This window comes from Calypte anna, chromosome 8 (genome assembly GCF_003957555.1).
Source record: "Calypte anna isolate BGI_N300 chromosome 8, bCalAnn1_v1.p, whole genome shotgun sequence".
Classification (NCBI taxonomy): Eukaryota; Metazoa; Chordata; class Aves; order Apodiformes; family Trochilidae; genus Calypte; species Calypte anna.
Window position 1 is genome coordinate 20786186 of NC_044254.1, and position 218582 is coordinate 21004767.

The 218582-nt window shown below is 47.6% G+C and overlaps 1 protein-coding gene across 1 annotated transcript; it reads left to right on the forward strand.

Moving 5' to 3' along the window:
* The first annotated feature begins 796 nt into the window (after nucleotides 1–796).
* Nucleotides 797–217825, forward strand: RNF220 (ring finger protein 220). Its single transcript, XM_030455208.1, is given in 16 exon segments — nucleotides 797–1058; nucleotides 1060–1370; nucleotides 1373–1447; nucleotides 133514–133643; nucleotides 147687–147732; nucleotides 157318–157413; nucleotides 161991–162033; nucleotides 169885–169928; nucleotides 171031–171163; nucleotides 186028–186124; nucleotides 187143–187229; nucleotides 188941–188996; nucleotides 190802–190880; nucleotides 206102–206210; nucleotides 207313–207387; nucleotides 214858–217825. Coding segments are annotated over 16 exon segments (1686 nt in total). The 5' UTR covers nucleotides 797–825; the 3' UTR covers nucleotides 214930–217825.
* The last annotated feature ends 757 nt before the right edge of the window (nucleotides 217826–218582 follow it).

Sequence of the window (218582 nt, forward strand, 5' to 3'; positions counted from 1 at the left end):
GCATTTTACTGGGGAAATTTTTTCCTTCGTCTAACAGGGACTGCGTGTGCACGCGTGGGTATTTGTACATCACACACACCCTCACCCATACATAATCACATTCCAATGGTGTGTATGTATATATAAATATATATTATATGAAGCACTATGTGTGCAAGTATTACCTATTCATATGTACTGTAAGAGTGAGAGAAAATACATGTCTTTTTATATGTCTTTAGTATCATGTACACTGTAGCCACGTATGCTGGCTTTTTCAGGTAACTGTGTACAATAGGTATTTTTATGTTGGTTCCACACACACACCTCCACAAGAAAACAGTGGTGTGTGTATGTGTGGTCTTTCTAAAGTTTATTGCAATTATATGTACATGCCTCTTTTGCCATATAAAATTCCAATTACAATTTGGAGTTACTATCTTAATTTTAGACCAAACCTTGTTTATTAGTGGGTTATTAAATCAGCACATTATTATGTTTGGTTTGCCTTTCATTCGTCTGCGCTGGATTATACCCTTTAACCTGGAGGGCCAGAGCTGATTCCACTAGTGTGTGAAGTTGTCTATTGATTTTCTTGAATGAGAACAGTGGTGCATCTCCGGCCGGTGGGTTGTAACACATGTGGCCACCCTGCTGCTGGAGCATCCCAGGGAAATGAGTGCAGAAACCTAACCGCTTGTCCTTTCTTTTCTTTTCTGTTTCCTTGCAGCCTTTGGAGGGTGATGATGCTCCAGTAATTTTCCCTGCTCCGTTCCCAGGCATTGCTTTGCTTTCCTTCCAGGGAAGATCATTCCACTGGTGATCCTGCTGAGGAAAGAGACTCCGATGGACTTACACCGGGCAGCGTTCAAGATGGAGAACTCACCCTACCTCCCCAACCCCCTAGCCTCCCCAGCACTGATGGTTCTTGCCTCCACTGCTGAAGCCAGCCGTGATGCTTCCATTCCCTGCCAGCAGCCGAGGCCTTTTGGGGTCCCCGTGTCAGCAGACAAGGACGTGCACATTCCCTTCACCAACGGCTCATATACTTTTGCCTCCATGTATCACCGGCAAGGGGGGGCCGGGAGCGTTTGCAAACCGTGACTTTCCTCCATCCTTGCTTCACCTCCATCCCCAGTTTGCACCTCCCAACCTGGACTGCACCCCAATCAGTATGCTGAACCACAGTGGCGTTGGGGCTTTCCGCCCCTTTGCATCTACTGAAGACCGGGAGAGCTACCAGTCGGCCTTCACGCCGGCCAAGCGCCTGAAAAACTGCCATGACACTGACTCACCCCATCTGCGCTTCTCGGATGCTGATGGGAAGGAGTATGAGTTTGGCGCACAGCTCCCCTCCAGCTCCCCTGGCTCCCTTAAAGTTGATGATACAGGAAGAAGATCTTTGCTGTCTCTGGCCTCATTTCTGACCGGGAGACCTCATCCAGTCCTGAAGACCGAAGTGACAGATGTAAGTACCTCCGCTGACTTGTTGGCTCTTCTTTAGTTGTGCCTTGTTGAGATGCTCAACAGGTGATTGTCCCACAGTGTTGTGGTTCTTACTGAAGGCAGAGGAAAGCCAGCCTCTCCTGCCTGCCGAGCTCAACCACCCAGCACTGTCTCCTCTAAACAGACATTGACAGATTTTAAGGTGAGGTGTTCTTGAAGGAAACTTGTCTTCCAGCGCACAGCTGGAAAGACAATGTTGACCATGCAGAAAGCTGTCTGTGCCCTAGCAGGAGGCTATAGCTGCTGATACAGGCATGTGTGTAAGCAGGGCTACAGCTGGAGTATGCAGCCAGAAACTTTCCCAAAGCCTGCAGCAAACACATACCCCCTGCTTCTTTGGGTATTTATTTCTGACCTTTTCTTTATGCACACCTTTCTTAAAGCAAATGCTTTAGGATTTGTGCCTCAGGTTAGGGAAAAACTGCCTTTTCCTCTGGTTGACTTAAGAATGTTTCTGGCCACTGAATTCCCTCTTGGAGACATAAACCCAAATCTGTTCTCACAATTCAGTGAGCTGTTGCATCGTATGCTTTCTCGGCGTGTTTCCCCCTTTTGTGCCTACTGAAAGGTGATGTGCCCTTCCTCAGATTGGTGCCTGGATTGAAGGAATCCAGTCCACATGCTCTCAACTGTAGCTCCCTGCCTTCCTGTCACCTTGTCCCTTGTGGTATTGCCCACACAGAAGGCAGATATGTCCTTTGGGTAGGGCAGGCTTCCAGCTTTGCGGAGCTGGGAGATGATCCATGGTGGGGGGTGGTGGTGTGAGGGCAGCAGAGAGTGGTATCCTGAAGCAGAGCACTAATTTAGAATTAGAGTTTTCTTGTAAAGCCAGATGTGTAGACTAGGGATCCAGTGGTTTGCTTTTCACATGGGCTCCTTTGTTCTGTTAAACTCTTTTCCTAGAAAACAATTTCAATATTGTTGTTATTATTATTACTATATTTATTTTCAACAAAAACCTGCTGCATTCCTCCTTCCTCTCCCTTTCAGATGTGATTTTTCTTCTCCCCTTTATGATGCCGAGGAGAGTAATAGAGACATTGTGGCTCTCTCTCCCCTGTCGGCGCTGCTTCCTCAGGCTGTCTCCTTGAATTAGGCACTGTGCTAACTTACCAGTGCTAAAAGGCATCTACCTAAACCCAGCATACCTTTTCAATAAAAGTCATCATAAAATCAACCTGCCTTGTAAATCCATTGCTCTTTAGTTTTGAATTATGCTTTGAGTGTGTCTTTTATGCCGGCGTTTGCGAGGGTAGGACAATTCCCACTGAAGGCAGGAGCCATGTATTCCTCATGCTATGAATGTGATCTCGTCTGTCTCCCCGCTCTCCTTCTGATTCACCTCAACCATGCTACTTTTTGTGCCAAAATCTCCATTCATTTTTCAGCATCCCCTCTCCCATCTTTGGGGTCCATGGGAGAAGCAGCTATAGGTGGGAACGCGTATGGATGATGTGTAAGTGTGTAAGCCTGTAATATAATTATCCTGAGGGGGAGGCAGGTGAGATGACAAGGCTTAGAGACATCTTTGTCAATGCTCTTTCTCTTATCAATATAACCTGGCTGTGGAAATAAACCTTGCTTGAAAGAAGACTCCAGGACATAGCAGGAGAGGAGGAGGTCCACTAGCCTAATGAATTTAGAGCACATCAGCTGCTATGGATCTTGCTAGCAAAATCCTGTCAGATACCTCATTTAAAGAAGTAAATCTGTTAAATGAATTAGACCACATGGAGCACAGCTGTGGACAAACAGACACATCCACCTCCACCACCATGCCTTGCCTTTGCCAACAGCATGTGTCCAACGTGGATCCTCTCCTTCCTGGGAGCAGATGGGGCTTTGCACAGGCATGTGTGGAGGGCAGGCACAGGGACACTGAACTCTCCCCACTGATGGCCCTGCTGCAGCAGACTTGCCAGGGAAAGGAAGCCAAATAAAAACTTTGCGGGCAGCTTTGAGACCCTGGAAAGAAGTGAAGGGTGTTTTGTTTTGTTTTTTTCATACTCCTATTATTAAATTTCTTTAAGACACTTGGCTGCATGATAGAGCAGAGCAAATGCAACATCCCTGGTATTTCATCAACAATAAAATTCTTCTGTAATTATCAGGACAGTGTACACTACATATGTCTGTTGCCTCTGCATCATATTCCCCTCACATATAGATACTGCACCATGGAAACTTCGCTCCATTAACACGGCAAATTTATTTGGCATGTGCACACACACGTATGGGTGTGTTTGCTGGAGGCCGAGAGAGTGAGCAGTGGAGCTTTTTAGAGGATCCTAATGATCTTTGGTGTTGACCATTAGAAAAGAAAAACTTCCACAATGAGGAATTTGAGAGATCACAGTTTACAGATATAATTGTGATGGTGTTCTGCATATCCATTTGTGAGCATATTTTTAGAGTTTCTATATAAATGCATACTTCGGGGGGGGGTACATGTGTATGTCTGTTATCACTGGTCTCTGAGAAGTTTTGTGGATTCCTTGTGTAATTGTTGCATATAACCCTTTGTAAGAACTTACTTCTGGTGCTCCTGATGGAGAATCTGTCGCAGGTAGGTGGCTGTAGCTCCTAGGCAAAAATATGTAATACGGCTGTTCTATAGCAGCAAGGAAAAACTGTAAATTTTTCTCAGATCAGCAACACCTTTACATGTGTGACGGGTGCTTTTCAGACTTGCAGATCTCAATCTTTTAGTTGTATTTTTCAGATTCCTGAAAGTGTCTGTGTTACATGGAAGGTGGATGACTCTGATTGGACTGCATAGTCTTCTGTACCGCTGCACAAGAACATTTTTCTAATAGCTCATAAAATATTTGCTTTACTCCATAGCTTAAATGGTGATTTTCTAAGAAACTTGGTTGCTTTTTTTTTCTTTTCTTTTGTTCTGAAAGAAAAACGAATTTGATGCATTGAGTTTTAATTTCCCTGAAAAATTTGGTTTATGCTTGAGATATTTTGCAGCAAAATGAGAATCCAAAGTGAGGTATTTGCTTCTCAAGGACTGTTGGGGAGTTGCTCTATTCAGTCCCCTGGGTCATGGGAGCAAAATCTCATCCTGTCACCAGTGGAGGAAATATGCATAATTCAATAAAATTATTTGGAATATGTGCTGGTCTAATCCATATTGGCACCTGGCCCCATAAAATACGTGTATGTGCAGTAGAGGTTGCTCAGTCTTTTTGGGTAAACCTTTCCTTACTTTTGAAGCAGGGTTTTGCTTGCTGGCAGTGCCTATACCTGTGCATCCCATGAAGGAGAGCATCTGGCTGGGATTATGCTCCTTGTTATTCTGCAAATTGGGCTGAGATGTCTGAGTCTGAGTGAGTTATTTCATGCTGTAAAATGCAGGTGCTTAGGAGATCCAGAGCAATGGAGCATACAGGGGGCATATAGAAAAGTGGAGCCTTTCCAGGGAGAAGCAGATGTGCCATATACTGGTTGGGCCCATTGCCTTAGGTGGTTCCTGAAAAAAATAATGCCATTTGTTCAAGTTTAGGAGCTTCTTGTAAAGCATGTGTTAAAGACACTAGGAGACATATTTTTATGGGTTTCCTTTAATAAGCATACAATAGCTGGGATTCCTAGAAGGAGTGGAAAATAAATGGCATGGTCCTTTCTGCAAAAGAGATCTATGGCCCTGCTTTAAAAGCAGAATTAAAAGGAAAAAAAATAAAATAAAAGAATATCTCTGGTTTTATTCTTTACTTCTGATAAAATCTGTCCCAGTGGCCTTCTGTACCCAGTCACCATGGCATTGCTTTCCCACAAAAAGATAGGCAGAAGTCCATGCTGAAATGGGTTGTCTTGGCAAAGAGATAGAAAGATAGGCCTGCACCTCAGGCTCTCTGGGACCGCAGAAGATGGATTCCTGTTTCTGTTGGGCTGAGATGTTGGGCTGCAGGTGACCCTAGACACCCTGGCCACCGGTTAGGTTTCCATCTTCTGGACAGAGCTGGGCTCTCCCAGCCTCAGTTTACCTGAAACTGCTGATGACTCTCACCCTGGTGCTTACTGGGGGTGAGCAACTAAGTTGGTGAGCAGGCTGGGATCCTCCCTCATCCCTTGGGACTGGTGTGTAAAGTGGAGGTGGTTCTGTTAACATTTCTTTGATTATTATTTTTCATAATCATATTTAATCTTGGTTATTTGGACACAGCCCCTTTGTCCTCCAAGCATTTTTTCCCCTGCAGATTGTGTGCTAGGTTAGTGAGTTCTTTCTTCCACTTAAGGGCTTTAAAGAACTTTTCTCGGAAAACTAATGGAGTTAGTTTTCCTTTTGGAACAAATGGCTCCTTATTATCAAATGTAAATTTCACTTCAGGTGATGATGGCCACAGCTTGACTTCCTGAATAAATAGTGCTTTGGAAATCAGACCAGGGACTATCTGTTGCTACTCATCAGGTCAGACATGGGCATCTTGGGCTTTGTTTTGCGCGTTGGGACCTGTAGAGATTTCTCTGTGTGCACATGTATGTAGTGGCGGTAAGAAGGTTTTTTCTTATGTTTTGGGCAGAACAATGGGTTGGAGAGGGAATGCACCCATACACATATCCATTGCTCTCACTCATCCTGCTGAGATGCGCCACTTCCAAAGCTGGCAAAATTTGGGTGGGTCTAACGTGAAGTGACACTTTGTTGCTAATAAAAATCAGCCATGACCATGAGAAATTGCAAGCTTAACATTGCTTATGAAATAATGAAATAAATCAAGTGGAACGTTTGCTTTCTGTCGTGCCGTGCCTGGCGTGATTCTAGGAGGAGTGGAGAGGCAGCAGTGGATTTTCTGAAGGGTGGGCAGGCAGGTGGCAGTGGCAGAGATGAAAACCATTGGATCCATTCCCTGTCTCGCCACCAAAAAATGAACCATCCTTGTGGAGCAAGGTGCTTTGTGTAGGAAGGAGCACGCAGCCATCACCTCCTTTTTCTGTTTTTCTGGGCAACAACCTTCCCGCTCTTTTTGCAAACTGTTGCCGAGACTCCTTTCCGTGCTGTTCAGCTTAATTGTCTTGTCGGGGATAAAGAAATGTTTGAACAGTTAAAGTGAGGAAGGGCTGCATGGGAGCAGCCCTTGCCGGCTGCGGGGCCATCTGGCCTGCTTGGATCTGCCGGTCTCCAGTTTATGTTTCTCTTTCTGTTATTTGGGGCTATTCTGGCACGCTCAGAATACCTAATCACCATGGTGAGAGGAGGGACGGGGCTGCCTCCCCCGATGCCCCTCCGGCCTCCCCTTCCTATCAATTGTCATGCAAGAGCCCGGCCGGGTGGCTGTTCTGCTTCAGCCCTCATTTGCTGTCCTCACCGGGCAGAAGGATGGCTTTTAATTGATCGTTTGAGGCAGAGGCTGGGGCTGTTTTCTCCTCCAAAATGTTTTCCCCGTGCAGCCGCTGCCACCCGGCCAGCTTTCCTGTCGCTTCAGCTGTGCCAGAGATGCCTCATGTTCTTTCTCTTCCTTTTTAGACCTTTGCTGAGAGTTTGGTGTCAGGGCTCGTAAGTGCCCTGACATCCTGGAAGTGCCGAGCAAGCACCTAAATGTCATATTTACCCATCTCCCGCCGGAGAGGATGGGCACGGGCACAATAAATATTTATCATTCCCCTTTTGCTCCCTGTGTCTGGAATGCTGGACGTGTGAGGTATTTATTACACAATTTGCAGGGCAAACTCCCCATCTCACTTCAGTAGTTCCCATCAAAACCATGGCCCCCAAACCACTAGCCAAACCTCCCTTTCTAGAAAGATTTAATCACATTAAATCTTCAGCCCCATCGATCAGACTCAACTGCTGTCACAAAAACTGCGGCAGGAGATGCGAAGGCAGACGTGGTGGCTGCTGTGCTGTGCTGGGGATCGGGGATCCTGACCTTGGAACGGCTTGGAGTCACAGTTTCCTGATCCCCAACGGGGATATATCCATACTTCCCTCACGGCGGCATATGCCGCTTTGATATCTTCTGACAGAAGACACTAGGCAAGGGCAAAGTATTAGTATTATTAATATAGTACAGTTAGTAGAATATTATGAACTATTATAAATCATTACCGCTAAACTACAGTTATTAAAGGAAATGACCAAAGTGCACTTTGTGAGGCCAGGATCTCTGACAGTAAAACATTGCTTTATTATTTTACTTGCTAACTTGAAAAATTCAGGAGTTAGCAAGAGTTTCCTGGTTGATCGGGGCCAGTTGTGGTAAGGAATTGGGGAGAAGCAGGGGGAGCAGGTGGGCGTTTTTAGGACAGAGAGAATAAGCATTGGTGCCTCTGTGATATTTTTTCTTCTTTTTCTTTTGATAATTTGAAGGTCTTTAAGGAAGGCATGGGCCTAACCTTGCTCTGTAGGACTGAAAGTGTTCAAGGCAACATCTTAGAGTTTAGAGTTTCTGGAATTCCTCCATGGAAAAATAAATAAAAAAAAAAAGTGAAGGTGTTCGTAAATTGTTGCGGTTGTTATTTGTTTGATATCATTTAAACAAGTCTTATTAAATGCTACCAGCAGATTTCATTTTTCCCTTTTTGTTTGCCCTTCCAAGGGCAGAAAAACAGGACATAATTATATTTTACGTGAGACTGTAAGAATTTCCTCTCATCTCTCTTTTTTTTTCTGGCTAATATCTGCAGCTATAAAATAAATTCCATTTGTGCTTACATGGTGTTAGATTGAGGGTTAAATAACTGTCATCTAAAATCTGCCTAACCTTAATCTGCATCAGGAGCACCATAGCAGAACTGTACCCATTTGTATAATATTAAGCTTATTTTTATTATGGATTCTAATGCAAATTCATAGTGGGGGCAAAAGTTGCTTTCTTTAATACCGCATTCCAAGAGAAGCAGCCACTGAAAGCAAAATTGTGACAATTTTATCCCACGATTCATGTCACTGGTGGTCTTCGATCACATCAGTTTTGCCTGATAGGCCTATGAATTTTTCACCTCTCTTCTTCAGAATGGAATAGCAGATTTGAGGACTTCTGAGGACGTTTTTCAGCCTATGCACAGCAATTTAAATTCTTCAGGAATAATGGATTTCTATCTGGGAAATTTAATGTGGGATCAGATTCCCTATACAGCATCCTTCTGAAAAAGGGCATGTGTATTTTTTGCAGATTTACACCTGTCATATGTAAATGTGTCTTTTCCACTTTATGCAACCTTACCTGTTGCCTGCCTGGCTTTGCTGACCTGAGCGATCCTTGGTGTATAAACTTGCAGTTAGAGATATTTCAGGGCAAATTAATCACTCTGAATTTAGTTTTCTTCATGTCTTAGTGATGAAGTATTTTCCTGTTGCTGCTAAGATGTGTATTGGCCAGATGGACAGCCCTTCATTGGGACCCACCCCTTAAGACACTGAAGGCTCTGGCTGGAAAAAGTACCATGGATTTCAGTGCTGCCTGTGTCTGCCCTCTTCTTTTGTCTTGTCTTTTTAAAAATGTGGATGGTGGTTGTTTGATTAAGATGGGTGGTTTTCCCATCACTTATCTTCTCCTTCCACCATTTGTGGTGTCTTGAATTGGAAGCAGTACCCAGAGCAACAGAAGAACAAGAAAAGCAGTGTTGGGAGGGAGTGAGGCAAAGGCAGTTTTACTGTTTTAAACATGGATAACATGGGGCAGGAGTCCTGGTGACAAGCAAAAACTGTTCTTTGAGTTCAGGTTGTGGGATGGCTTCCATTAGGTATTTTTCCTCACTTGAGGAATCCAACTGGTATTTTTAAAACCTTTTAACTTCTGGTAGCTTGAGGATGATACCTGCTTTCTCACCAAATTGTTAGACAAGAATGTGTTTTGTACTTTTTTCTTAAAAAAAATACCAGGCTGTCTTGCAGTGGGAAAAGGAAGGCTCTAAGTGTCTCTGGCTACCCCTAAAAGGAAGAGCTGGAAATTTTTGTCCTTGCTTTTCCCTAGCAGCACCAGTTCTAGTAACTGGCTCTTGCCAGAGTGAAATAAAGATTTTAACTGGAAAGATACAAAGAGCTTTATGCCTGAGCTTTTTCCTGTGTTCAGTCCTGCAGCCTTTGCCTGTGCTTTGCAAATTTGTGATGCTGCAGCCCGGAGCAGGGTACAGGCAGCAGGATGCTCCCAGATGCAGGTTGCTGGCTGGCTGGGCTGCTTTTGTAGGCAGAGCAAAAATTGAAACTCGGAGGACTGCCCTGATGACGCTTTCTTTTTTGATACTTTGTTTCAAATTAAGATATTCTTAATTAAAAATTACTCAACCTTTTAATCTGATTTTGATATTGTTTCCCTGTTGGCTTTTAGGGGAACAACTTGGCAAACCATTTAGGTATGGTGGAAACTGTCTGGTCTCTGTAACATTCCCTCGCTATGAGGAGGAATAGGATAATAATCCCTCATTGCAGAGAGCCTGCTTTTGGCAGGTGGATTGCAGGGATGGGAAAAGACCAGATAAAAGCTCTTCCTTCTTCTCCAGTCTTCATTGCAACATTTCATATTATTTTTAGTTTTCTGTCCCAGTCCTCTTTGGAGCGATGATACCACAAAATTCCCTACCAGGGCCTCCACCCAAGCCCCTCTTCTGTGCTGGACGTGATGCAGGGCGGAGGAGGGCTGGGGGCACAAATGGCACCCAGGCACCCTGCTGCACCTCGGTGCTGGGTGAATCGAAAACCTTTATCAGGGTGTCCTGGCTGTGCCGTAGCAGAGCCACTCCGCACCCAGGCCAACCTTTGGCCCATGCAGGCTAGAGGGAACCTTGCCTCCTTGTCTCTGTTTTGCTGTGTGGGTTGATCTTGCAAGGCTGTGGAGGGGGTGAGAAGTGCCATCTTGGGTTGTCAGGTATCAAAGTGGGTCAGAGGGAATCTTAGGCACAACCCTGCTGCACCATCAGGAGGGCTGCAGCAGATCTCTTTCTTCTCCTGTTTGTTTTCCTCCTTGCAACCAGTGCTGTAGGTTTGGAGGGTGAGCCTCTAGCAAAGTCCTTAGCTAGGGTGATGGCTTTTTCCTCTGGAGCACGACTTCAGCCTCCTCAAGGAGCACTGGCATTTTTTATTTTTTTTTCCTGGGGAGATGAAGGAGCAATCAGTGACCTGGGTAACCCTGCGCCAGAGCACAAGCAGAGGAACTTAATGGTCCTAATCAAAAAGTTGCCAGGCCTGAGTGGATTCATACATCAGGAGGTGCCCCTTAGACATGAGAAGAAGGAGAACAAGCAGCTTAAACTCTTACAACTCTGCTTCTTCACCCTCAGGTTTTGCCCTTTGCTCAGTGCACAGCCCTGTTGCAGACTGCTGGTGTTGCCTCTGAGGTCTCTGGTCCTGGGGCTGGTTACCACCATATGTGCTTCTCCTTCCTCTCTGCACATTTAGGTTCATTTGCAGAAGTGTTTGCTCTCCAAGAGGTGTTCTGGTTACAGAAAAGGCATGGTGATCAGCAGCCTGCCTCCACTCAGGATTTGGGGCTAATCTGTTCAGGAAAGCTGTGCTGAAGTTGTCTGGAGATTCAATGTGGAGAGGAAAAGGGAGTCTGCAGAACAGAAATTTAATGTTAGGAAGAAGTCTTTTGAGAGAACATGAAGTAGAAACATGCTACAAATTAATTTCTATCTTAATTTTGGACAATGTGTTTTGTCCAGTCCCATGCTGGGTCCAGGACTGAAATAATGGATGTATTTGGATCAGGACTGGATATACTGGAAAAAACTAGGCTGTGAAATTTTGCAGATCTCTTCTCTCGTCTCCACTAGCCAGAAGTAATGTTCACAGCCATCTCATTATTTTCCCCTCTTAAAATGAAAACAACACGGTTAACTGTGAAACAGGGAAGGATTGTTTTAGAGCAAGACAGAGCTGGGTGGGGAGAACTGGGGCTGGCCTCACTTACGTGTAACTGAGATGTCGTGGGTGTTGTAGCTTGCAGAAACTGTGTTTGGTGTGGTCCAGATCAGGCCCCATGTTTAGGGCACATCTCAGGGAAGAAGAGATATTAAATTAGGAAAAAGAAAAGAAAGGAAAAGAAAGGAAAAGAAAGGAAAAGAAAGGAAGAAAAGGAAAAGAAAGAAAAGAAAAGAAAAGAAAAGAAAAAAGGAAAAAGAAAAGAAAAGAGAAAAGAAAAGAAAAGAAAAGAAAAAGAAAAAGGAAAAAAGAAAAGAGAAAAGGAAAAGAAAAGAGAAAAGGAAAAGAAAAGAAAAGAAAAGAAGGAAAAAAGAAAGAAAAGAAAAGAAAAGAAAAGAAAAGAAAAGAAAAAGAAAAGAAAAGAAAAGGAAAAGAAAAGAAAAGAAAAGAAAAGAAAAGAAAAAGAAAAAAGAAGAAAAAAAAGAAAAGAAAGAAAAGAAAAGAAAAGATAATAGAAAAAGAAAAAGAAAAGAAAGAAAAGAAAGCTCACTTTTGGTCAGCTCTTCAGGACTCTGTTACAACCCAAGCTCCTACAATCATGCATCTCCCACTCGGGCACCCACCCAGGGAGAAGTTGGGGAAGGGTTTATGGTGTCAATGAGAAACAGCTGGGGTTGTGTTCTCCCAGATGCTGCCAGTTGTGTTGGGGTTGTTAGCTGCACCTGGGCAAAGAAGAAAAGGAAATCCCGGGGTGGTTGTGATGGATTTTGCAGATCCTGGGAGGAGAAGGCAGTTAGACACCACTTGCTGATAGTCTTCTGCTATGTACTCAGGTGGCTCACTGACGTTTGGGTGATCCAGGACCCACGTTTTTTGCAGCTAAGGAAATGTGTCATCAGCTCATCACATGCCAATTATTTCACTTTTGTTGCATGTTTGTAGCTGGTGTGGAGGTACTAAAGATGAAGGGCACATTAACTGGCAGAGCTGTCTGCCTTCTCCTTTCAGCCACGCAGGGCAGGAAGAGGGAAGGGCTGCCTGGGCAAAGCCCTGAGCGTAGGTTGTGCTTGTGCTGTGGACTCTATGACCTTGGGACAAGCAGAGTCATTTCTCATTGCCCGTCTTTAAAGCAGGGGTTGCAATATTCGTGTAGCACAGCCTCCCGATGGCGGTGGCTGTGTTCACGTTTCAGAGCTTGCTGAGGTCCGAGGGCAGTGGTTAGAACAGTGGTACCCAGATGTTACAAACAGGATTGAAAAGGCAGTGTGGGGGAAGGGATGGAGGCTTGTTTAATAAACATTATTATTAGGATTTTACTCTGAAGAAACAGTTGCCAGATACCTTTTTTTTTTTTTTTTTTTTTTTAAATGAAACTTAGGATGAACAGCTGAATGCAGTGGCTAGGAACAGTAGAGAAAAAAGGGGGTGAAAAATTTAGAGTAAGGTAGATAAAAGTAAGAGATAAAAGAAATAATGCAGGGAAGGATGAGTAATCGACATTCTTGGAGTTGAAGCGCAGGCTTTGGCTTCCTTCCTGAGCAGTAAAATAAAAAAAAAAAAAAAAAAAAAAGTCTTTAGAACAACAAAACTCTGGACGCGCTGGTTCCTTCCTGACAGGCCCAGCCTCGTGTTTCGATGAGTCCTCATTGGCAACCGGGGCTGATCTAAAGGCCAAAGGCAGAAAGATTGGGGGGAAGGGAGAGGGATTTAACTCTTTGAGCTCTGCTGGAAAGCCAGAGATTATCTGCTTTGTATGGGTTACTTTCTTCCCTCACTGGAGCATGAACAGTACTCACTGTGGCTCAGAGGTCTGAGAGGTGACTGGTACATCCATCCAGGTGCTTGGTTGTATTCAGATGTTATGAAATCAAAGTGAGTATTTTTAATCCTTGTGGATAAAATTCCTTGGATTGTGCATGGTATGTCACAAAAGAGCACCATTAAGCGATGCAGGAGTGGGACTGGCAGCTTGTAGTAGGAAGCCCTGCCACGCCATTTGCTGCTCCTCTCAGAGATGCTCATTTTACTCATAGCATCCAATTTATAGTGAAGTGGCTGCTCCAGTGTCTTTCCTTAGCACACATCCCAACTGGGAAGCAGCTGCTGGGTGCAGGAGAGCCTGTTGGGCCACAGAAGTCTCTGGGCAGCTTGCAAGGAGCCAGGAGTGCAGAGGGAGGCTGTGTGTGTGCTAGACAGGTTGAATGGCTTGGGGAAAGCTTGTTTTGCAACTAACTCTCTGAGGCTCGCCGCTCTCTGCAGGGTTCCCCTCTCTGAAAGGTCGAAGCTACTTCTTAATTCTCAGCAGCTGACAAAAATATTTTATTTTCAGGTACTTAAAATATTATAATTTGAAGTGGAGTCCAGGCCTTGGCTGAAGCCGAGCTTTTGTACTAACAGCTTCAGTGAAATGCCTTTTTTCCTCCTACCAAACTTGCCAACAAATGCTTGGAAAATAATTGTGGGACAGTCATCCCCTTTTAGTGAGCAGATCAAAGAAGATTTGAGACTTGCCAGAGTCTTTCAAAGGACAGGCCAAAGGTTCAAGTTGTTGCCAGTTCTATTTGTCTTAGCCTTTATACTTACTTTTGTGTCATTAATTTCATCAAATGTCTGTGGGTAAAAGGCACCCAGCAGGCTGCTGCTTTTGCTGAGCTCTCTGGGTGTACTTGGACACCTCTTGGGAAATAAGCCCACCTTTTTGTCTAGAGAGATTAAACACCACCACAGCGGGTAGCAGAAAGAGGCCTGCCCACCAGCATGCTTGCAATAACCTGACATGGAGACAGCTGCCTTGGGGAAGGCAGAATTCAGGAGCTCCTGATATCCTTTTCTGCAGCCCTTTTTAGATAGGGTTTGGTTTTTTTTATTTCAGGAGATGTGCATATGAGTGATGCTGCCCCAGTGGTACCTATAGGGTCTATAGAGATCTAAGAAATAAGTTGCCACGCTCAGATTTTGAGGAATGTTACCAAAATGAGAGAACAGCAAGTAGGAGAGGTGAGCAGAGTTTGGGCAGGCAGGAGCCCAGCACCCTCGGTTTCTGTTACTGCTGTTGAGTCCTCAGGATGACCATAAACTTTTGGGGACGCTGGCAGGCATCTCTATTTGCAAGGGCTGCCCTTGCTCGAGTAAAAACTCTTGCTGGCACTGTCCTCTCCTGGGGCCGTGCAGCACAAAAAGCAGGCAGGAGGCAGTTTTCTCAGTAGGATCCCTGCGGGCAGAGCTTCCCTTCCCTTCTCTTGTGCTCTTGTGCCGCAAACCTTCTTTTCTTGGTGCTCCCATCACTGTCTGCATCCTGACAGCTGCTTTCCTACCCTTTTGCCCCAGTGCAGCCGGCCAAGCACGTTAATTTTTCAGCAGAAGTGTTGTAATAATTAGGCAGCTTCGTCGGAGGGTTTAGCAGTACTTAACCAGATGTGAAAAGCCTCGTCCCATGGTCCCTGCTCTTTGCTGGGCTCCAGCCAGCTGCCTTTTCCCGCCTGCTCAGGTTGCTAGAAAAGGCTGTAGAAGATCTCCCTGCTGCCCTGGCTCCTCTTGCCTCTCTTCTTATGCTAAACACTCATTTGTAAAGGAGGAGGGAGGGTGGAAATCCTTGGGCTGTTTGGGAGAAGATCCGCAAAGAATTAAAAGCAGACACCTGCAGCGCTCAGGCTTGAGACTTCCACCATTAACTCTTCCCAGGGAGCATCCCAGAGACTTGTGGCCCACTTTTTGCTTCTTGGAAGAGCTGTGTGGCAGGATGCAAGTGCTAGAGTGGGTGGTGGTGCTATCCAGGCACCTGGCTATCCGGGCTTACTGGCTCCTTATTACATATAGTCTCCATCAGGTTATATATGTATAAATAAAATAGGTTTTACATAAATAATCTCCATCTACCCTGCCTCAGTTTCCCTCCCTGTGGTGACGATGCTCTTTCCCTGTCCACTGTGCTCTATAAGCATTTACACACAAGGCAGTATATTAACACTAACATGGTCGTAAAATGAGGTTATAGTAAACTGTATTGTCTGCCTAATCCATATTAATGGGAAAAACTGTTGGAGACAGGATATTGGCCTGGATGGCCCTTGGACTGAGTCATTCTGACAATTCTTACATTTCTATGGTAAAGTTCTATAAATACACACTGGCACCATTATATTATGTTTTAAAAAAATCTATATACAACCTATAGGTTTATGGTTATAGAGAGAAAAGACATATTAAATCAGCAGACAAAGAGAGCAGGACAAGATATAAAAATCACACTGTATTATGGTAGAACTTACTGAAAAATCCCAACACATCTTTTTTTGTGTGTGTAAATGGTAAATTCTTTTCTATGTTCTGAGTTTGTTTCTTAATGTGTGTCATGTCCCAGAATAGAAGCATGGACACACTTGCTAATACCGTGTGTGTTTTATTGTGAGTATTATACAGCATAGCAGAGTAAGGGTGTTGAATATTGCAGTTGGTTATATACAGCTGTTAAATGGGAGCTACCTGCTGTTCTGAACACAGCGAGCTGCATATTTATTAGTAAATACCAGTCTAGGCAAAATAAAATAAAACAGGAAGTTGTAGTAAAGACTTCAAGGTTTAAAACTAGTTTGCTCAGAGCTCCTGGGATCCCACTGCAGGGAAAAGTCCTGTATTTTCCAGCATTAAGTCTTTTCCATCTGATTTTTCTAGTTTAGTGAATTTCAAAGCCTCTGCTGAACTCCCCCACTCAGCTTGTGGAATAATTAATACACGTTTCGAAGCAAGTTAAAGATTAGGTTTGGGGGCTGGAGAAGTTGAGTATCTGCTCCTCTCCTGGTGTGGCTCCAGCTGACCATGTTGGAGTAGCTCTGACAGGTGAGATGCTGAGGACCTGTAGTCTGGGGGCACGTGGCAGGGCACACGAATCACACGCGTGTGCACAGGTAACAGACAGAGCCGTGGGCACCCGACGCCTGCAGCCAGAAGGCCAGGATGCAGGCAGAAAAGCAAACCCCACGTTTTCTGGGGTGCCTGCAGGCTTGCCGACTGACAGAACCTCAGAGAAAGGTATCAGGGCAGAGCGAGGGCTCCAAACGGAGGAATGGCTTCTGAAATACCCGAGTGTTTAACCTAGAGGGAGCTCTCTTACATGAAGAATGAAGCTGTTGGCACAGCTTGCCTGAACAGCTTTTACCGTGTGTATCTTTAGCAAACTTCTGCCTGCCGCATCTTCGGCTTGTGCTTCTGGGTATCACGTTTCCCTGAGCTGATGTATGGAGGGCTGGAGATGTCCTGTGGGTAATTTCTGCCCTCCCAGGTGTGCAGAAGCCATGCCAAGAACCTTGCTCTGTTTCCAGAGGTTGTTCTTTGTAGGAGTTGAGATCTCTTCTGGTGATAGCATTTATTCTGTTTTCTCCTGTTCCTGGTAGTGCCATCACTCTTTACACCATGGCTGTCAGGGTGACAGGTACCTGCTTCCTGCTCTGCTAGGAAGAGAAAGGGCTCCTTGGTGGGGACCAGTCTTTTGTTGGCAGATGAAGATGCTGTTAGCAGGCTGATTCACTAAGAAGATATTTATGTGCTGGTCCAGGGTGGCTCAGTTGCTCCTTTTGGGGTCTCTCCTTTTAAGTGGCTTCATATTCCTACATCCTATTCTGGATAGTTCCAGCTACTTGATTGCAAAACCATGACATTTTGCAGTTAGATGAACTGCTATTTCCTTTCCTGGAAGCTGGAAGATGCTGAGGGAGACAACAAAAGTGATGGTGCAAGGGTTTCTCCAGTGCACATACAGCTTCAGCTCTGTCCTAGTGTGAGTCCTTTAGACCCCATGGGTTCTGCTCCTGGTGGGTGCTGCAGCTCACATCTGGGGCTGGAGGAGGGCCCTGGCTCCTGAGGCCTCTATGGCAGCCTGCCTCTGGACACTGCAACACATCAGTGAGAGGTCTGAATGAGCTGACAGGGAGCTTGTAGCCCTTGTGTACCCAATGCGGCAGAGCAGGGGGGATGTGGCTCTCCAGGAGCAGCAGTTGTAGCTCTGCTCCTCCAGGCCACCCACTGATTTAACAGAGTGAAAGAGAAACTTGCTGAAGTACTGGGGCAGAGGTCTCAGAGAGTTGGCATCCTGAAGTGTCATTTAAAAGAAAGAATGAATAAAAAGAGGAGTGAGCAATTCTTTCCTGCATCCAGAAAGCTCCTTTCTGGAGACAGTGGGCCCAAAGGACTGGGTTGATGGTGCTGGGTCAAGCTGGTCAGATCATGAGTGGTGATGCTGTCCTGTTCCTCCGTCCTATCCTCTGGTGATCCAGGTACCCATGGTGGCTGTGGTTGCCCCAGCAAGTGGCAGGAGGTTGGGAAACTCACTGCTGGAAGGATGATCATGTCTTTGCCAAGGAAGCCTCTCTCCCCAGGGCAGCTGCTCTGCCACTGGCAGTGTACCATACCAGTCCTGGGTGAAAAAAGAACCATCCCAAAAAGCAGAAAAGGGGGAGGAGGCAGGGGCAGAGGATGTCCAGCCTGGGTGTTCATGCAGGGAGGATGGCTGGGAGAAGATGGGAGCTGAAATCCATAAGGCTTTCCCAGTCACAGTCCAATCTCTTCTTGAGGCCTCTCTAAGCTGCTTGGTAGAGTCAGTCTGCCTGTCTGTCTGTCTCTCTTTCCATTCTAAGAGGCTTAACACTCAGGAGAATGGAGGGGGCTCCTCTCTCTTTTGCAGCTCCTGCCTTATGGAGTTTATTTTATTAAGCTGAGCAAGGGACTGGGGGAGAGGAGGAGGGCAGGGGTTGTTTCCCCTTCACTACGCTGCTTGCAAAGAGCCATGGTGCTGTGGATGCTCAGCTCCTCACACCAGCATCCTCAGGAGCACTGGAGAGAGACAGCATCAGATGCTGCTGCTGCTCCTCTCGTTCTATCCCATTCTCCCGATTTCTCCAGGCAAGGGCTGGGTGTGGCTGAATGTCTCATTTGCGCCCCTGCTGACCCACTCTGCCCCCCAGGTCTCTGGGCCTGTTGCCTACCAGCTTGAAAGGAAGCCAATAAAGCCTTAGTGCAGAAAGCAGAAAGACCCCGAGCTGATGCAGGTAGAGTCTTTCCAAAGAGTTTTTTCTAGCAGAGTTCATGGAAAGCTGAATTCAGCCTTTCAAATACCTTGACCCCGGTGTGCAGCACTGTCCGGGCTGCTTTAAAAGAGGGCTGCAGAGAGGCAAAGCTGGGGGAGGAATTAAGGAGGATGGAGGAGGACAGCACATGTTTTCCTGTGGGTTCTCTTCTTTTCGTTGCTTTTTTGTTGTTGTTGAACGAAGGAGTTTGAGGAAGGAAAGGGCATGTGTGAGAGTAAAGAGCTGAATGGGGAAGGTGGTTGGAGGCAAGAAATGGAGAACTAAAACACCTTTTAAATCTAATTGTTAAAGAAAGGCATTGTGGTAACTCTTTTTCTGCCTTCAGTTTGTAGTGTGGTCTATGTTTTTCCAGAATGGGCAAGGATAAGAGTGAGCAGCAGAGCAGGAGAAGGCATTTTAATTCAAGCCTCCAATTTGGCTTGAAAAATGCCAGAGGAAAGTAGCTGAGTTTGGAATAAGCGCTTTTGCTGGGGATGACTTCTTACCTCTGTGTCTAAAAGGTGCCCTTTCCTTTCCCCATCTCACTATCTTTGCTGTGTCTGCTAGATGGCAGATTACACCTGAGCCTCCTAAACATCCTTCCCTTTTCTGAGTTGGCAAGAAGAGATTCTGAGAAGCAGCTAAATGGAAAGATATTTCCCTTGGATTTCTAATGAGGTTAGGAGATGCTATGGGAGAGAGAACAGGGTGAGCCAGCTTTGGTGTCTAAGCTAATGTCTCTGCATATATTCTTTGACAGAAGGAATCCACACAGATCAGTACAACTCAGGAAATTCAACTCCATGGGGGCTTGTCCACGTGTGGTTAAAAGAAGCAACCTGTTACTCTAATGGTTAGCTTGAAACAAGTCTGTTAACTCTAGGAAGCAATGAGAAAGCACCATCCTTTAAGGGCTTCTTCTCAAACGTTAGAGTGGGAGACCAGGCCTTGCCAGTCCTGAAGTAGCACCTATTAGATGTGTCCTGCAGTCAGAAGCCTGGATGCCCAAACTAGGCTTTTAAAAATGCTACCAGCATTGGTATGTTGCTTGTTCTGTGGCTGTGGATGCAGACTAGCTTGTGGTTGTCTGCTGAAGTACATTATCTTGAGCTCAGTAATCCTGTGTGGTGGGTGGTGGGGATATGGCAGCAGTCAGTGCAAGGAGACCTCAGCTTCCCACCTGTGCCACAGCTGAGAGTGCTGCTCATTGAGGAGGGTCCCAGCCCTGCCCTCCTCTTGTGGTTTGTGCAATCACAGTCCAGAGAGTCTCTGCTAATCGTGAAGGGGCTGGTAGTGTCGTGGTGTTGCTCATACTGGTACCTTGGGGAAATGCCTGTGGTAGGGACTGTGGATGTCCCCATAGAGCAGAGGTGCTCCACCTCTTACCTCCCTTGTGGTCCAAAGCCCGTGGCCCAGCAAATACCTGCTCTTTGAGGGCCTGGCTACAGCAGCTGTTTTATTCTACATACAAGTTTCTTAAGTTTCCCTGAAGCTCCCTCTTCTTTGCTCAACATGAGCAGCCTTCCTTGTGCATTTGACCTTGACCAGAAAGGTAATTTTATCTTTATGAGCCCCCGAGGGAGGTGGGTGGCTCCCCCAGGAGCAAAGCAGGATGGCTTGGGGCAGCTTTAGGGGGTGCTGGCTTCTCATCAGTAATTCCCAGGAGCTGTCAGCTCTTTGAAGAGAAATACTTTGCCTTCTGAGGAATTTCTGTGAATTTCAAAGAGTTAAAAACACCCAGCATTTCAGAGGTGTACCTTGTGTGATCTTCCTCTTCTCTCTGCCCCCTTCCCCTCATTCACCCCTCAAGAGAGATAATTAGCCCAAGATGCTGCAGATGTATGAAAACAGATGATTTATGTTAAATGAATTTGCAGTGGTCTGTGTTGTCACCAGCGACTGTCTCACTGTTCATGACACTAGGATGAGAAACAAACTGCTCTTCTGTCCCATGAGACACCACCTTTATACCTAAATATATTAACAGTGCAGAAAAAAAAGCAGGAGCAGCTACCTGCAGGGAAAATGGAAAATACTCAATACTCATGGCTTGCAAAACTCAGCATGGCTCAGGACATTGGTGTGGGGTGCTGGAGCACTGGAGGCTGTGGGAGGACCTGTAAGAGAGAAGAGCAGGGATGCAAGGGCTAGAACTGGGGAGGGACTGCTGTCACAGCATGTGACTGTTTTCAGAAACAGTCCTGGATCTCTGGTGGCACAAAGAAGTATTGAGAACCCTACACTTTCTTGTTGCCTGTCCCTAATAAAACCATATCCCCCAAATGAGGGGGCAGGCAGGGGATGGTAAATTTGTCTTGATTGCACTGGAAAAGGCAAGCAGGAGAAGGACTGTCTTCTGATGATGTGGCACAGGTTATTGTGTTGCAGGTGCAGGAGAGATTGCGGGGAGTGATGTGCCAAGGCTATGGGGTGTCAGCCTGTCTTATGCCATCTCTCCATGGCTAATCTGGCTTGGAACAGCCCTCTGAGTTAGCATCAGTTCTTCTCTGCAGGGAACAGGGGTGATGGTCAGCTGTGGAGGGTCAAGCCTGGGCTGGTGATTGATGAAAGTTTGCAGATCACTCCTTGGATGTGGGTCCCATTGGCTTCATCATCTCTTTCCATGCTCTGTCCAGGGGTTCAGGTGGCTGTGAGAGAGGGAGCCAGGATGCTGCTGGCTGCTGCCCACTGCCTGGTGGCCCTTCGGGCCTTTTTATGACCCCCAGTAGGTCATGACCCTTACTGGGAGAAGCACTGCTTTACATCAAGGGTGGCTGGTGAGCATACAGGCAGCAAAACCCAGACCATCAATGTCCAGCTGGAGGAGGAGGGCCAGGGCTCAGGCATCTCCAGAAATTGAACTTTAAAAAGGCCTCCTTTTCCTTACCTAGATGTGTTTTCAGCTCTCACCTAGACTTTAGATTTAAAAGGTCCTTGCTTCATAAGTCAGGAGAGGTGAAACTTTGGCTTGCAAACTTCAGACTTGATTTAAACAAGGGCAGCGCTTTAAAAATAAATCTTTTTTTCTCCCGCTTCCCTCAGCCACATCAAGGTAGGATGTGCTCCATACTGCCTTAATAATCCAGTTAAAAGACATCATGCTGTCCAAAGCCACCCTTCTGTCAGAGCCTATAATTAGCAATTAAAGCATAAAAAATATTTCTATCGAGTGACTCCTAAATAAATGCTTGTCACTGCTGATCAGAGTTGGTTTATTTCCATGTGTGTTTTCCTTCCTTCTTTTTTGTATAACTTACAGCCCTGTAAATGCTCAGCAGCTGTTAATATGATTCTGTCAATACGTTTACCATGGTGATTTGGTTATATTTGGCGAGCGTGCGAAGAAATCACTCACTGGTTAGGAGGAGGAAAGACAAGCTGTCGATATCAAGGGAGAAATGCTAATAACCCCAGTGACAAATCATTCCTGGGAATCTCAAAGGGTTAAAAAAAAAAGCAGCAGCACTTCCAGGCGAGAGGGGCCTTGTCTAGTGAAGGTGACTCATCAGGAGCTGCAGACACCAGCTGTCATCTCCAGCTCCTCCTGTGCTTAATCACTTCACTTTTCTGAAGAAATATTTTGTTCTAATTCAAACAGACCTGGGCTTGTTTGTTTTTTATGAATTATTTACTGGTGAGGAGAACCTCTTGAGGTATCCATCTTCACTCAGAAATAAGTGGACTTGCAGAGCCTCCTGCAGCACTTTAAAGCACACAGTCCCCTCTGAGATGAGCCTTTAAAAAAACAAAACAAAACCCAACAACTTAAATACAGAATAAACCCCAGAGAATCAGCTCTGGTACTTGGACCCATACTGGCAGGAATGCATGCAGATTTGTTGTCATTTAGTTGCTCTTTCAAAAACATCCCTACTCGTAGGTGATGGGGTGGTGATGCTCCCAAGTGATCCCCTGTCTGTCACTGGTTTCCCAGCAAGGAGGTGGGAAATATCTGATGTGATCCTAGGTGTGTTCCTGTAGCAAGCACACACTCACCATGGGCAAAGCAAGACCATGAAGGGGCTTGTGCATGCCACTGACCCTCCCTCTGGCCAATGACACCATCCAGCTCTGGGTGATACTTCTGTTGCTTAATAAACCCGTGACCAAATTCTTGGCAGTTCATGGCTTCTGCTCTTTGCACATGTACAGCTTTTCCAGTGGAGACAGGAGCTCATATGGTATTTTTGCCATCCCAAAAGGTCTGATCCAGCAGCCGTGGAAGTAAATAAATGGAAAAATTTGCACTGACTGGACTGGGCGTCAGATTAGTTCCTAAATGTTAGTTGATCTGCTTGGGGGTTATGACAGACAAATATTGCCCCAAGGTTACTGCTACAGGAATAATCGATCTACCTGTCTTGGATATGTCTAGGCTGCCTATCATCACTGTAATATCTGAGTGAGTGTTACCTCCCAGGAAGGCTGATCCTGACCCAATAAGTTGCCTTTTCTTTGTGTGATCTGAGACCAGAGAGTGCTGTTTTCAGCGTATTTAAGATCATTTCTATTTGGCACTTATCTGCTCCACAGGATATTGCTACTTGACTGCAATGTCCTTGTTACCTACTTCTTATATTTAATTTAGAATTCTTTTTTTGTTAAATTCATTTTTTCTACTAAATAAATAAAATGAGCTGTAAATAAATGACTTGGTCCTCAAAACAATTTAGACAGACAAAGTGCCTTGAGTGTGATTTAGCTTGAGTGGTGTAAGTTGCACGCTTACACAGGCTTCAAATGACAGGAAAGATAATCCCATCAGGCAGTCTGTAAAACAGAACAAGCCTCACGAAGGGTTTTCTTGTATACAATTACACTTAGAGACATGAGATGAGGAGAAAGGAGATTCAGGACCTGGGAATGCTGAAAGAGGCAGCTGTCCTAGCTGTTTATTTGTGCTGAGGCTCTTTGATGCAAGTCACTGCTGCCTGTGGAAGGTGGAAAGGAGATGGACACAGCATCGTAGAGGGTGGCTCCGGTGCCCCATCACATGGATTTGGGCAAAGGGCTTTGTACTGGTGACAGCTGCTGGTGTGTTGCAGACTGGCTGGGAATGTGACAGGAGTGCTCTGCATCATGCAGCCTTTCCTCCATCCCATGAGTTATGGGCAAGGGGCAACTTTTAGCCCCATTTCAGGGCTGCTCTCATGTGAGCCAGAAGCCTGCAGCCTGCTAGCTGCCTCTGGGCACAAAACCATGCAAAAATCTGCTTTGTGCCTCATTTCATCTGAGAGAACGTGAACATGCCCTGGAAATAGTATGCATGACAGCAGTTCCTTTACCCAAGTCAACAATATATTTGGTTTTGATTCTTCATTTTTTTTTCTTTTTCCTCATAGAAGACCCTTTAAACAACACTTTTTTAAGAGGCACTTTTGAAACCCAAACCTCTCCTTCCTGCCTCCTTCCAGCCCCTCCTCCCTCCAGCCCTCACAATTTACCAGGTTCCCTCTGCTCCCTTCCTGGTGCAAAGGTAAGACATTTGGGTTAAGAAGTTTGTGCTGCACTCGTTAGTAATTTGTAAGTCAGCAGAACTGAGGAATTCTTTGGGATTTTTGCCACTCACTATGAACTGTGGGATACCACTATTTGCAGCACTGTGGCTGGTGGAAGGGACAAGATACAGTAAGTTTTACTTCTGAGCCAGTTTCTTGCCTTTTTGCTTGTGTGAAAAGTTCCTGACTCCATGTTGATTTTCTTGAGATCATGTTTATTTAAATCAGGATAATAATCTTCCAAATATACCCTAAAATTATATAGCCATATAAATCCTGTCATAATATATTCAGTAAAACTGTCAGGTGATCATTCTTAATGTAAAATGAGACCTTTTCATTTTCATCCAGTCAGTTAGCACTAAATTAACTTCTTGGAACAGGCTCAGAGTCATTCATTTGAGTAAATACCCCAGTTATTTATTGAATATGCAGCACTGCTGCCTGTCTCTGGGCTGGGAGCAAGGGGCTCCTGTCCTTATCCCAGCTCTGACACCAGTCAGTCAGGATGCCTGAGACCTTAAGTAACACCCACACAAACATTCATTTTGCTCTTAATCTTGGTGGAGCCATGAACTGGTTCCAAATGCGGGGTTGAGGCTGTGGGCTAGGCTGCAAGCTGAACTCCTGATCTGCTGCCCCAACAGCAGCCCAGGAGCAGGAATTGTCCCACATTGGCTCAAGTGCTCAGGGATATGGGCAGGATCTACATCCTGGTGCACAGCTGGAGATGCTGTGCTGGATGAGGAGGGCTCTGACACATTGAACTGGCTCAGTCCCCCTTGGCCACCTCAGAGCACTTTTTCTAAATCATTATTTACCTTTTCCCAACATATTTCTAGCCATCATGGGTCTGCTAAACTTCCAGTCAGGAACTGGTCAGGGCACATCAGGACCTCCATCTCCTCCTCTTGGGATGGAAAGGTGCCAGCAGGTGTGGGAGAAGTTAAAGGTAGGGTTCTCCATGCATGGCTGTTTTGAGGAAAACATTTGGCCCAGTGCTGGAGTCCCAGAGGAGCCATTGCTGAGACAAAGGCCCTCAAAAGAGCTTCAGGTGCCCTTCAGTAGTTCAATTTTGTGGAGTGCCTGGTCTGTTACAGCCTCCTCTCCATCCTCAGTGAAGCTAGCCCTCCTTCCCTCCTCTTCATCCCCCCTCTGGTACTGGAAAGTGGGGAGCATGAATGGTCAACAGACACTGTCTGGACCTGCCACAAAATATGTTAGAAACTGAAGTGCTGCCTGCAGGAATTCCCTGGAGGACTCAGGTATCTACCAGCACTGACTGTTTAGATCCAGTCCATATGGAGCAAGATGGGTAGGTGAGCTTCTTTCCCTGAGAAGATGGTGGAAATGCCCTCTAGAGATGCCTTGGCATCTTGCCCACAGCCTAGGAAGCATGAACTCAGCCAGCTTCAGGGAAACACCTTCTTCTCCTGAAGCTAATAAAGAGCCTTGCTTGCAATCCCTTATTCAGCTTGCCAAACACAAAAGCCAAATAAAAATAAATGAATCAATGAATCAAATCTTGACTGTCCGTAACCGAGCTGCAAGGAGACACACTCATCCTGCTCTTCTGGGAGATCAAATTCACTACACAGATCAAAGAAAGAAGAGGAAAAGCTCTTCAAAAGTCAGGAAACAAAATCGCCATGGCCTTCCTTTAAAGAAGGAAAGTTACTGGACCACAGCCTAAAAAGAACCAGAGGAGAAAGCATCAAAGGGAAGCTCTTACTCACATGTGGCTCTCTGAAAGGTGAGGTCTTCCAGGTAGTAGACGTCCAGTTTGAGCTGACAAATGTTAGCTCCAAAGAGCAGTCTCTTAACTTGCTTCTAGCTCCCTCCCCTATAAAAAAAGGGATTATAGTATGGCAAAAAAGAAATTAAGAAGCTCTTGACATTTATTCAAAATTTTTTCATATTCCTGCAGAAAATGAAGAGCTGCTGCCTATCTTATTTCTTCATTTCAGCAATATGAAATTCATGCCATTTCAGCTATAGCCAACTTAAAAGAAAGACAGTTGAGAGTGGCTGGATTGGTCTCTCCTTAGGAGGGTGGCAAAGGCATCCAGCCTGGTTTGAGGATGATGTGTCAGGTGGACCTTGCAGGCTGAGTAGTAGGAAGATGTGCCAACTGCAGATAAGGCAGGAAAATTTGGAACTTAAAGGGAAGCCTTTCTGTCAGCTGTTATCAACTAGCATGGAAATGACATGGCAGTGCAATAAATTGGTCTAGGGAGGAGGAGCACTAATAAGTTTCAGGAGAATATTAAGCAGAATTATTTAAGGAAGGTGTTTTAAATTTAGCAGTTTGTGCTTTTGGACAAAAAGAAGCAGATAACCTCTTGTTTCACCATTACACATGATTTTGCATTAGGTATCAGGTTTTCACTGCTTTGTAGACCCAAGATGTAGAGCATTGGGTGCTCTCCTAGAAATACCCTCCTGTTTCTGTGGAGCTCAATACTGAGGTAACTGTTGGGTAGGGAGACAATGCTTTAATCACCAAGAGGCACAGCAAGATTAACATACAGGATCAGCAGCTGGAAGCAAAAATGGTTTCATGTAAGTTTATTGACATATAGTCAACTGGAAGGAGGGAGAAAGAAATTTCTCCCCAACCACCAGAGGGAAAGGAAAGAACATGCAAAGAGGAAAGCTGTGAACAACTTGTGCAGGGAGTGGACGTGGGGAGCCAGATAGAGGGACAGACCTTATGCCTTTAAAGTCTAGGGCTACAGGAGTACAGTGACCTAGCTTTCTGGTGGGAACACTGGTCCAGAGGACTCACAAAATCAAAGTTGCAATGTGTGGTTGCCCCAGGAGAATCATCCATTCACAAGTACCCAGGTTTCAGCTGGGAGGACACCAGGACTCTGTAGAGTGGGTTGCTGAAGCCTTTTATCTCTTTTTCTCCGTCTGGCTGACCCAGGCTATTTCAATGCCTAACTGGGATTTTTGTAGTTTGGTTTAGTTAGTATGACATTGTTTAGTGTTTAAAGGTTACTTGGATTACAAATTTTACTATTGTATTGATTGACTGGTTTTTTTTCTGCCTTGTTACTAAAGATGAGAAAGAATTGAGAAAAATGCTGCTCATTCCTCCACCAAACTAGAGTACTCTCCCTACAGGTGACTGCCAGGTTCCTTCCAGAGTTTCCCTCTGCTACCATCTTGCTCTGTGCAAACATGCACACAAGGCACGGGATTCTTCCATTACTGCCTGATACGCTTGAAACCCACATTGCACACTGCTTTGTATTTCTGCTGGTGCAACATTGGCTTCTGGGTATGTGCACCAAGGTTTTAAAAAAGCCAGCAATAACCAGTGGGATTATTTTCAGCAAGGTTTTTGTCCAGGCAAAGCATGTAAGAGACCACAGAGAGATGCTCTCCTTTAGTGTAGCCTAAGAATCTTTGACAGTGCTACTTCTGCAGAGTTGGAGCAAGTGTGTTAGGCATACAGACATGTATATTCATCCACTGGAAGGTGGATGTGAGATGTGAGGTACTCTGGGGGACTGTGATACACTGAACCTGTGACAGCAGCAGTTGCAGATTCAGTCCTTTTCTACTCTTTGAATTTGTACAGTTACCTTGCTGCCCCAAGGAACTTTCTGGTAGCCCTGTCTGTGTGTGATCCTCACAAGGAGGGTGAATTGGCCTCACAAAGCTTGGCTGGGATGCTGCTGTTGTATCTCCATTGATCCCTTTGTTGTGTTTATTGATATCTGCATTGCTCCATTTTAGTGTTTGGAAATTGTGGTGATAAACAGCACCCACAAGGATGCCCCGCAGGCATATCTGTACCTATGCTGTAAGGTACCCATGCTGCAGAGATCTCCAGATGGGAGCTGGTTTGAGAGTGCTGTTGCACCCCAGCACATAGGACTGCTGGAGGTTGTGGTCCTATGAGGCAGGTGGGCAGGCAGGCACCAAATCCTGCTTCTCATCTTTCACTCTATTTCACAGGGTTCTGGAAAGCACAAATTCTTCTTGAGATTGAGTTATAATTTAAGGCAGTGAACATGTGCTCTGCTGGCAGCTATAAAGATTCAAATCATAAAGTTTTACAGTGGAGCGGTTTCTGTAAAAGCATCGTTAGAAAGGGGAATCGTGCCTTTAATTCTTATGACTTATAGGGTTGCCTGGTTTGTTTTATTTTTAGTGGAGCTTGGTGTGACATAGGGTTGGATCCCAACCCCACCTTTCCATTTAAAGTCAGGCCTTTCCTCCTCAAGACTCTGCTATTCCAGTGCCTTAAGAGGAACTGGAGGTGGTGCGGAGTTTTCTGTGTTCACCCTATCTATGGGAGAGTTTCAGAACTCGTAACACATGTAGAGCTTTTGGCCTGCTGGACTAGCAGGGAGAAAGATTGATCTGGTGTGTGCTGCACAATCATGGTAAGCAGTCTGTGGAAATCCAGGAAGTACCATGAGCATGCTAAAATTCCTAGTCAAACCATCAGTTGGACTAGTCAACCTGAGGGCCTGTGAGGCTATTTAATATCCTTCCAAAGGTTGGAGTAGCTTTCTCATTCTTTCAGATTTTGAAACTAAATTAATCTGAGTCATGTCCCATAACACTGGTTAGTGTCCAAAATGAAGCACCAACACACATAGCTTCAAGTTTTTGCACTGTGCAGGGTCAAATTCTCCATCTAGAATGTGTTTGCTATGTTTGTACTTGGAGTGGAGCCTCAACAGCTCTTCAGCAGGTGAGGGTTCCAGGTCAGGGCTTCAGAAGCAGAAGCAGCCTGATACAGGCAGTGAAAATCTGCAGCTGCTGCATGAAAGGCAAATGAATTAAAACATAATACGAACAATATAGTCAATACAGCAGCCGTGAGTTGTTTATTTTTATGTTATATTCAAATGCATTTTTGTTGCCCTCATATTTTGAGTGATCAATAGGCCAAAGATTTTCATATTAACAATACTCAGCTGCATTGTAGAAGTGGGGGGAAGTGGAGTCTTTGGCAGCTGGATAGATGCATAGGGTTTTTGTCACCTCTTTGGGACACATGGAGAGCAGTTTGAGATTATGAATAAGCATCATAGATACATACATTTGCTGAAAGATAACCAGCAAAACTGTTAACAGTATTGCTTGTTCAATGGTTATCTCCAGCTCCCAGAATTAGCACCCCACTGGGTGAGTAGACTCTGTCACACCTTGCCGTGTGGTTATAGCAAGGTCTTTGCAGGGATAGAATTGGTTCCTCTTTCAGTAAAGCACAGGAAAGTAATGAAAATTATTAAGATCAGCGGTGCAGGTGTGCATGTGTAATATTTAGGGCTTTGAGCCTGGGTAGAAGGCTGTGTTCTGCTGAGCTTTGCAGATGGACTTCTGTTGCAAACTTGCCTGGGTGAAACCGAGAGGGGCATTGGCTCAGCTGTCAGTCAGCTGTGTTTGAAATGGGGGAGTTTTATGGTCCAGAGTCTAGGGGTTTTATGTGAAACTGGCAAAGATTTCAATAGGCCACAGGGAGATAGGAGCCTTCATCTGCAAAATGGAGGAGCAGACAGTTAACTGAGGTGTGGTCTGTATCTTATGGATGGAAGGAAGACATTTAATCTGTTCCACTGTGCGGTGGAAGTGACTTCACAGCCTCGGCTTGGCAGCTGGCGGCTGGCAGCACTGCCTTTAAAGCTGAGTGTCATGGATTAGATTGAGTCCTGTGGTATTATGGCCAAGTCTTGTTTCTTCTTTTGAGCCCTCCCTTTGCCGAGCCCATAGATCAGCTCGGCTCAGGCTGTGCTGTGGCAGCAACTGGGCATTATTGAACCTGTCCTCCTTGCTCTCCCAGGCAGTCACACGTGCGTCTGGCCAGATTTGCAGGACTCAGCAATGGACAGCCAGGGCCCCACTTACTCAGAGGAGCAGATCGATAACAGAGGCGGGTGATAGATGAGGAGAGTTAGGGATGGATAATCTGCTGAATTTACATGACCCAGGGTGGTCCAGGGTAGGCTGCGGCTTTGCTGGGAGACTTTCAATAGGAGACAGAAGTTGCCTTAGTTTCCAGCTGCTGACTGCATTTTAAAAATCATTGCGGGGTCTGTTTGGGTGGGTGGAGGAAGCTGCCAATTGTGAGTAGAAAATAAAAAGCAGCATGTCCGCTGCCTGCCTTCAGGGCTGCAGCCCCCTGGCCCCACTCAGCAGCAGCCAAGCTGGAACTGCAGGAAAGAGAACGTGCAGTGCTATTCACCCATTGCCTATGCCAGCAGGCTCCATCTCATGGTAGAGTTTTGGGGAAGAAGGAAATACTGGAATGTAAGGCAGGATATGGTTTGAGTTATTCTGTAGATAAATATTTGATGGAGGTGTTAAATTGGTCATGCTGGCTCACTAGGTAAGAAGCAGAGGCCTTCTGTCTGAAAGGTCTTTATTTCCAGGACCTGGTTAGCAAACAAAGAATAAAAGCAAAGACCAGCATGTAGAAATGAGAAGCAAAAAGTTACAATTTAAAATAATAGTAATTAAAGAGATTCCATCTCTCCAGTCCCACCACTACTGGAGAATGGAGTTTTAGGGCTTAATCCTATAAGATGTTGCTAAATGCCTTCTGCCATGAGAACAGTACATATGCCAGCAGCCAGCTTTCAGGGAGGAAACTTCCCTTGAATTGAGGCTGCCCTGCAACTGTTTACAATGGTGTCTTCCTTTTGTCTTCTTTCGTTTGATCTTTCACAGAGGCATCTGGCCTGGCCTTGCTGGAGACACCACACTGGGCTAGAAGGACCACAGGTCACTTCTTCTGCCCACAAGTGACAGCTCTGGTGCCCATAAAACTATAACCTTCCTGCTGGCTGCAGTGAGTTTCTGATAGACCAGCCCGCTTTGATTTAAGTGTTTTAGCTTTCTCTATAATGTGTCTATGTCATTTGGTCTCAGATTCAGTTTTTGTCAAGAAACAATGTTTACAAACCTGAAAAAAAAAAAACCCAAACAAATGCTAATTTGAAATAAATATGTACATCAATCTTTTAAAACCCAACTTTCCTCTTCCCCTTTCATCTATTTATCTTGGAGATCAGGCCTTGCAGTATTCAGCTTTTGCACAAAACTCTGAAAGATAAGGCACTGCAGAGTGACTGGGAGCAAAAGTGAGGACAGGAAAACTGTTTTCAATATGCAGACTGATAAAGTAAAGTAAAATAGATTTGCGTGATTCTTCCCAGTGCAACAATCACAGAAGTTTCTAAAAATTAAAATATTATATTTTTTTAAATACGTATGATTTTAGTCAAAGTATATTTCTTTATTATTTTACTGAATTAGACCCCAATCCTACAGTTAGACCTATTTTGTTTGCAGCTGCTAGAGAGTCATCTTATTGCGTCTGGCTCCAGGAGGACTTTGCTGTCTGTAGTCTTTTCCTCTGTATATCTGTCTGCAGAGCTGATGTCTTGGGATGAAATGCTCCTCCTCTGCTTGAAGATGCCTGTTCATAGGTAGAGGCAAGCATTGCAGGACCTGGACCTTCTGGGAAGAGCAGTACTGTAAAAAAGCAGGTTGCTGCAAGCTGCCTTGTGGCAGGAATGTGTGGAGCTGACATGAACATGAAGTTGTTCATCAGTTTTGTTTGTATTTGATGTTTTGCTGGATGTTTTAAATAATCAGTGATACACTGTGATTAAGGAGGGGTGGTTTTCATGCCAAAGATCATGTGCTGCCAGGAGGGGTTCTGACAGCAAGGGCATCAGGAAGTCTTCACAGCAAGTAAAACTTGCTGTTCTAATGCAAAAAGATCTTAAAGGAGCTGGTTTGAAAGGCTTTTCCCCTTCCTTCATTCCTCATCCCAGTATATATTGGTAAATATGAGTGAATGTCTCAGTGTTTGACCCTGTGGCAGGCTGTTCTGCTGGGAAGGATGCAACAGAGCAGGGATGGCCTCATGTGGGATGTGGAGTACTATGCACTGTGGTGTTGGGATGCAGGGATGGCTGTGGGGATGGGAAGCTGTTGGTTGGAGGAGTCCTGCAGCTCTGCAAATGGTCTGTTTGGGTATCTGTGCTGGGCACCACAGCATCCCCAGTGAGGCCACAGCTCAGTGACTGAAAGGAGCATCCTGGAGGGGGAACACAAGCTGTGCAAGTGTATGGGAGGGAGTTCAGGGAGGGCAGCCATACCCAGGGGGTACTTCTATAATGGTGCCCTCCAAACAAAGCAGCTCAGTGCTACCGAAGCTCTCTGTAGGCAAAGTCTTTATCTTAATGCACCATTCCTTTCCTCCCCTGTATTCCAAGGAGCAGTGCTAGGAGCCTGGCATGGGTGCGTAAGCCTGCACCAGTGAGCGTGGGTGCAGGGAGCAAAGGGTTTGTTTTGCACAATAAACCAGCATTGCATTGCTGCTGGGGGCAGCTTCAAGATGGAATGGGCTGTTCTACCCAGTAAGGTGTATTTAAAGCAGAGAAGTTTTAAAAAGGCAAAACTTTATCTTTCAAAGAATTCTGTGTAGCAGTGAAGAAGAGGCACTCTAGCACATCTACCTTTTTCCATGAGTATAATGTATGTATACACTGGCATACAAGCAGAGCATGTGTGTCTTCCATAAAAGCTCAGGCATGCACAGATCAGGACACACATGCACGCACCCAGACTGAGGCCTTTGTACATTTGTGTTTATTGTATGGGCTTACTACAGGGCAAAGTTCCTTTTGCTTACTACTTGCTGACATTTCAGGGAGAAAAATGTCCTGCCGTAGCTTCAGTAAAATAACTGTGTAAATAACTTGAAGGAAAAAAAAATATCCAGTATTGCTCCAGTTAAGGAATTAGCCTTCCTTGCCTCTGCAATAAAGCTTGTCTCCCTCTCTCTCTGTCAGTCCTGTGGCACCCTCCCTGCTCTGCGTTTTAATTCTAGTCTCTAATCTCAGCCGCTCCTGTGATAAATTAATTGTAATGATAGAGGCCCCAGTTACGAGGTCTGCACCGTTTGCTTGTAATCTGAGCGACAGGTTTAGGGCCTGCTTTATTTAAGATGCGAGGGTAATTACATGGGAGTTAGCATATGCAGGCAGGGAGATATGATTCATTCTCCCAGCGACGGCCATGACACAGCTGTTTGTCGGATTAAAATAGAGGAACCGTGTTGTTACAAAATGTTCCCCTTATTAATACCTCATTAAAAACAAGGCTGCGATAAGTCAGACCTGGCAATGAATAAAATGTATTGCCCCCTGTAAAAGCTGATAGGAGAGAAAGAGGGTCTTCCAAGCAGCCTCAGGTCATTTATTTATTTTTGTTCTCTTTCATGCTCCCTCTCCTTTTCTTTTCCTCTGGTTTTCTGCCTTGCACTGGCTGCTGGAGAAAAGAAAAGGAATGTTTTCTCTTGCTTTCTCTTATTTCTTTTTTTCTTTCTTCCTTTCTTTGAACCTTCCTATGCCCACCCCTTCTGGGAGCAATCGCAGATAAGGCAGAGTCGGGCCAACAGCAATTAGCAAAGCCTTTTGCAGGGAACAAAAGAGGAGATTTGTTCCCATCGGCCTAACACGAGTTGTGCCTCTTCACCTTGCCTGAATGCAACAGGCTGGGAGAGCTGGGAAGCTCCTTCTCCAGTCCCAGGGGGCAGGGCCTTTCCAGGAAGAAGGTTAACAAAAAATAAAAACACAACAAAAAACAAAAGCAAACAAAACAAGCAAACAAACAAAACAAAACAAAAAAACCCCAACAAACCCCGTTAATTTCAAAATAATAAATAATACAAGAGAAGTATTCCTTTCAGGAGAGGAAAAAATTGTTTTTCTTTCCTGTTCTTTTTAGATAACACCAGAAGCCTGAGGTGATTCTCTCCCCCTTTTTCATCTGTAGGGAAACAGAACAAGTTTAAACAGTAAAAGCCCAAAGTGGGGGAGAAGACCACAAATGACTTCTGAGAGCTCCATCAGGGTGAGATGTAGAGAAAGGGTCCCTCTGAACTGGTGTGCCAGAGCATATACATAAATCCATCGCCTTTGAGAGCACTTGGGCAGGGCAGTTCAAAGGATGGCTTTCACTCTTTCACCAGTGTTTTTTTTCTTTGTGTACTTTAAGATGTCAGACTGTGGACTGCAAGCTTATTTATTTATTATTTTGCTTCCCTAAAGATACAACGTTAAATTTTTTTTTTAATTATTATTCTGGGAAGACAGAGTAGTTTTGAAGTATCAGGAGCAGTAAGAGGTCCTGCCTGCTCTGGAGGGCTGTCATTTGGGTAAGCAAAGCTTGAGGCGGGCAGCTGTGGCCTTTTGGAGCTGTTTGTATGGGCTGCATTAAACCAAATGACGTGTGTCTTGGTTTTTCTAACATTTTTTTTTTTTTAAAGTCTGATCAATACATTCAGCTGCCTCTTCTCAGACCATTTGCTTCTCTCTTGCGCATGTTGCTCTTCCCACAATAGCTGAGATGAATGAATAAGGCTGACTGATAGATTGGCTAGTTTATTTTTAACTTAAGCTATTGAGGAAGATTTATAAAAGCATTATAATTTCTCTCTGGATAGATGTTTAAGTTGTAAACACTGTAACATTTGACTAATAAGATATTGAGCTGTTCTTGATTTAAAGATTAGATTCGATATCTTAGAAATAACTTTTTGAAGTACCAGACACAGCAAATTAGTCACTTTTTAAGATTGTTCCCTTGAGAATAGGTCCTGTTTGTAAAATGCATAGCTGGTTTGCATCTAAAACACCAGATTTTGGAAGGGTAGGTCAATTCTTGCCTAAATTACTGGCCTCTGTGCTGTACCCACGTCCTGTGCTGCCACATCCGTGTTAGCAGTGGGCTCAGGATTGATGGTGGCAGCAGAAAGCATTGCAGTACCATGGGCTATCACCTTGCTAATAAACCAGTTCAGGACTTCTGATGATAGAGCTGGTGTCCTGGGCAAAGAGGATCAGATCTCAGGGCTTAACCTGTGTTCATGTCCCTTTGCTGCTCACGGCTTCTCTCGCACCAGCCAGAAGAATCACAGGTAATGACAGGTCTTGCCTCTGTACATGGTGGTATTATTTTAGTGGATAAAGTGATTTCTGGGTTAGGGGCAGTGTCAGCTCATGGCAATTAGGATTGTACTGGTGTTGTGAACCTGCTGGGCTTTATGAGCTCATTTTAGCTGTGGGGAGATCAGTGCTGTGCACTTGCAAAGGGCCTGTCCTGTTCACAATGCTTTGCTTTAAGGACACAGAGGGTACGGATGAGGAGGTCTCCCAAGTCAAAATGTCCCAGGCAAATCTTCATGCCATGAATGGCAATAGTGCTGCAAGTTTCAGGATGAGCCAAGCACATTTTGAAAGTTTATGTTGGAAGTTTGGGTAGAAATCAAACGCAGCTTAGGCAGCCCTTGGACAGTTTTTCCTAAACCTCAGGGTTAATCATGCTTTCCCAAACTGGCTCGCTTGTCCCCTCACCTCTTCTTCCTGCTTCTGTATTGATCCTCTTCACCATCTCTCCTTTCTGAGTAGATCTTGTATACAGAGATGTAATGAAGTGTCTTCTTTCCAAATAAAATCCAAAACAAGAAGGAGTAATGGTTCAAACATTCAACCACTCCCACATTGCTAATTTACTAAAATTAAAACTTAATTTAACCGGGCTCACTTAAAGGTTTTGCATAATTTAGCAGTCTGTCTTGGATAGCCCAGGCAGATAGTGCAGGCAGGCAGCTAATTCAGAAACTGGGTCTAGCATCCAGCATTGGAGTCAGAGCTATTACTTGGCACTTTGTTCACGATCTTCTTTTCACATGTACGATCTCAGAGTAGCTTAAAGAATGGACCTGGAATCACTGTCTCTTTTTTACCAGTGGAGAAAGTGAGACACAGAGAAAAACAGCTCAACAGGCTGCTATGAGTAGTGGTAGAGGAGAAACTGATGTCTTCTGTCTCACATCCCTGTTTATCCATTGCATCAACCATTACCAATATGTTTTAAAATGGGTTATCACATAGTAGCAACATCTGGACTAGGACATGCCTCTGCTGAGGGATGAACCTGCATGTTAAGGTTATGTCTTGGGGAAATATGTCACCTTTGAGCACAGGACCACTTAGTGTCACTTAGGGATGACAGTTTGGGAGTGTGTGCAGCCAGGTCATGGTGGTAGCACCTGGATGATTGGCTGCTATGGATTAAGGCTCCTTTGCAGGACAGCATAGTGCAAAGGGAGGAGCGCTGCTCCCAAAGATCTTGCAGTCTAGCAAAGGAGGACAGACAGCTGGAGTGAAAATGGAAAGGCTTGAAGTGTAATGTAGCAGCAGCAGAGGTCCTGGGTAGGATGTAGGAGCACAGACCAAATCGATGGGCTGCTGCTAGTGTGTGTTAGGCTGTACCATCCTCCCTCCCTAAGAGATAACCTGCTGTGAGAGCATGCTGTTGGACTGGGCAGAAGTCTTTGTCCCCTGAGTTGCTTGGACTCTTTTCTTTATTCTGTAAAAAGAAGGAACAGGTTTTATCAGTGGACCCTCTGCTGCCTCTGAGAAACCTTTGAAGAGACTTAGTGGTAGAAATGCCAAGCCTTCTTTCTGCTCATGTGAAATGCCATTGGTAGGAGTTCCAAAGTGGGAAGTTATCACAGAAAAGCTGGTGGCTAGCATCTGACAACCATAGCTTAGTCAGTGCAGTTTTGCTCTTCTACTGGGTGCAGGTATCCAGCTGCATCAGATGCACCTGAGCACCTGCGGAGCAGTTTGAGTATTAAAGACAATGTATCTAAGTTGTCCCACTGGCCGCATGGGGACAGCTGATAGGGACTTCCCAGGTGGGCCAGCATGATGAGGCCTTGAAGGTCAACAGGGCTATAGGAGTGTTAGTGCCTTTCTGAGGCCTTGGAGATGTACTGCCTTGGCTAGTGGAGGTGGTTTCCTACACAGCCAGGCATGAGTGGGGCTTACAGGGAAGACATCCAGGGGGGTTGGACTAGATGATCTTCCAAGGTCCCTTCCAACCCCTACCTTTCTGTGATTTCTGTGGTCTCTGTGAGGGGAATACAAAACTAGGGAGGACAATTGAGAAGGAAACAGAGAGTGACCATTTAGCTGAAGGTGCGTAGTGGGGAGCTCGCTTCAAAGGGAAGGGAGCTTCAGGATCCAATGTCTGGGCCATCAGCACTGAACAGGACACCCAGGGCTGGTATGGAGGGGAGGGACATCAGCTAGCGGCGAGGTTAAGGATCACCCAGAAGATGCTGGCTCAAGAGAAGGGGAGGCCAGCAACAAAAGCCAGGGTGGGGTGTAAAACCAAAGGCCAGCCCTCCCCTCACCCTCACCTCATAGAAATCCATGGGGGGCTGGAGAGGCAGGTGAGTAAATCACGCCGCCCGGCTCCATCACCGCCGGGCTTTCCTTTGTGTGCTGTACAAAGACCGGGAGTGTTTTATTTTTGGTGCGTGCGGGTGTGTTTTGGCGCTCGGGGCCCCCCTGGCTGAGGGCGTGGAGCGGGGAGCAGGGCCCCCGCGGGACTGGGTGCCCCTTGTCGCTGTCCCGAACCCGCCCCAGCCAGACAATGCGGAGGGTGGGGCTGGGGGAGGCCTTTGTCTCCCTGTTTTATACACTCTCTTTTCAAGGTGGGGAGAAGGGAGAGGGGCTGAAAAAAAAAAAAAAAAGTTTTTTGAATTTCAATCAGGTTTGGCTTTGAAAGCCTTTGGCTTTTGTTTCGGGGAGAAGAGGGGAGGTTTACATTTCAGCTGAGCCTGGTGGATGGGCGCTGGGGAGGCGAGGAGGCGGGGGTGAAGAGGGGGGGAGGAAGCCGTCACTTTAATGACATCAGTTTAGCTTTGGGGCTTGGCATCCAAAAAAAAAGTGTCATCACAGAGCCTGCTTATTTGGCAGGCACATGAAGAAGGTATCATGAGGGGGTGACGGAACTGTGCTGGGGCTGCTTTCTCAGTGTCGCCAAGACAGGCATGGCCATCTGAAGTGCTGGGTGTGAAAGACGAACCTGCCTGAATGGCTTGTCCCCAAAAAGCACCAGCCACCCTCTGGCTAGCTTGTCCCCCCACCTCGGTGGCAGCTTTGACTTGCGTAAGCTGGTGAAGAATGGACCCACCCATGCCTAGAAATCCGCCTCTTCCCTCCCATCTCACCCCTTCTCCCCTTTTCTGGGAGGTGTAATGGAGCAGATCTTACAGGCAGCAGCTGCCTCTGGAGCCCCTGTGCCTGCCTGCCCCGTGCTTCACTTTGTAACCTGGGGGCATGGGTTGCCTGGTGGCAGAGAGGTCTGCTCTTCACATGAAGTTCCATGGTTGCCACCACAGCGCAGGCCTTGGTAAGGGTTGTTTGGCTGGATCCTGTGGCACCCCTCCATCAAGTGCCATGCAATTTTCAGTCTCGCAGCACTAGGACAGGGTGAGTACAGCACACCATGGTTTCCATGATGTAGCTCATCTCACTCTGAACCCCCCTTCCCTCCTCTGTCACCGGTACAGAGGTGACAGGGGATAATCCTCTCTGCATGGGAGAAGTCTGGGGGGTAGGAACATCACTCATTCCATCTTTTCATCATCCAGTGATGTGTCCTTCTTGCTTACAGTGATGCTGCATGGCTCTTGCCCTTTTCTTCCTGATGGTAGGGAGGACCTGCACCAGCTTCTTCGGTTGTATCAGATGGTACAGATGGTCTTTCCTCCTTTGTATGTGGCTGTGTTCAACTCTCCATTCAGCTGCAGAAGAGCTAATTTTCTTTTGTTTTGCATACACTTAAATACACAGACTTGCACTTCCAAAAGCAAATCTCAGGTCTCTTAACACAGGCCATCCAAGTGAACATGTCTAATATTAAGAATCAAAGACTGCTCCTTCTCCTGGTTGCTGCATTTCTGTGTGGGACAAACAGAGAAAAAATGTGGAAGACTTCATGGAAAGTAAAGGAATATGGATCACATTATTATTATTTTTCCATTTTGATATAAATCTAGAATTCTAGGTCATAGATACCAGTTCTCAGGTCCTACAGATACAAACGTCTCCTAGTCTAAAATCAGAAAGAATTAATCTCTGTTCCTGAAAAGTCAGAAGATACAGAACTTCAGTTCTGCCCCAGAGGCAACACCTTTTCACAGAATCACAGAATCACAGAATCACAGAATCACAGAATCCTAGGGGTTGGAAGGGACCTCGAAAGATCATCTAGTCCAACCCCCCCTGCCAGAGCAGGGCCACCTAGAGTACATCACATAGGAACGTGTCCAGACGGGTTTTGAATGTCTCCAGTGAAGGAGACTCCACAACCTCCCTGGGCAGCCTTTCCCAATCATTATTTCAGAATAAGCTGGGAGGAATTTTCACAACACAAAGAGTAGCTTAAAATTAGTCTCATTACAACCTGGTATTTTCTTTTAAAATTGTTTGAGTCTATAAATGAATATGAGCAGTCAAAAGAAACTACAGCAAGGAAGAACTGAGGAGAGCTCACCAGCAGCCTGCCAGTGGGTGCATCAGGATACAGTCTGTGAGGGGCAAGGTGTCCTTCTGTCTTTCCATATTTTGTTGATACATTTCTAAGAATACAACATGTTTGCCACTGCACAGTACTTACTAGGTAAAAACACACAGTGTAAGTCATATTTCTCTGAGTAGTCTTGTCATATGTCATTTCTACCTAGTGTGGTATTTTCTTCATGTTTAAACAGTATCAAAACTCATACTGATTCCCTTCAGAGATATAAAACTACTTCTCAGAATCACTGTGGTGCTTGGGGCAGAAATTTTTACTGCTTTTGGTCTCTGACGTAAGCCCAGCACCTTTGGGTGGTGTCTGGCATGGAGGTGTACGTGTTCACTACATCCATACTGAGCCGTAAGGGTCTGTTTTCAAAATCAGTCAGAATAAGAAGCAGTAGACAGGGAAGACTTCCCATCCCTTTCAGAAATAACCCATGCCTTCAAAGAAAGTATTCCACTCCTACATTGGGCAGGCATTGCCCAATGTTGAGATACTTGTGTATGAAACTAGTCAGACCTGAGAGCAGATGTTGGTTCCTGGTGGGGCTGTGTGGACATGGTGGCAAGAAATGGACATCAAGGAAGATATATTTCTTTTGTTTGTACATATAACCTGAACCATGGCTGTGGAAACTTCTGCTGTGACCCATATTTATATTCAAATTTGATTCTGGGGAGTCTATGCCTCCTCACAGGGGATTCACTTCTGTTCTCAGTTCCAGCCTGCAAGACTGCAGAAGCTCTTGGCTTCAGTAGTGTTACACTGGGATTTATGCTGGCACAGCAGAGGTCAGAAGATAGCTCTGCCACCCCTCATTCTTCTTGAAGGGACCTTTTGGCTTGTACCATGAGTCACAGACAACTCTATTTTGCTTTTCTCTTCTTTGAAAAAAACCCTACAGTCTAATTTTTCATCTCCGTCAGATCCCAGGACCTGAGGTACCACCCCAAAATAAAAATGTATCCTCCCTTCCCTAGGTCCAGCAGAGCTGTTTTCCTCTGCCTCCTGCAGTGCAGGTTAAGGCAGTGCCAGCTCTGGTCTCGGGAGATTCCCTGCAACCCCCACTTGCCTCGCTCTGTCGCCGGCAGCTTTTTCATTATTTATTTAATGTCTTGTACCGTAAATAATGGTGACTTTATGGTTATTAGGAACGGGTTAAGGTACATGCGGGCAGCACCAGGCTGCCTTCAAAAGGAACAGGCCCGGCATAAAATGTTGCGATAATTGCTTTACTGCTGAGTGCTTGGTCTTTATTTTGTGTCCGATTTGTCTCTTAAGCCAGCGTAACATTCTCCCCGCTGCAGGAGAATGCAGAGAGCAAATTGAAGGTCTGAGCGTGAACAATGCAACATGGTGCACTGCTGGGTTTTTCTTTTCTTTCCTCTTTCTTCGTTCCTCTCTCGACCTCCCTCCAGTCATCTCTGCTCCCCCTCCCCCTTCAGCCTCCTCTCCCTCTCGGCCGCTCTGGCCCTTCCATCTCTTGGCACCCTGTTAACAGCAGGTGAGATGGGAGATGGGAAGCCAGCAGATCCTCTTCAAAAGCAAAAGAAAAAAAATATAACAGTGGAAAGTACCATCTTATACAAAGTCAGGCATGTTCTTCAGCCTGAAATCCCAAGCATGTGTCCCAACCCAAGAATAATGTTGGCTCTTCTGTAGTGCTAATGGTACCCACACACACACGCATCGACTAACAATGCTCCTGGGTGCCCACGTGTGCCAAGGAAGAGGCAAGGGAGCAGGTTATGGAGGCACATGTGCTTTTAAAACATACTTCCCAAGCTGCAGGGCCCTGGGAAGTGTTTGTGTTGTCCTATTATATATGATAATTACCTTGTTAGGAGTAATTACATGCAGATCTGTGATCCTTCTAAGGTGGACCTTCTCTTTCCCTCCTCTTATGGAAGTCATGGAAGGCATGGAAGGCAGCTGCATGGTTGCACTGTAGACAATGGGACCATCCTCAATCAGGGTGGCTGTGGTGGGTGCTTCAGTCATCCAGGGCCCTGGTAGTTGACCCAGCTCTTTTCCCCCCTGTATGGTCCTCCTTGGTATGAAAACATCTGACTTGCTTTTTTCTGAGATTTATTTCTGGCAGAGGTGGGAAGCTGAGTGCCAGCCTAGCTCCCACATGGCACTTGCTCTTGTGACCTTGAAAAAGCTGCTTGGTTTTCCTGGACCTCAGTTAACCAGGCTGTGAAATTTCATCATTGCCTCCAATCTGATTGGCTGATTATGAATCTCCATTTGCTAACTATCTGGGAGGTGCTATATCAGAGGGACAGATATCTTCCATGGAGCCTCCTGTTTCTCTTCTGTCCAGATGAGGGAGGAGACTAATATTGCAGTTTCCCATCTAATCTCTGGTTGTAGAAAAAATATTGCTTATTGACATGGCCTTGTGGACTCCTCTGGAATGCCTGGGTCTCCTTCATGTTGGAGAAACCTCTGGAAAGTCTGAAAGTTGGAAAGTCAGCAGTGTCCTGATGGAGCAATATGTGCGAGTATGATGGGGTGATGTGGAGCTGACCTAGTGCAAAGCAGTGGAACAGCCCTTTCTCCATGCCTTGCTAGCAATGTTGGGGCCAAGGCAATATTTGTTATTCCGGGAGGAAACAGAGAGCAGGGGTTTGATTGTAAAGGAGTCCACGGCCTTCTCTGGATGCGCAGAGAAGAGTCTTCTGAGATGTTCATAATAAATCTTGTTTGAGATCAGACTTTTCTGGTTTGTCCTTTCTATAGCTTATCTACCTAGTATGGAAAATGCAACCAAAACATTTCCCAGGCAGACGTCATCTTTGAAAAAGTTTTGATTTGAATTTTGCTCAGAAGTTCAGATTTGGCTGTTATCCCAAGTGCAGCAGCTAACCAGCCTAGAAGTTGATATGTGCAAAAATTGATCCTTTTGCTTAGCCTCCTTAGCTAGAGACACAATGCTTAACAGGAAATAAAAATGAGAAAGTTTTACCTTCCATGGGCCTCTAGAAAATAGTTTGATTAGCAGAGCAATGATGGTACAAAGTGGGTTTTTTTAACTTGAAAGTATCCAGGAGTTATTTCTATCAGAAAGTGCTAATCATCAATTTAAGCTTAAGAATCAATGGGCTGTAGCTGTGGCAAAAGCCAAATCAGTGCTAAAAATCTGACCCATGCATAGGTTTGGGTCCCTGTTTGGTTCCCTTTCTCACACTCCCCACCTGCCTCCCTTCCCCCTCTCCTTGTCCCCTAGAGTAATGACTGAGTAATTAATAAGGCATAAGGGGAAATATAAATGACTTGGGCTGAGCAAGAAGGACGAGCAGGAGGACGGATTTGCTCTGTGTATCTGAACAGCTTTAATTAGCTGTTGCTTAGTCTCTCTTTGGTTTGGTTGCTTGTTAGGGTAATCCAGTTAAAGAGGCTGCCTTTCATCTCTGTTAGACTTTTCTCAGCACAGAGGGGTGGGTGAGCTGTGCTGGAGCACGGGGTGGTGCCGAGGCCACCCCAAACCCCAAATGTGATTGTTCCTACAGGACTGCCACCTTTAAAAACAACTAAAACAACCCAGCTCTGGTGCAGCCCTCTAGCCAGCCACGAAAGTCAGCGGTAAAATGGCCAATGTGCTTCTCTGGGCTTAATGTGTCCTGTTTTCTGACCCCGAAACGTTTTCTTTATGAAAGGATCAAGTTGGGAGCATTGTCCCAGCGCCTTGAAAAGAGCTGCACAGAATGCTCTTTTGTGTTAAGTTGCTTTTTTTTTTTTTTTTTTTGAGCCACTGCCCGCTGTGGTTTTTTCCTCCCTCTCCCTTCTGCACGATGGGGGGAGAGGCTGGGACGGACAGTGATACAGACAGAGACTGTCTTGATGAACCATCTGTGCCACAGTGTAATCCAGTGGAGCTGAAAAATTAAACAGCATTTTCAATTAACTTTCTGGCTTTTTTTTTTCTTCTTCTTGGGAAGAAGTTTTATTTTAACCCCTTGGAAGGCACTGGGATGGGGAGGATCCTGGATGTGGGGACAGCAAGGGAAGACACATGTGAAAGCACACACCTAAAAGCAGGAGAATAATGGCAAAGCCCAGCACCCTGTTTGGGGCAGGATGTGGTGGCTGAGATGGGGAACATTTCAGAAAGGCATGGAGCTTTGGAATAAATGGGCCACAGGGGAACCTTTTCTTACTCAATTGAAAGAGTGTGTCCTCCTTTAAAAAATGACAATGGCAGATTTTGTTTACTACTGTTGATATAACCTAGGATGTGTTCATTATCCTGTTTAAGTGGGATTTTTTCCTCTTTGACTGTAGCCTCAATGCTGTCTCGCAGCAAGGAGTCCCAGGGGTTAACTTACATTGTCTATCACTACTGCCTTTTTAGCAATTGTGATGGGGTTTTGCCACTCATCTTCACTTCTTCATTTAATGCTTTTCTTCCTTTACCCAAGAAAAGGCATAGTAGCTGTTATTTTGTTAAAACTACTCCTATTCTGCTCCCTGTTTTGTGTGTGTCCTCCATGACCATTTTGTTGTTGTTGTTGTTGTTCTCTACAGAGGAAGCATTTTCATGCTTTTTTGGAAAAAGGTTGCTTCCAACCTTGGATAGTGGCTGTGATTCACATGAACATTCCTGTTTGCAGAAGGCGTGTGAGGGCTGGCATAGGATGCAGCATCCCTGCTTCTGGCTGCTGATGCAGGAGTGTGTCTCCTGGGTTGTGATTACTGTGTTTTTTTGTGGGAGAATCCTGCTTTCCCACTGACAACTCCAGCTGTCATAGGTGCTCCTTGTACAGCTGCAGGACTCCCAGTACTTCACAAGGGAGATGAATCTTCTTAGTGCTTTATTTTGAAGGAGAAATGGATCTTGGGGAAGTAGAGGGACTCACCAGTGCTGTCACCAGGTGACCAGTGTCTGGTCTGTGAGATGCAAACTGAGAGTGCTCTCTGTTTCTAGTGGAGCTGAACTGCTGGTGTTGAGGTTATCCAACCCTGTTGTTCCCACATCTCCTTGCTTGTGTCCCCCCTGGGCCTGGGAAACTGAATTCTCCTAACCCGCGTCTTTGCACACACACAGGCAGAGAAACCTGGGCTCTCCCTCCTCCAGCTCATCTCTTGCATCCCCTCTCAGGCAATTCAGCAACCTCCCTCAGCAAGTTCACTTCTCCCATCCTTGCAGCATAGCAGCAGCAACTTCTCCTCAGCAGTGCCTTCAGTGAAAGACCTATGAGGATGTCCCCATGCCTATTTCCCCTCACAGTGTCCATACAGGAGGTATGGGGCTGGCAGTGGGTAGGTGCAGAGCCTGGCCCCAGCCTCTGTCCTTGGCTGTTGAACATTTCAGGTCTCTACCCACAGCGGTGTGGGTTGGAGGCTGGGAAGAGGGGATCTTTACTTCTTATCCCATGCTGTCCCTGGACCCAGGCTGCTCCATGCCATTCTGCAGAAGCTGGACAAGGAAGCAGTGGGCAACAGCAAAGACAAATCTTCACTGCTTCACACCTGTTTCATGCAGCTGGGTCACACCAGTCAAAGCAAAAAATTGTGCCCCCCTGAGCTAGGGTCCCCAGCTCAGTGACTTCAGCAGCTGAGAGAGGAGGTCATTCAGCTGGGAGGGTCCCTCCATGTCCTCTACTGCAGCTGGACCTTGTCAATTTTCAGGCTGGCAGACAAGCAAGGAGAGTTGCCACTTGCAGCAGCATCCCAGTGCCCACTCACCCCATGCTGGCCGTGCCCCCTCGCAGTGCCCCTGCAGTGTCCCCCCCCCAGCTCCCCCGTGGGTCTCCTCCATGTGGGCAGCCTCACAGTTACCAGGGGCTGCTGCTGGCATGAGAGGGGGGAAGAATACTCAGCAAATTGCTTTGCTGCACATCTTAAAGCAGCCCTTGATTTGATTTAAACAAAAACAAAAGGGGGCTTGGTGGAAAGCGGGGCGATTGGCGGGCGCAGTCCCTCTTCTGTGTCTTCCACACACAGGCTCGCATAAGTGACAGCTCAGTGGGCCGCTGTTGAGGGCTTTCATTGCACTGGCTCAGCCTTTCGCTCAGGAAAGCCAAAGTGTCTGTCACTGTGTTCCCCCCTCCCTCCCCGCCCCGCCTTTTCTTTTGCTTTTCCCTTTCTTTCCCTCCCTCTTTCTGCAGAGGAATGGGCGAGACCTTTGCATTCAAAGGGAGGATGGCTCTGTGAGGTCTCGCTGAGGGTGGAAATCGCTTTAGCAGAGATGATGTTTCTTTGTTTAGGGGCAAATTGTGCCCCTTGGCTGTGGCTCCAGAGTTGCCAGATGCTGTCATCTGCAAGGGGTCCCCAGAGAGGGGTGTGGGAGATGCAAGAGGAGAGGAAGGGCTCCAGTTTGGGAGGAAAGCTGCTGGTTTTAGCACTTTTTAGTGGGAGGCAGGGGGAACAGAGACAGGTTTGAAAGATTTGTAGTCAGTGTCTGGGGAACTGCGTGTAAGCAAGAGCCCAGGGAAGAAGCGCCCGGGTGGAAAGGACATGTGCTCCTTCCTCACATCTCGGGCCCGTGAGCTCCATATGGTTGCTGAGCAGTGTTTCAGTGTAAGTTTTTGCTGTTACTTGATACCACTTCAGATTCTCATGCTGCCTCCACATCCAGTCTTGACCAAAATGGAGCCCTAGAACTGAATTAACTGGCACCAAGGGAGATGGATTGGGTATTGCATTTCAGTGTCTCTAGCTGTTTATTTTATTGGAGCAGTTTTGACCTTACCCCGCTCTAACAGCAAGCTGAGGTAGATTCAGCCCTTGGCTTTCACATGAACTTCACACAAATAGTGTGTGATCCCAGTAGTGGGATCAGGAAAGAGCATCAAGAAAGATATTAGGGTGCTTGAACATGCAGTGATAAGCATGATGGAGCAGAACCCCTTACTCCTCTCCCTGGAATCAGCACCCACCAGACTTAGTGTCTGAGCAATGCAGTCAGATGCAGGCACTGCACTTGCTCTCCCAGCATGCCAGAAAGAAACAGGACTTGAGAGCACCAGCAGAGCTTTTGAGGACATGCTTACTCTCCCTCTTCTGATGTTCAGGCATGTGGTCTTGGACAGCTGTGGCAAAGAGTGGATGTGTTTGGGATGGTACATTCTCCTGAGCCCCTGGACCTGTTCTTGGGCTGTTCTTGCTTTGACAACAGAGCAGCCTCCTCAAGTAGCTGTCCCACCATCATCCTTCATGAGCTGACGCTCTTGCTGAGCTCAGCTCCCAAATGTCAGGAGGTCTTGTGTGCTCTTGTTCCTCAGGACTCAGAGTATGGCCATCTCATCCCTCCACAGCTGGTCATCCTTCCTGAGCATGATCCTGCAGTCTCTGCCTTGATGGCAGCAGATGTCAGGTCATTGTGTGTTCAAGGATGCTCTCAGATAACTTCCAGGCTCAATGCCAGCACTTTGAGTGAGGAGGATGATCAGAATTTGGAAGCACACATGGTGGCTGCTTTAGTAGCAGAGTGCTGTAACCCATGGTATGAGAAGCATAATGTGGACCATGAACTGTGGCACATGTGCTGCTCCCAGCAGTCATTCCCCATTTCTTTATTCTCATTGACAGGGTCAGGCTTACCACAGGTCTGCTCTGGCAGAGGAGAAGGGAAGCAGATATCTCCCCAGTGAGGCAAAAGGGAGAGTGACTCGTTTGTGTGATCCCACAGAGTCCCTCCTGCCAGCCCTGGTTTCGTACGCCTCAGCTGTGCTGAACACTTTCTTTCGGTCCTTTTGGCAACCTCACAGTTAAAAACTTTACCAGTTTCTTTCTTGCTCTTTTTCCTTCCTTCCTTTTCAGAGTTGACAGGGGCAAAATAAAGGCTTTATTTTTTTTAAACAATTTTGTTCCTTCTGGGAGTGATGGAGCGAGAGTGAGTGAAGATTATAGCTCTGTGTGCCGAAGACCTTCATAATGGGGGGAGAAGCAGTGACATAATGGGAACCTAATGGCAGTAATTGGCCCTGGTTTTGACAGGGCCTATATCACCGCTCGGGAAAAAAAGAGATGTTTAAAGTAAAAATTTACACAAAATTATACGGTTTGGGGGGTGAAAACGGCTGTTTGGTTTTTATCTCTCTTTTTTTTTCCCATTCCTCTGGGGACGTTGCCTCGCACTGTGTTTGTATCTGTGTGTGTTTTTATGTCCATCACTTAATCTAAGTCAGAATGTAGGTCCTTATACAAGAGAGACCTCTGCTTGGCACCCAGCTTTTTAAAGCACTGGGTCAGATGCTGAAAGCTGGAGCTGCTGAAGTCTCCTTCAGGAGAGCTGGGACATGGGGACTCCACTGACATTTCCCTGAGGCTCAGCTTTGCCAAGGTGGGTACCATAGGAAAGCAAGGAGCATAGCAGGGTGCAGAAACCAAAGCAGCTGAGAGGGACTGTGGGCATGGGTATCTCTTTCTCCATACTGTCCACATTGTTGAGCAAGATCCCTCCTACTTTCCTCCATCTCCCCTTGTAGGGGCTGTAGGAGCCCATGCATGCAGAGGACAGTAAGGGGATGTATGTCCAGCAAGCCAGGGAAGGGCAGCACTGTGTTTGCAATCTGCAGTGCCATCCCCTTAACCCGCAGTACACTGTGTTTCCTTTAACATTTGCACTGGAATTCAAAGACCAGAGGTCTACAATATCTCACTGGTCACTAGACCTTATGAACTTCCTTCCTTGAACTTAGCCACAGCTCTTCCACCTTTAGTTACCTCCTCAATCATCTCCCAGGTTCTCTTCCTGCTGCGCTCCAGGTCATCTCTGCCTCTCAACAGCACTGCAGTCCCAGGAGACATCACCCTTTCTTTAACATGGCCATGTCAGCACCAGCCACAGTAAAACACTAGTTTGAGCTCTGATACCTCTGCAGGCCTGGACCACACTGCATGTTCTGTGTTGCCACATCACAGAGTAAGCTGAGGTCCAGCTGCCTCCCTGAGGTCCCCTACCACCACCTGGATCTTCTTTGCTGCTGCAGTTTCTCTTGTACATTTTCTTTCTCCATACATATCAGGCAGCTTGTTTTCCCTTGGAATAGAGGTGTATGCTAAGGGAAGCTTGTACACTGTAGGATGGTGCTTTGAAGGACCCTAGCCACAGGCTTGGAGGTGTGACTGTGAACAAAAGCTTGGAAATGCAGCATCATGAGCATTTGTGTGTGTCTGTGCAATTTTATATACACTTCTTGAGACTGGGACTCAAACTTCTGCAAGAGCCTGCAGAAGCCCTCAAAAACTATGGGTATTATGGTGGTATAACCATGCTTATCATATGCATGGTTGTGATAGCTCAGTGGCAAATGGCAACGCTGCAATTTGGATCATAAAACTACTCTAGAAGATACGTAGGTGTTTCTAGAGTGCCTTGAATTACAAATTCCTCTGCCTTAAAGCTAGACATAGCCTAAAGGGCTGCTAACCTAAAGAACAAAAAGGTGCTGAACTTTGTGGGATGTGTACTTTTTGTGTGGGTTTGTTGGTTGAAAAGGAACTGATTCTTCTGTTCTCTTGACACTAGAACCTTTAAATGTGTCCAGAAAATAAGCATAAGGGTCACCATACTTATTAACCAATAGAAGTTGGGAAATATTCTTCAAGGGAGCAGCTTGAATGTACAGCATGTATGTTTATCTCATGAAAATGTCCTAAGAGGGCTTGTACAGGTGTCTTGTCCCTGTTCTGACCAAAAGGAAGCAGTAGATTTGCAGTAGTACAGTTTGAAAAAGACAAGAAGCTTAAAGCAGGATGTCTCAGTGAAAATGCCTGAGGGCTGTTGTTACACTTCTGTGTTAAGGGATCAATAGTCATTTGGACCAGATTGAGAAGAAAAAATTACTAATCTCAGAAAACACCATACCCTATGTAGCTGGGTTGGAAGTGGTATGTCCAGAAGGGTAACCTGGGCTTGCTGGGCACTTGGTGAGTTTGCACACCCTGGTGTGATGTTTTAGGAATAAATAAGCACATCTCTCTTCTAAGCCACAAGCAATGGTCTGTTCTACAACTGAGACAGCTGAGAGATGTGACACAGAAGCTCTGTGCTTGTCCACCCAGACTACACGCATCACCTACTGCCTGGAGAGGACCTTTTCTAGGACCCTACTTCTGCAGTTATCTCACCCTCCACCCATCTCCCCAGCAGGACAGAGAATGTGCCTAATTCCAGTTTACATATGGGAATGCAAAACCCCAAAGCCTGTGCTCCTGGCTGGCTGTGGGGAAGGGAAATCCCAAAAGCACAGCCACAACTCTTCCCTGCTCTTGCTTAGCTTTGCTTTACTCTGGGGTGCCTCTCTGCCCACCCCACTCTCAAACCTGTATGTGTGAATGTGTGTGCTTGTGCGCATGCACCTGACTGACCTTAAGCAAGTGTGCAAAACTCGTTTGCCTCACCGGCTCAAAGGCAACAGAGCTGCTGGGGATCTGGGGGGCAGGGAGGAGGCAACATCTGTTCAAAACCAAACAGTGCCTCCCGCTAAATGGCCTAGAAAGCTCCTGCGAGTGGGGTCCTGGGTAGAGACTCCAACGCTGGGAATGTTTTGTCTGGAGGAGCTGGGATCGGAGGTGGGTGTCCATGGAGGCTTCTACATCCTGAGAATGAGCCACATCTGGGGAAGTCGTTTGGCTGGTGCTGATGATTCCCCAAGAGCTCTTGGCTTTAATGACTCGTGATGCCGCAAGAAGTGGCCCTATAATGGCCATTCCATGCTTGGGCAAGGGGCGCGTGCTCTGCCCCAGCACCAGCGTGTTTTTTCATTCCCACTGGGGACAGGCACCTTCCGCTCTCCAACTGCTCCAGGCAGGGCCACCTGGAGACCCCAGTGCCTTCAGGAAGGGTCTTGGGGATTTGCAGGTTGCAGTAAGGTGTGCTTCTGGTGGCTAGCCAGGTGTTTTTTCTGGCTTTGCGGTACCTATCACCAGCGCTGGGCCAGCATGAATTCTCCCTATATGAGGTGGATTCAGAAGAGCTGGCCAAGCTGGGCTGTGGATGCAGACCCAAGAACATATGTAGGAGCACAGACCTGCTGCTTGTAAAGGGATGTAGAAGGGGGGCACTCACACAACAGTCCTGGCTGTTACACTGCCTGGGAGCTGGGCTTTTGGTGAGAATGCTGCGTGACATCATGCATTCACAACCTTCTTACTGTGCAGCTGAGAGCCTGGGATGGCATTTGTCCTCCTTGACCCTGCCAGACTGTCACAGATACCCATTTAGAGAGGTCCCTGCTTTGGGCCTTGCACCCTTCACACAGCTTGTAAAGACTGGAGCCATCCTGTTGGCCCAGTGTCTGGTCAAGCCTGCCATGGGACTAGTCCTGCTGGGAAGTGAACTAAGGATCTGCTTAATCCTGCACCTTTCTTGCACTGGTGGGTAGAGCTCAGCAGTCCTGCAAGAGTTTAAGTACTCTGCAGTTGGCAGTTTGGGGTTAATCCTTTTCCAGCCCCTGTCCCACTCACACAAAGACTGGTTTAAATCCCCTGGCTGCATGACAAATCTAAGCCAAAGTCTCGTCGACTGAAAGTTGCCTCCCGCTTATGTGGTGGTGTCCTGTAGCAATGGTGCTCACGTGGGTTTTCTACTGTCCAAGTACTGTCATTAATCCTCTATGGGATGGTTCTGATGGGTCTCAGTCCAGTTTGTGGTGGCTTCTGCACATAGTAGCAGGAACTCAGCTCTCCACCCAGTTCTTCTTGGCACAGAAGCTGAAGCCCAAGAGAGACCAAGGAGAATGAAGCTGGTATCATGCAAAGTGCGCATTTTGGCTCTTCTGCAGCCTCTGAGGCTGCTGCTGACCCCATCAGGTACATGGGGCTGTCAGTGGGTTTATCCTTCCACACTACTTCAGTTTTCACAAAGGGTTTTCCCAACCCATACTTTTCTGGGTTCTCTTGGTGTTCTCATGTTCCCCATCCAGATACTGACAGAAAATTCATTTTCACAACAAAATAAAGCCCGGACAGCAACAGCAATGAGATTCACATACAGATTCGGGCCATTTGCAGAGCCCAGTTCCTGCTCAGCTCCAGGTTGTGGCATCAGGTACCCGTCCTGGCAGGAGCCTGTCCTTAGTGGTGGTGGGGAGCAGGGAATTCCCTCCCCCTGCCTGCCTTGTGCAGCGAGGGCTCATAAAGCCGCAGGTGTGGGATGTTTGTTATTTAGTCTACAGCCTGGTATGTGACAGTTTCTTTTCTACTCAGAGTGGTTTCAGATAATTAGTACATTACGATTCCCCCACCTTGAGTGGGGGAGAGAGGAGGGGGCAGCCCACCCTCAGACTACTTGTAATTTCACATCCTGTGTTTTATGGACCCGAACTGTTCGGGGCGGGGAGTTGGATGGGGGGGGATCAGAGAGCAAACAGCAAGTCCTTCCCCCACCTTCACTACCAACCAAACCCTGGAGTTGTTAGAGTGGCCAAATGCTATTTTGCAGAGTTGCAACCAACTTAATTCAGAGACGTTAGTTTGCTTTTTTTCATCTCTTTTTTTTTTTTTTTTTTTTTTTTTTCCTTTTAAGGCCTGAATGCCTTAAAAGGGGAAGAATGAAAAACAAGATGCTCTTTCTCTGGCCCTGTCCATGCTCCCCTCTCTCCCTTTTTATTACACGCTTATCGCTTCTTTCCCTACTGCTTTTGAAATTGATTTCCTTTCCTTTCTCCCCTATTCAGGGCCTAAACGCTGAATGTTCGATATTTCATTTGAGGCCGCTAATCGCATTACCACCCTTGACGTTTTACAGATATCATATTATGGGCGCAAATTTGGCAAATTATTAGCGTTGTAATGTATAGCTTGTCAAAGGTATTTAAGACACTAAGAGCCCTGGGCTTATCGGGGTTAGCAGAGAGCTCTCGTTGAGCTTTTGAAATGCAGAGAGCTGGTTATAAAACACACTGTGACTCTCTTTTCAGCTTGTAAAAAAAAAAGAGAGTGTGTGAGAGAGAAAGGAGGGGGAAAAATATCATCCGTCTATCAGGGGCTTCCAGGGCTGATAACAAGCAAAATTCTTCTCTGTGGGTTTCACTGGAAATGTGAGAAGCTTCTAAAACATTTCACAAGCTGTCTGGGAAAGAGGAAAAAATCTTTATTGAAAGGATGTAGCAATCTTTTTACTGAGGTCTATTTATCTCCTGGGAACAAGCTGTAAGTAGGAGTTCCCTTCCTGGTCACTGTAGGGGTTTGAGGGGGAGCAGGGTCCTTCATCACTCCTGCACCACCCCTGCAGTGAGTCCTCATGTTCCAGCCCGGGACTCTAGTGGCTGGAGATGGGTTCCAGCAGCCCTCCTTCACCCTGCTCAGCTGGGATGCTTGTTACCACATCTCCTTAGGCATCAGAGGGGGAGTCAGCTGCTGCCGGGCCAGCCACAGGACCAGGGGTCCAGGGAAGCCCTTTCCCAGTGCCCCAGAGCAGCTCTGGGACAGGCAGGGTGGGACAGAACCAGTGCTGGCATTTACTCAGGGTTACTCTCCCAAAGGGAGATGTTTCCTCGCCGATCAGTTTATCAAAGTGGTTTGAAGTCCTTTTAAAGCCCTGTGGGGCGTTTGTGCCTTCCCTCAGCGTTACCGTGTGTGTCTCCCTCTCTCTTTTCAGATCGAGGGAGGAGGAGGCATGGCAGCAAAGGGTCACATTTTGCTCCCAATATTGTGATGCTAACAAGCTGCGGAGTTCGTCAAGGCAGAGAGGGGCTCTGGCGGGACCGGGGAGGGGGTGATGGGGTTGGTGTGATTCACTCCCCGCTGGCAGCAGAATGGATATCATGCGTCTTATTACGGAGTTAGACAGACAGAGCCCCACCACTGAGAGCTGTCAGTCCTGCCTCCGCTTGACAAAAACAACCCATAAATAAGCAAATGCTTCACAGCGGGGGGGCGTGTGTGTGTGTGTGTGTGTGTGAAAGAGAGGGAGAATGGCTGTGTGTGACATATTCGTGGGGGGGCTGCATTTGTAACCGCAGGGAAGATGGGTGGGATTTACAGATCTCCATGGGAGAGAACTTGTGTCTTCATATTGCCTCCCTTGAGTGTTTGGAAACACAGCCTTGTGTACATCGGGCAGTGCACATCTAGGTGACAGCGTGCCAGCATGGGGGGCTGTAAGCACATTCACAGTAGTTTGTGTTTGTGATGCTGGGTCAGGAATGGTAGCTGAGGAGGTTCCTCTTGCAGGGGTATCTCTCTGGGACGACACAGCAGGATGCTGAGGTTGGTAGAAGCTTTAAAAGTACCTGTTGCACTGGTACGTTGTCCTGGCTGCAATGCATGTGTGCTGGGAAGATGTAAAGCTGAAGGTTCACGGAGGTGCCCAAAGCATCTCTGAAGAGAGCTGAGCATGGAGACAGGTTGGGGACGGGCATGGCTGAAGTGCCCATCACACTCAACAAGCTCTGCCAGCACCTTTGAAGGCAGGAGGACATGCAGCCCTTGGGGGCAAGCAGTGTGTCTTGTGTGGAGCAGGAGGGATCCATGGTCTTTCCTGAGAGAACATCAGTGAAGGACCTCAAGGCCATGCTCCTGCATGTGTCCTGGGAAGGCTGCAGCATTAATATATCAGCTGCATCTCCTTGGCTGAAGCAGGGGTCAGCACACCATGCCCTGTCCCAGCTGATGGGTGCAGCAGGGTTTCCTGACAGCCTAGCAGCCCCATCCAGCCCCTTTCTGCTTCCAGTGCTCTGCCATCCACATCCTCCCAGCAACTTTCAACCTCTTCCCATTTTGTAGTGCACCAGGGGGTTTCCAGCAGAGGTGTAGAGCCCACATGCAGAGCAGCATTTGATCCTCAGTTTGCTTTTCTTGTTCCTGGGTAGCTGAGGATTAACCCATGGACCCTCAGGGACCGCAGACCATGGGTTGCAAATCACTGTGCTCTGCCTACATCTGTCAAAAAGTTTTATAACTGCCCCTGTGCCCCTGTGCCTGTTGGAGGGCAGGGTATGGTGTCCTCTGAGCAGTCAGTTAAAGCAGTGAACCACCTGATTTTCATGATTTTCACTGCAATACAGAGGTGTTGCCATGCAGCAAGTTTTGGTGCAGTACTAAGGGCAGGAAGGGGAGAAACATCAGCTACAAGGCATGCAGCATCTCACAGACCTGAGAGGTGCTGGGCCATGCAGTTTATTGATGTTTGCAGGCTCCTGGAGCAGTGGTGGGGAGGAGAAGTTGCAGTAGGATTTGGGGAAGGGCTCTGGGTTTGACGTGGCTCCACTGAGGAATTTGCCTCATTGCAGGCAAATGCGCCAGGCAAGCCCATTCCATGTCAAATGGACCAACTTTTCCGTCTTGTATGACTCACTGTGGTCTTTCTAACTCAGAAGAAGGTAGCAGAAAAAAGACACAGCCCTTTCCTCAGTTTATTTCTCCTGGGTTGACGTTCTTCCTTAGGGTTTCACTACCATTTCCCTGATGGACATAAGTTTGTTTGATTTGAGCATGGAGCCCTGAGCTTCCTATGCTTCTCAGCCTCCTAAGAATCACAAAATAGTCATGGTTGGAAAAGACCTCTAAGATCACCAAGTCCAATTGTCAAGACAGAAAAAAACACCATGTCCACTAGAGCATGTCCTGAAGTGCCACATCTGCAGTTTTTTAATACCTCCAGGGATGGTGACTCTACCACCTTCCTGGATAGTCTGTTCCAGTGCCTGACTACTCTTTCAGTAAAGAAATTCTTCTTAACATCTCATCTAAACCTCTCCTAGAAGGGGAGGATGCAGCATTCACCCTCTCTCATATGAAATGGCGCATCAGTAAGTGCTACTTAAGAAAACACATGTTCTGCCCCTTGAAAGCAGCCCCCCCCCCACTCCCCCTTTACACCAACACCTTTCTTTATTCGACCCAAACCTCACCAAGGGGAATTTGCAACAACTGCGGTGATAAATCCGCCCGCAGATAATTGGCAAGAAAACAACACTTGTGCAGTATATAACGTTTTATGGTTGTTTCATGTACTTTATTATAATACTAATGAGCAGTTATATATCAGGAGCTAACTGCACGCCGGATTAGCTTGTTAGCATGATATGAAACGGCAGAGCAAATAGTCCAGTCCCCCTCACCCACACACCCTCCCCCTACCTCTCCTTCCCATTTGCACTGAGTAATTAGTATGCAAATTAGACCCTGGGACCACACAAGTTCTAGTATATTACAAGGGCTTTATTATGCTCTTGTGAGTAGATGATGGAAGTGGCCCATGACAGTGTTTATCTCACTACCTCTCTTTTTCTCTCTCACATACATTGGCAGAGAGTAAACACACACTGAGCTGGGCCCTGTACCATTATGACTCCCTGAAGATGCCACCAGCTTGCCTTTATCCCGATGACTGTAGTCAAGAGCCTCCTCTGGAAACACCATAACAATGATGTTAATAATAATAATAATAACTCTGATGATGATGGTGATGCTAAGAGCAGCCTTGGCTCTGACAGTCATGGTGATGATTGCAGGAGCAAGGAGAAGGATCAGAGTGAGCCAGAATAAGCTCTTTGTCACCTGGGTTGAGCTGTGAAGGAAGGAGAGTTGACCTTGTTTTCCAGCCCTGTAGAGATATTCTGATTTCTTGTAGCACATGATTATGGTGTGTTGGCATTCAGTGCTCAGTGCAAAGCATCTTCAGAGTCTCTGGTGATTTCCAAGCTCCACTGAGATAGATTACAGCTGAAGTTTGCTTCTAGGTTCCTTTCCTCTTCTCTTCTCTGTGTATCATACTTTGTGTTCCACTTTCTCTTCTCTTTCTCACAGAGGTGGTCCCTATCTAATGATGGACAGACTTCCCTGAATATAGGCACTTTCCACTTAAATTCGACTGTGTCTCTTCTGACAGCATGGTTCAGATGTGCATTGAGGTACAGACTGAAATCAATCTCCATGGTCCATTGCTACTCTTCTGAGCTGGTGAACATGGTGCCATGGAGCTATACTTCTTCCCACCAGTTTGAGTGCCCAGCGCTCTCTTGAGCTATTAGTTGTAATTCCTGATTGTCATAACGAGGACTGATATCAATCTGGTTACCTGGGTGAGAACACATAGTGTCTGATTCCCACTCCTGACACAGCCTGCTCTCTTTTCTCCAGATCTGAGATTTCCTGGTGCCTCACTTAGTTGAGCTTGTTCTTTGCGTTGAAGCAATGAGCACTGAGGAGTGATAGGGGTGAAGGAACAGATAGAGTCTCAATGAAACTTCATACCCACTGCTTGGGCTCTCGTGGGACGCAGTCATCTCTACAAGTGCCTTAAGCTCCAACTCAGAAACAAGATGGGTTTTGCCCATAGGCTTTCTCTTAGACAGTCCTGGCTGTGAAGCTCTTGGGGTTTGACCAAACTACGATGTTGTATGGCTGAGGTCCATGTGCTCTGTGGAAATGCAACCTCCTGCAGTCACTGTAGTATTTTTGGATGTGTCTAAGACTCCATGAAAGTTCAGGGTAGCCAGCTGATGGGCCTGGGGTTGAAGGCAGAGAGACCTAGATTGGTGCTAGACTCTGTTGAGCTGCTTGTGGGTGGGGCAAGTGTGACATGCATTGGGCATTAAACTGTCTCTGGAGAGCTACCTTCTGCCAGTCTTCTTTTGTGGGTTGGCTGTCAGCTTTTTTTTTCTTTAGTTTGTTCACATTAGCATCCATATTTTTCTCACCCTCCTCACCCTGGAGGTCAAAGAGAAAGGACAGATCATGAGTTTTTACTCCTAAAGCGGAGAACACTCAGAAGAGGAGAACATTGCCAGCAGTAACAATAATGCATCAGAGATTCTATAGGAACCAGAGGGATGGTTTGCTTTCTTGAGAGACATCTTCTAAGGGTTTAATTCTGAAGAACTTTGTGTCAAAGGAGAGAAATCCTGAAATCCCAGAGTAAAAAATTTTAAAATTGGCTGCATTTGTCCTGAGCATAAGCAAGGGGCGGTGGAGAGGGGGTGAATCTGTAGAAGTGGCAGGTTTTGTAAAGCACTGAAGTGCCCCACACATCACACCCTGACAGGCCCTGATGTTAGCTCCCAGAATGGATCACAGGAGACTCATTAGAAAAAACAAATATTATCACACGCTGAAATGATTTATGGAGAAAAATGAAAAATTTTGTGTTGCTGCGTCCTCGCTCTCCCGCTCTCCTCTGCTTTCGCTCAGGGAAGTTATTTATGGCAGCGGGCCCTTAACAAGAGAAAGGCGACGCGCCGAGCCGCTTGCTCCTGCAAACTGCCTGCATTTGATTTTTATTAGCAAGTTAAAACTTCCTTCTTTTCACCTCCCCCCTTCCCCTCGCACGCCTTTATTATCCTGGACTAACTGAAATGCATTTTAATGCCTACTACTTGTGCTTTTAATAGTGATCCTATCGCCACCCCAGCAGCAAATAAAGTGACATTGACAGGGGGAGGAAGGCCTGACAGACAGCCAGGCAGACAGGAAGGAGTTACAGGCCCGCGTGTTCTCACTCCTCGTCTGCTCGGCGCCGATACCTTCCCAGTAACCCGAGAGGTGTTTTATTGTCAGAGGAGCAAATGAACACACGAAACCCAGTCACCAATGTATTTGCAGTCCCAGCAGCTTGCTGCCTTCGAGGCCAAGAGCGAGCGGTGCCCCGGGGACGCAGGTTTGTGTCCCTGAGGAGGTGGGCCGGCCCTCTGCCTTCGATTCCTGGCAAGGGATGGTTGACAGGAGACATGGAGCTTCCCCCAGGCTTCTCAAGCATCCCTGGGCAGGGCCTCCATACCCTCAGCTCTACTGCTCGGGGGGAGGCTGCCCTACAGCTTCCCAAGCAGGGCCCTCAGCTCCAAGCCATTACTGGGCAGCTCTTCACCACAGCCTGGGTGGGACAAGGGAGGAAGAGGCCGGTGCTTGTCTCCCTGGGATGCAGCCTGGCCTCCTGTGAGGAAGTTTCTCCTTGCCTCAACCTGGCCAAATCACTGCCCTTGGCCGTGCCAGGCCAGTGGGCTGACGTCCACTCAGTTGCTATGTCAGGCCTGGCCACCACCCCCCCCCCCCCCCCCCCCAAAAAAAAAATTGGGATGGCCCCACTCTCCTGACAGCCAAGTGTCCCCGAAGAAGCACGATAAGCTTTCCGGAGTGATGGTTATCTGCTGGCCTTTCCCTCCCCTCCCTCTTTGTGTGGAGTTTTCCACATGAGCCTGGCCCCAGGGACCTCCCAGCCCCACCAGGCCTGTCCGGGCCTTTCAGGGATGCTGGGAGCCCCGTATGGGTTAATGCCCACTGACACCTGCAGCTCCTTGGCTGGTGCTGCTGGCTGGGGGGAGGTGTGAGGAGGGGATCGTTGGTGGCGTTATTATGAAGAGCTCAGCAGGCCCGGGGCCTTCCATTGTCCAAGTGGCAAATAAATAAATAGAAGAAAGCAAGTCTTCCCTACGGCTCGGCAACGGGAGGTTAACAGCTGGACATGACATGACAAATTGGGCGTTTTTTTCTCCTGCAGGGGCTGATCCCAGCAGCTCAGCGTGAGGGGGAGGGATAGGGGAGAGCAGCTGAAGGAGGGGAGGGAGAGAGAAATCTGCCGGGCAAGGGTCCCATTGACTTGCTGAGGGGCTTTGTCCTGGGCTGGCTGCCTCTCTCCTCACTGAGCCAGGTCCCCTGGATTAGTCAATCTCTAGAAAACATGTTAGGTAAGACTATCCTCCAGGAGGGAATCCCCAACACTAAAACACTTGCCCTAACAACACACACCTGATTTCGATGCCAGCAGGTCCCTGTAACCCACCCCATGTTGTGTTGTGTCCCCCTCCCATCTCACCTCCACTCCAAAATCAGGCAGCATGGTGCCTTTTAGCAACAAATAAAACCTGGAATTCTCCAGCAGGAAAAGCAAGGAAATTAATCAAATCATGGATCTGCTGTGAATTATATGTTCACCTCCCATCTGCCTGTTCAGCCAGCCCACCTTCCCCTCCCTGCCTTCAGCCCCTTCAGCTTGCTGCAGGAGGGAGCCTTTATGGCTATGCCTGGAGCCCTCGCCATTTGGCTTAATAGAAAATGTGTTAAACATACAGGAAATGTCCCAAATGTTACCAACGGGTCTAGTCTGCTTGATTTGTTTCTCCTTTTCAGGGATGGCAGGGGGTGGTTGGTTTTGTTTGGAAATTCTGGGGTGTAATGGCAACCAGGCTTGTCCTCAAAGCCCTCCTTCAAGCTAACCTTTGCTCAAATGGCACCCCTGGCTGAGCATGCTGCTGGTGGCAGTGATGCTGGTCACAAATAACACCAGCACTGGCACTTTGGTGAGACCTGGGGTTTTTCCAAGGCTTTTCCCCCCCAGCCTTTCCACCAGCCCCTGCCTCTCTCCATGATGAACATCTGCCTCACTGTACATCCCATGCTGGGGTCTGTTACCCCCTCTCTGCACTCTGCTGCCCGCTCCCTGTCCTGCTGTGTGGGCATCTTGAGCCTGGTCTGTCTCCACAGCTTTTACTCCCACTCTCGTGCCATCTAGGACCTACCAGAGCCTTGGTGAGCCCAGGAGGGACTGCTGCCACTCTTTGGAGAGTCTCCATGTTAAACACTGTGCAGTGTCCAGAATTGCTCTGTAGCCCTTCCTACACAGTCTCTGTACAATACATTGACTTTGGTAGGGCTGAAGCTTTCTCTGTGCAGCCTGTGAAAGCCCAATGTGGTTCAGGGACTAAGTCCCACTGAAATTCAGGTTGTACTGACTTCCCATCACCACATGGACATGGCTGGGGAGGAGCTGCTTGTTCTCTCCCATCTCAGCTGATCTTCCAGGGACTAAGGGAAGGTCCTCTATAGCAGCATGACCCTGGCTACCCAGCAGATGTAGCTAGGCTGTTTTTTTCTGTATGGTGGACACCAGTGGAGCCATCGCCATAGCTGTATTGTGGTCAGGCCCAAGGGAGCTGAAGCCATTGTGGGTGGTCAGGAGGGAGACTCTATAAACCTCATCAATCTCCTCCTCTGGCTCCCATACATCTGCTTGCAAAAGGAGGAGGAGGCAATAACCTGGCTATCCGCTCACCATTGGCGCTTTGGGAGGTGGAAGGGGGAGGAGGGGGGGAAACGCCAGCCTCGATCCCTTGGCAACTGCAGCCTGAAATATTAACTGGAAGAATGTGCCCAAGCCCTGTCCCCCACACTGGCCTGCTCCAGCACTGCCTCCTGGGGGGCCACAGGGAGGGGGTAGCCTGTTTGTACAGCCCAAGTGTCAACTAATTAATAGGAGTTTATAGGAACATTTCCAGGGCAGCTGGCTCAGGACTGGTGTGGGAAGTGCCCCATGTTTCCTGAATCCCAGTCTTCACTCAGTGGTCTTCTCCACATCTTGGAGGGACAGTAGTGGCTTTGATTTGCTGTGGGGTCTGTGTGGCCAAAGCAGCTTCAGCTGGTTCCTGCATCACTCCTATCTGCACTGCCACTATGCAAACTGATGTCCATGCCCATTCCTGAGACCTCTTCATTGCATGGACATACTTCTCTTCCTACAGCTTCAAAGTGAAGTGTTGAACAACCCAGGTGGGTGGACTTGGTGATGTGTGTCCTTCAGCAGTTCCCTGAGTGCCCGTGCTTGTTTGAGGAGCAGCAAGTTTCACATCCTGGTCTCAGTCCTTTGAGGTGCATGTGTGAATGAGTCTAATCCAGACCATAATTTCTCATGTTATCTCAAATAATGGAGCACCCGTTCTTCTTTCTCTTGTGTTGATGTCAGACTGGGTAGACATCAGGGAGAGATCTTGCTTGTACATCTCTCCTGAAGCAGAGCATGTTCCTTCTGTGCTTCACCTGGTCTTGGTGAAGGAATCCTACAGAGGCAGCCAGGATGGAGCTGTCCTGGAATAGGGAAGGAACGAGCTGGGAGAACACCCTGGGATGCAGAGCAGCCCTGCAGATCCCATCACAGAGAGCAAGACTGGAGACCCCTGTGCATCTCTGAATTCAGGGCCTTCCTGGCTGTGATCTTTGAACAAACCAATAAATGAAATGTAATAACCAAAATGGTGATTGTTTTCCTCATGGTAGCTGTGGAAATCTCTCCCAGGGGAGAATAGAACTGCCAGCCTTGGGTTTTAGATCACAATCTCACTAACCTTCCTGTCCCCTGGGCAATAGTTTACTGCTGCTGCCCACAGAGCTAGGCTCTATTTATTATATATACTGGCCTCTGTGTGTGGTGGTGTGTTTGTAAAGCCTGATTGAGCTGTAAGGAAAAGTGCACTTGAGGGGAAGGAGGCCACAAATGCTTGATTTTGCCTGTCCTAAATATGGGCTTATAACCTCTGTGGGTGCTGCCAGAGGGTTCAAGCCAGTCATCCAGATGCAGCCATAGCCACGCAAAGCTGTTCCTTGATAGCCATTCACTGCAGGGGACCATGGTCATCCTGCCCTTGTCACCATCCCTTAGGGGCCCAAAGGGCTGCAGGAGTGCAGCATGACCTAAGCAGCTCTCTCTGAGCTGGTGACTTGCCCTTTGCATGGATCTGCAGAGTTTATCTTGGAGAAACTGAGACCCCTGACCACACGGGTGCAGCTTGGAGCAGCCAGCAGATGGCACCTCAGCGTGGCTGGGCATGCTGAGTTGAGAGCCTGCAAGCTGTTGTAGCCACTGGATGCTAAGAAAGCATTAGGAGCGCGTTTGAGATGATAATTACAGGTAGCCTGTACCAAAATCATCTGCAGGTGTCCAGGTTTCAGATGATGGATGGACAGTCAAGTCACTGTGGGGAGGACAGCTCTCTGATCTTCTGCAAGTGCAAGTCTTTGGAACTAAGCTTGAAAAAAATAGTCAGGGTGGCAGAGGTTAGAAGGAATGCTTCTTCCATGCTTCAACATTGCATTCATGAGTGGGAGAACTTTACTGTTATGGTACTGCAGGGAGAGGATACTCCTCTCTGCAGAGGAGTTAACTGGTTGTCCATACAAAACTTTGGCCAAAAGAGGAGTTTCTACTGGGGTGCTGTGTTGGGTTGTGTGTGTGTGTATCTGTGCACAAGTATACACAAACATGCCCAGCAGTACTTCGCTGTATGTCACAGTTCCTGTATTGCTCACCCACTGGAAGTAAGTCTTATTACCAATGTCAGTGGCCATCTGGTATGGATGGCTGTGGGTCATGGCTCTGCTGCTGCTCAATGCAGTGAGTGGCCATAGAGCCCAGCAGAGCCTTGACTGCACATCCCCATTTTACTTTGCCCAGCCTACCTGGTTTGATACAAGTGTGAACCAAGGCTGTGACATATCAAAAAGATTGATATGGCCCCATCACCTGCTGGGAGATGACATGGCCCAGAAAAGCTCCAAAGCACAAGCAAAACACCATCCTCTGCTCCCAAACCCCACTCTGAGTTGAACATTGGCTCTAAACACCTCCAGGCTCTGAAAGCAGTTACCCTTGGGTCAGGGCTTGGTGTTTCAGACTCATCTTCATACCTTCATCCTGAAAGCCACCCTCCTGGTATGGCTGGCAGCAAGGGTGTGCTCCAGCACGTGGTGAGGCTGGCAGTTTCTGGAGTAATCAGCATTGCACTGCAAGCAGCCTGTCCTGCCCTAATTTTAACGATGATGCCTGTGCAAGGTGAGAGCCCAGTGCAGATTGACTTGGGAGCTCGCAGGCTGGGAATGTCAAGGCTGCTCCAGCCACTCAAGAAGGGGTGCAGTGGTACAGCAAAGACATAGTAATTCTTCATTGGGGTAACAGAGAGCTGTAAGATCTTTCATTTTCCAGGAATCTGCCTCCTCCCCCTACTTTTAGCTTTCCTATATAATATTCCATGATGTAGCCTATAAATGCAGCTCTGAGCCCACAGCCTGATTGAATTTGGAAGCCTTTGTTTACAGATGTCTGGCTGTACAGGGGTATTTATTGAATTTTCCATGAAATGTTGCTCCTCTAATGCTGTAAAGCACAAGCTGCCCACATCAGAGGAGCTGCGTGTTAACGGATCGGGTTACGCAAAGATGCATTGCTCTCCCTCGCCATCCTTTGCCTTCCAGGGGAGGAAGGTGGGTGCTGGAGTCGATGCACAACTGGGCTTTTCAGGACACTGTCACCCTTGACAAGAGGAAGACAGGCTGTTCTGATGCTGCAAGGCAGCAACTGGAGCCACATGCAATGCAGCCTGGCCAGTGCTGAGGGCAGAGCAACTTGCTGCAGGTCACAGCAGCAGCCAGGTCTGCTGATAGAACTGGAGATGGGTCTGACTTTGGGCTGTTTTAGTTACTGCCCTGGATATCACCAGACCAGACCAGAAGAGACCTTGATGGCAGGCAGATGTCCTTAAGGCTTTTTTGTGCCTCCCTTTGAATCTTGCAACTTTGGGGTACAGTAAAAATAGTGGATAATCTCGTAAGATGCCCTTTTGGTTGCTTTGTAACCAGAATCCATCTTTCCTTCCTTACTTGATCTATCCATCTGATCTACTGGGGGTCCACAAGTAGAAGACTGTTATCAGTAAAAGAAACAGGATTTTTTTTTCCTGGGAGACCTTTTTGGAGCCTTTCGGAGCATCCTCTGACCTCAATGTGTAGTTTCTAACCTCTGTCTTGAGAGGGAAATGGGGGAGAGAACGGTCTGCGAAGGACAGAACCGAGACTTGCCTTTCTTGCAGTGGTAGCTGGAAGAATGTGTCTTCCTTCCTCATGGGGGAAAGTAAAAAACCATCTTGCAAAACTCTGGGTCAGGAGCCCCAGGATCTCTGATGTAAAATAAATGATTCTCGGGAGAGAGCATGTGTTCACCATGTTAGAAAAACAGGACCCCTGCAAACAGCACATACCAAACTCTGCCCAGAGGAAGGGACTTCAAGGGTGGACGGAGGGAGCAGTCCGAGCATCAGAGCACAACCTGCCCCCCTCTCCCAGGCTGGATCTTCACACTGGTCCGAGGAAGAGGCAGGAGGGATGAGGGCTTGTTTTCTCAGATTTGATTGGTTTATTTATCCTTGGTCCAGGCTCCCATCTGGTCCAACTTCAAACAGGGGTTGCCGTGAAGTGTGGAAGCCACCAAGAGAGATTCTGCAAACAACAGTTGTGCAAAGTATATAAATATTTCTGGACATAAAAATGACTGTGTCTGAGGAGGAATCAGTTTGGCCTGGGATGGAGGGTTCCCCGTCCTGCTTGACATAAGTCCTGGAGAGTGGCTGTGGCAAAGAGAAATATGTTCTTATCTACAGTTTACATGTGCATGTGCAAGGGCAGAACCAGACCTGCTGAGTGCCGCTACCACCAAATGCTGAAAGGCAAGGGGAGGACAATGGGAAAGTCTGTCTATCGGCTCCTGATTTCATAGTCAGCGTGCAAAAATTCCACTGATCTGGGAGGCCAGAATTTGATTTGGTACTTGGAACTCACTGGAAAATTCAGCATGGTCTGTCTTGACCTCCAAAACAGAGCAGCTTCATTTGAAAAGTTTGGCACAGCTGCTGGATGTGAACTTTTACTTGAAGATAGAGGGAAAGTGCAGTTCTGTTAGCAACAGCCTTTTGTGCTGTTTGAACAACAAAGTGCTTGGTCCGGGATCCATGTGCATCCCAGAGCGATGCAGCCAGTGGCTTCAGAACTGGCTGATGGACTGTAAATCTGATCAGCTCACAGGTTACAGTTTGGATGGCATCCCTTCAGGAAAAGAGCAGGGGCTGGCATTACGCCTGGCCTAGGCCAGTGTCTTAGTTGGTGGTGCTGAAGAAGATGTGAAGGCCATGCAGAGGAATTTGTAGTTGATGCTTCACTGGGGGGAACTACAAACACCACTGAGGGCAAAGAAGTCGTGTCAGGGTAGAGATGACAGTGCATGCTAGGCAGGGGACACTCAGGTGTAGGAACAGCATGTGGCATTCCCACAAGTGCTTCTCAGTATTCACCTAACTGTTCTTTCTTGTGTGAGAAAATGTGTATTTCTGACTGGGATGAGGAGAGAGACAAGGAGGACACTGATACCTCTCTGGGTTCATTGCTGCTTTTGGAAGCATTTGGGGTTTTCAGGTCTTGCAGGGCTCACCAGGAACATGCCAGCCTCAGACAACACATGCCCCGCACTGCAGCTCCTGTAGGGTTCAGCTGCCCTCTGGGGGCTGTAGCCAACTCACGTGGGAGAAATCTCATCAGAGTAATTGTTCTCAGAACAAAGAACTCAAAAGCAGATGTTTCTTGAGTTGGATCTCGATCAGGCATAAGCCCATTGGGACAGGGCAGTTCCAGATCAGTGGATTTAAATCAGAGTGATTTACAATCCCGTGATTCGGAAGTTTTAACCTCCAACTTCTAGTATCTCTTAGCATCAACACACCTAGCTGTGCTGTAGGCAGCAGTATGCATTTGACCCTCCCTCAGAGAGAGCCAGGTACTCGTCAGTGTCTAGTAGGATCCAACTGCTAACCACAGACAGAAATTACCTTGTGCACAAGTGGCAGGAGGGTTGAGTGGTGTCCCTTCCTCTGCTGTGGAGCTACCAGGTTTGAGTCCCTAGCCTTGCTTCAGAAGGAATGCAGAAGTTGGAGCCTGGTGGTATGGACTCAGCCACAGGAAGAAAAACAGAGTTGGCAGCAAGGCAAAGGCAAAACATCCCTTAGAAACAGAGGTAGGATTCTGAGATTCCCTCTTTGCCTCTTTCCCTCTTGGCAGGGACCTGGAGCAGCCCAGTTGTGATGTGAGCTCCAACTCCTGCTGTCCTATGGAACAAGGCTGCCTCTCCAGGAGCCATGGCTCTTCATAGAATCATAGAATCATAGAATTGGCTGGGTTGGAAGGGACCTCAGAGATCATCGAGTCCAACCCTTGAACCACCGTTGCGGTTGCTAGACCATGGCACTGAGTGCCACATCCAGTCTCTTTTTAAATATCTCCAGGGAAGGAGAATCCACCACTTCAGTGGGCAGCCCATTCCAATGCTTCTGGCCAGCAGACACCTCTGTCTCCCGTTCTGGGGCTCTCCAAAACTGTGGAGAGCCCTTCCCTGGAGGGCAGGGAAGAAGCCCCAGAGAAATTTGCTGGGAAGATCTCATAGTGAAACTTGTCTGTATAGGATGGGAAGGGTCTAGAAAGTGCCCTGCCCATGCAAAGCCCAGCCTGAGCCCCCATCCAGCCTCCAGCAGCCGCTCTCTGCAGTGGCCCTCAGTTAAACCTGATCCCTTGCTTTAAGGGCCTGCCTGGCACTTAGTGGAGACTGTAAATAGCGATTTATAAACGATCTTCACGCCGATGCCTCTGCTGCTGCTCAGACATCAAAGTCTATAATTCACGCCCTCCCGCGTCCTCAGCCTTGCAAAACCAGAGCCTTTGATGTGAGCCTCCCCCTCCACTACCTGCGCGGGGGCCGGGCCCGGTTGTGCTGTGGGCATGTGCACTGCTTGCAGCAAGGCGCCAGGCCCGCTCTGCGAGGCATTTTATAAGGTGTCTGCTGTCATTCCGCCTGTTCTTGAGCCTGTTATCCCCTTTGGCGGGGCCACGTGGGACAGCTGCAGAACAATGGGAGTGGACCAAGGGGAGCTTGCTGGAGGCAGCATCCAGAAAGCACCTGGCCTCTCCTTCCCCCCCTCCCCCCCAGCACCTGCAAATTAATGGAAACTTGTCCTTCCAATAGTGCTGCCTGTGCTGTTTAACAAGTCCAACCATGTGCTCTGAGGGCTAGAAACCAGCCTTGCCTCTCAGGGTGGAGACAGCTCCCTGGACCCTTGCATGAGTCCTGCTGCTCTCAGGGCAGGGGTGAACACTTGTGCAAGAGCTTTGTGGCCTAAACAGGCCATGATTGAGTCTACAGTGAGGCTAAGAAGGAGTTCCCTGGCTCTGCAAGCAAGGAGTCTCTGAAACAGACTCCCAGGAGGAAAGAAGAAGAAAGAAAGTGTCCAGATGGACATAAGATGAAGCTGTACAAATTGTTGTAGGTGGCACTGGTTGCAGCCACTCAGGGCTCCTACGTATGCTAAAAAATCATGAGCTGCTCCTATTTTGCAGCCATTCTCAAGAGGGACTCAACAGCCCCACTCTCTTCTGTATACATTGTGGGACAGAGTTCAGCTTCATCCATTTTAGGAGTGAAGATTGGCACAGGATAGCCTCCCCATTTTCCATAGTCTCTGTCTCACCGATCCTGAGCTGGCATTGTCCCCTGTGGGTGCAGAAGCCTTTCTCTACTGTCACAGTCAGCCTCGTTCAGGTCCTCTTCCAGTTCCTCCATTATCCTCTGAAATGTTGAGGTGGATGTCTCACCTCTTTTCTGTGAGATGGACAGTTTTCTCTTCCTCATACATGTGAAACTGCAAAATGAAGGCTCTGTGCTGCAATGTAGCTGAGGTCTGGGGAAGCTGTGTGGGACAGGTGTCCTTGGGCAAAGCTCACCAGCTTGGCAACCTCTTCCTCTTTCTTCTGCCTCTTTCTGCCTTTGTTTTTTAGCCCCTGGGGCTATTGAGAGTACTTTCAAGATGTGAAACCAGTGCGGGCTCTGGGGTATGCACACGCCCCAGTCACGTCCCTCTCAAACCAAATGATTGTTCAAGCACAATGTACTTGACCATGGTACCAAAGTGCTGTGAGAAGGGAGAGGGAGGGGAGTTTGGGACTGTACCCCTGTTCACCTTCACCTTTGCCAGTTGAACCTCTCATTCCCCATATGAAGGCCTGCAGGATCAGGCACCAGAACTGGGTATGTCAAGCGTAAAGCACAAATTAAATTCTGTCCATAAAAAGATGCCTGGTGTCATGCAAAATACTGTATCTTACAAGCCAGACACTGCAAGGTTGATAGAGGCACTTGGGGTGTTGGTAGGATTTAAATGTACCTCACAGCTGGAATTGTAGTTGTGGATCTATTTATTTTAGTTTAGTTTAAGTGAAAGTCTGTAAAAATGTATTGAGAGAGTCTTGCATGTGCTACAGCCTGGCAAGTGGTGAAGAAAGGGCATGAATCATGTCACTTGACTCTGTATTTAATCATATCACACTGGTTTGGTTCTCCAACAAGTCAACATATATTATCTGTGTAAAAAAGGCATTTTACAGGACTGGGAGTCTAAATATCATTTATAAATATTTAATTCTACAAGTGATCTTTGCAAAAGAAGGATAGCTCTTCATTATCATACCTGTGTCTATTGAAATATCACCATTATTTATCATCCAGTGTTGGTGCAGTGTCCTGCCTGGGACTGGAAGAGTTATTTTGTACTGGGAGCTACTGTGGGGCTGGTCTCGTTCTTTTCCCCCCACAAGGCACTGTATGAAAGGGGTCATATGGCCCTGGCATGGATCCCCTCCATTCAGGCCCTGACTGCACAAGCCCAGCAGTATGAGGGTCACACTGCAGAGATGCTCAAGGACCCTGCACCTAAACTCGGAGAAACCTCATGCCACCAGGCTCCTTATTAGCCTAAGCAACCAGAGCTACTGAAATCCACCCTGTTGGAGAGCATTTGTGGACCACTCATCACCTACCATCTTGCCATGAAAGTCCCCCACTCAGCTTTTATGGCTGCTGAAGTGAATTGTAAAAAGCCATGGCCATCTTGTGCATCCTGTCCCAATCCCTGTGGCTTTGTGCCTGTTTAATCTCTCTGACATTCAGCCCAGCTTTGCCCTGCTCTGTTTTGACTCCTGACAAGCCTTTCAATTTGCTCTGCTCTCTGAAGAGCTGGGAAGCCATTGATAGCTCTCCCCCTGAATTATTGAACCTCAGCATCAGATTTCGGGCCCCTGGGAGCAGCCCTACACATGCAGGGCTCTGAGGCAAGACATTGATCTACAGATCTCAGGTTCAGCCTGCTGCTGGCACACGCCTGCCTCCAGGTCCCCAGGCAGCCTTAGCTCCCTGTGTGCTTGGCTTCTTGCTCTGCTGTGGGAGGAGACACACATCTTTTAGGGTCAGGGCTTAAGAGCCAGCGTGCTGCCTCTGGGGTGTGCATCCCACACTGTTGTTTTCCCCATATTTAACAGAGATAGGAGAAGATGGACTTGGCCAGCTTCTCATTCCAGAGCAGCCTGTCAGCTCAAGAACCTTGATCTCTGCATATCTCTGTATCCTCTCCTCTGTAACAGAGGTGTGCTCTTGAGGTAGCAGAGGTGTGCAAAGCACTAAGACTTTCTGTTGTAGATGAGGCCCAGGAAGAGACAACAAATTATTCTGCTCAGAGAGCAAGAACCTCTGACTTTGCTCTTGGAGAAACAGTCCTCCCTGGAGAAGACACAGTGACAGGGAATATCTCATTTAAACCTCTCTGGCATCTTGCCCCAACTAGTCCACTTGTCATGCTGCATGGGCTGATCAGAAGACAGATACCCATTCACACAACAAATACCTTTGGTGTTTTTGTGCTCTGTTGTGAATTGTTTTCCGAACACCATGGGAATGTGTGTTGACAGGCTACAGAAAACCAATACAATTTTCCACCATGTTTTCAAGAGGAGCATTTTTCATCCCTTTTTTTCACTGTCACCCTCACAGCCATTGCACAGTCAAAGGGAGCAGGGAGCAGGTATCCCTCACACACCAGCTCATGTCATCATGTGTGTCCCTGGACACCACAAAGCAGTGCTGATTACCCAGGAGAGGACAGGTATCTTCTCCATCCTTCCCTTACCCACTTAGGGCAATTTTAGACCCTGGTGTCCCCATGGTACTTCTCCCAGAAGCCAGCAGGATGCAAGTGCATGGCAGGAGCTGGCCTGGGAGCTGGAGTGTAAATGCATTTCAGTAGAGGAGGAAGAAGAAAGGCAAGTGTGGATTTTATTAAGTGATAACACATCTTCAAATCAGATTATGGGAAATTTTCGGGGGCACCACAGCATTGATTGGTTGGACCAGAATTGGCGAGTCTTTGTGGGAGCATGTCAGAGCATGTGCAATCGGATCCCTTCCATTAGCCTGATCAATAGCCACCGCGTGGAGGGAGTGGACAGGAATGTGGACAAAACTGCATAAATATATACGTGAGAGCCAAGAAATCACATTACAGCCAAAGAATCCCAGCACAACATGGGTAACCCTTTCACCCCAGCACCCAGAGCAGGGGGAGCATTAGCCCTTTCCGGGCTGCCCTCTGGCTCCAGTGACAGATCAGGGGATGACCAGGTTGTGGCTTGGTATAGTGGTAGGAAGAAGTGAGGCACCATTTACTCATGGCTAGGTTGCTAGAGGTCAGGTGTGATTTTTTTAGGTGTGAGAGATCTGATGGCACTTGTTCTTCTGTGCATGAGATGCAGTTGGGCACCAGGAGCGTGTGCAGCATATGCACAGCGTCCCCTCCAGCAGTGTCCCCACCACTCTGCAATGGGGTGCTTGTGGCACACCATGTGGGTGGGTTAGCATCAGGCATTGCACCCATGTAATGCACAAGCAGAAGGAACTGGCAAAGGGCTGGAGAGTCACTACAGAGCTGAGCTAGGTCTTCCTTCATCACTTTTCCATCAGTTATTTGCTGTGTAGCCTCAGGAGACTGGGAGCTATAGGCTTATCTTCTGCACTAGTACACACAACACCCTTAGTCACTTGCAAGCAAGCAGAGTTGGGTGCACACAGTTTGTGGCAGCCAGAGGCCAGGTGCAGCTGGACAGAACAAAACAGAGGGGGGTTGTCTGAAAGGGAGCTAGACCTAACAGCAGAGACATAAATAACACATTTGTGTAATCTTTTTCTCTGCTTGTTGAGATCCTAAGTATTAGTAGAAATGGGGGACAGACCTTGTTGTCCTTTGAGCTCATCACCTTTGCATCTCACATTCAGGATATGTGGGACAAGAAAAAAGTCAGAGAGGCTTAAACGCTGCTGCAGGGGCCTTCCCACTCTCACCTGCAGTGTGGTCTGAAGCTGCAGGACTTCATGTCTCTCTCTGCCAAGTCCCACTTATCACATTTCTAGACCCTCCCCAAGTGTGCCTGCCTTGCCAGTCCTGTTTTGACACTTCTAATTAGCAGACATTCAACACCTTGTTTTGCTTGGACCCTGCCTTCAGCCAGACAACACATCGATGGCCTTTGACTTCTCCCCTGACCCCAGCTAACCTGGCAACACGGAGTTCTTGGCACAGCTCTGAACATATTCTGTCCCATTTCCTCCTACTGCCCTCTGCCCCCAGGTCCCCACGGCCCTCCCAGCCATGCCGGGGCGAAGGCACAAAGAGATGCGACGTGCAGCCTTTCCCTTCATAAGCACTTTCCTGAACATGATTTAAAGCACTGAAGCAAGAAGAGGGTAAAAAAAAAAAAAAAAAAAAAGACCTGTAATAAAGTCAGCACTCTGCTTATTAAGGGGAAAGGCTGTGCTTTACTTATACTAACATTAATTAGATAGATAGATAGATAGATAGGAAGCAAAGAGGCCTCTAGGAGATTTATACAGAGGCCCCAAAGATGGATGTGAGGACTGACAGACAGACAGCAGCTTCTGTAGAGTGCCAGGAACTGGGTACCTTGGAAGAGATGGTAGGGAGTCAAAGGGACGGTGGTCTCAGGGATCCTTCAGTGCAGCAAGTATGAAGATGGGGTTTTTGGAGTCTGCCAAAAACACCTGCGGGTCCCATAAAGCTGGAAGGAGGTGCAGAGAGAGACTCCAGGGAGGTTTCTGCAAGGATTCTCAGAGAGGAGCACATCTCCTTCTCCTGTTCTGTGTTACAGTCAGACAGGTATAGTGACAGCCAAGGTCTTTCAAGCAATAGCTTGTCTTTCGTGTTCTGGAAACCTGTCGTCACCTGAATGCCATTATCAAAGTGATGAGATGCTCAAAACTGTTTATTTTCACTACGAGACTTTGCTCCCTCTGTTCCTTTCCTCACTGCATCAATCAAATATTTTCCTACTGCTCCCAGCTCCAGACAAGCAGCAGAGTAGAAAACTCATTGTGGCTTTTTTATTATTCCAGTGCAGAAGGATGCTTTGTTACCATCTGACCAGAGCAGACCCCCTCCTGCTCAGTGCACCACACTGATGTGGGGAGTCCCTGCCCCACCTGCCCCAGCCCAGAACCACAGGATGTAAACTTGGGTCTGCCACTAACACAACAGCAGAGGTGGCCATCTTCTTGGTCCTTCTAGGCCTGCCCTGATGGCTGTCTGGACCATCACTTTTCTTATGTCTCTGTTTGAAGACATGACCATAACTGTGGGTTTAGCAGATATGACAGAGCCCATGCCTTCCATGTGCTCCATTTATTTCACCTTTCTACCTCCTTCCTCATCTGTCATCTCCTCACTGTGTCTTTCTCTGTGCTGATTCAGCAGACTGGAAGCCTTCCTCCTCACCAAGACAGTTGGCATCATTGGGCATTCTCTCTCCTCTAAGCATTTCTTCTACCTGCAAAGACCAGATCTGTCTTAAGCCCGAAAGGAAGCTTAGCTGTGCATTCTTGCTGCCCCAGAGGAGGTACATTGTTCATCCTAGGACTGCCAGGTGCTGGCATGCCAGTGAGAGACTTCTCTAGTCTAGAGATCTCGCTGTCTTGTTAAATCTCCAGAGGAACTTCCATGCAGGAAAGAGCCCCAGGCTGCTTGGGGAGGCTGCAGCAGAGGTGGGAGTTCAGCTGAGGTCTCTTTGATCTGAAGTCTCGTGATCTACCACAAGCCTGCCCTGCTCTTGGGTTAGGGCTTGTAAAAGTGTTGTGGCTGCTGCTGACAAGCAGAGGCAAAAGGCTTTGGTGTTTTTATTTGCCAGGCTACTGCTTATGTCCATGGGCTCTATCAGGGCCACTCATCACTTTTTCCTCTCTTTGGTTTCTGATCTTCAGTTCTGCATCTTAACCAGGCAGTGCCCCCCTCCCCTCTTTCCCCCATCCTGGGTTAAATATAGCAGCTAACTTTGGTGGTGATTAGTAATAAAATTTTAACAAGCATCCATATGAACGTCCTTCTGTCACTTTTATGAGGCCATTTACCACAGGGAGATATAAGAGTACCTTAAATCTCCCCCTAGCAGAAGGGGTCATGTCAGAAGGGTGAGAAGCAGAAGGCCCAGTGTCCCATGTCATCTGGCTGGTGGTGCTGTAGGTACTCCCTGTCCCCCTTTTGTGTGGGTTTCTGGCTTGGATAGTTGCTTTCTAGCCCAGCAGGTGGAAAAGCAGAGGGTATGCAGTGAGCTGCCAGTGCCTGCAGGGAAGCATAGCTCAGGGATGGAGCTGGAGACAGGCATGGAGGTGTGAGGTTAGCTCAGGTCCCACAGTAGGACAGCTGCCTGAATGCTATGGTGTTGCACTAAGACAAATAAACTAGGCTAGAAAAAAGAGTTCACATCAACCATTTTCCATTCGCCTCCCAAGAGAGCTAAGTGCAAAACAGGGAATGGTTTCTGTTGTTTTGCCCAAGCCTACATTTGGGACCTGACTCTACCCAGGCTCCTAAAAGCTGTGCACCTTTCCCTCTTGCTGTTCCACTTGGCTGCACACCAAGGGCAGGATCTGCTCCTGCTCCCAGCCACACAGATCTCCCCTGCCCTCAGTCACATCACACCCCACGTGAGAGGGAACAGGGTTCAATCAATGTATGTGTGAGCCTTTCCCAGAGTATGGTAGAAGGAATAACCCTTTGTGTATCCTGTGCAGTTACACATCCCAGGTCTGCTCCTGCCTGTAGGCTTAATTTGAGATCAGTGATACCTGAAATTTTCTGCCTGTATTTTGGCTCAGCATGGGCTTTACTTCAGGCTACGACAAGTCCCAGGTCTGGGAAGGCTCTGGGGTGAGCACTGTGGACGATCACAGTTTCTGGAGCACTGCTCCAGCCAGCAAATTCAGCATCTGAGACTGTAGAGGATTTTGATGCATGGTGTTTCACAGTGCAAAGGTGAGAGCTCCATCTGCCCCAGGTAAGAGGCAGCAGCAAGTTCCAGCACCTACTGATGTCCCCATGCACCCAGAGGAGGCCAGAGGGGGTAAGGGACAAAGAGATGTGTGGGCCCTTCCCCAGAGTCACACTTTGGGTTGATGGCAAAGCCCAAAATAGGGCCCCTCTGTCCCAACATCTGCCCAGCCACATGGCTCCAAAACTGTCTTTGACACTGTTCATGTGGGCACTCTGCTTCCTGTACCAGGAGCACAGATCAAACACAGCTTCATCAAGTCTTTTAATATTAAGAAAAACCCCAAGACTTGTGGTCTGAGTTTTGGATGGGTGTTTAGGTCTGTTCCTTTTTTAAGTTTTGTTTCTTAAAAAAAAGGAAACACACCTTTGAATAGTGAAATCAGAAAATGAGGAAGCAAAATTTCTCCAAAATGAATGCTTTCTTGTTGTAAGCAATACCTGGAAGAGCAATGTGCAGCATCTTTGTAGGTAGCACAAGCTTTTCAGGAAGAGATACTTTTATGTAAACATACATAAATAGTTTTCCAACCTTATATGTGCTACCCAAGTGCTAACTGGGTGAAAAACAAGGTGAAAAGGCAGGGGAGAAGTCATGGGGAGCAGATGCCTTGTTCTAGGTCTAAAGCTGGAATTATAATTCACTGTTGCAAACCTGCTCCTTTTTGAGGAGGCAAGACAGAACTCTCAGACTGCAGCAATCTGGCAGAGTGGACAGCAAGGGTGCTCAAACTTCTTTTGGTAAAAATATGTAGTGTGGCCAGCAACAAAAGTGAGAGAAAAAGATCAGTATGGACTATTTTGGTTTTTGGTGAGGAGGGCAGAATTAAATAGGGTGGGTAAGTCAGACTGTTACTTTTTGCTCAGAAAGGGCCACTTTTCCATGTTTGAAAATCTAATTCTGCAGTCTTGTAGGATACACCAGCCCTGTGGTTTTGGCCAAATAAGAAAGTGATTCTACAGTGTTACGGAAAATCAAGGCTGTGTGCATCAAGAGCTCTAGCAGACAGTGTCTCAAGGACTGGCCCCATATCACTCTCAGGCTGCTCAACCAAGCAGGGGTAGAGTGCAGGACAGCTCCTGACAGCATGGGGGTGAGAGGAGAGAGTGTCTGTTGCCAGGCCAAGATGATGTTGGCACTGCCTGTGCTTAGTGGCAGCAGAGGGATGACTCTGTTTCTTGCTCCCACGCTGGTCCATTGACTTTCCCTTGGAGCCCAGGCTCCCCCTGGGCTGGTATTTGGGTGTTGATGATCACAGATGACCTCAGTGAGCTGGGATGTCCCTGTACACCCTTGACATTACAAATAAGTCTCCATCCTCTGCTCGTACACACTCCCATCCCATGACCAAATATTCACTGTGCATGCCATTGATGGTGACTGGGATCCTGGGATCACCCAAATGACATGTTCACCAAGGTGGGTTGCCCATGCTTGGCAAAAGAAGGCACCATGAGGCCCCTGGAAGGAGGGGATGCAGGGGACGGTGCTGAGGAAAGGCAAGCAGGGAGCAAAGGGCAGCCCTATGGGTGGTGGGATGCAGGGGTAGCCCTGCTCCATGGGGTTAGAGGCTGCTATGGCAGGAGGTCAAAAAGGCAAAGTTTCTTGGGAGGTGAATTAACAGTGGGAGCAATATCGGCAGGTCAAGCACATCGGTGCTGGGGTAATACAGTTAAGGTGCAGAGCCTTGGAGGGAGCCCGGCCGAGGAGTGCAGCATTAAAGCAATGAGCCCAGCTTAATCTGCCCCAAGTGAGGGCAGTGGGGTCTTTAATATTGTGTCAGGCTCGCAGGCCCTTGTTGGCGGGTTATCCTTCATGGCAGCTAATGCCACTGGGCTAACTGAATTAGCCCCTCCTTCCGCGGGGTGAGCGTGGGGTTGCCGGGAGGGCGATCGTGCCTCGCAGCTGCAGGGAGAGCGAGTGATGGCCTGGAAATTCAATCAGGTGAGGAGCTGCTGCCATCCCCAAAGGACAGGGAGCAGCCAGATTGGGGAGCAGAGCCCAGGATGGGGATGCCAGTGACTGGCCCTGTGCTGTGCTGGCCCTAGGTAGCTTGTCCTCTGGGGACTGGTCCCTGCTCTGTATGGTGTGAAGTACTGCCCCGAAGCCTGCTGCTCTGCATCCATCAGCCCTCTGGGGGAGAGCCCATCCATACCTCCATGCTCATTTCCGGCTTGATCACCAATGGATGTGGTATTCCCTTGCACATCCCTAAGAAACAGTGGCACAGGGATGTGCTGGGACATGTAGTGTGTCTCCAGCTAGGCTGGGTGTCCCTGGGGTCCAAACACCAGCACACTTGAAACATTTTTTGTTTTTTAGAGATGAAGGTTTGCCAGGAGAGATAGCCTGGCCCACAGAATTGGCAAGTGGGTCTTTTTCCCAGCTTTGCTGTGGGAACAAGATGCTCCCATGACAAACCTCTGAGTGATTGCATTCACCTCTGTAAAGCCCTGAGGGATGCACAAGCAAGGAAGACAGCTAAGGGGCTGGGTACAGCAATGCCTCATCTTCCCCAAGATTCATTGTCCATCCTTCAGGTTAAGGAAAATCAAAATCTGAACCTTGCAGGTGTTTGCTTGTTGTTCTTCGAACCTACTACTGTTTTTTGTTTTTTTCTTTCCTAGCCTCAGCCATTGCTTTCTCCTTCATATATAATTAAAAAACACACTCCCAGTAAATACTGCAGCACAGCCTGAGTGGGCAATGGTGTCTGTACCCACTACTGCCAGGATGATGCTGACTCCAGAAGAGCTCACCTGTGTGGCAGGGGGCTGGAACATCCTGCACCTGGGCTGTGGCACTTTGTCAGCCCCAAGGGCAGAACCGGCTGTGGGGGCCATAGAGGGTGGTGCAGTGCCAGGGGTCCAGACTTAGCAGACCCACTGCACAGGGCTGGGCACAGAGCCCACAGGGCACAGACCCCCTGCCCTGCCACACCAGCTGAAACCACCACCCCTTCACTCCTGCTACCTGGGCTGCCATGGTCCCCTCTCCTTTCCCAGGTGCCCCTTTGATCTTCAAACCTGCCCTGGCTCCCTCCACCCCTACTTCCCTCACATTGTTATAAATGGAGGCTTTGGCTGCCTTTAAATAGTCATATCTATCAGACAAGCTCATGTCAGCCATAAATTCTACAGTAATGATGATTTTCTAAGTGGGTCGACCAGAGCTATTTCCGCTTCAGCCTCAAGTTACTGCACATGTCCCCCCCCAGGGGCCATCAGCCTCATTTGTTGTTCCCCTAATTGTCATCTCTTCTGTACTCACTTGGCTAGAATCTGGAAGAAGAACCAGCTCTGCTGCCAGCCCTGGGCTGGGACTCCCCTGTTTCTCCCTGTCTCTCCTGGTCTTCCCACCGTGCAGGGAACAGGGCTGGAGCGGTGAGACAGCCCCAGCTGCCTGTAACACAGTCAGGGCAATGGCCACAGACTCCCACCATATGGATGCCCTTACCTCTTGCTGCTCTCCCCCCCTCCCCAGCCAAGCAAAACCAGCCCCGATGTGTGAAAGCTGTAATTGCAGGTAATTCCCCCACACGGTGCATGGTTTGAATTTGGCAGAGCAGGAATGTTGAAGGGAGAAGAGGAATTACTGCCCAGACATGCTGCAGGGCCAACATCTGCACGAGTCATCAGTGTACATCTGGCCACAGCAGCCTGTGCTTGGTAGCCCATCTGGTCACTTTTTAGCCCACTGGGTTTGCCTCAAGCTCCCACAAAGGGCAGGGAATGGATATCTCAGGACTAGGAGCCCTAAGCTGATGGGGAAATTAGTCCCTTTATCTGATACATCTACTGATATTGGGGTGGTCACATGGACTTCATGTGCCTGAGTTTTTCCATTTGTAAAATACATGAGGGCTATCAGGAGCATACTTCAGGACACCCAGTGCTAGCTCTTCTGGAGAGGAGAGTGACCATGGCCCACATCCTACTCCAGGTTTGCCTAAGGCTGTCACTGCTTTGCAGCATCTCCCAGTGAGATGTAAAGTCAATTAGTCTGGAGAAAAGGAGGTGATTTCTGCCTCCATGTGCAGTTTGGATCAATGAGGTGGGACCCTTCCTACTTTCTATTTCACTGGAGCATGGTCCCAGTGCCATCAAGCTTCCTGCAGAAATCCTGCCCCAAGGTTCAGTCCTGCAAGGCTGAGCACTTCTCAGTACAGAGTCCCCAGATCAAAGCAATGGTTTTCAAATCTGTCTTGTGTGATCAGGACTTTGCAGAGAGAAGAGAGGCAGTATGGACACAACAGGACTCGTGTATCATCAGTACCAGAGGGTCTTTGTTGCCTCCAGGTGCCATCAACTTCAGTTGGTCTGTTTACATGGGATAGGGGTGTCTATCACACAGACAAGATGTATTCTTGGTAATTCCTTGCATTTCCTGGCAGGCCATTCCTGCACTCTGTAAAGGCTACTGGGACCAGTAGGAAGCAGAAAGGGCAGGGAGAACAGGAGGGCTCATGGCACAGAGAGGGACTGCATTCTTGGTGAGGGGAGGTTGTTGTGTCCAATATCTGGTTTGTGTAGCCAGGCTTGATCTGATCTGCAGGTGAGAGGGTGAGACAAGATTTGGGAAGATTAGAGAGACAGTCAAGTGACTGAAGATCTACACACTGCTGTGCTCTGGGATGAGGGCATGCCTCAGGGACCACCATGACAGTGCCTCTTCCCTGAGGCAGATGACCCTTCTCTGTCTCCTCGAAGTGGAAGACCTCCTGGGGCTTCTCATTCCAACCCTTCACCTCCAAAGATTCTTTGGGAATGTGCATGGTCAGGGTGTAAATCGTTGCTGCCAGTGAGCTTCCCTGTGCCGGGGAGGGGATGCTGGGGGGGGTGCTTTCAGCAGTAGGAGTGCGTGGTATATCTCCTCTCAAACATGGATGAGCACACCCCTGTAAGAAGCCTGCCTGGGGCTGACCCAAGGAGCAAATGTATCTCCTGCTCACTGGATTACACCCCTCCCTGCTCTCCCAGCCCCAAGGAACACAGCCTGACCTAACTCAACAAGAAGGCAGAGGGAACCTCCTCCCAGGCAGGCAGCTTCTCAGATAGCCCCCTGGCTTTCCAAGGGCAGTGCAGGTGTCAGAGGCATTGTCTCTTTGGAAATTAATTTTCCTGTCGATTTCCTTATTTCTCTTAATTGATGAGGGGCAAGTCTTAGGCGTGTTGCCAGCAGCACCAGCCACAGCCTCCCGTAGGTATCGGCAGAGCCAAAAGCACCAGTGCCGAGGGCGGGGGAGTGTAATGAACTCTCAGAGGACTCGTTGTAGCTCAGCCCGTGCTCTAGATTAGCTGAGGAATCATCTGGCCCAGCTATTAACTGTCCCATTTAACATCATAAATTATTAACCTAATTTTGAGGAGGGCCGGTGACGGATCAAGTTGATTTTGTCAGCTCCTCCACAGCCTCTCACACAGCTTGTTGGCAGGGCCTGAGAGCCAGTGCCTCCAGAGGAGGAGAAAGTCGGGGCAGCACAGCCTGCCTGCAGGCAGGAGGACCAGCTCTCCTTCCTCTTCCAGCCCAGCTCAGGGAGAGCTCAAGCAAAGGGGTAACCTTCCATGGAAATGGGGGACATAAGAGCTGCACCCATGGAAGGACAAAGCCCCCACTTCCCAACACAACTGCACGCACATGGGGCACATCTGTACCCACGTGCATCGGTATCCAGAACCTCTGCCCCTTGCTGGCTACCAGTATGTCCACCCCCGCTCACTGCAAGTCAATACCAGAGGTGCTTTTTAGCTTGTTTAAGCAGCTGTTGAGACGCTTTTTAGTTTCTACAATAGGCCTGAGGTCAGGAGGTTTTTTTTCCTAAGCTTGTTGTAGGCTACAACTTGTTAGAAAAGTTTTCCCTCAAGGAAAAGTTTTAAATAAAATAGGAGGGGAGTGGATTCTTTGGTATAAAAGTATTAAACCACTCAGAGTCTTCTCCCATCTGATAGAAATGCAATGAAAATTTATGGGATACTATCTTTTGTTTCCCCTTTATCTTTGAGAAGGCACATGTGTGCAAGGAGAAGGGGATGAGAATTGCACTCAAACCAGCTTTTTTTTAATTGAGTGGAAAAATTTTGAAGTCATTTGGTCTGACAAAAAAAACATGCAAACCTGAAGGAAAGCAAGCTCTGAAATCCATGTAAAATGCCTCTTTCATTCTGGCATCACAAAAAGGACTTTTTGTTTCCCCAAAAGCAGCTGCACTGCTCAGTACTGCCTGTCTATGATGTGCGGCTGTGTGTCCCTGGGCAGTCTGTGTGCGTGTCCCCATGCTGTGTCCTGTGAAGGGGTGGTATTTGGGAGCCATCATAACCCCCAACCCTGCTCCCCTTCACTTTAAACCTATGTGAGATTTGGCAGCTGTAGGAACAAGCTGTAGGAACATGCATTTCCCTAGCTGGAGATGCTGGGGTCAGGATGAGCAGGTTGCATTGCTGCTAAAACAACCCTCTCAAAACCCCAAAGCAAGTGCAAAGTAATGTCTTTGGTTGTGATGGAGGCATTTAAACATGCCAGAGTCTGCATTAAATTAGCAAGAGCACATACCACTAACCTGCTCATCCTTCAGTTCCCACCTACTAACCAAAAAGTGCCTATAGCTTGTAGCATGGTTATTGCCCTTCTCTCCCTTAGAGAATGACATAGGAAGAGGAACCCAGGATTTGCAGACCCACAGCATGGGTGCTCTCAGACACGTCTCATGGGACAGAGGGCTTTACACACCTTCAGAACAGAAGAAGGGAAAAGAAATCACCTTCACCAAACTTCACAGTGCAGACCCGCAAAGGACTGATGCCCAGCACACAGATATAAAATACAGCGCCCTGCAATAAAACATGCACTGCTAGTCTATATATTTTGCAATCCCTTTAAAGATTTTTTTTTCTTTAAACCCCTCACCCCAGCTCCCTCCCCATTCTCCCCCCAAAAAATTATTATAAAGAATTATTGCCATTAGTACATCTTTCCCAGTGAAAGGAGAAAATCGCCTCATTCATAATTTATACCCTCAATTACTATTAATAAAGAAATATTTCAGCAGAAAATCGCCTGGGAAAATTACACGTAACATTGCATTAACATTCTATTTGAACATTTTCATCACATTTGTTATAGAGTTAATAAGAGGGATATGCTCCCCTGACTTCTTCATGAAATTATGGGCTGCCTATGATAGTTTAATCTTTTAGACTTTATATAATATATTCACTTTACTAATTGAGCTATCCAAGGAGCAGTTAGGCATGTTCTTAAACGTGGAAGACAAAGTAATCAGGGCCGTGACTTCCTGACAAGAAGATCTTCTTCCGGATATAAGGAGCTGCACATGTGAGGAGTACACACACACACACACACACACACACACACGTGTGCTCCATTAGCCTTCCCCTGAACGTCCTCTCTGCATTTGGAAGCAAATGTGAATGAAGGCTGGGGCTAATTTGCAGATTGGTGACATATTCCCCAAAAACTCTGTCTGTATTTCAGAGTGAATGGTGGTCTGGTGAGCTTGAGCAAGCTGTTGTTTTGGGAATAAGAAGTGCTCATCACAGGGGGGTTTCTTGATAACAGTACTTTATGTAGACAAGCTTTTGTGCTTAATTTCACCCCCACCCACAATTATGCAAAGATCATGGGGCACATGGTGCAGAAAAGTTTCTCTCTGCCCAGGGCACAACAAAAAAAACAGCTGGGCCAATGGCAAGAAGTCAGATAGATGTGACCAGTGAGGGATCAGGCAGTTTGGGAGATGGGCACTGCTCTAGTGCATGAACATTGCTCTGGACAGTCTCCTTGTCTCCAGAACACTTTAGCAACAGAAAAGGTCTCTCTTTTGTTCCTGCACCTTCAGCCAGGGACCTCACACAGCAGTTCGAGCCTTGGCTCTATCTCTGCTGCTCTTGGACCCTTCCTTGCATAGAAGTAGTGTTGGGCACCAAGATTTAAGCCCCTTTTCCTCTCTGGGAATTGATCCCAGGTCAGAGTTTCTCTGTGGGATCCTACTTTCCCTTCCATGTGCCCATGAGATGTCCCTTACCATGGGATCCAGAGCTCTTGGTTTTGGTTTCAAGCAGGTGGTTTCCTGAGGTAACAGCAGGCAGTGGTTTGGACCAGGACACTGGAAGAGAGCTGCATCATCACTATGCCAGGAGGCTGCTCACTCATTAAGACTAAGTACGTGCAGCTCAAAGCAGGTGCAAGAAGGGATCCATCACTACTGCCACCAAGGATGAAGGCAAATATATTTTAGCCCCTGACAAGGGAGTCTCAGCACTGATTCAGTTTACATCTGCAGGTGTCCCCTGTGCAAACACTGAGCCTGGGCACAGGCAGGAAAAGGGTGGCAGGGCACAAGGCAGCATGCAAGCCCGTAGGTGCGGATTTGCAGTCACCCCTGCAGCTCCTCTTGGGATTCCCAGCCTCTTCAAACCACTGGCCAATGCTGACAGCAAACCAGTGGGTTAATGAAAATCTTTCATGTGTTGGGACTCATTAGCTGGGACTCATTGAACAGCAAATAAGAGTCTGGTTGTTTCCAAATGACTCCTGCTGAAGGCAGCAACCTGGGGCTGCAGGAGACCCCCATGCTGGGGGTGGCCAGGTGAGCCCCATCACTTCTCAGCAGACCAGGGTTGGTGCATCACACCAGAGATGGGAATCCATGTGGGAAAAGTGGGAGCCACTGGGGTGAGGGGGTAAGCACCCCCTCCACCATGTTCCCAGCATTTTAATGTCTATCCCCAACACCAACAACCCATCAGGCCAGGCTCAACCATTCAGACCCCTGGAGAGACCATGAAGATAGAGCTGAGCTTCTGACAGCTCTGTCCTCCCAGCCTGAGTGAGCCCATGAGGAAGTCAGGGATAAGTGCATGACATCCCAGACCTGACACCTCCACTGCAGCATGAGGTATGGTGAGGAGAGCACCCATGTAGAGTTGCATGAAGCATGCAGCTCCATTAATGTTTTCATGGTGGAGTATGGTTGTCTCTGGCCAGTTTCTCATGGGATACACCACACCCCCATTGCTGAGCTTGCAGCCAACATTTTCCTGGGTGATGATGATGTGCCCCCAGCCAGCACTGATCGTCATCACCCAGGCCACCACCAAGCCATGCTGGACAAGCAGCAGTGCATGCAAACCCAGATCTCTCTGTCATCTCTTGGATGGGCAGGGTACCACAAGCTGTGGTGTGTAAACACATGGAGAGTGCAGAGGTTTGGGCATCTTTATAGGGACCACATAGGCAGCCTGGGCACAGCAGAAGTGGAGGAAGGTGAGACATGGACTGTCTATCCCAGGGATGGCCACTGCCTGATCCTGGGCAGGATAGACCATGCTGTAAACAGGACAAAGCTTGTAAACAGTCTCCAGCTGGGATAAATTTAGCCCATTGGGGTTGCAGCCCTGGCGCAGCAGGACACGGTGTCAGGGCATTATCGAGAGGAGAGGGGGCGAAAGAAGCTGAATAAACAAACACAGCTTGTCCCTCTTTTATTTATTTTTTTTGTGTGTGTCCCAGCATTGTTATTTCAGCCGGACAATTGCCCTGCAGATTGAGGGAACAGGCTGGAGTTCAAGTGAATCTGGCTTCTAACATCTTCTTTCACTTGTTTTCACATGGGAATGCATCCTGGCATATATTGGGGAGTGTGTATGGATAATTCCATGGATGTTCCATGCACGTCTCTGGGCTGGCACACAGGAATATGGGCTGCTTTGAAGCCCAGGTGAGGCTGAGTAACTTAGCATTGGCTGACATGTAGGACTTTGCTTTCTCCACTTACACAGCCTGGACTAAAACCCATGGGTGTCCAGAAGCACATGTTTAAGCTGATCTGTGCTCCATGAGTATCTAGACATTCCTCCATAGGCAGAGCAGCCTGGAGGTGTCCCTCCATGGCAGAGGGAACATTGTAGAGGTGAAAGTCTTTGCAGGACTTTAGAAATGGGGATCAGGACATCTGAGCATTTTTTCCCTATTTCTGTCATGGGGTTTGGACAGGTCATTTTCCCTTGACAAAATTATCCATGATCTCAGGAGCAAAGGGCTTGGATCTTCTCCATCAGTCCTGCTCTGCAAGGACCTAAGTGTTTTGAAAGGCCACGTTTACAGGCAGCCTAATTTTCATGTCTTAATTTTATTTTTCTCACATCTCTCTCTGACACACGCATACACACACACATCTATTGGAAAAACGATTTTAATACCCATGGCACATTGTCCTGGTGTGATATAAAATCCAATGACATATGGCATTTGGAAAAGGTCACTTCCCCCATCAGGATTCATTATCCTACCTCAGCTTGGGAAGCCATGGGGTTGCCCCCTCCTCCATGGACCTCTTGCCCCCTCCCCAGCCATGGTAGGCAAGCAGGGAGAGGGGATGAGGCACTGGGTGGCTAGGCCAGGGACTTCAGCAGTTCTAGGGCTGTCTCTGCAGTGGAGGATCTTGTTTCTCAGGTTTATGTCCCTGCCCTTCTCAATGCCTTCATTTTCCTACCTGCCATAGAGCAAGAGGAGTTACAAAAATGTTCTGCTGGGAAGGTTTGGGCTCTGCTAGGTGCTCAGGGCTCAGTTTGGCTTTCTCCTGTTTCCTCCTGCTTCCTCCTCCTCTCTGTTCCCTTCAGTGCCCTTGCTCTGCACAGCTGCAGGAGGTTAACACTCCCCTTCCCTGTTTCACTTGTTCAATTTTTTGGCTGGGATGGTTGGGAAGTACCCTTCTATGTCGGCATTCACCACCACCCAGGCAGAACTGAGAAGAGAAAGTGGAGGGGACATGGAGAGCCCAGCTCCTCACCAGCTTCCTCATCAAGCATGGACTCCCCAGCTGCCCCATGCTTGATGCACCCCAGCCCCTGCAGCAGAGCAGCAGCACTGAGAGGGTTCTGCCCTGTCCCTTGGTGACTGCCCACAGAGGGAAACACTCTGGGCTAGAAAGGGACCCTTGGTGCACATTGCAGGTGAACGACAGCAGGGCAGGAGGGACAAGCTGTCCAGGGGTGCTTGCAGGGTTTTGTCTTTCATTTCTTCTCAGGCCTCCCTGGAACCATCTTTAACCAAGTATATTCAACTCAAGGTGTTTCCAGCCCAATTTGGAAAAGTAGAAGAGCATAGGAGAGCCAGACCCAATGTGGAGGCTGCCTGGACGTGCTCAGGGTGCAGAGCATGGGCAGTTCCCCAACAAGTCATCCCATGAGCAGGGACTGGGAGCCAGGACTTCTCTGCAAGTCCAAACCCTGTTCCCCAACTGCAGGAGAGAGGAGAGAGGTGGGGGTGGGTGCACTGAGCATACAGTAGGCTCAGGGATGCAGGAAGGGCAGGAGATGAGGAGCAAGAGCAGTTGTTCCCAGGGAGAGGACAATTCTTTTAGCAGCAGGGAGTGGGGTTAGATGCCTGATGAAGATGACTTCTCAGAGTGCTGAGGGTGATGGCAAGCATAGCCCCTTCCTACCATATAAACACCAATGAGTTATGGGTACCCCAGCCTCTAATTATGCAGTCAGCCCCAAATAGGCTATGTCTAACGAGGCTGACAGACTAATATCTCAAGAGCCCTTAATGCGTTATCATCTCTTGCTGTATGACCTCATATTTATAACTGCTCTGGTGGGAGGTTGAGAAATGTCCTTCTCTTCCCCCAGCCCCCTCCCAAACTTCCCCCCCTCCCCAGAGCAGCAGCTCTTCAGCCTCATCTGTTAGGATCAAGAGGAGAGAGGCGACTTCTCTCCATCCATCATGAGCGGAGTTCACGCTATTAGATGATTAAAGACATTTTTTATATTATTTGGAAGAGGCTTTGAAATGCCTCTCAAATAGTGTGATTAATGCCTGCTTAACCCTTGCCCAGCTGAGATGGTGTGGTGGGGAGGTGGGTGCATCCTGGGGCAGGGCTCCTCAGGCATCTTGGCAGTTGCCCAGCCGTTGGGCACCCTGAGCCCTGACAAGGTGTGATTCATGAGCACGGGGCACCTGCAGGAAGCTCTGGCCTCTAGGCAGTTCCTAACACACCAGGGACTTGGTGGTTTCTGAGGCTGCAACGGCCAGGGTAGGAGGAAGCAGCCCCTACCCCCTCCCCAACACTTACACGAGAAGCCTCAGGGCTGTGACATCCTGGGTCTGCAAGCTGGACCATCCTATGCCAATGCTGTGGGTTTCAAGGGTAGGCAGGGAGAGGAGGTGAGCAGTCTGTGCCCATTCCTGCCTATCCTGAGGTGGTGGGATGTTTGCCTTCTTCATTTCTCCTTCTTTTTCCTCTACCTCTCCATAAGTCTCACTCTCAAGGGCACGTGTCTTAAAAAAAACACATGGACATCTAGATGCTCTGGTATGATCCACCTTTAGGATGTTGCATCCTTGCTTATAGTTTTCCATAAAGATTCATGGGGCTGGTGGACATGTTGAGGCTAAGATTTGTGTTACCATTGTCCAGTACCTGCCAAAGGCCAAATCAGTGATGTTCACTGACGTTGGTTCCCGTGGGGGAGTAGAGATTTGGCCTCAGATGGGGGAAGGATGCCTGTCTCCTTTGATCACAGGCATATTGTTTCATAATCTCAATTTCTTGTCAATTGATTGCCAGATAGAAGCGACAACCAAAGAGGGCCCCAGGCGTCTGCAACTGCCACTCATCGTATGATTTTAACTCTCCCCCTCTGTAAGTTTGCATTATTTTCTTTTTCTTGTTGTTGTTATCTAAATAAATCTCCTCTCCCTCCCCACCACCCCCCAAAAAAAGCCTCCTTGAAATTCCAATGCCCTTGTCAATTTGATATTTAATGTATAAATAGCTGAGAAGGGTTAATGCATGATTAATAGGTGTTTTATTAAAATGGTTAACCTGTCGTTATAGAGCCCAAAAGCTCAATAGATTTCTTACAATTGTGGCTTAAAATCATCTTTAGCACCACTTCGTATGGGCTTAAGACCTTGGGCAAGATGCTTAGAGTGGACACCTAGGAGTGTCCTGTTAACTCTTTCTAACCCTCTGCCAGCTGAAGCGTGAATCAAGGTCTCCTGCAGACAGAGAAAAGCCAACACAGGGCTACACATAATGTTATGGTTATCATCCACCTTACTATTTATGAGTATTAAAATTGTCACACCTGAATGACAGAAAAGGGAAATGGAAAAAGAGGAAAACTGAGAATGTGGCTGGATAAATGTTTTTTGTTACAGCTGTGGACAGAGCCAGAGCAGAGGGAGGTGAGGGCATGGCTGGGCTGTCTCTGGTCCACTAGTGCTTTGGCCAAGTATCAGTCGTGCTCCTTCACTGACCATGCCAGCGTGAGCTGGGGAGGTTCCAGCCTTGCACCGGGTGAAGGCATGATCCTGGTGTGAGGCAAAATGTCAGTGGCCATGGAGAACCAGCCCAATGCTACTTGAGTCCCACCCATGTCCTAAGCCCCAGATGCTGCTTTCCTGGTATTTGGATGGTGTTGGGTCTGGTTGACCCAACCCTTTGGGATGCCTGGTCTAAGCTACTGTTTGATAAATCTGGTGATACCCTGACGAATCCCAGAGACACTGAGCTGTCGATCCCCCGGTCTTTGCAGGAGGAGGAGGTGTTTAGACAGGCTGACAGGGGAGCAGCTGAGCCAGCACAGCCCTGGGGGAGTACAGCCCTTCTCTGCCCCTTAACCACCCTATAGCATCCTCTGCTTTGCAGCAGAGGAGAGAATGAAGACCTGGTCATGAAGAATGCCTCCACCACAAACCCCCTTCCTCACTTTTTTGCCCTGCAAAGAGGCTCAGCCCTGCTCCCTTCTGGGCTCTGTTCCCTGGCTGACACCACAGCCCGTGCTGGCCTGCTGACCTCAAAACCATAGTTCAGGTAAAATGAAGTAAAGTTCATGCCTGTACTTTCCCCTTCTTTTCCCTGCCTGTCCTGCACTCAGGCTGGCCTGAGTAACTCCTGCCTGGCAAGAAATCTCATGTCTGCCCCATCCAGCTGGTGGATGTGTGCCTGGTGCAGGGCTCCCAGACTGCTGGGAGGGTATCACTACCTCCACCTCCCACCCCTAACAGGGCTTGATGTGGGGCTGGGCAGAGATTTTCCAGGCTCCTGGAGTCCAGCTCTCTCCATCCCTGCCTCATTGATTATTTCTGGGCCATTATGTTCGACAGGGAGAATTTGTTTCTGTCCAGAGCAGATCCCCGGACAATCTCAAACCTCTGAGGATTTATCATCCTGAGCTTTTGTTTGTGGGTCTCCAGGACCCTCTGCCCCACATCTGAGCCCAGATGCTTCTCTGTCTCCTCCATGGAGCCTCCTGCCTCCCAAGAGCACTGACTCCTTTCTTTCCCCACGGATGCCCAGGCATGCGGGCTTCTCCACGCCCTGGCCACACGCGTGCCTGTAAAGGCCACTTGCTTGGTGCAGGACACTGCAGTCACAGTGTCAAGGGGACGTGTTCTACCTACCTGAAAAGGTGATGGCTGTGGCTCCTTCTGGCTTTGCTCCCCAGGGCTGCCAATGGAGGTGGCTCAGGGCAGGGCACACTGTGCTCCCAGCACAGAAATCCTCCGGAGTCCTTAGGTGATCTTCAGCCTGTCCTGGGACTGGTGCTGTGGAGCCTGGTCTTGTCCCCTTGCAGCCCCCAGATTACATGCAGCTCACAGCCCTGCCCCACAGCAGCTGAGGGGGTGGGAGGGCCAGGCAGATGCAAGGTGTGAGCCCTCTTGCTTGTCTCAGGGGTCAGCACTAATGTCCCCTCTGGTCTAATGGAGTTGAAAAAGCAGCAGCTGCCTGTGATAAGTGACAGTGGGGTGACAGCAGGGGCGGCACAGGGGGCAGCACCACTGCTTGCACTCTCTGTCAAGGCAGATGTTCACCTGTCCAGCAGTTGTGGTGGTGAGGATTTGGGGCCATTCTCAACAGATTCAGGTCTATCAGGACAGAGCTATCGGCTGGCACAAGTAACAACTGGGATTGTGTTTCCAAATTGCCACTGCAGCTGTGTTGTGGGGGACCCCATTTGCCACCAGCCCTCTACTCGCTCTCTCTGGTGGCCTGTCCCAGAAGCCACCGTGTTGGTGACAGAAAGCTATTCCAGAGTCCCATGGAGTGTGATGGAGAAGGAAAGGGGTACAGGGCTGGTACACCAAGGCACTGCTCCTGCAGCCCTGTCCCTGCCCCAGCCACCCACATTCCTCCACAGCAGCACCAGGAAGAGGGGGACCAACCTTTGGCACGTTTATTGACACTCCCTGAGTTCATACAGCGAGTCTACAATCTTTCCCTGAGATTATTAAGAATTAATTGATCACTTTTATATTCCCCCCGATACCCAGTGCTGCTTCGAGACAGGCGGCAGCAGGAGGGAAAGGAGACAGGAGGAGGGCGGGGTGTGTATAAAAAACACACTGATAAATGTTAATTACTCTTTTACAGCCCTTGTCAAATTCCAAAGCAAGTCGTAAATTCATTAAACTCTAACGGATTAAGCACATGCAGCTTATTTAGTCACCATAAACAAGATCATTTGGATGTTGATTTTCCCCTTTTTATTGCTGCAGCAGAAAAGGGGAAAAAATCAGATGAGAGAAGCAGTTGGTGGTTACCAGGGAGTCAGAAAAGTTTGGATTTATTTCATATCTTGTTTTCTTTCTCCGTGGCAGCACAAGTTGTGCCTGGGCAGCATCTTGCCAGGGTGTGTGACCTTCCTAGGAGACCTGTCTGTGTCCCAAACTGCTGAGTCTGCATGTATAGCCCTGGGATGGAGAGGCCATGCTGCACAAAGGGTCTCCATGTCCTCTCCATGCCCCAGAGCTGACTTCATAGTGCTGAGGGTCTTAAAGATCCAAGCAACGTCTGGATGAGCAGAGGTGGGATGTTCAAAGACTTTTTAGTGGTGGTTTTGGGCTGGGCTGGCTGCTCTGCCCTCCATCATGCAAGGAGGTCTCCAAGAGTCAGTTGTCTCCAGTTAGGTTCAAACCAGCCCCTGGGATGCAGGGATTTGCCCTCAACCACTCAGCAAGGGATTCTGAAGGCATTTTCCTTATGAGTAAGCATAAAAGCATGTCTGCTCATTTTGGGATGTTTCAGCCCTCTTAAGTGTCATTTTCAAGGTGCTGACTATGCCCAGGAGAGTGGGACATGTCCCCAGCCAAGCCCAGCCATAAGGGAGAGGAAGCAGGGAATGAACACCATGTTGGTGGGGAGGGACAGTGCACCTTCAGCTGCCCGGAACATGGGGACGTGGCCCAGGGTCTGCCAAGCAGTTCAGTGAGCTTCCCATCCACTACTTGCATGTGTTAATAATCCAGGCTGCCCTCCTGAGCTGTGGGAGCAGGGGAAGGAGAATGAGAGGAGGGTCATGGAGATTAATTAATACTCAGGGCTCTAATTACCAGTTCCTTGAACACTGGGCTTCTAATGAGGAACAGGCACTGCAGCAGCTTGAGTCCTGCTGTCCCCTGCTGCCCTGCTGAGACATCTCCTGCCTCCTTACAGGGGTGGTTTTACAAGGGAGAGGGATGGGAGTTAGCCCCCAGCCACCAGCATCTCTCTCTGTGGCACTGGGGCTCCTGGCTGTGTGGCCAAAAATTTGCCATGCTGCAGTGTAACCCTGACCATGCCTTGGGCTGAGCACCAGAGACCTGCTGCCACCCCCAGCACAGACACCTCCCTGCCTTGGTCCAGTACCCAAGTGTGGGACAGAGAAAGGAGATGGCCTGGGGGACTAGAGGACCTCGATGAGTGTCACAGCCTGGAGGTGGCAAACCAGCACCAGCAGAGCCAGCAGCAAGCTGGTGCCCTGGGGAGCACCCTCCACTGCACAGCCCTCCAGGCTGTGACACCCATCGAGGTCCTCTAGTCCCCCAGGCCATCTCCTTTCTCTGTCCCACATTTGGCTGTGGTTCTGCTGCACCTCCTCACCTCTGGTGAGGCTGTGCTCAGCAGAAGCTGCAGGCAGCCATGAGCTGCAGGCAGCAGAGGGAACCCTAAACACCCCTCCGGAGCTCACTGTATGGCTGCTGCCAGAAAATGTAGAGATTTTGCTTTAGAGTCCTCAGAAGCACTTGATCTAAAGGATGTGGCCTGGGCACAGGTGGGATGACTGCCTTCCCTCTAGCCCCATCTGATCCCATCTCTGAAACAGGTACAGGCCAAGAAGGTAGTTGCCATGTGTACATAGGTATCACCCTGGCCCTGCTCCCCTCTGCATTTGCCTCTTGGGGGACAGAGGGAAGGAGAGAATCCATGGAAGGTCTCCAACAAGACAGCAAGGCAGTGCCAGCCTGCAGATCCTCATTCCCAGCCAGCATTTCCTTCCCACAGTCCTTGCAGAGAGTACAACGTGCACAGATAAGGGCCAGCAGAAGCATCCCTACCCACCAGGTCCCTCCCTGCTCTCCTGCTGCACAGAGATGCCCTCTGGAGATTTCTTGGGGCTTGTCAGCACAGACGGGACATCCAGGGGTTAACAAAAGGAGCATGTCCATGCTAAGCAGTAGCTAACAGTCACTAGCTAATAACTTTATAGCTTCAAAGCAGGGCATTTATCATGCTGAAGTTTGTTTATGCACTAGTTATATGGTGCATTATACCAGCGCTGTGTTTGGCTGATAAATTCTCTGTGACAAGCGAGGCTACCAATGAGGACCCACTGAGTCCAAAAGACCAGTAGCTTTTTCCTGAACTCTGCTTTCTGAGATAAGGATGTTTTTTCCCTCTTTTGTTTTGTAAGGAGGAAAGAAAAAGGGTGAAAACCTGAAAACTTAAAAACCAAAACAAAACAAAACACAAAAGAGGGAGATTTTAGTTCCAGCTAAGTTGCCCAATGCCATGGTCCTGTGATGGGGGCAGAGGAGAGAGGACCAGGAGGAGGGTTGTATGTCAGCACCTTGGTGCTGGCAAGTGATACACATGGGCCCATACATGTGCTGAGTGGGCACCAACAGCTCATAAGGGCTCAGGATGTCTCTGGGACCAGCATAACTCAGTCTTGTCTGCCTTTGGGGAGGGTATTTTTTGGGTAGAAGTGATAGAGGGCACTCTGTCAACCTTCTAGTTTTGTTCAGTGTTTCTAAAATGAGCCATAAGCAGTAGCATTTGACACTCTTTTGAGGTCATGTGTGTGTGTGATTTGTTCCTGAGCACAACACATCTGCTGTGTTCACCTGTACCCCCTCACTGCTGGGTTAAATTGCTTTAATCCTAATAATAATGACCTTCACATTTCTAGCTTGCTCTATCACAGGAGCCAAACCCACTTTGCAAACATTAACAAGCTCGGCCTCCTGACTCCATGCAAACATGATGGGTCAGGATTATTTTTCCTGCTGCAGTGGTGGGGAAACTGAGGCATAAAGCAGAGTTCAGAGAGGTCTGAGCACTCTACCTAGAGTGGCACCTTTTGCTTTAACCAGTAGACCTCACTCTGTTCCAGTTTGAACCAGTGCAGGCATTCATGGGTGTCTCCTGTGGAGATGAGAATGTTTGGTTTGTGGGATGCAGTGGGATGAATGCTGATGCCAGGACTCACCCCCAAAGCAGTCCATGTGCCAGCAGCCTTTGATCCTGTGGGGGCTGGAACATGAGTGCATGCAAGCATGCTTGTTACACATCTGCAGGTGCTCCCCAGTGAGGGCATCTTAGTGCACACCCCTCTGTGCACCTACGGCTGTGTGTAAGCAGAGATCCATTATTGTGTACATGCATAAAATCTACATCTCCATCACCATGGGATCCCTCCACAGCTGCCCACCCTCCTGGACATCCCCAGATGTGTAGCCATCCCAGCCAGCACATCTCTGGCCACATACCTGTTGCATGCCTGGCTGTGTACCTGTGCCAGCACATGGCCCCACTGCGGTTCTGCATCGGTGGCTGCGAGCAGTGGCCCCTGCAGGCTGTAAATACTGGCAGTGTGGTGGGGAGGTTGAGCGGTTTATGGCTCAAGGTCAGGCCCATGAATCATAAAAAGGTGTCGGAAGGAGCATTAACTCCTAGCCTTCGCTTGGTCTCTGTGTGGTTTAAGGCGGGGCCCCGGAGGCAGTGATTAAAGGGTGCACCTTCCCCTTTCAGTTTTACGGTAAAAGGAAAGCAGTAAATTAGAAGCCCACAGGCTGGGGCAGGACAGGTCCTGCCAGCGCAACAGCGAGGCGAGAACCTGCCGTGCACCCCGAGACCCCGCCGCTGGCTCGGAACCCCCCGCCAGCACAGCCCCCACGCAGCCCCTCCCTGAGCAGCCTCTTCCCCAGGGGCAGGGCAGGTGGCCACGCTCATGGTGGGCATATTCCTCCATCCTGGCCTGTCCCACAGGTGGCCAGGGGTGCTCAGCCACACTGGCCCTGTAGAGCAGCAGCACCTCTTGCTCTGCACCTTTTTACTACTCCAGCTGTAATTAACTCAAGTAATTATTTTTTTTTTTTTTTAATCTGAATAGATATAATTAACGTTTAATGCCCTTGTTTTCTTGAGAATTGTCAGGACTATTAAGAGCTGAAGAGGTGAGGCAGATGTTTCTGCTGCTGAGGTGGGATTGCTGGCACTTAGACAGAAATTGTCACATCCTGTTATACATCTGGACCTCAGGACAGTGGGTTGGGGCAGGTGAGTGCTGGGGTGATGTCCAGAATTGCAGGACTGATCACAGCACAGATTGGCCATGACAGAGAAGAGAGGATGGAGGATACTCACAGAATCCTTCTTTTTCCTGCTGCTTAGCTAGTGCTGCATCTTCCTGACAAGCACTCAGGCATGGGAATTGCTGGAGGCTTCACCCCACCAGCACATGCCTCAAACCCATCACCTCCTGGGAAAGAGCTTTCAGGGACAGAGGTGAGAACACATGCTGCCCCATCCTTATCCCAGCAGCAGTGTTGTCCTCCTGAGCCTGACCCAGCTTGCAGCTGCTCTGGCATCCCTTGCTCATCCCCACCACCTGAAGGCTGGTGACTGGGATGCAGGACACACACAATAACTCCTTCCCCGAGTTGCTGCTGCTGTAGCCACTCCTGATAGGACATCATCCAAAGAGCAGTGGGGGTTTACAAAGTGCCAGCCTGATTTCCCTCAGCTCATGCCAGCCTGGCATGGCCGATCACCCTCCGGACCTGCAGGTCAGGCTGCCACCGCCTGCCTGGTGTCTGCAATAGCAGGGACCTGGGGCGGGCAGGATGCTGAAGCATACAGGCAGGTACCCGCAGCCCTTCTGGCCCCTGGCACCCACCTGGTAGGCTGGAGATGAACGATAAGCCCAGGCATAGGCTGTACCCTTGTCCCCGGGCTGGGCAGAGGCTTAGAAACATTCTGAAGAGAGAAGGGAGTATAGCAGCTTGCCAGGAGGGAAAATATTTCTCTCCCTTAAAAAAAAAAAAAAAAAAAAAAAAAAAAAAAAAAAAAAAAAAAAAAAAAAAAGTGCATTTTCCCCCTGGGGAATGGCATCACGGAACTCTGGAATTGACAGGGCTGCCAGAGCTGATGGATGGTGCTGGCGGAGGGAGCAAAGCGGGTCAGCAGAGCAGAAACCAGCAGGCACAAAGAGAGCATCCCTGCTAACCAAAGCAGGCGGTGACACCCTGTGCCGGGGCTGGGCCCACAACAGCCCCTTCTCTGTTGGGCTGGAGAGCTGGCACAGCTGGAGTACCTGGGGTGCCATCCTGCGATGCCCCCAGGCTCACCCCAACTGCACCCGCCGACAAGGAAGGCCTTTCTGTGCCTCTCCACAAGCCCTTGATTGTTCAGATGCTTCCCCTGCCACTGCCTTGTGCTTCTGCTTTTCCCCGAGACTGTTCTGGGAGCAAAGGGAGGATTTGCAACATCTGCACAGCCAGAGCTGATGGGCTGCAAGGTTTCTAAAGGGCAGCAAGCTCCTTGGGCAGCTTGAGACCAGGATGTCTCTGTCCTCTTGGCAGCTCTGCTGTGTGGCTGTGCGAGCCCCCAGCCTACACAGGTCTCAGTTTCACCACCAGTGGCTGAGGTCCTGCTCCACCTTTGCAGGTGTGCTGTGAAGAGTGGGGTCTATGCACTCAAGCCAAGAAAATCCCAAGAACTGGGGAGCTGCAGTGCTGACTGCCCAGGGCAGCCTCGGTACAGGCAGCTGTGCTGCTGGGTCCTCTGCCTCCCTTCTCAGGCACACAGCATCCCACCAGCCATCCCGGAGCTAATAGGGAAACTGAAAAGTGGAAGCCTGGGCTGATGTGGGACTCTGAGGACTCCTCCTGGCCATGTTTTGAAGTCAGTAGTGGATGGAACTGAGTTTTTGTAAGCAGTGATGGCAGTGGTTGCATGGAGAGAAGACTTAAAGCCTGGGCAACTGTGCTAAATAAGCCCTAACCTCACAAAAACTTGTGTGTAAGCCTGCTTCCTCATGAGAGACACACAGACAGCCTCCCAGCAGGAGAGGTGACAGCAGATTGCAGTGACACATGGGGAATGCTGGCTGTTGTGGTGTGACGGGCTCACAGACACCCATTCCAGCCTGGCACCCCTTGGCTCAGCCAGCAGGAAACATCTCCCTGAGCACTGTCCCCATCAGCCACACGGAAGAGAGTAGGATCTGTCCCCATCGGTCTGCCCCCATCAAGGATAGGTGGGTAGACAGGATGGGTAGGGAAGGAGATCAGAGTGGAGACAGGCGACGCTGACCTGCAGAAGTGACAGCTCTTTGAAGGGCTGGAACAAAATCAGGGTGCAGCGAGCCACAGACTTGCGATCCAGGACTGGAGGCTGCTCCCTGTCCTTCGGGCAGACCAGCAGGACCTTTCCCATTCTTTCCTTGAGTACAAGGAGGAGAACAAGCTCCTGCCTCATCTCGGACGCCACAGCACATTGCCTAGGTCTCCTCTCCCACAGTGCCCTCCAGGGATGCAGAGCTGCATTGCCCCTCCTGGAGCCTGGGGACACCGGGTCTCCCTGCAGACGCGTGTCAGGAAGCAGCCCAGGCTTCCTGGCTCCTGTTCCATGCTCTGTCTGCAGTGGGAGGATACGCCTGAAGCTGCTAGGCTGGAGGGATGTGTCTCCGGAGGGATCTGAACCCAGTGTCATCTTTGCTCTCCAGCAAGCCCTGCTGCCCAGCCCCTCTGCAGCACCAAGAGCTCTTCCAGCAGCTCGGTGGAAGAGGAGAGCAGGAAAGGGGCTCAGCTTCAAATCGATTCTGAGGACTGTGATAAGAATCTCTTATCATTCTTGTCATTGTAATGGTTGGGTCTGAAATGCTGGGCTGAACAAGGAACAGATTTCTGCATGACCAGAGATGAGGAGGAGACTGGGTGCAGCAGGGAGGCAGAGGTGGCTCTGGGATGAGGTTTAAGCACCTGCTTGTTTTCTCCAGTGATGACCTGAACGAGCTCTTCCTTCCCTTCCAGCCTTGGGGTTACTCTGTTTCCTTCCCTAGCATCTTACAAAGCAGAGGAGCTCCCAGTGGCTTGGGTGAAATGCCATGAAGGAATAGGTCCTGCAGATCCAAATAATGTGTAGGAGTGAGGGGCACACACACAAGAGCATCCCAGAGGGCTGAATATTGTCAAGAGAGACTAGGAGTGAAAGAAAAAACTGGGAAGCTGCTGCTTTCATGTCTGCAGCTACCTGCATCCTCTTTCACCTCTCTCAGGGATGGACTCAGCCCCAGCCCTTCAGGGTACTGCAGCACAAGCCAGGCACACAGAAGACAATGGAACAGACAGGGATTAGGGAAGGGGAATTTCCAGGCCTTTGGGAAATCTCTCTGTTTCCATTACTATCCAAAAGCAACTTTTCCAATGGGTAAAGAAAAGTAAGCTTACATGCTCTGGGCAGTACTAGACTAGAGAGTGAGAGCATTGCATGCCCTCAGCTGGAAGGGGCTCCCCCAGAGCCATACAGCCTTTAACCTCTGTGCTTCTCTCCTGTGTTTTATTAACAACTGTTGATTGGGATTTTGATGTGGTTTGGCTGTGCAAAGATGCAGATAAAATCTAAGGCTGCTACAGTGCCCTGCATCTCTGAACCCACCAGTCTCTCTGTCTACAATATCTCTCCTCCTGCTAAATTTTCCCCCAGCAGACAAGCTGGAGAAGGTTAAACAGGGTTCTGCAGCAAGGCCACTGCTCTGTCCTCTGCCATAATAACTGGCTGGAGGATGTGTTAGCTTTCCACCCCTCTCCTTTGCCGCTGCTGGGTGGCATGTCCTGCTGCCAGGTGTGGATGGCCAGGCAGGGACCACAGTGCCAAGGAGGGCAGCACTGCTCAAAAAGGCTCACTGAGGGTCTGCACCTGCATAGGAGGCTTTGTTGCTGGCTCCACATTGTTGGTGGGTAAAACCCCTGTCTCTAAAGATGCCGTGGTCCTCCTGTGCACATGTGCCCAGCCACTGGAGGCTCCTAGCCAGGACAGGGTTCTCTGGCACCCTGCAGGGCTGGGGGCTTGCACTGTGGTGGTTTTATCAGGCCTGACAGCTGTTCTGCTGGAGAGGGAGGCTGAATCTGTGGGGTGTTTTTCTTCCTATCAGAAACCAGACACAGGTTTCATGGCTGCTCCCTGTTCAGCAGTGGGGAGCCGGTGGGCAGAGATGCTGGCATGGTACCAAACAGCCCACTGCTCCTTGGGAGACTCATCTGTTTAATTCCAGGAGGAGCAGTGTCAGGTCAAGTGAAATTGGCCCTGCCGGAGGATTTATTCATTTCTCCTTCCCTCTGCCTCTGACCAGATCCCACACCACACAGTCATCTCGCTAAAGCCAAGGGGGGCTTAGTGCTTAAATGGTTTTCACGCTGCCGTGAAGTTTAGTGCTTGTCAACAAGTCCGAGGTCTTGCTGAAGAACCTTGACAAACAGAGCAGTGGGGAGGTGAGCAGGGTGGGCATCAGTGCCCAGAGCACATGATTTGGGTCTCCAAACAACACCACACACATGGGAACATCACATAGTCCCTCTAACATGGAGACAAACTTGGCTGGCCCACCCTCCAGCAAGAGGTGCGTTTGGCCCAGCTCTAAATTTAAACCTCACAGCAACACCTTCATTAAACTTCATTAATGTGAAAAAGCAGAGCTTGCCTGTGGTTTTTAAGCCCTTGATTTTGTAGGTTCTTGCAAAACCAGATATATTTGTATAAATATATTTTGTGCCCCATATTCATCAGACTGCTTTTACTGCCAGGGCAATCCCAAAGCCTGCGGGGCCAAGTGCTGCTGCAGTAACATGCTGGCTGTGCAGATGGGGATAGCAGAGTCCAGAAATCAAACATGGTTGCAGATGCTACTTAAAAAGCTTGTCCTGCCTGGGGAGGGTGACGAAGGCACCTCACCTCCTCCTGCATTCCAGCCTGTCCTGCTGAGAGAAGCCGCCCACTTCATTTCCTTTTCTTTTGAGGAGCTGGATTTGTCAAGAATGAATTTGCTTTAGCGTGGGATAGTTGACTTCAAGCTGTGGGACAGATCTGGCACGATGCAGAGATGCAAGGCATATGGTGAAGGTGAGCTGGAACTACCAAAGCCCAGAGGCCACATGAGCTATGTGGAAGTAACCCCACGCCTTGGTGGCAGCATGAGGAACAGGGAGGAAAGCATAGCAGGGCAGGCTGTCCCTAGCCCAGCTGTGCTGGGGTAGTAACAGCCCCCGAGACACCCACTTCTGCAGGATTGTGGGTTACCCCAGTGAAGCATTTGAGCAGGATCTGGAGGAGAGCTGGGTGGTTTTATGGACAGTAATAGAATTAACATTACAGCCCTGCTGGCTGAGGCACTAATCCAGGGGGAAGGGAACCCTCTCCTCTGTAACAAATGGATTGCAGCATTATCCTGTCTGAAGCCTTCCCAGGAGCAGGATTGTCCCCACCCTTTTTTTGAAGCATCCTTGGTTGACCAACCCCCCTTGAACCTATGGGTTAGTCCCACTGGCACAGCCCATGTTCCTATGCTGGTGAGGTCCTCATCTGGTATAAACTCACACTTCTCTCTGGATTAAGCCTTTCATTTTCAAGAGAAATGCCAGAGATTTTCTTTCTTCACACCATTTCTTAGCTTTGTCCTGCCATCCACAGGAGCTACCTTGGCAGCTCCCCTGCTCAAAGGCAGGGATGGCAGGCAGCCCCAAGCACACCCCACATTGTTTTCCCATCACTTGCCACAGGTCCCGTATGTTTCCATTTAGTGAACATAGGGGAAAGCTGTAAAACACATGTCTGCTTCTCAAGGAAAGAGGGAAAAAAATGGCTCCAACAGCTTGGTCCAGTTAACAGCTTGGGCTCTTGACTCCACTGTTGGCTTCACAGGGACTTTATTACATGCTGTGCACGAGCTGGGCCCCTTCTCTAGCGGGACCAAGGTGTGCATCTATGGGGAGGATATCTGGGAGCAAAGATCCTTGGGTGGGGGTGTAAAAAAAGAGGGTAAGGATGCCCCCAACAGCTCAGGGAGTACGGTGGGGCTGTGCAGGAGTACTTTCCACCCCATCCTCCATGGGCTTCTCCCAGCACAGCTCCCCATCCATCCCATACATTTACCTAACGCTAATGAGACGTATTGATTGGAATGATGGGATTTGTAAAGGTCGCAGGGTTAAAGTACATAAAACCAGCCTTTCTGGAGCTGCAATATCAGGGCCGATGGGTCTGGTGGGAGAGATTAAAGGCCTCGTGCTGCAAGAATGAAGAGAGCTGACAGCAATTACATTTCAGATGTGTGCATAGTTATAACTCCCCCTCCACAAGACAGGCAGCCATGTCCCCACCACCATAGAGCAGGTCTCCAGCCCCCATCTCCATTCCAAAAGTGGGATTTCAAAGAGCAAATTAGGGAATGAAAGAATGCAAGAAAGAGAGAAAAGAGCAGAAGGAGAGAATGTCAATCCCTTTGGAAAAATAATGCCCAGCCCCATCCCTGTGGCTGGGCTCTTGCCCCTGTTTTGAGATTCACAGCTGAACAGTTATGACATTGCATCACATCAGTACAATCTAAACTCCAAAAATGCTGCAGTTCCTTTTGTCAGGGCAGGACTCCCACTACTGGTAATCTGCTGGCAGGTCGTTAGAGCTCTGTCTGTCCCTCAGAAAGGACCTTCTTCCCCAGCAGTTCATGCTTGAGGGCTGGAGAGGCCCAGATCCCTAGAAACACAAATGCAGTTGGCTAGAGGTCAGGGTTAAAACATCTTGATGTAGGAGGCAAATGGATTTGGACATCACATTTTCTAGAGGTGTTTCTCAAGCCATATCTGGGAGCTCAGGCTGTCACGCTCTGCACTAGGCTGCAGTCACCAATGATGTCTGCTGGAGCTGCGGGGCCAGCCCAGCTCTGGTGGAGTTGCCTTGCTCCATCATCCCTCCTTGCAGACGCTGCTTTGGACCACGGATTTTAGGGGTTTTTTCTCTGTGCAAAAGAGTATAGTCAGGAGAGTTGTGTCATCTAAAGGTTATACACTTTTAACACCATGGGCTTATGCACTGATTCTGAGGTGCAGGAGGATAAACATGTGCTTTGGTGGCTTTCCTGGACCGCCAGAGAGAACAAGTTGACAGAGACATGAGCTAAGATAAAGAAAGTTTCATTTAAGGAAGGATTCATGTATCACTATATACAGAAACAGCTAAATTAACTCCATGACTGAGCTTCATTAGCCCAGACTTTACACTCTGCTCCAAGCAGGAGGAAGCCCAGCTCAAGGACTTTTCAGACCCAGCTCATCCTGACTTCTCATCACCTACTCTACCTCTCACAGTAGGATTTACACCAGAGGCACCTAGGACTAAGGAAACTTAGCTCCATCTGGCATCCCACCAAGCCAAGAACACAAGCAGGGGCTATACTTCCTCGTAGATGAATCCCAGGACAAAACCCAGCAGGGGAAAGAATCCACTTGCCAGCCAAGGGAAGAGGCAGATCACTCACCTGTAACTGTAGCTGTTTCAGGCTTAGAGCCTTTCTCCAGTGATAAGGCAGGGCTTAGTACACAACATGAAGTACTAACAACCTTAGCAGCTCCTGTAAAGCTGTTGTACTTAGGAGCTTTTCCCTGAACCCCACCCACACTTTAAATCCTCCTTCAAAGCCCTGCCCTGAAAAGCAGAAACGTCCCCCAACACCCACCCTCACAACTCAGTCTTTATTTATCCCTCCCACGCACTCTCTTTCCCTCTCTCAGATGGTAATGAGTGGTTTGCACTGGGAACTAAATGAAGTTGATTGCCCACTGGTGTCTGCCATTAGTGGTAATTAGTTAAAACATCAGAGTATAAACAGTAAATTGGCTCTAATAATTAATACTAGCACTCAAGCATATGAGAGACACAGAGACTGGGAGAGAAGCAGCGGCAAGCTTGTAAAATCAGCTGGTGCTGCTTTAATTAAAAAAGAAGGAATGTAAGTAACACAGTATTGGAAAAAGGACAAAAGCCATCAGGATCTTGCTTGTTAGGAGCATGGTCCTGTCTCCCTGGAGTGCAGCAGGGCCGATGGCTTCTTGAGCCTCTGGTACCCACCACTGAGATGCAGAGCCTGCAGTGCTGAGGCTGCCGCATCCTTGAGGTGGTGGGACACCACTTGTGAGGTGACTTTTAGCCTTGTCACCAGTCTCCTGTGGTGATAGGGGGGATGATTGCATATGGATCTGCTTCAGCTGTTGCAGATGGGAGGTGAGCCAGGGCAGATAATCCCATGGGGTGTTTTCCTGGTGGGAGAACTGCTGGGATCTGAGGGACTGTAGCATTCAGCTGCTCCCTGCTGAATAAAGGTGTCTTCCTCTTCTCCTTGCTCAAGCCGCAAATTTGAAATTGTATTTTCTTTAGGAAGAAGGAGCAGGCAAGGGTTGAGTGGGTCCTGCCAGGGAAGACTAGGTTTACTCTTAGAATAACATTTTTTTTTCTGCAGGTTTTGCCAACCTGAGCCCTTCCCCATCTCCCAGCCACCTTGTCCACACACACCCCTTTGCCTTCTCCCAGACAGTGTCTGTGGGGGGTTCCTGTGGGCTTTGGTAGAAAGCCCTACACCCCCCTGAGTGCCTGAAACACTTAATAATAGAATACAGTGTTAAGCAGCAATACTGTCAGTGCTGGGGTGGTGCTGAGCAGCCGGTGCTCTTGAGGAGGGATGTGGGTTGTCTGTCCCCGCAAATGGACAGCCCTGGGTTCAGGCAGAGTTGGCAGAGAAGCAGCTCTGGGGAGGAGGGGGAGGCTGTATGTATATCACTATTAATCATCCCCACGTACGTTAACCATGCTAATGTCGTAAGTGACAATAGCCCATCTCAGCTGGTGATTTAGGGTCTGTGAACGGAAGCTATGCTCCTGGGAGTAAATGCGTGAATCCTCCACTGGTACTAAACCTTCTAATAAATCTAACGCACACCAAAAAGCCCTGGGCACTAAATTCCAGAATCCGGTAATTGAAACCCTTACAGCTCTCAGAAAAAAGGTAACCAGTGAGTGGAAGCGAGTGTATGTTTTTACAGAATATACATCCTATCTGCACCTGATTATCTCCTGCAGAGACAAAGAAAACCTGGTGCCTCCTCGTTAAAGCTCCTTAGAATAATATCTTTGAAAATAAGAACCAAGCAGCTCCATGCTGCAGGGACTGATGCAGCACTCTGCAGACGCAAGTGGGCAGGAGCAAGGAGCCATGGCTTCTTGCTTCATCCCACGGCTGTCCCAGCCATTTACAAATGCCACCAGGACTGTGGTGGTCCATCCACCTGCTGCCCCAGGCTGTAGTACCTTGGTGTCATAAGGGATGGTGGGATGCCACGCTTGGGGAGAGTCACCAACAGAGCCTGGCTTCTGGATACCTTTGCAGACAGCTGTAGTATCAGCAGAGGAGTGTCCCTGAGCTGTCCCTGCCCTATAGGTTGCAGGGGCAGAGGAAGGGCAGGATGTTCCCGAGGAATCAACATCCCATCCAAGATGGTGTGGTGCAGGAAAACTGCCCAGGGAGGGTGGGTGAAGGTGTTGACCCACCAACTAGGTCCTCAGGGCAGGGAGCAGGCAGTCAAGCAGAAGCACATGTGTGGGTCTGATCCTCACCTCTGAGAATGGGGTGTTTGGAGGCACAAGTGTGTTGGTGTTGTGGCAGAGAGGAATTTGGCATCCTTTCCATGGGCTGTGTTTTTCTGGTAGCCAGTGCTGAGACTGTTTATAGTTTTGTTTACTTGGAAAAAGATCACATTGGTGTTTTATTCTGCTTTTAATCTCTGTTACAGACCACTCTGTAATGCCTTGGCAGGGAACTTAATAAATATAGTCATTTGGATAATGAATGGTGATGATACAGGCAAGCTCCAGGGAGGCTGCAGAGGAGAGATGCTGCACAGAGCACCTGGCTGGGTCTGGAGGCAGGAGGGCTGTGTCCTCACTGGGATCACCCATCTGCAAGGTCCTGCAGCGCTGGCTGATGGCTGGTATGCAGAAGTGGCACAGCTCTTCCCCATTCACCATTCTTCATCATGTGAAGAGAGCTAAGCAAAGCTGGTATGGGTGCAGATACACAGTGTCCTGTGCAGCGGTGACCATGAACCTGTCACCCATTGGGACTGGGGGATGCCCTATATCCCTGTACCTTGGGGACCAAGGAGCAACCCCATGCACGCTGCAGCACCATTTTAAGCAGCACTTCTGTACAGTAGCTTTCTGCAGGAGATTTCTCAGAAGCAAGAAATAATAGGGATTTTATTCCCCCTCTCCCTAACTTTCCCTTCACTGCTGCCTGACTCTCCCTCTATATTACCACAGATCATCCTCACAGGCCCTTGTGCCATGTCCCACCTGCTGGAGCCCCACAACCCTCTCACTGTGCCATCTGCACACCAGCACAGACATTTTTAAGTGAGCTGGTGCCAGGCTGCAAGCAAGCTGGGATGGGCACCCAGTGTGGCCAACCACCCACATCTCCCATCCCACCCCAGGCTGCTAGGACCATCCCGCTGGGGACAGCTGAGGGATTTCCATCTCCTCTCCCCTTCCTCCTTCCCAAACCTGGGGGGAGCCTTAGCACCCTCATTTCTCAGGTCACCGCTTGGTTAATGGTCTATTAATTTGTTCAGTTGTCCCCTGTGAGGCAAACTCAATTTCTGCCTGAAATTCCTCCCTGGCTGTCAACAAGGTGATTGATAGGATGAGTGGCTGTCACCGCCGGCCCCGGCACCCGTTCGGCACACCGGGCACTCTCACCGGCCCTCTGCCGGCACAGCTCTGGTGGGGCCAATCCACAGCCTCACGCCCAAGGATCTGTCTCCAGCAATGAAAAATGACAGAAATATTTAAGGACAAATAAGGTTTACAAACCCAATTTAAAATTATTACGGGAAGCCCCGGCTGCAGATGGGCCCAAGCTGATTCGTGGCGGCAATCAAATCGAATTTCCTTATCGTTGTATTATTTTAGGGCGTTATCTGGCCCCATAATGCAGTTATAAATTCAATTTCATCTGCGAGCGTTCATTGTTTACTGTCGCCTGTTTGCTGGGGAAAATGTAAACACTTCGCAGCCGTTGGCTGCAAAATTAATTTCTGTTGGAAAAAAGGAAAAGAGGAGAAAAAGTGGAAGGTAAAAAAAAAAAAAAAGAAAAAAAAAAAGAAAAAAAACCAAAACAAAACAAAACAAAAAACAAAAAACTAAGAAAGATGATGGCATGAGCTCTGCCATCCCCGGCACGAGGGCTGTCCAGGGCACCGGCCATACTGCTTTGCTTGTGCCAGTCAACTGCCAGGGCTGGCTGCCACCATGGTGCCATGCTGGGGACAGCATAGGCAGGGATCGATGGGAACAGGTAGCTGGACAGCATTGGTAGTTGTTGTCTCTCCTCCCCACTGCTACATTTCTCCCCTGTGCAAAAGAAGAAGGAAAAAAAAAAATACTCGGTGACCTGCTGGGGCTGCCAAGGGAAAGTTGAAGGTCTCCCATTAATTCCAAACTAAAAATGACAAATTCATCTTCTACGACAATTAAATGAAGTCAGTAATTGATGCTAACTGATCTTCAACCGAGAGGGCTCTTACCACTTTGCTGTGCTCTCCCTGATGCTCCAGCACTTCCCCCCTTCCCAGCTCCCACTCCCTGCTATCCCCTGGCCTGGGATGTCCCCAGGGCCCCAATGGCTGCTCCCAAGCCTGTCCAGCTGAGCCACCCCCTGCATCTCTATCAGCTGCTCACTTCTTGACTTCTTGGAGTTTACATTTTTTTTTTCTTTTTTTCTTTTTTTTTTTTTTTTTTACTTTTGGTGGCAGGTACCAGGCCTGGCTGTGTTAGCGACAAAGGATTTATAGCCTACAGCTGTGTAGGTTTCCACTTAATTTTTATAAGCCCAGCATAAGAGCCAGCAGGGGGTAAAGCACACTTGGATTTTCTCTACTTAAAATATTACAATGTTAGCACTTTTGCTTGAGCCCTGAAAAGGGGGCGGTGGGGGGGCTGGGTGCATGTGTGTGTTTGGGGTTTTTTTTAGTGTTTTGTTTTTTGTTGGTTTTTTTCCCCTTTTTTATGGGAGCCCTTTAATCTCAAGCCAATATGTCAAAATCAAATTAAGCCTTGGAAGGGGAGCAGGCTCAGCGTGCCAAGCTCGCTCACTAGGTTGTAAATGTACAATTGTTTCTGGGAGCTGTTATTAAAGTGAGGTGACTGCTGCCCATTAAGGGACCCTGACGTCACGTCCTCCAGCCACGCTCAGGAAGCAGCATCGGGAGGAGGGGAACAACGAGGTTCAGCCACGTGGTGAACACGGGGAGGGGATGGACCCTTGGCGTCTTGTAGCCAGGTGGGGGTCGGTCTCTTCTCCCAAGTAGCTGCCAGTAAGAGAAGAGGGCATGGACTTAAGCTCTGCCAGGGGAGGTTTAGGTTAGATATTAGGAAAAAATTATTTACAGAGAGGGTGATCAGGCATTGGAATGGGCTGCCCAGGGAGGTGGTGGATTCTCTGTCCCTGGGTGTTTTCTAGAGACTGAATGTGGCACCCAGTGCCATGGTCTGCTAACCGCAGTGGTAGCGGATTAAGGGTTGGACTTGATCTCAGAGGTCCTTTCCAACCTGGCTGATTCTGTGATTCTGTGGCACCAGCCCTGGCATGGATGGGCTGCAGGGTGGCCCCTAGCAAGGGAAGCCTCCGGGGCTCTCTGGGGACCCTTGGGGATATGGCTTGTGTTTCTACCCAGAGCAGCACAAGGAACCATCTTGCAACAGAGTCTGGGTTTTGGAGAAAGAAGATGTTACTCAGCCAGGCCCCCAGCCTTTATGGAGAAGAAAAAGGGGGAAATCATGGGTTTTTTTCAGTTTTCTGTTGAAAAGTCCCCATTTGCTTTGATTGAGAAGCCCATTTCTTGCCTAAGCAAAATCCTTTCAGCAGAGTGTTAGGGCTGGCTGAGATGTGCCCTGCAGAGCCCCTGCAAGGGGGGGTTGTCATCGCTAATTTTGGATAGCTGGGGTCCTTTGCTGGGCCATGGGGCAGAGGGGGACAGCCTTGTCCCTGGTAGTTACTGAACTCCCCAGATGCAGAGACAGAATTAGGGGTGCTCTGTTGTGGGGTACGTGGTCTGCACGGGGGTTCATGAGTCATTTGTAGGGGGTCATACTGCAGCAAGCTCCTAGAATCATAGAATGTCAGGTTAAAAAGGAACTCAAAGATCACTGGTCCGACCCTTCTAGTATTATTTTTTATATGGTATGTCTCAGCACCTCTAAAGCTGAGACTTAAAACTTTCAGAAGTGGGGGAATCCACCACTTCCCCTGGGAGACCATTCCAATGTTTTACAGTCCTCATAGTGAAAAATTTTCCTCTTGTATTCAAATGGGATCTCACTAGGAGCAATTTTTGCCCATTGCCCTCATCTTGTTCATGTGACTCCTGATGCTGCCATCAGCACCACGATGAGTATTTTAAATCCAAGTTTCTGCTGAGTTTTGCTACAAGCAAAGTAACATCAGTGACAGCACTGCAAACTACCACTGTTCTTCACTTGAGACCATTTATCCATAAATTCTGGTCTCTGACATTATATTTAGACTGTGCAGGTCTTCAAAGTGGTCACTTGCCACCTTTTAGTTCATGCAGTGGAACCAAAATAGGTTGGAGAAGCACAGAGGGGTAGCAGGGGGGCTTTAGCACCACATTCACCCATGCAACCCAGCTTCAGCTCCTACAAATGCCGATGGTCCCTGTCCTGTATCCCCAAATCTCTGGCTTCAGTGAATCAAGATGTGCAGCTTTGCAGCTCACTAGGAGCTGTCTGAGGCTGGATACTGTGGTATCAATGCTGGGGTGAGGACCCAGCACAAGGACAGTGAGGAGACCTCATGCCTTCTCTTGGCCATGCCACACTGGACAAAAGAGACAAACTAACAGCTGGGATAATTAGCCCTGGCGAGAGGCAGTGCTAATGAGACCGAGCATAGCACTGTGCTAATGGGGCTGTCTTGATTCCAGGACACAAGATGGGAGCTCTGCAAGGTGCTGGACTATACTGGGTGGACATATGAGCTCATTAGGAGCAAGCTGAGAGACATCCAACATGATGTTGTGGGCAGGGTGTCAGACCCTGAGTCAGGCAGCCCCAGGGCCCCAAGGGAGACCAGTAGCAGTTCTCCTTCTGGGTTGGGCAATGAGGTGGAGAAGCCTACACACTTATTGCAGGCTGCCTTCACTGGACTTGCTGGATCACCCCTGGGAAGTCATGGCAAGGGTAGTTCTCTTCCCTGGTCTTTATGGATTCTACTAAATCCTGTGCAATATACTGCAAATAAATTTTATAGCTGAAACTGGTGTTTTACAGGGGCAAACCTAAGCTAAACTGCAGAGCTGCAAACAAATGTGTTGTATGCCAAGGGAAGATGGCACCACTGCCTCCCACCCATTTCTTGCGTGTGTTTCACTGGGTCTTAGGGGGAGCATAGCAGCTGGCTCTGGGTCTGGACCTCCATGTGGCTCCTGGCCCCCAGCCCCTCTTCCCTGGACACAACTGAGACCAAAAGCCATTTGAAAAGTAAAAATATATTACTTTCCTCAAGTCATGCAGGGAATCGCAGTTGAGGGCAGAGGTAGGTGTCATTTATGGGGAAACTGAGGCAAGGACTTGTGCTTCTGGCAGACCTGGGAGGAAGACTGAGGGCCCTGTCACCCTCCTTGTCTCTCTGCTGTTGGTGGTTGACACCGTGTTGTCACGGTTTAACACTGGCCCGGCGATTAAACCGAATAACAGACGCTCTCTATTAATCTCTCTCTCCTTGATAGAGAAAGGAGAGAGAATAAGGGAGAGAGACTTATGGGTTGGAAACTAAACTACACAACTTTAATGAAACAGTAATGATAAATAGGTAAAATTACTAAATATATACAAATATACAGGAAAATGGAAACCACATTCCTCCCCCCTCTCCCCCAGTAACTCTCATGTCACCACCGAGGCTGTAGGGCAGCCCTGGGAAAGTCCAGGCTGGACTCCTAGAGTCGGCAGCAGTTGGGAACCGGAGGCAGGAACACACAGATATGGGCTGGCACGGATCAGGACCACAGGCAGACGAACGGACAGGATCCTTCCAGGATACCGAGTGAAGGAAGGGAAGCAGGAAATCAGGAAATCTGGAAAAGATCAGGCTTGGCCCTTGTGATGCCTCAAATTTATACTGAGTGTGACGTATATGGGATGGAATACTCTGTTTGGTCAATTCTGGCATCTATCTTGTCTGTTCCTCCCTAAAGGAGGGCTCAGGTGGGACCTCTGTGTCCTCCTGGACGGTAAAATGTTTTCCTCAGAGCTGAGCAGTGTCCTTGGCTCTGCATACCAGTCTCTAGCAGTAACTATAAACATCAAGTGTTATCAATCTTAGAAGCACACACTATCTGAGAAACTTAGCTAAAAGCAAAAGTACAAGACAGAAAATCACCTTTATCCTGGCCCAAACCAGGACACGTGTACAGGGACCCAACCCTGTGCATGGAGCTGTGGAAACCCCAATGTCTCAGAAGCACCCAAAATACCCCCCTCACCTCTTTTCCCATGGCTCTGCAGCTGGAGCAGCCAGTGGGCAGGGCTGTGCCTTCCAGGGCACTCTGGGCTGCTCAGTGATTCCCAGACGTGCTACACTCGCTGTTTTCCGGGAACCCAGCAGCCTGAGCAGAGATAAATAAGTGATACAGACATCTCTGCACTAAACACACATGACGCGCTCCCTCCCGCTCACCATCCCCCCAACACCCACACCCCCCACGCACACAGTTCTATTAATCCTGACAAATTATGACGTACAGACGTGTAATGCAAACTGATTCATCATACATTCAAATCTGCTGTGCGGGAGCAGCGGGAGGGCAGAGGCAGACAAGTGTATTACACGGATAATGTATTTGACGTATTAATAAAACCAGCCGCATTGCTCAATCTGGAGAGGGGGGGGGATGCCGATACATCATGACAGATCACATATTGATGGAATCCAGATGTTGGGAATCATAGTCTGGGGGCCTTTCTTGTATTGACTAAAGGTAAAAAATGCAGGCTGTCAGCACATTAAATCTCTGCTCCGCTCACAGAGGCTGGGGGAGTGATTACTTATTCCTGGAGGACGAGGAAGCTGCTCCCCACACCTTTTCTCCTGTTAGCCCACCTGTGAGGGAGGGTGGAAGAAGGAGGTTTGAACCCTCCTGCTATTTGGTTGCCTATCAACTGCAATGACCAGCCAGAGTGCAGGTTAATAGGGATCAGCTTGAAACGCTCAGCTTAGCCCCTCAGCTCATGTAAATCAGCATCAAAGTGATCCCCATTGAGCACCTCCCTCGGATTTTTAGCCAGTGAGGCAGTCAAAAGAACCCTCTTGCCTTCACCAGTGCTGCTCCTGCTTCCCATTTTGTTCTTTTTGGACAGTGATGCTGCTCAATTCTGTCTCCCTTTGTAGCCTTGTTCTGCCCCTGTCAATGGTTTGAGTGAATGCTACAGGCATTGGGAATATTACATATATGTTCATGCACTCGCACAAGCGTGTGTGTATCCATAAGATATTTTTAGTATTTTGTGGGGAAAGATATTAGATTGCTCTTGGTTTCATGGATAAAGGCCAATAACAACTCCAACTTTTATTTTACCTTACCAAGTCCTTTTAAAATGAAAGCATCTTGTTTCAGGTCTGTTTGGGTTGGATACTTTCTAAGGCCTGCTTGCATTCTTGAAGCCTGATTGACTTTGGCTTGTGTGTGGCAAGGCATGAGGCACAGAGTAACATTATCTCTTGGGTGCACAATGGAGGTGCACAAAGATAAAAACATGCTGGCTTGTCATTGCTCTCCTCTGCCTGAATAGTGCCTTTCCCTTGAGCATCTTCTTGTCTCAGAGGGTTAAACTTGCTGCTCAGTGCACAGCAGGGTGATGTGACACTGAGAAGATGACAGAGTTTTATGCTAATGCCCTTTCTAGGGTTATTGCCATTCTGGAGAATGTGTTGGTGCTTGAGTTACCCACAGTGGGGCATGACCAGAAGGTAGCTGGGGTACAAATGGTGATTTTCTGGGAGGCCAGTGCAGCTTGAAGGGATGGTGTGGGTTTCAAAAGTAATGAACCAGCAGCAGAGAGGAAGGAGAATTTGAGCACTAGGAAGCATTTAAATGATCAGGGCACATTTTCCTTGGATTCAGACCACTGAGACATATATAGAGGATTATGCAACTCTCATATAGACTCAGAGAGAGAAACTCTATATAGGAAATACAGAATTATATACCCAACTATATATAAAATAGGAGCCTATAGAATTATTTTTATGACATTTATTCCCCTGTCAGAATGGGTCAAAAAGCAGGAATCAAGGAGTCTGGGGAAATACAAAAGCAGGCATTGATGTAGCAGACATAACTGTTTTCCTAGGGGAGTGGCACTGGGTGCGTGCTGTGGGTCTGTGCCTGGTAGAGCAGGATGCCAGGAGGTCTCTGGCGCAGAGAGGTGCGGATGCCTGGGGTTGCCCTGGCACCCTACATCCCCTGCAGATCCTTGTCAAATCCTCTTCTCCTGGGAGGGTAGCCCAAAACAGAGCTATGCAGAGCAATTAGCCTCACTGAGCCTTCCAAAACACATCACCAGCATCCCCAGCAGGCTGGTGGTGGGGTAGGGATTAACATGTGGTGGTTTTGCCGGGTGGGAACACCCCATGCTCTTGGGTCAGTGCTTCACCACCATCCCTTTGCAGGTCTGCAGTCTTCCAATCCAGAAACAGAGCTGTCCATTGCCTGCAGCAGCCCCACTCACCAGCCCAAGGGGAAGCAAGACCCAGGTGGCCCCAGCCATGCTGGTGCCCTGGGCATGGCCGGGGCACGGGCCAGCAGCCAGCGTGAGTGTCTGTTCTCTGCTCAGCCCATGACTCCCTCTCAATCCATGGGTCACCTGTGCCAGATGGGGCTTTCAAAAGTGGGGACACAAGTACCCTGGACTCCCAAAGTGCTTTTAAAACTCCTTTTTTAACCTCTGAATGCCCTTTCCTTTCAAGTGAAACACCTGAGTTGAAAGGGCAGCTTTTCACTACTAAGATAAAGGGGTTTGCTCTTTCCCTGTGACTCTTTCCATACAAGTGGACAGGTCTGGAGGCTGAACCATTGGCAGGGAGAGCTCACCAGCCCTGGAAAGTAGCAAGGTCATTTTTCAAGTTGGAGAAAAGCAGCTTAGAGGAAGTATAAATTGCACTGAGTGAGCAGGACTTGAAAGCAGGGAGGGCTCCTCAGATGGGGAGCTGGGGAAAATGATGGAGGGAACGTAAGAATGACAAAGCATGTCGTTCCAGTGGAGTGCAAGGCGATTTGCTTTAGCTCATTAAATACTGCAATAAAATATTAATAGTTATTGTCCCTCTATTTTTTGTAATTATCCTTGCAAAGAAGGATCTGCTGCAAGTCACTAATGTATTCCCAGCAGCGGGTTGCTTTTTAATATGGTGACGGCAGTCAGGGGTGAGGGGCGGGGGGGAATGAAAGCATTTATGTGTGGCCAGAAAATAGTTGTATGATCAGGGTCATTAAGGAACTGTTGCTGTCTACTGAGGGTGGGTCACAAGGAGAGGAAGAGAAGGCTGTGGGAAGAGGAAGAGGGTGCAGGTCAACCCAGGAGCACTCGAGAAAAGATTAGATTTGCGGACAGTCCACATCCCACCTAATGTCAAGGAAGATGTCTGTGCTGTGGCTGCCCAGTTCGGCATGCCCAGGTGTTTGCTGTTGAATGTAGATTTTCCCATCTGATCACTCTGATGTGGATATGAAGGACCCTGGAAGTGCCAAAGTCCTGCTGCAGGTGTTCTGGGAACGCTGCATGTCCTGCCAGGGCAAGCACCCTGTGAGGTAGTCCCAGGGAGACTGGGGATCCAGATGATGACTGGTAAGCCAGGTGCATCTGCTTGGCTAAGAAATATCTCAGGAATCACACTAGATACAGAAATTTGTCCCAGGGGAAGCTATAAGGCAGGATCAGTCCCTCCCCATCCTGCTGCCATCTCAGCCTGCTCCCTCCTCTTGGTGCATCCCTGACCCAGGAGCAGGGATGTGCCTCCCAGTCCCTCTGGTCCCCACTGCATGCCAGCCCAGGGGGTCACTGGTGCCTGGCTGAAATAGGAGCACAGGAGCAAGCAATGCTGATGCTGTGGCCATGACAGGCTCTGGCAGAACACTCAAAAAAGTGAAGTGGGATGCCTCCTGTCTGGACCAAAGAGCCCTCCAAGGCTTGAAGCTTCTGCAGCAGCACCAGCATCCCACCCTGACATGCTCTGCCCAGGCAAGACCTTACTGTGCCTCTTCCAACTACAGTTTCCTGATGTTTGAGCAAGGTGGGATGCAGAGAGGGAGCAAAGCTATCAATTTGAACAGTGTGATGAGGGACCTGGGGCTTTTCCACCTGGTATCAGCCAGTGCGGCTAGGGTGGGTGAGCAAAGGCTGAGCTCCAGAAAAGCACTTCTGGCGTGCAAGACCAACCTTGAAACCACCATGATGTGGCTTGGAAACCCTTGGCCAGAGGAGATAGAAAGCAGGCAGAGGAGAGAGCAAGGATCTCACTGTGGCTCCTTCCCTCTGGCAGGGAAAGCCCAGGAACAACAGGAATGCAGGTCCCTGCATGTGGGCAGCAGCAGTGTTGTGCCGTGAGTTGGTGAGCAAATCCTGACCTGGTGATCTGCCTGTCAGTCCAGGCGAGCCAAGGGCAGAGGCAGCCATATCCATGATGCTGCCTGCCACAGCAGGGATGTTCCTGCTTCCCACGCCGGAGGAGGGACAGGGGCTCCGTCCCCTCTCAGATCCCATCAGCTGGCCTTCGGGAGAGAAACGGTGCTGACAGGTACCTAAGCAAGGCAGAATTAAGGGAAATGATAATAAATGTAGATGGTCAGGCGGGGGAATGAAATGATCCATCTTTTGCATGTTAGTCAAGAGGTGCTTGCAGGCTCCCCCCTCCCCGCTCCCATTCAATCAGGGCCTGTCAGACCTCCAGCAGGCTGGCATTTTTGTGAAGAATCTCTTGGCTAAAAATTGTTGTCATTCCTATTTCCTTGTTATCAGTCGGCGGCACCTCGGCGGAGCCCGGAGATTAACGCGGAATCACCGGGCGAGCATCCATTCCCGAGGAGCCCTATCCATTACGCCGAGCTCGGTGGGTCCCTCCCGCCTCACCTCCCACATTCATCATCTTTAACGCTGACAGCCCAGCGCAGGCCTTTCAAATTTATCTCGCCGCGTCCCGGGCAGGCTCTATCCGTCAAACTGTGCGAGAGGGAGCGAGCCGAGCGCCATCTCCTCTCCCCTGTCCGTCGGGGAGGAGAGGGGGGGGAACAACCTGCCTGTGTGAGGGACTCAGTAAAAGATTGGTCCGAGATACACAATTAATCATGGCTCGCATCAATTTGCTTGATTTACTCCCCAGAGGGAGAAGGGGCGTAAACACGGCGTGTGCAGAGGCAGTGTGGAAACATAATGTGTCTGTCTATAGGAAAAACATTAACACATCATCCCCGTTGTGGGTGATTGATGGGGGAACGGGAGAGGGACAGCCCAGAGCTGGCAGGGTGACAGAGAGCCAGGAGCTTGCCAGAGAGATGGACGCAGTGGAGATGAACCTCCAGGGCCACTGGTCGGAGCAGGCAGCACCTGGCACGTCCCACCTCGTCTTCAGTTTCCCTCACAGTGCTCTCCCCAAGGCACTTGCCTGGGCCGAGCATCTTGCCTGGGCCGAGCATCTTCCCTGCATCAAGACCCTCCAGGTGGGGAAGGGAGGTGGGAAGGGGAGCTACTGGTTGTGTGAGACAAGTACTTCAGGGTACGGATGTATGAAACATCCCATCCTCAGGGTGATGTAGAATCCAAAGCAAAACTGCTTTTGCACATGAAAATTTCCAAGGCAAATTTCATGTTCACCAACATGTCCTAGATGGGTGACAGCACAACTCATTCTGCCTTGTCTTCCCTGAATGCCTCCTGTAAATAACTTCTGCCCGTCCCTGCAAGCAGGTGCACTTCAGGATGAGATCCAAATGTGTAGAGCGTGCTCATGAAAAGTGTTCCAGGTGGGGGATGCTGTAACAATGAAAGATACTGTTATTATTAGATCCCAAGCACTGGCTTGTGCCATCCCTTGATGGCTCCAGCAGAGAGAAGAGGCTGACTTTTATGGAGAAAGTTACTGCTCTATTTACAATACAAACCTCCTCATAACCAGCCGCAGGGTGGAAGAGGAAATGCAGAGAGAGTGTGTGGTGATTTAATGTGTCCTTCTCATGTGCCTTTCAGCTAAGGCACTCCTGCACCAACCCACACTTAACCAGGCTCTGGCTTGGAGACCCACGTGGACAAGAGGAGTGAGAGGAGATCTTTAACAGGTCAACATAGGAGAGCAAGAACTTGGAGACCCATGTCCTAGACCTGCCTCTTCCTTGGTAAAGTCTTGGTAAAGGCTCAGGGTTTCTCACTGGCTTTCAGAGAGGTTATGATATGTGGGGGCATCTGGGGGCTGATGAGAGCTCACTGCCACCAACAAGCACATCTGCATCTGATGTTTGCAGGGAATAACTTAGCTGATAGGAATAGCTCAGTGTGCTCAGCATATGTAATGCAGGGTGAGTTGACACAGTTCACCAGCTCTTACCACCCAGACAGACACATTTTGCCAGGCAGGTTGCAGCCCATGGGCCATTCCAAAATCTGGAGCCATTCCTGCTGAGAGCTGTGAGGGCCATCTGAGCCACACATCTAGGTTTGCTTCTGGTTAGCTAGCAGAGGTGTGGAACAGGCTCCCCACTTCTGGTCTGGGACCTTCCTACAAGTGCTCCTGTCATTTGATCTCTAAACAAGCAGCAGCTTCCCCATATACATTTCTTAACATACCCAAGGCCAAGTTTAAAAGCTGGTCTTCCAGCTCTTCCACTGCATCTATGTGGGTTTCCTTCAGCTGCACCCCAGTGTTTCCATCTGGGAGGAAGGGATGCTATCACAGGGAGATCCACAGAGCACCAGATGGTGCTTTCTAAGTCAGAAATGCTCAAGACATATGTCCTCTGCCTTAAATGAAACCTGAAGTGATGCAGGAATTATTTGAGCATCTAAACAGACCTCTTAGTTGTCCTCCTGTTTACAGGTCTTTTGGAGAAAACCTTACTGTGCCACATCTTTCTGTCCATCTGTCTGTCTGACCAGCTATGAGTAAAGCACTTCTAAAGAATTCCTGCTTCTAATCCATACAGAATGAAATAAACTCTGAGGACTAGCACTCCAGCCAGGGGCTGCTCCCGTCTGCAGGCAAATTCCTATCTGCATTTCATGACTTCCAGCATTGTCCTGTCCCCACACACCCACTGCATCCAGCCATTTGCCCACCTTGGGGTAGATCCTGTCCCTCCGGCACCAGGATGAGCTCAGGTAGGATCAGGTCTATGACCCACAATTCCAGGGTGCTTGTTATTTAAATTTACCAGTTTAATTTAATTTTGTTCTCCCCTGAATTAGTTCCACTGGAGGAGGGGTTTTTGTGTAGTCTTATCTTGTGGAAATTACCCATAATTTTCTAGTGGCTGTTTAATATATATATATATATATATATATGTATTTATGTATATGCTGGGTTTTACAGCCCATTTTTATCACCTTTTTATTATCTCAGGTCAAAAGCTTTACTGGGTTGCATTCAGGGAATTATGCAAACTAAGAGAAAATACCATAGCAAAACTATAGATTTTCTCATTAAACTCTGCTTGGACATGTAGTTATTGTAGTAAAACTCTAGTAACTATTACAGGCCCTAATATAAAATTATAGTTTGACACCTCAGCATGACTGGCCTTGCACTGCAGGTATATTAACACTTTGTATCCCTTGCACACTCAGACTGAAGGTTTTTTGCTGGGAGAGGGCAAGCTAGGCTCCATGGATAATCCAGGTTTAAGGAACCATGCAGGGGCTCCTGCCTGGGGCTCCACTGCAGCACCCACAGCCCCTCCATGGTGTGCAGCTCCAGAGCAGCTTCCTCTGAGCTGTCAAAAAACTTCAGCAAACATTCAGAGAGACCTTGATGCTCAAGCAAGGAAGGATCCTGCAGGTCCAGGAGTTTGCTGGAGTTTGCAGCCTCTCCTGTTGTCTCAGAAATTGCTTCGTTGCCACTGCCCAAATGCTGTGTAATTCTCCCCACTCCATGTGTGGTGGCTTTAAGGAGCAATAAGCATATTCAGCAACCTAATTATCTCAGACCAGATTTTCTTCTCAATTACACTCAAGTAATTCTGAAGTGATTCCATTCAAGTGGAGGGTGTTAGTCTGTCCTTGTAAAAAAAAAAATCAGATAAAATATCATCCATGCATTTTAGCAAACCTCTGCTGGCAATGCTGCAGTGATCATGGGATGTTTTGGGGACCAGCTGATGATGTGACAGAAAGCTGTGGTGGTCCGTCGGGGATGGGCACTATTTCCTTCTGATTGTCTGATTAACATTTTAAAGCCATGTTGATAATAACCTGGGGTAGCATGACCGTTCAGCAACTCCATTCGAGGGAAACACTTAATCATATTTATTATGTAAACACAGCTTGCCATGCCCCCATTAAATTATTAATAGTACCATTTACATATTTACATATAAATCTTACAGCAATTGATGGAAATGACTTTAAGAACCTTGTGTTAGCTCCCTTTTTAACGGATTCTGTCTTGCAAATACCCATTTATTAAAGAGACAAAATATTAATTCTTTGTTAAATGTTCACGTCAAAAACATCACCTTTGCAGTTTTGCAAATTGCCATTTATGCAAAGCTTAACTGGCTTGGTATTTTCCCATCTTAAAAAATGGTCAGTTTAAAAATATTGCTTCAGTAGGAGCAATTAAGGAGAATAACGGGAAAGATATTTCCGTGATTTGGGCTTTTTTTTTGCATTTTCATAAATAATGAAGTTGATAAGCTAATGACAGAAATACTGGAGAGGTTGTTCCAGCACTTCACCCCTGGAGGTCCCACAAAATGGCTCCAGTCCTGCTGCCTGGAGGTTTAAGCTGTGATCGTCACATCCATGGTTGCCATGTATTTGCAAAAGATACTTGCTATTACTGGGACCTGAGTTAATATACTTTGAGCTGGAATCACGTCTAGATGTCCCGGTTAGAGCTGATCACTCTAATGGGATGCAATTCCACAGTTAGGCATGGGGAATGCTGGAGCAGACTCCTGGGGAGATGCTGCTTCTCCTGGAGAGTTTCCAGGATGAAAGGAGGAGGAGAAGGCAAAGGGATGTGGCTTGCACACGGAGGGATTGGATGTGACAGGCATCAAGGGCCCAGCGACTCCCCTCTTTTTCTGTATACCCTATAAAAAGGGGGAAAGTGTCCTGTAAAAATAGGAGTGGGAAACTGAAGGCAATAGGTGGCATCATGGGAGTATGGGAGGAAGAGGTTAAGGAGGGTAGGGAGTAGAAAGCAGCATTTACTGGACCAAACAAAGAGAAAAATGGTGGGCTGGTTCATCCTTCTCCTATTTCTTTTCCAAATTCTGCATCTTTCCTAACCATCTCAGCCCTGACCAGTAATCCTAATTAGGCTGTATACTGTAATTCCTTAATACCTTCCACATAGCAGTGTCCCAGGGTGATTCATTCTTAGGATTGCCAGTTTTCACTAGTTTATAATTAGACTCAGGAATTTTTTTTTCCCTCCTTAAAGTTTCAGCCTCTGCAAACCAGTGGTGATATAAGATTCTCAGTTTTCTTTTAAATACATACTAGTGCCTGCTTTGAGCCATGTTGTCAGGCCAGAGAGCTTGAATATATAAGGGTCCTTAAAATATGGAGGCCAGAAGACAGAGAAGAAGATGATCAGAGTTGTGGAGCTGTAGAATAATTTAGGTTGAAAGGGGAGTAATTGTATACTTAATTTCTGGTGCATCTCATACTTAAGTGGCAGTTTTCATTAGCATTCTTAGTATTAAAATTAATAAAACATAGCTCATAGCTTTGTATGAACTAGATATACTATACATCTCCATGTTGTGAATTATGGAGGTGCCGCTCCAGTGCACCCAGGTGCCATGGCAGGAGTCCTGCACCAGCAGCTCTGAGCTCAGAAGGGAAGAAAACCATTTTGCTGGAAAGGAGCTGTAGCTGCCTGAACTGGGACCTGTGGGGGACCCAGCACAGGGCTCCAGTCCCAGCTCCACGTGGGATGTGCAACCTCAGCAAATTGTGTCTCCGTTTCACACCTCCCTTCTTCCCACCCAAATATAAGAGTGAACAAGGGACTTCCCTTTTGGGGCAAATATTTAAGATTTAGACCTTGTTATGATAATGCAGAAGACAGAGAAAGGCAGAGGAGGCACTACCTAGGATTTTTGTCCCTTTCTCAATTAAATGAATGTTCTAACCCATCATGCCCAGCCCTCGTGTGTGCTGTTACAATTGTCTCTAAAAACTCCATCTGATTTTTCAAGCAATTTCTCACGAAACAGGCTCTTTCAGAAAAATCATAAGAAAGCAATCATTTCAAATTGGTCATTTGGGACTCAAATTACTAATCTAATACATTTTTTATTGAGGGTTCCTGAAAGGTTCCATAAAACACAGTCTGTGAAGCTGCCCAAACTTGCCAGCCTCCCAGTTTGACAAATCGAACCCAACAATCCACTTTGTAGCTCAGGTTTAGGGCTCACGAAGCCGCCACTGCAATAGCAGCATTTATATTTCTCCATCAATAGTGCCTAGCTGGTCAGATTTTTAAATTCCCTGGGGTGATATGTTGATTTTCTTTTTTTTTCCTCTGGGCTAGATTTTTGTGTTCATGTCCAAGCTGCAATACTGATACTGGGGATATCTGGAGGGGGTTGAGTTGAAATCTGCTGCTGAGCTTCAGCTCTGGTGCTGCGGGGAGGAACAAGAGGGAGGACAAAGGTCAGGCAAGGAGAGGACTGGGAGCCAGAGACTGAGTTTTTCATTATTGATATATATTTTTTTATTATTTATATTATTTTTATTATTTATATTCTTTTAGTACTTTGTTGCATTATTTATAATGTTATTTATGTTCTTCTTGAGGCTGTGCTTAGATGGGACCCCTATAGCAGCAGAGGGCTGCACACAGTCTTGGTCCCACTGAGCTTGAAGGATGAACAGAGATGGGTGCCAAACACAGAGAAGAAAATTTCTTTCCAGAAATGAGTGCTCAAAGCGTGGGCAAATGTGTGAGATCAAACAGGCTCTGTCTTGTCCCGAGTCTCTGTGTTGTGTCATGGCCACAAGACCATACTCCCCTCTTTGCAGAAGTTTTGTGGGAAACAGTGCTCAACCACTTTTTAGGCACAGATGATCAGCAAGGTGCTCACACCTTTCCTTCAGAGGCTTCTCTGGGGCTTTTCCCTGCATGTCTGTAGGGAGCTGCATGGAGCAGGTCCACCCCCTCAAAAGCTGTGTGTTCTACCTCTGTCCCCCCCATGTAGGAAAGCCACCATCACGGGTCCCTTGCGGAGGGATGAAGAGGTGTCAGGTCGCTGTCTCAGAATGAGGTCCCTGCACAGACACACATGGGGTCTGCAGCAGGTTGGGGACATTGCTTTTCACTCTGCTGAGCTGCAGGTGCCAATGCCTGATCCTTCCCAATGCCCTTCTTTGATCTCTCTCCAGCCGCTCAATGGCTTCAGGGGGTTTTGTCTCCACCATCCCCTCTTTGCTTTCATGATTCCCACCTCTCTCCAACTGGGGCCGTTCCCCCTCGGATGTGTGCCATGGCCTCCTGCCATGGTGCAGCCTCCCCAGGATGGTGTCTGATGAGCTGTTTGCTTTAGCTGGAGGGAAGAGCCAGCCACGGGGCAGGAGCAGCGGGCGGCCGTGACGGAACGTCTCCCAGCCCGGCGCTCGACAGACTTGGATGTCAAGAGGCAGGGAGGTGCCAAGCGCTGATCTGGCTTTGGCACCGTGGAAGTCCATGAAGTTGCTTTGGATTTGCACCCATGGAAGTGGGATGGGAATGCAACCTGAGGTCTTGGTGCTGTTGTAAAGCTGAAGAAGCCTTTGGACCCACCACAAGGCTTTCAGCTGGGGTGGAGGATGCTTGGAGAAGAGAAGGGGTGAGACTTGAGGCAGGGGGAAGGCATCTCCGGTCTTCTTGGCATCCTTGGGAAAAAGCGATGGCTACAGCAGCTACAGCCATCATGGGAGGAAACAGCAAGGGTCTGGGCAGGTCAGGACTCAGGTAGAGGGAGAAACCAGGACTTCCAATCCTTCCCCATGCTCCTCCACATCCCCTCCACCTAGAAAAGGTGCATTTAAAAGATATGTAGGCATGGTGCTTAGGGATATGGTTTAATGGTAGGCTTGGCAGTGCTGGGTCAGTGGTTGAACTTAGCCATCTTAAAAGTCTTTTCCAACCAAAATGATTCTATGAATTCCTGGTGTATCATCCAAGGCACCGTGAGGCATGGGGATGAGGGCATCCCTGCCCCCAGAATCTGTGCCTGTGCAGATCAGGGCTGTGTGTGAGACACCAGATCCTGACAGCAGACGATGAGGCTGAAGCATCAGGATGCATCCTTGCCTCATGCTGATCATCACCCTCAGGGGAGGGGAGGCTCTCGGGGCAGATTTCACCTTGTGAGAAGGGGTCAGCAAAAGACTCCTGCGCCACTTAAATCCCACTTAAACACTCTGCACTGGGGTGAAATTAACTCTCCCTGCAGAACAAGCCATCAAGAAAAACTGATCTAAAAATCTACGCTGGGGCCACAACCAAGCCACACTTCTATTAGCAGGTAAAAAAATATTTCCCGTCCTTAGAGTTAAATGAGCCAATAGTTCAATCACGGAGCAAAAAGCAGCAATAGAGACAGAGATGCTGAGTGCCTCAGGTATTGGCAATCTATGCAAGGAATCACAATAAGCAGGACTTGTCTGTTTTTGCTGTGTTTAGCATCAGTGTTATTCAACAACCTATTTGCAAATGACATCTTCCAAAGTCCTTTTTTTCCCCCTCGTTAAAGTTGCAGTGATAATAGGGCGATTACAGTGCAATAAGCTAAACGCAATCCATTAGTGGCATCATGGCTGGTTTTAGATCTTTGAAAAAAAAAAAAATCAAAGCTGTTTAAGTTTTCTTATTATGCACATTAGAGGCAGGCAGCAGGGTCTGATCAAAGACAGCACCACCCCTGGGCTCCCCCCTCCCACCTCCTGTCCCTGCATCTTGTCCCCCCTCTATTCATTAGTGGTCACAGCTGTGCAGTTGGCCAATTACTTGGGAATAATAAGTACATTTTGCAGTAAATTAAATATTAATTACTCTTTGGCAGGTTTTTTTGGTTCTGCTTTTTTTCTTATTCCCCTCCTTCCACCTGAAAAAGGTGGAAGGGATGTGACACTGTCATCACCTATGCTGGCATGTGGGTGACAGCAGGGGAGGCTCCCCTCTAGCCCTGCACTCCATCTCCTCCACCATGGCTTGCAGCAAGGTCTTTTCTGCTCTTTCTAAAGGGTTTGCTGCTTTGGAGCCAGGGTTTGCAAAGCCCATATTTGCTGTTATCTTCTTCCAATCCAGGCACATCCTATCTCTGCCTGGGTTCCCCTTCTCCATGCTCCTCCTGGGCACATAGCTCCCCAAGGCAGGGTATCATCACAAATTGCCCAAGAGGAGTATGTGAGAAGGGTCTGGAGGGAGCAAATAAATATGAGGTTTACCTTGCCATGGGGAGGGTCTGCTTCCTGGGGCGTGAGGGCAATTTGGCTGGTGCAACCCCCTCCCCATCAATGCTGGCAGGAGAGGTGCTGCCTGGTCCCCTGAATGTGCCTTGAGAGGCCTCTTCCTGCCTTCCTTCTGCACAGCAGGACCCCAACCTAAAAAGTGCATGATATGGCAGGGGACAAGGAGGAGTAGAGATGGGCAGAAAGGGCTGGATAAAGATTGACTGTCCAACAGCCTAGCATCACCCCTGGAAAAAGCAAACTGTCCCATTTGTGGTTTGGTGGCAGACCCCAAACAGGGTAATCCTTTCATCCCCTGGCCAGGAATTCTGGGGGCAGAATCTGGCTTTGCCTTTTCCTGTGGAAGTCAGGCCACCATCAGCAAGTGCAAACACTAGGGAAAAGCCCTGCAAACTGTGATCAGGTGAAGCCCACACTAAATCCCAAGCATGGATCTGCTGGCAAGAGCACTTCCTTAGGCTGATCTAGGCCGGCTAGTTGTCGACGTATCAGTGTATATTAAATTTTAAAGAATTAACGCAGTGGAAAGGAAAAGTGGATGGAACCATCAGGAAAGCTCTGCAGAGGAAGAATGAGAGCCCGATGTGGAGTGAACTGCTGCAGAGACTGACATAGGAGCCCATGCGTGTCAGGACAGGAGAGGAAGATGCTCTGGTCACTCACTCATCCATTCCCTGCAGCCACTACCCCTGCCACCTTGGCTGCAGCCTCAAAATGCAGCATCACCTTTGCTCCCTAGAGCCAGGCGGGAGTCTGGAAACAAGGAGACAGGGTCTTAGCATCCCACCCACCCCTTATCCTTCCTTTATGGCACTGATGCCAGTGCAAGCAGAAGAGAGCTTTCTGTGCTCTCTGGTCTTACTATCCCCTTACCAAGAGTTTCTTCAATAGGAATGATCTATGTTAACAAAGATGGAGTAATCTGTGCCTGTCAGCAGATCCCAAGGCAAAAGACCCCACTTGTCCAGCTCTTGGATTTACACTTTACTAACAGCTCTGTGGGCTGTCTCATGATGCACCAGTTTGTTCCTTGGTGCTCTTGAGAACAATTAAATTGTTTTGTTTTGTTTTGTTTTTTTTTTAATGTAGTTTGACAGTATGCAGGTTAGGTTTGTATTTTATTTACAGCTTTTACTAGGGGACCAATAAAACCCCAGCTGGCTAATGTGAGATCTAAAACTTGCATCTCACTCTTTGCCTTGGATGTCTTTTCTATGGTAAACTATTTATTTGCGTTTCATCTTGTACAAGCTCCTCTTTCCATGCTGAGAAGCTAAGAGCTCCAGGGGCTCTTTGAAGACTATTTGCTATAGGATAGCAACTGGAATTCTCTTTAAACATCCGTGCCTGCTTTGTCCTACAACCGGCCTCTTGGTGTCAACACACAGTTTTGTGCAAGTTTCCTGTGCAAAGCTAACATTTGCATGCTCCCCTGGCAATTGCGCTTCCAGATCCCTCTTGTTCAAGCGTGTCCCATCATTTATTCTCATCAGCATGAGCAGCAGTTACTCCACGTGCCAAATTAAAAGCGGCATCAAGACCTCTTTAAAAAAGGAAGATTTAACTAGGTTGTGAATGACTGCTGTGCTGCTCAGGTAGGAGGAAGATGTTGCATGACCTACACAGATGGCCAAAATAGTCCGTGTTTGTATTGCAAGTGCATGATTCCCCTACCTCTGAGCCTTCAGGTTCTCATCACACAGATCAAATGCCACAAACTTCTTGGAAAGGGTTATTTGACAGCAGGATGAGGGGCAGACGTGTAAAATCCCGTCACATTTCAATGTCAGGCAGACATCTCCACCTATGAGAATCCTCTGGACACTGACCTCAGTGTGCAGGTGGAGCATGTGTGAAGGGTGAGGTGGCATCATGCTGGTGACACAGATCATGCTAAAAATGCCAAATAGCTGCGTTTACATGCATTCACAACCCAAGGGTCATGCTCTTGCCATAAAAGGGAAGATGAACCCCAGCGAGACGGGAGCAATGCTCCCAAGGATGCCTCTGGGAGGGGAAGTTCAAGAACTGATGCTCGTAATGGCCTCAGCCGCTAAAACAGTCAAAATAATAATGGGCTGGGGAGGATGCTGGAGGGGCTTGATGCAGCCAGAGGAGCAGTGTGATGGGTGCCCAACATGTGTCGGTGCCTCTGCCCAGTGACAGCCCAATGTGCCCATTCTCCCTGGAATGTTGCAGGCCTTTGGTGCATGTTTTCCAACACCCAGCCTCCTTTAAAAAAATCTCAGCAGAGATTTCTGTTATGTGGGTAGAAATGCCAGGCACAAGCTCGAGGGAGACTCAGAAGGGAAAATATTTTCTTTCTCACTGCTGTTATTTTTTCTCTCTCTCTGTTTTCCTTTCTGCCCTTCCTTTGCCATCACAGGGCTCTCTAAATTCACGGGAGCTCTTCCTCAAGGTGAAATGAAGGCTCTGGGCTGCTCTTGGTGGTGCTGCCGGGGGTGGGGGGGAGACAAGGGTCAGGGAGGGTTAAGCAGGGAGGGGGCAGTGCAACAAGGCGGCCTGATCTAGTGATTAAACAAAGGGATTCAGCCAACATGTGTAAAATTAAGTGATCAAGAGTTGATTACAGAGTGCATTGATTGTGTACTGATGGATTAAACAGAGTCGTGCTCGGGATGCGATTTTCCGAGCTGGGCACGGAGAGCACAGGCAATTGACGTGTTGGCTAGAAGGACCCGGTTTTCCCAAGCCCTGGCTTTTATACATTCTTCAGATAAATCTGCAGAGAGGCCCGTGGAATTATAATCGATTATCCATTTCTCAAAGTCACTTAAGGGCCCTGAGCTACAAGCTAAAGTGCCGGTGCTGCGAAGAGGCATTGGGTATGCGCCGGCATGTGCAGGTGCTGGCGCGAGGGGAAAATGTGGCAATGACCCTGCATGCTGCAAGCTGATGAATCTATTTTCTTGTAGGAAATAGTTTTGACAGTTCAATATCTGTGTTTTCGATATGTGCCCCATACACCCCCAAGGGAGGCGAGAAGAGGAGCTGGAAAGTGGGGGGAGGGAGTGGGTGGGAGGCAGGGAAAGACTCTACCTCATCACCCCTTCAAATTATAGGCATATCAGTATATGACCAACTGAACAGACTGCCCTCCAAGTCAAGGGCATGGGAGCTGTGTGGCTGTCTGTGAGCAGAGGACGGGGCTGGAACCCTTCTTGAGGCACCTTGCAGTGCTGCTGGGGGACCCCAGCCAACCAGCAGGAGGGTGGTCCCCAGGTTCTCATGAAGGCAGAGTCCCATTTCCAGGCTGATCCTGTCTCTTGGGATGTGGCCAGATCCTTCTCTGAGGACCCCGAGGAGAAGGAGAGGAGAGAGTGTGAGAGCTGAGCAGATGGGACCTGGTGCAGAATCACCCCATGGATTTTGCAGGGAGCTTGGATGTGTGGTAGTGGAATAAGGCTGGGAGAGAGAAGCCCTCCAGAGCTCGCCCAGCCTTGTGCAGGGCTGTTGCTCCCACTCACAGCTCCGCCCCAGTTTCTGGTATAGGTGAAGGCATCAGAGCATGGCACAGATCCCAAAAGTGTCTGGGGACATCAGACCCCAGCTCTCTTATGGGCTCCTAGCCAGACATGGGGATGATCCTGTGAAACTAGCACCTTCACTAATTCTCACTGACATCATTTTTTGGCAGCTGAAGAATGGTATTTTTCTCCAGGTCTTTCCATCCAAAGAATGAGTGCAAAGCATGTGTAATCAAAGTAAGCATTGGCTGTGCATCTACACTGCTCATCCTCTCTGCCATCTCCCACTGGGTCAGGAGGAACCTCAGCTCAGGGGACTGGTTCAGCAAGGAACAAAAAGTGACCCCAAACAGAGTCATAGACCAGGGCTGTTGGTGCATGTCATCCAGCTGCCACCCCTAGATGCCCTAAAAGGCAGCAAGAGAGCCTTGGGGTCTCCTGCCTGGCTGCCTTCCTGTTGTAGGCCCCAGTGCCTTCTTTGACAAGCCCCACTGAGGAAGAACTTGCTCTGGCCACAACATCTGCAGAATTGCGGGCATGCTGTATGGATCCCATTACATTTGGGAGGCTTGTCCTGTGGTCCCTATGTCCACAGCCTGGCCAGTCTTGGCTGCACATTGTGACAAGATCCATGAGATAGAGAGCAGCTCAAAGATGGGGGGGAATGAGTTACCCCAGACTGGAGGGACAGAGCTGTAGAATTCCCTTGGGAGCATTTCTGCCATGCCATGTGCACTGAAGCCAGGGACCCCACTTATGCCAGGGAAGCCCAGCAGCTCCCCAGGGCTTGTGTGTTTTGGAAATGAGGCAGTGGGTTGGAGGAGCCTCCAGTTTCACTGCCAGGGCAGAGGATGGGTGGCAGCAAGAAGGTCCAGCACTGTGGTCCTGAGCTTGCCCAGACTCCTAGCAACATCCATCAGAGAAGCTGTAGCAGAGAAGGAATCATCTCTCTCTGTCTCTGCTACCACTTTGGTCACAGTTTGGTCCACCTCCAGCCCAGTGCAGGTCACAGCTAGGGACTTATGTGCTTCCCTGAGGGAAGCCAGCACGGGCAGCATACTGGGGTTGGAGCTTCAAGGGAGGAGGTCAGGGATATAGTACAGCCCTGCAGCTTGCTCTTGACATTACTTTTTCTCCTGTGAAGCCCAGGAAGGTGTTCTTGCTCTACTCCACAGAGATGCATTGATCCCAGGAGCAGCAGCATGGGGAGATGGGACCACAGCCCATCCCAGCTCTTCTCTTCCCCTCTCCTGTCCAGGTCTCTGTCACAGTCTCCCTTTCCAGCTCTCCCAGCGGCCCGTGGCTCTCTCATCGAGGATTCATTGTCTTGTCAGCCTCTAGTTAGCTAGCATGCGTGCGAATCATAAATTACCCCACCCGGGCCTCTGCTATGCTTCAGCACAGACAAAAAAATTGCACTCCATCACCGTGTCTCCCGGCTTTTAGTGGTATTGATCAATGCTGCTCCCTTCCCGCCCCCCCCCTTTTCATTTTAACCGAGCCGGTTAAGTGCAGTATCTTATTTTGTGCTGGGACAAATGAAAAGAATATTAGCAAGGGCTGAAATATATCTCTTTTTTATCTCTCTGCTACTTTTTTATTGAATCTTTCTGAGTAGGTGGCTTTCCGCAGGATGACAGCCTCATGACAGGCTCCTCATTAGAGCCCAGACAGTAATTGTGATGCATTTCCCTGCGCGGCCTTTTCACTTCTCCCCCCCTCCTGCCTTTCCTCCTCTCTCCTTTTCCCCTGATTTGTAAAGTGATTGGATGTACAGACTCACTCAGTTTCTTAAATTATTGCCCAGCTCAATCCATCTTCCTCTGCCCCATGCCAGGCAGTCCTGATCTCTGCAGATGGAGAGCCAGGGCCAGAACCACAGGTGGGAGGCTCCTTGCCTCTCCCCACCATGGGGCTGCCAGTTCCATGAGGAACATGGGGCTGGAACCTGTGTGACATACAGCACCCTCTGTAGCACCCAGAGTGCTGCTTGAACACACACTTTTACTGAGCAACCCAAGGGCTCACCCCTGCTGGCATTGGCTGCATGGCAGCAGCACTGCACTAGTTTACCCCAGTCCACCCCAGTATCTACCTTGTTGCAAGAGGAAACTACAAGAGCAATGTTTTTCTTTGGAAGGAAATCAATATTTTAGCAAGGTCTTCTGCTTCAAATCCTTCTCTAGTTTTAAGCCTCCTGAGAAGCAGGTGTATTTTCTGCTTGGCAGCCTGGGCACCCTAGCAGGGAGCTGTGCTGGGGATCAGGCCCTTGGCAGGGATGCAAGGGGCTGAGTTCAGTGTCTCACTGTGACGAAGTTTGCTCGTGACGTTGCAAAAATCCCTCTGTCGGTCTGTGTGTCTATGTGTTTTATACACTCCATCTGTATAAAATCAGCTGTCACCCATCCCTCTGCCCCTCTCTGTTGGATTCAAGGCAAGAGTAACCCTGTGCCATGCCAAGCATGCTCTGAGTCCAGCTTCTGCTGGTGCCCTGTGACAGCTTTCCCCTGTGATGCAGGAGCAGAGAAGTGACTCCTCCAAGGCCTCTTTTCTTACATAAAAAAACCACTTTTCCCTTCTCACTTTGCACAGATGCTCCAGGGAAGGGCTGGTTTGCTTGACACAGTGATTCCTCAGTGATCTGGATGCACTCGCTGCGCCTTGGGGTGTTTGCAGAGTTAGGTCTTGCTGTGGATGTAGCTCTAGCCAGAAGCTGAACCCAGCCACATCACATTAACCTGGAGTCACCTCACTGCCCATTGCCATCCCCTGTGCCTGGCTCTCCACTGCCCTGTGCCTGTCAAGTGCAGGAGAGACCAGATCCAGGGTGCCCAGTCCTGGGTGGCAAGCTGAGATCTGCATCCCACACAGCCAGGCAGGAGCCTGAGGGAGGGAAAGGACCAGTTGGAAGGACCAAGACCTACCTTGACCTCAAGCCATTCCCCTGAGCAGGATTTTGGGAGCCTTGTACCTTTTAGCCCCAGTCAAAACCAGCAGTATCCAAGGTGGCACCAACCCCATAGGGAATGGAAGCACATCAGAAATAACAGGGAGATGGGAGAGCGATGAGCGTCGTTATTTCTGTTCCCTCACTTTATTATCAATTATTTTTTGCTTCTGCTGTTATCCTGGGGTGTTCCTCACTGACACAGACACCATCTCTGCCTTCCTCCCTTCCCATTGCCATCCTCCCTTGGCTGCCACTTACTGTCAGGGTTCTGCGAGCCTCATCGACTGCAGCGCGGGCTCACCAGGAGATGAGCGAGCATTTGGCTATTTCCAAGCTAATATGGGGCTTTCTTTGAATTATTGTTTTTTGAGCTGGAAGGAAAGGAGGCTTGTCACACAAGATATCTGCTATCAGTACACAAATAACAGCAAGCCCATCATTGAATGGAAAATAATCGCCACGGAAACTGAGTTGCAGGGGAGCCGGGAGGGATTATTACAGGCGCTGGCGGTGGCAATGCTGTCAAGGAGCCTGTGTCAGCATTTCCATTACCACCCACCTGGTTTTAGTGCAGCCCCCAAAGTGGAGTGTGGGGCCGCGAGGCCCCAGCATGGGGTCATTTCTATTCAGAAGAGTTTCAGATCAACTGGCTTTGATTGGGTTTAAATGATGGAGTGTTTAAGAGAGAGAGAGAGGAAATAGGAGGGTGAGACGGAGGGAGGCATCTCAGAGGAGGGGGAGTTGACACTCAGACAAGTGGAAAATGGTTTGAGATGTGAGAAAACAGAACTTAGGAGAGAAGAACTGGTCTTCCCAGGGGCAAGTTTCAGAGGAAGGACAGGTTAAGGAGATTATCCAAAACCTGGGCAGATGCCCTGAGGCTTGCCCAGTGGGGAGCTATCAGGAAAGATCAAATGCCTCCCCAGCAGGGAATGTGCTCCCATCAGTCCTCCCTGGGCCACTGCCTATGCTACCCGTAGTGGCAGGCCCTGGGGAGACACCTCCCTATGCAATAAAACATTGGCAAAGCTGGACAACTGAATTAATTATAAAAAGTTTTTTTCATTCATATAGCAACTTACTGAGCTCCTAGGCATGGCTTCCATCCTGGACACCAAGTCCTAGTAGCAGTCACTTCACAGTGAATCAGGCCTGACTCTGAGGACTCACAGGACCTATGCTGGCTCTGTATCAGCATGACTGAGGGCAGGATCCGTCCCTCAATCCTTAATGGGATCAGCAGGGTTTGGTTTGGGCCCTGCCTGGGCTGGAATCTATTTGCAGATGCCCTCCTATGGACCCTGTGGACCAATTCCTCCAGTCAGGGGTGCGTCTGCACCTCGAGCCCTCTGCTTTCAGAGCAGGAAATATTCTGTTTCAACTCTTGGAGTTAAACATTTCCGCGGAGCCCAGGAGACCATGCAAACAGCAGGAGCACCAAGGCTCTGCCTTTTCATCTCTCTGGCACTTGGAGAGCAGGGGGTCAGCAGCAGGGGAAGCACGGCTGAGCCAAGGAGGGTAAACACTGGAGCTGAGCCTACTAAATAACCAGAGAGTGAAGGGGAGAGTGAGGGGCAAAGAAAACAAAAACACAGCTGCCAAAAAACAAAAGCCTGAAAAGAGCCATTCAGGGTCTCCCAGGAGCGGGTTTGGCGTAGGACAGGGAGGGAAGAGCAGGGAACACTGTCTGCTGAGGCAGGCACAGTTCCAGCCCCTCAGGGATATGGCCCCTTCATTGTGCTCTGGGCAAATCAATACCCTCTGCTCCCTCGAGAGGGGTAAGGATCTACACTCCAGTGTCATCCAGCTGCACACATAGTGCAGCATCCTTTGCTTTTTCATGGGTACCAGGGTGCCCGTGTTTCAGGGACGAGAGGCAGGATGCTTGAATCTCCCTCAATGCCCATTCTCTCCCTCCCCACAACCCAACATCCCACACCGTGGACCCAGGTACTGCCATGGACCTGGGTATTGCTGCTGCCCGGTGTGAGACATCACAGCGTGGGTGTGTGCTGGGCTCCAGGGCACACTGCAGATGTGGATGTTACTGATTTGGGGAGACACACCCCACCGGCAGCCTCTGTGGCACTGCGGGTGTGCTGTGGTTTTCACAGACCTGGGGAGGCTTGCGTAGGTGTCCTGCTGGCATGGGAGATGATCCTTCCCTTCAGCATGTCACTCACACTTAGCTTTGCTCCTGCAAAAGTGCAGTTGTCAGACCCTTAAGCCAGGAGCTGGGGCTTCTTCTGTCTCCTGCTTTGTGCTTTGTACATCAGGGACTTGGCTGTGTGTCCCGGTCCCTGTTCTCCTGCCCCTCTGGAAGCCCTTGCTTCAGCACAAGCACCAGCCTCCTGATCTTGCCCCGCAGTCAAGGGATGCAGGGTGACAGCTGTCACATCCTTCCCTGGCACAAATTTGTCACTGTATCATGGGTGTAGCTGGTGGGTAAGACCACTGCTGCTCATTTCTCCTGCTGGCCTGGGCTGGGGTTGGGATTGGCCATGGGAGACAACACAGATTTTTCCCATGGCCTGAGATATCTCCTGCACCAATCACTGAAATCCAAAGTCATCTCTGCTTAGGAGCATGCATCCCATAGATGAGCCCTGAGGAACAAACACGGAGCAAGGACCTGGGCATGCAGAAAGTTAAAAAAGCCATCAGCCTGGTACAACAGAGCTGATTTCCAGGAGGAACCTCAGCTGCACCTCCTGGTCTGAGCCTGCCCATTCCAGTGCTGTGATCCAGGATCCTCTATCACCTCCCCAAGCAAAAAAATGCTTCTTGTTTCCCCTGAGAGCAGTGACCCAGGTATGCTTAACCTCCAGTTTACCCTCCAGTGCTGCCAAGAGCATCCGTGTCCCACCAGCCTAAGCAGTGGGTGGCAGACGGGGAGCTCATGGGTACCACGGTGGTGGCCTGGGCTGGGAGCAGGGATGCTGCATGGCAGGGTGGAGGGCAGCCTGTTTACCCATCCATCTGCACACCCCACAGCAGGGATCCAGCAGGATTTCCCGTCCATTCAAAGGCTGCCTGTTTATTTTGGGAGGGAAACTCAGACAGCTCCATTGTTTTGCTGTGAAGTTGGGGTTATAAATAGCAGGTGGTCGGGGACGCTCCTGGGCTATTTTGAGCCCCTGCTACACAAAAGTGGAAGAGCTCCAAGAGGAAGGTGGAATTACTGAAATTCCGACCTTTCCCGCAAGGGTCAGCTGGAACTGGTTGTTTGGGTTTGGGTTTGGGTTGGGTTCTGGGCATTATTTAAACATAGGGGAAGGATGAGAGAGGAAGATGTTCCCAGATGCATGGGCTCCATGTTTTGTTCTCCCCAGCAGAAGGGTGGTGGGGACAAGGAGCCGAAGTGCCTGGGCTCTGCCTGGGAGCCATCAGGAGGGGCTCAAGTCCAGAGGAGCAACCAGTGGGTTTTCTTCTTGGCTTTGCAAATGAGAGAGTTCCCATTGGTGGAGAAAATGGGGAAGTGGACGATGCCCCACACCACTGGCCTGCCCCAGCTTTCCCCTCATGCCTCAGTTTCCCCTACCTCCTATAGGAAGGCTGAAGAAAAGAGCAGGCAGTGTCCCTGCAGCAGCCCCCTCCCACCAGGCATGTATGCTGTGTCCTGCTGGAAGGCAAGGATGAGCCAAGGTGACTCTCAAACTTATTTCAAACCCTTCATCTCGTTAAATGCCTTTGCTGGGAGGTTATACAGTGAGCAGCAGAGACCCAGTAAAGCCACTCACACCAATGTTTTATACTTTGAGAAGGTCTATTCCTTTAATGGGGATTCATTTAACTGGGCTCTGCCATCGTTAGGTGCCATAAAATGGCACCTTTTGGCTTCTGATTGGAAGGCCATAGTGCAGGCAGCCCCCTTGTATCCAGCGCCGGCTGCTTTATTGTGCATTACTGCCTCTCACTCGGATTTAACCAATTTGATCCATGTCTAATACGTAAATAAATAATCCAGCAGGAGGGTTCATGTTAGATGACAACAGGCAGCTGTAAAGCATGTTTCTCCAAGCCAGAGCCATCTGAGCCAGGCTCCGCACGCCCTCTCATGAGCAGAGCTGCTAATACAGAAGGGAGAGGGGGGCCTGGAGGCCCACTGGCTTCTCTGTTTTATTGAAACTTCATTGTTTGCTTTAGAGTTTTATTTTATGTTAAATGGACGCTGTATATTCCTTACAGAGCAGGTAATAAAAGTTTCTGAGCTGGAGGAAATTGGCTGTGGAGCAGGGAGTGAACCAGGTTGATGTAGCTGGGCAGAGAAGTCGAAGGGAGGATTTGGGGTGAGAAGGGAATGAAGCAGAGCCCCACAGCTAAGGCAGCCCTGGGGCCCAACAAAGCTGAGGATCAGGACTCACAGGCACCCACAGATATCACCCAGGCATGACGCAGCCCCAAGGGGCTCAAGCTGCTGCAGGGTCTGGAGCTGCTGGTGGTGCCGGGAGGGTGAGGGGCCCCACTGCAGCCTGGGAATGGGGTGAGCAAGCCCAAGTTACCACCAGGGTGGCCATGCTGAACATCTGGACCTGCTCCCTGCCATCCACAGCCCAGTGCCACGGGGTCTCCTCTGCCTCCCAACTGCTGTGTGCTCATGGAGAATTGCTCTTCCCTTTGCAGGGGGGTCATCCTGCCCCACCCAACTTCAGGAGCACTGAGGCAAAGTTAGATAGCCCTTCTTTATTTGTATTAGTCAATAGGAACAGTGGGCAGTGCAGTGTCATCCATCTGCCCCCAGCCTCACCATCTGAACCACAGGGTCACTCCTGAAATGTGCCTGTTACTGTTCTCCCTGTGAGACTGGAGGTCTTACTGCTGGGGCTGCGATGCTCCAATGCCAAATGCTGTCCTGCTGCAAAATAAAACCAGTCCCTGCCCCAGAGAGCATGGGATCATGAGAGTAATGGGACAGAGCAGAAGAAAATGCCCTGGTTTCAGACCTCAGCCAGGACAAGAGACCAGGGTAGAGACAGGCAATGCTGATAGAAGCCAATCAGAACTAGAGCTTTCTCCTCTCTTTTTCTTCTCACAGGCAAAAAGAAAGCAACTTTGTTTGACAGCCAGGCTCCAATCTGCCCTATCTGCCAGGTCCTGCTTCGCCCTGGGGAGTTGCAGGAACACATGGAGCAGGAGCTGGAGAAGCTCACCCAGCTGAACATCAGGTAAGCAGCTCCCTGAGGCCCACCAGCATGCCTGGGTCAGCCAGCCAGGGCACCCACAGATGGCAAAGGAGATGGTGGTACCCACAGTTACCAGATACAGGAGATATAGAGCTAGCCAGCACAGCCGAAACATTTCCCTGGAGTTCACCTCAATGGTAGAGATGGGACAGACATGGCTTCCAGAGGGCAGAGACAACCCTTTCCCCTGGGACATGTGTTTTGAGTCTGCAGCTCCCATGTTGATCATGTCCCATGATGGAAAAGGCTGGCAGCAATTATTCATGCTGCACCTTGGCTGCCTTCAGCTCTAGTCCACTTTCCCCAGCACAGCAAAGTCCCCTGTTTAAAAAAAGAAGAATGCATTGTTACTGCTGGCAGTTACTTAGGAAATGGCTGCAGCTGAAGGTTGGCAGATCCCTGTCCATGCCTTAATAAAACTCAGCAGCCTTGGAAAAGACAGTGTTTATTTCAATTATTAATGAATTCCCCAGTCATTAAAAGGTGAAAAAAGGAATCAAACCGCCGACTAGAAGCAAAGTTATGTCACCAGGTGGTAGGAGAGAAGGGAAGAGCATGTATGTCTGTGTCTGGATGGGTTGGTGTGCCAGGGCAAGGGGCTGTGTGTGGTTGTGCAGGGCATGGGTGATGCAGAATCCATCTCTGCTGAGCTTGGAGCTTGCTCGCAGCTCAGTGATATTCATTGCAGATGCAGGGAGAAGGAGGGAGCTTTAGCTAGAGAAACAGAGACCTCCCCAGATGGGTGCGGTCTGAAATCTCCCAAATTCGGCCCCCCACAGGCTGAGGCTGAGACCCACACCCCCCACACACTCCACAAGAAGATGGAGAAAGCTGAGGGGGAAGGGAACAGGGAGCCCATTTATCCCCTACGACACCCAGTCCCCTCGCGAGTGTAATTTATGGTGTAATTTGGGCTGCATCCAACTTAATAAAGGGCCACTGCAAATTAGTGAACAGGTTTAAATGAACAGAAGCAATTAGTGCTCGGAGGAGCCCATCAAAGAAGTTGGGCCAATATCAGAGTGAAACTGAAACCGCAAGCCAGGAGCGGAGGCTGGCTGGCGCGAGGCAGTGATGGGAAGGTGGCGTTTAATGGGAAATGAAAGGAAACCCTAAATCATAAAGCATGACAAGGGCCATTGTGGGCCAGCTGACAAATGAAAAAGAATGGCATTATTCCTTTAAATAACAGCAGCAGTTAGAGAGGAGACAGCTCTCCCCAGCTTGCCCTCGCTTCCCTGGCCCGCTCTGCTCGGCCACGCAGACAGAGAAGAAGAATCAGAGGTCTTTATTAATTATTAAATAACGACTCCCTCTGTAGTGTGATAGATAACATTCAGTGCAGTCAATGGATTCAGGCGCTGGAGAATAATCTGTAACACAGCAGTTCTGTTGGGGACCATCTCCCCAGGCTTGGAGGGCAGTGATGCTGGGGCCAACCTGCAGCAGCAGGCAGGACAGGCAGCAGTAGCAGGCAGCAAAATCAGGCAGCAAGATGCAAGCAGGTCAAGCTCCTGCATACTGCCTGGCTCCAGCAGGGCAGCTCGGTCCAGCGGGTGGCCCCGTCTCCCATTCCCCCACCTTTCTTGCCTGGAAGAGCCGGGAGCACAAACACATCAACAAGAGGAGAGAGAAACTAATAATGATCTCAAATAACCCAATAAACATAAAAATAAAATGTAGGCCCATAAACGTGATGGGCACCGGCAGCCCTGGCCGCTCCCTGCCAATGCTGACTCGTTACTGAAATGGCTGAGCAGCTGTTCCTGATCAGTGGGATGGGGAGAAACAAACTGGGGAGGCTGCTTTCCAAGGGCCTTTTTCTTTTTTTTTTCTTTTTTTCTTTATTTCCTTTTTTTTTTTTTTAATTTAAAGGGGATGCAGCCAATCATGGCTTGTGCTGTTAAGTTTTAATAAACCTTAATGATTTGCAACAAAATCATATATTTCCAGCACTCAAGGTTAGGAAGGTGGATCCCCTCCTGCCCACTGAGTCTAGAGCACCAGAGGTTTAGTGGGCACCACATCAGCTCCCACCACAGCACCAGAGCTCCCTGCAGGCTGGAATCTCCAGCCACTGGGGTGCGTGGTGGGGGGAGCCAGCCAAGATGCTGCCATAGGGCTGGTCTAAGAGGCCAGGAGAGGCTGGTGGAGGAGCAAGGTGAAGGGGCTGCCCTGCTCCATTACCTCTGCTGCATGTTAAGTGCTCATGTGGGCCTTCAGGCACTGATAGGGAGCTCAGAAGAGGGCAGGGAAAGGAAAGGAAGAAACAGAATTCCTTCAGGTGACAGCAGGTGTTTTGGGGGGCTGAGATATGAGGGAGCTGTAAGGAGTCAGTGGATGCTGCTTCCCGTCGTCCCAGCTCACCAGGAGTCTAGGGTTGCCTGCCACTCACCCCAATGCACCCTCAGTCAGCTGGTGCAGATGGAATTTGCTGTCCCCTAGAGACAGGGAGAGCTCTTCTCCTTCACAGGCAGTGCTGCTGTGAACATCCTGGCCCCAGAGAAGGGTCATCTCAAGGTCCACTCAGTTGAAGCATCTCTCAGCAGGGTAGGAGGAGTCATGCTGAGCCACAAGGCAGCACCCACCCTTGCCAAAGGGCTGGGCAGGCCCAAGGGATGGACACCTGCCATTTGACCCATGATCAACATCCATGATCCAGGAGGATCCTGACCTGGTGCAGGGTCAGGCTTTCCCTTGAAAAAGTGAGCTTGAGTGGGAATGAAGAACCGGAGTTTCTATCCTCCTTGGTGCGTCCAGTCTCCCAAAGCACAAGGAGAGACCTGATTGTTCACAACCCACAGCTCCCCTAACTTGCACTGGTCCAGCCGAGCCCCGTGCACAGCTCTGCACAGCCAGGCAAGGCTCTCTGAATGCAAATTTCATTTCTGAGCCACTGGCGCTGTTTCAAGAGCCGGCAGCCTCCAAGCCCTTCTCGGTGTTACATATGTAACAGCCTCATTGAACTTGACATGTCAAATTCAGGCCATTTGTGCAAAATCTCCCTTTAATAATACCGTTTCATTTCGCTCAAATGAGACTTGAATGCATGTAAAATGGAAAAGGATATTTAAGCGCTAACATTAGGCAGATGTCTTGCCAGAGGCCGATTGAATATATGAGATTTTGAAGTGCTTAACACGTTTTCGGTGCTCCCTCTTAGAATATGTCACCTGGCTTTCTTTTTTTTCCCCCTTCTTTCCCTTCCCCCCCCCCCCCTCCTTAAGTGAAGGGTATAAATTGAAAGAAAACAAAACTACAACCCTTGGTTTTAAGGGGTTTAACTCTTGCCAGGCAAGACTGTTGGTATTCCTCCTCCAAAGAGGAATTACTCAGTAGCTCACCTCAGCAGAGGAGGAGCACAAAACAGCGAAGACCAGTGGCAGAAATGATGCTCTCCTTGCTCTGCATGTGCAGCTCAGTGAGCAAAAGTTGCCAATCCCCAGCTGTGCACACAAGTGACACCAAGGTAAAAATAAGAAATAAAACCAACACCCTGCCCATTGCTCCCCAGGCAGCGACCAAAGAGGACAACCTGCTGAAAGGGAACGATGAGTGAGGCTGGGTGGAGAAGCAGCAGGTTAGGGGCTATGGTTGGAATTTTGGGTGGGAGGGAAGATGAGTTTTAATAGAAAAAGAGGGAGAAAGGAGGCATTAGGAATTGTGGAGCACACTCAGCTGGTGGTTCCCAGTGGGTCCACAGTCCCTGGCTGGAGTCTGGGGAAGAGGAATTTGCTGACCATTTAGGAAGTCACATTACAGATGTTACAGTTGCTGAGTCAAGCACCTGAAGGGTGGGAAATGTGCCTTTCAAGACGCTCTGTTTTTGCAAATGCAGTACTTTTTAAAAAAATTATTTTAAAAATTATTTGGCAGGAGGCATTTTTATTTCCCTGTGTGACAGCTAGCAGATTCTTCCCTGCATTGCCAGCAGCAAACCCATGCCTTAGAGCTATGATTTCACATGCCCAAAAGGACAAGGTGTATCACTAGAGCTGGGGAATGATCCACAGGGTGAGGAAGCAAGTTGGGCCATGCCAGTTCTGCTCCTACTTTTGAGGTTGAAGGACAGTGAATGTTCAGACCAGAACTATCTCAGCACTTTCCCCTTATTGAAAGGGGTTTCTAAGCCTGGCAGAGGTAGGCAGCAGTGTCCTCACAGCACATTGTAATACCAGCTGTGCCTGTGCTAAGGCATCTGGGGCTGGGCAGCAGCCACCAGGGATGGACACGCCAGGGTGAGCAAGTGGGGGGTGATGCTCTTCTCACAGCATCCTATGACTGTGCAAACTCTCCTCATCTTTGCTTTTATTACTTTCTTTTCTCCACAATGAATACAGAATCTGAGCGTATTTGTGTTTCAAAGCCCCTTCCTACCTGTTGGCTTTTCCCAGCCTGGGCTAGCAGCTCTCACTGCTCCTTGCCACCATGCAGGGAGCAATCCCTGTGCACTCAGTAGCTAATGAGCTACTAATTCACCCTAATGACCTTTCTGGTGTGTCTAAAAATAATTTCTCTTCTGAATTTCCAATTACAAAGCATTTCCCAGAACACAGAGGCCATCAGGGTCTCTCACCTGGTGCAAATGGAAATGCTGTGGGCTGTTTTCGGGTGACTTCAACAATGCTGTTGCCAAGAGGAAACCAAATAGTGTCGGACAAAGGAAGGCAGAGGAAGATGCAGTGGGAAGGCCTGTTTCAAAGCAGATGAAATATGCAGACAAGGGATTTAGGCTGTCTCTTGGAACCATCTTTGATTCATGTCAGAGGAAAAGAGCCAACCATGGGACTGTGGTGCTCCAGCTCCTGTAGCAGCCCTATGCATACCTTCACCTATGCTTCAATCTTCCTTCTGCATCCCTCTGAAGCTTTCTCTCCCTTGTTTACATGTGTACTCTTTTCCTCTCACTGTTCTTAATCCTCCCTCCTTTGGCAACCAGGGTGGCAGCAGTAAGTCCTGCCTCAGTTCCTGGCACTGCACTGAGCATCCTGTTTCTTTATGCAGAGAGGAAAAGCAGTAACCCTCTTTGGGGCACAGAGGCAGTTCTGAGCCTGGTGGGATAAGGAATAAGGAGGAAGCTAAAACATGAAGGCTGTGGGAACTTGGTCACTCCAGGCAGGGTCACTGTCCTTAAGAGATGTCACCAGGCACCTGGAGACGTAACTTGGATTTCACATCCTTGCACAGGTTGCTTTCCCAGTGTTTTGTGGTCTGATTAAAGCTATCTCATGGTAACTTGCCTCTCCCAACACCCAGAGTCAGCAAATGAGACACATCATTCCCTGCTGATGGACAAGGAGAGAAGAACCCCATCCCAGTGCTCCCTGCACAGCCAAATGACAGGGGGGGGTTGTGCTACTCCTGCTCAGGGTAAGGACACAGAGCAAGTTATGAGACATGGCTCAAACCCTTCTACAGCTCAGGGAACCAGGGTTTAAATATGGCTGCTCCTCCCCCTGCTCCAGGCAAGGGTTTGCTTCATTTCAGTGGGATCTGCTGAGCACTGTGTTGTCTCAAAGGGTCCTTGGAGAAGCCCTTCCCCAGGCCAGTGTGGGCAGCTGCTCTGGGCAGGGCAAGCATCCATGCTGCCAGACCCAGAAGGATACATGGAGTGTGTAAAACCTGAATTAGCTCTGTTGTCACGTGTCACAGCAGGGTCATGGCTCTCCCCTCAGGTCTTCTTGATTTATGCCTGGAGACTTTAACTTGATGGCCAGGTACTTCCCCAGACTTCTTGCTCAGCAAACACTGCAAGATCCTGCAGCCTCTGAATGAGCACAGGCAGTTTTTTTTCCAAGTCACATCAAAATACATGCTGATTCACTTCCTTCCATATGGTAGGCACCTGAAAGTGCTTCAATGAGGACAAGGAGCCCTGGCCCACAAGTGTGATTGCAACCAGGGAAAAGCAAGCATCGCAACCTCCTGCTCTCCACTTCTCTCTGTCTTCTTTCTCCCTTCTTTTCCCCTCTTCTTTTTCCACCTTCTTTTCATTTCTCCCCTTTCTCCCCCTGTTCTTCCCCCTCCCTTCTTCTCTCCCCACCCCCCAGTATCAAGGCGACATCTCCAAGCCAAGTACTTTTAATTTCGCCCGTGGCCCTTGCTGACACGGTGGATATGCACAGCAAGTTAAATTCCCGCCTGATCAATAAAGCAGAAGCAGTGTGTCCGACTGGTCGATATTTTTTTATCTGTCTTCAGCCCAGTCCTGCTGATGACAGCCCCCTGTGCTTCAGCAAAGGCACTCAAGGGCATCGGGCTTTGGCAACACAGCTCTTTTTTTTATTTAAATTAAAAAAAAGAAAACTAGATGCCTGCAAAAAAAAAAAGTTCACGGAGTTTGGCCTTTGCTTAATAACGTTTTATGATTTATCTTAATTTTTAATTGAAAAAAATTTGCGAATTAATTGATTTCTTGGACTTGCCAATTAACATTGTAATTGGGTGCATGATAAATTTCGAGGGAGCATCATTTTTCTCCCTCTCCCTCTTGTCACAGAGAGGGGGAATCGCGAGGGCAGCTGCTTCCTACCCATGAGCCCCCCACTCCCTCCCAAGATGCCACTGCCCTCCTCCCCTCTTGCTACTGTATCTTAAAGAAGGAGCAAGAAAGCTAATAAAGTCGTGTTATTAGAGTCTTGCCAGAGGTGACCCCTTGAGGCATAAATCCAGGCCCGGGAGATGCTGGGGACAGGCACTATTAAGTGTCTGAGTGCTGTGGGAGGCAGGACTGGCCACCACCCCTGCAACACCCTCTTCCCAGGCTCTGGGGAAGGTGGTCAGACATCCTGGACCTCCCAGGGGCTCTCCTGGAGAGTTCTGGTGTCCCCAAGTTGTTCAACTGAGTTGTTCAACATTACCTGTGATGCCAGCCCAGCACTGAGCACCCAGTGCCTGAATGGCTGTTTTCCATAGCACCCAAAGTTTGTCCTTCAGCCAACATCCCCCAGCAAAACCAGGCTGCTTTGGCAGAGCTTTGCTGCTGGGACTGGAGCACAGGAAGGGTCATTCACATCCTGCTCTGCCCTGACCTCTCCAGGGAGTAAGTCCTTCCCCATGGCACAGCAGGGCATCCGTACCACCTTACAGCAGAGTGGTGCTGTGTGGGATCTCAGCTCTAGTGTTTCAGATTCAAGCATGGATGCACCTCCAGGTGCATTGGAAATGGCATCACCTAAAGCTTTCTCTAGCAGTGTAACTCCTGGAGTTTTAAATTAAACACACTCAGTCACTGGAGGAACCCACCTGGCAGTCTCAGCGATGCCCAAGCAGGGCACAAGGCCACAGTGAGGCAGCTAGCAGGGTCACATCCCCACATGGGACATGGAGAAGTGGGTGAGCTGGCTGCTGCTGAAACCAGTAGTGAGGACACAGTGTTATGCCAGGGCCAGGGGAGAGAACAAGCCACACCTGGGGAGACTAGGATGGAGAGGGGAAACACCAAGGAAGTTAAAGAGTGCCTGGTGTCTTTAGTGGCTCTCACTTCCCATGCTGGTGTGGATCAACTCATGGCAGTCAACTCAGGTATTTCATGCACTATCTAAAGCCCATGAGCTTGGATGGGGTGTTGCTGTACTGTCCTGCTGCCCCTGCTACACCCCAATGAGAACAGGGTGCCAGGGGGAGGGTCCCAGGCTTCCCTGGCAGAGCTGTGGCTCTCCCACCAGCTGGGACACTAGAAAGGCCAGGAGCAGCCCAGCTCCACACCTACCAGTGTCAATGGCAGGGAACCATGGGGGAATGAAGGGAAATTTATGAGAAGAGGAGTCTGTTTATTATCTAGCAAATGTGGTGCTGCTGATACTGTGGATTTATCCTCTTTCATCCCCCTCTGATTTGTGTCCCTGCCCCTTGCTGTGGCAGATTAACAATCATGGACAGAAAGGGAAGAGAGACCCTCTAGCATCCTCCCACACTCAACACGCTCAGGCGGTGGCAATGACAGCAGCCTGGGCTCTTCATCCATGGCTTCTCCAGCAGCTGCTGGTCCTGGTTAGGGCTGCTCCATTCCTACCCTCTGAAGACACAGAGCAGGCGGATGCTGCTGTCCATAATCCATGGGTGAGAGCACTTCCCATGGGCCAGGGCTTCCAGGGTAGCACAGCAGGTGAGAAAATTTGTGGGTAGTGCATCTCCTCAGTCATGAAGCACCCTGAAAGTGCTATGAATGTTCCTTGAAGGGCCTTCAGACCGGCGGCACCCACAGCCCATTCCCTGACTCCAGGGCTTGGGTTTGGGACCACAACAGTCAAAACCTTCCTGGGCTACTGACTCCCTGGGAGGGGATGCATGGAAACCCATGGGTGAGAAATAAATCTTCGTTCAGTTATTTGCCCTTAAGCAATGCACGCCTCCTGCAGAGCCTCTTCTGAACTGCCACGTGAGCTGGGAATAATTAAACAGTCATTACAGCCACAGTAGCAAAGAGCCCCCCAGATCAATCTAATGTATGACCTTTCCCTCTGACTTTTCTCTTTATTTTTCCAGCCACCTCCCTTTCAAATAGTGAGAGAGAAATTAAACAACCCTCCCACCCCAGCCTCCTGCTTCACCCCACAAGCATGGAACATCTCATCTTCACACAAAAATCTGTCACCTGCTCTGAGTGGAGGGTGCTGATAGGGGCATGGGGTACCAGGGGTTAAAAAAAAAAAAAAGCCCAGCAGGAGAGAAAGAGCAGGGGGGCAAGTGGGACAGAGCACATAGGAGATTTCAGCATGGTCAGCTCATGGCACAGTGTTTTATGATCCTGCTGCATTTCTGCTGCAGCATCATCTCTTTGGGGGAGGTGGCTGCCCTGTGGGGTCACTTTTGTCACAGCTGACCATGTTGGGCACTGAGGTCTCACAAACACTGGCTGGGGGAGCATTTTGGAAGGAAGTCTGAGACTGTAGATGCAGGGCATTTCTAGTCCAGCATCACCATCAGTTTTTACCATCACTCAGCCACTTCCCCATTCCTGGATGCAGCAGATCTTCCAAGAAGCACTCGGAGCAGGTACCTCTGGCAGACCCAGGCCAGTTTAAAATCCTTCTTGCTGCCCCTGACAGCATGGATCACACTCAACCATGCCAGGGTGTCACTTGCAGCTAGGTGAGGATTTGGGCTCATGTAGCTTTTTGGGGTTGGTTTTTTCTGGTTGTTGTTTTGTTGTGTTGTTTTTTTTTTATCAAACTCCCATTTCCTTATTTAGGCTTCAAGTGGTATCTCCACTTACTTAAACTGGTACTCAAAAATCCAATTCTCTCTCTACCCAGAGACAGCTTATTTACAGCTGGTGTTCCCACCCTCACAGTGCTCTGGACAGCTTTCTTCACTGCCAGGGCTCCCATCCGCAGGCTGCATGTATGAGCCTGCAGCTAAAAAGAGATTGTTTCCACTGGATTTTTATTTTCCTTTATTAAGAAATACGTCAGCTGGCCATGGCATGTAAAACCTTTTGGCTTTGTGGGATCTCATGTAGGAGCTGCACATACTCTGGATGGTGCCTATCAGATTCAGAGGGCTGCTGAGGGTTGTTCTGTGGGAAAGCAGCAGAACTGGAAGACACCAGCTGCATGGCAGCAACATCTTACCACCTCTCAAAGCCCCTTCTGGCTGAAATATGGTTAAAGGATGAGTACAAACAACTGTAGCTGCTCAAGCTCAAGGAACTTCTCCTGCAGTTGTTATTAATTACGTGTGAGGAGTGCAGCTGGGGGTGGCTGCTCTGCCTGGCACCCAGCTCAGCTCTTCCTTGATGGATGTTCATCATAATCCCTGCGTTGTTCACGGTGGGGACTCAGCAGAAATCTTGTTTGAACACACTCGGGGAGCCTGAGAGGCTGTGGTGGGCTGAAGCAGAGCATCAGAGCTGTTTCTGGCCTTCTTGTTGCCGCACTGACACTTCAGACAAGCCCAAATGCTTCTCTGAGCTAAGATTTCCACATCTGACCACATCTCTCTCTCAGTCTCCTCCATGAAGCTGTAATTAAAGTTACAATAGAGATTTCCAATCCTTGCTCAGGGATGCCACGGTAACGCTCTGATGCCAGCACAGTCCTTGCATGCACCACAGTCAGTGCAGAGGAGAGTCCTGCCCTGCTTCCCTAGGGCAGCTGCCTGGCACTAAGTTTCTGCCTGGACTGGGTGGTCAGCCAGTGCCCTGCCTGCATCTGGTGGGTTCTGGGTACCAAGAGCACCCCCTGGGGCATGATCCTCTGCCAGGCAGCTGATGAGCACCCAGAAAACTTTTACTTTGGAGGAAAGTTGAGATTCCCACAAAGACTTGCAAGAGCGAAGTCTTAAATGAATAAGAAAAGTATCATTTTGCTTCTGGTGGAACACAATTAGATCACTTAGCCTTCATCTTTTGCTCTGGATTTTCTGCATAGGAAGCAACAGCTGCTGTTCATGGAGATGATGAGGGGCCACTCCCCTTATTAATGCATATTGCTATTTTTTTATCTATGGCTAGCACACCCCAATAGGCAAGACTATAATGAAACTAAGTAAATAAACCTGAAGGCCATTGTGTGTAACAGCAAGCATGTCAGGGGTAGAGAAACTCCAAGGCAGTGGATAAGGAGGACCCACATTCAACACACTAAGCTGCCCTTTGGGACACCACAACTGCAGCGTTGGGTCTGAACAGCCCCTTGGGGCTCACTCAGAGAGATGCCAGGGATTCCTAATAGCATCTGGGGATGCTCTTAGCTAAATCCCTGCCTACCATTAAAAGACATCTGCATGTCTGTGGTACAGCCTGAGCCTCACTTTCATTGTGGAGGGCCTTGCTGAGAGTAAACGTTCTTTATAAAGCTGACATGCCTTAATACAGAGGAGTGATGGGTCCGTGGCAAGGGCCCCGAGGTGTACAAGGACCCAGCCATGCAGCCTGTGTGTTAACATGCACAGGTGATGCAGCTGGACAGAGCCCTCCAGCAGCACCTCAGGAGGGACCTTACTCTGTTCCCACAGAGGCACAGGACACCCAAAACATATGGGGATGAACAAATGTACAGCCAAAACTGGTGCCACAGCCCTGAGAGAGGGAACCAGAGAGGAAGCAGCCTTGTATAGCTTGGAAATTCAAAGGTGTCAGGAGAAAGAGGAAGCTGTTCAAATCGTTGGGGCTTTCCAGGGTGTTTCTCATCTTCTTTGGTACAGCTGGGGGGTTTGCCTAAAAGGGAAAGAAGTTGTTTTGCTATAATGAACTAGATAAACAATTCCCCAAATAGATTAAAACTAACTGTAACTTATAAAAGCGGGTAGTAATTATATTTTATTAGCTAGCAAAACACCATTTTTTTATTTCGTAGGATAATTCTGTGTAAATCACCTTAATTAGAAGTGTCAGACGAGCCCATGAATACCATACTTAGTAACTAATTTCCTATGTACAGGTTATAATTTAAAACACATGGATCACTCGTTGAGTGGAAATATGCTAGCCATGAAATAATGTGGGGAGTGTTGGGGTTATTACTATGTAAATGTGTAATCATTTCAGACCACTGCAGCCTGGCTGGGTGATTAAAGAGAATCCCAAGGTCTCCAAAGATTGTGCTCTCTGCAAGGGCCTAGAGCGAAAAAACTTTAAAAGGCACCAAAAAGTGTTTGAACTTTAAAGGTCTTGATTTCCCTTTTACCATTTTTAATTTGTCTGCGGTGTTTATGGAGGGGAAGGTTTCTCTTTGCTGATGGCCTTTCGATTCTCAGCCCGCTGCTGGCATTCTTAAGAGGTGTGAAGGTCTGTGGCTACTGTACTTCAGGGGTAGTTTTGTGGGAGGGAGGAAAGCATATTTAAATTGCAGGTTCTTCAGACTCGGATATGACCAGGGCCTGTGCCCACTTATGAGTTGTTTCTAGAAACAAATAAAAACAAATTTCCAACTCTTATTAGCAACAGAGTGTAGCTTAATTACAAGGAGGAGGGTAGTTCTTGTCAATCTTCCAAATGAAGATTACAATAACTTTGCAAAATTTATCTAAATCAGTCCCCTTCTCCATCAGTTCCAAACAGCAGAGGCTTGGCCTTTCAGCTGACCAGAGACTCCCATCCTGAAAACTGCAGTTTCCTGACACTAGCACCATTTCTGGGTGGAATTAATGAGTTTCTTCCTCTTTCCCTCAAACAGGAATAATTTTAAACAATTTTCACAAGAAAAGGGAGGAAATTAGTTGGGTGGGTTTTAATCTAGTGTTTGGATTATGAAAGGAGGAAAAAAAAATAAAGTCGTTTCACACTTGGGGTAACTGAGAAATTCAAGGTAGCGCTGGAGATGGGGAGGGGGTGGAAATCCTTCCCCTTGCACAGGTTCGGGTGCAGCCTGGAGGTGGTGCCAGGGCTGCACCTGACTCTGCTCCCCACCACTGCCTGAGAGCAGTGGGGGGCAGAGTTGGGGCATGGGGAGCATCCTGCACCCTCAGCAAACCCATTGCCTCATGGAAGGGGGGCTGTGAGGGAGGCAGTGCCCACAGCCGCTTGCTCCAGAGCAGAGCTGTGGCACCCAGGGTGACCTGATGGCAAGGGACAACTGCATGTTTCCTTCTTTGGGGTGGGGGGCGAGGCCGGTGGCACTGGGAGAGGAGAGGGGCTGTAGCCCTGGGAGAAAACACCTTCCTCTATCCCTGCTCATTTCATAACATCCAGCCATCTGCCAAATCAAGGCAGATTAAAGCCAGCCAAATTCAATTTCTCCCCACTGCCACTGCAGCTCGGCATCTGGGGCTAAAGTGTCCCCGACAAAGCGAACATGACAGGCACATTGCTTTTTTGTCACATCTAGTACCGTGTTGATCTTCTAAAAGTCTCATAAAAATTTATTGATGTCTCCCATATTGCTGTGATTGAGAAGAAAGGAGCGCGGGTGTGCAGAGCCGGGTGCGCGCGCACGGGCGAGCATGTGTGCGTGTGTATATTAATGTTTCTGAAGTAGATCTGATTTGATATGTCTTGTTCTATTGTCAGCATCTGTTTAGCGAGGCTTTTTAATACTTTCTGGCTGCTGATCACTCATCCTTAGCCTGGGATGCAGGCTTGCATACAAATTTTGTTATTAAACAGAATTCCATTCCCCCCCTCTGCCTTCCCCAACCTCCGCCTCCCTCCACCAGCCTCCCCCCTCCACCCACCCATCCATCATCTCCCCGGGGCTATGGGGAGCTGGGAGCCAGCCGCCCCACTGGCATGCACTTACAAGCACACAGACTGAGCTTGGCAACATATTTCAAGAGCCTTTTGCCTGCTGCAGGTGCTTTGCATTGACAAATCGAATCATGGGGAAATAATTTATTTCCTAATGCTGTTTGCAGCATGTTAGCAGGAGAATTTACATGAGAGAGATTACTTTAATAACCAAAAAATTACAGTGCAGGCCTCCCCGCCATGTCGGCTTTGATATGTAATTGTTTCAAGTTTAACCTGTCTGGAGGGGGGAAGGTGTTATTAAATCTATAGCATCTCCCGCTGGCGGGGGCAGGCAAGGAGGAGCACCGTGGCAGGGACCTCCTTTCCTGCTAAATGGGGAACAAGCTGAATTAACAAATCACTCCAGCCTCCGGCAGAGCTGCTGCCTTCACAATGTGGCTGGAACTGAGGGGATGCCTCTTTATCTTGCTCTAATGCCTGTTTAATCTCCTTGTCTTTCCTTGCCTCCTGTTTTTTCTACTGTGCCTGACCCTATTCAGGGCTCACCATTCCCACCCTTTTCTCCTTGGCTTTCCTGCAGTCTTGATCCCCACTTTGCCCCAGGGCTGGGAGAGGAACTGTGCAAACCCCTGAGTAGGTGGAGAGTTGAGATTTGACTCCACATCGTGCATCTGGGGGGGTTCCATTCGTATGACTGTTTCATTCCAGTTGGATAAATAGTTGGCACTGTCCTCCTTACCATTCCCTTCCAGTCAGGGTGAGGAGGCTCTCATTGGTCCATCAAAGAGGATCCATGTGCTTTGCTATTTGACCTCGTGAAATCCTTCGCAGTGCTTCCCCCTTGACTGCCACAGCAGTTTTGTGACTGACCTTGTTCTCCTCTCTCTTGGCAGCAAGAGCTCCATCCTGAAGGATACCATGGCAGCAGGCACCCCCAAGGTAAGTGAGCAGAGCTTGGGCACAATTTACACCCCAAGCCCCGAAGGCATCATACTATTTATACCTCCTCACAGTCCACTCTCTGTCCTACTACTCAGAGTCCCCCAGGGAGATGAACACATTTTGTGGCTTGGTCAGCACTGGGGCAAGCTGCTGCCTCCATTCACCCTTTGGGCCAGAGTAGCTGAGTCCCCACACAGGGCTCTCTCATTCCCCATGCAGCAGAGGGGAATGTCTGAAGTCCTCCAGCAGGCTCTGGGGCTCCAGATTGTGTCTAATGACAGCTAAGGAGAGCTGATCATACGCAGGCTGAGTTCAGCCTGGGAAATCATGTGCAGGAGTTCCTGGAGCCAGAGCCATTTTCGATCTCTGGAAGAGGGGGGTGGAACTGCCTCAGGGGAGGGAAGCACACCTGAGGAGGAGCCCAGTCACTAAAAGACCTTGTCTCAGTGACTTCACCCATCCCTCAGGACCCACCTCCCATCCTCTAGGCTTACAATGCAAAAATACTAAATGCACAGAGCATCACGGCACCACTGCAAAGGGCATCATTTCCTAATTCATGTCACTATTAGCTGGACTTCTTATGACACAGTGGTGGGAAGGACCAGAGCTTGGTCAGGCAAGTGCAAGGAACACCACAGGGCAGCTGTGGCATTGCACGGCCTCTGAAAACCACACTGTGCTCCCAAAGCTGGGCAAAAGCAAGTGGTCTGGGCTCTCCCATGCTTCTAGGGACACAATCCAACCCAGGGAAGCTCCTGGGTTCCAGGGAAATGAAGAGCATCTCTTACAAGAGGTGTTTTCATGCTTGTTTTAATAGAATTGACTTCAGATCTCATTTTCCCTTTTTTTGTTTTCTGGAAGCTTTGGGTCATTCTTGGCATGTGATGTCTGAAATGGAGACTGAAATTTCAGCTCTAGGTTGCCCCTTGGGGCTGGGTGTCTTGCCAAGCATGTCAACACCTTGTCTGCCCCACCAAGAGAGGGGCCGGGGAGCACCATGCTGACCTGAGTCCCTGGCAGGCCGGGAGACCTCTCAGGTCAACCCAAAAATTTCCCAACCCCCACTAAGAAAAATAAAGATTGCAGCAATGATCCACTATGTTCCACAGATCTGGCATTCCCACCTCCTATGTGCCTATCTCTGCCTCCCAAGCCCTGTCCTGACAGTTTCTCCTCTGGAAAAGAAGCAGAGTAGGATGCAATCACCCAACCCACCCGCCATTGAAAATCCACAGAGCACCTCTAACAGGAGCTGGAAAGGGCACACACAAAATGAAAGCAGCTGGACTCTGCAGGAATCCCTTTCCCTCCTTGTCAGGTCTGAGTGTAGATAACTCAACAGTCCCAAACACATCGCCTGCAAGGGAGAAGGATGGCTAGGAAGACAGATTAGCTGTTTGGAGGGAAACGTAGTGAGTGACTGACAGAGACCAGATAAAGAAGCAGGTCCATCTCACGGCAGGGCCGGGCTTTTGAAGTTTCCATTGACAAAGAATCCCATTTGCCTTGAGCGAGGGGATTAAACTGGGAGTGGAGCGTCATTCTATGTAAAAGAGATCAATCGTCCCCTGTCACCACATGGATCTTTTCCCTTTGCCCATCACATCTGGGGCTAACAACATTAACTTCAAGAAGCCAGGAGAGCAGGGAGGGAGAGGGTGAAATCAGGAAATCTTTCATTCCCTTCTCAGAGAGCTTGAAAGCCTCTCAGCCCAAGAGGATTCATTATTTCTAGGGGGTTTTGCTGGGAGACACGTTCTGTGTGGCACGGGAAGGCACAGCGCTGTCACCTTCACCTTACTAAAGGTCCTTTTGTAACCACGTGGGATTGTGGAGGAGGGTGGTGGGAAGATGAAGGCTGCTTTTTCCCTTTGTCCTCACCAAGTATCTGCAACATTGGGTGGGAATAGCTCAACAGGATGTGAAGTCCAGCTGAGAAAGTCCTGCTGGGGACAAAGCTGGGCTTCTGGGCCACCCTTAACAGTAGTCCCAGGCGGACAGACCCTGGGATGGTCTTGCTGCCTGTGCCCAGGCACTCAGGTATTGCTGCGGATAGGCAGTGCCTAGGAGGAGCTGGGGCCTGTGCCATGTCCCACTTCCCACTGTGGACACTGGTGGAAGGGGTCAGGGGACTGTCACTAGGTTTCCTGTCTGGTCCTTCTCCTGGTGCCAACAAAAGGTCTGACAGCTCCTGCAGCTCAGGAGCAGGAGAAAGAGTCTGCATCTTCCTGTCCCCTGGGAGCATCCAGCATCCCCTGGCAATGGACATCCTGGTCCCATTCATGGGAGATGGGAGCTGGGGTGGGATGCAGGCTGGCCATGTTATTTTTATGGTCACCAGTGGCTTTAGACAACTTCAGGACTCACTTAAGACCTTTGCATATAGCATCCCAACTGTTGCTGCTTCAGTGCTGGTTTCTTGCTGGGGTGCAGCTGGGGGCAGGAGATTTAACCCCCCCATGTTCTGTCTCTTGGCTCTGCTCCCATCCCTTCCCCACAGCTGCCTCAGCAAACATCTCTCCTGGCAATGAAAGCCCAGATGTAAATGTATGTTCCTTGCTTGCCGCTTTCCTGCCCCTGAAGAGCTGTCACTCACTGCACTGGGTCAATTTTCATGGCAATATGTCAAAGAAAATCCAATCACTCAACATGGGATGTGATGAATGCAGGATTATTGTATCAAGTTCTCCTATTATCAGAGCCGATGGAGGCAGTGACAGGCAAGGGCTGTGAGCTGGGGGGCTCTGGCCAACGCATCTGCTCGGGGCCTGGGCTCCCTCTCTGCAAAGGCATCTCGAAGGGCAGGGGGGCTGAGTACCACAAAGCTCCACAGTGTCCAGGATCCTCCTCATACTTCTGTTAGTGACCAGGCCAAATCAATGATGGGATGCCAGTTTGGAAAAGCCACTTGGAGAAGCAGCTGTCAAACCTGCATAGTGAGCCTCAGGTTGAGATTTCTGTCCAACCCTGACTGCCTCCTCCCAGCTGTAATTTCTGTTCCTGATTGCAAGCTTGGATGTTCACCCCAATTCCTGGGACACCCTTTGGTGCCTTGATCTTCATGTTGCTGAGAGCCAGGCAGCCCATTGAGCCTCCACAGCCCAAGACAACAGCTTGCTCCTGTTGGCTTGTCTCATGTCTATGCTTTGCAGCAGGCAGAGGTGCAAAAAGGTGCTGAAAGCCCATCTCATTTGCAGAAAGCACACCAAATGGCCCTACTCCTGAGGTCTTCCTCAGGTATTAGACTTCCAGGACAGTCCTGGACACGTGTAGTATCCTTCTGTGATGATATCTCTGAGACAACAGGAGGAAGAGGAGGGATGGGAAAAGAAATGCTTCACCAAGGAAAAGTTTCAGTGTTGGTGGGAACAAACACTTCATGCCCATGGGAAAAGAGGGAGGATGTCCTTGCTCTTACTAAGCTAGAGACCATGGCTGCATGGTCCCAATTACCAGTGTGGCTGTTCACTAACCTGTCACTGTTGTCCTGGGTCACTGTGTGTCTTTGTAGCTGCAGATCTGGCAGCCTGCACTTCTCCTGGGCATTGTTTGTGTGTTTCTTGATCCCTCTTTATCCTTCCCCTCTTGCCCTGGTTACCTCTTGCAAGAGGTTGTGCAGCAGAGAAGCACGTTTTGTTGAACCCATGTTGATGAGATATATGAGCAGTGTAAGTCTGTCTCTTCCAGCTCTTCCTTGATAAGCCAGCAGTAACTCTGAGTCAGAGTCCCCAGGTCCTCTCAAGTACCTGAGATAACTTCTTTGCCACTGCCTGTCCATACTCTGTCATCTAGGAAGGGAAATCATCTCTGCCCAGAGAGATCACAGCCCCTAAGTTTCAGGATATTAGCTGTAGACTGGTACCTGTCACCTAATGGCATCTGCTGAACTTTCTTCTACTCTCTCTGAGGGTGCTGGTACTGCTCACTAAAGGGGAAGAAGCTGGGCTCTGTGGTAGGTTCAGCATGTCTTTTCCACAGCTGCTTCCCAATACATGACTGCAAATGGCTTTACCCACTGACAGTCCAGCCACACACTGGCTCTTGTTACAAACACTGAAGCAAGAGGCCAGGAACAAAATCCATCTTCCATGCACAGCAGATGCTTGTGTCTGGTGTGTTTGGGTGTGCACCCAAATCCTTGGAGGGTGCCCCCAGGCAGGTGGCCAGCTCGCTGCTCCGAGACCTCCGTGGAGCTGGGAACTGAGCCACAACACCAGAGCCCATTGATTCCCCCACTCACCCCAGTGATTTTACAGCTTCACTGAGCAGTTTGAAAGAGAATTACAGCACCTGGAGGGAAATTTGACCACTAAAGCCCTCCAAGGAAAAAGAGCTTTGAAGCAAGCAAGATTTGGAGCCTTAAACCTTGACAGAATGTCTGTATTAAGCCCTTACCAGCTGCTTCACTCAAGATGAAATTTCTAGCACAATCATTTAACTTCTCTGTATCATGTCTGGCAGGAGGAACAGGGGACGGGTGTTAGGGCCCTGGGGTTTTAACTCCTTCTCTTGTGTCATTGACTGGCTGGAGAAGTTGGAGTAGTCACCCACCTTACCCATGCCTCCTCCTTCTATAGCTGTGATTTACAAGGAAAGATTAGAAAGCTAAATCTCAGCATTGTGGCAAAGCTATGGCCAAGCCTGGGACAGGAGAACAGTCCACAGATATGTAAAGGAGGGAAAATTACCTAGGGTAAGTGTTGGCTGAACACGCTCCCTGCCAGTTTGGGGTGATAAATACCAGAGCCACTCCAAAAAAATATTCTCTGCCAGGTTTTATTCCATTAAAAAAAAAAATTATCCCAGGAACAAAAAAAGCTTCTCACTCCCCTTGGGCCAAACAGCTGTGCCATTAGTCTGGGGGAAAACACTGCATTCAGCAGGAGGAGAGGCAGAGGGATTTGGTCCCAGAGGGGAGCTGGAGAGACTGGCAGATCACAGCAGACCTTGGCCAGATCTCTTTCCCTCTGAATCCCCAACAGGCAGTTCTGCTGGAAGAGGCCCCTTTTCCCACTGTGTAGCTGGTGTCTCGTCCAAGAGGACCCAGACCTTGATTGCAATCCCAGATGTGACCATAACAGGCACAGAAATAAATCAGTACCTCACTTTCTGTAAGCTTATTCTGTTTGTGGACCACTGGAATCCTCCAGCAAAGGCCAGAAACTGCTGATACCATTATTTCTGTTCACTATTCACACCCTTCTCACATTTAAGCCTTTCATCCCCAGCTCCATCCCACCTTTATCTCTGCCAGCTAAAAGGCACTGGATAATTTTACCTCTAACTTTCCCAGGAGCAAATGTGGACCCTCCAAAAGCTTCTAGGAAACTCAGCTCTAATAGTAGTGTCTTTGTGTTAGGGATCCTCCAGCAATAACATAAAAAATGGCAACTAGAGTCAAGGGGGAGAATCACAGCAAGGCCTGGTATCACTCATTGCTTTCGGGTTACAGTTCCCAAGTGATAACAGCTATTAGCAACACTTTGACTGCTTCCCTACGGTGGAGGGGAGGGCAGGAGACAGAAAACATGTCAAGCCATCACCTCCATGTTAAGTGATAAGTACCTATTTAGATGGCAGAGTTAAAGCTGAATGCATCAAGCAGAGAACACTTTGTGCCAAAAATAAAATGAAAAAAAAAAATAGAAGAAGGCCATATAGATACATAAAAAGCAGGGTTAGGGTATTTGTTCTGCTGACAGCAGCTGTGATGGATTGTTTAAGAAAGATAGACTCCCTGTGTTTTTCCAGGGCTATCAGAAAGCAGGAATCCAGCACTTTAATACTCTCAAATGACTGGCCTTGAGAGGCAGCAGAATGTCAGCAGCACTGGCTGGGCTCTCCCGGTGCTGACACCTGCCCCGGCTGCCAGCGAGAGCCAGCGCTGAGGGCTGGGGCGGCAATTTCCATCCATTTCCTTGGTCTGGCAGCTGCACCCTGACACCCATCCCCTCCCCTCATGCTGCCCCTGGCCCACACCTCCAGCCCCTGTGGGTCAGGAGCCAGCAGCATGCTGGTACACATGCCCTTGCCAGCATCCCTTTGGAGCTGCACACAGCTCCTCTGCCTGAGCAGGGAGGAGCAGGTCTGGAGAGCGATGGACTGGGAGCACAGCAGCTGGCACACCAGCTGCATGATGCACATTTGAGACATGCCAAACCTGCCCATATATTTATAGAAGTAAACTATATGTTGTTCCTAATTGCAATGGGGCTTCTGAGACATTTACAGAGGCTGCAACCCAGCTCTGCAGAATTGCTTGGTCCATGGAGGGTGTCAGGACCTACCAGTGTGTGAACCTCGCAGCATGAGCAAGGTTCTGCCTCCTGCAGTGCCACGTCCCCAGGAAGAGCCCAGATCTGTGGACACAAGCAGGGAAAGCCATACACCCAGACACGTCTCTTCCCCTGGGCAGGGCACAGCTGGGCTCCAGCGGGTAGGATGGAAACGCCAAGCAGGGCCATGGCTGCCCAGCACAGCATGAGGAAGGAGGGAGTATGTGGCTCAGACAAGATTGATGGCCTCGTTGCCATTAAGAAAAAAATTAGCCGGTGGCGGCTATCATATTAAAGGGTGAAGAAGCCGTGAATTATTTTCTTAAAGATCTTATCACTTACAATGATAATTTTACCTTCCAAAAGGCCACTTTTAATGAGGCAAGCCAGGCAAAAAGTCATGATTTAATGCCAGATTTTTTTTTCCAAACACATTTTACTGCTTTTTTGTCCATGTTTAAAAAGAGCCGGTGACCTTTTTTATTTAGCTTGCCCCAGGTGTAATGCTCAGGCTGATCCTCTCAGGGTTTATAACCTCCACAGAGAGTGCCTTTACCCAATGGAGAGATGATTTAAAGGGGAGGGAGAAATATGAGGCTGCATGGCCGCTCACATAAGGCCCTTACTTCATCGTTGGTGCTGGGAGACGTAGTTTGCCAGGGAAAAGCTGCCTTTTCCCTCCACATCTGTCTTCCAGGATGCCTGTCAAGGGAGGGGTGGGGATCATATCACTGCCTCTTCCCTAGGTAGAAAGTGAACAGTGTGAGTGGAGGGAGCACCAAATCCTCAGCTTGGCATGCTGTGGACATGCATCTTCACTTCTTAGACATTGGGAAATGGCCCCAACACAATGATTTGGGAAAAAAAAGAGGCCAAAATTGAGATGGCGGAGAGTCTGGCCTAATGCAGAAATGAAAGTCACCCCAATAGCGAGTGCCTTTCTTAATCCCATAGCCCCTGAGCCTGCATCCCTGCCTGTCCCCATGGCTGCCTGAAAGGCAAAGTGTGGCAGAGCACACGGAAATGAGAAAAACAAATGAAGTCAAGTTTCCTAAGAGTGAAGGGGAAGTGTGACTTGGCATCTCTAACGCTGTGTTTAACATGCCGGCGAGGTATTTAGAATTGAAGTGCTTGCACACAATTTAAAAATAGACAGTTTATTAATCTAAACTGCAAGTGTATGTAGAAGAGGCCTCGAGATTGACATCTTTGGGATTAGTTTAGCCCTGCGTTTTTCCAGAGGTCATCGCCATGGTGCTCAGGAGGTTTGTGGAATAAATGGGGCCGGCGTTCTTCCCAGGACCACACGCTAAAAACTAATACATAACGTTTAATTTACTGTCTCCATAGCTAGCCCAACCATTTTTCACATAATAATATTGGATTAGAGCTACCAGAAGCTGAGGGGGGAGCTGGAGGCGGGGAGGGTTTGTCTGTCTGTCGCCAAGGAATGGGGATATGTGTATTTTTTTTCCCTTCTCCAGAATACATTGTAAGACAAAACGGGTTTAACCCTCCAGCACCAGGGTGCTTGGCTTATTAGACAAGGGAAAGGGCATTAGCACCACTGCAATCAGGGCTGCTGTTCTCAGTCTGAGCTGAAAGATGAGCCTACATCCCTCCTTTTTCTAGGATATGTGCAATTTCACTTCTTCAGAAATGGTCCTTTTTCTCAGTTTGCAAAATAAAAGGCAACAGTAGGAACTCATGGTCTGCACTCTATTTCCCATGGCTATCAGAGGGTTTCTCCAGAAATAAATGAGCTGCTCACCAGAATTATCACTGGCTGGGTTTGTCCAACACGTGAGGCAGGAGAAACCACTGCTCTGCCCCTCTGTTTCCTGGGAAGCAGAAGCCAGTCTCTTGCTGCATGCCCCCAGCCTCACTGGCCCACCCAGCACTTGGCATCCCCATCAGGCTGAGCCAAGGAGTGTTCCAGCCCCAAGATATGTCTAGCACAGCCCTCAGTGCTGGCAGGAGGGATCATGCCTGGGGAGATAACCAAGCAGCCCAGCAGGTCATGCTCCCATCACTGCTCTCAGGACATCATGTCTCTGCACAGCCAGTAGAACCCTGTTTTATGTCAAAGACCTGCAGTACAGACAAGGATATGGCTCTTGCCCTTATGGCAAAGCTGGCAGCTCATGCCTGTGGGGATTGACCCAGCATCCCCAACCACCCTCTGCCACCTCTATCCTAACCATGCTGCTGTGCTTGTCTCACCAGAACTGTCCAAGCCCTGGGGATGGCAACCTGCTGACTGAACCAATTTGTATGCTGAGTCATTTTTCTACTTGCTCATATCTTTCCAAAAAATGCACATTTTTTCACGTTTCATTTCAGCCCAGAGGCAAATGTTTCTGGCATACTTGCCTTCCTCCAAGGTATTATGCTTTTTAATAATGTTGTCACCACACTTGACCTGTCCAATTCAGATTATATCTACACTTCCCTTCGCAAACATACACATCTCTGAGTAGTCATTTATTGTCAGATCTCGCCAGCTGATTCTCAGAAACAAACATCTGGAGAGCTGCACTTCCACTGTACATATTTTCCAATGTATTAGGCTATATTTAGCCTAGTTTAGCTAATTTATATTTTAAATTAGAATTTTAAATTGCATTTTTCCTCAAACTCTTCTAATAATAAACTTCACTTGCAACTCAGTGTACATTTTTTTAGACACTGTCAAATTCGTACAGTAATTTTCCCACTAGAGTTCACTGTGTGTAGAATTTAGACTTACCTACTATTGACTCAAAGTTTACCAGTGATTCCTTAGGTCTCAAATATCACTGATCTTTTTAACCTTCTAAAATGCTCTTTTTTTCTATGCTACTTATTAAAATAAATAGCATCATTACAGCAGGAAGAGGTAGTTGCTCTGCAAAGGTGCTGAGAGCTTTAGCATAGTTTACAAAGCTATTGAGAGATTTAGTGCCACTTACAGAGGAGGACAAGGGCACGTTAGTGACGCTCCACATGGGCACAACTTCACCTTCCTGTGGAATTTCTGGTGTGGTCCTCACACATCATTTCCAGCAGGGACTGATTCTGCCCCCAGATACCAGAGCTGGAAACAAAATTGCCATCCCTTTGGTGCCTGATGCCTGTGCACTTTGTTAGACCTTGCAACCCAGTTCCCTTATGAGGCAGGGCCCCATGGGAGGAGCACTGCCAGCCCCACACTCAGCAGTCTGTCCCAGTGCAGCCCCACAGATGCTCTCTGTGGCTTTAAGGACAGCTTAGCAAGGGGCAGAGAGCTCAGCAACACTCACAGCATTTCTCCTTTCTTTTGCAGTCAATTTTGTTGTCGGCCTCAATCAAGCGGGAAGGAGATTCTCCAACAGCATCACCCCACTCCTCAGATGACATACATCACTCAGACAGATACCAGGTAAGCAGAAGGATGCTGCCACTGGTCTCAGCCTCTGAGACAGTTCACCCTGGTGCCCACAGCTCTCTGTGCCTGAGCACTCAGCCTTTAGCTCTGCACCACTGCCCCAGCTCACCTGCCTGCAGCATGGGGATGTAAGGACTCAGTCCCTCACAAGGCTAGGAAGATGTCCTTTTATCTGCACAGTCCTCCCAGCTCTGACTTTAAACTGCTTAAAATCTTTGCAGAGCTTTCTATTGCATTATATTCATAATCTCAGTTGTTGCCATGGTTATGTTTGTCATTACTTACCCTATGCCACTGAGAAACTTCCAGAGAAGTGATTTTTTTGTAAAACGGTGACTGATGTCAGCCTCTAGCAGGCCAAAATTCTCCATTTCACTGTTGTGCCGCTGCCCAGCAAACTGACTCCTGACTCCCAACCAACCAAAACAGAAATGGTTTTGGACCATTCATAGACATGCCAGTATGTCTTATAAAACATCCTTTCCCCAGAGGAGCAGCAGGTCTTGTAAAGTTGAGGGAGATGGAGCAAGAAGAGGAAGGCAGCAGCAAAAGTACAGTTTTGCTTGGTTTAAGTCTGTGTTTTTGGGGTGGGCTGCCACACTGGACTCTGACTCAACACACATCCAAACTGTTTGGCTGCTATCCTGCACTCAGCCACTGGCTTCAAATAAGCTGTCAAAGGCAGCAAATAAATTAATGGTGGCCTTCAGCATGGAGCCAAGCATGTCTCTGCCTGCCATGTAGAACAGCTGGGTGGACCATGTCTGTACCAGCCTGGCATACACCCATCACCCTGTACCCTGCACTGCTCTGAAGTGATACCCTGTGCCCTGGGTCAGGCAGAGGGTCAAATTTTATCTACATCAGCTCTTGAATATCCAGAGGCAGAGGCTGATGACCAGAGATGGGGCTTTAACAGAGCAGCCCCAGTTAAAAGCATCTGTTCCTGAAAATAGGTCCTATTAATAGCAGATTTGCAAATTTTTTGCCCATTGTTTTCTCCTCTGTCTTATTTATTGGTTATTTTATCATATATGGGCTAGATCCTCCATTGTTTGCTAAGTATTCCCATGTAGCCTTCAGTTACAACAGTATCACATCATAAATCACTTTACCCTTGTATGACTTATGGGAGCTGGTGCAACCTAAGAGAAGCAAAACCTTGCAGAAGATCCAGAAATGCCTGATTCAGGTAATCTTGCTCTCTTTCCTGCCTGTTTATAAAGGTTAATAAATAAATCATGTTCTTTCTGAAAGGGCATGGAAGAGACTTCTGCTATGGCCCTCTTTGTTGGAAGACACCCGTCCCTTCCTGCTCTTCCAGACTTCAGTCTGTGAAATTGGTGGTCTCTTGCAGTCCTCCCTTCTATAAATTTTTATTATGTCATACTTGAGGACAAATATTCTCAGCAGAAGCCCCCTCTATATGCTGAGTCTAGCTAGTCCCTAATGTGTTTTAAGTTTGTGAGTACATTTTATGGAGGGTTGCAGCCCTTAATGCAGACGTGTAATGGGAGTTGTAAGCCTGCTCTGCAGGGAGAAAAGACCTCTGGGGCCTGATTTTCATTTTATGCTTGTGCTGGCTGTGTTATGCTGCTCTGGCAGTGTAAAGGGACCTCAGAATGGGTGCCAGGGTTGTGTAAAGCCGCAGCATGTCCTTAATAAAACCACAATGTGAATGAGAATTCAGTCTTGCTGGCTTACCAAGTGAAATGTTCAGGAAGCAGGGCAGAAGACTCTCATGGTGGTGACTTTAAGAGCTACAAAATTCAGCTTTCCATATGCAGAGGTGTGCTGGAATTATGAATGTGCCTTCTGTTGTCTGTGATCTAATCGTGAATACACAGTGTATTAGTAACATGTTAGGATGTGAGTTATTGGCGAGTAGGTTTTCAGAATTCCTGTGGCTTAATTTTCTTGGTCTTCATGCTTATTTACCACAGGGATATTTAGGGAAGAAGGAGATTTATGAACCCACAGGAATATGGGCTTGCACAGTGCTTGGCCTGCTCCAAGTGCTGAGTGGGAGCTGCAGTGGAGGCAGTGGGGTGGCTCTGGGAACTGGGGAGGCGAGTCCCCTTGTCTTCCCTCTGCCAAGCCTGGCAGCTGGAGTCTGGTACATGGACATTGATCAGATCAAAGTGGTGGCAGCTGGTGTAGTGCAGGACCTTATGACATGCGTCAGTGGTGGGTGCTCCTCTGAGATACAGTTTGTCCTGTCAGGTGGGGCTTTTCTGAGCAAAAATACATCCATTTTGGTTAGATTTAGATACAACCCTGAATCCCCAGTGGAAAAAGCAACAGCAGATTAGAAATTGTTCATGGTACTGCAAAGATAACATTTCAGGCTTGGAGAGAGACCACCCGGCATGGGTCAGCTGAGCTCACAGAATATCTGTGACATGAATAAGATGTGGAGTAAATATAAGTGAAAGGCTAAAATCCTCATCCAGGAAAGGCACATCTCCCTCCACCTGAGCTCAGCAGGGAGCAGGCATCCTGAAAGACAGCTTAATTAATAAAAGGGTAAACCAAACAATCGTGAATGTAAAACATAGAATCATAAAATACAGTTGCATTTCAGCTCACAGACAAAGCTGGGATGGATGATGCAGGTCTGCACTGCACAAACCTTACCAGAAGCACCAGAACTTGCTTACTGCCCATCAAAACATACCAGGGTGGTTTTTTGTTTTCCCCCTGAAGAAGGCATGGCAGGTTATCAGGTGCCAGGGTGAAGTCCCAAAATGTAGGTTTGATTGCAAGAAACAAAGCCTGGGCAGTCTGCAGAGTAGGAAACAAATGGGATTTGAGTATGTAGGAGCCTGTGCTGCTCAACTTCTAGCTCCTAGCTCTGTCCTACCCTCAGGCAGGTCCATGGGGATTATCCCCCACCATGGCTGTAGGGCTGATGTGGGAAAGAAATCCATGAATCAGGCTTGATCATAAGGACTGAGGTTTTTATTACAAAAGCCACAATATATACATGTTCAAGCTGCACAACCTGGGAAAGATCATGGTAGGACTTCTGTTGCTTAATGATTTTAGGAAAGAAAAGAGCAAGAGAGAGAACAGGCGAGAGATAGAGATAGCAGAATATCACTTTGGTCTCTCCAGAGGGGGAGGACTGATGTCAGTGAAGTTCCCAAAGCCCATTTCAGCTCCTTGTTTTATAGGCCTGTTTCCTTCAGGCAATTGTTTCACAATGATGAGTAAGCATGGTCAAGTCATATCACTATTGAGTGACCAGACTAGACCTCCACCCCTCTGCTCCTCCATCATTATCCCTATTGTTGTCTAACTTATGCAGGCCGCTGTTTCCATAGGCTCAGGCACTCCTTTGTCAGGCAGGCCTTTTGTCTTGGAGGGCTTACAATGGTGTTTTGACACCACTTCCCACAATAGTCCCTGAGGGCCGGTCAAAGGGGGGTTGGAATCCAATGATCTTTAAGGTTACAACCCAAACCATTCCATGATTCTGCGAGAATAAGAAGAAGCTGAAGAGTACGGGGGAGGTGGCAGCACTCCCCCTGTAGCTTGGGTGCCCCCCATTCCTCCTCAGGAAGGCCAGGAAGAGCTGTGAGCCCACAAACAAAGCTGGGTGCCACTGGGGATGGCTCAGACCAGGGTGCCCACTCCACCTCCAGTGGACACAACTGTTACTGGTACCCAGGGACCCACAAACAGGCAAGAACACCGAGCTCCTCTACTCGCACTCCATGCTGGGGGTGGGTGGGGCAGGGGCCATGGAGAGGCTTCTGGGCCCCCACTGGCCACCTGCCTTTGGGTCCAGTTAGTCCTTGGGGGCCTGAGTGTGCAGATGCCCTTGGGCCACATGGGTTCCCGGTCTCTAACCAAGTAGGAAAAGTTGGGGAGTGGCTGTCCCAGTTCCTGACTGTCCTGCGCCCTTGGGGTACAGTCGGGAGCAGGAGCCTAACTCCCTCCTGCTGTTGTGTCTAAAGGGTGCCCAATCCCTATTGGACAAAGAAACATCGCTTCCAGTCGCCCCTGGCCACTGATTGGCCACCTTTCCCTAACTTCCAGTTGCCCCTGGCCTCTGATTGGTCAGATGCTCTTGGGTTCCAGTGGCACCTGATTTTTGATTGGCCAGGTGTTCCTGGGTTCCCATCGCCCCTGGGCTCTGATTGGGCAGGGCTCGCTGGGGCCTGCTGCCACCTGTCGGTTGCCATGGGAACTTCCTCCCCTCCCCGCCGGTTTCCTGGTGAACTTTCACCCGCTCGGCGGTGGGTCACATGACTGGGGCCAACATGGCGGCGGCCGCTGGGGGCTGATCGGTGGCGCCTGCCCGGCCGCGCCGTATCCGCCCGCATCCCGGGTAGCGCGGGGGGGGCCGCCCGGGCCCACCGCCCCGCTATGCAGAGCGGCAGGAGGGGGCCTGGCGGTCGGGGGTCGGGAAGAGGTGGGTGCAGGGCAGGCCCGGCGCTGGGGCCTTGTCCCGGTGATGCGCAGGGCGGGGGGAATCGGGCCTTGTGTAGCGGCGGGGGAGCGAGTTGTTTACATCGTTGGGCCGGGGGCCCTCACACTTCTCCGCTCTTGTCTCCTCTCTGCAGACCTTCCTGCGGGTGCGAGCGAACCGGCAGACCCGGCTGAACGGTGAGTGCGGTCCCGCGCGGCGCCCCGGGCTGTCCCTGCCCCGCCGGGCCGGGCCGAGCCCCCCCCCCCGCCCCGGCTCGGCCTTCCCCCGACCCAGAAAACTTACCGGACTTGGGCCGAGTTGTGTGACACACACATTCGCCCGCCCCCTCCGCAAGCCTGGACCCGCGACAGAAGGTCTCGACTTGGGGTCGGGGGGGGGTGTGAAAGGCTCCGCGTTCATTCCGGGCTTCCTAGGGAAGAGGTGAGGGGACGGCTCTCCCCGTGGGGTCTCGTCTGAGGGTTCACTAACAGGTCCCAGGTCTTGAATTTTAAATTACGTGGTCAGGCTGCTGCGCTCTCGCGGCTCACATGGCAGAATCTTGCAGTAAACTTTTAAACCAGCAGTCTGAGCCTGCCTGCATCTGACGTCATGGTTTGTTGTTGTTTTTTTTTTCCTTTCAAACCTACAGATGCTGGTGGTTTACTTTTATTCTTGTATTTCTGGGTGTTCCTAGTGGTAAATAAACAAGCATTCATTTAAAAAGAAATAAAACAGAGGTTTCTTATTTCAGAAAGTCCCATTTCTGCATGGGAAAACCTTGAAAGTTTTTTTTTTTCTTTTTTTCCTGGGCTTGAGCTGAAGAAATTTGTTTTCCAAGGCTTAGGCAAGTCAGAATTTACTGCTTAAATAGGAACATTATTCTGTCACCTGATTTTCCATTGCTTATTGGTGATCTAGTATGTGCAATGTAGTCAAAATGGGGTTGTTCAGGTTATCTGGAGGCGTGTTAATTTTGAGCTTCCTGCTGTGATAGTTTGAGATTAAAGCAGTGATGTTGTGCTAAGGCAGTTTAGAAGGTTTAGAACCTTGACAGAATGACAGAAGGCTTTAGAGTGTACTGGTAGCAACTCTCAATAGCAAATAGTTTGCTTGAATTTGAAGTACTACATGTTTAGCATGGTCTTTGCAAATACAAGTGTTATTACACTGCTGTTAACCTGATATCTGTGATAAGTCATACATAACAGAATTCAGAGCTAGCCTGGAGATTTTAAGTATCAACCTTGGAGGCAAAAATATGCAGAACTCATGAAGGTCTATTAAGTCATACAACAAAGAGATGAGTTGCCTTGCATCTATTGCAGGTAACTGCTGGCAGCTGTGATCACATCTGTGCTCCAAGATGAGTGCAGTGAGCTGCCAGCAGCAGCAGGTAAGCCCTTTTCCTGACACAGACTTCAGATGCTGAAGTGCACTGAGGTATTGCTCTTCAGTGACTTGTTTTGTGTGACAGAGGTCTCTGGAGTCAGTGATGTCAAACTGTTTCTTTATCATTTTTAGATCACTGGGGCTAAGCTTCCACCTTTTTTCAGGCCAGGAATGTGCATTTACCTTATGGTGGGGGAAAAAAAAAGTCTATGCCAGGTGTGTGAGGTTCTTGGTACAGCAGAGTCCTTCAGTATGCATGCAGGGTCTTGATGACAGCTGAACTGGCTCAGCAGCATTGTGTGCTTTTTGACTTCAGCCCAGAGAAGGGCAGCAGCACAATCCATGTAGTCTGCAACTGAGGAACTCCTCTAGTGCCGTGTTCTTTAACATTTTTGTGACCCTGTGCTTAGGTAAAGGGAAGTTGCTAGTGTTGTACACTAGTTGCATTGTTTTTTTTTAATCTTATGCTCTTCTTGTATATGCTTTTTGGGGTGCAGTGCATGAAACAGTGCAGTGCATGATCCAGGTGAGGGCATTTGGTTTATTTATATAATGTCCCTGTAATGCTGGTATTGTCTGTGCTGTTGCACACCTCCTCAGTGTCCAGACATTTGGGAGCTAGATGCAGAAATATTAGCTGAAGTGCCTTGGCTTTGTGACTTAAAGAAGGTCAAATGAGGTCAGAGCTGGTTCCTCCCGACCTTGGCTTTTTATGACCATGATTTTTATGTTTGCTGCTGTTCCCAGAACATGCCTATAGTGGTGCCTGGTTCAGCCCTGTGCTGTCAGATTAGTACCCAGCTGGTTGGGTAGGTTATGCTGCTCCTTTCTGTGCATGTGACCTCCGATCACACCCTACTTACTTGTTTCCTCCTCCACATTTGTTTGCACTAAAGCAACTTTGTGGTATTTTTAAGTTTTGCCACACTTGTTAAACAGTTATTTAAGCAGTATTGCTCAATATGGAGAACACTTGAGTGCTTTGGGGGGAAAAAAAAAAGCTTATTTGTCTCTAACTTGTGCTTTCATGAGCTTCTAATCTATCATGCAACTTCAAAGCTTGCTCTGTGAGAATGATTTCCTTATCCCTGTTAGTTTACATTGACAGAAAGTATGTAGGAGTTTTCCAAAGACATCGGGATTTGTATTCCATATTCTTACTGATAGAATGAAGAAACATAGTATCTAGAAAATAAAATCTGTCTGAAAGAAAAATTAACTTGGTTTTAATATGTTTTAACCATACTTTTCTATATTTTTGTAAGCAGCTTATAGTGATAAGTCTGTCAGGCTTCTTGCCAGCAAGGTCCAGAATCACTTCTGGAAACTCCTCCTTTAAAAAGGGCCCCATGGTGTTTGCTCTTATCCCACGTTGTCCTTGAGCCAAATCTCAGCTGCCCAGGTTTTTTGTTCCCAAGTCTTACAAGAGATAAGAAAGAGAAGGTAAAGAAGGGGATGTCTTCCATGAGCTTCTCTTGGCCAGGCTGCAGCATGATTAGGTCCTGACAGCTACATGGTTCATGGGTACCTGACAGTCCAGAATTTTAATTCTCTAAGTCAAACCTTTGACTTAAATTGAACTATAAGTAAGGTGAATGTGTTTGCAAGGTCTGGAGGAGATTAATGTTCTGTCTGTAAGACTCTCTGTTGAGCATTTGTACCTGAGTTTCCCTGTCAGCCCCAGTGAGTTAATCCTGCACCTCTCACCTGTGCTAAACTCACTTTGCAGAGGTTGTGTCCTTGTGAACCCAGAAGTATGAGGTGCTGGTTCCTGATGAACCTGTGTTCTAAAGAAGGCATTTCTTTCATTTGCCTTATTCCCAGTGTTGCCAAACTTAAGCCACCCTGTAAATTGATGCTTATGGAGTTTAGCAGTGCAGAGCAGCTTGGGTAGTCATTCAAAATTAGAAACACAGAGTTAGGAGTTAGTGTATCAGAACATGGAATTGGCAGGTTAAGTATGTGCCAGCCCCAGAGAATAGTGTCAGGTTGGAGGTTGCTGAAAATCGTCTGTATGGAAGTTTGACCATGCAAATGTGAAAGCCCCGCTGAGACCCTTCTATGAATTTGGCCCTTAATGTTCTCTCTGAAACAGATGAACAGCAAATTGTACATAAGGTCTGAAACAAATTCATTCTTGACCATCTGTTTTCTAGCTGTAGCTTGTTCTTCAGATAGCTTTTTGTGCTTTGCCATTGCTGCCTTTGTTCACTTGGATCAGATGCTCTTAGATAAGTTGATCAGCCACAGAAGCCTTTTGTGATAGGTCTAACAAGCTAAAACTGCTCCTCAAGACTCCTCTAGGAGAGTTGCAGAGACCAAGTGCTTTGCTCAGATGTCTTTAAATTTAAGGGTATTTGCACAGTTGACACTCTCACTAGAGTTGTAAAATAGGTTCTTCCAAAAGTCCTTTGGAACCTGCCTGAGAAGCTGGAGGACCATGAGCCTGCTTCTCTGGGCAGAGCTCTGTGGAGGTGGTCACCATGCAGTTTGTTGTTGAACCACCACCAGCATGTCAAGTGATTTTGCCACTGATGGGTGGGGGAGAAATAAACCTAGATGATTTTCACTGGAAAGGAGACAAAAATGTTTCCACTTAATTTGATTGGCCTGCCATTGCAGGAGCTGCTAATGATGTCTGCATGGGACCCAGGGGACCACTCAAACTGGTGGAGGGAATCGTAAGAGATATTGCTAGTAACTCAATCATCTCCTTTGATGCTGTGGTAGAGGTTTGTGTAGTGTTCACTGCCTGATGCTGTGTAAGAGCACTTCTGAGGTAATTAGTGCCCTGGTCCTGAAGGTGAATTTTTGTTTGGGGAGGGAAGTACCAGTGAAAACTAAAACCCATTAGCTTTCCTCTCAGGAAGTTTTGCTGGTCTAGAGAATAACATGATCTTAAGGCATTAATAAAGTTTAGAAGAGAGCCCATTGTGAGAAAAAAAAATCCTTGGTCTCTTCCACCTGTCAGGCAGCAGTGTCTGTGGCCAGAGGCGGGCTGGCTCCTTCTCTTTGCACCTGTGGGAAGACTGGGATCAGTGTACCCTCAGCAGCAGAGGCTTTGTCAAGTGCAGTTTGGCTCCTGCTCTAGCACAAGCAGCTTCTTACCTCACGAGGTCCCAGAGGACCCTGTGTTAGGAAGGAAGGGTAGCTCCTTTAACCAGCTTCTAAGTTAGGTCAGAAAGTTTAACTGAGACCCTGGTCCCTGTTCTCACTCACCTCTGTGTGCTATTTTCTCATTCATAGGCTGGACTGACTCAAAGTCCCAGGGCACCCAATGGCTTTATGTAACCTGAGTGAGAACATGCACATGCAGCAGGATCAGCGTGTAGGGCAATGTAGATCTGTTAAAAGTGAGGCCTCTGATGGCCTAATAATAATTATTAATGCTAATAAAAATCAGTGAACTTGTCACCTCCTGGCAGAAAGTTGGAATAATAACTATGCAGCCTTTGTTCAGTCAGATATAGGAACAGGTTAGCCTTGTGCAAAAACCTTCCCTGAACTCCATCCTCTTCTTGCATATTGCTGCCTGCATCTTTACCTTCCTGAATTAGGAGAGGGAATGGATTTGTTATTTTTTTATCATCCTCCCCTCTCTCATGCTCCCTCAACAGGAGCAAGGGGGAGAGGGATTAGTGAGCTAATTAGAAATGATCGCATCTATCAACACTAATTAACAATCCTCTGGTCTCACTTGCGTGTTCTTTTGAGCTGCTCCCCTTCGGGACAGCCCCACAATCACCCCCCTGCCTTTGGGGCCGCTCCATCCCTTCTGCACTGATTGGAAGTGATGGCCATGCTGCGTGTCCTGTCGGGTAGGGACGTTGCCGCTCGGGACGTGCTTTCCAGGCTGTAGCATTCCCCTTTTGGTTTCTGTTGTCACCAGGGGCACCCTGGGAGTCTGTGGGCACAATGCTGCCGCTGCTAATGACCACAAAATGAAAATGGCAGGGGGATTTGTTTTCAGCACCTTTGTTCCAGTGGCTTTTTCACTTGTGGCACTAAAACTTAAAGGGATGCTTCTTGGCAAAGCTAGATGAGCCAAGATAGGAGCTGTTGGCTGAGTCTTGTGTGGAGCTGGAGCAGGGTGAGGTTCTGTTCCCAGCTCTGCACTAACACTTCAGCACTAGGTCAGGTGCTTGCTCTGGCAAAATGGCCTGAAGAATGTATCCTAGCAGGACCTAAGACAAGCTGTTTTGCTTTTATTGCTGTTACAGGGCATAGACTGGAGGATGGCTGTAAAAAAGTTAAAAATAGTAATAAACTTGCTGAGCAAGACTGTGCCGAATTGATAAGCCATGGGGAGTTCTACCAGGATAATTAAACTGCTCCTTTCCTGCATTTTCTTGTTTAAAAACAGGATGAGTTGGGAGAAAGATATGACTGCGACCAGGATAAAAAAGGCTTTGTTCCTGTGTTTTTCTCTGGTCAGATAGGTGTTTGCTGGAGAATACTCAGCTCGTATCTGATTCCAGCCTCCTCCCCTATTTTGTGCTGGCTCTGCTGAGCTATCAAGACAAGGAAAGAGCATCCTAGGTTTAACATGGAAGAGCCATGCTGGAGGGTATTCACTAAACCAGAACTTCAGAAGTCTCTCATGGACTGAAGTACAAACCAGAAAGAGCATGACTTAACTCTGCTGCTGGTTACCAGGCTGGATGGTGTCAAAGAGGCAGGAGGGGATAGCATTTTGAGGTTCAGGAATGGGAGAGAAAACACAGAATAAATGTTGGGAGTCATTGTTTTATTTACAAATGGAGCATAATTCATATTGAGCATAATAAAATTAGCTATAATACTTCATGATGTTTGCTTCTGTATGGACTGGAAGTCAAGCAGTTCACCTTCTGGAGCAAAAGCTGACAGTATAGGTAAAATAACAACTTTAAGCAGACAAAATAGAAGGGAACCTATTAAAATGCTCCACTAGGAATACGGAAGTGTGTGGAGAGGCAAGTGGGCTGTGGAGCTGTCACTGTGGTGTACCCAACACAAGAGAGGGTTGTGGAGCTTCAGCAAATGAAATCTAGATGGCTGATAAAAGTGGTGCATGTTTACTTGACAGTTTCTGTTGTTCAAAGTGCCAGGTCTCAAAAGCAGTCCCTTTGTGGTCTCAGGTTGCTGCCTCTTATTCTAGGAATGTCACATTTGCAGAAGCCTTTTCATTTTACCAGTAGAGAAATGGGTTTTTTTGGAGTAAAACAGATTGTTCCGTTGTGAGGAAAAGCAGTGCCCAGGGAATAATTTGCAGCCACCTAATCCTGGAGCATCACAGCGTAGGGGATGGTGAATATTCCTGATTCTGGATTGTGGGAAATTATATCCTACCTCAGAGAGTCCTGAGTCCAGTCAGGGAAGCCACTGAGAAAGCCTTGAAACAGGCCTTTCAGGTCTGTGTTGGTGTATTCAGATGAAAATTCATTGTATCACCAAGTGAGTTATAAACTGATGAAACTGAGAGAAAAATTTACAGAAACCTTCCTGTACCCCCATCCTTCTCCTGGTATTCCAGCAGCTTTCTCTGACTCGTTGACTGCAGGGAGCTGTTGATCCAACAGTATTCAAGCATGAGGTTTTCAGAGCATGCTGCAGTGCTCACAGTGTCACTAATGATTTCTGGCTAACGCAGCTTTTTGGTGGTGTCATCTCTCATTATCACATGGGATTTCCTTGGGCTTTTCCTTGTCTCTCATTCAGAATTTTGACCTTCCTTATTAATTAAACAGCAACTTTCCTGCAGCCAGTGATTGAGTTATTCAGTAATACCTGCCTAAAGCTATCACAGTAAGGAACAGAAGTTTCTTTTAATGCAAATGATTTGGTTCCAGATGTTTTGATCACATTAAATGATGTCTCAAATTAACCAGGGATTGGATTAAGCAACAGGCTACCTTGGCTGTTTTTTCTAATCATCATGATTCCTAACATGTTTGTTTTCCAGAGTGTGCCCTCAAGAAGGCAGTGTATCCCCCAGTTTTTCTTTACATTAAAATAATGTGAAAGAAAATATCAGGAACAGAAGTCATCTAGCATAGGTGGTGTGTTTTTCACTGCAGAGATCTCTCCATAAATGTTACCTGCTACTGAGATGTTGCACTAACTTGTTTATTATGTTCTGGGGTAGAATTATTCAGGGTATATAGGAGGCTCCATAGTCCTGGAAGTGACTATTACAAACCTTGTCCAAGGCTTTTCAGGTGCAAAGCAAGTTCCTGGATAGGGAATAGATGTTTTAGTGGATGGACCTTGGACTTAAAAGGCAAAATGCGGGGCAGGATTCGATGGCTTGATCACGTAACCTTCAAAACAATTTCAGGCTTCCAAGAGCAAGTATTTAACCATTTGAATAACTTACCTGAGGATGTGCAGCAGATATCCCGTGTAAAAAAATTTGGTCATTAAATCCTGAGTGGTTGCCTTTCTGAGATCAGGCTGTACTCAGCCACGGGTTACAGGTTTAGTCTGGAAAGTGCTGAGTAACAGTCTCTACAGAGATCAGAATAGGGACTTGCAGTGGGATATTCTTGTGTGAAATCTTGCCATTTCTGCCAAGAGTTTATTATTTGGAGCTGAGCTAATAGACAGAAGAGTGGATCTATTTGACATGTCTTCCTTTTTTTGTTTGTTTGTTTTCTTTTCCTGGTTTCTTCATGCAGCTCGGATTGGAAAAATGAAACGGAGGAAGCAAGACGAAGGGCAGGTATGTCCCCTCTGCAGCCGACCTCTGTTAGGATCCGAGGAGGAGATGAGTAGGCATGTGGAACAATGCCTTGCAAAGGTAGAGGCACAGCAGGCTCGCCAGCTGCCATTCACTTCTTCATACTCCCTACTTTGTCTGCTGTTGATCTAACATGGGGCAAAAACTAACACTGCTGAGCTTGCAGGCAATGCTAACTGTGTCTCCCTAATATCTGTTGTCACTTTTCTTTGTCTTGGAAGATTCTTCGGGATTTTTTTCCTTTGTTGCACTAATAATTTTCAACTTCATGGATCCTTTTGCTGCTTTTGAAGTCTTAAGTTGTGGACTGTAAATAGAGAGCTATTTAAGCTTATGAAGCCTTCTGTAGGACGTCATGCTTCCTATGTAGATCAGCAGGAAGAATTCTTCCTGATCTCTGCCTTTGGCAACATTAGAATTATTTTTTATTGGTTTCCTTTGTAACAGGCTGGCATTTGGAAATGTTGCATGACCATCTTGCTCCAGCAAGTGCATTTGAGCAGAACTATTCTCTTGTTGTTCATCCCAAAGACAGCAAGGAAGAAGCAGGAACACACCCTAGGGGAAGGAGACAGTTGTGTCGTAGGGTTCTCTGTGCTCTTTTCTCAGAAAAAGCCCACAGTAGAGATGATAAGAAATTCATTTTTATTGCCTCAGGGGGCACATTGTGTAAAGAGAGGTGAATTTTGATAGGTGTCTCCCAAAAAAATACATGCTAGGAGAACATTTATGCTGGGGAACAAGCAAATCTGGGGTTTATGTGGTAGGGGAATTCTGCATGTAAAGCAGGGCAATGCATGTTGAAATGCACACTGGCATTATTGTAGGAACCACAGCTAAAATTTCCACGTTAAAATGCTGAATCTTGCAACTTGTTTTGATCCTAAGGTTGTCAAGTTCTTCCAGCACCCAATTACTTCCAGATTTAAATCACTGGGAACGGGGGTGGGAGTAGATGCTGCTGTCCTCTCTGTACTTAGCTGTCCTGGAAACCATCCAGCTTTTCTTCTCCATCCCACCCTGAGTTAACACCAAGGAGTTATTTCATGCATCTCAATGCTCTGCCCTGCTTTGCCCTATGCAGAGAGAAGGTTCATGCATGACTGAGGATGACTCTGTGGACATCGAGAACGAGAACGGCAACCGCTTTGAAGAGTACGAGTGGTGTGGGCAGAAGAGGATACGCGCCACTACGCTCCTGGAGGGAGGATTTCGAGGTGCGCCAGTGTTCCGGGGGGCTTTGTAAATGATTATGCTATGGAAGTTGATCATTGCCTATCTTTAAAGGGAAGGTCCTAGAGGTTTGCCTTTCACAAAGGGTAGGACCTTCAGCCTTTGCCAGGACATAGTGATTTTGGTTTTCTACAGCTCTTGAATGAACAGTCAAAATTTGTGCAAATCTTGACCAAAGCGTGGTGTTACCTCCTGATCAAGAAATGGGGCTGAAGAGGGAATGAGTAGGAATGGGTAGAATGCAGAGATCATTTGGGGAAAATAGCTTCTTATATGTTACACGTAGTAAGAAATACATGAAAATATGTGAAGAGAGGGAAATAGAAATGAAATTGTAAAAATTCCCAGCCTGGAGTGACGAAAGCTGGTGTATCAGCCTCTGGTGATGTATTGAAGGTGACAGCTAAGTCGCTTTAGCACCTGCATAAAATATTAAAGGGCCGGTTGTGCATTTATCACTCCATCCCTTTTAAGGTTGATAAATGAGAATCCAGGAACCTGCTCTGCACCTCCAGCATTGCAAGCCCTTAGGGCTTTCAGACAAACACATTTTATTTTTCCTTCTTCTTTTGCTCCTTCCCTAGTGACAGGGAAATCAGTTACTGAGAAGAGAGTGAGTTATGGCAAAATTTGACCTCTCGTGAGCTTTATTGGTGAATGTAATTTTAGCTAGAAACCTGGCCCCTTTCTTACACTCAGCCCTTTGGCCTCGAAGAGGAGGATTTACTAAACTGTTCGTTGGCATGAACCTCTGGCACTAAGGAGAGTCTCTCACAAGCAATCCACGTAGTGCATGCCTAATGAGAGAAGGAATGCTGGCTTCTTCCGTTCAATAAAGAGGATGGGATGTAATCTCTTCCTATATCAGCCTGGATTTTAATTTAAAATTTCTCAAGAGGAAAGGCTGCTACAAAAGGGAGTTGGACTTAAAAGCCACTTGTGTGCTCAGTGACAACCTGGCACTCCTGATCTGCTCTTACCTTCCTCTGAAATTAAATTGTAGCTGGGTTGTAGCAGAGCAGATGATCAGGAGCACAGATGAGTTTGAAAGGCTACCCAGTAAAGCTCACACTCTGTTCCTGCATCTGGAGCCTTATCTACCATTAACTCTCTTTGTGCCCGCATGGACAGCTGAGTCTGTGTGACCATGAAGGGCCTTAGACTGTTTATGTAGCATAGTTAATACAATCAGTAGAGGGGAAGCATGGGATGGCTGTGTGTCTCTACCATTGTTAGTCCTGGTTAGGAGACTCATCTAATTTCTGCCCTTCTATGTGCATGCATAGTTTCTTCCTTCATCCCCACTGGATACCTGAGTTTTGAAGAGAGCAGAGTCTCCTGGTTCCTTTGGTGTGGACATCATGCTGTCTTCACCTGGTTAACATTCATAGTTGTTTTTCAGTGGCTGTCTTTTCCCTTTCCCTGCCAGTGTTTGTTCTTGTCTTGTTTTAGGGACAGAATTCTTAATTTACATCCCTGAAGCACAGTACAATATTTTGATGGTGCTTTCCAATGCTTAAAACAGCTTCGTCTGGAATTGGCAAGGCCTTCATTAACCCCCGTCACCCGAGGCTTTGTGTTTGGCTCTGTTCCCTTTGCTGAGAAGTAGCAGTGATGTGGAAATCGAAGGCCTTTTATAATGCCAGACAGCCTTTGCCAGGCTACAGGGATGTCACTGGTGTCTAAAGAGATGACATGGGGAAATACATAAAACTGGAGGGGAAAATAGATGTCCATGTGTCTCATTAATTTCTATTTTAATGGTGTATTGCTTTGAGGAGATGTCACAGCTGGGCAAAAGGGGAGCAGGACACTGTGGCCAGTGTCTATAGCAGACCATTGGGCAGCATTACTGAAGTGACTCAAACTGCACACAGGTTCTGGCTTCTTTTTATCATTTTTGGTTAGTGGACAAAGTTCATGTAACTCTCAAGGTGAGGAAAATTCCTTGCTAATTATGTTAAAGATTGATACTGCCAGGTTCTCAGGTGAGGTTGGGATATCCTGTTGCTTTTTTTCTTTTTTTTTTTTTTTTCTTGAAAACAGAAAGATTAGAGATCTGGACAGCCCTGCTCAGGTTTTCTAGAAGGAGCAATTGCAGGCTGAAATTCTCTTCTGTGTGGTTCCTAAGATGAAGCTTCCTTGCTCCCAAGGTGCTGGCAGGGCAAACTTACTCCTCTCACCTGGAGTGTTGTCTTAGAAAGTGGAAATTGTCTGCTGGTGTTACAGCTGCAAACCCCCATTGAGGTCTAGTGTGGCAGAGCCAAGCACACCTTGCCAGAGCTTGGCATACTTGAGGCAGCAGGTGGAAGGAACAGGAGATGGCAGCAAGTAGGAGTATGACGTAACTGAGGAGTGCTGTGTTCTGTTGACTTTGCTGAAGGCATTCAGTCAGGAGTTATTTGGTACTTCTAGCTGTTGTCCTGGCTTCTTAAAGCATCATTTGCTATTGCTTAATTTGCTTAAACAAAACTGCAGGATGTAAACATGTAGGATTTGGAACCACTTTGTTTCAGAAAGGTCCTGCTTGAAGGTAGGGGTTTGCAGCAGGAGAGTTCTTGTTTCTGGTTAGGATAGGTGCAGCAGACTACCAACATGAAATATCAAATGCTGTTTAAATCAAGCTCATGCTTCAAAGTTAAAAGCTTTACAGATACAATAATCAAATATTTCCCTGTCTTACAACAGTGTTGCAAGACTAAAATTTCTCTTGAATCTTGAATTTCTTTTGAATTCTACCTGAATGTTCACTAACCAGCCATCCCTACATCTCTGAAGCTCTTTGTTGCAGGGGATTATTTCATACCATCTCTCTCTAATGAGTTTCTGTGTTTAGGAAGCCAACAAGGCTTTGCAAGTGAAAGCATGGAGTGATTCCCTCTCTGGGTTGTTTTTTTTAACGCTCAACATATTTGTAGCAATTCTCCTGTTCCCTCTCCAGAATGGATGCACGTTACCCTCAGTGTTTACACTGTAAGGTTATCCCTTTAAAGAATTCCTGAGGGAAGTTCAAAAGGGTTTTTTTTTCTTTGAAAGATTCAGTGTCTCTTTTTGTGTGTATGTCTCTTACTTGAAAGAAGGGAAAGAGAGGGGGGAGTGGAAAAAAAAAGTGCTTTATCTGAAAAGAATCACATCAGCTTTGCACTGATAGAAGCTGCTGTCATCTCTTAAACGGCTTAGCACAGTCAAAAGGCAAGAGGACTTAAAACAGTGTCTTACACAGGGATCGATGGGTGGAACACATAACTCGTAACTGGAAAAAAAAAAAAAAGACAGCACGGGGGGAGAGATAACGGTAATGATTGCATTGAGGGAAGCTTGAGGGAGGCTTGTTCTTTGTAACACAGCTTCAAAGGTGTCTGGACCGGTGCCTAAGCAAATTGTCCTGTGAAGTCGCTGCCTCGGGAAGGCGGGGGGATGCTTGCACCTGTCTGGTTTTTAGCAGATGGGACAAAGATCAGTAAATGCCAGGTTAGCAGTTCCCTTCTGCCACTTTGGATTTGAGGAGAGGATTTTTGTCTCTTGCTGTCCATTCTGGGAAGGCGGCTTGTCCTGGAGAGGGGGAAGGAGGCGAGTGGTGGATGGGGTGGTTGGGGAGATGGGGTGTGGGGCCGGGATGTCAGTTTATCGATCGCACCTCAGTCAGGAGAGCTGCAGGCGCAGTGCTCTGAGCACGAGCGGCAGCGTGCTTAATGTGATTGAAAGGCAGTTAAAATGGCGGTGACCTTTTCAGGGGGAATTAGATTGCCTGCCAAGAGTGGTTAGAGGGAGTGATAACGCCAGCTTGAGGAAGCTGTCCAGTCTGCTTCAAAGGGAGAGAGACAGAGACAGGGAAAGCAAGCTAGCAGCAAGTACCACTTAAAGCATGAACCACGCGGCCTGATAGAGCAGAGATTGCTGTTCTCTTTTAGATATGAAAGAGTTTAAGGGTTGTATTTAAGTTCTCTCCACCTGCCCCATCCTCCTCTTCTACCTCCAGTTTTCCCACCAAAAAGCCTTCCTCTGGCCACAGCAGCTCATTAGTCACCGCTGCTCTTCTGGGTTTCTTTTCCTTCAGCAGATCGGTTGAATCGAAAATAACATAAAAGAAAGAAATGCTTTGAAAATTTTAAAATGATAGGCAGCATATTTTCAAGGAAGGCTACTTTCTAAGAAAGATCAACACGACAAGGATCTGGCTGATAGATTTTGATACTCTTGAAGGAGAAACACACAGGGGTTGCTTAGCTCTGAAGTTACTGTTTACTCCTCCGTGCTGACCTCCTCCCAAGCTAAGAAAGGGCTTGTATCTGTTTGTTAATGTTAATGTTTGTTAATTTCAAGGGAAAAAAACAGCACAACTTGGTGTGTGCATAGAGGGACTTGGTAAAGCTTTTTAAGCTTTTACAAATCAGACTTACCATTGAGTAACTTGCCCATTTGCACTGGATCTCATCATGTGCAACTAGGGCACATGATGCCAGCTGCCTGGAAAGTGGGACTATGTTAGAATGTCTTGAAGTTTCCAGCAGAAGACTGCAGTTCTTGTGTCAGCTTTCTGTCTCAGCAGAATCAAGATGTGCTTCAGTTTGAGCAGCACATGTAAGCCAGCCTTTGTCCAGCATGAGTTAAGTGTTCAGAAAAGAGCATTGGGGCAACAGTTATATGCTCTTCCAATTTGTTCTTCTAAATACATGCAGCATTAGAAGCATCTTCTCAAGTGTGAGAAATCTAAGTAGATGCTTTTCAGTTCTCCTGCCCTCAGCAGTAGGTGTTTGTGAGCACAGGGACTTTGCTTGTGTCTGGTAACTGCTTGTCACAAAGATCCGAATAGAGGAAAACCCGGTTGTGCTTCTCAGTGCAGTTTTCATGAGCATCAAACTCTACCAAAAAAACCCTGCAAAATATGTATTTGGCACATAGGTGGAAACTGCAGCATGGAGAAGCATCTTCTCTAGTCTTATAAAAGTAGCAATAAAGGTGGTGACAGAGCTTAAAAGTCTTGGTCTTCAATTTTACCTAGTAGCCAGCTATTCCCCCTTTTTCAGATAAAATACAGTGAGGCATACAGAAGAACCTCAGGAGGCAAGAAGACTTCCTGTTTTTCTATGCCAGCAGGTTCAGGCTGTATTTAAGATCATACTCTTAAGAAGGTATAAACTGATCTACTAAAATTCAGCAAAAGAATTTGACCTAAACAGTAAAAATATGACTTCTCCTAAGAGACTGTGGGAAATAGAAGATGTTGCTGGCTTATTTAGGCCATTTGGAAGAACGGTCTAGTAACTAGAATAATCTTCCCCATTTCTGTGTAGATGAGTCAGAATTCATTCATTTTACCCTGGCAGTCTAAAGCAAATTTCAGCTTGGATGCAAGAGCAGTCTGTGTAAGAGTATAGGGAATCTTTGCCATAATGAAATTCGTAATCTTCTTCCCATTTAGCAAGAGCTCAGTTCAGTGCCTTTCTCTTGTAACTTTCCCAGTGTCAGTGTCCCTCATTGCTTAGTCTCCAAGGTGAATGCATCTGTGCACCTGAACATCCTTCCCAGCCTCTCAGTCTTGGTATTTTAGCTTTCCTATATTTGGTTTGCTACCTTCTGCTGGTCACCTCTACCTGCTGTAAGCTTCCAAGTGGATGAGATATACAAATTTCATGTTTCTCAAGGGCTTTTTCTGTCTCTTATTCCCTCTTTAGAAGGTTGCTGAGTCCCAGAGGACTCATATCCCTTACTTCTGCCCTTGTATAAAATGGTGGTAATCCTGGTAATCCCCCCATTGCTGAAGGATGACACTTTGTACTGGACTGATGGAGTATCCCAGCCACTCCTTAATGTTTGCACCTCTCTCCTTTGAGAGCAAGTACTTGTCCATAAGGTAATACTTGACCTAAAAATGCTAACAGATCTGTTTACATAGTATTACGTACAATAATCAGGATTGTAACTTACTAATTCTCAGTGGTTTGTGTCCACATACAGAATTTGAGGGATTTTGTGGCTAATAAACGCCTTTTGGATATTGTACTGTATATTTATATCAGAAGTTGATTTTAGTAAGCAGGAAAACCTGAGGAGAATAGTAGGTAATTTAAAAAGAAAAAAAATTCAGAACTCCTACCTTAAAACAGCCATCATGACCCAACATGTAATTGATGCTCTATCACGTATGTTTAAAGTTCATATAATGTTTCAAAGAACAGTGTTTTCTTATTCTGGAATGCAAAGTAATCAGTGGGACTTGACAGAGTAGAAATCACTAACTGAAAACTAAAAAATAAAAACTGGTCCTTATAGCTGTTAAAGGTCCTGATTGTTGATAGTACATTTCCATTAACTCAAACGCATGCAAAAATGTAAGAACCTAATTTTTATGCTCAAGCTGCCAGAATGCATTAGTTGAAAAGACCACAATCAACTAAACCTTGCTATTTGATTTATGTAATGCCAGCAGCTACTCCAACCAGGAAAAGATTCTCTGTGGGCAGAAGGGGAGTTCTTTCCATTCAGCAGTATTATGTATCTCACTTGGAGTAGGAAAAAGGATGTCTGTCACCCAGCAACAGAGGAAGGAAGAAAAAATTAATTAAAAAGAAAACAGAAGATGCAGTTTGCAACACCATGAAAATTGGCAGGGGGAGTAAAGGAGCAGGTAGAGCACCTGAAACTGCTCAATTTTTTTAGAATTCCCTGGGTTTCAAGTTGACAGCATCCCTTTAAACTTCAATTTTACTAGATCTCAAGGCATGCAACATAAGATCTTTGGGTCCCATCTGCTGCACTTGCTTAGCTCCTCTCTGCAATCCATTTTTCTGGTGGTCTGTCAGCTCTGGTTTTGAAAGTCCCAGGCTTTTAAGACAGTCATTTGATAATTTATTTTATTTTTTTTTCCAAGTGTCTGCAGTTTTGCTAGAGCTGCAACCTACTTATTGGGCACTCGGGTCAGACTTCAGCCTTAAGAACCCAGTAGCTGATTGACGTGATTTTAATAGCATTTTAGAATACAGTTGTTAAGTCAGGGGCAGAAGAGATTTTTCTAAAGGAAAAGGGAGCATGGGTCTCAATGGCTCTAAACAGCTTCTGTCTCCTCATGTCGTCTCTTACACTCGGCGGTGAAACACATTATCGAGTAGTGCCCGGAAAGTGGCTAACTGCGTTTGACACACGCCAACTCCCTGCCTCCACACTGGATAATTGCATTGTCAACTGTTCAGCAAAGTGGCAGGTGACACTGCAGCCGGATTGATTGTCCTAGGATGGAGGCTCCCAAGACTGTCAGCCACCCAATCGATAGAGTTTACACAAGACACCATGACTGCATCTGTAACTAATTTCAGTTTGAACTTTGCAAGATGTGGCTGTCCCTGTTTCCTGGCCTCTCTTCTTCTTGGCTTGCATCTTCTCCCTGGATGAGGAAGTTGCTTTCCCACTGAAAGCCTGGCTTTATTTCTTGTTTTGGAGCTGGAAGTGAAGAAATCAATGGTGTGTTTTGTGGTTTCAGAGTTGAGGGCATTACAGCACATGGCTAACTAGCAGCTCCAGTTTTGCAATCAATAGGCTGATCAATTGATTAAATTAGCACTGATTTTTTTTCTTTCTTCTTTCCAGCCTAGAAAAGAATTAGTTGGGGGGGGAGGGGGTAAGATCATATGGGTTTGGCCCATGAAATTTAGCCTTTGGTTTTTCCATTGCTTGGCTGCCTTTCTCCCATGAATACAATCTCTGGGCTCATCATTATTTAAAACAAACTGCATCAGGCCCCACTGCTGGCAACGGCCTACTGTAAGCCAGGGTGTCACTTTCAGCTGTTCACCAGCCTTGCTGCTTCATGCTCGGCTGCCTTAGAAAAGTCATCCTCCAAGCTCTGCTGTGCTGCTTTATTATTGGCAAAGTTGCGACATTCCTGTGATCCCTGTCAGCGGTGCTTATTGATCCAGTGATGTGAATCTGCTTAGTGATTCAAGATTACTTTAATTCTCCCTCTTCCTTTTTTGTTTGTTTCCACCCTCTCCCCAGGGGAACAAAAGCTTTCAGATCCACCTTTCCCTGACTGTGGAAAACGAGCCGTAGCTGCAAAGACCGTGGCTGTTGCTGCTGCTTTTGTACTTCAGCTCTGGATTTTGAAGAGCAGCCTTTGAGATAGACGTGAGACTGTTCTCACCTTAGTGCATCACACTGGCATGAGGCTCTAGGAGGCAGCCATGCATGAATGACCACACCAGGTCAGATCTCTGGTCTGAGTGTGGTTTTTTTCCCCTCTGCAGCCACGATCTGCACCTGATGGGTTATAGAGAGGCATAAAAGAAATCTCTGGGATACTGTGGTGCCATGAGGGGTGGAGAATCCTCTTCTGCAAGCCTTGCAGCAGCTGGCTCCTACCCTGTACAGCAGGGCTTGCCTGCCCTTTGTTCAGCACACTGCTGCAAAATGATGCTAATGGTCATAAAATTATATGGCCCCGTTCTTTAAATGCAGCTGTTCCTCTGATCTGTTAGCAAAGATCACTCTAAGTGTCTGAGACACTGGTAAGCATTCGGGTCTCTGGCAGCCCATTTGTGCTTCTGTGGGAGCTAATAGAAGGCATCAGATGGATGCATCTGCTATTTCAGGTGTACGTTGTAATGACACAGTTGGGTGTCAGTTTTCCAGGTAAATCACTGTTTTGCTTGAAATGGATCTGGCTCCAGAGAAATGAAACCCTTGTAAGCAGCTTTTCATGGCCTCTGAACGTCATTTTTTCCTGCAACAGGGAAGAACTATTCTGTCCCTGTTTGTTCAAGGAAAAAATGGAGGAACAATTTGACTGTCCAAAAATATGGCTGGGTAAGTATTGTGAATCTGCAGAAAGACTGCTGTTCACTCATCTCTGCCTTCCTCTTGTTTTCAAGAATCTCTAATGGCTTTCTCTTTCTTCCCAAACACCTTTTAAAATAAAGCAGCATCCATGCCACCTTGTCCTTTAGTAATAGTTTGGGATACTTCAGCAGCTGATGAAATAAACCCAGTTTAGAGCCATTCTCTGGAAGTGTGTGTGAGGCCTGGCCGTGTGTCTGCATAAACTACTTTTATTGCCTTCATTGTTTTTACTCTCCAAGAAGCCAACGAGTGACATTTCGTTAAGAAAATAGAGTGAACGTGCTGGAAAGGGAGGTTGTGCAGAAGAGGGTTACTGCAAGGAGTGTAATTAGCAAAGGCTACAGTTCTGGAGATTTATGGGAGGCTTTCTTTCTTCTTTCCTAACATGTGTAAATTACCTGTGAGCAGAATGAATACCTCTCCCCAGCCAAAATAGGCCCCTGTAGAGCTGAATGCCTCTGAAATGGATTTCAATTTAGACCCACATACAGAACTTACACAAAATTCTGAGTTTCTAGAATATTTCTGCTGTAGATTTGCCGCCACCTTCTTCCTTGGGGGCCAGACAGAAGAAACATTCGTTACACAGATGAGTTTAATTCTCCATGTGAGCAGCATCCAGTAGTGGTGCAAATAGCACTACTGGCATCTTAGTTTTGCTCCTGTCTTCGCTTGCGTTATACTTGAATGTACATAGAACAGCAGCCCCCCAAAACTGACTTGGCTGCCAAGGTAGGAGTTAAGGAGCAGAGGTGGGGCACATTAGGTCTGTGCTCTCCTACCTGTGCTGATAAAATTTGGCTGTGGTTGGTTGGGTCTGCACTGTCCTGATTGTCTTAACCTGTTCCAAGACATCTCTGTGTGAGCTCATGCCTGCGCAGCAGCCAGCAGTGCTGCCAACACCTGAAGCAGCATATGTTGTCACTTGGACCATCTGCCACTGAATGTGGTAGAGAAAAGGAGGGACTTGAATGTGAGGCCCTTTTATCTGTTCTGTGAGTCTGCTTATATATCATGTTAATGACTCTTGGTCTTAGCAGGAGTCACCACCCACTTGAGAGATGTTGAGATGACGGGTCATCAGGGGATTGCACAAAGGAAGGGAGATTTGAGCAGCAGTGCAGAGGTCAGAGAGGATGTTTAGGCATAGGGGACAACTTAGGAGAAAGAATAGTGCCATGACAACTTACGGAACAGGGAAGAAAAGGATATCTGATGAGATTTATCTCCAGCCATTATTAATAGGCGCATGGAAGAAAGTGGGAAGTGTTTTCCTGCCTCCTTCAAGGTCAGCTGATTGCTCTTGCCTGCCCTTGCCTGCAGCCTGGCAGCAGCAAAGAGGCATGTGAATTTTTTTTTACTTTCCAGACCTCTGAGTCAGTATTTCAGAAACACTGTTACTTGTGTAGAGTACCTAAAATTTTCAGAAACTACCTTGAATTGGTGCTCAGGCTCTGAGGCCAGTCCAAGCAAAGCTGTGTACACAGTGCTGGAGGGTGGCGAGCGCTCTAGGTAAGTGATCTTGATAGGTACATTCTGATTGATGGGGGAGTTTGTCTCCCAAACTGTCACAGGGTTTATAGAGGTGCCACTCAATACCAGTCCTGGAATTGCTTGTCAGAGCACCTGGCTACAGGAGCAATGGGGATTGGAGACAGAGCTGTAACTTTGTTTTTTCTCTGCTTAATGGCCCTGGCGTCTGACCTGCCTGCTCACTCCTGTTTGTCTGGACCTTCAGAAGGCAGCTGGGATTAAGACTGTCAGTGGATTGTGCTGCTTTAGCATTGGGAGGCTAATTGTATCTGGGTCAGCAGCATATGACAAGCAGTTGCCCCCTGTGAAATGCACTGTTAGAGAAAAAATTCTTCTACAAGGAAAGTGAAAGATGTTAGAGAGTCTGTGTTTTAGTTTGTTCTTTTTTCATCTGAAAGCAGTGTTTTCAAATTCACATGTGGAATTACATTCCTCAGGCCCTAGGTGACTCTCCTTGTAAGAGTCGCTGCTGCTTCTGTGAATAAAAGTCTCAGGATCATGTCTCTTGTGAATTCCTAGGTCAAACTCACAACTCAACATTCAGTTGTCAGATTTCACTTTATTAACACATTGGAATAAAGTTCTGGTCCCGAGCATTGACCTCTGGGCAGCAGCACTGACTCAAGAGGTCTTCTCTATGCAGCTTTGCTGATGGCTGTGGATTACTGCCAGACCTTCAGAAGCCTTGCTGTAGGAACCCTTCCCTGGTCCTAGTGCAGGCTATTGAATTGGAAATCACCCAAGTTTAGTGGTAGGGGCTCTTCTAGAGGCTCCTGTTCTCCTTTAGTGGATCCAAAACAATGCAATGGCAAAGGCTGTTGTATTCTATTCTACAGTTTCTGCACTCCGTGTCACATTTTCCTTGCTCCTGGCTGGCAGCATATGCCACTGGCAGGAGCTGGAAGTTGTGAGCCCTCTTTACACTTGGGCTGAGTTAGTGAGAAGCAGGTGTGATCCTGTCAGGCCTTCCTTGCATTTAGCAGTCCTCTTAATCCATTTATAACAGCACTTGTCCAGAAATCTGGTTTGAATGAGCCTGAGATGAATGAATAATGTCAAGCAGTTCAGACGTCAAATATTTGAACAGCTGCGTGGGTGTTTTCACTGGCTTTGTGCATGGAAGCCACCCCAGGAAGTGAGACCAGGAGGGTCAGGTTGAAATTGTGGCACCAAACCCCAGCCTTCCAGAACTGGCCTCAGAATCCATCCCTGCTGCAGAGGAAAGGTTGTTATGATGCTGGTGGCAGGCTGTTTGCTCCACAGGTGATGGAGAACAGAGCTTTGCATCCTGTTCCTTGGTGGTCTCATGTGTGTAGTTTTGAGGGGCTTTTTTTGTTTGTTGATTGCTTGGGGTTTTTTTAAGCAGCCTTTGAAGTCATAAGCCTGATTTCACAGCTTATATTCAGTCTTTTCTGAGTACACAAAGGTTGCTTTGTTTAGCATTGTCCTGGTTTGAGCCAGGACAGAACCAATTTTCTTTCTAGTAATTTTGCTTTTCAGTTAACTCTCTCCTAAGTAGCTGTACTTGCTGAAATTAACAGCACAATTCTCAGTCAGTGTCTGCTTTTAGGACTGATAATGCTCGATGTTCATAGTTAGTGTTGGGCAATTATATGTAGAACCAAGGCCACTGCTGGTTTCTGCTGAACTTGTGCTATGGAAAGAAGAGGAGCCACACTTGAGCCCCTTCTGCAGGGAAGAGCAAGCCAGACAGGTGACCAAAACTGACCAAAGTATTTCATCCCATGTTTGTCACACTTGGTATAAATCTAAGGGATCACAAGGCTCAAGTTCTCTTTGTCCATGACTCGTATCCTAGGAGGACTCTGTCCATTCATCTGCCTTTGATCCCATTCTGTTGTGTTTCTGAATCTGTGCATTCCTACATGCAGCTCCCTCCTGTCACTGACTTCAGGAACCCTGTCTGGGACTTAACCAAGGCTGCCCTGCAGCCTCCGTCATGACTTGAGCATTAAAGGGGGGGAAGCATTACTGGTTTTGTGTATATTTGTACATATTTCATTATTTTCTTCATTACTGTTTCATTAAAGCTGAGTAGTTTAGTTTTCAACTCTCTGTTTCCCTTTCTGGGAAGGGAGAGAGGTTAACAGAGAGCATCTGTCATTTGTTTAGTTGCTAGTTTACTGTTAAGCCTTGACAAGAATACAGTTTCTGAATCAGTTTTTTGTTTTGGTTTAAAGCCAAAATCTGTATTTGGTGAAAAGCAGAGTTGGACCACATTGTAGCTTCCTCAAGTCCCTGACCTGAGAATCCTTGTTTAATTTGAAAAGTAAATCAGCCCCTTCTTTTGCCCCTCATTTTAGTCTATGAACTCCTCTGCTCTGCCCTCATCTCTGGATGAAATGCTGCATCAGGTCAGCCCAACCTGTCACTGTACCATCCAAACTCTTTCTGTGTACCCTCCCTGTGGAGGAGGGATAATACCCTGCCAGGAATGCAAGGGCTCGTATGATAGGGCTAAGTTCAGTAAAAAGTCTGTAGAACATTTTTGTTACAGAGTTAAAAGGGATTTTCTTAAGTACAAAGGTTTCAAGAGCAAGGACACCAGGATTCTGAAGTCAAGGTGTCTTAATGTTTGTAAATTGTATCACAGTTAGCAGGTCTTCTTTTCTTAAGCTCTAACCATAAACCACTAGTTGGCTCAAGTCACTTAGGAGCAAAATTGATGGAAAGGTGCAATTTTTGCTGTGTGCTTGGCATCCTTGCAGAGAGAGGGGCACAGGGAATGGTCCTACTCAGGTTCACTCTTTTGGACACTTTTCCCCCTTCCAGGGCTCTTGCTCCAAGTGTTCATTATCTGGCTAGCATTCAGATCTCCTCTGGGACTTTCCAAGTCAGCTCTAGCTTCGGATGATTTGTGTTTCCCACAGCTACAAGAAAAATTAAGACCTGTGTGTCCAAAGTTTATGGCCTTTGAGAAGTGATGGGCTCAAGTAATGCCAGGTGCCGGGGTGGTGTGACTGCAGGTTAAATGCCATGCCTGTAAATTACCACCCCATTGCTCATTGCGACTTCTAAGGCAGCTTTGAAAAACTATCCAGCTTCTCTGACAGGTCTCTCTTACTCCTCTAAATCTTCTCCCAAACATTGTGATGAACCCAAGCATGCAAGATTTACTGGATGAGCCATTGCAGCAAGAGAAGGTAGGGCGTGAGGTGTTGGCTGGCAGCATGAACTGTGGTGGGGGAACCACTCAGTATGGAGGCTGACCCAGTAACACCACAGAGCTGACCTAGGAGCATGGCTCCTGCAGAACCTGGCACAGGCAGGTGGGGTGCTGCATTGTCTGTTCAAGTTTTGTTACCTCGACTGAAGATTAAGGCTGAAAATTACTTTGAAGTAAAAGGTAGTTTATGCTTCTAGGGAAAGGTTAGTCTTAAAATCATTGTCATGCTGTGGTTATCACTCGTTAAGGGCCTTCTTTGTATTCAGGGAGCAGAAATATCAAATCCATATAAACAAATTTTATTGGGGGCTTAATGAATCGGTGAGAACATTCATTCCTAGAGAGCGACAGTAAAGAACTGTGTCTGCATGGTGTCCTTGGAAATGAGACCTTTGCCTTGCCCTGCTGTCTGTACACATGCAAGCTATTAGAAATACAGCTTCTGGGCTGGAAAAGTGCAAGTTTGCTGCTGGCAGCACAAGCTTGTGGAAGTGTGCTAGCAAGAGCACAGTGGGATGGACAGACTAATTAGGCAGCAAATACCATGAAGATTCATCTTCATAGATGTCTGCATGTAAATTCAATTAAAAGAAGCCTGTTTACAATCAGCCGTAATACAGTCAACAAAATGCTTGAGAACTAAATTAAATGTGTATATTGTTAGCCTGGGCTCATGCCTGATCCACCCATGTTGGAAGTGCATGAGTCCTGTTGACTTGCACTGGAATTTGCTCACAAAAAAAATGTTTGCAAGGGGCTGTTAATGACTGTGGAGTCTCATATTTTCCTCCAGTGAGGTTTGCTTCTATTTAAACACTTCAACTTGTAAAAAATCTCAGCCATGACTATAATAAAAAATACATATTTCTAATTGTGTGTTAGCCTCTCTCTGCTATCTGCAGCTTAAGTAAGGAAAAACACAGAATGTCCCAGTTGCCTTCTCTTACCTGCTAGTAGTGTGGTTTTTGTGTTAACCACTTCTATGAAAAACCTGTCTTCTCTGTTTAGTTTCTAATTGGTTTTTTTGCTTTGAGAAGTCGCTTCCAGTGCCTTCAACTTTCAAGTAACTCATGTGGAGAGCAAAAGTTAAAGAATCTTTCATATTCAATGTTGAGGGGTGCTTTAGAGCGTGAAAGTCTTCAGAAAATTGTACTGCAGTCTTCAGAGTTGGTACCTTTTGTGAGGCTGTTAAAAGTAGAGGACAGCCTGCAGACTCTTGTCTGTCCCTCCATCTTTAGGTCCCCTTCACGTCGTGTCCCATTCAACTGCTCATCCAAATGTTTTGTTTTCTTCCAGGTTCTGGGTTTATCATGTGCAGCGGCAAAGAGAATCCAGACAGCGACGCTGACCTGGATGTGGATGGGGACGACACACTTGAATACGGGAAACCACAGTATCGTTTTTGAAAGGCTCTTGCTGAGAGGGAACCTTGGTGTTGCATCTTCAGCTAGCTTTCATACAGCACTGCTCTAGGTAGTGGTGGATAATCTGTGTCCAGCCCTACTGGAAATGGCACTCTTCCCAGCTTCCGTGTTACTTGAACTAAGGGATTCCCAGTTGGTGCCTTTGACATCCTTCTGTTGATGCAGCACTATTTTAAACCTGATAGGTGAAGTCAGTAGGAGACACTGCAGATCAAAGTTAGTGTTTCTCTATTCAGTTTCGTAAGCAATGTGTTGTCTCCACCCAGGTTTCTTCCACAGGGATTGTTTTTCCTGCTTCATGGATATCAATCGAGTTTATATTCCACAAGACACCCCTTTGTGTCTGGGGGTTCTGTGCAGTAAATATCTCAAGCACTTTTTACCTGCCACTGTCAGAGACTGACTTTTTTTCCTTTGACTAGGCAATATAATGAGCAGAAATAACATTGGGGGCAGTTTTTGGGACTTTCTCTGTCTGGGAGCCAGGCTCTTGGGACACAGTTCTGGGACTTCTGTCCTGCAGCAGCCGTTGCAGCCATCAAGGAGTAGTTCCTGCAAGGGTATTGGGCAGACATTGACTTAGTTGTGATGAGGAGGAATGTATAGTTACAGAGTTAGATTTTGTTGAAATCTGTAACAGCCTTTAAGACTGAAGCCCCAACCTCTAGCTGATAAAAGATCTTTGTACCACAAACAAGTTGTGGAATTGTGCAAAGTAGACTTGCAGAGGCTGAGGAATTGGTTTTCTCCTTCTGCAAGGCTTTGGTGTCATGTTGCCATCAAAAGACTTTTTGTTTCTTTCCACCTAAAAGAAAACTTTAATCCAGGATTAAAAAGCAAGCCTGTTATGGATACCAGCCACTCTTCCTTTGAGGTGTTTCTTGTTGGAATGAATTTATTCTGTATACTAAGTAGTGTCTCAACCATCTCAGTATCCTTTCCACTGCTTTCAGCAGGGCTGTATGTTCCTTGACTCTTTGTGCTCAGGTACACAGAGGCAGACGTTATCCCTTGCACTGGGGAAGAGCCAGGTGAAGCCAAAGAGAGGGAGGCACTCCGAGGTGCTGTTTTAAAGTAAGTGCTGTGCCTTTCTGCTTTGTTTTCATTACTTCTGGGAAATTTCAGTTTGTGGAAGTTACCCATTCACTTGAGTGCAAGGCTTGCAACAAGAGAGAGGTACAAAGAAGCATAATGTAACTGGGGAGTCTCCACTTCTACCCATGCAGCCTTATAAAGCCTCCTCTTACCTCACTGCCCAGCCAGCACCATCCTCTCCTTGAAAATGCTGAACAAAAAGCAAATTCTGGTGATCAAGAATCTGTTGTACTAAGGCCTTATGCATCATCTCACTTAACAATGAAATGTTAGCCTCTTAGTAGTATAATATGATGCCATCTCAATCTTGTTTGGCATGTTAGGAGTCTGGCATCCAGAGTATGATTTCAGTGCATCCCAGTATGTGTTGTGGGGGATGCAAACTGATCCTTCTGCCTTCATCACTGGAGTTGGGGCATGCTGTGTGCTTTGCCCACATACATATGTGGAGAATGTAGGCAGCCAGCATTCAGGGCACTTGGGGAAGCATTTCAGGCAAATAAAATGAGTCCTAACAGGGAGGTAGGATTGCTTTCTAAGCCCTCTGCCCTGCATAAAACAGGGCTTAAATTACCCCTCTGTCTCTTTCACTGAGTGATCCTATGGGGTCAAGGTTGAAGTGACTGATAGAGTAGTGAAATGAAGTTTTCTTACTGCTTAGCCTGTCACAAACACTAGTACAAAATTAGGTTCCACTCCATAGAAAAGTGGCATTTTGCCACAGTGGATCCAAACCATTGATCCGCTCAGTATTTTGCTTACTGTGATAGTCCATAAGCAGAGCCTCAGAGATGCTGAAGCTCCTTCTCAGCCAGGAAAGTGCTATTGTAGCAAGAGAATATTGGGGGTATCTTTTATCAGTAGCTGTGGACACCTAAGAGGTTGGTGAGACAGCTAAGAACCTGAGGCCAGGAGACAACCCAGGTCTTTCATGTGGCTTGTACCTAAGACGTTTTACTGCTTGGGCAAGGTCTTTGTACACCTCCTGGACTCATTTGTCCATCTCTAAAACAGGAGAGATAATGCTGCTTGTAAAAGCCCTTTGAAATTCCAGCACGTTCTGTAGAAATACAGTAAGGTAGCTGATGCCCTGAAGTATGAGGCTATGTTACCTTTTGGGTGCAGCTGTCTAACCTCATACAGCTAAAATGTTAAAGAGTCACAGATGTGCAGCCTACTCAGAAGATTTCTTTCTCTTGCATTCTCTGTTACTGGCTTGCAAGAGAACGGACACAGTTAGGAACAGTCTGTACTTCAGTGCTGCTGTTCTTCATATAGTAAGATGGAAAAGATGGGGCCTGTGAAGCTGTAAAGTTATTCTTAAAATGAGAAGCTATTGCAACACAGGATTTCTGTTCACAAGCAAGGTTTTAATCTTTGAAACAGTGTATTCAAAACCCAGCCTTAGGGCACAGGTGCTGCTTGACTTGAATCCCAAGCCTTTTGTCAGCACCTCAACCACCTGTGATTCAGCCAAGGTTGCAACTAGGAGTGCAGGTTGGGAGAATGTTAGTGTAAATGTGGACTAGCACAAAAACACCCTCTGCAGAAGGGCAGCCACTCAGATTTTGAAGCCTAGACTGATGGATGGAAGTACTGAGAGATGTATAATGGGTGAAAGGGGTAGCTTTTCCTGAGCAGCAAAGTTTTCCATGTTCAATCATAAGCATTCTGCCCTTTTCTCTTTTAGTGGTGGCACACCCAGTACTCGAATAACACCAGAGTTTTCTAAGTGGGCCAGCGACGGTGAGTGTTGGATTTTTAAATTATTAATTTCTTGCTACAGGAGAGCAGATAGGTATTCCCGATCTTCTGATTGCCAGTATTTAGGCAAAGGGTATTTACGAATGCTCTTGCACAGCACCAGCAGATACATGTATGTGTATAATCACACTGTCTTTCTGAAACTTTACAGTAGAAGTAGCTCTAGTCAGTAGCTGCCAAGAGAGTTCCCAAAAATACAGTCTGAGATGATAGAGATAGGGGTTGGATTGACTTATTGTCGTGTCACTAAAAGACAAGCTGCTGTATCACAGAGGGGAGCCACCATCAGAACTTGTCTGTGAGATGGTGGCGTTCAGCTGCTGGAGCTTTAAACTACATAGTCACCTGTTGCTTGAGGTTCTTTTCCAACTGCTTTTTTATCATCTTTCCTTCTTTAAAGAATTTGCTAGACACTTATATCATGATCTGTTGGTTAGGTCTTGTCCTTGCTGGCCTCTGTATGACAAGGAGAGCCTCCAGCACTGAAGCCTGCACCTTTAGAGTAGGAACTCTAGGATCTGTCCTACTTCGTGACCTGTAGTTGAGACTCCACAGCAAATGACTGAGTGGGAAACGGCACCTTTGCATGCATCGTTTTTGAAAGCTCATAGGATTAAGGGGAGAGGGGGGATGTTAAACCCATTTGACTGCTACATTGTTTTATTAGTGCCAGCAGCACTGGCAATGTAAGTGGAAACCTAGTGGAAATATGAGAATAATAAAACCTGGCGCTTTCCAGTTGTAGATGCCAAATCCATTTCCAGAGCTGGGCAGCGCTGCTTCAGCTCCCTTAGGAAGGGAACTGAAGCTCAGCGACCTGAAGATCCTTGTCCCAATGATTTTGTTCCCTGTTCTGTTACTGTAATGCTTTGGGCATTTGCTTCCTAGCTTTGAAAGTACCTAAAAGATATAACTGCTTGCCAGTGGAAGGGGGGGTGGATAGAATCAGTTTTGCCAGGGGCATGCTGATTAAATTGAGAACATAGGTTATCTATCACAGGCATTTTCTTCTGTGGGATAAGCAATCACATGTATTTTCTGTGATGCAGGCGCACTGGCTTGTAGGTGTGCTCAGCTTCAGTGACTACAGCCAGTGAGGTGATGAGGAAGCAGCCCTGATGGCACTTGCTATGAGCTGTTTTCTTAATTTTTTCCTGAAACGAGGGTGCTGAACCTATAGCCCAGGGGCTGGCCCTAGAATGCTTCATCTGGCTTATCCCTGCTCTGGCAGGGGGGTTGGACTAAATGATCTTTCAAGGTTCCCTCCAACCCTTAACTTTCTGTGTTTTCTGTGATCTCCAACCAGTGTGTCACATCCCCTGCAGTGCTGGGAAAAGCCATGGGACTGCTGGTAGAGAAGAGCTATGAGCAGACTGTTCTATCATGCTAGTTCCCTGGCATATGTTTTTTTTCCTCCTTGTGTTTGAAGAGGCTCAGAAAGAGTCCAAGAGCAGGGTCTGTGCTGGGTGGGTATGCTGAAGATCCACCTTTCTGGAAATAGACTTTGGTGTGGCAGCTACTTCAGACCTTTCTGAATTAAATCCTGGCTTAAACAATTGCAAGGATCTGTCAGTATCTTTAGCCTGGAATCATAGAAGTGTACTATGCAGAGAGGTCCTCCTTCCCAGACAGGAACACATATCATTGGTCTTTTTTCTTTCTTTCCAAGAATTGACATGAAAATGACTCAACAGGGCCCTCTGCTTCAGGAACTGTAACTTGCTCAGAATATTTTATTGCAATGATCAGATGGTCTCTTACTAGTTTGTCTGTTCTTCCCTCAGCAGAAATGCCCTCAACGAGTAATGGTGAAAGCAGTAAACAGGAGACCATGCAGAAGACCTGTAAGAACAGTGACATTGAAAAGTGAGTGTAAAGTGGATAGCTTTAATTTTTTTGTTGTTTTAGGAACCGTGGTGTCCTGCCTGGCATTCCGAGAAGCAGTGCCAGTCAGACATTAGGCATGTTTGTAGCTTTTACTGCTGAGAAGGGAAGTTTTGCTCCAGCATCACACCGGGGCTTGGACCTAATGTTGTCCTGACTTGCCACTGCTGTGTTCACAGAGGTCCTGTGGGGAGTTTCCCCCAAGTCACCTGTGTGGCAAGTACTCAGTGACAAGGAACTGAGAGCACCTTCCAAAAGGCCTTTCCACTGCAAAGTGCCTTACTTTAAAATATGTAAATAGAATATGTGTTATTTCCACATAGTCTAGGTATGGTGGGTTTTCAGGTATGTTGTGTAGTGCATAACAACCTAGACTAGAGTTGGGACTTGGAGAGGAGAAGACTTAAGCCTCCTCTAGCCTGACAAGAGCAGCTGGCCTGTCGATCTGTTTTTTGATTCCCCCTCCAAGATTTCTGCTATCAGTGTATTTGTGTGATCCTGCTTTTACTAGAGAAGTGACCTTATTGTTGTGTCTCACTTTCAAGAGCAGTTCTTCACATGTGGTCTCTATTTTGTCTTTTCCATGGTAGCTGCATGCTCTACCTTCCATCTCTTCAGCAAAGGGGATCCCAGCAGCCCTGTACCTTCGCAGAAGCCTCACTAAGAGAATGTTTTTCCTCTCAAGATCCAGATTTCATTTTTGTATGGTTGCTAAAACAAATAATGTCTTAGTTCCCAAGTTTCTGTACCTGCAGCTCTTCCAGTTGGTTCTGAAGTAATCAATATTTGGATATGCAGGGGCTTCTGGCCATCTCCTTTCCTGTCCCTTTCTGCTTGCTTGGTATCCTGCAACCCAGTCCAGTATAGAAACAAATGGTTTTGTCTGCAGTGTGTGTTTGAGTAACAGCATCTCTCCTCAGCTTTCTGTGTGATGCTGGGATGTCTTCCTGCTTAGACAGTTTTGACAATCCAAACCTAAAAGTACAGGCTCTGCACTTCTGCCATGGACTGCAATAATTATAGGAGGGAGGTTGTATTGATTATTGCTTAACATAAAATGTTGTCTCAATATCAAATGACAAACAAAACAGCTTTAATGATGTGGAAGCAATGAGGTAACTGGCTTTTAAGCAGGGAGCATTTACATTTTGGGGATGAGGCCCAGTGATAATTTGGGATGGTGGAAAAATCTGATGATAGAATTAAGCTGACTTTACAGAAATTTATTTTTAATGTATTTTTTTCTTCCTTCTGTCACTTATCATGTCATGAAGGGTTGTGTCCCTGGCACATCAGATTTCAGGATCTCTGATAGTTCAGGCAGCTTCACAGTCAGGGTTTAACTGGGGAAACTCCCTGTTGCAGAGGAAATCTTAGCACTGCTTTGCTGTCTTGGCTATTTCCTTTTTACAAGATTTTATTGGCATGTCCCAGTGTTGACTGTCTGCTGTTTGTTGCTTGCCTTTGGCTAAGGACCACTGAGTTTGGGAGCTCACAGGTCAGTGCAGAAGCAGCTTTATCCTTAGAGTGAGACAACTGTCGTGTACTGTCTTGATGGCAAGGACTCATCCTTTCTGCCCTAATCTGTCAGCCTCTGGCTCAGCCACTGCTTGGCTTCCCTTTGGGCCTCCTGCCTGTCAGCCTAGCAGCCCTCCACACCCAGATCCACTCCTATTGAAAATCTTTAAACTGCAGGAGCTGAAAGGATTTGACATTTTCCAGAACACTTGAGCTCAAGTGATAAAATTGACATAGCTTTAATAATCTGATCAAAGAGGCTTTAGCTAGCACCTTTTGAAGGATCCTGGAATCCTTTCCAAACAACGCTCATGCTAACTCTGCTGTGAAGTGGAGGGATCACATATGTGTGTGCATGTACACGTGTATGCATGCACACCTTTCTCTGCAATAACCATGCCCTGCTATAAGCTTCAGTTCTACAAAAGTCAACAAAACCTAATAGAAATTACAGGAAAAACCTTCTGTCTTGCTGACTCATTCCTATAATGTTGATTTTTTTTTTTTTAAGTAGCAAGGAAAGCTTTTTATTTAAGGCACTTTATTTCACTGAGGTTCAGAAAGAAAGATGGTGCTTCAGGTGGAGAATTCCTGGCTTCCTTTTTTTTTTTCATTCCCCCTTTCCTTTGAGATTTGTGTGTGATAAATAGTTTCTGTTCTGCCATTTAAGGAGTCTGAATGCTCTATGTGCTTGTCTGTGTAGAAGGGTCCTGTTAAATTAATTGATAACAGGAATCAGAGCTAGAAGGAGGGGGGGAAGGGTTCACACTGTCTGGCTGCATCCCACTCCACTGCTAAGCCATGATATATGGTGACCCAGCCCAACAGGCTAAATTGATTCATCTCTAGTTCCTGTTTCTTAATCTGGAGCTAAATTGGTTTCATTTTTCTTGTATTGGGTGGCACATACAGGAAGTTTTTGGCAGCATCACTTTACTCCATTGTTTGTAACTTTAATTTTGCCTTTAAATCTGAGCGTTATTGATTGGCATGTTAAACCCCATGTAGCATCTGATTAGCATTTTTTAAAGTGTCCAGAAGCACATGGCTTACCACCTGTGTCAGCCATGCTCTCCCGTTTAGAGCAGTGGCTAATAGAGTTAGCACTGATCCACATATTGATCCTTCTCTCATTAGAATGACGTTCCTTCCAGTCTTCCAAAAATAATTCTAGGCAAGGATAGCAGTGTGGGTTTGTTTGTTTGGGTTTTAATCCATTAACACAATACAGCAGGCAGTCCTCCTTTTTGGTGTGTAGCTGAAGCTCTTTGCTTGAGCAAGTTAAATTAATCTTAACTTAGGTTTGTGGAAGAGTCTCTTGCATGTGGAGTGACTAAATGGGGTTTGCATTTGTTGCCCCACTCCTTGTGTCCTGATAGATCATCAATAGCTTAGGCAGGTCAGCTTTATCCATGTTGTGTTGCACTTCGGATGGCAGCCAAAGGTAATTAGAGATGTAGTGCTGGTTCCACCTCTCCTTTGCAGTTGTGCCAATGCATCAGTTGCTCAGGCAGGTTTCTCACCACTGGCCTCCCCTGCGTCACATTGAGCTTCAGATGACAGCTGCAGGTAATGAGAGGTGGTGCTGGTCCCACATCTCCTTCCCAGCACTGCATGCAGTCTTAGTCCTGCTGAACGTTTCTGATCTTGCCAACATGAGGTGTCTGGGAGACACCCTGGGGTGCTGAAGGCTCATGGGGCAGGTAAAGGAGCGTCGCACCAGCTGAGCTCTGCCCATCTGCTCTCACTGGAGTCTTCAACAGATGGGCAGAGCTGAATCAGTGCCACACTCCTTTACCTTGACTTAAGATGCAGCTTTGCTCAGGGAGAGCAGCTGGTCCCTAATTGCCCAGGCACCCTCCCCAACTCCTCTGCCAACATCATGCTCTCAGCTGAAGCACTGTCACGTACAGAGTGCTGCAAAAAGCACTTTCCCTGCAAAAAGCCTCCTTCCCAGAGATGCTGCCTGTGGGGATCTGGTGCCATTTTGAAACTGAGGTTCCCCGGGGTTAAAAGCCAGCATCTTAATTCAGAGTGCCAATGTTCAATTTTGCTTTCTGCCACCAGACTAGATTGCAGGCCAGCGAGAGAGTCTGGGTTAGTGGCCCACTGGGTCACCTCCCATTTGTTTTCCTCAATTTTGTGTTGTCATAAATTCATTCCAGCCCGTTGTGGTTGATCAGTTTATCTCCGCCGGGGCAGGGAGCGCTGCGAGCATGATATATGGCACAGAGCATTGTAGCCAGCCTCTCCATGAATCACTCCAGCTGTTTGGTGTCAGCCCCAAAGCAAACAGGGCCCGGACGCTGAGCGTTGACTACGATGAGCTCAGTATGGGAAGAGACATGACGTATGAATGTTTATTTAATAATTCTCTAATATTTCCAGCGGAGTGTGGCTGTGCCTTCTGGGGGGGGTGAGAGGGAGGGGGAGGTTGAAGAGGGAAACTCTAATCTGTTGGGGTGGGTCATAAATCAGGCAGACAACATCATTAATCAGGGATGGGACAGAAGTGGAAGGAGGTGGGACTGGAGCTGCCATCCTCGGTGGGAAGGGGGCTGTGCTCTTTTTTTTCGTAAAACAAATCTTGTTTCTGATTCTGCTTGGCCCCAGCCGTGCTGCCCGCATAATAGCAAACCTGGACACAAGGCTGTTTCAGTGAGTATGCTACCTCTGCTATAAACCTTGCAATGCGAGCCTGCCAAGCATTAAATCCCTTTATAATTATCTTCTTTATATAGCACTTCATGCTCATCATGCTTCATTGGATGAGACACTCATTGGGTTAAAAAGAGGGTTTTAGAGACAAAAAGCATTGTATTTGTTTTATTTTTCCTGTCTTCTCTTTCCTCCCCTTCTCCCCTTCCACCTCACCTCTTTACAGTCTTAGCTTTGAAAGCATCACCCCCAGAGGGGCTCTGGCACGGTAGCGCAGAAATGAGCATCAGTTAAAATTAAAGAGAGTTCGGGTTGGGAACTTTGTGCAAAGAGTCAAATGTGTGAGAGCAGTCAGGGCAGCAGCTGTGTCTGTCACAGGAACCCTGCTCTAAGGCAGGCATGTTGAGCAGGAGCAGAGTGAGCGTGAAGCCAGAAGATTAGCAGAGACTTGAAGGGGAAGGAGCCACACTTCAGCTGTTACGTCAGAGCCAAAGGGAAGCTGTTGTGCATCCACAACAGAGGATAAGTGCTCCCCAGCTTCTCCATGGCATCATATCACTGTTAGGCTTCCACTGTTGGTGGAAGACAAGAACAAGCAAACAAAGAATTTTAAAAAATAAGTAATAAATGAACTAAGCCTTTTGTGCTCTTCAAATAGAGAGCATGATGCTTCTGGTGGGTCGTAGATCTGCCTGTCTAACCTAAAGACAGTATCCAAGAAGCTGAACTGAAGCATGGGACTGTCAGAGCCAGGCTGAGAAAGCACTGCTGGGTGGAGTGCTGCTTGCATCCAGATATTTATCTTTATTAGGTTTTAGTCCTTTTCTCCATACATTAGCATGTAATACATGCTTGTAATGCGTACTGGTGTTCAGTGCTGGAAGGGTGTATAGGTAGATGCTCAATTTCTTTATGAAGTGAGACTTGGCCATTACTTCACCCTTTAGGCTGTGGTAGTGGAGAGCAAGCTGCTGGGCTGCTTTTCTTTTTTCTGTTTCCTCTTTTAATGGTTCAGTAGAAATCACACATGCCAATTGTGGTCTCAAACACTATTTCCACTGTGCCAGCTGAAATCATACTGGTGTTGTGGGGCATCCTAGGTGAGTGGTTAAACCTCAGCCAAACAGGCTGACTGCACGAGCTCAGACCTGGAGGGCAGGTGGATCTCTGTTTAGTGCAGCTGTGTCCAGAGGTTTGGCCTAATTTTCATGCCTTGAGGCAGCTTTCTATAGAGTTTGACATCTTCCTGTGGGGAAGAGTTCTTGAGTCTGTTGAGCCTGTGAATCTAGAGCTGAAGAGTCTTCAAACCCATGGTGGCTGTCAGCTGTGGGGGCAGTACCATCCATGTCTCCTAACTGATGAAAATCCCAGGAAGGAATTACATTCCTTGTGTTGGGGGCGTGACTTAAGCAACTTGCCATTTGTGTCTCTTTGCCTGCCCCTACTTTTCTTTTTTTTCTTTTTTTTTTTTCTTTTTTTTTCTTCTTAGTTTCAGAAATGCTGTTAACTTTAATTTGTGGAGTTGCTTCCTGGGAGTGAAAAATCAATGGGGGGCTATCACAGTGTGAAATTCGACTGTCACTATTGAGCTATAGAGTTAGCAAGATGTCTTAGAAGGTAAAAAATAAATCGTGGCCCAGCAAGTGCTCAGCTGTGCTATTTCAAAGGGGATATGAGGCTGATGGTCCGTTAGAGGGTACTTCAGTTAGATGGATGATGATTCTCTGTGAAATATTGGAGTTATTCCATAGGTAAGAGAAACTTTAGCTTATAAAACACAAACAGCTGCCTTCTAGCAGATGAATTCTGCCCTTAGATGTGTGAGCAGCTTGTCAGAAAGAGTACTCATTCCTAAAATTAGCCTGTAGTGTTTAACAATGTCTCTGATGGAGCATTGCAGACCCTGCTGTGTTCCTCATGAAAATATTTTGGGGATGTGACTGTTTATTCACAGCCCTTACCTATGCTGCAAGAATTAAGGGGCAAAGACTGATGCTTTTTCTTTTTTTTTCCAAGAAATGTTTGCATTTGGACAACAAATTATCCAGATGCTTTCAAGAGAAAAGTAACAATCATTTTTACTTAGTCTCCGTTGTCTGTTTGTTGGAAATGTGCTTTTGCAGAGCAAAAAAGGGATCATGTTGTGCCCCATCCTCTGCCAGTTTGCTGTTGCTCTTGTGCATCTGTTGAAGGGCAGCCCTGGCCATGCAGGCTGTCTGAATGCTGGCATTAACAAGGCTACTGCTTTCTTTGGCACTTACTGACTGTTGTGGCAGGACTCAGTAAGTGTTTGTGCTGTGCCAGCTGCTGTATGACGACAGGATGATTGTAATTATGGCTCTTGGTAGTTTATGCATTTCTTAGACTGTAGTTAGTGAGTATAAATATTAAGTAGTGCCAGAAAAAAAAAAAATCCAGTTCTCATACTCTTGCTAAACCATGTCTGGGGCAAGTATGGAGTCTGTAATTATTTCTCTTATACTTGCATGTGCTGAGGGGTGCCTGCTGCTGCAAGAAGGAGTTTTGAGCTGCATTTAGTAGGAGTTTTGTAAAGATTTCCCAGAGAATTTAATGACAGAAGAATTAATTGTGCTTTCATATCTCCTCTGCCTCAGTCACACAGAACCCAGCACTGCGTTCACAGAAGCAGTTGTAATAGCATAATAGCAAGTAATGTAACTCAGGTAGTTTAGTATGTGTTGATTTCTTCCTCTGACTTCCGTGTCAGTGTGTGTCCTAACCATAGTTGCTCCCCACCACTGCAAGCACTTTATTCTATTTCTCCCTTCTTTCTTTCTTTTTCATGGTTGCCATACCCAGAAAGCTGCTGTTTCCCAATCAGCTGCATAAGCATTCCTGCTCTTCCCTCAAATAGCCAGCTGATGACCTGTGCTTCCTCTGTGTTGCTGGTTTCCTCTTCCAGCTCTGGGACCACAGTTGGTTATGCAATACTGATGTGGTGGTCTCCTTTAGTAACCTCATGTTTCTTTTTGAAGGCATGATTACCACAAATGATGCTAATTCTGATCCTTTCCCCTTAAAGGAAACAGCAACAGTGTAAAAGTTCTAGGGCGGCAGCAGCAGTTGTAGGAAGCTGTCTGGAGGATGTGTTATCGCGCTGCCCTTATGTACCTCCAATCAGTGATGGTGAATGGAAGCTCTGGAAAGCGTATCACCTTCAAAGTAAAGCCCTTAAAAGGCTGCAGATGAATCCAAGTGCTGGTGTAGTAACATAGATATTTCCTGTTTATTTCATCTGTTTGGATGCAGGCCATGGGAGTAGAAGGCATTTCATTGTGCACAAAGGCCGACCGTAAGACTCCTCTGGATGTCCAACTTTCTGAATACCTTTCAGCCTTGGGAATTTACTATTCCTCTTTCACTTCAGGAATGTTTTATAATTTTGTGCCTTCATTGTCCAACCAAGGCTACCAGGCCACCTCCAGGCTACAGTAGGATGACAGGCTACAGCTGCCATAAGTCTTCAGGTAGAAAAATATACCTGCCTAGCTATACGTGGAGCTTAGTCATAATCCAAATGTTTATTTGTGGCTGGAAACAAGTTTCAGTGGCCTGGAACCTCTGACCTGTGTGTTTTAGTAGGGAGAGGAGCTGGATTTTCCATTTTCACTGCCTGCCCTTTGTGGCCCTGACTTATGTAAAGATAAAAACCATGATGTACCTCACAGCTCTGTTAGGAGCACAATTAAGGTCACCAGGATGAAGGACATATTTGAAAAGTGAACTGAGATATTAATAATTTAAATGTGTAATTATTTCTCTTTAGGAACTTGGTTTAAAGAATAATTTTCTAACTTAGCCTTTGCTGCCTCAACAAAACACTGCTGCAGCAAAATACTCTTCTGTAATGTGCTTTTTTCCTCTATCACCAAAGCAATGGTATTGTGTTTATTTTTTCTTTGGAACAGGGGACATAGTCTGTAAATCGAAACCAGAATGACCCATGCATTCTTTCTCCCAGCTTTCATGTCGAACCATAATTGCTCAAATGGCACATTTAAAATTTTGGCGCAAGCTCAGACTTTCACTAGCTGCCTTTTTAAATCAGTCCCTGTGGCAAGCGGATACTGTGTAGCCCTACAAATGCATCTAAACATGCTGACTCTGAGGCTCCTTCCATTCTGAATGATCAGCGGTGCCATCTGTCTCTGTTTTGATTGGGGCTGGGCACATGTGTCCCAGTGAAACGTGGGCCAAAAAAAAAAAAAAAAAGAGAGGGAGAGAAAGAGCCAGTGCCTGAATTTACTTCCCACCTCTGTAAAGACATTGTTGGGTTCTGTGTTACGGAGGCGGAGGAGATATGAAAGCATAATGAATTCTTCTGTCATTAAATTCTTTGGGGAATCTTTACCCGAGTCCCTACTAAATGCAGCTTAAAATGCCTTCTTGCAGCAGTAAGCTCCCCTCAGTGGTATTGCAACGGTGCATGCAAGTGTAAGAGAAATAATTCCTCTGTGGGGAAAAAAAGAGAGACAATATTTTTGGTTTGCATGAAGATGAAATTAGTCGGAAGCAAACTCTGAATTTGGCAGGCAGATGCTGGTATTAACAAGTTGTGCAAGCAAGTATAAAATAGAGGCGCTCGTGACTGAGAGCGCCTCGGCATCGTGTGTGTGTGTGTGTGTGTGCCCTTGCATGCACCCTGCTCCAAATTCACAACTTAAAACACGGAAATTAGAATGGGGAACATTGCATTATTCATAACTTGGCAACCAGAAGCTAGGGCATTTTGCCAAAATAAACTATTCTCTATAATTACAGGTGAAGCAACATTCCTTAATATCTTACAATACAAAAACATACATTAATCAAGGAAAGAGTGCTTGGTTTTGTTTTTTTTTTCCTAGAGGACAATATATTAGCATCCTTGCCAATTTCCTCAATACACGTGACAATGTGTTACAGGATTATAAGTCAGCCTTTTTAAGAGAGGTTAGTGTGAAAACAAATAAACCAAATAAATTAGATTTTTAGCTAAATAGAGGAGTAGCCAGCTCCTAAAACGCTGATGTCTTGCCAGAAGAATTGCTTTTAGCACTGTCATTCTCGCAGACTGAGGGTCTAAACTTCACTTGGTGTGATTTGACATGGCTCTGTTGCAAACAGCTTTGCTGAGCAGTTTTTTACTGCCAGGGATCTGGCTCCTTCTGCTGTTACCAGTTCATCTAGAGAAATAAAATTGCAGTGCCTCGTGCCAATCTGGTAGCCCCTGACTCACAGCAGTCTGCCACCAGTGCCTGACACTGGACTTCTTTCAGAGACTTCACATACTGAAAATGCTTGAGCTGTGTCTGTTTCTTTTTAAAGCCACCTGTGAGTTTTCTTTTTAAGAACTTACTGATCAGTTTAAGTGCTTTGCTTGTTAGTAACAAACTTTTTTTTCCAACTCTAAGTCATGTTCTTGGACTCCAGTAAGAGCAAAAGGTTTTTGTGTGTGTGTTGTCTCCCACTGACTTCAGTACTGCTCACCTGTGTCTGCCAAAATAAACTCCCAGTGTTGTTAGCAATAGCACTTGCTGCAGGTGATGCTAACTAAATTGAAAGAGGGGGTGGATTCTTTCACCAGGTTGAAATAGAAGCAGTTCTCCCAGAAAACTTGAGTTGTTTTTAGATAGCGTTTGAAACTTGGATGGTGAGGGAGTTGTGTTGAAGACAACGATATGAGCAGGACTCAAGACAGCATCGTCGTGCTCTGCTGTTCTGCAGTGCTGCCAGTGCACAACAGCTCTGCTCAGCCTGTTACAGGCTAATAAAACACAGTCTCTTCTCTGGAAAAGTTGCCCTCTCACCCAAACATAAATTGGCTCTGAGAGAAGGCTTGCAATTACATGATCGTGCACTGATGCTGGGGTCATTTTTTGGATCACTTTATCAAGCCTTAAAGATTTGTGTCCCTCAAAGCAAGGACTGCTGTCAGCTTTCTCTTTTCCAGCATAATAGTGGTTATGATAATTGTCATCTGCAGATATGGTTGGATATGGCCAGGAGCAATTTCTCTGCTCCTGGAATCTTACTTCAGCTTGACTTTGCCTTCAAAGCATCGACCAGTCTGTTTCTAATATTTATGACATGTAAGCTGCTAGTGACCTGACCTCTGCCCCTTGTGCAGGGAGATGGCACGTATGTTCTGTTGGGATCAGGTTCTCCACCTCAGACAAGGGAAGATAAAGGCTTTGTTTAAAAATAAAGACATCACTCTTGGGTTTGTCAGTGTTACTGTACATTTTCTCCTTGACCACTTTGTGTTTACAGGCATACAAAAATAAATATATGAGGAAGAAAGAAGGTCAGAATATCAAGTGTCAAAAGTAGCCCATTAAATTTTATTGGTGGTGCATTTAATCAGTGCTAAGTGTTTTTTACAAGGTACATACAAACAGTGGAACTGTAAAAATTTATGGAATGCTGTGTACAGTGTGGCTGTTTATGAAGAAAGGAAAATTTATATCCAGTTGAAATAAACCAAAGGGGAATGTTTTACAGAGACTTGTCAACAAGGGTTACATCAAATGGTATCTAGATAAGGGGAGAATGAGGTATTTGCAGGAGCTGACTGATCTTTGAGGGGTTTATGTGCTGCTTCAGCAACTAACAGCTTGCATCTTTCTCAAATATGCAGGATGCTGGATGCAGAGGTAGTATGGTATTTTCTATTTTTTCTGTACCGAGGAAAGGAAACACAAGTGAACAGCTGCTACGGGTATCTCTGGTATGAGGCTCTTGCTTGCTCTTGGGCTCGTTCCAGTCCAACAGTTTCTTGAGCAGCCCTTAATATCCAGCTGGGAAGGGTTAACTGAAGCCAATCACTGTGACATCAGCATTTTTTTGTTTCCTTTTTCATCCTGTATTTTGTTGATGATAAAGCACAGGCTTAGTCAATTGAGAGATTCCAGAGCTGCAGAATCAGAGATAATTTAATTAACGGAATTGCTTGTGATTGCCCACTGGGACAGCGGGTAGGAATTGCTCGATTTAATTTGGAGAAACAAAGATCACATGCATGCTAATGTTTGACAAATAACCAGTGTTTAGGTTAAAGTTTTTTTTGCAAAGAGGGGGGCAGCCAGTTCCCAGGGGAGATTACCCAGGAGGTGATTTGCTGAGTAAGCTCAAAACTACAGATAGTTCCTTTTTTTGTCTTCATGGGGGTTTTTTTGCCCTTCTTCTGGACTTTTATCTGAACAAAGCAAGCGGGAGAAAGTTTGTTCTTATTTTCAGTGCTCAGGAGAAGGTGCAGTGAACAGCAGAAAAACAGGCATTGGGCGCAAAGACTGAAAACCATCACAAGCTGTCTGTCTGGTCCCAGATTTATGCCCTCTTTCCCAGCATCCTCAACTTTGACTGTCAAGTTATTTAAAAGGTAGCCACAGCATCCAGAGAGCAGTGCAGGACCAAGTTTCCTCCCCGAAGGGCCCTCCCCTTATATTTTTGCTTTTATATAAATGTTCTTGCTCAGGCTCCTTCATGTGTGGTGATGTAGGTCCAGAGTGAGTAGACCATGGGTGTGCCATCTTGGTATGTCTTCAGCCAGAGAGGACAATTCAGGTATCAGTGAGGTGTCTTGCACCTGCATGGTTAGAGAAGAACCAGCACTGGGGCTTGAGGCATTGCTCTCGGCAGCAGTTGTGCTCAGCAGATCTCTCAGGAGGCTGATAAATGACATTATCCAAACACGTCAAATCAGAGCGCTGAGGCGCAAAATTGTTAAGAGAGTCCTCCTGCATCCATCATGAGGTCAAGGTAGAGCAGGGCTGTGGAGGCCAGTTCCTTCTTCCCTGTAATTCCCTCTGCTTCCCTTGGCAGGGGAACTTGAGTGCAGCCTTAGCCCATCCATGATGCTTGGCTTTCTGACCCTCACTCCACCCCAGCCTTACACTGTAAAAATACTGCACAGGCTGCTCCCAACTGTGTCCAGGCAAGCACACACGAGGTGTGCACAGGAGAGGGAAGCCTGAGGGAGTTCCCAAGATTGCTGCTGCAGGAAGAGTTGCTCCTAAGCGATGCTTATCTTTAGGATACAAGCAGCAGGTTGACGGTAAAATGTCACTAAATGGAATGGCATGTGTCCCAAGTGTGCTGGCCACCACGGGAGCCAGACACATGGGAAGTGACTCTTGTTTTTATTCCATCCCTGGAGGTAGTTCCAGTTTCCTTTATTTACTAATGTTCTCCCTATTTCCCTTGACCTCATTTCCTCCGGCTTTTCGGAAGCAGCCATGCAATTATCGCTCACTTTGGGTTGACCCTTGGCCGCCACGTCCTTGGTTGCAGCTTCTCTGGGAGGCTTTCCTGAAATGTCAAGTGCAAAATACTCACTTGTGGCTAAAATCTCTTCCTTCTGAGATGGGAGCTGTATGTTTGACAGTATGCCGTGCATCAGGAGTTGTGCTGGGAGCATGCTTGGCAAGGATAACATGAAATTTAAAGTCTGTCACAGCTGTACTTTGATCAGCACTGGGAGATACTGCAGTGGCTAGAGCTCCCTCTTACCAATGCACCCCAGTCTTGTTAATAAATGTATATTTAACAATGTCTGGAGCGTATGAAGTGATAATAACTAAATCAATACCTCCCACATTGATTGTCCAGGATCCCTACAGCGTGACGCACGCAGCGGTGCGGTAATTTTCCAGCTAACTAGCACCCTGATCTACAGCCCTCCTATTGATTGGCCATTGTATCAGGCAGCCTCTGAGCATTATTGCTTATACCTCTATTCAGCCTCCTTTTCTGATTCATTCGTTTATTACTGGACAGGTGTGATTATCTCAGAGAGACTTTCCAAAGTTGGCCAACGGGGGTCAGCTATTTAGACTTCTATAAACAAACCATTTTCTATCTCCTCCAGTTGTTGCAGTGGCAAATTTTTCCTTTTTAAGCTTTGACTGTTATTGGCTGGGGATGACTTGGTCTTTCCTTGGATCTGCTCAAGGTTTCCGCTTCTTCCTTGCCTTGATGAGCTGCCTGCCCTTCAGAGGAGGAAAGATGGCTCCACAGATAGTAACAGAGAATTTAGGACAGGTTGAGGTTCTGCTTGTCACTCACTTTTGGCAGGAGCCACACTCACTGTCTTCTAAAACTTCAGTGTCCTTACACACACAAGAATGAGAGATGTGTTCCAGAAAGTCAAATCCACCTGCAGCCTTAATCCAGTGTCATCTTGTTCATAGGCCAGACTGGAAGGCAAATGATTTCTCATCTGACAGTAATCTCTAAGCAATAAATTAAAAAAATCTGCTGCTGCTTTGAAAAAACTAGTATCTTTCTGGACTTTCTTTGAAAACATTAACAACTTTTCCTTGAGGGTGAGAACCCAAGATGGGATGTGATAATAATTTATACCAATGCATAGGAGCAAGCAGGTTTTTCACAGCAGGGAGCTCTTTCATTTTGTTCCAAAGAATATTTGGTAATACCAAGACTTGAATCCACAGTGTCTGTGTCCCCAGGCAGTCCTCACCCGCTAGGCCATGGCAGGACGTGTATTTCTTTGATTTTTTCTCTTAAAAAATTGTTACCATTTCCTAGCAAATGTCATTTGCATTGGATCTCCTTTCTGATGAAGGTCTCTCCTTGGTTAGCTCCTGCAGAGAGTGTCTGATCTGTACAAAGGCAAAAGTGAAGTTGGAGGTGCTTTATAGCACTCGTACTTAACCATATGCACTCCTGCAGCTCTGGCTTCTTCTGAAGGGCCATGATTAGAAATATCACTCAAGATCTTTTCAACTAGCTTGGTTTTCAGAGCCTTGAAAAAAAAAAACCCAGCAGAATCATCTCGTGGGGTATACCTAAGATCCCTCCCTGTGTACCACCAACAAGGTACTAATGAACAAAGGAGCAAGTGTGTGTATGCAGCACGGGTGCTGAGATTTCAGATTACTTTATTTATTGTAGTAATTCCACTAGACCCATGTTTTAGCCACCTGTTGATGAATCATCCTCTAAAAAGATAGAATATGTAGGTGCCACTGTGGTTAATGTTGTGATTGATACAGCTTCTGATGGTGAGGTATTCTGCAGGTTCTGAGCTGGAATCTGCTTGTACAGGTTTGAATCTCACTGACGTACATGGAATTTGCTGGTTGCATTTGTGTTTTCATAGGAATGGAAGCCTTAATTTCAATGCAGTACTCTCAGGCTTTTCCAGGGAATGCTTGAGGGCCCCTCCCTCTGTCTGCACTGTGTAGAAATCAGGTTTTGCAGCATGCTGGAGTGAAACATCCTCATCTATGATGCTTCCTGCATCTCATTTGCTAAGCATTGCTGTCTGCCCTTGCTTTTAGGTTGGCAAGTTGTTCTTTACCAGCCTTTCAGAACCATGAAAATACACTTGCCTGCCCTCAGCACAGTGCCACTGTGACAAAAGAGATAATGCTGCCCATCAAAAATGACCCTAGGAAATGGGAAAGCAGAGGTTGTAAAGCTGCTTTTATAGCTACTCCGTTGGCACTGTGTCCATTGCTTTTGGTTTTTCATTTTTTGTTGTATTAGAACCCAAGAAGCTTGGGGTTTCTGTAATATAACAGCTTTGTGATTTTTGTGTTTCACAAGGCTGGTGGCCAGCAAATACAGACCTCTGTTCTATAAGAGGAGGGACAGCTCCTCTTGCCCACAGAAAGTTATCTCACCAGCTTTAGAGCAATGTACATAACTTTGTCCAAAGCATTTGTTCCTTAAGAGTTTCTTAAGGAATACAAGGGAAGAGGCAGAAAATAAAACAACAAAAAATCTATTGTTTAAATGTCCTTGTCTTGAGGAAACTTGCTGTGTATGAAGTTGGCATCCCCAGCCCTGTTTTATTCTGTCATGAGATGCTTGGAAGGGCTTATTAGGATTCTCACTGTACTTTTTAGGAATTCTTCTTCCTCCGAGTTGGATGTATAGATTAAAATATTGCTATTGCCTGTGCAGTACCTGTTGTGAACGCTCTTTTCCCAAAAAAACCTCTTAACTGAATTCTTAATCTTGTGTATTCGGTGATGCTCACTCACCATCATCTTTTGCAGAATTACAGAAGACTCTGCAGTGACAACATTTGAAGCGTTAAAGGCTCGTGTCCGTGAGTTAGAAAGGCAGCTTTCCCGTGGGGACCGCTATAAATGTCTCATTTGCATGGTGAGTAGCACTCCACTTGTGGTAATGAATCAGAAATGTCTTGGTATCTTTGCCGAGGAGGGGAGAAGCTTTTCTCCTTTTTCGAGTGGAGTGAGGGAACTCATCTTTGTCCCTATACACCAATCAGCCTTACAAATGAAGGTGCTAGGTCTTTTTTCAGCAATTTAAATTTCTGTATATTACATTGTTCCACCGGAGGAAGAAAGCCTCGATTTCATAGGACTATCAGCCTACCTACAGAAAACTCCCAGATTCTGGCATCTTTGTCCTGCATTTCCAGATCTACAGACACAGGAGAGAGCAAAATCTGTGTATGATTTGAGAACAAGAATGTTATTTGCCTGAGCGTTTAGAAGTTGTTAATGTCCTGTTTGCTCTGTGATGATGCTGTGGCCTTCTTAAAGAAGGGCAGCAGCTCCCTCTGATGGTCTGAGTCTGCAAAGCTTTGAATCTCCGGTTTTTATTTTGATGATAGCAGGAGAAAATGCTGCTTGGTGGAGGGCTGCTTCTGCAACTTCAGCTTGATGCATGGTACTCTTTCTTTCAGCTCACGACTTGTAGATATAGGGATGCAGTCCCCATCTTCCATCCCACAGGGGGGACAACTGTCAGCTTGCTGCTGATTTTCAGAGGTTTATTGGCAATGATAGAAAATACTCAAGGCACATCTGCTGAAATAAGAGCAGCATTCTTGGGGCATAGTTAAGCTGTTCCTGTAGAGCTAAGAGTTGTGATAAGGGTTAATCTTATCCTGTCACTGGTTTTTGTGTGATCTGGTGACCTTTCTGATGGGAATTATATGGTAGGTGGCCACAGCAACTTCAGATGCTCTTGCGATAACTGTGCTGAGCCAGGTCACCACTTGAGTGGATTATGGGCTTCCACAGGAGTTCTGGGAAGCTAGAATGGACTGCAGGAGACTTCCTGCCTCTACTGCACAAACATTGCAACAATGCAGACTCGTGGATTACACAAGATTTTTTTTTTTTGATACAAAATATAAGGCAGTGTTACTCACAAAGAAAGACATTATGATGGGGTTGGGAGCAAAGAATCAGTAGATCCCTGCTGTGGAAATAACCTGCTTGCTTCTTCTCCTCAGGACTCCTACACAATGCCCCTGACTTCCATTCAGTGCTGGCACGTGCACTGTGAAGAATGCTGGCTGCGGACTCTGGTGAGGCTCTTGGCTGCTTTCTTCTTGATTTACAGGCTTTCTCCTCTCTTACAGGATACTTTGTTTGAATCACCACGGGAAAGGTGCTTTTTGCTTTGTTTTAAACAGTATCACTGCTGCACATGCAGACTTCCTGAGCCCTGCCATTTAACACTCTGCTCTAGCTTTGACCTGAATGAGTTTTGTTTGAGTTGTCATGACCAAAATACAGTTCTGTCCCTTGCATGTTCCTCTGCTGCCATGGGGACAAGCATTGCTCTTTTAAAAGCTGTGCCAGGGACAACCTTGCCTTATATAGTAATTTCCCATGGGGCATCTATGCAGAGAGGTAAAGCTGTGAGATTGGAGGCCAAATCCACTGAGAATCATGGAATGGGTAGCTGCTGAGAAACCTAATATTCCCCTGAAGCAAAGGGAATCATTTTCAGGATAGAGGATATGGAAGGGAGCTTTTGTGAATATGAAGCTGTATTTTTCAGATTATTTGAAATAGTGCTGTGCAGTTTTCAAGTGTTATGCCACTCTGTTTGGAAGCTTCGGGGCTACTTTGAGCACTGAATAGGTGACCCAATGCAATAGTAATTTATACATGTATTAAAGGACATCAGGTTAAAATTTAAGGTGTTATTAAATAAAGTGGTTTCCTTTCCTTTGTTAAACTGGGGGTTATAATCAGCTTTTCATTTCCCCTGTGCAGCTGATTTTCAAGCTTTCATTCAGGTTGAGGAGTGGAAAATAGTTGTGCTCTCTTATTTCTCTTACTAGCAAGATGATACAGTGTTGGGTTGCAAAAAATGTGAGGGAATGCCACTCCTAAAAACTATTCCTGTAAGGCATTACAAAATCTACTTTATAGAACACATTTTGTGCTCAGAATTACGATTAAGCCAATCGTGCTCCTTTAAATCCTGCCTTTTAAAAGTCTTGTCCAGAAAAGTTACCAGGATGGTGAAGTGCCTGTGGGCTTGAGTACTAATAGCAACTCAATAACTTGGCTATCCCTTGGGCAGTATTTTACAGCTCTTCGGCTACACCCCATCGCTATTTAGATTATACAAGCTTTTGTAAACATTTTAGCAGCATGTTATAAAAGACGCAAATGTGGGTACGTAGCTGTGAGGTGTTTGGATGAATGTGTGCTCTGCCACCATCACTAAGTGAAGAGTAATCTTGTCCTTCAGCAGTGCAGCAAACAGAGGATAAAACACTAATTTATTTTTTATTTTCTTTACTCTGAAGTCTTTGTCCTCTCCAATTCTCAGCCAGCCTCAGGTCATCTTCTAAATCTATGGCACCAATTTCAGCCTGTTCTTAGACTGAGTGGTAACTTAGTTCAACTTCAGTCAGGCCCTTTTGTTTCACATCCAGTGGTCAGGGGTGCTCATGAGAGCATGGAAGCCCCACTCAAAGTGCTCAGGGGTTACCATTTACCCTTGCAGAGGGGTGTCATCTGCCCCATAGATATCCATGAGAAAGGTAGGGATGGAGCTGGCTGTGTGCTATGCACACCTGGCTCTTCTGCTGGAGAGGGGGGATGGGAAGAGTCCAGCAAGACATCGTACTAAGACTTTGGCACTTGCACAGGGGAAGCAATTAATAAGTGGCTACTCATGTGTTCCCCAGTCCTAGCCTCTCCCTGCAGCCCCCAATTTATTAAACCAGGCCTTTTCACAAGGCGTGCTTGCACTCCCTCTCCCATCTCAAAAAAAATCTCCCAGCCTGTGTTCGCATGTTTCTAATGTAACCATTAAAATGTAGCCCGAAGACAGCAATAAAAACCCTGGAACGCCTTGGTGCTTTTGTGTCTTGATCAAAGTCAATGTGTGTAATCTCGTTAAGACTGCCCTCCTTCCCCCCTCCTTTTTTATGAATTTAATGGCATACAGCAGCTGGGCTCAGTGTTTAATGCTCACCAACCTGCATTGTTCTAATTAAGGTATCTCCTTTTATTTCGGGCACAAAAGAGACTCTTGTTTTTTTTTAACAAGCGAGGAGCTGTGGGATAGTGTGTGTAATAATCGTTGCTGTTACCTTTCCCTTGGTATAAAGCAGGCTCCCTGGCGGGGCTGGGAGGAGGGAGCCTGCGCGTGCAGCACACATGGAAAGACTTGGCCGGGGGAGAGGGGCAACATTTTTCTTCTGTTGTGCAATAAACAATTTGTTGGAGTTAATAGGAGTTGGGGCAGGCGAGTTGTGTCGGGCTTCCGGCCCCTTTTGAACATTCTGGAGATCTGCCATCCCTGCTGGTGAAAAGTCCCCGTTCTCCTGTGTGCCTGTGGTCTGTATGCCCAGCCGAGATCTAATACTAAATTAGAGTTTGAGTGTATCCGTGAGAGAGAGGGAGGGCCATGTATGGAACAGGACCCTGGAATTGAAGGCTCAGAGTGCCTGGGAGCACATCTAAACTTCTGCAGGGTATTGAAGGCAGGGTGAAATTTGATGCCCACATCTGGTTTTGGTCCAGAGGAGGTGAAGTGTATTTATAAAAGGTTATAAGGTTTACACATATAGGATATATGATATCTAGGATATGATTTTACAATGATCTGAGCCCCTCTAGTGTCCTTTGACTTCATTGCTGTCTAGGGCACTGATGAGGATTGGATCCTCATCATCCTAAGTACTTAGGCTTTCTGAAAATAGAATTTTTTGACTTTCGGTTCTTACTGTCTAATTCCAAATTATAACTTTTCTATTGCTAAGGGAGAGTGGGAGACATTTTTGACCACTGATTCTACAAATGGTTGCAGGGCTTTCTAGCTTAAGTTCCAGTATTCTAGAGCTCAGTGCATCAAAATTGCTCCCAAGTTTTGAGAATGAAACACTCACCATGGCAGTCACCATCTCTGTCTCCTGTTGCTGTGTTGGATCATCGTGAAGGATGCAGATCATTGCACATCATTGGACCATTGTTGGGGCTGCAGAAAGGGCCCCTGCAGGTGGCTTAGGAGAACTGAGATTATGGTACTTGCTGAGTCAATTAGATGGTCCTCCTCAGGAGTGACTGTGGAGAAGGGGAGGAACCATCCCTTCACCCAGTGTCAGGACATGATGAATTTAGTAGTTTTTTCTACTTCCACTTGCTCTGTGAGGAAAGCCAGACTGCCTTAGGGCTGCAGTCATGGGGCTGTAGGCTAAAGGTGTACTGTGGGCAGCTCTGTTGTTGTAGACATGACAGGGAGAGGGATGCAAGAACATGTGGCTTGATGCCTTGTGATCATGCCTGGGTTCCCAGGAAATCGTATTAGCTGTTTTGTGAGATAGTTTTATCTGCTGGTTTTGTATTGCTGTGTCAAACCACACCCATGAGCTTGCTGCTCCCTGCGTGCTGGTTATCTGGAGCACTGAGCACAGTGATGCTTTTCATTCATGCATCCTGCATGCAGAAAGCTAGTTGGTAACTTCAGGTTATGCAGAAACTGAGATGCAAGCCTGAAGTGGCTTCCCTGTGATCCACGTTCTTCAAAGAGGAGACAGGACAGGAAAAGGATAGAGGAAATGGTATTGCAGGAGGGAGGCTTCACTTGGGCAGCAGAAGGTGGGGTTCATTTCACTGACCATCATCTGTCCTGGTGCTGAGTGTCTGTCCTCAGCTGGTTGTTGGACTCCATCCCTGAGTCACTGCATGATTGGGGATGAATCTCTCCCTCTGGAAGAGGTTTGTCTGCTCCTTCTCTATCCTTCCCCATTAACCCAGGGGCACTCTGCAGCTACTAATGGGTGATACTCATATTTTCCTTTTCTTTGGAAGAGTCCTCTGACAGCAAATTGGCAATCTGCTCCAGTGGTTTTCTGGGGAGGTTGGAAGCCTCCATCCTTGGAGATCTGTGAGAACATTTGATGTGTGTCTGTCAGCAGTAATTCAGGCTTAGATGGTCTTGCCAGGGGAATGGGACAGTGAGTTCTTCATGTCCCTCTGAGCTGTAGCTCTGTGATCTCCCAAGACCTGGTATACTTCCTTATGAAGTAAATGGAGTTAAAAGCTAAGTCAGGCTGTTGTTGGCCAGTGTCGAAGCAGTTGGTAGGTGCAGGCATGCAGAGGCTGGAAGAAGGCAGGTTTATTTGAGCAGCTGCAGTTTGCTGAGTTTCCCCCATCACCAGATCCAGCATTTCCTCTGGGTATTTGCTGACCCCAGGCTTGTGCTTACTTGTCGCGGGCTTATTTGAAAATTAAAACTGCAGGAGCAGGAAAAAAAATCACTTCTTAAAAGCCTTTTTTATCACAGACCATGCTTCCAGGTTGATCCATCAATAGATATGTATGCTCTGCAGTTGACACATTTATATATTTGGTAGATTACACTACTATGTTCTTCACCTTGTCATTTTTTCTAGGTTATAATACTGTATATCCCATGCAATTTAGAGTATTTTTTAAGAAATGGTGCAGATACAGAGCAATCCTTCCGGGTGATTCCTTGGCAGAAACATAGAAACCTCCTGAGTCAGCAGCTCCATGGGAGACCTGATCCTTCATAGGATGTTGATGTTCCTATCTGCCATGAGGTTGTCCTGTTATTTATTAATATACTGAAGTTTTGGCCTCCAGCAGGGTGAGCTCTACCTTTTGAGGAGGCTTTGTGAAAAAGGGTTTGCTCCTGATTGCCTTAACCTCATTAATCTGATAAATGGGGGTACCCCAGAACTGCTCCTCTGGGGATCAGCATTTGCAGAGAAGCTGCCACTTCATGCAGAGCATGGGTGTGAGAGGAGACTCTCACCTTGGCTGAGAATTGGATCTTGGAGTTTGATTCCTCTCCTGGCAGAAGGTGGCTCTTGGAGTCCTGTCATCTCTCTGTACTGGTTTTCCTTTCTATAAAATAGGCAAGATTTGAGCTTAGGTTTGATGGTGGCACTATGTAGGCAACGTTGCTCTGTGTGCTCTTTAGTCTCGAAGCTTGGTAGCATATTCTGCTTGGAATTTGCCCATTTTTAGACCCACAAGACAGCAGGAAGTGCCTAGATCTTTCATTTTGAGTTTTCTTCCTTTAACCAATTTCCAGCAGACGTCACACTATTATTTTTTTTTAAGAGGCAACTTTAAGAAAAAGTACTGCAATCCTTCCTGGCACCATGTGAGCCCTAATGACTTCTCAAAATCTCAGCTCTTGTTAATGTATTTTTCAAACTGCTACCCCAAGTGATTAGCCTGTATTGTGGATCAATCACTTGCCAAATTTTAATTAAGAAAGGAGGAGAAAAAAATAAACTCCATCCTGCTTCCAGCCCCTTTTCTTTGCTTTGTAACAGCCCTGGAGCAAACTTCTTGCAGCAGAGTTTTATAAACCCCTCAAAACTGGGGTTTATAATGGAAAAGCTGAGGTGGCCTTTACTCTAGCACACACAGCTATAACACATCAAGGCTTTTCCATGAAGCTATGATGAAAGGAGCAGAAGGACCTGGGAAAAAAAAAAAAAAAAAAAAAAAGAAAGAAAGAAAGAAAGAAATGGCCGACAGGTGGGACTTATTATTCCACAGCATTTTTATTTCAAGGGAAAAGTTTAGTAACCCCAGCTGGCAGGTGAGCAGTGGGGGAGCAAATGCTTTTCCCTTGTGCCTCTGCCAGCATGTGTGTGTGTACAAGCTTATGTGCCTCTCTACAAGAGAGGAGAGCTTAAATGCTAGTGCCAATAAATGTTGTACAACTACACCTTAAAGTCAGATGTAAGGAACAAGGTTCTAAGTAATTTCAATCCAAAAAGGAAAAATCAGGATAGTTCTGATTTTAACACACATGCTTATGTGGGATGGCAGAGGAAAAAAAAAATTAAAAATTGGAAAACAGAAAAAGGCTTCCCCAAGGTTCCAGTCATTAGGTTTGCTTGAACTGCTTAATATCAGCCAGGGAGATATGGGCCCAGTGTGCCATGGGTCATCCTGTGTTCAGACCAGGCTGCTGAAGGTCTCTGGGATGCCCTTGTTCCCTCCCTTGTACCCAGGCATCAGAGCTTGAGATGAGTTGCTCTTCCAAAATGAAGGTGAAGCAGCCTCCACCATTGCCCTTAATGAATCTGCCATCGTGTAGCTTGTAACATGTAGAAAATGGGTCAAGCTACATACAGTTGAGTTCTGCCTTCTAGCATGATTGAAAACTTAGTCGTGGCTGCCCATGTGCAGCTCTCAGCTCGAAGTGGTGACAGTGGATCCCCCTAAAGCATCAGCATGTGCTGCAGAACACACATCTCCAGGACAGAGATCCCATGGCCTGTCAGAATAAATTCATCCCTTTCCCTAAGGTTTGAAGGAATGGCATACCTGACCTTGCTTTGCCACAGAAGAGCAAATCTGCAGTTGGTTTAATTAGGCTTGTTCTGCCATCCTGTGGGCTGAGTGTGGAGGACCTGTGCTTCTATAGCATGCACCAGTGCAGCCTTTGGACAGGCTTGGACAGAATGGCTCTCCAGGAATCTCATTCTGAAATTTCCCACAGTGAGCTGTTAGTTCTGTGTTACTGAGGTTGAACTTGCTAAGGGTCACACATCTGCCCTCAGCTGTCTCAGTCAAACAAAGCACAAGATGCAGGCATCTGAGGTTTGCTTTTAGCAAAAAGGAACTCAGGAGGGGGTTTATTGCTCCTCCTCACCCACCTACAGCCAAACATCTCCCATATTGAGCAGAGTTAAAAAAAAAGTTAACTGCTGGAATGCCATCCAGCATTGCACAGGAGCACGGAGGAGTGCTCAGTTCTGTGTGGTAGGAGGTCCTGTTGAGGCTACAGTCAGTGTTGAAAGCCAGGGCATCCCAGTTGCCTACACTGCTGGTGCTGTAGACAGGAGGCTGCCTCTTAGCAGAGCCATCTTTCTCTCATTTTTCCCATCAACTGTCTGTCACACCTGCCAATCTAATGATGACCGGCTTAGGTTGACCCTGATTCTGATGCTTATTAACACCCTCTTGCTGTCAGACTCAGTGACAGATAGCAAGCACATCAGCCCTTGTTTTATTTCATGTAGTGTTTGTGTCGGCCGCCCATTACTTTACATCACAGTTTGCTGGTTTCAGCTCACCTTGGCAGAACAGATTAATTTCTGCAGCATCGCTGTGAGCTGAGAGGGGACAGGACAGGAGGTTCCTTCATGCCAGCAGCACTGGGGCTTTTGCAGTACAGCCAAAGCAGTTCCCAGGCTGTTGCCCCATCATGAACCAGATTAGGCAACCCAGCTGAAAACTGCACTTGTCCCAGCTGGGTTGTTTTCTCTCTGCTCAGTGACCTGAACTGGCTCATGAAGGGCTGCAGGTGAGTAAGGGGAGCAAGAGGGAGCAGATCTGGCTAACACCAGCAATGGCAGCATGGCAGGAGAGGGGGGCTCAGGACAATCTGTCAATAGAAGGTTGAGCCTTCTATTCCCAGAGCTGCTCTTCCCAGAGTTTGGTGACAGACCTTGGCTCTGGGATTCATCCAAGGACAGGGTTGTACAGGTTGTCCTCCTTCACTCTCTCACGCTGTTCATCTCATCTGCTGGTTGCAGGGTGCCAAGAAGCTCTGTCCCCAGTGTAACACCATCACGTCTCCTGGAGACCTTCGGCGCATTTACTTATGAAGGACCCAGCAGGAGGGCCAGACCTGGCTACTCGGCTCAGCTCATCACACCAAGGGGGAGAAGAACGACAGCAACAACAAAAACCAACAAAAAAGACGTTTTAAAATTTAAAGGAAAAACAAACTAAAGACTCCAGACCTGAACTCAAGGCTACAGGAGCAGTGGGAAGCCTTGGCTCCCAGGTCCCATGTGTTGAAAACTCCTTCAGCATCTGCAGTGGGCAATATGAAACCCTTTGTTGTGAAGCCCCCTTTTTTAAAACCAGTATTCCCCATCAACCCATTCCCTGGAGCTGGCTTTGCATCGTGGATGGCTTGCGAGCCCTGCTTTGGACTGTTGTTGACCACTCTGCCCCCAGGAGACTGGGGAAGGGACCCTTGACAGAAAGATGTTAACCTGTAACTTGTGTTCTTTGTTCAGTTTTTATTTTTGTTGTTTTTATTTGGTTTGGCTTGGTTTTTTCGTTTGGTTCTGTTTTGGTTTTTTGTGGTGTTCTAGTGATAAAAAAAGGTTTAAAGAAAAAAAAAACCACACCCAGGCAGAAATGAAGCACATGTAATATAGATTATATATGTTTACAATGTTGTGTATAAATGGGATAGACTCAAACATTACATACTAATAAGTTTCCCTTTTTTTTTTTTTTTTTTTTTTGGGTTGTATTTTTTTTAAAGAAGAAAAAAAATGAGCAGAGAACATTAAACCCATATTTTTCTTGGTTCAGCAAAGTTTTGGCATTAAAGTCATTAGTTTAAAAAAAGTATATATATACATATATATAATATAAATGGTTTAATGTTCTGTGGTGTATATTTCCTCATTCAGATATGAAGTTAACAGCTTTTAGTAATGGCTGTAGCATTGCCCATAACTTACAGAACTTATGGGGAGTAGAGGAGGTGGATTTTTGTCATTAGTTGTAGCTAATGGGGCTATTTATAATAGAATCGTTATCCCCGGAAAGACACGGCTTTTAACTCCTCGCTGGGGGACTGGGCAGGGTGAGGGGATTTGGCTCAGCCCCTTTTGCCTTTTCCAGCCAGGAAGGGGCAAACGGTGTGGAGCTGGAGGGAGGCAAAGCTGCCAGGGTGCTGCCTTCTCCCCCCCGCCTCGGGAATGCCTTCCCGACCCCCTCCTGCCTCCTCCAAGGCCGTGGCCCCTGCCTTGCTTTGCTTTGCTTTGCTTTGCTTTCCTCCCCTGCAGACAGCGTTTGCAGGCTGAGGGTGCCTGAGCTGCTCCCTGTGCCCAGTCCGAGGTGGGATGGCAGGGAAGTGGGCACAGGGAGGGGCAGCTGGGGACAGGATGGCCAGGGACAGGGTGGCTCTACCAGTGGCTTTGCCCAAGGCCGTGCCTGGCATCACACACAAGCTCCACAGAGCCAGCCCTGCCCCAGGCTGGCTACCCCCAGCTCTCCAGCTTCCGGAGCCTGTGTTTTGTAAAGGAGGTGGGTTTTTTGGCACTGGGGTGGAGAGCCTCTTTGTCCCCGTGGCCACCCCCAGGGCTTGCCCCAGGCTGCAGCAAGCAGTTACCTGTGGGGTTGGCTTCTTTCACACAGTCCCCCCTGCTTGTCCCTGTCTCCCATATCCTCAGCCTTAACCAAAGCTGCCATCTGGCCTGGCTTTTTTGTTGTTTTTCCTTTTATTTTCAGGACCCAAGAAACCAATACTGATCAATTTCCCAAGGCTGTCACATGCCCCTTCTGCTGACTTCTCCCAGCCCTGCCCCAGCTTCCTAAAGGGAGGTGAGGAATCTTATCTCTCCCTGCTCCCATAAGGTCTTTCCAAGCAGATCCCACCCAGCAGCACAACGTGGCTAGGACATTTTTTAGACAGTTTAGAAACGCATGGATGAGAGGTTAGGAGGTGAGTCCCAGTGCCACTGGGCTACCAGGGCCATTCTGGAACAGGAAGGTCCTGTGGAGGCAGGATGCCTGGGGTGTGACAGTCCCATCCCCACTTCTCTTCCCTGAGCTTGTTGACTGTTCTGCAGAGAGCAAAAGAAACCAAATTGCAGGAGCTGTATAAGCATCATAGCAAAAAGCAACAATTCCTAATGGAGAGGTTCCTGAGTCTCCAAGCTCATAGCAAGGTGGTAGCCTCGGGGATTAGAGAGCTGCAGCCTCTCCTGCTCAGGGCACATCCCAACAGAGCTCCCAGGGACCAGAGAAAACCAAGGCACCTGGGGAGGGTCCTACCTACCCAGGGAGGCTACGGACAAGGGAGAGGGCCACAGAGTAGGCACACAGCCCCTGGGTCTGGTCTTGTAAAAGGGGTAAAAATCAGTAAGGGGCACAGCTGGGCTGCAAATTCCACCCAGCAGGAGCTGTGCTGCCTGGGTGCTGGTACTGGGGTCTCAGAAGTGGATTTGGAGAGGGTGTAGTGGGTGGGTTTGAGAGGCAGCCAGGAAGGGAGAGAGGGCAGAACACCCTGCCCCAGCCTTTCCTTGGAAATAGGCTCTGGGAGGGAGCCAGGCTTTCTGGCCCGGGGTTGTGGACCAGCTGTGTTGTGTACGTATGTGTAAAACCATATGTAACTAGTCATTGGTTCTTTGTTTTGGGGTTTCTTTTTGTTTGTTGCTTGGGTTTTTATGTTTTAATTGTAAAGCCATCTCCTGTTTTCAAGGGGGGAGGCTGCAGGGGGAAGGCTGGGGAGAAGCATCCTGGTTTGTAACAGGCATCTGCTGCTTCCCCTCTTCTGTAATGAGTTTAAATGATTTTTTAAAAAAGAAAAAAATTTGAAATATTGGAGTTACCTATCTTTGCCCAAAGAATCCCAGTTGCACAAAGCGATATTCCAGTGTGTCAATGATTGTGTGTCGGTGTATATTATACAAAGAGGTACTTGTCACTCCCGTTTGTAAACTACATTTGACATTAATTAAACAAATATAAATCTTCTTGGGTGCTTCCTGCCTGTGTTTTCCTTTGCAGGCGAGAAGCAGTGGAGGAGCCCACCACACCCCACCGTGCTGCAGCCCCTGGAAGTGAGTAATGTCCCAAAGGGGAGCACTGGTCCTGCTTTGGGGTGCAGGGACAAATGTGAGGGGTGCATCTCTGGCCCACCGTGGAGGGGGTCCCCTCCCAGCTTGTCCCCCTCATAGAACCAGGAGGGCAGAGCAAAGGGCACGCCTCAGGGGACCTCCCCTCCATAATGAAGTCTCATCAGCTGCATTAGTTGGGGGCAGGAGGCGCCCAGCCCCAACAGATCTATACGTCCTGCATTAGGGGCCACTGCTGTGGTATAGGGTTACCCCTGACAGCAGGGACCAGGAGGCTGCTGTGGTGGGGGGGATGGAGGTCGGGTTCCCCCCCCCCCAGCAAGGGGCTGGCGCCGACACTTTTGGTTTACAAACATTTTGCAGACAGGTCGATGGAGTTTTTTTAAACCCCTTCGCATGGCAGCATCCCCTGAGGATGGTGGGGTCCTGGGGAGTACCCAGGCTGGTGGGGGTGAATAGCCGATATATCAGGATCCACTTTCAATCTCCAGTGGTGAGGATAGGGAAAAGAAGTGGATTTGGCTACTTAGGTGGCTGGTTTTTTGGCTGGCAGGGAGCAGCAGGGCATCTCAACCACTCTCAGGCTCTCTTTCAGAGGAGGCCTGAGGCCAGGGTGAGGAGCAGGAACCCTCATTCCCTCCCCCCACCACCCACCC